This window comes from Acomys russatus, chromosome 5 (genome assembly GCF_903995435.1).
Source record: "Acomys russatus chromosome 5, mAcoRus1.1, whole genome shotgun sequence".
Taxonomy (NCBI): domain Eukaryota; kingdom Metazoa; phylum Chordata; class Mammalia; order Rodentia; family Muridae; genus Acomys; species Acomys russatus.
In genome coordinates, this window is record NC_067141.1 from 75,752,750 (window position 1) to 76,041,107 (window position 288,358).

Sequence of the window (288,358 nt, forward strand, 5' to 3'; positions counted from 1 at the left end):
ACTCTAAACCAATTCTGTGAGCGATGGGACTGTCTTGATTCCTCTCTGACAACTAAGAAGTCCTGTTCTATAATATGTAAACCATGGCATCGTGTGACAACTAAGAAGTCGCACTCCATATGGTGCTGTCTCAGCTAGCCGTGACACCGTGTTTCTCACACCATTGTTTCCTCACTCGCTCATGTCTTTGCTAAGTGTTTATGACCACTTAGCCCAAGTTAGAAACGCAGATCTCGTAGCTAGGTGAAACGTATGCAGTCTTCCTGAAGTTTACATCACTTATGGATGTCAGTTCTCTTGCTGTGGGAAAAGGCAACATAACCATAGACACCATCCACCATGTGCTCAGTTTCTCCCTTTGCTTGGAACAAGCCAAGCTAGGCTGGCTGGCAAGGGAGCCCCAGGGATGGCTCTGTCTCCATCTCCCTGACAACAGGACTGCAAATGCAAATGTGTGCTGCCAAGCTGCTGCTGCTGCTTCTCCTCCTCTTCTTCTCCTCCTCCTCCTCCTTTTCCTCCTCCTCTTTCTCCTTCTCCTCTTCTTCTTCCTCCTCTTCCTCCTTCTCCTCTTCCTCCTTCTCCTCTTCCTCCTTCTCCTCTTCTTCCTCCTCCTCTTCCTCCTTCTCCTCTTCTTCCTCCTCCTCTCTTCCTCCTCCTTCTCCTTCTTCTCTCCCCCACCCCTCCCCCCCGCCCCTCTCTCCTCTTTCAAGACAGGGTTTCTCTATGTAGCCTTGGCTGACCTGGAACTCACTCTGTAGACCAGGCTGGCCTCAAACTCACTCACAGAAATCCACCTGTCTCTGCCTCCCGAGTGCTGGGAATAAAAGCATCCACCACCACCACTGAGCTTCTCTCTCTTTTCAAAATTGAGTTTTAGGAGCTAAACTCAAGTCCTCTATTGCTCTACTAATGGAGTCATTTCCCCAGACACATTTGTTTTTCTTTCTGGTGGCAAAGGGTGACCCAGTGTGGTAGATAAGGCTGTTGGGAGTCTGTGTGCACCAGGCTTTACAATTCCCCTGAACCTTAGTTTTCCCATGGAAAGGAAAGTGGGAAGGTCATATCTACTTCACAGGGCTTGTGTAAGGAGTAAATGAGATAAGCTATGAAAACCCACCACACCCAAAGCACGGCTCTGTAAGTGCCATGTCGCGCTCAGCTTATTATAGTCTGTTCAGCTCAAATGGTGTAGCCAAGTCCTCGCTGGCACCACAAAGGTGGCCCATTTGGAGTTGAGTCTTTGCAGATGAGTGGCAACATCCTAGACTCAAGGCTTAGCTTCCTCAGAAGAGAGAAAGGAGGAAACAGCATGTCCTCCAGCCCGCGCCAGACTCCTTACAAAATCTGGGAGAGATGAGGAGACGCACCTCCTTCCTCAGCTGACAGCCTGGCCGTGCTGACACCTACACTTTGGGCTGCTGGTCTCAAGGACTGTGCAAGGATACATGTTGTGTTTAAATCACTGTGGTACTTAGTTGTGCAGCCCAGGAAACTAACCTTGGCCTTCACGGCCCCCAACCCAGACTTACAGGACAAGGACAGAAGCACATAGCTTTAGGAAAATACAGAGATCTCCTAGAAAGGGCTTTTCTAAGTCTAACCTGGTTAGAAGGGTATATTTTTCACCTGCTTACAACAATTTGATTGTGTCTAAGACCAGCCAGGGATTGCAGAATTCTGGCTAGGGGCAGCCCTCCATTTTTGCCATTACCAGTAACAGCTCTCATAGAAAACTGAGTAAGAGAGTGGGGCCAGGGAACCTAACAGGTGTCACAGGGCAGCTACTCAGAGGCCCGTGCAGAGGACCTTGCTCTGGCCTGCTCCGGTTTTGTCTCTCATGTGGTGGCAGCAGGAACTGTGCCTGTCACACATTCAGGCCATATTGTAGAAGTCGGCCCTGGACCCAGAGCAGCAAGCTGGGGACATGCAGTAGCTTGGTGGGAGCAGGATGAAGCAAAGCTTGTACGGCATGTGGATTGAGAAATTATTTTGGAAGCAAGCCCAACGAAGCATGTCCCCGTCCTACCAACCACTCAGGAGGCTAAGGCAGCAAGGTTGTGTGTTTGAGGCCAGCTTAGCCTCAAAGATAGAGACCATGTCTCAAAAAAAAAAAAAAAAAAAGGACAAAATTCTGATTTTTTTAAAAAAAGGTTTTCAAGCTTGCTGGCCTCCAATCCATGCTCGGTGTAGCCTTGGTGACAGCGACATGTGCTGCCCTGTGCCGCTGTTACACAAGACCAGCCTCCTGGGCCCACAGGGAGGCAAATGAGTCCCTCTCTCTGGGGAGGAGCTCCTTGATTTTCTGTTAAAGCTCCACCCAGCTCTCACTGAACCCCTCGGTGACATGTGGCACTCTGTAAACAGTTTTTGTGTTCTAATGCAGGAGTCTCATTATATTGCCCAAGATGGTTCCAAGGTCCTGAGCTCAAGCAAATATCTTGCCTCAACCTTCTGAATAATAAGATCTGTAGATGTACACATATATGTGCAAGCATGTGTGTGCACATATGTACATGTGTGTGGATATGTGCCCATGTGAGTGTGTGTTCACATCTGTGTGGACAGGTGGAGGCTAGAGATCACTCTCTACTTCATCTTTTGAGATGAGGTTTCTCCCTGAATCTGGAACTCACTGACTGAGATGGGCTAGCTGGCTAGAGTGCCCCAGGAATGCTCACCTCCCAGCACAGGGGTTCCACACATGTGCCACATGTGTGTGGTTTTCATGTGAGTTCTAAGGGATCAGGCTCCAGGCTCCTTGTTTGTAAGGCAAACACTTTAACTGCACAAACTCCCCAGCCCAGCGTTGACAACTTTAAGAAAGTGTCATTATCCAGTCTTAGAATAAAAGACTCCGAGTACTGAGCGTTTCCTAAGGATACAGAGGTTATAAATTGAACTAAAATCAAACCCCCAGATCTCTGGCCAGGTTCACTGTTCTCGTCCATGAACATCCACCTGCCTTTGTCTCCCAGAATTCACCCTGTTCTGTTCATACCATGGAGGGAACAGAACTGTGGTAGGACAGCCTGCTATGTCTAGGCACTCTTTTCACACTGTATTCTCTTCACCATCAGAACAAGCACGAATGCACGCATGCGCGCGCGCACGCGCGCACACACACACACACACACACATACGAAAGACAGTGATACAACCACGTTACAGATGTGGAAACTGAGGTGTCTGAAGAAATACAGGCCTTGTGCACAGTACTGAGATGTCTCAGAACAGACTGCCAGGACACCAAAGCTAGCGCTGTCCCCACAGCGCTGACACATCACAAAGACATCCTCAGAAGCAGCTGTCACCGAGGGCTACCTAAAGGCCACAGAGAGGACAGCCAAGATGTCACTTACAGTCACTGTTCCAGTCCCTTTTCCCAGGCGGACATAATCCGGGGCTGGCCACTGCTTTGCTGCAGCACAGCTGTGACAGCTGAGGAGGATTGGTCACTAGCCTGCTGATGCTGCTTGGCTGTGGCAGGGGCCTGGCAGTCACTACTGATGTAAATGGTGTCCTCTACCCGAGGCCTCCACAGCAAGGCAGAGCTCGCAGCTTAACACAATGGAAACTTACTCTCTTCTGGCACTGCAGGTTGCAAGTACAAAAAAAAAAAAAAAAAATATGTCAGCAGGGCCGCGTCCCCTCTGAAGCCTTTGGTGAAGGACCATTCCCCACCTGCCTCTGGTGATAACTGATGATTCCCAGCATGCCTTGGCTTGTAGCCTTAGCCCTCTACTCTACCTGTTGTCATGGGGTGTTTTCCTTGTATGTTTCTGTGCCCGTATTTTTTTCCTTCTAAAGATACCAGTCACCGGATAAGGGCCTACCCTCATGCAGAAGGACACAATCTTGAGTACATCTGCAAAGGCTTTGTTTCCAAAGTAAAACCACATTCCAAGGGTCAGGACTTGAAAATAATTTTTGTGTCGTTGCAACTCAATCGACAACAAGGCACATGAAAGCCAAACATATGTGAGAACCGCTCACTGATACCCCCAGCTCAGAGCAAGGCCCTTCCTCAGCTACAAGAGGCTGAGCTGACGTACCACGCTGGCCACAACAGGTCTGAGTAGGGATCTCTCTGCAGCCTTCTGCTTCCGCCTATGCCGACTAAATCAGACTGTACCCTCGGGATCTCAGCAACACTGATGATTCAAGTGACAAGACAGGACTGCAGTGTGCAAAGCCACCGGCTCAGAGTAGTGGTTAAGTCCAAGCAATCGGTGACAGTTGTGCTTCGGTAGCAGGTGACCAGGAATTCCCCACTTCAGCCTGAATCCCAGTCAAGGCCTGGTGGAGGCCAGCACTGCACTCCTACCTGTCCTCTCCACTCCCATCATGCATCAGTGTCATGAGACATCAATCATCCTTTCTGATGGTCATGGTTCTGCATCTACACTGCTGCTACTCAATGCCAATTTGTCGAATGGATGGATGGATGGATGGATGGATGGATGGATGGATGGATGGGTGGATGGATGGGTGGGTGGATGGATGGGTGGATGGATGGATGGATGGGTGGATGGATGGATGGGTGGATGGATGGGTGGATGGATGGATGGATGGATGGATGGATGGATGGATGGATGGGTGGATGGGTGGATGGGTGGATGGATGGGTGGATGGGTGGGTGGGTGGGTGGGTGGATGGATGGATGGATGGATGGATGGGTGGGTGGATGGATGGATGGGTGGATGGATGGATGGGTGGATGGATGGATGGATGGGTGGGTGGATGGATGGATGGATGGATGGGTGGATGGATGGATGGGTGGGTGGATGGATGGATGGGTGGATGGATGGATGGATGGGTGGATGGATGGATGGGTGGATGGATGGGTGGATGGATGGATGGATGGGTGGGTGGATGGATGGGTGGATGGGTGGGTGGGTGGATGGATGGATGGATGGATGGATGGATGGATGGGTGGACAAACAGAAGTAGGTATTTTGAAGGGCATTTTCAAAGAAAACAAAAACCAGGAGGGTAAATTGAGGCCTGCCATTGAAGACTCCATAGCCCTGAAGAAACAACTGACTCACTGCTCCACAGGTTAGTTAGCCTGTCCCATCACATGATGGTACTCTCTAGTGCAAGAGGGTGTGGTTAAAGGTCAGAGTGTGGGGGAAGGACAACTGAACGACTGTCTGAAGAGATGAAGATAGCCAAAGGGAGCTCCAAGAGGTGGAAAGAGAAGGACGGAGAGGGAAGGATGCGTGCCAGACAAACACACGATGAAAACGTGAGTCCAGGCTAGAGCCATGGCTCCCCAGGCTAAACCATCCAGTTGGCCATGAGAAGTCACGATGGCTTAGTGCAGAGAATTAACAAGAAAGCCGTAGAGCTTAGCGCTAGCTGGCCGGGGTGTGTGTGGTCACCACAGAGCGGATGGAAGCTGACCAGCACTCTGGAGCTTCTTTTTGTGTCCTCTCGGCCACAGCTCAGGTTCACAACTCTCTGGCCAAGGCTGCTGGGGAGCCACCAATCCCAACACAAGTCCTCAGGAGGCCTACTCTACAAGGCCAGCTGCCTGCATCCGGCTCTTTTTCCCTGTCAGCATACACACTCACTAAGTCATGATCAGTTGGGCAGAGAAAGCAGCTAAGTTCTCCAAGTACCGCTCAGTTCAGTCCTGGACAGACAAAACATGCAGAAGTGTCTGTGATGCCTCGTGCCTTCTTCCTTCCTCAGGAAGTCCCGAGCCTTGTGGCCTATCCGGGAAATGTAGGATTGGCAACAGTACCAACAGAAACCCGAAACACCGGGTCCTCGTTCACAAGCCGACCACCCAGTGAGTGGATCCAGAATACATCAGAAGGAAATATGGGAATCTAAAATACAGGATCTGCGTGGAGATCTCATACAGAAACAGTTACTACGCAGGGTTCCATTTGAGAAACATAAATCTTCCCCTGGGTGGCTTCTCGCCGTCTGGTGAGCTGGAACCCCCATGCTCAGCTGTGATCTCCTCAAGACTCACAGGCCTCAAGCGCACCTCCCCAGCTCAAGTCTGTTGAAACCTCGCTAGTAATCAGCCAAAGGCTGGTCCATCCTGGACCATCCTTGATCGTCTAGCTTTTCATCATGAACTTGTTACTGTACCTGCAGGTCTGAGATACAGTGCGTGTCCAGGGGACACCTTTAAGGGGTAGGTCCACTCACTAGAGGGAATTACCACATGTCTTAGTTCTTGTCAGAAGGGAAGATTTTTGAATACTTGTGCAGTAGATAACTGAGGCAGGCCTGGCTATATCCAGGCAAGCCTGGCAGAGACTCTGTCAAGAGGACATCAATGACAGAAGATGCCAAAAGGTAAAGCTGTGCAGAGTCCTCAAAGCCAAGAGGCAGAGAAGACCCATGGGGTAGGTAAAGCTGTGCAGTGTCCTTGAAGCCAAGGGGCAGAGAAGAGCCACAGAGCAGGACTGTTCCACCACTCTCCGATCAGGCCACTGGTTGGTACTCAGTGTGTATACTTCCTAAAAGATTGCTAATAGGACAGGGACCCAAAACCTAGCCAAGAAAAGAATAAAGAATATGAAATTGTGCTCTACTTTGGAAGGCTATCACAGCAGGAAAGCAACAGAGGGGAAGGAATTCTTCTCAGATTAAAAAAAACAAAACAAAACAAAACAAAGCTGCCTACCAGCTCCTTGAGAGTGACAGGCTTTTTCCTGACACCAAGAGGCAAGAGGAATTCCCCTCATTAGGCAGACCAAGGCTCCCCCGATGCTTTCCCATATTAACAACTAGTTAAGGCCAAGCTCCTCAGCCAAGATGGCTAGGCCACACCACACCCATGAATAAGGCCCAAATGCGTGGGAGGTGACAGCCCACACATCACTTACTGGCTGAGCCAAAAGGAAAGCAAAGCTCTGGGCAAAGTCCCATCTCTCTGTGTAACAGGAGCCTTCCTGACAGGAGGGAGGACAAAGAGCCTTCTGGGAACACCCTGCCTATGCCAGGACAGAACGCATCGACATGTAGACGGACATATACATCGGGGTAGTCTCATGTGTTCTGAGACCTTACAGCAGAGGGTGAATACAGGGGTGCATTCCATCCCTAAATGAATACAGGGGTGCAGTGCATCCCATCTCTGAACTGCCCTGGGTGGGGCATTATCCAGCGTTTCCAGGGACTGCCCGTGGCACACCCTTCCCCTCCTTCCACATGGAACAGCCTAACACTCCAACACTGAAGGGACAGGATGTGGCTGTGGGCGAGAGGTACATGGGAGAAGGGTTGTTTGCAAAGCAATATGAACTGACCAATCAGAAGCCGAGTCCCTAAAGCTGGAACTGATAACTGAGGCCAAGGGGCCAGGTTAGAGCCCCCCCGCCCCGGGCAATCACGGTTAACTGCCTTAACTGCCGTGAGAGAGGAATGAAGGCTCTGCTGGAACTTGCGAGTTTATTTCGGGTTATTCCAAAGGCTTCCTGGGCTCCTTGGCAAGGAGGTGGAGGCGGGCAGAGGGAGCGGGAGGAAAGGCTGCTCTCCACCCCTCTCTAACTGTGGGACAGTGTGTTGCAACACCAACGGCAGCAGCTGATGGCTGTGGGAACGCACACAGACTGAATACAAACAGAAACTCTGGTTCTCCTCCCAGCCTCGCAGGCCAGGCTGCGGCGGGGACTGCGCCGTTGACCACGGCCCCGGCACATGAGCACACACCGGGCACACACCGGGAGCAGAGTCAGCAGTGTGAATCAGCCGGACCGAAAATCCACAAGTGACAGTGAAGAGTGAGGTGGTGTAACGGCTTCCTACTTCCCAGAGCAGGTGAGCGAATGCAGGGCCAGTAAATACACAGGTAAATGTCGCATACACGCAGTGCGGCATCAATCAGCCATGGAAAGAGAAGCCGCATGGACGGACTCAGGAGACGCGTCAGTGACGTGAGCCTGACACGGAATGACAAACACTGCAAGACTTCATTTATGGGGCGAAAGGCTCGGTGGGGTCTGACAAGGGTGGGGGTTGGGGGACATGGGGCTGTAGCAAAAGATTCAGACTTCCAGTTATAAAATAGGTAACGGGGCTGGAGAGATGGCCCAGGGCTGCAGAGCATGCACCACGCCTGCAGAGGACCCTTGAGTTCCCAGCACCCAAGCCGGGTGGCTCACAACAACCTGTAGTTCCATCTCCAGGGAATCCAAGGAGATGACTGTCAGCATACACTGTATCCTTAAAGTTTGCTAAGACACAGGTGCTCTCACTGCACACACCCACACGGTACACGGTCACACATACTCACATATTCACACACTCATTCACTCTTACATACACACACTCTTACACACTCATCCTTACACATATTCATACACACACTCTCACTCATACTGATACACACACACACACTCTCTCTCACACACACTCATACACATACTGATACACACTCATACACACACTCTTGCACACACTCAAACACACTCATACACACACACACTCATATACACACACACTCTTGCACACACTCAAACACACTATTCACAGTCATACATACTCATAAACCACATTGTCACAATACTCATACACACTCATACACACTCATACACACTCATACACACACTCTCACACACACTCATACACACACACACACTCATACACACACACTCATACACACACACACACTCATACACACACACACTCATACACACACACTCACACTCATACACACTCATACACACACACTCATACACACACACTCACACTCATACACACACACTCTTGCACATACTCATACACATACACACACACTCATACACACTCATACATATACACTCACACACATACTCAAACACGCTATTCACAGTCACACATACTCATAAACCACACTGTCACAATACTCATACACACTCATACACGCTCATACACACTCATACACACTCATACACACTCATATACATACAGTCACACATACACTCACGCACACTCATACACTCACGCACATATTCACATACAGTCATACACACAAGCACTCACACACATTCACACACTCACATAGATACTCAGATCAAGTACGTGAGATGATGACAACATACTGACACGCTTGACTATAATAATCGCAATACACATGTGCATCGAGTCATCATGCTGAACATTGAAAGTGTACGGTCTTTGTCAATTGTGCCTAAATAAAGCTTAGGGGAGAAAAAAGCAGCCCCGGCCTCAGAGGAGTGAGCTTCTCTATAACCAGTGGCTGCTAAAACTAGAACACACAGGGCAAGGTTAAAACTTACCATTCATGAAAAATGATTATAGGATGCTAAGGGTGTGACTGTGGGTGTGCCCATGACAACCGTTTTTCTTGTCTGGGTATGAAAAACTTTACTCTTGATGCCTAACATGACTTTATTATAAAAATTTCCACACACACACAAAGCAGTACGGCAAAGTGAACCGGGTGACCCATCAGTAGCTTCCGCGGAAGCAAAGCTGCACCATTGGGTTCACCTCATCCTCATTTCTTTTCTAAGCATCATTTAAAATATAGTATCTAATAGCACTACAATAGCCTACAGACATGTTCCTGAACCTCCAGGTGCTTACATTGGCTATAGCCAGCCAGGGGCGGTGGCGCACGCCCGTAGTCCCAGCACTTGGGAGGCAGAGGCAGGCGGATCTCTAGGTTGAAGGCTAGCCTGGTCTACAGAGCAAGATCAGGATAGCCAAGGCTACATGAGAGAGAGAGAGAGAGAGAGAGAGAGAGAGAGAGACAGACAGACAGACAGACAGACAGACAGACAGACAGACAGACAGACAGACTATACATTGGTCATAAGCAGCAAGTAGCACGTTGAACTCATACCAGAAGAGTCTCTTGCTTGATCCAACTGGATTTAAACAATGTCACCAGCCCTTTCTGACACACACCTTAAGGGAAATACTTGTAGGACAGAACAGCTAAGTGATAAAGAGCTGGGCCTCCCCTAGGTTTGAAAAATAAATGGTAAGGTTACTACCCTTGACCATGTTTGCTAAGAAACAGTTGGGGTGCAGCTGTGCTTGGTCTGAAGCTCGCTTTTAACAACAGTTGCAAGGGAAACTGTAGGAAAGAAAACTGAGTGCACCCTTGTATATCTTACCATGGGGGAGGGGGTCAATGCAGGTTAGACAGAAGCAACCCCAGAGTAGTTTTCATCTTGTCTTTAAGCACTCTCCTTCATCTGGGAAGCCTCCTTGCCCCTGCTTCATCACTCCATACATGAAAGTCCAGCCCAACTCTGCCTCCTCCAAACGCCTCCTCCAGCCAGCAGGACTCAGGGAGCAGCGAGGTGATGAAGCATAGCTGGGGACTATGGGAATGCTATCTGTGCCTCCTTGTGATGGGCTGGCGTCTGCTGTACCTTCTGTGCCATCCATAGAGACTTTTTCTCCACGCCCAGCCATTGGCTGGCAAGGGACAAGCTGGGCTTACATCCTCTCCCTTGTGTCTGCCCACAGTCTGGGACTGAGTGTGAGCTTTTCTCAATCTGGTTGTGGACACACTCAGATCTGAAGGGAGAGGGGTCAGGTAGGTTTGTGCTGAGCAAGGGAGCGGAGTCAAGTTAGTCAGGACTTGGCAGTCAACTTGGAAAGGAAAAAATACAGTTCAGCAGGAGCAGCAAGTCTCAGGATGCCGGCATCTGGTGGGTGAGAGCAAAGGTTGATTCTAAAGGAACACCAGGCCGGGAGGTCAAAGGCCTTCATCAGCCTAGACCAGGGAAAAGGTGATGGAGCAAAATCACAATTTAGCCAATGGAAACTTCTCTGTTTACTGCATTTAAAAAAAAAAAAAACAAAAAACACTACAAGAGCAGAAGAGAATGTGTGTGTGTGTGTGTGTGTGTGTGTGTGTGTGTGTGTGTGTGTGTGTGAAAATCCCTTCATAGCTCATAAGCCTAGTGAATTAAGCTGACTCCTGGTATGTGGGTAATACAGATGAACCCTATCACATTTTATCAGCAGACATGCAACCAAATGCCTCTCCCACAGGAGCCACAGCAATGCCTTCCCCTCAGCAAGTGACAGCATGTGGAGAGAACGCAACAAAAGACCTCACTTCTTCTTCACCTGGATGTAACAGCAGGATTCTCTACAAGATTGTTCCAAATTGAAGTTTCTCTCTGGCCTCGAGGGTTGATGCTGTAGGAATTGTTTTTGTAGAGACGCTCCGGATGGCCAGCACCATCACATCCCTTGGTTTCCACACATCCCTCTGTGCTTGTCCTGGGAGGAGCCCTCCCTTCTCACCCAGGAGCTTTGGGCACCATGCTACATTCCAGTGGCCTCCCAGATTTTCCTTCTGTCAACAGAAGCCCAGCTCCGGCTGATTCGCCATTGTTTGTACCAGAATTTATGGCTCGGTGGAGGGAAGTGGCCCAGGGCTGGGTGGAGCGGGAGGGGCGACGTTGCCACGAGTGAAATAATCTAGTATTTTCTTTTGCTTTATTCTCCGTATCTCAATGTCCAGAGGGGCCTAGAGTGCCCAGCTCCGGAAGCTTTTAAGATGCCAAATACTTTCTCAATGACTTCTTTTGTGTATTTTCTTCTATGTTTATGAATTTAAAGTTTTGTTGGGAAAATAGATGGTTGCACATGGTCGAAATACATGCATATTAGTATATGAAGGAGCAGCATAAATACAGACAATTGAAACGTTCCCCTTCCATCTGAGATTGTGACCCTCCCCCCACCCAGTCCCTCAACCCCTTTCTTAGCAGCTACTATCGGTAGATTGCATATACTTCCAGGAATTTCTCATGCATAATATTCTACATATAACTATAGGAAAATACAGATGAAGCCCTTGCTACAAACAAGCACACACTCCACGCAGCACTCTGCATCTGCTGTTTTTACTTGCCAATATCCTTTGGAGGTAATAAACATGCCCCCCCCCTTTTAATGGCTATGTAGTAGTTCACTAAATAGACGAAATGTGTGCTTTGGAATACATCTTTTTGTTTAAAGAATCCTATAGCATTTTGGAAAGTTCGCATTACAAGAAATACAGGTCAATGAGGAAAATCTCCTCATGTGTATATGTGCATGTGTGTGTGTTTATGTGTGTGCATGTGTATGTGTGCATGTGTGTACGTGCCTATCTCTCTGTGTGTGCACATATGTGCTCACCTGTGTGTGGAAGAATGTGGAAGCCAGATGTATTTCTGGTATCTTACTCTACTTATTTCCATCTTGATGTCATTTTTTACTTATTTTGAGACTGACTCTCTTCAAACCTGGACTGCTGGCCTGAGAGCCCCAGCACGAGGGTCACAGGTACACTCTGCTACACCCAGCATTGCCTGGGATTGAGGATCTGAAATCTGATTCTCAGATTTATGCAGCAAGCACTTTGTCTACTGACCCACGTCCAAATCCTTTTTAAACCCTTTTAATTCTAACACTTCACTTAGTCTTCTGACCGATCCCCATGGGGTAATCACGTGCTCATTAGCAGACTACTTCCTTGTCCCTGTCTTGGCCACCTCCAGACCTCCAAACTCACAGTTACCTGCCAAACATTGTCTCCTACCCCATCATCTGCAAGGCCCACAGTGACAGCACATGCTGAGTACAGACAAGTTCCCAGGACTACAGCCTGCCTAGCTTTTGTAGGCCCCTGTCCTCATGGAATACAGACAGGGGAGTCCTGGCCACAAAACTGCCTCACACAGGTCCTGCTTGGATAGCCCAGAGTCGCTCCTGTGTTGCTTCAGTGGTCAGTGATTGGGAGGCCTTCGCATTGTTCACAGACCTTAATCTGCCCGCCCCACACGTCTCCCAGGCAACAGGGCTCCAAACATCCCAGCTGAACTGCAGATTGGAACCACTCGTGTGCTGTCTTTGGATGTGTCTGAAACATGGTCATTCAAGCAGAGAGGGAAAACGTGTTTCTGGGCACTTGCTCTCTGAGACAAATGGCGCAGCTCTGGGCAGCAGGGTCCCTATTGTGCTGAGCTCTCTGCCCTAGAGGGTCTTCCTAAGACACCCAGATGAACAAGAAAAACCGTACCACGTCTCTAAGTCTCTCTGCCCCTGACTTAAAACAACAGCAGCGCTTGAGGGCCTGGCTGGTGGGAGCCAGTCTCCCTGCTTTGGGGAACAGCAGCGTTCGCTCTAGATTCACTGTGTCTAACTACTTGGCATTTACACAGGCGCTCCCAGAGTCCTGAACTCACCCGAGCTGGATGAATCTAGAAAGGGTGGGGAGTACAGCTGTTTCAGTGTCTCCATCCTTGGAAAGAGCTGGAAGGGGCCCAGGGCTGATGTCGCACCCTGGAGAAACCCTTTCCTAGACAGACGGTGAGAATAAGGTGTAGCGGGTGGGAGAGGCACGAGGGCCCTGAGTGCTGGGCTGAAGGGAACATGGCTATGGTGCATTTGCCCCCAGCCCAGGCATTACCTGCACATTCCTCCAGGTTCGCAAGCGTAACTGAGCTAACCTGGTCATGGAAGGCATTTACTAGGGTAGGGGTGAGAGAGGTATTCTATCTCAGGGCCCTAGCACAAACCAAGCCTGTCGTCCATTTCTCTTTAATCCTCTAGTCACACAAATGGATTTTACATTTTGGGGTGTGGAAATAAAGTAAAGAGAATGGTGCACCATTGATATTAAACATAAATCTCAGTGTCTCTAAATAAAGTTTTATTGAAACACAACAATGCCTGTTTGTTTACATAGCGCCTGTGGCTGCTTACACACTGAAGGCCAGAGTTGAGTTGTCATTCAGACCAGATGGCCACAAATGCTAAAATATTTGTCATCTGGTTTGTCCTTTACAGAGAAGTCTGTGGCCCTGACTCCACAGCAGGTTGACAGCTGCACCATGCAGGTTAACCATGAAGCCATGGCTGTGACAGAGTAAAGTGTCAGTGTGTATCCCAGGCTGGCCTGGAACGTATCAGATAGCTGAGGCTAGCCTTGAGCATACAGTCCTCTTGCCTCGCCTTACTAATTGCTGGAAACAATGAAAAAAAAAATCTTTGTTAATGGCATAACATTTTGCTAAACTAGAATTCAAAGTTAGTGTTCCTGTGCTTGTAAAAAATCAAAAACAGCAAAAAAAGCATCGTTAGCTGAAGGCCCTAGCCAACAGGGCTGTAGGTTGCCAACTCTCCTTATGACATAGCAAGGAAGTTGACTGTGATTTTACAGCGCCATATTTCAGTTCCCTGCCAGTGTAAATATTAAGAAGTATTTAAAAAGCTTCCCATGCTTAGCTCAAAGCTACCTGCTCAAGGGCGGCTGAACGGCCCATGGACCCTGCTGGCCTGAGCTCTCCTGGGAAGGGCCTTCCCCACCACTGGCTTATGCAGTAGCCGGTAACACGGAGCATCACGGCCCATGCAGGCCTTGTGCGGAAGGACACCTTGCGCGTGGAGGAAAGGCAGGCTGTCAAGTGTAATCCGAACACATACGAAGCCCTGCCTACAGGCAACGGCTTAGGAGAACAGGAAGAAAAGAAATGGAGCTGAAGTCGGATACTTAAGCAAGTGGTACTATGTAGCACCGAGCTAGCAAACCTCTTCACTGGGTCCTGTAATTGCAGTGTTCTTTCACCTAACGTAGAGAGCATTTGGCCACGTGCCTCAGAAGCAAAGAACCGCTGCACTCCTCGATCCCCCTGGACTTAGACCTCAGTGTTACCTAACTCAAAACCACAAAACAGGGCTCTCTGCCTCCGTACTCCCAGTGGCTGAGATGACTCTGCAGATCAAGGCCCCGATAAGGCAGCCAGGGCCCTTGTTAGATCCACAACTGTCGACACTCAATTAAGAGCACAGATGAGAGCGTTTGCACCATCCATGGGATAGAAAACACTCCAGGCAAAGACCAGAGAAGCAGGAAGAAATAAGGAGACCACCCAGGCAGAGTCAGCAAGAGAGCAAGAAACCATTGGAGCTTTGGGCCTCCCAGGAAGTCACCACCCACCGTGCTGGGGGCCAGAAGGGAGGGTCCCCGAGGACCGGGCTTGGCTGCTCCTCTGCCTGCCTACCCAACACAGTGCAGGATCTAAGGGCACCGAACGTGGTGTTTCCAAATATCACCAAGAGGCGTCATCGGAGTCCAGGTCACACCACACCACAGATATGAAGCATCTCTTCCCATGCAGCTTCCTAATGCACAGGTATGCCACCTCTGCTGGGGCTTGAATGTGAACCGTGCCCCACAGGCCCGTGCGCATGAACACTTGGTTCTTAGCCGGTGGTGCTGTTTGAGAAGGCCTCGGGTGGAGTCTAGCGGGAGGAAGTGGGTCAGTGTTGGGAGGCACTGAGCTTTTATAGCTCTGCCCCACTCCTTCCTGACTGCAAATACAATGTGTGATGTGCCAGCCTCCCACTCCTGCCTCCTTGCCCTCCCTGCCATGGTGGAATGTGCTGCTCAGATTTTATTATAGGTGTGTATCTAATCAAGGGAGCGTAACTTGCACAGCTGTGAATGGTATTGTGTTAACACAGCCAAGTTCTTTTTTTTTTTTTTTTTTTTTTTTTTGAGACAAGGTTTCTCAGTGTAGCCTTGGCTGTCCCCGACTCACTTTGTAGACCAGGGTGGCCTTGAACTCACAGGCTGCCTCTGCTTCCTGAGTGCTGGGATTACAGGCGTGTGCCACCACACCTGGCTCACAAACAAGTTCTTAGCAGCGCAGCCCCTGGTAGAGAATGGGCAGCTTTTCCTCAGTGTGGAAAACACTTTCCTCAGCAATGACACACTGAGCTTCCCACAGTCTGAGATGCAGACGTATTGAGGTGCACTGCTACCCTCAATGCCTCAGTTTTAACTCTTGAGGCGGGAACGTGAGAGTGATGGTCCCAGGTCAAACGGAGTCCTCTGTGTGACTGAGGGGATCTGTAGATGGCTCAAGTACATCTTGTGTCTACATTTTTTCCAGGCACTTTTCAAGAAACAGAAACATGGGTTTTCTGAGCCTTCACATCTGCCACCAGCAATGACCGGGGCCCCAATCGGCCAGGGAGCCTCTCAGGCAAGGAGGGTAACAGCAAAAAGAGTGCAGAACACAGGTACAAATCAAGGGAAGGTCTGCAGAACATAGGTGCAGGTCAAGGAAAGGTCTGCAGAGCACAGGTGCAAGTAAAGGGAAGGTCTGCAGAATAGGTGTGCACACCACCTCCTGCACACGGCTTGCCTTTCTCACAAGGGACCTGCAGATGCATTCTTTGCATTACCCCTGGAACCCAGGAGACAGGCACTGACACCTCGTTCTTGCTTCAAGGCTAAGTACTTCTAGAATAAGCGTTAGCCCGGTATAGACACAGGAAACAGACCAAGTTCTCTGTCTCAGCTGCTGCAGCTTTTGCTGAACACCCTGCTCACCTTTTCTGGCCGACACCTATGCAGATGTCTGAACGGAACCTAGAAAAGGTTGACAACAAGTGTGGGTGGAAGAAGCCCTGAGCATGAAGCCCTGAGTGAAGGTGAGCTATGGACGTGGGCACTGACATGTCAAGGATCACACACAGCTGCAAACCCATGGGAAACCCCCCGGGGTGAGGTTGAAAGGGATGGCAAAGCCTTCCTCTGGTCCACCTGTGGATGCTGACAGTGTGCACAAACATGTCCACTGTAGCTTTCTCCTCCGCCGGGATTTATGACGTGAAGACTGCTCCTACTAGCTAAACCTGCTGTAAGCAACACCCTCACCTTTCTGTTCAACTCACAACAAGCCTGGTGAGCTTCCGGCATGCTGCAGTTTCTCCATCAGAAAGCCCAGCTTTCCTCGCCTCACAAGCCGGGTCCACCCCTGGAGTCACAGCCCTTCCTAGGACATGCTCCAAGATTTCCTTTTTCAGTTGCACTGACTGATAGATGATAGATTGACTGATTGACTCTGGGCATGCATGCGCTTATGTGCGTGCATGTATGTGCATGCATGCGTGTGTGTATGTGCGTGGGTAGTTCAGAGGACAATCAGTGGGAGCCAGTTCTCTCCTCCTAGCATGTGGGTCCCAGGGACTGAACTCAGGTCACCAGGCTTGGTGACAACTGTCTTTGCTGAGCCACCTTAGCAGCTCACACTGATAGGATTTCTTCATTCTCTTAAATGTGTCCCTTGAATGTGACCAGGAAGTGGTGAGTGCACACCAAGATTGTGGACCAGGAAGTGGTGAGTGCACACCAAGATTGTGGACCAGGAAGTGGTGAGTGCACACCAAGATTGTGGACCAGGAAGTGGTGAATGCACACCAAGATCGTGGACCACAAACTTTACATGGAAAACAGCATCCCTCCCAGAAGCAACGTTCTTCCTGAAAACAAGCCACTTCCAAATTGCCAGGAACACGCATGCCTATGATGGCGCAAGAAACTAAATGCTCTGGTCCCCAAGAGGCCAAGGCCAAGAGAACTCATCCCCAGGAGAAGGCTCGTCTCCAGGGGTTGCAGGAGTCCCCTTCTCACCACTTGTCCTTACTGAGGGACAGAATGCCAAGCTCACCAGGCAGGAAGAAGCCACACCTGAGAATGAAGTCCTCTGTGAGGTCCTCTGCTGTCTGCTGTCTGCAATAAAGTCAGCAGAAACCACCCCGTGCCGACCTAGCACCATAAACAGTGGAGTTGCTCACCACCCAGTGGACAGTTAACAGGCTGGGGAAGTCTGTCCCCTTACAAATGGGCTCCGAGGATGAAAAGGAAGGGATAAAGAGACAGACCAACAGACACGCCTCTCCCTTACAAGAAGTTCTGAATGCCAGGGCACGTTGGGTTGCATTTGTACTGCTATTCCCAGGCAAAATCCCTTAGCGCGTTCCTGTTCCGCGTGGTCTGTTCCTAGAAGCAGACACGCGCAGGGCAGTCATGTGATACGGTCCTAATCCCACAGCCCTAAGCCCCAAGTGTTGGACGAAGCTGGAGGATATAGATTTCTTTGTAGAGTGAGCCAGTTCTCTCGCCTCCTGTCTCCCTAGAGAGTGGGGAGCATCCGAGGCCATGGGCTGAGTTTGCAGGTCTTAAGCCTTCTTCAAGTTGGACCGAGCCTCAAAAACAGAATGCTAACTGAAGTAGGATAGTTCTCCCCCCCCCCCCCCCCCCCCCCGTGTGTGTGTGTCTGCATGTGCGCATATGCCTGTGTGTGTGGTGCCATTCACATCAAAGTTCAGAACAGAAGAATCTAGCTGCTTAGGGGATGGGGTGCCAGGCGATCACTACAAAGTCTGGGGTTTCTCCCTGAGGTAATAAGAGTGTTCTAGATTGGCTGGGGATGGGTTTGCACAGATGTATATACGCTAATAGAAAATACTGTACTGTCTATGTTTAAATAGTGTGTGTTATGAGGGTTTGTGTGGGTTCGTGTACATGTGAGTGCAAGTGTCCACGAAGTCCCGAAGCAGGTGTCAGACCCGTTGAAGTTGGAGTTACAGGCTCTTGTGGACTGGCTGACATGGGTGCCGGGAACTTCCCAACAGCAGTATGTGCTCTTACCCGGGGTCATCTCTCCAGCCCCCCAGCTTTTTAGTTTAAACGATGAGCTATGAAGGGCATTGATAAAGCTATCCTTTAAAGAAAAGCAAAATACGGACCATTTTAAATATACAACTCTAGAGGAAGACTTTTTAAGTATAATTAAATCCTAAAGGCACAGAAAGGAGATATGTTTAATTACAAAAAAAATATTTGTAGGAAAAATTGAGTTCACAAAAATAAATATAAAAACAAGACTAAAGTCAAGAGTATGGGGGAAATCCAAAGGGTTGATTTCTTTAGTTTCTACAAAACATTTCTAAAAAATTAATTCCTAAAGACCAACAATTCAGCATAAAATACAAGATTGTCTGGCCAAAAAAATGAATAATTCATATAAACAGAGAAAACACACATACACACAAACACAGAATGACAGAAATGCACCGCACAGCCACTCTGGGGTGGGGAGGGGTGACAGAGGGTGATATTCTGCTAATGAAGGTGTGAGGAAGCTGGCACCAGCTAATGAGACTAAACAGAGACGCAGCCAGACTGGGTGACATGAAACACACTTGTAGTACCAGGAGGCTGAGGTTTACTTGATCCTAGGAGCTCAAGACGAGATTGAACAACATAGTGAGACACCCCTCTCTCCATAAAAGACAGCACACCCTCAGCCTCCTATAAGAACCACTTGGCCAAATCTGTACAAATTATAAACACACACAAATAAAAATAAATCTTAACAAGTCAAACAATGGAACAACGCAAGGACCCCAGCAGCTCCCCAGGGGATGAGCTCAGGGATACATTCTCAGCTTTAATACAGGATGCTGTGGTGGTTCCATCTTAAACGGGAGACCTGAATAAACAGGCGTCTCCTGGGCCTTCATTTCTATTGCGCTCTGGCTTTCTAAATCCTTAGACCAAAGACAGCAGGCAGGAAATCGTGAGAAGGGAAAAGGGGTGGAGCTGGAAGAAGCGGTCACTAGGGTTATTACAGAGACCAGAAACTATCCGGAGGGCTAAGCGTACCCTGTCACTTCATCACAAGGGTAGAACATGAGGGAGTCTGCATTCCCAGCCTGGGAGCTCCTGCTTCTCACTCATAACCTGAGGCAAGCATGAGCCCCTGGCCTAAAAACCAGTGCAACCGTATGTCTGCATCAAATCACAGATGTGACGTCACCACGCTGAGCTCTTTATCGGACAGCATGGCTCTCTGAAGTATTGCTGACACTGTTTTAAGTCACTTGAAATAACTCCTACTGAAGGAAAAGGGGAAAAAATAACAGAAAGAAAAAAAAAAAGAAAAGAAACTGGGCATTTTCCCAGTTGGGCCCAACCTGGTTGGAAATCAGTCTGTTCCTCTTCCCTGGCTGACAGGAGGGAGTGGAAGCAGAGTCTAATGAGATGAGGGCTGAGACTCCTCACCTGGGGGCTGCAGAGGCTGAGGCTCAAGGCTAGAGAACTCCTGGCTCTGCCTGGAAGCCCGAGCTCTGGTCTTCCTCATAGTCCTCTCCCCACCCCCGTGTGTAGGAAGAAGGAAGAAGAAGGCTGGGGGTGAGGGCCTTGGGAGCTGGTGCCAGCCTGATGTCCCATCTGTCAGTTTCAATTTGATCACTCATTCAACCACGGTAGAGGCTGCAGGCAGCAAGGGCTGCCATAGGAGACTAGACCCTCCAAGACCCAGAGTCAGGTGGCTGCAGAGAGCCTCAGGACTGTGTCCCCAGGGTGAGCCTTCCCCCTCGTGGGTCAGGTTCTGGAAGATGGTGTCTGAGAGACCGAGCCATTTGATCTCATCATTTAGGGCCTCTTCGTCAGCCACCAACCCTGCTTGCCTTGACCCAGCTATGGCAGCTTGAACCTTCCTTACTCAATCAATAGCCCCGTGTCTGCGGTCTCAACCCTGCTCCAAGTGATGAACCAACTTCATTGGGAATGTCTGCTGAGGGATCTCTCAGAAGGGCCATTGTTCCTCCATCTAAGCCAGCTGTGAGCGTGGATGAGGGACATTCATTACCCGGGACATTTGCCAACAAATGAGAGACAGCTGTTGGGGCCGAACGGCGTGTGGCTGGCTGCGCACTGCCTTTGGTGAGGTTTAGTTTCCAAGCGGGAACATCATTTCTACGTCCACCTTCCTCAGCTAAGACAGAGTCCCTGAGGTGTCACAGGAACACACCAGTCCGCAGTTTCATAGCTACCTCTTGTCCCAAAGAAAGGGCCCTAGGTACCAAACACAATCCGCTGCCACCTGTGAGGTGGGCCACCACAGCCAATCTGCTGCCACCTGTGAGGTGGGCCACCACAGCCAAGGATTGCCTGTGCCTTGCCTTCATTCTCCCTTGATGTGCACACAGCGGGGCTGAGCCTCCATGCTCAGAAGGCACCCATAACAGCTCCCAGCCTAGCTGAAAGAGACACATGGAGAACTTTACAGAAACTTCTAGAAATCATTAAAAACAAGCTGAATGGCAACCTGTGTGTCGAGCGCCCTGTTGATGCACATTTTAAAAGCTGTGACACCAGCCATGGGGACCAGACAGGAACACTGGCTATAGAAACCCACCTATCACCACACAGTGACAAGCCGACAGAGCTCCCATGTAGAATGCAGCAGCTGGGACCAGATTTTACTTAGACAGACTTCTAGGAGGAAGGTCCCTAGGTGCATGCTCCCTGTCATGAGAGACAGAACAAGCCTGGTGAGATCGGTAGATGACAGCACACATGAAACCCAGGCACACAGTAGGGCTTCCTCGGAAAGGTGTTACCTTGTTGTGCCAGGCTCACCTGAAGGTCCCTGCTTCAGCTGGGCAACACAAGGTTATCTTCCCTCATTCTAAAGGCAACACCAAGATGGCCACTGACTTGATATCCCAACGACACAAGTGCAATCCTGGCAGCAGCCCAGGTCTGAGGAGACCCATCACGCCAGCGTTGATCAAGTTAGCCCAGGCGTCAGACTGCTCTGGAGTTAGGATGCTACTGGGCTGGCTGGGAGCTGTTTGTTCATGCCGTCTCTGCCTCCATTCTCTCTACCCTCACGATAAAGACAACAACCTTAAGTGTTGGACCCTTGCCTTCCCCCACCCCCACCCCCGGTTCTGATTTTGCTGGCTTGGAATAAGATGAAAGCCTCTGATAGAAAAGCTTGGGGAAGCCTTTTATTAACATTCTTAGCTCAGCCGAGTTCAGACAGCAAGCCCCTGCATTCCAGGAGGCTTCGCCCTGAGCAAAGCAATGCCAAGAATACCAATGAAGGGTTGTAAGACTCTTTCCCAATGGGAACCCCACCTAGCCAACCCTGGAAAGTATAGAACCCTTGTAAAACGGGGAGGAATGTTACTGGGTAGTTCAAGGTCTTCCCGCTGCCTCTCAGGAGTCTCCAGGATTGAATCAAGGTAATGGACAGAAAATGTCGGGGGGAGGGTGCCAATGGTGAGTCAGAGAGCATGGCCACTGTCAGGTGTATACAGAAAGGCTTACACGGTGTCAGGTGGCCAGGGCTTCCTATGCAAGGCCTGTAGGACAGCTGCATTCACAGGACTTCCAGCATGGCTCCCTGGGATGTTCGTGAAGGAACACAAATCGAAATAGGACACACTGCTACTTTTAAATCATTTCTCAAGATCTTGATCTTCGCTCCATACCAGAAGTCTTACAGCACTGCCAAGCAGGAAGTTGGGGAGTCAAGAATAGTTGGGCATTCTCCCCGTGGCGGAGACACTGCTGCAGAGTGGGGAGCAGCTAGGTGAGTGTGTTCTCAGGACGACAGCCCTGTGTAGGAGTAGCTAGTACTGAGCCTGCCCCTGCAGCTGCAGCCAAGAGGCACAATGGCTCTCCAGGCCTAGCGGCAACCCTTCGCCACACCAAGGAAGCGGGAGCTGGGAAATGGCCAGCACAGCCCACCTAATACAGAGTGTCCCCAAGCAAAACGCCTTATGAAATTCCAGCTAGAGTGCTCACTCCGTGGGCACTGGTCTTGTGGACTTGTCCCTTCTCCTTGCTTTGACAAATGTAGGTTCCCAGGCTTCAGACAGGCATGCTGGCATGGACGGTGTGTGGTTTAGCAGGGAGGAGATGCTATTTACCTGACTCTCGCCCTGCATCTTTCCTTCCAATTATGCTATCATCAGCCAGTCTCAAAAGACAGTCCACCCTCCCCTGGGTGATGGATGAGTTTACCACCCACAGCTACTCTGGCACCGAGGGCGTGTCAGGAGCAAACTGGCCTTGGCTTAGTTGGCCAGGAACTATACTCTGCCCTACAAAGGTACGAGAGCCCCTTTATAATTATGCTCAGTGTTTTCTCTCCTTTAAAACACTTTTAGGTTTCTTTCACCAGATGTTGAGCAGTACTCACTAAGGATGAGAAACACTGAGGCTGCAGCAATTAAAGGCCAACAGGATACACAAGCTTCATACTGACAGAATCACAATGGACTCTCCACAATGAACTGGCGTCCCTTCCCAAGCCCCAGCTCAAGGGTGGCAGCTCAGAGAGCAGAGACTGTGGGCACCAGAGATAAATGCAGGGGTCCAGAGCAGCCTCAGTCCTTGTCCTCTTCAACTGCCGCTCATCAACCATTAGCATTCAGGGCTCTAGCCGTGAGCTGAATGTACAACCAGACTCTCACCAACCAAATCTCACTCACCTGCTACAGCCTCTTCCTGAAAAAGGAACTTAGGCCCCAAACTGTGGCTGTCCCACACCGCAAGCGTCCAGCATTCACAGGAAACATATCTAAATGAAGGCACAGACCCCACGGTTTTGAACATTTTTATATTCCCCACAGCAAAACACAGACCTCGGACAGTGAGCAGAAACAGAATCACCTGAGGCTTCTTAAGGAGCAACAACTGGAAGAGGCTGGGCAACCTCGGGGGTGAAGTGACTCTTCACCTTCGTGGGGACAATGTGAACCAGCTCTGGAGGGTCCTAGGGAATAGTCCAAGCCCTGCAGCCAACGATCTGGGGAGCACAGCACTTCTTCCAGGCTCTCACGTAAACCCAACCTCCCTTGATAAAACGAGGTTGGCCACAGCAAGTTTGCAGCACCCTGACTTCTTAGGAAAGCATGACAGAGGGTATTCTTTTGGGATACTTAGCTTTCCTGGGTGGGGTGTTTCCACCCAAGAAAGAGTCTGCCTAGTGGGGGCCTCGCCATTTGGAGGAGGCAGTAGAGAGAGGGTCGATCAAAAGCAACGTCTCACTTTGTGAACACTTGGAAATACTTGGATGAAAGGAGCTATGTCAGGCTGCTGGTAAGGCCGTGATGACATCACAAAGCCTTTGACTCAGAAAGGGCTGACATGACCTCAAGGGGTGGACATCTGAGCTTGGAAGAAATAAGGTTGAAGATCTTCAGGAAAAATAGGCAGAAGATCATCACTGTCGCCATCGCTTGAAGGAAATGGAGCTGAGTATGGCAGCCAGGTCAGCACGGTCACCCAACAACCAAGTCAAAGGCAGGGTAGCTGGATGGGTAAGCAGTACATAGCCTCCTGTAGTGAGAACTGTGCAATGTTGGTTTCATTTAAAAAAAAAAAAAGAAGAACAGCAATATTATAAGAATATGTTTTCACTTTAACCCCAGCAGCTGACTATGATTTGTCTCGTGCTCTGGCAGGGCTGCGGTTTTGCAGACAGTGCCTACAAGTGCGCAATGTTTGGAATTCTGGGTAGTTTTCAGGGGCTATACAAATGCCAGAACCCTGATAGGTGTGGCTGGTTGGTGGCTGGATGATGTTGGCCGCTGTTGGTTCCAGTCTGTCAAGTAGTCATGTGCAAAGAAAGGAGAAGAAGAAATAGACGCCCTGACAGCAAAGATCAAACTCGCCCCACAAAACTTGACTTCTCGATCAGCAGGAAGCAGCCCAACGATTTTCTCCTCTATCCATCTTTCTCTCCTATCTAGTGTTGGGGGGCTGAAAAGGAGGAAGTAAAGGGGTAGACAAAGGTGGAGGAGAGAAAGGAGCCCACACAGCAGCAAATGCTATCTACAACCCATCCTTAGCTCAGAGAACGAGGAGTGGGAAAACAGACCACCAAAGGCGACCTCAGCGGTCGCTCCTGTTTCCTGAGAACACTGGGGCCTAGTCCTTGGCTTGAAATGAAGGTCGGTTTTGTTGTCCGCCCACCAGCCCACACTCAACATCCCTTGCAGGCCCAGGCTGTGCCTCCGGAGCCCAGAGAGAGCACAGCACTGGGTGCAGTAAATAGGGCACCACACACCCTGACCCAAAAGGCTCTTTGCACCTACACTTTTGAATCTTAAAGGAAGTTAAAGACAGGAAGACAGCTTTGAATTCAAGTGGGAATAGAGGTTGTGGAACATAAAAAGATCAGTGGTCAAAACTGTCCAAGACAGACAGACTCAGAACAGGAGCAATTAAATGTATTGGTTTTATATGAGCACTTCACATATGTCAGGTGGAAGGCAGCAGAAAGAGACCCTGGAGTGGTCTTACGTCAGGTACTGGAAATACCCAAAGCTACTTCTATTCAACGGGGCAAACATTTGGATGCTGGCTGTGTGCCACGACCTGTACTTAGTAATGCAAAGCGAAGATGACTGAGACAAAAGTGGCTGGTGGCAACCAAAAGATGCTCAGCTATCAAAAGCCAGCCTGACCATGCCAGGCATAAGAGGAAGAGGTCAGGACTGCTCCCCTCAACGCCTCCCCTCTTTGCTGATGTGGAATGGTGACACCCCCGACCCCCACTACAGCTCTGACAACTATATGGGAGCTTTAGGGTCTCCTGTAAGAATGGTCTCTTGGCATGGCCTCCTGGGAAACGGGCCTTGGACGGGGCAGCAATTCCTGGGGCAGGCACAGGGCAGGAGAGCCCCGTCCTGTCTTCTCTCACGGAGCACTACTTTGGTGTCTTATGTTGCCCTCCTCCACCTAATTCTGCTTTGAGTTAGAATTACATGTCGGCTTCTGGTAGCATGGGTAGAACACAATATATAATTTCTCTTCTTCCCAGCCCTCACAGCCTTTCAAAACAGGCACTTTTGATATGTGTTCTGCTTACCGAGGACTGCTTCATGGATTTGTAATTGTAGAAATGCTATTGTCAGAGCTCTGTGCCCTCAATCAGCACTCAGTCTTAAAGAGCCATCCAGGATGCTGGACGGACACTTGGCCCATTGATTTTGCTACTACAGAACTCTCCCCTCCCATGCACCCACCAGTTCGCCCATTCCTCCCCCCTAGTCACAGGGAGACTGTTTCCCACTCATGACCACAGCAAATAACGCTGCACAGAACACCCTCACCTCTGCCCCAGGAGATCTGGTAACTTCTAGGTCATATAGTAAATGTATATTAGACACGCCTGGTGCTCTCCTGTCTTGCTACATGATCTGGCCCTCCTCCAGTCAGGTCCTGAGGCTCAGAGGTGACAGACCCTGAGTTTTTGGCATTGTGCAGCCCTTGACTCCTGCTAACCTCCTGGACTGCGGTGGTTCAGCTGGGTTGTCAGCAGTGGCTACAGGAGGCAGGGTATTGATAAGTTCCTGGTGGCCACTTAACTATGTAAATTTCTATTCATGTGCTTTGTCTTTGTTTGTTTGTTTTTTTCTGGAGAAGTCTGCTTATTATCCATTGACTTACAGGAACTCCTTGTAAACCCTAAGTGCCAATCCTTGAAGGTTTTAGAGCAATGGTTCTTAACCTTCCTAATGCTGTGACCCTTTAATACAGTCCCTCATGCTGTGGTGACCTCCAACATAAAATTATTTTTGTTGCTACTTCATAATAGCATTTTTGCTACTTTTATGAATCATAAATATCTGATATGCAAGATATCTGAATGTGACCCCTATGAAAAGGTCACTCAACCCCCCAAGGGGGTCACGCCCCACAGGTTGAGAACTGCTGTTTTAGGTGTTGTAACTTTCTGCCAACTATTAACCATCTCAGTGTATCCACAGGTGAATGGAGACTTTAACTTTGATGAAATTCAACCTGAAGGATGCACAGGGGGAAAAAAAGAAAAAAAAAAAAAGCTTCTCAGTCACCCAATTTCTATTTTGTAATAGAACTCAAATACATCACACAGACTTAGGTGCTATGGACACAAAGAATGACACCTTTAACCAAAGGGGCTATATATAAATTGTTCATTCATTATAGCGTTAGGATGGTCATTGAGAACTATGCAAGGTACACTGAGCGCTAAAAGCTGTGTGTGAGCTTATATGCGTGTTAGCAGGAGTGACAGTCAAGACATCCAGACTGAGTAAACTTTGACAAATCAGCTTGCCAGGTCGTCCTGAGGGGAGGGCACTGCAGCCCAAGAGTCAAGCACTAGCAAAAGCCACCGTAGATGGCTATGAGGAGTCTAGCATACCTACAGCAGGGAGTGGAGTCAGCAATGACTGCAAAAGCTGAGCATCCAGGAAGCGGGCCATGTATCAGAGGCCAAGCATATCTTCAGCATAGGGCCCAACATCTCCTTGGAAAATTACTGCAGGCACCTTCTAAATCCCAGGAGAAGATGGCCTGGTCAGGTGCCTGAAGAAATCTGGCTTTGTCTTAGTTATAACAATGTGTTCGTGTCTCTGAGAAACTCATAGATAGAAAATACAGGAAAGACAAGGGTTCCTGTGGATCAAAGTGAAGAGCATCCATGTGGTAAGATATGTTCACCGAATAGCCTAGACTACCCTGAAAGAAACCTAGCATTTCCTATGTGCTTTGGGTGTCGGCCACAAAATCCCCCAGTAGCCAAGAGTGCTTGTATTGGAAATGTACAGAATAAAGTCATTAGTGACACAATGGATTCTTACCTAAGACCCCAGCAGGACCCTGCTAGCCAGCCACCCCTCCTCAATCTTAATCATTTTCACACTCTATAATGACAATTAAAAAAAAAAAAAAAAAAAGCCAGGTCTGGAGAACATTCTTCTCTCAGCTGTCGGGCTGCCTTTGCTCTGTTCCAACAAGGGAAGAGATTCATTAGTCAACACCAACCAGCCAAGCATGAAGGCATACCCGAGGCTGTGGGAGCCTGATTCCTTCCTGCCCTTCAGAGCTAGGCCTCCCAGCATTCTCTCCTTCTCTCCCTCAAGACCTCTTACCTTTCCACTCCCCAGGAAAACCATCTCTTCTGGTCAACAAGCTTCTGCTCTCAGAGTATTAGATAGATGGTTCAAGAAAATGGGCGACCATGGACATCTCTCCTGCTCCTCCAACACACACACACACAAACACACACACACACACACACACACCCTGATGTCTGTAAATGCTTAGGTCTACAAAGAGACAATGAGGCAGCTAGACCTCCCCAAGACAGACCCTACACCTCTCCATCCTGCCCATCAGTCTATTTCCAACATAACCCCTATATCATTTCACTCTGAGATGATTCCCAGCCCCTGCTACTAAGGACAAGGAAGCCATCAGCTTTCTCAAGGCCACAGACAACCTTGGGGTTTCCTATGTAGAAAAAAGGGCCCACACTTCTATGATACCAGAGCCCACATCAGGGCGAGCAGGCCTGGCGCTTGCTCTGCTTAGCTGGCCCCACGGGCTACAGCAGAGACGGTGAGCAAGCTTCTGCTGTGTCCTCCTGCCTCCCTACACACTTGAAGTACAGGCATCCCACAGCCTGACATCTGAGGAACAAACTTCAGTATTAGACCCCTTTCGTGTATAAACCAGCAAATAAGGGTGGGTGCCACAGAGAAAGGAGGTGCCTCTGGAGGACTCCACGGCAAGGCAGCAGCTCAGATTCTCTCTCCGAGAACAGCCTGGCCACCTCTCTCTCTAGGAGAGCTGCAAAGCAGCAGCCAGGAGACACCTGGATCCCGGTGGGAAGTGTTTACAGTTACACACGGCAAAACAGCATCATGTGATAGAGATGGGCGCTTGCCCACTGGGAAGTCAGGAGGTCAATGGGAAAAATTATTTTAGTCTGTGTTGAGCCTTATCCAAACAATGCAGTGCTCTCATGCTCTCCCACCCATGCGCCCCTCCCCCCTCCCACGAGCCCATCCCCCTCCTCTGACACTCACTTGGGTGGGAGGGTGGGGAACTGTGCACAAGTGGAGGCTGCAATCCTACCCTGTCCTATGGTCATATTGCTACTAAAGCGGGGGGGTGGGGCATGGAGGAACAGGGGCAGGGACAGAGACAGGGAGGGACTCTTCTAGTCATGAGACACTAACCTGTGGTTAGTGAGAATAGTCCCAGAGTGCAGAGGTTGGCAGTGTTCTAAGAGGGAAAGGCCAAGATTAAGCCCTGGTGCCTCTACCAGTTTCCTATGTAGGAGACTGGAATTCCAGCTATGGCTGCTCCAAAGGAAATATGTAGCTACCAGAGCCTTGGGGACGGAGGGTAGAGAGGCATCTCTTCTCGGGGTCATTTTGGCCTCAGCTGCTCATGGGGAAATGCCTAAGTTCCATCTCTGAATGAAGCTGACATAAAGGAAAGTGGGTGGGACAGGCAAAGGTGCCCACCAGGCAAGCCTGGCAACCCCAGAACACACATGGAGGAGGAAGGAGAGACCCAAATCACAACAGTTGTCCTCTACCTCAACACACGTGTCATGGCATGTGTGTGCCCCACGCCCCACGTGTCTCTGTGTGTCTGTGTCTTCATGTCTCTCTGTGTCTTCATGTTGCTCTCTCTCACACACACAAATAATATTTTTTAAAGGAAAGAGAGAAAGGATATGGGAGTCGGTATAGAGGGAAGACTAAGAAAATGGAAGTTGAGAGGAAGTGGGGGGCTGCCAAAGAGGGTATGGGCTTATATTCCTCTCACAGACTCCCTGGAGCACCCTAACACCCTTATTTGTACACATGTTCATCCTTGAGGGTGTGAGGGCAGGGACCACGGAGGAGACTATTTACTGTCTTCCTCACCTGCCAGTCCTCAGCTGTATTTCTTACACAGCCCAGGCTCACCAGCCGAGGGATGCAGCCACCCACCACTGGCTGGGCCCCTGCACGCCAATCACCAAGAAGACCCAGAGATGGCCGCAGGCCAATCCAATCTACACAACTCCTCAACTGAGGTTCCCTCTTCCCTGTCACTCTAGGTTCTGTCATGTTGACAATAAAAACCAACCAGCACGACAGCCAAGCAGACAGACAGCCCTCCAAGCTACATCATTGTCTCTATCTGCAGACAGCCCTATAAGATACATTGTCTCTATTTTTTCAAAAGCACAGCAGTTGGGAGTGCCACAAAAGTCTTTACAATGCAAAGGACTGCAGGGTAGGGACCATCTCCGGTGCATAGTCTGAGATCTGACTGGGAGTACTTGCCACAGGAGAACCAAGACTATAAAGTTGAGATTGTGATGCCCCAGGCAGGCTTGCCACCTGACAGTTCCTGGCCCTGCAGCCAGGGATGCCAAGCACCCTTCCAAAGGAGCACATTTGAAATTCAGTAAATCAGCTCAGTATGTCCTAGGACAGTGGGTATTAAATGAAGGGGCCAGTGGAACCTTCAAACAATAAGCCCATTCAACACAATCCTTTTTTCTGCCCCCATCTGGAACTTGAATACAGTTAACATGAATAAATTCTGTTGTATAAGAAATGGGGGGGGGCACAAAAAGAGGGTACAAGATGGGAGGGAATGGCAAGAGTCCAACTCACTAGTCTAACAGTTCCCCCAAACGCAAAGGGCGTCAGCGTGAAGGGTTAGCCCTGGAGCTGTGGCCCTAATCTGCACACAGGTGAGGCAGTACCTGGGGTCCGCTTACCCATATACTCCTAGACACCCCTTTATATACACTAGCCCTCCAGGTGTTGTACTCAAGCCAGAAGCAGACCCAGAGGTTTCCCTAACTTGGTCTTTCTCAGAGGAGCCAGCCACAGCCAGACCTGATCCTATGTCATGGGAAGTCTCCCAGAGAGCCAGCCACAGCCAGACCTGATCCTATGTCATGGGAAGTCTCACCAGGGATAGGTACAAAAGTGTTTCTCGGTCATTGCAACCCCCTGCCCTGCTAACAAATTCAAGAGAGAAGGACTCTCCCAGAATGCCCAGGAGCTGGGCCAGAACTGCCTTTGGGGGTGACTGTGGTTTGAACACATCAGTGTTTAAGAAGAGGTATCTGTGTGACATCCTCCAGTGCAACTCACAGCTGAACATCATGTAGACCACATGGTTCCCTGGATAGACGTTCCATGGCTATCCGATACAGTTACTTAATGAACATGAAAAGACGGGACCCCAACAAAATTCGCCCAAGAACAGACCAATGCAACATGCTTGGCGTAGAAAAGGGATCCACGAAATAAGTATGGTGAAGACTAATAATTTAGCCCCTGCATCGCAAGGCTCTGCCCTGCCTGGAGCCATCTTATACTATCTGGGACTAAGTTCTGATATTTTGTTCTACCTTGCTTTCTTCCCCCTTCACATAAATCCTGGCATGATACTTGTCAGTGGAACTGTCAAAGCCTGAAAATCCACAAATAGTAAATTATTGTACAGCCTGGACACGCCATTCCAGTGCAAAGACAGAGATAGTGCCACGGGCACCATGTGGAGTAACATGTGGCTAGCAGCAGAGCATTCAGGGTGGATGGCCAGGGCTTCCTCACCCAGGGTCCTCCCGGGCTCATCTGCCGTTTGGCATTTAGGAGAACTGATTTTCTAATGAAAGGAAAACTTCCATCATCACGTGTTTTCTAGAGGATGTAGTCAGAGCTGAGTCCTTTTGCTTCAAACCAGAATTCTGCTCTCCCTCCAGCACCATCATCAGCACCAAACCAAGACTCGGTTTTGACTGAATTCCTGTAAGGACTCAGCGTCTTCATCATGCCCTCCATCTCACCGGCCATCGCCACAGTCTACAAGGGGCAGGGGGTGTGGTTCTGTTTACAAAAGCAGCAAATTGATTTGGAGCAAACTGATTTAAAACAAAACAAAACAAAACACCATAGAGGGATATACTGTCAAGACTTGACAGTGGGCCACAAGTAAGGGCACTCAAGGACATGCAATGTATTTCTAAAAGGCAGTTTTACCAAGGTATAATTTATACACAGAGGAAAACACACCCGCCCTCTTACCTGGATAGTACACATAGCTCTCCAGCCCTCTACCATGTTACCTGGAAAGCCATTCAATCACAAAGGATGTTGGTCATTTCTACCGTTCCATAATGCCTATTGCATCATATTCTACTATGGGTTTCCCTATCCCCCAGAGCAACACTGATACCTACAGAACTGACTCACTTTCTCCGTAGGTAGTCTGTCTTTCCTAGGAGGCTGTGTGAGCAAACTTAACACTGGAGGCTCCAGGACCTCTGTCCTCTTAGCATCCTGCAAACCATCAGAGGACAGTTACAACTACTTTGGGTCTCAGAACTTTCACTTTCTTTTTGAAGAGAGTAAACACTGGCTCACCTTCCTTGTGACAATTCATAGAGGTCCACCAAGGTTTGAGGGAAGGGTGAGCCCCACCTCAGTTTTCCCAGGGCTAAGGGGTTTTCTGGGAGATGGGATTCCAGGTGGCAAGACTAAGAAATTCCAGGCAAACCAGAACGGCTGGTTGCTTGACTCGGGAAAGCCACTTCTGAGTGTAGACTGCCCCATCGCCCCATGGGATTCTTCTGTGGCACAGCTGAGTGCTCTAGCTAACAGCTGGCTTCATTTCCTTGGTCTAATCCCGAGCAGAAGGCTCCTCTACAGTCCAAGCAAGCTCAGGTCCCTCCACAAACTGCCCTGGAGCCTCTTGGAGGCCTTAAGGAACGGAGGGAATCTGAGCTTCTGTTGCCTCACCCTCACTTAGGTCCCAAGGAGACCTCTGACCTCAGGCGACCTGCCTCTGTCCGGAGCAAGGTGTGCAGGGCTAGGATGGCTCTTCCTGCATGTCTGTGCATTATTCTCCATTTGTCAGAGTTTGAGCTTAGTTGCTTTGGAGATTAAGTGAAGAGAAAACGAGAACCAACCGACAGAACATCCACATACAGCTCAAAGCTCCTGCTGGGATTTATAGGTCTCTCCTACATAAACTTACTGGGTCATCAGAGACAACCAGGCAGGAGCAGGGTACAAGGCTGAGATGACAGCAAATCCTGTCTGCCCAGCTGGCATAGAAGACACAGATGGTGCCCTGGGAAGCAAGCACTTTGCCTGAGTGCTTCTAACATTACGCACCACCAAAACTTTATGAAGGACGCACACAGCTGGAACCTAAGTTAACTGAGGACCCACACTTATACCTCAAGGGCAGAACCTCATTACAGACATGGTGGCATCTGTTGCCCTGACCAAATGCAACCTCGCCCTCTGCAAAATATTTACCAATGGTTCCTGGGTTTATTCCACCAGGCTGCCTGGGAGTGGGTTAGTAATCAGTAGCTTACTCATACAGAAACAAGGCCCAGAGAGGTTAATCGACTTGCCCAAGGTCGCACAGCATGTTAGTGGCAAAAGGCAGATTAGAAGCTCCCACCTGTGTGGCCAGGCCAGAGCCTGGCTCCATAGTGTGATCCCAGCTCTCCATGATGGCATGGGCTGAGCCACATGTGCACCCCTGGGAGCCTAGAGGCCAGGTGAGCTGCTGCAGAGGGCACAGGCAGGCTCATACTCACAAGCAGAGACCTGCAGGACTCTTCTCTGCACCACCAGACAGCAACACCCCCGTGCTGCAACAGACAGAGAAAGGGCTCAAGTCGCTGCAGGTGGGGGCGGCCAGGGAGCTTCCTTGCCCGCTTCCAGAACTTGGCTCAAAGACTTTGCTTCCTTTCCTTTTGTGAATCAGGTCTGCTGTTGGGAAGCAGGCCACGAGGCAGTATGTGCTCTGTATATGACACTCATGGGTCTATTCGTTTGTCCTTAGTATGTGCCTGGTGATGGGCCAAGGGCTGGGCATGCCCACTCTGAAGGCGAAGACAAAGCCCTGTCTTGACAGAGTGTAGCCTAGCAGGGAAAAATAGATCTGCATGTCATTGTAAGACCAAGTTGCAACTCTACCCCTGGCCATGTGTTGATGAGGCCTAAACTCATAAGGAGATTGAGGAAGCTTTGTGAGTCCTAGACATGGGAGAGAGATTGACTCAGTAGTTTAACCCTTCTTGAAGACACTGGGACGACTATGTCATTATTTTCAGGACCCTTTTCTAGCTAACTCTTCTATCAGGAAGTCTCCTTTTAAAACCTCGGCTCTCCACATCCCGTTGTTGCTGACCCTGCGGACTGCAGCACCCCCTCTGTGGACTCAGTTGCCTCTCAAATGGAATGGACTCGTCTCCTATTTCAGACCCTGGCACTGGCCCTAACAATCTTTTGAGACATAGTGACATTCAAGTCCTTCAAAAATGAATTCCTTCCATACTTGGTAGCATTCTCTTTCCCAGCAACTCTGCAGCTCCCCGTCCCTCCACAGGAAATCGGTCTTATTTATAAGAATCACAATCCTGAACTGACCTTTGCTGGCGGGCCCATCCCCCCTCGCTCCACTCCCTTCCCAAACTCAGCACCCTCCCCCTTAAAGCCTTCTCAGTGGCCACAGAGCAGTGAGCCTGGACGAGTGGCTGAGAGGCCACATGAGGGACACATGACAGCTGTTTTCCAGGTGGGGAAACTGAGGCCGGTCCAGGGACTAGCCCAGGGAAGCTCGGCATGCAGGTCACTGGGTTTCTGGGCTTCTGGGCTTCTATGCTCTGTCATCACTCTTTCTTCTCTGGTGGCAGCAACAGTGGCCTTCTCCCTAGCTCCGGAGGAGCCTCCCTCCCCTGAAGGACAGATGCCTTCTGAGGAGCATTTCCTGTCATTAAAGGGGTCTAAAGGAAGACCCGCACAGCTTTCTCAGCTTTGAAGCTCCTTGGCCCATGCTGGCCCTTTAAGTGTCCTGGAAGCAGGCCAGTTCCCAGGGATTCTGCCCCTCCAGGAGTTGGGAAGGGCCCAGAACTCCTGGCTCCTAGCTCTTGGCTTTTCAGCACCAACACTACCTCTCCTGTTTTTTGTTTTTGTTTTTGTTTTTCTGTTTTGAATCTTTTCACTGCCAGACTCCCACACAAAGAGCTTCAAAGTCAGTAGTGATCAGAGTCGTCAAGCCCTCAGTAGTGCTCAGAGTCAAGCCCGAGGAGCAAACTCAGAGCTTGGGGCAAAGCATGGAGATTTTGACACTGTTTTGAAGAGTGTCTCCATGCCAGTTCAAAGCCTGAAGGCGAATCACCTCAGACTCCTGCAGCTATCAGAAGAGACAGTGGGATAGCGAGGGGGCGTGCTCATTCTTCTCTCTGTACTTGCTTGCAGTTTTTTTTTTTTTTTTACGTTGAGGATGGGTACTGAATTCCAGCTTGCTTTCTGTAGCCGGAGGCGTTCTCTCTCTCTCTCTCTCTCTCTCTCTCTCTCTCTCTCTCTCTCTCTCTCTGTATATTTATGTATGTCTCTCTATGTGTATGTGTGGGCGTGTGTAGGCCAAAGGCTGTTGGATAACCTTCCTCAATTGCTCTATACCTTATGCTTTTGGAAATTAGAAGTTGATCTCGTGGGGACTTGGAACTTGCCAACTGAGCCACGCTGGCTGGCCAGCACACACTGCCGTATCTGGCTTGTTAGGTGGGTGCTGGGCTATAAACCCAGGTCCTCATGTTTGCATGGCAAGAATTTACCACCTGAACCATCGCCCCGGCCCACTCCTCTATTTTTTATATTTTGATGTTTTATTTCTTTTTAAAGTAAATGTGATTCTCAACTTTGGAGCACATTAGAGTCACCTGAAGACCTTTGCAAACTGCAGTGCCCAGCCTGTTACTCTAGACTTTTACATCAGAATGTGTGGTGGGGCCTAAACATCCATATCTTCCCAACACACACACAGACACACACACACACGCGCACACACACAGACACACACACAGACCACTGCTTGAGGGTGAAATACCAACAGGGAAAAAGCTGAGCTCTTAGACATGGAGAAACATAATCCCTTAAAGGGCACTATAAGTTATCAATCGGCTTCATTTCCCCTAATTATTATTTTTTTTTTCAGACCTGACCATAGCTCTCAAGAATGCCCAACAAGCTCTGACCATGTTGTTCTCTGGACAGTAATTAGCACCTCCCCTCTACTTCCTGTGTCATAAAGCCACCCAAGGAAGTGGTGACTGAAAGGCAGAGGCTATAGGGGAAGGAGCTACGCCTACAACCCGCTGCTCCCACCTAAAATGAAGTCTGCATCTTCCAGCCAGGCCAGTTAGGATTCAAGTATGATGCAACTTCAGGAAGCTCCAGCATGATGTTCCAAGTCCACAGATACAGTAGGTCAATCGCACTTGGCCCTGGACCCACTTGCCAGCTGGGAGAGCAATAGCAAGCAGGATCCTTGACTGCACGGGCTGAGGTCAGCCAATGGGCTCATGCACAGTGAGGCAGGATGCTCTTAGGAGAGTCATAAATAAATAAACATCCAAGGATGGGGATCTTTTCAAGGCACCCTGCAGGACTTGGCACGGAGTCCCAGACTCTTGTAGGGGTCTTACTCCTTGTGCAATGCCAAGGAGAGTCTCACGCAAGGTACAGCGGCTTCACCAGCACTTAGGGCAACTTTCTGAAAAGCTCCGCCCCTCTGGGAAGGGACCCTCACAAGCTCCCACACGCCTTTGTTTTTGCTTGAGGAAGCCATGGTGATCTAGCAAAGGCGGTTAGAAAGGACTGGAATAAAAGTCTGGAAGATTTTTAGTATTAGATGTTTCAGCTCCCTTAAAACACTTAGCCCAGAGCCTAAAAACACAGGCTATCGTGCAGTGGGTGCACAGTCGATGACAGTGAGGCTGTGGACGTGGGAAACACTGTCCTGCCGTGACAGCTTTCCTTTAAGCCTTTGAAACTAGAGAAAACACTTCTGGGCTTTGAAGACAACAATGAGCAATTCTACCTATGTGGGAAAGAGGGCTTAAAATTGGGAATATGAAAGTATTTTAAGTAAAAAAAAAAAAAAATTGTCAGGTGCCATTAGTTTTTTCCCCCTCCTCTGGTCAGTTTACTTAAGTTCCAAGAGCCCAGATAAATCTTGGTTTTCTATTTAACTTTCTCGTTTAAACCACTATACCTACCTTCTTCAACTATTCAGTCTTATCTTTAAAATGTTGGGAAGTGTATGTGTGTGTGGGGGGGGTGTGCATGAGTGTGTGTGTGTGTGCTGAAGATCAAGCCTAGGGTCTTGTACACAGGCAAGTTCTCTAACGGTGAGTTGTATGCCAAAACCTTACAAAGAAAGTAAAGGCCCCAGGCTCTGCCAAGCCCTGGCTCCAGCCAGGTTCTTGGTTTATCACAGACAGGAGTTCCCATTGATTGAGTTCCCAAAGCACAACTCATCTGCTTTTCCTGAGAACAGAGCCTGAAACTCCCACGCCTGGGGGAGGAAGAGTGCCCCATCCCTCCCAGAAAACTTAGCAGCTCATAGCAGCATGACGTCAGTGGGATGTGAAGTCACGTTTCCCCAGAGGTGAACTGAAGAAGGCTACTTGGATTCTCTTTTGCAATCCAGGTAATTCTCAAGTCTATCCACTCACGGATGGCTAATGCATACATCGGTTCCCCAAACATAAACCTGACCTGACCTCAAACCAAGTTCCCTTCAGTTCACTGGAAGCCCCTAACCAATCCTGGTGGTGAGAGGAAAAAGATAAACTACGCAGATTTATCCTGTCTAGGGCCAATTCAGAAACTACACAACAACCTGCGCAGCAACCCGGATGGGGTGGGGCCCCCTGTTGCCTGTTCACTAACTTGAACCATTTTGTTGCAACTTGGATCCTCAATTTGGGGCCAACATCTGCTTCAGATTCACAATCCCTGGAGCTGAAGGAACCTTGGAAGTCGGGTATTTCCCCAAGAGGAGGCACCCAAGGCATCAGTTCACGCCCCCTCAAGGTCTCCACCCTAAGGCGGAGGCCTAGCATGGAGCAGCACGTGCCATTTTACCGGGAGAGGGGCCGTGGCTGCCAGTGTTGGAGACAGCATGAGGGCAACTTCAGCTTTTCCCCCGCACAAAACCGACCAGATTCCATAAGAACTCAGATAAGATCACCCGGTTAGACATGAGGGTGAGGCTCCAGTGAGAAGTCACTGAAACAACCGAACTTTGAGAAGTGATTTCCGTGGCGCCCATCCCCCACCTCACTGACCTAAGCGCCTTAACCATTGACAGGTGAATCTTGCCCCTTCGCCTCACTAGTCACTAATGAACCAGTAGAGAAAACACAAAAGGCAAAATACATTATGAGTTTAGGGAACTAAAGCCTGTCGGCACAGGTCCCTCATGTGAATTCCACACATAAGCAACCTCAGAGGGAGGGAGGGCGAGATTCCTTGAGAATCTGAGCGTTCGCCTTATATCCCCTCCCAGAGGAAAATAAAAACAGAAGCTGAATTTCCTCTTGCACTTTTAGTCTAGGCAACCCCCCTCCCGAAAAGAAGTGAATGCAAGAGGCTTTTCCCAGGGGAAGGCATATGGGTGCGCACCGAAATATCCGCTTCAGGGGCAACACCTTGAACCCCTCTTTCAAAGGACCTACTATCCAAGGTTTCTGGACTCCAGCCCCGGGGCTCCAAAACCCTTCGGGCATATCCGGGCCGGCCCGCCCACCAGGGTTTGGCCAAGATCCCTGCCCAGCGCCAAATCCCTCAGCTGCCAGGACGCCTACAGGCGCGCCACCTGCTGAGTAGCTCACTGGGCTCCCAACCCACACCCCAACGCAGCTTGGGGGTGCGGGGTCCTCAGAAGGCACGGAGAGGCACCGTCACCAACTGGTGGAGAACCTAACCTATTCAAGAACAGAATAGCACGTCACCCCACCACATTAGGCGATTCCCTTACCACTGAACAAGTCTTTTCCAGGAATCTGAAAGAAACCCCTCAGCAAAGCAGCATCCATCGAAAGGACCTTACAACTCCCCCGTTTGCCCCGTGCAGCAGTTGAAACTTTACTTGGACCCCCTCGACTGTAGACATCGTCCCCCTGCCCTTCCCACCCTCCCCTCGAGGGAAACTGGAGGTGACGGGTTGTCTCCGGACACACCCTCGGTTCTCTAACAGGTGAGAAGCCTCACTTTGATCCCCAGGGGCCCAGGAATATCAAACAGTGCCGGTCCCACCCTAAGCCTAGGACCCACCGCTCAGTTCAGGGCGCCTCGGTCTCAGCCTCTCCGGCTGCGGACCCTTGGGCGTAGGCAGCCGGTTCTAATCACCTGGGTCCGGGCGACAAGCCCCGGTCCTCCCCCGGAGCACGTAGGTGCGCCCTGAGCCCTCACCTTTGTAGCGCTCCATCCTGAGCACGGCGTGCGCTGTCGGCGCTGCTCTCGGCTCCGCGCAGTGCTCTCAGCTTGGGCTCCGACCCCTGCGGCGAGCTGGCCCCTCCCAGTGAGGTCACGCTGGCCGCCCGACCTCCCGGAGTGACCGCCGCGCCCCTAGCCCTCCGAACTGGTCTCCACCCGGGCGAGCCGTCCTCGATCCGGCCGGAGATCTCCGCAGCAGACCCGGAGAGTCAGCGCTCGCGGTCTCACGCACCCAGCACTTCACTGGGCTCCCAGCCCCGGCCACAGATCGCTTCTACCAAGTCGGCCCGAGGGCGGCGGCGCGAAGGAGAGAGTCTGGGACGTTCTCAAAGCCTGGGGGAGATTCCGGGAGCAGTGAGCTCCCGTAGGTCTCCACCAAGATCTGTTTTCTCAAGGGCCGGGACTGCGAGCCCAATGCCGGGAGGAGGAGACTGAGGGCCAGCGGGGAGGTGGAGACGGGCCTAGAGCGCCCCCTGCTCGACTTGTCAAGCCAATGCGCCTATGTCCTGGGCCCTCCAGGCTGCACCGCTTGAGTACAGAAGCCAAGCCCTCGCCCTGCGCCAGCTCTCAGTCCACCTCCGTCTGCCTGGCACCTGTGAATAGCACGCACTTTGGGGCTCAGGAAAGCATCTACGTGCAACCTGCTCCATGGTCCCTGGTTTTAGGGGCGCCTGTAACCTAGGCTTTCCTGGGGATGGCTACAGTGTCTGGAGCCTCCACAGCAAGCTTGGACTTTCAGAAAAGACGGCACCTACCCTGAGGTGCCATCTCTACTCTGCATTACCTCACCATCAACAGACATGTTTTCTTTCTTTCTTTCTTTCTTTTTTATTTTTGACAGACACATTTTCATCCTTCTCTTTTGATACTGTCTCTTCAATCCTTCCAAACTCCTATATTCCCCCAAAAGATCCACGTTTTCTTTTAAACCCTTGAGTTTTCACTTTTTAAAACATACAATGTGCCAGCTGCTTGGTTTCTTGACAAATTTCCCAACTTCCTGGAAGAAACACTTAGGGGAGGTTGTTGTTTTCTGAGAGACTTCTTCATGCTTCCTTGGAGCAGCGGAGTCAGCTGGTGCCTGGAGACCTTCTTCCCAGCAGTCTGCACAAATGCTTTTCCTAGTTACAGCAGCCGCTTGCATGGACAGAGCCCTCCTCACCAGCCAAGAGCCTTGCTCAGGCCTGCAAAGCCTCAGCCTTTGAGTTTGCTCACTCACCCTGTAGTAGCAGGTCACTGTCTCTCTCCTGTAGTAAAAGAAACAAGCTTAGAGAGGTGGGGGCCAGCCACATGGCTAGTCACATGGCTTGAAAGTTGCAGCACAGGGAGGGACCCCATGGCTGCCTGCTTCCAAGTGTATGTGTGTAAATCAGAGTCCTCCACATGCTACATGCACATGAACACACATGCAAGTGTACACACACACTCACACACTCACACATTCACACATGGAGTGGGTGGCAAGGGCAGAAAATAGTGTTCCACTGGCCTCCTGCATGGCGGGCCTTGAACAGGGTCAAGCAGAGTTTGTTTCTGACCTTTGCTGTTCTCCTACTCCCTCCCTCCCTTTCCTTTCTTCCTCTTGCAAATGGCCAGCATGGCACACACCTCTGTTCTGCAGTGGTTCCAGACCGTTCTCAGCAGAGCCCTGGGTTTCTCTGAAACACTTGCCATTGAGAAAGAAGCTTCCTCAAGTCTGTGGTTGCTGGTCACTGTTGGCCAGGCTTCAGCCCAGCCTGCTGAAGACGGGTGGGCAGGTCCACGCCCCACTCAGCAAGGCCTGTTTGAGCTAACCTTCTCACTGGAGATTGAAGAAGGCCTGGCACTGGCTGATATCCCTAAGGCTAAAGGTCTGCACTCTACAAAAGACAGAGCAAAGAGGTGGGGAGGCTTGCCCGCAGTCTTACAGAGCTAGGACACAAACCAAGCAAAACCCAGGCTTTCTGATTCCAACTCCTGTCCCCCTCAGACCCTTTAGTTCAGGCTTTCCTGTGATATTAACTGGACAGGGCTGTCCCCAGAAAATCCTCTGATACCTTCTCTTTCTGCCTAACAAGAAAGTATAGCACCCTCTTCCAAGCCAGCAAGGCTCCCCCATGTCTTGCCAAGGTCCATGACCCCTCCTTGTCTCTAAACCAGTATTACTCCCCCGAATCCTCTCCAGACACACACACACACACACACACACACACACACACACACACACACACACACAGGAATAGTGTCCAAGTCGATCTAAAACTGGAGTTCTCACCTGTGTTCCAGAACAAAGCTGAAATGGCAGAACCACCAACAGGAATTTCAGACAGCCCTCCTTGTCCTCACCTGGGTGCTGCTTAACCTCTGCCCTTGGCAACTTTGCAACTCCGACAAACGAAAAGTCACTGGGTTTCCATCAGATGCCTGAAACCAAGAATTGCGCTGAACCCCGCTGTATCAAGCACCACTGATGTCTAGTGTGCTAAACCAAGGCAGCTCTGGAGAGCAGCAAATACTGTGTGCACACTGGAAAAAAAGAGGGCAGTACAGGTCTGACTGAGATAGAGTTGGACCGTAAGGATTCATCATGCAGCTCAGAGTGGCATGATTGCTTGAACCTATGAATCACATATTTCTGGAATTTTCCATCTAATATTGTCAGATCCTGGCGGACTAGAGAAAAATAAAACTGTTAAAAACTGAAACAAGTAAAGGAGTGCTAAGCAAACATTAGCAGCAAAGATGCTGTTCGGCTGCCCTGTGTTTGAGCCAGTCTCATGTAAGCAGGCTAGCCACGCACTTACTAAACTCCTGATCTCCTGCATCTGCCTCCCAAGTGCTACACCACCATACAAAGGCGCTTCTCCGCCCGAGGGACTCAGGGGGGACCCAGCAAAAGGTGTGGCTTTACAGACCGTAGCCTGGCTGTGTGCACAACAACCCAGGAGGCACACTTCACTTCCTCTCTATTGTCAATGTAGGCAACAGGTAACTTGGCCATGCACAGAGGTGGGCAGGGGCCAGGCAGTCAAACCAAGGCGTAGCTTCTGCAGTAGTGCTCCCCCAGGCTGCAGTTCACAACTTCGCTCTACTTGTTCTTTCCCAGCAGCTCAGAGCCACCCCACTGGGAGCTGGAGAGAAGGCCCCCAATTAGGAGCACTGGCTGCTCCTCCAGAGTGCCAGGTTCAATTCCCAGCTCCCAACCATCTGTAACTCTAGCTCCAGGGGAATCTGATGCCCCCTTCTGGCTTTTGCAGGTACCAGGCATGCACGTGGCACACAGACATACACGCAGGCAAAGCACTCATACGGATAAAAATTTAAAAGATTAAAATGAAGACCTTAAAAGCCCCAAGTCCCTGCTCTTCCAACCTCACCATTCCTCAGTCCTCCTCCATGGTCCTTCCAAGGCAGCTGACCCACTCACTGTAAACTCTCCCACATTTAAAAAGTATATTTTATTTGTTCATTTATGTATATGTTTTCATGTCCATGTAGGTGCCATTGCAGGTCAGAAGCAGAGATTCGGATCCCCTGAAGCTGGAGTTACGGGCTGTTGTGGAGCCCTTGACCTCATGCTGGGAACAAACAGCAGGCACTTTTAACCACTGAGCCATCTCTCCAGAAGGCCCTCCCAGCTGCTGTGTTGAAAAAACATGGCTCTCAGCACATCTTCCACTCACACTATTAAATGAGGTGCTGGTTCTCCACAGCTGTGACAAATACCCAGGGAACCCATTTAAAAGCAGGGAAGATGTCTTTGACTGAGAGTTTTGGAGATGACGGCCCATATGACTGGCTCCGTTGTTTCTGGGCCTTCAGTGAAGAAGCATCAGATCTGAAGGCCGCGCTGTGACAGAGCCACTGTCCACTCTGGGACAGGGCCACTGGCCACGCTGGGACAGAGACACTGGCTGTGCTGCACCTGGGAAGCAGAGAGACACACTGTGTCTGGGGCACTTGGATCTACTTCCTCCAAGGAGGCCCGGCCTCCTCCCTTCCACCATTTCCCCAAAATGCCACCCTCTGTGATGGGGTGGGGTGGGGGCATTAGTTCACTAAGCCAGGCCCTTCCTGATCCCATTACCTAGCAGTGACTGGTTGCACCAGCTGGGCCCAGGCCCTCAGCATGAGTGCTGGACTTGGGGTGGCAGTTCATAAACAACCCGAAACAATGAATAAATGAATGGATATTTAGAGTCCCTCCCCCGCATAGTAGGAAAAATAACACCCACGAAATGTCTTTGCTGGTTCAGTTGAGTGAGACATGAAGGTGCCAAGTCTGGCAGGGCGCTAGGTGTAAAGGCTTTTTGGAGGATGTGGCATTTGAACCAAGACGTAGAAGAATGAATTTTTTTTTTTTAATTTGTTTCATTAGTCTGTGAAGGTGGTTCAGTGTGTGCTCAAACCTGAGGTCCTGCGCTCAAAGCCCCAGAACCCACATAAATGGAGGCTCAGGAGCACATGTGTGAGGTCACAGCGCGCCTTCAGTGAAGATTGGCAGCAGGGCATGAGAGAAGCTGGAAGGCCAGAAATGTGGCGCAGGCAGCATGAACAACAGAGAGCCTGTCTCAGACAAGGTGGAAGGCTAGCACCGACAGCCCAGGTTAGCCTCTGACCTCCATGCACACTGACCCACAACTCACAGATGCTATCACTTAGACCCTGCAGTTAATTTGGCATAAGCTGACCATTTCTAGAATCTGGGTGGTTGAAAAAGCAGCATTCTTCATCTTAGCCTGTAAAGAACACTGGGCAAGTCCACATCTTACAGTGTTACATTTGAAGAAACTGAGGCCTGAGTCTGAGGTAACGGGGGGTGTGGTAGACAGATGGAACTTTTCAGACCACATGCTTAACGCATTCTACAATACACAAGTAAGTATTTGATTCACAGACAACAGCAAAGGCTGAAAGGGAGAGTAGAGAAAGGGGACAGACCAGGGGAGGCTAGAGGAAGCGCTCCCAGCATCCTGTGAGTTTGGTTCTGTGACTGCTGACTTAATGAGAAAAGAAAGACTGGTTCAGTGCCACCCTGTGGACCTCATGGTGATGTCAGAGAGGAGAGGATTGCAGACCAGGAAACTGGGGTGAGCATGCGGCTTCCAGCTGTGCCTCTAAAAATCTTGAGCTCAGAAAACTACCTCTATTCTAGTAATGACTTTACTTACGGAATGAGGCCTCTGCATGAGGAAAACAAAGCCACAGACCTAAGCAGGGAGGCATCAAAGAGCTGCTGGTGTCAGCTTGGGGAGGGTGGCTGAAGAGCGCATCTATCCCCACCTCACATTGCTCACAGAGGGCACAACTCCAAGAATGAATGGATTTGCTCTGGCTATTATATGGGTCCAGGGATCACAGCCCAGAGCTCTGTAGCAGAGTGTCTTGCTCTCACCACATACACATACACACACACACACACACACACGCACACACACACACACACACACACTACCCGTACACACACTCTGCCCACTTACATACACACACTGCAAACACACACTGCAAACACACACTGCACACACATGTACACACACCCCATGCACATGCAGGCATGCACACACACATAACTGCACACATACACACATACTACCCACATACATGCACAAGCATGCACACACTTCGCACACACTGCACACACACTGCCCACATATATGCACACACACACTGCCCACATACATGCACATGCACACACACACTACATACACACACACACTGCACACACACACACACACTGCGCACACACACATACTGCCCAAAGCTGAATGGCAAGGTTTCCTATCCTGACTGCATGCACACAGCTGCAGCCACCTCCAGCCGCTCTCTGGGTACTAGGTTAGCTTCCCCCATCTGCTCCCACTCTGCTAAGAAGGTCCAGACAGGCTTTGGTAAATTATTCTGAGCTTCAGATTCTGAGAGGCCGCTCACACGACTCAGAAGAGATCAAAACTGACCCACCGCCCACTTTTTCTCTCGGGGCCACACATCCAGCACACAGCTACTCCATAGAGTCAATGGAAATCTCGAACTCTCAGTCAGGCACTGACTCCCCAGATACCAGCTGGGGAGGGGAGAGGACAAATTCCTGGGGACTCGGCCCACCCAAGTCAGAGGTCCTCTGAGTGGACAGAGGCTTTTCTGTCTGTGTCTCTCTGCTGTTGCCCAGCACTTGCTCCACCCACCTCCATGCTCCTGGTTTCCCAGTGTGTGCTGTGATTTCCACACTCTGAGAAGTTCCAGAGCTGTTTGCAAGCTTGGGACCAATGACAGATCCACCCACCTTGAGACCCGGCTTTAAGAATGCACGAACCCAGAAGCTATGTAGAGCCCGTTCAAGGGTTCTAGCCTGGATTCACGTCCTCTGTGTTGCCGCCACTGTGGCCACCCTCCTGCTCCTCCCCTGTCCTCCTCCTGTGATCACTAAGATCATCCTTTCCCATGGGACTCTCTGGCTGACCAGACCTGGCAGCCCACAGGTTAGTAGGAGTCTCCAGACATGGAACAGAGAAGAGGCCTTCCTGTCAGGAAGGTTCCTCATAAGTGGGGCACTGTCCTCCCCAGCTGGCAGGGCCCCAGGGCCCTGACCCGTCCAGACCCTGCCCACAGCCTTTCCTTTCCCTCCAAGCTTCCCAGGCCTTCTAAAGAGGTGGCAGACGGAAGAGGCCTTTGATACTCTGACAGGCTCAGTCAAGATTCATTTCTCATTTAATGGTAGGAAATAAAGGCCACCATTTTAGGTCTACTCCTCCAAACAGGCTGTGGAGCCACGGGAACAGAAACTGCAGAAGCTCCGGCAGTTGGGTTTGTGGGTCTTCTGGTGGCCCGCAGCTCTGCCACCAGCCTGCAGCCCTCACACTGACTCACCCACTTCTCCACAGCAGGGCTCCCCCAGTACCGGCTGCCAGCCCAGTGTGGCACACCCAGGCCTCTTGGGGCTGCCAGCATGCCAAGCCAGGCCAGTAGGCTCTGCTCACTTAGTCCTCCTCCACTTAACATGACCAAGCTTCCGAGTGTCCCACCCTGGGCTTTCAGGGCACCACCCTCTGAGAATGTAGGCCTGGGCCTGTCCCCTGTATCTCTCAGCTCCTGGATAAACTCTTTCTTAGACTCCTGTTTCCTGTGGTTAGATGCATAAATGGGGTGGAATTTCAAGCCACCTGTGCCTCTAAAGTCATTGATAGTTCCAAGAGTGGAAATAGAAAAACACTGCTTTTCCAACTGGCCCAAATCTTACAAAAACAAGATGTTATTAAAACACAAAGAGAAAAGGAGAGCCAGTATGCTCCCACCATGGAGCCTCTTTGAGGGGCAGAGAGGAGCTGGGTGGCATGGACGGGAGAGTGCAGGGTATGCTTCTTTGCAGCTTCCCAGCAGGCCTCTGTGCTGCCCTTCCCAGGGCCCTCACCACTGCCCGCCCTCAGACTCTCAGCCTGTGTTCTCTGCAAAAGTGCTGAGTTAGCTCAATCACTCATGTACGAGGTGGGAAGGCGCCTCCAGAGGCACATGAGCAGCAGTGGCAGAGCCAACGCTGGGCTTCTATAGCAGTGGTTCCCCGCCATGGCGTTGAGCAGAGACCCAGGGTTCTCTTTCTCTCCTCCATGGCCCCTGCTCTGCTTAGAGGCAGCCTTTCTAGAGACCCCAACACCAGACTCTTCACCCTGGCCACAGCCCACCATAGAGCGTGTACCCATAGGCCATTTGTGCAGTGAGGGGATGGACAGGTGAGGTTCTTCACAAAGAGGACAGAAATTGGGTGTGTTGGTCTGTGCTTGTAATCCAGCACTTGGTATTGATTGCAAGGTCAACCTGGGCTACATAGTGACAAACTGTCTTTTAAAAAAAAAGGGGGTGGGGTGGGGTCTTGAGGAAAAGTAATGAAGTATTACAGTTTATAAATACATACATGATATATATGGCATTATATTTTCGTGGAGGCATAATTAGCATAAAATATGTAAAAGAACCTAGAGGAGGCAACGGTAGACAAAACACTGGGAAACACTGGAGCACAGGCTGAGAGTTTATATTAGAACCTTCCTTCTGTCTCCTTCTAGCTGGGTGACCTTGAACAACCTAACATTTCTCTATTTCCCTAGTGGAATGGAAATAAAATGGTAGCCACCTCCTGGTTTGCTGTGAGGATGACAATGGTGAGTTCATGGAAAGTGTTGGCAGGCCAGAGTACATCAGATGTTAGATGCCTTAATTCTGAGACTGCTTTAAAAAAAAAAAAAAAAGCAAGTGTTCCACCTGGGAGTTGACATAGTAAGAACTAACACCCCTGGGGTGGTTGGAATGCCTGGTCATCCAGGAACGGGATCAGGAGGCGTGGCCTTGTTGGAGGAAGTTGGTCACTGGGGTGGCTTTGAGGTTTCTGAAGCTCAAGCCAGACTCAGTGTCTCTCTCTTCCCGCTGCCTGCTGATCTGGGTGATCAGCGGCTTCTCCAGCCATGTGTCTGGCTATGTGCGGACTGCTCCCTGTTTTGGTGATAACGAACAAACTCCAATTACGTGCTTTCTTTTATAAGGGTTGCCGTGGTCATAGTGTCTTCACAGCACTAGAACGCTGGCCAAGGCAGCTGCTTTGGTAGGGAAACCTTGGCACCTGGGTACAAGCATCTTACTGGCAGTAACCCTGGTTGGTGCAGGGCTTTGCATTCACGGGGTCCCTCATTCAGTCACCTAGCTGCCACCAAACCCCCTCTCAGCTGTCACCCTCTGCCCCCAGCTCAGTGTAGCATGGGGTGTCTTGTTGAATAACAAGTTGCTGAAGCTCTTCAAGGCATTTGAAGCCTACAGGGGAGGCAGACCTTAATTCAGCTGCTCTGGGATGAGACAGAGAGTCTGCATTACTGATAAGCTCCTGAGGGAAGCCGGCATGACTGATCTGCTATTTAGGGGGCCGGGCTGTGTATAAACTGCCCTTTCCCCTAGTTAGCCAGAAAGGAAATGCCGTTTTCTTTTCTCTGCTGACGGCTGCACATTATTTTGTCATTTTCAGGGGCCATGCTAGAATGTCTGTAAGTTTAATGCTAGAATATTCTAGAACAATGTTTTTTAAGGCTGGAACCTGGAGTCACACCAACCTGTGAGCTTCTGCGGCACTACATCACCAAGAGCTTGTTCAGGCATATTTGTTTGCTTGTTTGTTTGTTTTCACAAACAGAAAACGGGGAGTAGAGAGAGGAGTGGAAGAGCAGCTCCCTGACATCCTGTCGGACACAGCCTCTGGCAGCCACACTTGATTCTGGCAGAAACAACCAAGAAGAAAAAATAAATGGGAATCTTCCATGGAGGAGCCTGGGTCATTGACACCAGACTCCACGAGCTCCAGGGTCCTGCTCCATTACTGACTCTAAGAGCTCCAGGATCCTGCTCCATCACTGATTTTGAGAGCTCCGGGATCCTGCTCCATCACTGACTCTGAGAGCTCTGGGATCCTGCTCCATCACTGACTCTGAGAGCTCCGGGATCCTGCTCCATCACTGACTCTGAGAGCTCCGGGATCCTGCTCCATCACTGACTCTGAGAGCTCCGGGATCCTGCTCTGTCTGACACCAGACTCCACGAGCTCCAGGATCCCACTCCATCACTGACTCTGCGAGCTCCGGCATCCTGCTCTGTCACTCAGACTGACATTTCTGTATGCTTCAGTAATTCTTGTGGATAATCTCCAAGAAGAAGGGTTCAGGGTGTGGGGTTCAAAGCCAAGAAGCAAGTCTCAAATAGCAACAAACAGCAATTCCCTGAAGGCAGATCCAGGCCTCTAACCTAATCCTCTCAGAAAGACAAGAACTCCTGGCTCTTGTGTGACATCTGGCCTCATGCATTAGGGTGACAGTATCGGTGGAGCCTAGCAGAGGTTTAGGGTGCTTGGCCTGTCATAGGAACACTGCTTGTTGGCTTCCTCCCCATGGCTTGCTCAGCTTGCTGTACAGACAGCATAGACTCACTTGCTCAGGTATGGCACCACCCAAAGTGGCCCTTCTGCATTAATCAGCAGTCAAGATAATGCCCTACTGACAGGCTCACAGGCCAGTCCAATGGAGGCAAGTCTCCCAGTGACGGTCCCCACTCCCACGCGTGGTTGACAACTGAAGACAACTGTACCAGGCTGCCTACAGTGGAAGCCAGGTGAGCAAAAGGACAAATAATAAGTGTCACCAGGATTGTCACCCAACTCGGGGTCATGGTCTAAGAAGCCAGGATTGGCCACTGCCTTCAACCAGCCAACTAGAGCAGAAAACAGTAAAATGCAGGAAAAGGAGATTTATTCAATGCAGGCACACACCCAGTGCTCCTTCTCTCCTTTGGGTTCTGAAGTGAGTGTCCAGTGTACTATGTAGAGTGCCAGGCATATGTCTGAGCAGTCCAGGGCACGCTGTGGCCCCGCCCGTGACTGCCTCATGGGGGTGGGCTCCGTCTCTCCAGCAAGTTTTCAACACTGTGTACAATCTCCTTTTGTAAGGCAATATCTGCCCCAACACACACACATACACACACACACACACACATACACACACATACACACACACATACACACATACACACACACACACACACACACACACACACACACACACACACACACACCAGGCTTCAGCCTTTTCTTTCTTTTCTCCCAGCGTGGGATTCTCGGGAGAAACTTCAGTGTCTTGGTGTCCATCATTTTAGCAGTCTTATCCTCAGACTGGGAGAACACCAGTGTCTCCTCAGAACAGTGTCACCCCTGGGAGAACACCAGTGTCTCCTCAGAACAGTGTCACCCCTGTCAGGCCGGTAGTGGTTTCAGGTTTTAGCAGTGCACACTCACGGGGAGTGAGCAAACAACTTTTAAATCCTATGTAATTATGTTGTAGCTCCCAGGGACTGAACCTGGACCCCTCGCACGCTGGTCAAGCGCTCCACCACTCAGTACCCCTCGGCTACCGTTGCACGTCTTTGCCTTTGCCTGAGTCCTGCTCATGTAAAGCAACCCTTATTATCTTACTATCGTCTGATGTAGCTCTTACTAAGAAGTGCATGTCTCAGCGCTTATGAGCTCTGCATGCTCCTCCAGAGGTCCTGAGTTCAATTCCCAGCAACCACATGGTGGCTCACAACCATCTATAAAGTGATCTGATGGCCTCTTCTGGTGTGCATGAAGACAGTGTGCTCATATACATAAAACAAATAAATCTTTAAAAAAAAAAAAAAAAAAAAAAGAACATTTCAGGACAACGACATGAACCAACATTTCTGTGCCAGCTTCGGCCCAGTGTAGAACAAAATGTTATTCATGGCCAGGCTCCACCTTGCTGGCATTTGTCTTTGAAAGCACTATCCTGTTGCCAATCCTTTGGAAACCATGTGCTTAATACTGTGGCAATCCCAAAGAGCTGTGGGTGCCTTTAATCTCAGCACTCAGGAAGCAGAGGCAGGTGAATCTCTGAGTTCAAGGTCAGCCTTTGACTACATAGCAGATTCCAGGCCAACTATGATTACAAAGCGAGACACAGGAAAACAAACAAACAAACAAACAAACAAACATGCTATTCAGCCTAGATAGGAGGGGCTGGAATCCCACTGCCAAGCCAGAGAGCATGCGTCAGCCCTGGGTTACCATTCTCAGCCTAACAGGGATAATCCACATAGAGGATCCAGCTTAGCAGCCAGCACTTTGTAGACACCTCCAAAATGTTACCTGCTGATGTCATCAAATCACAAGATCCAGTACCCTCTGTCCCTTGAATTTGAGGCTCCTCAGGTTTGAGTGGGTCTGGAAGCTTCTGGGAGGTTCTGTGCTGCCACCAGATCCCACTGACATGTTGTGGGAGGGGGCAACCCTACACCCTGCCTGGCCTAAGCAGAACCAGCCCTTACTTTAGAGGGGAGGGGTTCCCAAGCTAGGTTTTCTTTGTATTGAGGAAAAACTGAGCTAAGAGGGGGTTGGGGGGGGGGGGGGGGGAGGTGGGAGGGTGTGCAGCAGCAGGGGACAGCACAAATAAATACAGAAAAGCCTCTCCAAGGCCTGCTATTGTGCTCGGAGCCATGGCAGATTCTGGAGAGCATTTTCATCCAGCTGAGAGTGGGAAGGAAAGGACACCTTCCTCATGTCTCTGAGTAGCTCTGGTGCACCCTGAGTTCTGCAGCTGAAGAGGGGGCAGCCCCTCAGAGTCTGGGCCTTAGATGAGGAGACAGGGAATTGGGGTGTGGCTCTCAACCCTGAGCTCTGAAGTTCTGGTCACCGATCAACCACACTGGGCTTTCCCAAAAGTTACCAGCTGGAGTTCCCACCCTTCCTTGTTACTCCCTAGCCCACAATGGACCACATCCCGCAGAACAAGGCTGGTGGCCACACCCAGGTTGGCTGGCTGGCTCGGGGAGGGGTGAGGGGAGAGGAGCCCTGCCCAGCAATGGGCAGGAGGGGCTGCGTAGGCTGGTAACATGTTTTAGTCTGTGAAAGAAGCTTCATACACGCCTATAGTGTGTTTCGATCATATCTACTGCCAGCCCCCCTACTCAGACTCTCCTCCTCCCTTCCCACCACTCCCCCTCCCAACTTCACGCGCAGTGTGTTCTTTTTTTCTTAAACCCACTGAGGACACTTAGCGTTGCCTATGTGCACACAGATTTAGGACGGCCTATTGGAACATGGTTGGCCTCTTAGGACCCGCAGCTGCCAATAGCTCCTCAGATGGGGGTGGGTTGTGTAAGCACCTCGCTGTCTATGCTGGGCTTTTAGCTGGCTTGATATTGTGTAGATCTTATGAGTGTAGACCTAGCCGTCATGAGTCCATGTCTGGTAGCTTTCTTGAGCTGAGGGAGTCTCCAGAGATTGGCTTTTTTTAAACCTTGGGTTGCTGAGAAGGGAGCCACACAGCTGTAAAGATCCACTGTAGAAGTCACCCCTGTCTCCCATGGTGCTGCTCTTCAGCACCCCCAAGGTGGGAAGCACTTCTGGGTGCCTCCAATTTGCACAGGCTGCTGCCCAGTGAGGCATCCTGGGGGTGGCTATACGGAAGCAGAGATTCAGACTAGAGAGGCTGGCCTTCAAGCCTAGGCCCCATGGCAGGCATTGAGTGATACCGCATAAGACAGCCTTTCTGGGTCTGTTTCCTTTGCTAAAAGAGAAGTAGTGTCAGGATCACCCTCAGAGCACCACATACATCCAGCTCAGGGCTGGGCGTGTCCTCAGCCTACATGGCAGCCAGCCTGCTAGCAAACTCAAAGTCTGAGGCCTCGCTCCATACCACACTAGGTCCTGTCCTACCTTGAAGCAGGTGTTACTATTCTTTTATGGAAATGGAAATTGAGCCATAGCAGAGCTGAGCAAATAAATCTTCATTAGCTACGCAGCCAAGAATTGGTGGAGCCAGAACTCAAGGCCCAGGCAGCTGGACTCACACCGTCTTCAGCTACTCAATGCCTCCTGTTACTGTTGGTCACCGGGAGTTTCAGTCTTAAACTGTTGTGGGACGTCAGCTGCTGTGGGTAAGGGCTGTGAGCACGCTTTAACGATCGAATCTCGGTGTGTAGAGGAGAGGGAGGAAATGCTTGCAACATTTATGAAAGAACTTGACCTTTCTCACCGTGTATATAAGATGATCCGCCAAGCCGATGCCACCATCCCCAGGAGTTCATACGGACAGCTGAGAGCATTGGCTGTTGATACTCCCCCACAGAAAGAGGGGCAGGAAGGTCTTGGGATCCACCCCCTGAGTATCCAGCCCCGCCCACCAACCAAGCCCCGCCCACCAATCAATCGTGTGCAGGTTTGTCCTCACTGTGGGTATTCTCAGAGAGTTTAGAGTGTCGGTGGGACGAGGGCTGTGCGGCCACGGGGGAATCAACATTCACGTGTGTGCAGACCTTCCTCAGGTGTGGCTGTTTCAAGGCCACCCATGCTCTTCCCCGTAATCCACTCATTGCTCTATAAGCCTAATAAACGCCTTGATTTCCCAGAGTGAACTTGGTGAACTGCCGGCGGTCCCTTAGAAGGAAGGGTAGACTTTATTTACATCTCCCCTAGGAAAAGATTTTAGCAACATCCACATCAACGAGAGACCCTCTTGTCACTCAATGCCATCTCTTCACTGCTGCCTTCACCACGCCTTCACAAAGCTCACTGTAACCGCGCAGAGGAGGACAATAAGACTCAGAACGGCCAGTGGCTCTTAATTCCAAGTGGCTAATTACTCCTGTGAGTGTCACTAGGGTCCCCTGATCAGTCAGTGTGCTCAGCACGTGCTCCAGTAATCTGGATGGGGTTCTCACTACTCTGTGCATCCTGCAGATGAGCAAATTAGGCTGGTGGGGCCTAAATAACTGATTACAAAGTAATTTTCTGCGATGTCACTCATAGCTGTTCCCCCCCTCCCCCCCCCCCCCCCCCAGCATGGCCATATCGATGAGACTAGCCCTGAGGTATGATGTGGGATACTGTCTCAGCCCTAAGGACACAGAGTTGACATGGGATTTGAAGAGGACAGAGCTGATTTGCTGAGTTCTGCTACTTACTGCTTGGTGTCTGAGCTCCAGGATCCAGTGTGCAGCCCTGTAGGGCTGCTGTGAGAGTTGCACTAACCTGAAGCCAGACTGCCTTCATCACAGAGCTCACCGGAGTTCAATTCCAAAGCAGAAGTGTGCAGGGCTAACAGAACAAGGTGGCCACTGCCAAGCACTGCACACCAGGGTCAATCATCAGCTGCCAAGAACTGTTGGAGTAGGGCAGGGGGCCACCAAGACAGGCTCATGCCAAGTGGAACCGTGGCCTTGTCTTTCATAAGATGGGTGGAGCCCCTAGGAAATTTACGTGGGATTTACACGGGATTTACACAGGGAAAGTGACTTTACCGAGTTTATTGTGGCCATGGCCTCCTCTCCCCTGGTGGCAGAGTCTCTCCTTTGGCCACTTCTTTGAAGAACTGGTCATTGGCATAACTGCTTAACTGGAAACAAATGGTGTGTCTGGAAGAGGAATGGGTAGGAGTCGAAGGTGGGGTGTGGAAGGGGAGGGAAGTGGCCCTCGCCTCAGCCACTGCCTGCTATACAGCTTTCTCTGTGAAGTGAACTTTGCTGCGAGTGTTCATCAAAACAGGGAAGGAGTCAAGTTCAACAAGTGGCCGGCCACCAGCGCCAAATGCCACAAGGAGGTCATGACAAGGACTATAGATGCCCCCTGGTGGTGAAGCTGCAGATAGACCCTGGTGCTGCTAGAAGTGGAGGCTTGGCCACCTGCCTCGTGGCTTCCAGGTGAGGGCCAGGTGTATGCTAGCACGACAGGCTCCCCTGCACAGGTGGGCAGCCACAATGAGAGAGGCTGTGCTCAGAGCAGGCATCTGAAACACAGGTCTTACAACTCTTGCCTAAGCCTAAGCTTCCGGCAGTGGACTGGAATCTAGATTTTCTTCTTCACACGAAGGTTGATGATAAAGTGGGGGGGGGGGTTCTGGAAGACGCACCCCCCCCCCCACGTTCTGGGTGACTACAAGGGCTAGTGTCACAGTGGCTCAGAAAGTCTTTCTCTCTAGAACCCACTTCAGGCAGCTTCTAACTGCCTGCTACTCTGGCTTCAGGGCATTTAACACAGTGCTGCTATAAATGCTTACACATGTGCACGCATATACAATTCAAATAATTTTTTAAGTACTTAAAAAAACTATATCTTTGGTTTCATTCCTTTTTCTGATTCCTAGAAGTCTGGCTGATACTTTAAAAAATGGGATGAACCTTCAAAAAGACCAATGAGATCAAGAAACAGAACAGTGCTGCAGGCACTGGGGAGGAAGCTTTATTCACAGAGCTCAGTGGGGGGTGGGGAGAAGGGAGGCAGGCCCTGTGGGTTGAGCCCTCCTCTGCACCAGGCACTCAGGCACGGACACACGCCAACTTGACTCCACAGGGGACACGACACAGCTTCTCAAAGTCTTCTGAACATTTGCTTTCACATTGCCACAAGGGGAGGGAAGGTGGGGAGAGTGGGCAGGCCTTTCAGCAGGTGACAGGAATTCCAGTGACCATACTTAGGAGAGGAGCAACACAGGCTATCTCATGGAAACCCTGCACATTTACTGCCAGACACATCTGTACAGAGAACTCCCCCCAAAGCATCAGCTCCAACAACTGTCCCCCCTTCCAAAGATAAGATACTTGTACGTATGATCATAGCCTTTCCGAACATGATGCATATAGCTTGTCTCTCCTTCCATCCTTCACCCTGGGAAGTGATTGATTCACAGGACTGTCACTCTTGGAAGAGACACAGAAAAGAATTTTATTTAGTGATAACTGCCATTCAATTGCATCAAGCTTCTGGGAGAAGAAGCTGGCTCTGTTGACTCTATTGTGCACATTCACTGTTTAGAAAGCTTCAACCTGAAGCAGCCACTGCTCTCTTCTCTGTGATTTTGCCGCAACATGAAGCACACACAAGCGAAAGCAGTCCACTGTGCATCTGTCATCGTCTCCCTCTGCTGTGAGGGTAGAAAGCGGAAACAGGAATCTTGCAGACGCTGAAGGCTTGTGCGTCTTGCTCCAGCAGAAGGGGGTCCCTTTCTGTACACTGCCACCAGAAGACGCATCACTGCAAATCCAAAACCCTGACCATCTTTTTCCAGAAAGTTCTTCAAAGGGGGGGACAAAAAGGAATGAGTTTGAAGCATATAAATCCTTGGTTTGTCTAAAGAGGGAAAAAAAAAAAATAACTCAAAATCAAAGTGGATACAGAAAGTGCAGATTCAACAGTTACCAGAAATCTTTTCAGAGCCAGAGTTCTTGGAGCACACAGCCTGACGCCATGCCTGCTGCGGCAACACGCCATACCAAGTTTGCTTGAGACACTTTTTTTTAAACAAAGACTGAAAAGAGGTTAATTTGAATTATTTTAAACTTGACAGCATCATCAGTGAATTAATCCTTTTTTAAAAAAGATGTTTGCTTCAAAGTAAAGAAGTCTGTTTTAGAAATATCACCAGCCGAGCCTCTCCACAACGGAGTGACTGACAGGAGACAGAAGAGCAGAGGTGGGGTGTGCCTTGGGAGAGAGGAGAGGAGGCTCAGGCTGGAGGCAACAGAATCAGGACTTGGGAGAAGAGAGGACAGGACAGATAGAAAACTATCCCCACCCCCCCCCCCCCCCCCCCCCCTTTTTTTTTTTTTTTTTTTGCACCTTAGTACCCATTAGCTCCAGTTTTTCTTTGAGGGTTCAGAGAACAGGCAGCTCATATTAGTTGTTGAAGGAGTCATATTAAAAATATTTCATGACAAACTCCGTGCGAGTTTGTAAGTGCAGAGCAAGCTGTTTTCAAAGGCTTTTCACATCTCCGGTAGGTTGCACAGGAAGACGACATGAGAGCCTGCACTCTCCTGGGGAAGCTCTGAAGGACGCACGGAGACTACCCTGTGGCCACAGGAGCCTCTCCCAGGCCATGCGATCCATATCAAGTCACAAGTAAGTCAAATGCTAAAAAATATAGCCCTTAATATGCGCACCAAGTCTGCCCCGAGTGAGCAAGCTGCTTTGACTTTTAATAACTGAACTTTTCCTGGGTCCAACAGAGTGGGTAAAGTGAAGACAGCCCCCCCCCTCCCCGATGCTGCGGTCTAGGCACGTCTGGGCATGCCAAGGCCAGTCATGGGGAGCTTTTTAATGTCACAGACACTGGCTCTGGCAGTTAGAAGCAGCTCATCCTCAGTGTGCCCTTCTGGCTGGAATCTTCTGCAAGGGAACAGAGTCGGGCACCTGACGTGACACTTTCCAACACTCCCCTTCCCCCGCTCCACCCCAGAGCATCAGGACTCTTACCGGTGTTTTACAGTGATACGTTTTTTGCATGATACAGTTTAAATGAACTACTAGGACAACATGGAATATGAACTTCTTTCCCGATTTAGATGGGGAACCGAGTTCAAATGGTCAAGGAAGCAGGGTTTTGTTATTGCAAGAATTTAAAGGTTCAATTCTCCAGCTACTGAGATCCTAGGCATGTCCTCCGATGTGCTCAAGGCTCTCTGTAATGTGAAGAGGAAGACTGTCCCCCACTTCCTATGTCAAGACAGAGCCACATTAACATCACGGAGAACAGGCGCGGGATCTCAGCAACCACCCCGTCTCCTGGATGTTTTGGCTCCCCTCACCTGCATGACCATGAGTAACAACACTCTATCTCCAGACCAGGTAAATCAAACCTCCCACCAGGCCACCACCCCTGCTGACTGAGACACTGTTGAGTCAATCAAGAGGAACAGGACCCATCTACTCAGGCCAGCGAGCCAGGCCTCCTGCTAACTATAGTAACTTACTTGGGCCCGCCAGAACCAGTTCTCTTACTTAACTCCCTTGCAAGAGTGGATTTTGTGCTGCGTGGTTGACTGTGGGTCAATTCAGATGTTTTCCCCTTGGCTTTAACTCGGAGCTTAAATCCTCAACAAGAGCCCTAAGGCAGGCGAATCAATGTGACCCAAGCCCTTCCCTGTGGATCCGGAGAGATTCATCCAGACTGTACCAGTCGTTATGATGTGGCCTTGTTCAAACATTTTAATGAAAAGAACTGGGTTCCAATTTGCACTGAGAGTTGTAGACTATGGAAAAGGTCGGGTGAAACGCTCTAAGCCCTGAGCTAGCCCGGCCTGACTTCTATAGTCTGCGATCTGAAGCCAGCATGAGTCTCCACGGCTCATGGAATATGCTGGGCTCTAAGCACCCCCCCCCCCAGCCCCACTCTTGATCTTTGGGTCACATGCTCCTGTGGGAATGCCCCTTCAAAAGCCCTAGCAGAGTGTGGTCAGCATTCAAGCCTTGACTACAAAACGTATAGACTCAAAGGACTGCCCTAGGTGAGTTACACACGGATGTGAACACACGTGTGTGCTTGTCAGTTATGCTAGGCAAGAAGGAAACTTAGACGAGGCCACGTGAAATCTGTGTGAAGCCAGCTACTTCAGAGCTGCAGAGATCTGAAAGAGGAAGCGTGCTTTGCCTTACTCTATGCCATGAGAACGCAAAGCTAGCATGGGCCTGACCTCACCCACCGGATGCCAGACACATGGCAGGGGACACTGAGAAGGAGAACAGGTGATGCAGGGGACACTGAGGAGGAGGAGAACGAGTGATGCAGGGGACGCTGAGGAGGAGGAGAACGGGTGATGCAGGGGACGCTGAGGAGGAGGAGAATGGGTGATGTGGCAGCGTCAGACTTTACTTCTCTAAGACATGTGATTTGTGGGCAAAAGTCACCTGCAATGGGACCAATCTGGAAACTCTTGGCCTTTCCTTTCTGTGCCAAGGTGGACACGCCAGCTCCTGTCAACTTATAGGGAGAAAGGGCTGAATATTTTATACACAGAAAACGCGCTCAGGGAGTGAGGGCTTCCTTCATTCCTTTCCCCTTTTTCTTTCTCTTAATCCTTTTCCCTAGCAGTTGGCCAGCCAGGTCCCAGCACACAGGAAGAGAACAGAAGCTTACTTAAATCATTTTTGCTGCTTCGCGGCTACACACTTAGAACTATCTGCTCCCATGTGATGTCCCATTTCCCCCAGAGCCCAGGCAGAGCTGAGGGAGGCTGCCAAGGAAAGGCAAAGTTGCTGCTACCAGCTCGATGCGGGCCCTGGAGTCCCCCTCAGCTGCAGTGCTACATAATAAATAGATCCGCGTTTCAGGACTCCCAGGCAGTCTCTTCCCCTGTGGCTAAGGGCACTTGCTGACTCTCACCAGTACAGGCAGCACTCGGTCAGACATCAGTGAAAGGGAAAAATAAAAAGGAGAAAGAAGCTCCTGTTGTGGACACAAAGTCACATGGAAAGGTCACGTGTGGACGTTACTGCTGAGTTTGGGAACATAGAAAGTTCTACCCCATTGGCGCTTGGCAAGTGTTAGTGTGGCTTGGCCCGGGATGTGCCTCATGGGTGCTGAGATCAGACTTGCCCTCACTGCTGCTCCGGGAGACAGTGGTGAGTAAATTCTCTGGAAGGTTCTAGGTACCACTGCCACTGAGAGTCCTTTTCCTGATTGTTGTTGACTTGAGGGGGTTAGAAGAGTTTAGCTTTCTTCTTCAGGTCATTGCGTCTCCAAAGAGGTAACTTGTCAAATTCCTGTATGGACATCCCAAAGATTTCCCAAAACACTTCTGGGGCTAAATGGCGCTGGGAAGAGAGGAGCGAGAAGTCATTAGTTTTAATGGCTACACCAATGAGCTTAAGATGTGTTCTCTAGTCTATAGATACAGCCAGCCTTGCACAATCATTGTTCCCGCACCCCAAATCCAACCCATTTTAAATCAAAAGCACCCTCCCCAAACTGCATCTGACCTGGTTTAAAGCCCACAGGAGGATGTGCAGAGTTAACATACAAACACTGACACTTTCTGCACTTGCAGACTTTGTCATCTGTTCTCTGCAGATCCTGAGAGATGCCAACATCATCCTGAAGGGCAAGTCAGGCCCAGGAGAGAGGCAGCTATCCTGATGCTTGCTTCCTCAGCACAGCCAGGTACAGCACCCTCCATCAGAGGAAACGGCTGGCAGGCTACTGCCAGCATCATTACACTGTGGTGCTGGGCTGGTGATTGGGCACAGGAAGGTGATTTGTGGCACTGAATGTGACAGCCATCACTCCAGGTGCTTGTGATGTTAGAAGATGCAGAGGGAAACGGACGACAGTAACAGCCAAAGAGAAAGGGACTTCCGGGGTAGTCCCTGGGAGAGTCCTTGAGCTTCCTCTTGGCCCAGTAACAGGAAAGAAGGATGCTTGCTTCCCATTGGCCGTTCCTCTTGTCAAGTCCCAGTTAACACTAGGGCAGTCTGAGCTAGCCCAGCCTCTTCTGGGAAGGGACTTGATTCTTCCTGAGATGGGCAGGGAGATCAGCCTCTTAATTAAAGATGATACAGATGGGAAGGTACAAAGGTGAGTCTTCCATGCCTAAGGAGGCCCTGGTATATGCATCCTTCAAAACAAGGAATGTGGAAGCAGCCAAAAAGTACCCAGAACAGACCTCCTAGAAGGCTTCTTCCTCTCCCCTCAGGGGACTCGGCCCAACCCCAGGGCAGAGATGGACCTGAGTGATGGAGGTTCCCAGGCCGCAGCCCATCTCAGGAGTGATGGAGATACCCGGGCCTTAGTCCATCTCAGGAGTGATGGAGGTACCCAGGCCGCAGCCCATATCAGGAGTGATGGAGGTACCCAGGCGGCAGCCCATCTCAGGAGTGATGGAGATAGATACCCAGGCCACAGCCCAGTCCCGATTACACCAGTATCTGGTTTCCAAAAAATATGATGACACCACACTGTGTCTCTAGGGTCGCTACAAATCTTACCAGGCACTCTTACACACTGACCTAACTGTAGACTTAGCTGTAAACGTACTTTTAAATGTGCATGCACTTTGCCACTGGCCTCCCTGAAGCCAGGCGATGCTGGCCTTGATGCTGACTGGGTGTGGAAGCTCCCCTTCTGTTTTCTATCTTTCTGTGCACACTTGGAGAACGGGCCTGTTGTTCTTATGCCTTTAGGTATCTAAGGAAATGCTGGGCACTGAAAACAGCAATGGTTGGATGGCTCTACTCTCCCATCTCATGGTTTCATTTCCTTGGAGATCCTCGAGATTTTAGTTAGCTTTTTGTTCCACCTACAATATAAGACTGTTTGTTTGTTTTTAAATCACTAGGTTTCCCCTGGAAAAATACATTTATATTTTTTAGAGGCATGCTGGTGTGTTTGTGTGTGTGTGTGTGTGTACATGCTGTGTGGGTGTGGTGTACAGGGATCTTCAATTGAGGTTAAAGTTTTGCTTCATTTACCTCCAGCCGGGTTCTGTCCACATCTCTTAGGATTCTGTTGCGCCCTTTGTTGGTTACCATGAGCATTTCATATGGAAATATCTGAAAAAGAAAGCCGCCTTGTCTAGGATGCAATTATCCACTTAAGCACAATGTAAAGCTGGTTACACCCGTGACAGAGACAGCAACATGAGAGCTACAGAGAACCACTAGTGTTCAGGGAACAGCAATGGGTGTTTACACACTCCCATCTCTCTGCCGCGACTCACACCACACTGTGCCTGGGACTGATTTTCTGAATAGAAGAATACTAACGCATTATGAATGAGACACGAAGGTCAGAGTTAGAGGAGATCTGAAGCAACAGGCACACATGCTGCCTCTTACTCAATGCTGTTAGGCCACAGGATGCCTTTGTACAGAGGTCATCACTCTTAGCTATGACAGACCTGTGAATGCAGAATTCACACAGCAAAGCAGGCCCAGCTCACAGTGTTCCCAAGTATTGAAATAAACCCCAACTGTAGGTATCAAGGAGATCACATCATCGGACACCACCTTTGGTTTGTTTCAGGCAGGGCCTCACTACATAGACCAAGCTGGCCTCAGATGCAGGCCATTCAGCCTTCCCTACCTCCAGAGCTCTGAGGGTACAAGTGTTTCCACCATGTCTGAAGCTCAGATGACCAGCCACGTCAGTTTGCTCAAGACTAATCAAAAGTGATATATGTAAGACCTTTGGTACTAACACTAAGAAAGTTCTGGCAAAGCAGGACAAGCTACTCCACTCAGCATTGGACATTCCTTGAGATGCATGTGCCATCTCATGGTTAAGGTCACACCTAGGTCATAGGGTACTGTGAGCAGAGTACTGTGGGCAGTAAAGGGTTAAGTCTGCTCAGGACTTGGTACGGATGAGAATGGCAGGATCACAGGCTCTGATGCTCTGAACACAGCAAACGGCCAGGAAACCCAAAGCTCCCCACGCATGCAGTTGTGTGCAGAGGAGAGGAACAGTCACACGTGCCTTTGGTTCCAACATGTTGGGCATGGACACTCCTCGATCCATTCTCATTGCTGGCATGTGGCCATCTGGGAGGGTCTGCAACGGAAATGCTTGTTCAGTGGTGGGCAGAAGACATGGGTGGGACCCCAGGGGGGCTTTGAGAGCTCCCTGACTCTCCAGCTGGGTCTCAGTTCCTCCCCATCCTGTCAGGGTCACCACCGTGCCTTTCTCACGGTCAAATCCTCACTGAGTAAAGTGTCGGTATGCAATCAAGCTGGACAAAGACCGTGGATTGATAACTGCCGACTAGCTCCTGACTCAGGCTGCATGGGTAGAGGGTTGCAGTACATAAAAATATCTGCTCTATTACCATTATTTTCCTTCTGTCTCTGTGTCTGTGTGTGTCTGTGTGTTTGTGTGTGTGTGTGTCTGTGTGTGTGTGTGTCTGTGTGTGTGTGTGTGTGTGTCTGTGTGTGTGTATGTCTGTCTCTCTATCTGTGTCTGTCTGTGTGTGTGTGTGTCTGTCTGTCTCTCTCTCTCTCTGTCTGTTTGTTTGTGTGTCTGTGTGTGTGTCTGTCTGTCTGTCTCTCTCTCTCTGTGTCCCTGTCTCTGTAGCCCAGGCTAGCCTTGAATCCTCGAGCCTTCAGCCTCATACGTACTGGGATTATAGGACATACTTCTACGTCCTCTTATCTTTTCCATTCTTTGTCTTAGGCTTGCTTTATTCCCCCTTCTCACTCCCCCCCACAGGCTTACAAGATGAAAAGAAAGGGCCTTGGAGCAAGCTACTCCTTCCCAGTGGCTGAGAGCCCGGTTTTGTTTCTTTTGGGGGGACAAGCAAGAAAAGGTAGTAGGCAACCATGTGTCAGGAGATGGCAACTGAAAATCTGTGTCCAGCCTGACGGGGCTGCAGACTTCAACCCTGGACAGGACCCACGAGAGCCAAGAGCAAGGGGCCTTCTCATACCTGGCTCAGCTGATGCATAACCTGAAAGGTCCACAGTGACCCCTCCATCTGGCTAGCAGACATGCCTGCCCCTCCTAGCTATCGAGTGCCAGCCATCAACCCCCGTATCCACCCTCCCAAGAGAAACCAATCCCCTGAGGAAGCAGCTGGGCTGCAGAATGAATGCTCTGCTGTGGCTAATTCAAGGAACACAAAGCTGTCCATACCTGGTAGTCTGAAAAAGGAAAAAAAAAAAAAAATCATCAGGGAGTGACCACAAGAAAACCATGGAATCACCAACAGTAACACTGTATTTCACCATAACTTCTAAAACATCCCCAAACAAGCTATGTTCTTTCCTTGCTCTTAATCAGTTCACACAGTGTTCCGATTAGTGTACACACACAGTTTCCCTGAAGGCAGGAAATGTCTGCTTCAACTTCAGGCATCAGTTCAAACACCCCTCCTCTCTCCTCCTCACCACACGCCCTTTGAGGGCAGTGGCCGCGCCTCCTTCCTTGGAGTGCTGAGCATGTAGGGCAGCAATGAATGAATGCATGCATGGATGTTGGTTTTCCATGCTTGTATTCGTCAGGAGACTGACATCTCTGTGTTTGCAATTAACTCAGAAGAGGGCTGTGGCCCTACTATGTGATGCACACGAGTGTGAGCATGGGCTGTGTGCCAGTGATTGATTTCACAACCTCTCCTGAACCTGGCTCACCAGAATGACACTTCCACAGCCAGCCTCCCTTAGCGCCTTACCTCGAACTCCGCCACTGACGTCTCCGTAGCTGTTGTACTGAGCGAAGTCTGTGGAAACGGGCTGCAATGAGGAAAATATAATGACTGGAGAGTCAGCATAGTGGTCATTTTAGAGTTGGAGTGGGCTGGGGAGAACAGGTTTATAAGAACCTAAGAATTGGGCCTGGCACGGTGGCGCATGCCTTTAATCCCAGCACTCGGGAGGCAGAGGCAGGTGGGTCGACCTGAGTTCGAGACCAGCCTGGTTTACAAAGGGAGTCCAGGATAGTCAAGGCTACACAGAGAAACCCTGTCTCAAAAAAACAAAACAAAAAACCAAACAAGCAAAACAAAAACAAACAAACGAAAAAGACCCTAAGAATCCTTTCTAGGCTAAAATCCCAAAGGTAGTTATTTATCTTATTTATTCTTCAAGCTATGACATCCCAGTGTTTGCAGGCATCCATGGTGCTGTCCAGCAGGCCTTTACAGAGCAAGTATTTCTTTCATACATGGGGCATGTATGGCACGTGCCTTTAACCCCAGAAGATCTCTGTGAGTTAGGGAGCATGCCAGAACAACCAGGACCACATAGAGAGACACGCCCTCTCACCACCACCAAATGCATTTCTAGATGTAGCTCCGTAGTTGTAATTATTCTAGGCTTGGTGGAGGAAGGTGGTTGTCACAAACTCTCGTTATAGAGATAATGAGTCAAGTGAATGTTTAAAAGAAAAAATTGCCTGCTATGGCTTATTTTAGTCTCTTAGGCTTACACAGGCCACTTAAAGTCAATTTCTTCTTAAAAAATAATTATTTTATTCTGCTTATAACTCAAAGTGATTTACCAAGTGGCTAGGAAGACAGCAGTTTGCCTTGTATTCAAACAGCAAGATCAAGAGATTATTAGGGGCGGGGGGGGGGTGGGGTGGGGGGGATGGGCTGGTGGGATGTTTACTGTGTAAAGGTTCTGCCCATGCCTGGTGATGACCTGAGTTTAATTTGTGAGAACTGATTCCTACAAGTTGTCCTCTGATCTCTACACACATACTGTACACACTCTCTCTCTCTCTCTCTCTCTCTCTCTCTCTCTCTCTCTCTCTCTCTCTCTCTCTCTCTCACACACACACACACACACACACACACACAGGCATGCATACGAATAAATAAAAACGGAACAAAAATGAAAATGCATGAAAAGGCAGATTGTTGTGATGACGTGTCAGGACAGCTCTGAAGGCAGGGCACATCCAGATACACACACACACACACACACACACACACACACACACACACATGCCCACTGGAGGAAGGCTTACCCGGTGAAGGCCATTCTTCCCATAGCCAGGGAGAGATGACGTTTTCGATGACGGCGCATGTGAAGCTGAATGAGAAAAACAGCAAGAGAATTTTCTAGGGCTTCAGCGACATTGCCAGGGATGTCGTACAATTAAAGACAGGGAAGAGAATTCAAATGCTATTGGGTTCCAGTGATCACAACACACCACCTTCCTGGGGAAAGTGCAGGAAGGGACTTGTAATCATCTCTAGGGGAGGCGGGAGGGGAGGTGGCGGAGGGACACACAGCCCAGTCGGAGCTGAGGTCAGGGGTAGCCCTGTGATTCCTCACCACAGCTATAAGCTAGGTGTGCCTTTGAGTCCTCAGTCCTAAGAACACCATTATTCCCCTGTTATAGGAGACAAAAAAAAATGAGAGCTAAGAAAACTATGCAAAGCAAGCACTTGAGCCTAGGGATGTATGGCTGCCTACACCTTAGGTCCCAAGGAGACAGCAGCAGTAACTGACCCAGAAACTAATAGTATAAGGTACCATAATGATAGAGACGGGCAGGGCTGCACTTCTAGAAGCCCTAGGCTACAGACTCTCATCCGTAAGGCCCAGGAGTCTGAAAGGAGGTGTGGCTAAGGAGGAAGCAGCCCATCTCACTCAGAAGGAGATCAGGGGGTTAGAAGACCACGCAAGCTGGTCCTGGCTCCTGGGTAACAATGCAATCACAGGAGGCCGGAGCTGCTACTGACCTGAGTGCAGGGGAGAGTCATAGCGACTGGCCAGCAGGGATGCTCTTTCTCTGCTCTCCCTCTCCATCTCTTCCTTCAGGATCAACTGCCCCAGGCCTGAGTTGAGCTATTCACAGGAGGAAGAAAAGGAAAGGAAAAGACACATGACGCAGTTGCTGTCATGAAGCGTCGCTTTTTTTTTTTTTTTTTCTGCTGGGAGCTTGTGGTTCCTTAGAAGTGGGGCAGGCTCTGGGCTGCGAGCCCCCATTAGCCTTTCCAGGGGTGAAGCTTCTCTTCCCTGAGGCAGGCTCCATGTTACAAAGGCCACCCTCCTTCTTTTTTATTTATTTTATTTATTTTTTATTTTTTATTTTTCCGCCTTCCTTCTTTCTCCCTCCCCTGAAGGCTTCAGCCTGTGTGCATTTGATGACTCTTTTTTTTTTTTTTTTTTAATAAAGGAGGGAGAGATTGTGGACTGGGCATCCTTGAACAAGAAATTGCATTATTTGCCTTAAAAACCATTTTTAAGAAAGGAATATGTGCTCACTCATATTTTAGAAAATGCAGAAGAAGCTGTGACCCCCCCACACACAAGGAGTCCCCACTCACTGTCTTCTGGTTTACACTTATTTCTTACTGTCCTACGTACATATTACACAGAACCAGGCTGCTCTTTGCACCTGCTCCCCTGTGTACATAGCACCATGTACATTTCTTGCACCTTTGGAGAACACCATTTTAAGGGGTCCATTAGCAATAATGCATAAGGGGAGTAGGGGGAGTGGGCTTGGTGGCACACCACCTGATGCCTTTTCTCTCAATATATATACATATACACTTCCCAAGTCCTGAGGAAAGATTTGGACCAATGTCATCCCAAGGAAGTCCCTCTGGCAAGACCTGCATTACCCTGGGTGCACACCACCGTGGCCTACAGAATCCCTCTACATCTGTTCAAGCAGTCCGCCTGCACATCTACCTTGCAGTCAGGGGCTCCCTGCGCTCTGTGACCTTCCAGACCTCCTGCCTCACTCAGTACCTTGACCACCAGTTGCCTGCCGGGCTGCAAGCCCTTAAGGCCTGGGACCGCCACTGGTGGTGTGCACACAGCAGTTACGTAAAATAAGTGAACACCAGGAGTCAATGGAAGAGGAATTGAGGGCAGCAGCGAGGACAAACCTTCATCAATTGCTCTTCTTGAAGCTGCCGGCGTCTCAGAAGTTCCTCCTCATCTTCCTCTCTGCCACTAGATCTGCGTCTCATGTCAGTTCCTAATTCCACAGCAAAGACAACTTCTCATATCAGCCCTGTGATACAAGAATCTCAGCCGTCTATCCATCTGCTTGGCTGTCCGGCTGGTAAGCTGGGCAGTGGGCTTTCATTGTGAAGGGAACAGTACCACGGGGGAAATGTCCACCACCAACTCGGCACCAGGGGCTGGCTTCTCAAGGCTCATCTAATGTGCGGCTAGTTCCATGTTTGATGTAGCTAAGGGGGGATTTGGGCCCAGTCTGTTACCGTGACCTGGGCTTGCCATGGCATCAGCGTTGACCCCAGGCCAGAGCTCACTGTAGGAGGTGGAGAGGCTCCTCCAGCTGTTGTAACTCGATAGCCCAAGCCAGAGTCAGTTTTTAACTGACAAGGAATCCAAGTTCATCCACATTTCTACAAGTTTACTGGCAGGACAGTCACTCCCTCGTCGCAAGCTTTTAAAACTTGCAGTCTCCTCTTTTTCTGATTTTAGACTTTTTAAAGAAATCATCTGCCACTTTTTCTTCTACCCTGAGTAAACCCATTTAAAAAGCCTATTTTCTGTGTTTCTCTTAAAGGCTGGGTCTATGATTTTCCTTTCCTTACACAGTAAAAATCGGTCACAAAAGAATTCTGCTACTAATAGGTAAACACAAATAGAGCTGACACAGCTGGGAGTGACAGGACAAGGCAGTGGTTACCGCACCAGGCTAGGCTTCCAGTAGAGGTCCGCCAAGCGGCTGGGAGGCTGAGGCAGGGGCTGTTTTTCCTAAATCACTTAGGCTAATCTGGCAGAGGAAATTGGAATGCTTTCTGATCTAACAAAAAAAATCTAAATAACATTTACCAATAGCTGTACCTTTCACTGTTTTGATGAATGGAGCAAACATTTTCCTCACTTTAGGATTCTAAGCATTTCAGACTGTTTGGTGATGAGGACAACCTCACCAATGACTTTCCCTCTCTCTCTCCGTGTAGCTGAGGTGGGAACCTAAAGAGCCCCGGAACCTTCCTGACAGGCAGAGGCTGACAGGCTTCACTGAGGCTTAGACAAGCCGACGTGCTAACAAAAACTGATCAACCAAAGTTTGCAAAAATTAGATACATCCCATCAACCCAATTGCAGAATATCTGTGAACAACGAGAGTAGGTTTCTCTTCCACTCTTTCTGTCAATGTTAATTGCTTTAAAATTAACTTCTATTGGCTATAAAAGTTATTCCGAAAGCCAGTCTGGTGAGAAAGAGTAAGGATTTCTGGAACACTGACGCCTTTCCAGTTGTCAACAGAAGTGGGGGTAGGCATCTAAGGTTCAGTGTAATCCATTTCTACGGGCCCCAGTGAGTTCATACTGACACAATGTAAAGACACAGACGCAACTGGAAAGCAGAAAGCAAAGAATGGCATGGTTCCAACGTGACACTGGAGCACAGATCACGGAGTGACAGATGTAAACTCATACACACGTTATACTCCAGAGAGCCTAACACAGCCTTTCTTAGTGGAGCAGATGGCTTTGCCACGGCAGGGAGATTAAGGCGTGGCACGCTTGTCTAAATGCCTCCGTGTTAATCAAGGCTGCTCGCTAACAGTGAGGAAGGCAGCCCAGAAACGGCCTAAAACAACCTTAAGTGGGAAAAGTCACGTTTGGGTGGATTCTGAAACTTCATCCACTCTGTTTTCCAGATCAATGGGCTTGCTGGCTGCTCAGAGCCAGTTCAACAGACAACTGAGCCAGAGCATGGAAGCCATCACTTTTAGACCAGGCCTGGATCCTTGGGCACAGTGAGGCCATGCGTGGGAGCTAAGTTTTATAACTTTTAAGCATTTTGCATGCACGCTAGTATCATATTCACTCTTTTCACTTTCCTACTCCTTGGTCTATAGACTTTTCTTAAACGTCTTTGTGTCGACTCTTTGCATGTTCTCAAGAACCTCACGTCTCACCTTCCTAGGCATTTGTCTCTTAGACTTAACTGCGTTGGTTGCATACCTATGGCGGCAAGTGAGGGGGGACCAGGCCAGTGGTCAGTCTCAATCTTTGGTATCTCGCTGGGATCTGGCGCCTGGGCTGCGGGGAACTTGGAAAACTTGATGATATCTTCTGAAGCCTTGTTCTGGGCTGCCAAGGCAGCTGCATCTAGGTGGGAACCAGGGATGCTCAGCTACAGGTCTGTAAGGCGGTGCTGGAACCACCCCGCAGACACGATTTCCCGTTCTTCATGGAATGTTCCAAAGCTAGAACTCTGAGCACTTCTGTCACCAGAGAACCATCCACCCCCCCGTTGCTCTCTAATTTTTAAATACTCTTGGGATTGGAAATTCCTATAATTAGACATTTGAAATTAAAAAGCTAAGTGCAAAGCAAGGCCAGTAGCATTCGACTATAGTTGTTACTATGAAGGAAGCCAGCTGGCTTTCTGTTTTGGGGCCAGATGCCACAGATACACCAATCTGGTTCATCTTAGTGCTTTAAACACTTTATATGGGTCCTTGAGTCTTAGGAGAAATTGAAATGGAGAAAACTACTTCAGGCTCTACAGGAACTCACTGTAAGATACCCTGGGCTTACAGCTTTGACAGGGGTCTGTTCTAACAAGTGACTCAGACAACTTGGAAGCAGGAGCGGCCCAGGTTTACAAGGGCCACACTTAGTGGAGGGCTGCCTTGCTTAGAGCCCCAAATCTAATCACACAATTGGAGCAAAACAAACCAGCTTAAATGGTCAGTCCTTAATTCCAGCTGGCTTGGCAAACAGGCCTGGCACTGCAAACCATATTTATAAGGGTGACATTAAATGGCTTTTCTTTGGGGCTCACATATTTTTAAATCTGGAAAGAACCTTTTGAATCTTTTTTTTTTTTTTCCTAGTGACCTTCTGGCCTTCAACAGGCTTGTGTGGCTTGGCCGAGGTTACCCAATAGTAAGGGGTAAAGTTTTTGGCTGGGTAGGAAACACATCTCAGAAGCGTTGATGTAATGGGGGAAATATCTTGGCTTAGGGTACAAGAGTGTTGGCACCAGGCTGGGCCTCCTTGTTAAAATGGAGAAAGATGGCTTTTCTCCTGGCCAAAGGCTTCAGGGCACAGGTGCCAATGTGGGACATGACATTTACTTCTTTGTCATGGAACAAGGTTCTGCAGGACACGCCCTGGAGAGTGTTCCTCTGGTGCTACTGATGGATCACTCACAATAGGCTGAAAACAAAGACCCGGTGCCAAAGGAGCAAAGCCATCCCATCTACAGGAAGCCTACCGCTACCCCACCTGCTGACATGTGTGCCACTGCTCAGGGAGCCTGGCCTCAGAAATTCCAGTATTTACAGACATTGCTAAACTGCTGGATCTAGCTCTGGGTACTTATTTGTTAAAGGAGAACCGGAAGGCAGGACTTCAAGCCGTACTTACGTATTAGAATTGGGGAAGTCAGTAGTTAGACATTCACGTGTTAATGAGTGTGTGGGAAGAGATTAAACCATAAAAAACAAAAACAAAAACAAAAACAATGTTAATAAACTTAAAATGCAAGCATGGGATGTAAAAACCTTGAAATAAGAAAGAAAAAGACAACCAAACAATATGCGATTTCCCCTCCCTAGGACGTTGACCTAAGAGTTTTTCCTTGTGTATTTTCAACTTAGTCATGACTAGATTCTATGGACAGCCTTCAGACTTCCAGATGCAGTCTATAGTTTTCGGAACTCACTGGAAGGCCAGTTTGGACCAATAGATCTCAGCCACTGATTTATGACAAATAAATCCAGATGGGAAAAGATGAGACTCACAGAAAACACTGTGATTCCTTAGGTTAAAAAGATCTATATCCCAGAAAATGGAAACATAATAATAAATCTACCTTGATGGTTCCTCATTTCTAGAACTCAAAGAGACATGCTTAGTTAAGTGACCGGTCCTTACAGAGGATGGCACTAGAACACAGAGGGTCTCTGCCCGTGAACCACACAGCCATATTCTCAGTATAGGACAAAGCCCTGACTTGCTTCAGCTTGTTGCCCTGCCTACTGTCGGGTACGTGCCTTGTAAGAATTTTTGTAGGTGGTTCATTTTTTTTTTGCTAGTTTTAATTATTTGAACTAGTTGCAAACTCGTCAAATTTATTTTGAAAGTTGGTTAAATTACTCCGTGGCTATTTGTTGTGCGGCCACAAGTCCCCCTTTCTATGGGACCAGAAAGAGGATGCCTGGATGAGCCAAGTTCTCTTTACTGGGCAAATGGATTTCAAATCGCTATTTGTGCCCTGTCAGATTTCGCGGGCATAGCCTGCACCGTGCCCCAGTTTGAGTCATCCTAAGAGCAGCAGCAGCAGCAACGGCAGGCAAGCCTTCCCGAAGACGGCAAAGGGGGGTCAGCGGCTCAGCCACTTAAGAGCTAAGGAGGAAAGCGTGTTTTACCGTGCTGTTTGTAGATGGGGGGTTTCCGGTAAATGTTGATCCCTTGATCTGTGGAAATGAAAAGCAAAGATGTGTGATTATGGGAACCAGCTCAGAAATGAAGAAAAACAAAAATAAAAACAAAACCATCAACAGGCCAACCAAAAGTGAACCAGAACTGAAGGCTCAAGCAAAAACTACCCAGAGGGTTAACCTTTGTATTACAAAGACTGAGTACACAGGAGAGGAAAACCACAGAGATGAGCCGAGCCTACACACAAACAACATGGGCGTCTTTGTAATACAACGTGGCACTCGGAGAGGCGCCTTGATTCACGAGCCATTTATCTCACATCCAGACTTCACTGAAGGTGACCAAACAGAAAGCACTGCACGCAGTGGGGACGTTCAGATGGCGAGGGAGACAATAACCAGTTTGGGGGGAAAAACAATCCCCAAATTGACACTGTCTAGAAATTGAGCTGCCAGGAGCTGCCAGGAGTTCCCGGCGACTCAATTTTCTGTTTTGCTCGATGAGAGGAACAGCGAGAAGCGATGTGGGCAAGACGAAGACCAAACACAGCAACACTCAGGATGACGGCAGAGCCCTCATCCGCACAGGCCAGATTTGTGTGAGAAGTGAGAAGTGGCACAAAACGCGGTCACTCCACCCGACTGTGCCACCACTCCACACTGACTAAAGATGTTCAGCTGTTTCCAGACTTCTCTCTCTGTCCCCACAGTCTCAGGCGCTGTACCTTGTAGGGGGAAGTCTTCATATGAAAAAAACTTCAAATGTACGCAGTGGTTTTTCAGGATTAATGAAAAACATTTTAAAGGAAAATCCTAGGTAAGTGGTTCCAATCTCATTGCACCTCCCTGATTTGCCGAGTAAATTTCAGAATTCAAAAGAAAAAAAAAAAAAAAAAAAAAAAAGAGAGAGAGAGAAGAGAGAGAGAGATTCCAGGTAGGTATAGTTACACGGACCTAGTGGGTGATTTGCAAAGCCTCTGGTGGCCTCAGAAGGCTGGTTGCTCTTTCGGACTGAGCTGACCCTGAGTGCCAGGGCAGTGGCAGATCCTGGGTTCCCCAGTTTCTGATGGAGAACTGCTATTAAGCTGTGGTGGCTAGCACTGTGACTACCCGGGCAAAAGCTTGCAGCGCCGAGCCTAAATTGCAAGATGCTTTTGTGGGGCCATGGAGGTGACTTGCTTACTACACACTACAGAAACAATGCCCAGCTGACCCAATGCTACAACTCTAAAGGGACTCTCGGGGCAGTGTGGTTCAGTCTTCGGCACGAGGCTACAGCTCGATGGCTCTTACGATAATTTGTCAATGAACCACAATCTGACATCTTAGAAGACACAGTTATAAAAAATTAAAATCTTAACCAAACACTCAACCGTTCTTGTTTGTTCTATACTCTCTCTGCCTCCCAGTCTCTTTTAAGACATCGAGGGCTTGGCAGGAGAGCACTCATCCAACAAGCACACAGCCTAACCCCCCGCCATGAAAAAAAATTATTTATTATTTTTAATTGAAAACTTAAATCTTCAATTTGACCCCACCAACTTGAATTTACCTCTTTTGGAAGGCCAGATCCTGCAATTTAGTGTTTTGTTGGCTGTGTGCATCTCGATGAGGGAGAATGAGAAATGGAGACAGACAATGTTACAAGGCTACATTCTACACCATAACAGGACACTGAGACACACTGTGTCAGCTCCTACCTGGAACATGGAAATGTTTAGGGGCCTGAGCGTAAGTTGGAGTTAGAGGGCGGCTGTCGGGACGGTAAGGGAGAGGGGAGTTCCGGCCGCTGGATGGCTCAGTGCCTCCAATGAGAAGAACGGAGAAAACAGAGTGAGAGGTGGGGAGAGAGGAAAAGCAAGCGCATCAAAACTCAACACAACAAGCCGGAAGGATGGGGCATCAGGAAGGTGAGACAAACTCAGTTTGTCAGCTGGGCTCGCAAAGGTGGCGTCAGGTTTAGTTTCCAAAGGGGAGATTTTGAGCTCTGGTAGAGCTGGGTTCAAAGCAGCCAGCACTCAGGGATGCAGCATTCCAACGGCATGCAGTGGAGGGTAAGTATGTGAGAGACCGGGAAGCCACTGGCTGCTGACTGAGAACCAGTTGCCAGGCGCTTAAATCCCAGACATGTATGACTGCTTCCAGGCACGATGGCAGAGGCTAGCCACTAGAATATGTTTCTCTCGAGAGGCTAAGGCTGGGTGTCTCAGTGGTTACCCGGTCCTTTCCCTCATGATATAACGTGCCTTCCACTGTTTACCTCGCTCTGAAATACACAGAGTCAGACCCCTTCCTACCAGATACCCGGGATGGCTTAGCTCTCTCTCTGTGTTCTCATCCAAGACGAGGCTCCTCCTGGCTTACAGGTCAATCTCCAGCACACATCAGGGAAGGAGACAGATCCCTGCCTCTACTTCTTTGATCTCCCTGCCCTGGCACTGCTACAGCATGTACCTGCCCAGTCAGAAGACTGATGTGCAAGCTCAGAAAGGAGACTCGGGCTCCACATTCTTCAGGAAGCTCCTCGGAGCATCCGAGAAAGGGCCCCAGGTGAGTTGGAAGCAATGGACATCCTGGAGATCCAGGACATAGTGACCTAGGGACCGCAGAGAAGATGCTGTCCATAGGGATACAGTGACGGAGCTTGGCTGCACAGTAAGCTAGGGACCACAGGGCAAAGGGCGTGGACACAGACTGAAACATAGGTAACTGGCTTCCGTCCTGCAAAGGGCGTGGACACGGACTGAAACATAGGTAACTGGCTTCAGTCCTGCAAAGGGCGTGGACACGGACTGAAACATAGGTAACTGGCTTCTGTCCTGCAAAGGGCGTGGACACAGACTGAAACATAGGTAACTAGCTTCTGTCCTGCTCTTTGTTCCTTTGAAGGCTCAAGTGAGGAGTTGATGCCTTCTAGAAATCACTCTACCTGGCGTTTTAGACAGTCCTGTGGGGAAACGCAGATGAGCACAGAATCAAATCTACCCCCAAAGACTCGCTTCTGCTACCAGCAGGTTGTATTTTGCTTTTTAATAATTGAGAAAGCCTGCCATTGTTGAGGACACACAAGCAAGTCGTCAGCAACAATGGCAGCACTAGAACCTTCCAGAGTCTTCGCTCTGGGAAGGTGGTAGGTTTCTTGTGCTGTGTGACAGCGGGGGTCCTGTTGACAGAGAGCTTTCATCCTTGGACCAGTTTCCTGCCTTCTGCTGGCAGCCTTCAGCTCCGCCGGCATGTGCTGATTCTTTGTGTGTGGGACACTGCTTAATCAGCATTAAGATGGGCTTCCCGGATGCTCATCTGACCAAACGCATGAAAATCCTCTCCTGAGCTTTGATGCTCCACAAGGACTCGAGGTTTACACATGGCCCACGGGCAGGGAACCACGCTGTGGCTCAGAACCCGCAGTGACCAGGTCTCACGATGCCCAGGCTCCACGTTAAAGTAAAACAGAAGCGTGGGGCTTGTCTATGCCTTCCTTGGAGAAAACTTAAGAACGATCACTTTTTCAGCCTGTGGTGGTTTATGACACTTTGCCCTGTGCCGGACTCCTGCTGAGGCCATACCATCACTAAGGAGTGTCTGCCTACCCCACCTAACTCATCCCCACCTAGGCTGCAGGCACAGGGACAAGTCACCATATTAAGCTGACTTTCTGACTAGGGACAATGAATCCTCACAGGACAGACAGTCCTCAAGATGAGAACGATTATCTACGATACAAGAGCTACACCCTAGAGTAGATAATACCACAGGGACACCACACGTGGGTGAAAACAGCAACTAACAAACTGACCCATACCTTCCTGTAGAACTGAGGCTCCATTCCTAGCACCCACGTGGCAACTGACAACTGTCTGTAACTCCAGTTCCAGGGGGTCTGACACCCTCACAGAGATATATGTGCAGGCAAAACACCAATGCACATAAACTATAAAATGGGGGGAAAAAAATTCTATCCTGGGTGGAACAAACCAAAGGTGGCTACAAGACAGTGTCTGCTCTGCTTAGCACTTGAACAAGCTAAGCACATGCACTAGGGGAAGGCACAGCTGCCAGCATCACCGCCCAACTGTCTGGCTTTCATTGATCTCAGTTATGCCAGAGAGAAGCTACCACATTGATCTCTCTCGACCTTAACTCTTTGCATCTTCTCGCCGGCCTCATAAACGCAACCGTTGGTCTTGGGGAGACTGTCGCTCACAGGACCCTCATTGTACCTGATTCAGGAATTTTCCTCCATTCCTTTCACCTTTCTGGTGCCACCAGCCGTGGCGATGAGCAAGCCTGCTGGGGTGCTGCCTGGATTTCACAGTGCTCTAACCCACACCTGTCTGGGGTGCAGCTCAGCGCTAGGAGCCTCTAGATTTTTATGACAGAATTTCGTGATTGCCTCTTCGGGTCTAAACCATCAATAACAATGAGATCATTTTCAGGCAATGCTGAGCATGCGCACAGGTCACCTTGCTCAGGATGATCTCCTCTAACTCTATCTAATTGTCTTCTAGCGGTACAGTGTACAGCAGCAGTTCTCAACTGTCCTAACGCTGCAACCCTTTAGTACAGTTCCTCATGTTGTGGTGACTCCCTCAACATAAAAATATTTTTTGAATGTATTTATTTATTATTATGTATACAGTGTTCTGCCTGCATTTACACCTGCAGGCCAGAAGAGGGCATCAGATCACAGTATAGATGGTTGTGAGCCACCATGTGGTTGCTGGGAATTGAACTCAGGACCTCTGGAGGAGCAGTCAATGTCCTTAACCTCTGAGCCATCTCTCTAGACCATAAAGATATTTTTATTGCTACTTCATAACTGTCATTTTGCTACTGTTATGAATCAATAATGTAAATCTCTGTGTTTTCTGAGGGTCCTAGGTGACCTCTGTGAAAGTCATCCGACCCCCGAAAACCCACAGGTTGAGAACTACTTATGCCATAGGGCATGACAAGAAAGAGTTCTTCCAACGGGCCTCGATCTATGAGGCCTTTCAGCCCACAGCTACATTTTCATCTCCTGACCATGGGACGTGATGTCGGAGAATTCTTCAAAGGGGACGGAAGAGAAGAAACACAACAAACGAAGCGCAGGCTTCTGCATGTCTCTAGGCGTGAGGCTGCCTGAGTGGCCCAGCCAGGACTTTCCAATGCAGAGAGGTCTGCAAGGCTGGAGAGCACGTGAAAACTAGCACCTGTCAGAGCACAACGGCCACCGTTATAGAACACAGAGTTCCATGCAGATGTCTCCAGCCCAGTGAACTCCAGGCCTTGGGCTGCAGGCATCAGCAAGGAGGACCAGGAAGGCTAGCCTCTCAGTGATGGAGCGACAAGGGCCATTCTGTTTCTACGATGCATTCCCGGGAAGGTCACCCTCCTGTGCATCGTGCTCCCTGTCACAGAACTCCTCTGTGGGAGCCAGTTACGCTCCAAAACCAAAAGTGACACAAAGCCAGGCACGGCAGCTTATAGCCTGCAACCCCGGCCCAGAGGAGGCTGAGGCTAGCCTGGGCTACATAATGGGCTCCAGGCCAGCTTGAGCTGCTGAGTGAGGCCCTGTCTCAAGAAAGAAAACGAGTCGCTGCAAACACAATGTCCCATCTGAAAGACATCTCTCATGTAGTCCTTAAACGACCACATATCCTCCATTCTGAAGCCCTCAAAGGCTGGAAAGGTTTTCCATGTAAATGGGAACAAGCTTTTCAAAATAACCGAGAAGTGGGCTGGAGAGACGGCTCAGCGGTTAAGAGTACTGTCTGTTCTTCCAAAGGTCTTGAGTTCAATTCCCAGCAGCCACATAGTGGCTCACAGCCATCTATAATGAGATCTGGTGCCCTCTTCTGGCCTGCAGGTGTAAAGCACTCATATACATTAAACAAATTAATAAATTTTTTTTTAAAAAGCCTAAAATTTGGAAAATATAAAAAAATTTAAAAAAACTGAGAGTAAATTACTATGCCTGTTATGTTTTATATATGAACTATAAAGATAACTCCAGGGCTAGAGAAATGGCTCAGTGGTTAAGAGCACTGTCTGCTCTTCTAGAGGTCTTGTGTTCAATTCCCGGCACCCACATGGTGGCTCACAACCACCTAATTAAGACCTAATGCCCTCTCCTGGCATGCAGGTGTACATGAAGATAGAGCACTCTTCTACATAAAATCTAAAAAAGGTGATTCTATATAAGTAAAATAAGGCATATATTTAATAAAAAATGAAAGAGATCGTTAAATGTTTTTAAGTATAAAGTCAAGGTCATACTAATTCCTCTTGATAAACTGATATTTTAAAATAATTTAAACCCATGATGTTTGACTACATTTGAAGTGTCAAGTTCAGACTCAAACAGAAAGAATGTATTTTGCATTTTGACACCCAGGCTGTAACTACTTGATGTTTCTACTGGAAAGCAAAAATTTTGTGATTTTATTACTTAAATGACTAAAATGAATCTTTGTATTAGCCTTAATGAGACTGCACTTTTCTGGCTAAAATGAGGCAGAAAATAAAATTTTGCATGCAGATTTATCCCAAAGCGAGTACACCGAAACTGAGAAGGGCCTCTGGATACGAGAGGCCTGCAGTGTGGTCCAGATTCTGCCATCAGCCAGCTCCTTTACCAGGAGCCCTGCTCCTGACTCAGCCTACAAAACAGAGATGCTCTGAAGAGGGCATGGGATGACACCAGTTAAAGACGCTTTAAGATCTGTAGGACGCTGGTCAAGGACACACATGCCCTGGCCTTGATGCCCCAGTATCGTTACACACACTGTGTAGGGGCACCACTGTGACCCTTGCCCCCAGGAGCAGGGAGGCAGGAGCATCAGGCATTCAAGGTCATTTACTTCTCTATGGGGAGTCAGAAGCTAGCCTGAGCTACACAAGCGTACTTAGAGCGCACATGCTGACGACTGCGTCATCAATAGGACACGTCACCTCATACGTCCCATGACCTAGGAGAGAGTCCTGGCCCTTATGGCTCATATTTAACAAATGTGGCATTTTTCTGAAAGACCAAACACATGATAATCAGACAGGGCAGGTTACACTACTTACACGGTCAAAATGCGAATCACTACCTTGATCGGGTCAAAAGCTACCTATGACGCTCTCGCTAAAATGTGCAGCCAAGGCTTTTTCTTGGTTTTGGTTGTTTGATTGGTTTTTGGCTTTTGGAGACAGGGTTTCTCTGTGTAGCCTTGGCTGTCCTGGACTCTATTTGTAGACCAGGCTGGCCTTGAATTCATGGTGATCGGCCTGCCTCTGCCTTCCGAGTGCTGGGATTAAAGGCGTGCGCCACCACACCCAGAATCTCCGTAATTTTTTATGGTTATATAAAAATTCTAAAATATATCATTTTGACACTCGGATACAAAAATACTCCCCATACTAATTATTAATAATGATGATTTTTTTTTTTCCGAGACAGGGTTTCTCTGTGTAGCCTTGGCTGTCCTGGACTCACTTAGTAGACCAGGCTGGCCTTGAACTCACAGAGATCCGCCTGACTCTACACCTCCTGAGTGCTGGGATTAAAGGCGTGCTCCACCACACCTGGCTTCAATAATGATCTTAAATAGCCAGCCAAGACTTCTGGAATGTGCTGTGCCTACCCCCAGAAGCTTTGCTAATGGTAAATGATATCTAGCCCCATCACATGTCAGTCATAGTATCTTCTTTAGGAAAAAAAGCAACTTATTTTGATATGTATGAGTGTTTGCCTGCATGTATGTATGTGCACTATGTGCATGCAGTACCTGGGGAGACCAGAGGAGGGCACTAGAGTGCTCTAGAACTGGTTGTGAGCTGCCATATGAGTGCTGGGCACTTAACCCAGGTCCTCTGCAAGAGCAGAAAACGGGCCTAACCACTGAGCCATCTTTCTAAGGCATATTATTTTCAAAGCATGGAAAATGCTGAGGTAGCAAATGTGTGAGATAATTACACACACAGTTCCTAGCAATCTATACGCCAGGAGTCCAAGTAAGCTAAGAGACAGAGGCCTGGGCAGACTGAGCTGGAGAAGACACTCCATCCACCCAGCAGCTGCACATGCAGACGCACAGGCGCCGTGGACACTGAGGACCCAGGACCCTTGATGACCACTCTGCTCTCGCCTCCCCTCCTCCCACTATTTCCTTCTGCTCCTGCGGCTCAAGGCAAGACGGCACAACCAGTTAGCAACCCTCTGGGGAATCTTTCACTCAGGCTGCCATGGGCTCCCAGCTCCTGAGGGTGGAGAGTCCTGGAAAGAGGGTGCTGCAGCAGCATATGCAGCCAGGAAAGCGAACAGCCAGGGAGAGATGCCAGGCAGGGAAGAGGGAACCGGAGGCAGAGCCTCACTTATCCATTGTATAGCCATCAGGACAAATCAGAAGCAAAGGAGAGAGAGAGAGAGAGAGAGAGAGAGAGAGAGAGAGAGAGAGAGAGAGAGAGAGAGAGAGAGAGAGAGAGAGGAGGGGGAGGCTACGCTATCCATACACCTCCATGTAGTTTGATGGCATATTGCTGTGAGGACAGCTTCTCATTACATTACTTGATAGTGTTGTGTTTTGCACGAACACATCACAAATGGAACCCAAGAAAACATCCTTGTATATATTATATTTTGCCATGGATACATACAAAGACAAAATAATAATATATATATATATATATATTTTTTTTTTTTCCCCAATCGTTAGGAGATAGGTCTTAGTTCCTAAGTCCACATCCCATTGCGTTGTACAGAGCTCTTGGAAACAATGCATCTCTTGGAATGTGAGATGCCATGCCAGTTCTAAGGCCGCAGTTAGGGGCAGTGAGTACACACGCAGGCATGCTGATGGGCCAGAAGCTGGCGGGCTCTAACTCTTGGAGATGTGCCTTATTAGCCTTGCCGGGGAGAGGCCTGCCTCCTTACCTTTGACATGGGGGAGGAAATGGTGTCGGAAAGGGGGGTTGGGACGGGAGTCGCTGTGGGTGGAGCTGAAACTGCTGGTGCGCAGGGGGGACCACCTGTGCACACCAGGGGACAAGAGCTCTGTGCGCCAGGGAACCAACCAACCAGGGCGGGGCGAGGTGGAAACAGAAAAGAAGAGAGAAATTAACACAGGAGCAGGGCAGGTGCCCAAGGTGGGAAGGAAGTGAGCGTTAGTCAGGACTCTGAAAAGGGAGGGAGGAAAGAGGGTTAGGAGTGGAGTTGCCTGCGGAGGGCAAAGGGCAGGATCTGCAGCCCAGCTCAGGGGGACACAGTCAATCTCTGAGAATAAATGGCTTGTTCAATGTGGTCTCTGGGATGTTGGTATGATAACGCCAGTACACAGTGCCAGGACCGAGCACATCACCTAGACACAACAGCTGCTTTTAAAGTGTGTTCAACAAAACAACAACCACTGGAAACAGAGGACAGTCACTTCATGAAACTTGAAGAGACAGAGTTATATGTAAGGGTCACGGCTTGCTTTTTAAGTTGCAGGCTTATCCCACCGGAAACTGCATTTTATTTCCTATTCCTTATGCATAAAGAAACCTCTGTTGCATTAGCTGGGTGGGCAGAGTCATACAAGATGCTAGCAGTGGCCAGGACTCCGGAGGCAGAAATCCAGTCACTCAGAGGGAGAATGGGCCATCGGAACTCAACCCAGACTTGGGGGAATTAAAGTATCACTCGGCACCCAGAATTCACAGGGTAGACAGTTGGCTACACAGACGTCACAAGAATGTGACTGATTTCACTTCTAGGCATCCAGGCCATCTCGCTGGTAATGCTTGGCATCTCACACATGTCTGCTAGCTAGATTGGAGGAGGCGGCGGGCAAAGTCCTAGAGGCTGTGGTGTTGAAACCATGGCTGAAGAGACAAAGCTTTCTCCTGCTCAACACAGACAGGGGCTCTTATAGGAACACCTGTGGGTGACCTCGCTACTCAAGGGAGTCTTTCAAAGGACGACTTCCCTGTGGCCCCAGGCCATGCTGAAAATGTCAGGGCAGGATTTAGTGGTCTTAGCATGTGTCAGGTGCAGAGCAGCACCAACACGATTTCAAATTAGCAAAAGATGAAATCGAAGCTCACGGCCAGGTACAGACTAAATGACCACAGTTACATACTGAGAAAGGATGTCCTGAAAACAGTCATTCCACATAATATCATAAATATGTGTGTGTGTGTGTGTGTGTGTGTGTGTGTGTGTGTGTGTGTGTGTTGCGGAGAACTGACCTCAGGGCCTCACACGTTAGGCAACAATTCTACCATGAGCCGCATCCCCAGCTGTGTACATAGAAACCAATCCACCAATGAGGGATCCAGGAGCTTTCAGTGCTCTGGGAGTGTTAAACCTATGACCTTGAAGGGAGGTCAACCACAGCCCTTCTGTGTCCCGGATCTTTCCCTGTTGGTTTTAGTTCTTGTATAGTTTATCTATCAGTTAGTATTTGCACACGTTTGTTCTCAGTAGCCTGGCCAGCAGCAAGAAGCTTAAAGTGGATTTCTAGATGTTTGGCATCACCAGCTAGCTCTCTTAGCTGCTTCTCCACAGCCCTGTCTCTCAGAGCAGTCGGCATCTGTGCTGGGGCTCCAACTCCTCTGCTCCACACACAAGACCTCCACTATGGCCACAGAGGCTGAGACCTCTAAGGATCAGAGCACACCAGCATCTGTACCACAGGGTAGCCACTGGCACACCAGCTCCTGCACCAGGAGGAAACCACCCCATACCCAGGACTTCTAGGTCTTCCAAGTCTGATTTCAGCTTTTGGGGTTTGAAGTAGTCTCGAAGTTACCTAATGGGACCCTGAGGTCTGGCTCCAGAGGGGCCGTGAGCATGCGCTCACTGTAACACTGTGTGCCTGGACAAGGATTGTAAACTTTCCAACCAATGGCTAATACTGGACTTCAGGTGATGCCCCCAGTGTGAGAGACATAATATTTTCTTTCAGAGATCTTTGTTTTAAGTTTCGTAGGAATGAGATTTTCATCAATTGTTTATAAGTATCCTTTGTTCTCAGCAGGTCGATGTCAAAATGTAATCTAATAACCCATAGTGATAAAAATGATTGATTTTTGAAGACAATACAAAATAAAGATGGACATAAGTTTTCATTTTGTTCTTCAAGAGGGGTAGAAATATTTAAGTCAGTTTTTAAAATACGCTACTAATGGCATGAAAAGGAAAATCACAGATACATATTTCTTATGTAGGACAGATCCTGGGAAGAGAGGCCCTTACCAGGTCGGTGGAAATGCTGGGGCGAGCGTGCCGTGGTTGGAGTGTAACTGTGCCGGCTGTACACGGGGGAGTTGATGGAGCCCTGGCTGGTGGACCTGTGCATCACGCGATCCCGAACATCCTGGCAACCCTGCAACAAGTTAGAGAAAGTGTGAATCCCAAGTATCTTCCCACTAAGTAAAACCTAGTGCACAGAGGTAGCTGGGGAAGTATCATTCTGAGTGCCTGTGCTCACCTTTCAGGGTTACAGCCAGTGAATAGTCATGTGTGCATGGCTATCCCACGGCTCTGTGTTCTGCTCACAACTGTCACTGTAGTTATTAAAACTTAAGGTATAAAACCCGTAATTGCCAATAGTGCTAGAAAAAGGACAATCCCCACACTCACACTGGCCCTGTGATTGTTACTGTGTCCCCCCACATCAGATCCCCACACTCACACTGGCGCTGTGGTTGTTACTGTGTCCCCCCACATCAGATCCCCACACTCACACTGGCGCTGTGGTTGTTACTGTGTCCCCCCACATCAGATCCCCATACTCACACTGGCGCTGTGGTTGTAGGCTTTACTGTGGGTCCCCCCACATCACATCCCCACACTCACACTGGCCCTGTGACTGTTACTGTGTCCCTGCCCCATATCAGACCCCCACACTCACACTCACACTGGAGCTGTGATTGTAGGCTTTTCTGTGTTCCCACATATCACCTTGATGGAACTTAGAATCACCATGGAAAACACATCTCCGGGTGTGCCCTTGAGAGTGTTTTAGGAAGATTTAAGTTTTCTAGGAAGAAGGAAAGACCCACCCTGAATGTGGGTGGTGCCATCCTACGGGCAGGTGCTGTTGACTAAGCAGGGAGGAGATGGAGCTGAGCACCAGCACTCATCTCTGCTTCCTCACTGAAGCTGTCACATGACCAGCTGCGTCCTGCTCCTGTAGTCATGATGTCCCCACCTCCAAGGACTGTATCCTCAAACTGTCATCAGCTCCTCCCACTGATTTCTGTACATATTTTATCACAGAAACAAGAAAAGTATCCGAAACGAGCAGCCAATCCCTCGTACTGCCAGCCTCTCGGTGACAATGAGACCAGGTCCCAGCTGCACACAGCTGGCACACAGCAGGTGGGCCCCTGCGGTGCTAAGCCCTCATCTGGCCTCTAAGCCACACAGTAACTGAGACTGCATCTGAAGTCGATGTTCTTCAAGGACAAGTTGGCGGTCGCCTGGTCATTAACTACTTCTCATCGCAGGAAACAGACCAAGGAAATACTTACATGTGACCTTTCTGATACCATGGGGGCAAATGTTTATATTATGTCCTCACTAAAGTGGGGAATCGTGAAGAAATTAGAACATACCACTTTAATCTAACATAACAGTGCCACCGGGCTATCACCTGTGTCCAAAGCCAGGCAACACCCGACTGAGCCGGTAAGATGGCGCATGCCTGTAATCCCAGCACTCAGGAGGCAGAGGCAGAGGCAGGGGGATCTCTGTGAGTTCTAGGACAGCCTGGTACAAAGTCCAGGTCAGCCAAGGCTACACAGAGAAACCCGGTCTAGAAAACCCAAAAACCAAACCAAAACAAAAAAACTCCACCAAAACAAAAAACACCAAACTGCAAAGACACAATAAAAATTAGTAAAGACAGGAGTGAGCAACTGGAAGAGTACAAGCTGTGTTCTCCACTTCAGGGATTTGCTGTACTATGAGGTTTTTGCTTGACACAACCCAGTTAAGAATTTGAAAGGACTATGAACAGTGACAGCATTAACACTTAAACATAAAAACACAAATATGTCATGGCTTTCCATCTCAGACTACAAAGAGCCCCCATGGTGATTAGTCCTGTTTGATAAAAAGTATCCACCAAGGCTCCGGTGTAGCCCACTTAGTAGAATATTTGCCTAATCCTTCATGAAGCCCTGGGTTTGAATCCAACACTGCATAAAACAGGTGTATGCGCCTGCAATCCCAGTACTCAGGAGATGGAGGCAGGAGGATCAGAACCTCAAGATCCTCCTCTGCCAATTGTGAGTTCAGGCCAGTTTGGGCTCCATAAAATGCTATTTCAAGAACAAAAAGAAAAGCAAAAACAACCCCCCCCCCAAAAAAACCCCAGAAAATACAGCAAGCTGTGTGGCTTTAGATCGGTCCAGAAGAGGTGTCTACCCACTAAGTGCTTGGTGTCTACCTACTAAGTGCTCGGTGTCTACCCACTAAGTGCTCGGTGTCTGACTACCCACTAAGTGCTCAGTGACTGTCCACTAAGTGCTTCAGCTTAGCAATTATACTGTAACTACCTCCAGTCACATTAGGTATTCTAACATTAGAGTCCTAAGTGTCACCTAAGTGCAGACAGACAGGGGCCAAGGGACCCACACTGGACAATGGCTTCAGCTCCTGCAGACAGGTGCTTGGTACTATTCCTACCAGAGGTGTATGCCATTTTTACTCTCTTTTCCCCCTTAAAGTGTGCAGCTATCATATCGGTAGTTCACAAACCCATCTGCTAGCCGATCTGACGCACTTCTAGGTTGCTTAGCAACCTCTGACATCATTATCTGTGGTCTGCCACCAGGTGTGTGCCAGAGGCACCAGATATAAAGGGATAAACCCACCACCTCATCTCTCTTACACTCTCTCTAAAGGATGCCCCATTATCTCTCTCTCTCTCTCTCTCTCTCTCTCTCTCTCTCTCTCTCTCCCACTGTCTCTCTATCCTCAGGCCCTAACTCCTCTCCCCTTCCATTTCCCCACTCAAAGCTTTCCATATCATATCAGTTGCGTGGCATCTCATCCTTAATGATAACATGTACGGTCCTGGCTTATGTGTAAAGTGCTATCACGAGTGTTACAATCATTTCTTCTGTCCTTTAGTACATAGGTACTTAGCAAATACAGACAAGGTCCAAGCCACTCCCAGCCCACCCAGGAATCCGGACAAATGATACTTACTTCTGCAGATGGAGTAGGAGACAAAGTCCTCGGAGACTGGAAGAACAAGAGAGAATTTAACGTCAGCACACTGGTTAACTCCCTGCCGGATCTGAGGATGCTGAAAGCATCACCCCAAACACACGAGTCAACATCTGCTATTGGCTTATTCAGTGGACAGAGGGCTGATGGGAAGTCCCAACAACGTTCCTAGGAGACTCAGGGATACTCCTACCCAAGGACCACAGCTTCAGTGGGGCTGATTGGAGTGCCTTTCCTTACATATGATATAACTGTGTGTTAGGACACCTCAGGAAATGTGGGATTTTGTTAATACAGTTTTTAACTAAGTCAGAACCATAGCAATTGCCGTAAGATGGTTTGATAGATCTTTGATGAACCCTTATACCACGTGCCCTCTAATACCTGTCATTTTGAGTTGACAGGTTTCCTCTGTCATCAACAGCGGTCACTCCAGGACCTTTGCACTGGTATCTCCTCTGTAACAGCGCTTTTTAGACAGCTGCATTGCTCACTCAGGTCCAGTTAAGTCTAGGATCATATGCACCTCACACTTCATGTGATCCCTTGGTCATGCTTTCCTCCATTGCACTAACTTACTGCCATCCCTCTTTCTACTTTCTTTCATACTTCCTGTGATTCTCCCCCCTCCATCTACCCTTCATCACATTAACTTCTTGTGATTCCCCCTTCACACTCTCCTTCACACCTCCTGTGATTCCCCCTTCACACTCTCTTCATACCTCCTGTGATTCCCCCTTCACACTCCCCTTCACACCTCCTGTGATTCCCCCTTCACACTCCCCTTCACACCTCCTGTGACCCCTTCACACCTCCTGTGACCCCCCCTTCATACTCCCCTTCACACCTCCTGTGATTCCCCCTTCACACCTCCTGTGACACCCCCCCCCTTCACAATTTCTCTCAGTGCACTAACCCCCTAACATGTCTCTGTGTGTCAGCTTCTTTGCTGACTGGCTCCTGCTTGACTCTGTGTACAACTGTGTGTTCCCAGTGACAAGGGTGGGTAGTCAAGGGCTATTTTGGGGACTCGGGGACTATTTTTGGAGTTAGTGAAATGTTTACAACTGAATACAAAAGGCCTCCGACTAGAACTGTAAACAGAATTTCAGAAGGCTTGGCCTGAGCAGAGGGTGGGGTAGAGGGCCTCTTGCTTTTAGGGTTTGCTCCTTTGCCATGTTATTAGTAAGCTGGCATGCTATCTTACTCACCAAGCTTCCTCGTGGTCCTCAGGGCTCAAAGCTTTGATGGGTAAGGATGGCGCCCTAGGGAGCGAAAGCTAGGCACAACCTTGCCAGTGGTGGGCTCCTTGATACACTCACTCATGTACCTCCCAAATGTGCTAAAAATCACATCAACTCCCCCCCTGTGTGTGTGTGTGTGTGTGTGTGTGTGTACACATGTGTGTGAGTAGGCCAGAGGTCAATGTCAAGTGTCTTCTTCAATTGCTTTCTCTTTTGAGACAGGTCTCTCACTGGACCTGCATTGCTGGTCAGCAAACCCCAGGAATCCTCCTGTCTCTGCCTCCTGGCATCAGGATAACAGGCACATGCTGCTGAACTCAGCTTTGTTGTGAGGGTTCTGGGACTCGAGCTCAGTCCTCATGTTTTGTGGCAAGCACTTCACCGACTGAGCTACCTCTCCTTACATTCTGTGTCTTTAAAATAATGCATGGATTTACAAGATGAGTGTAATGGGGAAATAATAGCATAGCTTGTAGTGTCTGTTCAGATGCAAGACCCACGTGTCCAATGGGAGTGGATTCATGTATCTGATTCTGTCCCAAAGGGGCATCTTCGAGGCACAAAGAAAGCTGCAGGCCACCACTCCGAGGCCACCACTCCGGGTTAGCACGTGAGAATGGACTGTGAGAACTGGTGTGATGATCGCTTTTGTCAGGTATCAGGTATTGATCTAATCTAATGATCTCGCTCCTTATGGAAACCTGACAACTTTACTTCCCAAAGTCCTGAGTCAGGAGGTGTCACAATCAGGTTTTAGATGCCCTAAACTTCAATTCCAAGACCAATGTCGGCTTGGTGTTTTGCTGCTCCAGAGGGAGCTAGTGGAAATACAAAGCAACACAACACACACACCACGCCCCCAAGAGAGGCATGCATGAGAGTGCACGCAGCACACATGCACCCTTAAAGCCATGATAAATAATAAGTAAATAATCAAACGCAACCATTGCCTTTGCACATACACATTGAACTTTAGAAAATCCCTGACCACAGACCGACTTGAAGGTCAGTCTTTATGTTCTTTGTTCAAGAAGTTTCCTTGTGAAATTCTAAGAACCAACAGAAGCTAACAGCCCAGACCAATCAACTGGCTGCAGATACCGTACAACAGTTACACCACCAGGTGGCACTATGTGAGCATGCATGTCCCTTGCCAGCCTGGAGACCTTAATGCAGGCCATATTTCTGAATAAAACCCAGATTAGCCATAAGCAAATAAGAGGAATATTATATAATTACGAATATATAAAGTCATTATAAAACAACAAATATCAGTGTGTGTAACTGGGAACAAATCAAATCCAGTCACCACATTTTCACGCTTTTGGGGGACGAGATTTTCTATGAGCCTTGTGCTCAATGTCCCAAAGCTCAGGGTGATGCGCGTACCACAAGCTCATCTCATGGGCTTGTGGGATGCTATGGATACAGTCTGCTCTAACCTTGGCGTTAGGGCTGGGTTAAGTCCAGTGCTTGGTGACATCCCTCTGAATGGAGTCCAATCAGGCTACAGATGACTCCAACATAAATAATAAATAAAATGAAGGGGGGGCATGTATGTCATGCGGTGGGAAAGCGTATATCTGTTCAAACTTTCAAGGTCAGGCTGTAATAACCATAAAAATAAATAAAGGACCTAGGTGTGATATCACACACCTTTAGTCTAAGTAGGAGAATCTCTGTGAGTTCAAGGGCAGCCTGATCTACCAGGTGAGTTCCAGGACAGCCAGGGCTATTTCAGGGAGAAACCCTGTCTTGAAAAATCAACCAACCAACCAACCGATAAATAAAAAACGATGGGAAAACTAGAATAAACTGAAAGGGTCAAATGAGCAGGATGGGGGGTAGCAGTAGGAATCCTCGAACCCTAGGCGTGCGCAGGCCAGGAAGCCCCCTCTGCCCCTCACCGCTGAAAGGCAGTGGTGCAGCAGGAGTCAGGCCAGCTGGCTGAGTAGTGATAAGCCTTGGGAGGGGCCACAGCAGAGGTCCCTGCCATGAGGCGCATGTGCAAGTCCACCCTCTGCTCACTGGGCTTCACCTTCTTTACTCCATGCAAACGCCTGTGAGACGCTGTCTGTCACTACTCTGCTTTCCTGAAGAGAAGCTAGGACTACAAGTGACTGTCACATGACAGTCAAAACCAGCAGGTGGTGAATGCCAGTAATCGATTCTAGGAGCCCCAGCTATCCTGTCATCCATATTATGCCCCCCCCCCCACACACACACACTACGATGTCGGAACCTGAACTAAGATTTAAGGGTGTGGTCTCATTATTGCATGATCCCTGAAAATGTACTTCCAGCTCATCTCAAGGTCAAGACACCCATTACCCCCCTCCCCTAACTCCATATGACTTCAGGCCCGACCCCAGCATGGCGACTGTTTCACATCCATCTCAGCCTTCACAGTTGTCTCAACTTGCAATTGGCCAATCTCCTACCTCTCTGCACCCTCATTTAGGACAAGGGGTAAGGTGTGAACACCTCAAGGCACCAGAGAGACTCTTCAGAGGGACTGATTTAGCTCAGTCCCAAACAGTGGTCCCTACTCAGGTGAGTGAAAAGAGAGCAGATGGACGGCCATGTTGCTTGCGGCCCCTGGGAAGCCGTTACCTCTCCGAGGCTCTGTCTCTCCTGCTTGTCCTCATAGCCTGTGGTGTAGAAAGGCTCATACGTAATGAGATCTGGACGCTCAATGTCATAGATCGCCTTGACCTTGGGGATGGCGGCTAAGTCCTTATAATCCAGGATTTCATTGTCTACTTTTGCCTGGCAGGGTTAAAAAGAGAAGAGTTAATTCTCTACTTCAGTTTGTTGAGAAACTATCCCCAGTACTGTGTATGCCTCCTTCATTTAAAAAGTGATCCTTAAAACAACCCAAAATGCCTTGCTGAGTGACGTCACACCCTTTAGGAAGCTGTCCGTTGATTCGCCTATTAACCACGCTTAAAATGACAACGATAAAAACAAAGGCTTAGGAAAGGGTGTGTGTAGAATTCAGTGAATAGGGAAATACGTCGGCCTTCAGAATAGTTTCGTAATACAGAGAGGGAGGAAAAACAAAACAAAACAAAACAAACCCAAATAGCTAGATAGCCAGCAAACCCTTGCAGAGAGCTAAATACAATCACTGCATATTGAATAAATCAAACATGTCAATATCTTTGTGGCAGAATTTAATCCCTTGCAGCAGCCTTATAAAGTGTGTAGAACATCCCCAAATATCTATATGCATGCTAGGTGGGACAGCCTGTTAAGCCCTGTACCATGTGACTGCACTCTGGGGCCATCTTTTGATCTGAGGGTCACACATTGAATTCTCAAAGGAAGTGTGACTGGGATCCTAAGTGGCCAAGGGAATCGGGACCTTCTAGCAGGATCGGAGAGCTCTGTGGGTCAGCTTCCTTTCTTGGACTCTGTTATCTGGTTATTTCAATCCCTCAAGCTCGCCTGCTACCCCCCCCCCCCCCACATACCCCTAATGTCTCTTCCGGAAGTGATACTTACATAGATGGTGTGCCCCGGGGAGCCTGGGATGCTGGAACCTGGTCTAGAGTAAATACTTTCAGAGGAGGTCCTGGTGGGCTGCAAGATAAACAACAAGTGGCCTGTCAGACGCCTGACCACGCCCATCAGAATCCAGTCTGGCCCAGGCACCCAAGCCTCCTGGGAAACTCAGGCAGCTAAGAAAGGCAAGGCCTGAGTGTGGTGCAGGAGGGGAGGTGGTGTACGCTTGACGGACAGGGCCAAAAAGCCAGTGTCGAGGTGGCTTTTTTGGTCCTTCGTCTTCCTTAGGGAACCTGGGGCTCGGAGCTGGAGAGCATGTTGAAGCTGCACAGTTCTGCCCAGCTCCATGCCCAGCCCGGCACCAGCCCACGGCCTTGCCCGTGTGTGGGCTTCCTGCTCGCACCTCTGCCTGCCTCATGTTCACTTGGCACTGGAGGTTATTGCAAAAGAGAAACCTTTGAAGAATCTGATTCCCCGTAAAATTGTAACTGCTGGGGCCTCGGGATCCGAGTCCCGGCCTTTCCCCTACCTTGTTACTCATTAGCTATGCTCACTCACAGAACAAGCCTGTGTCTCCACCTCAAGGCTTTTATCCTGGCAGCTCTACTGCCTGGCCCACTCTCACCACCTACTTTCCTTGGTTGGTTCTTTCATGTCCTTCGATCTTAAACTCGCCTCCTCTGAGGGCCCCCTACGACCTCCTCAGTCCACAGATGATTGAGCTCACTCTTATCTCTCATAGCCAACCCTAACTTTTCCTTCATGGATAAATTCCTGAACAGATGTTTGTTAATCTCCTTACACTGTAACGCTGCCCTGGATCTCCCTCTGTCAGAGGAACAGTGCACGGAGGTAGACATACTTGCAGGAAAGTGTGAGCTGTCATTTAGTTGTGAGCAAGTACTCAGGTTTATAATGTGGTTAAGCTTAACCACAGAGCCCCTGAGGAGACAGATGAGGGCTGAGCATGGGGCAGGAAGAAGAGGTAGGAACTAGGATCAGTGGCTTTTTATCTATGGTTGGTATGTTCGGGAATATTCTATAAAGAATGCAAGGCCCTCATGAAGTGTCTGTGTAGCTACTTCCTGGAGAGTAAAATCTATGCAGCTAAAGTAGGTCATGCACATGTGGATGCGTTCATGTGTGTGAGGAGGATGGTGCACATGTGAATGTGTGTGTGCATGTTTGTGGGGTCATGCACATGTGAAGCGTTCATGTGTGTGAGGAGGATGGTGCACATGTGAATGTGTGTGTGCATGTTTGTGGGGTCATGCACATGTGGATGCGTTCATGTGTGTGAAGACGATGGTACACATGTGAATGTGTGTGTGTGTGTGTGCATGTGTATGGGGGGTATTGCACATGTGTATGTGCACATATGAAGGCCAGAGGGCAACCTCAGACACCATCTTCAGGAACACTGTCAGCCTCCTTTGAGACAGGGGCTCTCATTGGCCTGGAGTTCACAGTTAGGCACAAGTGGTCAGCTAAGACGCCCCAACAATCCTCCTGTCTCTGGATTACAAGCATGTCCCACCATGGCAGGCTTTCTTATGCTGGCTCTGGGGACGGAGCTCAAGTCCTCATGCATGTGAGGAAGGTGCTTTAGAGACAATGCCATCACCCCAGACCCCAAACGAAATGTCTTAAGCAGAACAAGGACAATAACAGTGTGTAACACATCACTGTCACACACACACACACACACACACACACACACACACACCAGTGATAAGTGTGTCTCAGTCTTACCCACACTAATCGGTGACACATGCCATCACCTCACTATGAATGTGCAACCCACAGAGGTAGGGAGGGAGGCAGGATGTGGCCATCGTCCCCTGAAGCCCCAGACCCAAGGATAGAAACCCCGGCTGCATCCTAAGGTCGGTATGTTCAATCATTTTCCATCAACACAGCTATGGAATGGAGGATGTGGAAGGGACGGAAACACATTGAAGTTAAGAGCAGAACAAAACATGTGATAGCTGGAAATAGCCTAAAAACAAAATCAAAGTGTTTTGCCATGTAGCCCAGGATAGCCCCAAACTTATAATTTGTTTAGCTTAGTCTCCCAAGTGCTAGGATTAAAGCCATGGGCCTCCACGCCTGTGCCCTCAATGTAATCTTATTGTAACAACTCGACAAGAGCCCCGGCCTAGCTCCCCAGGGTGGCTGGGTGCTGTAGGAGAGGTAGGAAGGCAGCATGCTCTCAGTTGCTGTGACAACAGCCTGTGCTCATTAACAAGCATCTGGGACACGCAGCACACTGGAGCTCTGGGGTGTCTCTGACATTGTTCCAAGGGTGGCTCAGGGACACATTCTCAGTACAGGCTGGACACGCCGCTGAGGACCAGCCCAAGCGCACAGTGGGAAGAAGGGCCCTTGAGCTCTCGTACTGCAGGAAGAAGGGTCTGAGCTGGCCCAGGGCCACAGGCCTGTAATCCCGCACACTCTGTGTCAGACACAGGAGGATCTGAACTTGAGGACCTACCCAAGTAGGGTCACACAGAGTAAGTTCAAGACCAGCCTGGACAATTTAGTGACACACAGGCTCAAAAATGAAACTCCAGGAGAGGCTGGGCACACAGCTCAGCCAAGTGCTCGCCTGGTACACACAGAACTCAGGCCCCTAGGACCATGAGAAACAGAGCAAACCAGGCCAAGGTGGCCTCCGGGCTGGACTGGCCACTTCAGCTGCTACACCACCCCACCCCGGGACAGACGCTGTAGCCTCCACGAGTGACCCAGGCTCTCCGAAGGCCCCAAGTCGTGTTGTCTGCACCATGAATATCATTGGGCTGAAGGCTTGAGGGGGTCATTCAACACTCTGGTCTTTTGTCAACCTCTGTCAGGTGCCTGGTTCTAAGTGACCTCTGACCTCTGGTTAGAAATGTTTGGCAGAGTTCTCTCACCCACACCTGTTTTGATAACCAACATTTCTAAAGTAAAATCAAACCTGCCAGGGCTCTAAGACAGAGTTCTTTGACACCTGAGCCTTTAGACTCCTGCTATTTTGGAGTATTCCCGACAAGCTGGCATTTGTAAAGTTTTCTATTGAATTCATCATTTGCCGCTGAGTAAGTCTGCTCCGCTCTGCCTGCTCACCTCGCTGTGGAATCCACGTCCACTCTCCTGTGGGAGGCGAGCTGTGTCATCCTTGCTTGTTCATTTCCATGAAAATCCCCCCTTTGCCTTCCTAGCCACATCGGGACAAAACACAGCTGTCTGTGACATAGTCTGCTTTTGGAGTTAAGTCTCTAAATCCTGGTGACGTGAGCTTTTCTTTTTCCTTTCTTTCTTTTAAACTCTGGGCTTTAACTTCCTGCTTTATAGACCGAAGAGGAAGAACTCCCAGCGAGTGACTCTGCAGGGCTGTGAGGGGGTCAGTCCCCCTCCAGCTCTCAGCCAGGATGGTGGGGTGGCCGCCTTTCCCAGACATTCCACCTGCTCTCCATTCCTGACAGGCGGTGTCAGCCGTGTCCTGTGATGTCAGCCATGTTCTGTGATGTCAGCCGTGTTCTGCAGTGTCAGCCATGTTCTGTATATCATCCGTGTTCTGCGGTGTCAGCCATGTTTGGCGGTGTCAGCCATGTTCGGCGGTGTCAGCCGTGTTCTGCGGTATCAGCCATGTTCTGTGGTGTCAGCCATGTTCTGTGGTGTCAGCCATGTTCTGTGGTGTCAACCGTGTTCTGTGATGTCATCCGTGTTCTGTGGTGTCAGCCATGTTCTGTGATGTCATCCGTGTTCTACGGTGTCAGTCGTGTTCTGTGATGTCATCCGTGTTCTGTGGTGTCAGCTGTGTTCTGTGATGTCATCCGTGTTCTGTGATGTCATCCATGTTCTGTGATGTCATCCGTGTTCTACGGTGTCAGCCGTATTCTGTGATGTCATCCGTATTCTATGGTGTCAGTCGTGTTCTGTGATGTCATCCGTGTTCTGTGGTGTCAGCTGTGTTCTGTGGTGTCAACCGTGTTCTGTGATGTCATCCGTGTTCTACGGTGTCAGCCATGTTCTGTGATGTCATCCGTGTTCTACGGTGTCAGCCATGTTCTGTGATGTCATCCGTGTTCTATGGTGTCAGTCGTGTTCTGTGATGTCATTCGTGTTCTGTGGTGTCAGCTGTGTTCTGTGATGTCATCCGTGTTCTGTGGTGTCAGCCATGTTCTGTGATGTCATCCGTGTTCTATGGTGTCAACCGTGTTCTGTGATGTCATCCGTGTTCTACGGTGTCAGCCATGTTCTGTGGTGTCAGCTGTGTTCTGTGATGTCATCCGTGTTCTGTGATGTCATCCGTGTTCTGTGATGTCATCCGTGTTCTATGGTGTCAGCCGTGTTCTGTGATGTCATCCGTGTTCTGTGGTGTCAGCTGTGTTCTGTGATGTCATCCGTGTTCTGTGGTGTCAGCTGTGTTCTGTAGTGTCATCCGTGTTCTGTGGTGTCAGCTGTGTTCTGTGATGTCATCCGTGCTCTGTGGTGTCAGCTGTGTTCTGCACATCCTGAGAGTATTCTTTGCACATGTGAGATGCACAGATCAGGTGATCTACAATCGGCTGCAGCGACAGAACTTAGGTCCGTATGTGTCGCAGCTTGTCAGGCGATTTGTCACACCTATGGGCACACTCCTGCCAGTGTCCCTCTCTTCCTTGAGGATTATGTGCAGTGACTCCAATTCTTTTGCACACAGTGACTTTTACCTGCAGTTCATCCCCAGCACTTAATGCCCGTTCCTTCCCACAACTGACAGCACCATCCTTGCACCGTCCTTGCACCATCTTTACACCACCCTTGCACCATCCTTGCACCGTCCTTGCACCAGCCTTGCACCAACCAGCCTGCCCTGTCCACCACGTGGTTCTGGGTTTGCTACTCCTTGGACTCTGCTCAAGGCTTAACAAGGCAGGTTTTTGCCACGGATCCTCATGGCTTCCTGGGAGGACTGGTTCAACCCACAGGGATTAGAGAATGTTCCTTTAAGAAGATAAATTTGTTTTTTAAAAGCTGAACAAGTATCTTTAGAGTTTTGATGCTAAATGTTAGGATCCTATTTTATTTTGTTATTTTATTTATTTTATCTTAATTCTTGGTCCTGGGATTGGAGTAACATGTTAGGCAAACACCCTGCCACCAAGGCCTCTTCTATCTTATATTTTGAGAAGGGGCCTAAGTTGACGATCCTGGACTTGAATATGTAACCCTTGCAGGGACTCTGGCCAGCTCACGAACACGGCTCTGGCAGGCCTTTCACTTCTCTGCCATTCCCTCTGCCTTGCTATATAAACCATTAGGTTACATGGTTTTTACCTTGCCCTCAAGGTCTATTCCCTTATTCGGCCACTTCCTCCTCCTGAGGCTGACTGCGGCCCTGCTATCAAAGTACCGAAGTCCAGCAATCAAAAGCTCCCTTTGGCTCACCTAATTAACAAGCCAATTAAGCTAAACACCTCCTCCTCACACTGGGTTTCTCCTTGTACCTTTATAAACCTGCATTTGCCTCGGGGCCACTTCTGCCTCCTCTCTCTCCACAGGCAGTCATTCCTTGTCCCCTCCACTTCTCCTTTGTCTTCTATCTCCTGCCTTTGTCTCTTATCCCTGCCCTCCGTCCCTCCCAGGCAAATAAATCTCCTTTGTGCTGAGAATAGCTGGTATCACAGGCTTGTGCCCTGTCTAGCTCCCCACAGTTACACTCAATTAGAAACATCTCGGATTTTTACAAATCAACACTTATTAATGCAAAACAAAACAAAACCCTCTATTTTCCCAGCTATGTAATGGATACAAGACTTGCCACTGCGGCTAAGGTACCTCCTGGTAGGCCGGGTTCTCCAGTATGCATCACAAAACCACCCAAAGGAAAATTCGCGGCTGCCTCGGAGCCCTCACATCCCGAGTGCAGCCCTTGGCTGCCCCCTTTTTATCATTATCCTCCAGTGTCCCTCGCTGGACAGCAACAAAACCATGCAGGTGACTCACACCTTTATCCTCATGTGCAATCATTTAACCTATGTTACTCACTTCATTCAGAGACCCAGTGGCCCTGGATGAGGACTCATGGGTCAGCCGCCTTTGTTTCTAGTAGGCCTTCCAAGAGTTTAAATAGAAAAAAAATCACTCTTTTTGTCTCTGTTATACATATATAATATTCATGGAGGTGACTTCGAATGTCACCCACAGCACCCACTTATCTTTTGCTCAGGGAGGAGACAGCAAGGCCAGCAGCTGTAAGAGCAAATACCACTGACTTTCCCATTCTCCACACAAAACAAAACCAACAACTTGAAAGCAGACTCAGAAACAAGAAGCTTATTCTTCTGATGCCATCTTAGGTGGGGTGGAGGCAGGAAGGCGTGCACAAGGTAGATAAAAGACCATATACGGCTGTGGTCTCTTTAAGTGTTTTTCCAAGAAGATTAGGCCAGTCTTTAACATTAACTCTGACAACAGGAAGAAGGAGCCTTCCTTCTCTGGGACCCGAGCTGCACCGACCTGTCCTCACCCAGCCTTTCAGGGTCATTTGCTCGGCTTTTACTCCTCAGCTGCTTTCCCACAGGCACTTTGATTTCCGAAAGGTGTTGCTGTTTTGTTTTTTAAATGAAGAGAGACCTCCTTGGGACACCAAAAGTTCACTTCAATGACACAGAGACCAAAGTGCCATGGAGCCACAGTGGCTGGATGACTGAAAAGGCATTCTGCTTTGTATTTTTGTTCCCAATAAGCCTCTTAAAAGCCTCCTGTGAGTTGATTCCTTTGTCTGCTCTACCCTTCTACAGGAGCAGAAGCCGACTAAGTAAGAAACTTCACAACACGCTCTAAATACTGACCATAAAACACCTACCAGATCTCTGCATGTGTGAATGGAAAAATGGCATTGCCACTTACTTTCCACAGGGGAGAGCTGGAAGCCCTGTGCTCCCCATCCCTATCCCCCACCCTTACCTCACCCTCATCCCCACCCCCACCCTCGTCAGCTGGGAAACCCTTTGCTGCCCCCCCCCACCCCCACCCCCAGCAGTGGCGGGATGCCAAGGCTGCCTGCATCTAAAGCCATAGAGGAACTACAGTGGGTGACCAGATCATAGATCTTAGGGACACCACCTCAGGGCGGGGGTGGGGGGCTACTGATAGAAGGAGGCCATGTTATACTAAGCGCTGCTGGTGTGGGCAGTACCTGCCTGTGGGTTTTGTTGAAGTTCCCCAGACAAGGTGGTGACAGCAGCTGCAGAAGAAGGAATCCTTTAGAATACATACACACTAAATATAAGTAAAAGGTGAAGTGAACTCCTTTGGAGAAGATGAAAGGAGAGCCTCTAAGAACTCACACTTCCCAACCAGAGACCATTCAGGAATGCCGTCAGCCTTGGCTAAGGTCAAGGGACTGTGTGACCAAAGAGGCCATAGCCCCAGAGCAGAGCAAACACCATGGCAAGGCAATGAGTGGGCTAGCATGGCAACCACATGAGATGCCAGGCACATGGCTTCCTTACTCTAGACACACACAAAGCCTTGAATCATCACCTCTTTGGGAAAACGCACATGGGGAATGTTTGGTATGCCATAGATTTGCACACAGTACAACAGGTGACTGGGTTTCAGGAAGGAAACCGCTCTGGCCCACTTGGTAGGTTGGTCAATTCATGCCTTTGCTTTCAATGAACAGTAACAGAAATGCCTTTAAAAACAAAAAACAAAAAACAAAACAAAACAAAAAACCGAAAGCAGGTGATCTACGCAAGGCTATTACACACTTGGCCATGAGAACGCCATGTGCTCCACCTGTCACGAATCAGTGATGCTCAACACTTTTGGCCACATCCAAACAGCTCTGTTGTCCCCGTGGGGCTAACTCCTCCAAGTAAATGCAAATCAGAACTTTAAGTGTGGGTTTCATTTTTTAATTTTTAACTGTAGGTCAGAGGGACAGAAGGAGTGACCTCTAAATGTAAATTTTTAAAAATGACTTTCATTTTAGAAGGTGACTGTCCCTGTAATGCAACCAGGGTTTCTTATTTCTGGGCATAGAGTCCAGAGGGATGGGGTGGGGGTGGGGGTGAGGGAGTGGGGGGGGGGGGGGCTGCACGTACTCCCTGAGGCCCTTCAGCTTCATTTAGTGGCGCTCACAGGGCTGCTCAAAGATCGAAGCAGCTGTAGTACTTGGGCGGTGCTCCGAGGCTTCCTGCAGACCCTGGTGAGCAGTCCTCACCACTTGTCACCACCAGAGGAGGGAAAGCAGCTTCCTCTGCTGTTTACAGCGGTTTGAGCAGAGCTAATGTTGACTTCATTGGTTTTGTTATGCTGGATAAAGGGTGTCCCTTGTGAAAGAGGCTGGGAAAGGAAGGGCTATTACAAGCAGACCCCCACCTCATCTCTTTGCTCCAGATTAGAAACAAATAAAAATCCACTTTGAAATAGTATTTTTCTTAGACTTGGGGAAAATGCATCAGTTGGCAAAAGCTTTAGTAGGAGGAGTTGGACAGTCCTACTTAAGAATTCATTATGAAGCCAGGCATGGTGGTCCATGCCTTTAATCCCAGTATTTGGTGAGTTCAAGGCCAGCCTGGTCTACAAAGCGAGTCCAGGACAGCCAAGGCTACACAGAGAAACCATGTCTCAAAAAACCAAAAACCAAAAAAACAAAAAACAAACAAAAAAACTAAAAAAAAAAAGAAGAAGAAAAAAAAAAGAAAAAAGAATTCATTATGATTGAAAAAGAAGCTGCCAAGTGGACGACCTTGCTGTCCACAGGCCAGTCACAGTGCGGACGACCTTCAGCTGCTCTTGCGGCTTCAGGAAACTCTCCTGCTGTCTCTTGGAGCTTTGCACCAGGACCGAGGGGTAAAGACCCTATGCTAAGCAAGCTGGTGACTAGGCAGGCACAGGGCCTGAGGCCTGAGTCAGAGCTTGGTAGTTCTCAGCTTTGGGCAGTCAGCCCCCCAACATCGCACAGAACCTAGGCCGCTAAGCTCTGAAGGGTCCCTCTGCTGTCACCTTCTCTACTTCTGTCAAGTAATTTAAAGAAAGAACATGATGGCTTTAGCAAAAATGGAAGTCCCAGCTCTGGCATTCCTCAGTGAGGGTCTGGAAGGATCAGGGTGGAGGCACAGAAGACAAATGCAGAATGTGTTAGGGCTGGGCCCACACAAGACGATTCCAAGAAGTTGCCTGTGGTTTCAGAAACCAAGGCTCCCAGTGACCTCTCCAGGACACCCAACGTCTCCCCCTGGCCCTGAAGGGGACCTTGGGGCATGCCACATTCTCTTCCCTCCGAGGAGGGTCACAGGCAGCAGCTAACGCTCTCTGGCAGCTGGGGTTTCTCTATCAGTGCCCACTTGAGGTGTAGTGGAAAGAACATGGCTAGCAGGCTTACAGCAACGTGGGTGAAACTAGTTCCTCTCTCACCAAGGCGGAGACGGGGGAAATTACCTAGGTGGGGGAGGGCATGTCAGTACTTCCACCCCAATAAGATCTTATGAGATCAACTCTCATGGGAATTCTTAGGAAATTCTACAGGGTGAGGCTTGCCCCCCACCTCCACTACTCTTTCCTGGGCACAGCTGCCTTTGGCTCCCAGCTTCCAGGTGCCCGGTTAGCTGCCCATCTCTCCCCATAGCCATGTTTAAATCTTATCTGTGCTCAGGTTTCAGGCTGCTTCCATGCTCTAAGAACTGCCCTCCTGAGAACTCTGTGCTCATCCGACATCCTAAGAATAGGATCCATATGACCCATGGCCTGTGATGCATTTTGGGTCCGTTTTATGACCATTTATCTGTCTTTCCCATCCCTAGAAAGCTGGGTGTATGGCTTCCGGCCCAGCACTATACTGAGTGCATGGTAAACATGTGTTCGGTGGACAAATGCAGGAATCTAAGATGAAACAGCAGCGCCCCATGTGCTAGCTTTAACCGAAGCATCGGTGCAGCCGTTACTCCTAAGGCAAACACCAGAGGGAAAACAACTGCCAGGTGGGGTGTGAGGCACACTCGTGGGTGAGGAAAGCTGCTGCCTTCTACAGGAGCGGAGAGGGTTAGACAGAGGCAGCCTGGGGTGGGAGTGGGCAGGGAGACGGAGGGGAAGAAACAGAAGCTTGGGCCTAGGACAGCGGCTCTAAGCCTTCGGCCCCACACAGCGCCAACCTGTAGAGCTGGGGACCGTCCTGTGCGACGAACCAGGCTTTTGGGATAAAAGAAATCGGATGAAGAACGCATGGTGTTTGGTTGCTGTCATGAGACATGAGAGAAAGGAAGAAGAGTAAATAACAAAATAGCCTTACTCAGAAATACTGTGAAAAACACATAAAAACCGTGAAGGAAAAGCAAAGAGTAAACAGTGACTGGGGTCAACTTGGGGCCCATATTAAAAGCACATTAATTGCTATATTCACCTACTACATTTATCTACTATACATTTGTATTTATCTACTATATATTTATCTGCATTAGGACCCCTTCACTGAATCCTTCCCAATTATTTTGACACTGCTTTGCTTACAAGGACGAGAAGGCTCAAGAGGGATCCTAAGACTGTTGCTACAATCGCCCCATGAGTTCTTAAATACCAAGAACATAGCTCACCCCGGGGTTGCTCAGAGTCTTCAAACATTTTCATTTTGCTATGGAAACTGTTCTGATCTGACATGTGGTAACTCTTGGCTCAAGTCGTGTGCGTGGACACACCCTTAAAGAGCATGAGATTCATCGCTCTGTTGAAAACACAGTCCCCCCTAAGCCCCAACAGCATCAGCCTGTACCCCAATTCTGAGCTGGAAGCACTCCTCTCAGGAGAGGCCTGCCCCTTCCTACTGTGCACCAGGAAGACAGCTGTGGCCACGGAGGGAGGGCATCGTGCAAGAGTGGTGCTCTGGGATTTTCTGGAAAAGCTTACTACAGAAACAAAGCAAAGGAGGAAAGCTCCTCTTGGCAGAATGAGCGAACTGTTTTAGTAGTTTTTTCCATAAGTTTCTCTGGAGAGTTCCATCGAAACATGCTTAAGAATCTGTTTTGTTGTTTAATCGTCTTAGGAAGAGGATCTGCAAACTCCAGAGAAGAATGCACGTGCCGTTCAGTCTGGCCTCGTTGGCACTCTCTTCATTGCCCCCAAAGGCTTCGCCGACAGCCAAGTCCCTCTGCTGTCGCCTTGTCTTCAGTTATCCTGAGAAACAGGCTTTCTCTTCCCTCTACTTAAAGCTTGCCTCTAACAACAAAATAAAAGCAAAGGTTCCCGTGCATGTACACTCGTCAATAAAGAGCATCAGGAAGAAATAAGGAAACAGGACCAACGATGCCAGAGGGGGCCAGCAATGGGACTTGAAAATTCAACAATCATTTCTTCGATGCATTGCCCAAGGGCAGGGCAAAGGGGAGCTCCTACCTTACTCTTGAGTCTGGCTCCAGAATAAAGCTAGACCACTCTTTCCTTGGGACAGCAAGAAGATTAAATTCAAGCTCTGGTTTCCCTCCCCTGAGACAGCTAAACAGAGGGATGGGATCAAGCCCGAGACCCAGTCACTGTGAGGAAGTCATCCCAGGCGAAAATCTGGAGGCACCAGCCAGGGGCTAAGTTACGCGCAGGGCCTCACAGGACTTGGCCCTCTGGAGGCGTTCTGGGGAAGGACCAGCCACACAGTGGATGTCAGCGTTATCCTCGCCTTAAGGCTTTGCACCTGACTGACTGGTGCCTTTCGGAGCTAGAGGGTGCTCTGTTGAACCTGGGTCTCAGAAGTCAACGAACCGCAGCAGAGCTGAGCAGTCTATACAGAGTCTGAGGTAAATGGCGTATGATGGTCTGAGCCCAGAGGATTACCACGGCTGCTTGATGAATCCCCAGCTGCATGACTTTTGGACACTTCCCTAAGACGCTGACTGGAAGGGTACCAACTACAATACATTTGCAGCGGGAAGAAACAATCCTAGCTAGTCAAGTGGCCTCTGACCTCAGGTTTTCTATGAGGAAAAGAAAATCCTGTGAAAACTGCTGTTTCCCAAGAGCGCAGGAACTAGCGGCCACACAGCCGGTGGCCTCGAGCATGCTGGCTCTGACAGCTTCCCTTACCCGCAGCTTCTCCTCCGCCTTGGTGGACTGCTTACAGTCGGGATGCCACACGGTAGAACCTAGAAAGACAGAAGGAAGCGATGGAAGTAAAAGACATGACAAGAGGGCGTGGTCCTGCTAAGCAGACTTTCCAGAGTGGTTCATACCCCTCTCCCCCAGCTTAGGGCCCCAACCCATGTGACCTACGACCCTGAAGTCGCTCTACTCCCTTGGTGAATTCTGAGCTTGCTCTACACAGGCACAATGCAGGGCCACAGAACTGGGCCTGAGAGCAGTCTGACCTAAGAGATGCTTCCCTTTTAACAGGGTTGTTTTGTTTTTCTTTTTTAAACGTATCATGGTTCTATAAAACTAACCCCTGAGTGCTCAGCACTAGTCCCAAGCCACTCAATCAAGAGAAGTAAAGTCAGATCAGATAGGCTTATCCAGGCATAAAGTCTACCGAATCTTTCATTCATCTATTTCTACAGCTGCCCACACTTAGATGAGAAATCAAATCAACCGGCAAAGCCGTTAAGTTTATAAATCTTTTAACTTTTTAATTAACTAAAACAAAACCAAAAAAAGCCCTTTGACTTACACTAGTCACGTTAACTATTTAAGTCTCATTTCCTGTGCCTGCTTCCAAAATCTCCCTTTTCAGACTGGGAAGAACTTTCATGGGTGAAACAGGGATCAAGAATTACAAATCTTAAAGTCCTTATCTTCAGACTCCAGCACCAGTGTATGGTTGTGTGTGGCTATGCATGTAATAGGTGTTACATACATGTTTGGCTATGAGAAAGGGGGATATGCAAATTCTGTGTCTCATATTGATTTCTTCCATCATGGGGGCGGGGTCTGAAGAACACAGCTCACTTGGAAAGACTCAAGATAGTGAATACGGGATGGAGATAAGTGACTGGACCACCTCAGAGTCTCAGGAGAGACACCAGTCCTTGTGTGGATGCAACATCTTTTTAACCCTGTCTCCCAAGCAGTGACCTGTGTGTACCCGAAGTCACCAAGTTAACCCAGGAATGCTGTTTACTGCTGAGCCAAAATACTATCAAAGACAAGGAAACACATTCCACACCAGAATTATACTTCAATCTCTATTGAATAATCATTTCTACTTTTCATCACAGAAGGAGGAAGAGGAGGAGGAGGAGGAGAAGAAGCAACAGCAGAAGGGGGGGGGAAATAAAAGGAGTGGGGTCAAACAAAAAACAGCCGGACATGAGGCAAGTCCCGTCAGTACTAACATTGCTTTAACTCTGACTACAAAGCACAGGAAATCTCTTAATGTGGAGAATCTAAGAGTCAGGCCCAGGCTGGGAGAAACATTCTCTGGAAGGTTCTACTAAGCCGGAGACACCAGACAGAACACAGAGTCTGCACACAGTGTCAGCATTGTTCTCCAAAGGTCAAGCACACCGGGAATGTGACCCCAGGGAGTTATCAGATGCTGAGGAAAATGAAGCTGATTCTCAGGGGTGTACATGCCAAGAGGGCAGGCAGCTGGGAGCACCAGGGGAAGCTTAGAACCACCCTAGGGTCCGAATGCAGCTCATTTGCAGGGCTGATGCATTTGTGCACAGCTTGAATACCCTTTCTGTTTAGCATCTGACCCAGTGGAGACATCCATAGCCACACTTCAGCCTGTGTTCCTCTCCTCCTAGCAGACACAGGCTGCCGTGTACATGGGAGCATGTCATTGGGAGCATTAACACCTAAGTCCAGGCCTGGAGATGCACAGAGAACTAATCAACTTTCTTTCCTTTTTAAAAAATATTTATTTATTTATTTATTTATTTATTTATTATGCATACAATGCTCTGCCTGCATGCACACCTGCAGGCCAGAAGAGGGCATGAGATCACATTACAGATGGTTGTGAGCCACCATGTGGTTGCTGGGAATTGAACTCAGGACCTTCGGAGGCACAGTCAGTACGCTTAACCTCTGAGCCATCTCTCCAGCCCCCAATCAACTCTCTGAAAAATAACGCAAAGTGGCATTGCCCTTTGCCATTGCAGGTGTATGAGTAGCCATGGGAAAACGTGTCCCGCGAAGCCCCCAGAGACTGCAGAGATGACACCTGTCACTTCCCAGCCTGCGACCCTTCCAACGCTCAGTGGTGTGTTTCGCCACAACATTTCAGAGCAATCAGGCTAACCCTGAGGAGGCACTGGCCTGGCAGTGTCTGGACTCTTGAGCATTTTCAAAGGAGAGAGCATCCAAGCCTGCGTTTTACCGGTTGACATTCTCTACACAAGAAATGTCTCCAGGCGTTTCTTTGTTGCACAAAAACAAAACCGAGAAAGCAAAGCAGACTTTTCATTAGCGTCACACACAGTGTTATGTGTAAGGACGGATGAAGAAATGACACATCAAGGCGTCCAGGACCCCGCAATTACCAAGCCCAACAAGCAATTGCTCTTACAGCTCGGGCTAATTGTACCGATGAATCCTTGTCTAATTAATGACTCTTCCAGCTAAAAATAGCAGAATGCTTCCAATCACGGTGCTGTTTGACTGGAGGAGGATCTGTGCTTATGGCTTCTCCCAGAGGCTTTGGAATTTTAGGAGGGAATCAGAGCCCATCACAGTTTTACTCCAGAGACATTTCTCAGAAGTGTTTTGTTCTTTGGTTTTGTTCTGTGTTGTTTTGTTTTTTGGTTTTTCGAGACAGGGTTTCTCTGTGTAGCCCTGGCTGTCCTGGACTCCCTTTGTAGACCAGGCTGGCCTCGAACTCACAGAGACCCGCCTGCTTCTGCCTCCTGAGTGTTGGGATTACAGGTGTGTGCCACAGCATCTGGCTCTCACAAGAATGTTTAATTACATAAAGACGTTTTGGATCCTTGGGAATGAAGCCTTCCTGCCTCCACAAAGCCCTCTCTCCTGCAGGGACTGTAGGTTTGTCCCCTTTCATTCTCCAACTCAGTATGACCTGTGTCCTCTTAGTGGGTAAAACAATGGTTGAGATAGCAGTATCCAAAACCCAGACTCCAGCAGGCGTGGTCTTTGACAGGCCGCCTCAATGGGCAGTGAGAGGAGAAAGGCAGAGTACCGTAACAAAAGCAACACCTCTGGAAACTTCTAAAATACTTTCTCCTTTAGATCTTTTGTCCCCCCTCCTTCCCCAACACACTCCTGGGAAGAGTTGGGGCGGGGGGCGACTGCTGCCCTTCTCTGGTCCCTCAGCTCACAGGATCACAAGCCAGGCTTCCCAAGAGGCACCACACAGGCTCTGAGGCTCACTGAGTGTGTCAATTGCTTGGCTGATTAACGCTAACTGATGAGGTAACTCCTGGCACACTCCTGCAGGATTTAGTAACCACCCAGCTAACAAAACCCCTCCCTCGCTATGCTACAACACAACCCAGCAAATCCAGCCAGACCATCTTTCTCAGGGAGGCAGACCCACTCCGCTCCCCAGGGTGTGGGGGCAGACCCACTCTGCTCCCGAGGAGGGGGGCAAACCCACTCCACTCCTGGGGGGGCAAACCTACTCTGCTCCCGGGGTGTGGGGGCAGACCCACTCTGCTCCTGAGGAGGGGGGCAAGCCCACTCCACTCCTGGGGGGGGGGCAAACCTACTCTGCTCCCGGGGTGTGGGGGCAGACTCACTCCACTCCGGGGAGGGGACACGGACCCACTTCGCTCCCCAGCCCCCCCCCCCCAGCCATCTTACCTTGCAGATACATTTCTTCGCCTTCTGTGAACATCTGGTTGCATCTGCTGCATCGTGCGCAGTTGGGGTGATAATGTTTGTCACCTGCCTGTGAGAGAGAAAATGGGAAGACATCAAGTTCACTCTGTTAAGTGGCTCCTACACCCTTTCCTGGATTTGAGAGCTCGGAAGAAAAGAGAAGAATCTGAGGAAGGAAAAGTTGTTCGTCAGGCTGGCCAGACTCCCCATCTTGTCAGTCCTGCATAGCAAAGCCGACCTCACTGGGCCTGAAAGAGGCTCTCAGGGCAGTTCCGTCCCAGAATGACGGCAGCATTGTCTCTTGGGGCTTCTGGCTCCTCATCCCTCTTGATCTAGGCTTTCCTGAAGGGTTGCCGGTCGTCCTTAACCAGACAGAGTATGAGCCCGAACCAGAGAGAAGTTCACCGTGTCTTCTCAAAGCTCCAACTCATGACTAACACAGGAGTTTATGATGGAGGCTAAAGCCAGCAATATTAAGGCACTAAAAACAAGTGGCACTGGGCTGGGGAGAATGCCCAGTTAGAAAATCTACCTGCCAGCCAGGCGTGGTAGCACACACCTTTAATCCCAGCACTCGGGAGGCAGAGGCAGAGGCAGAGGCAGAGGCAGGCGGATCGCTGTGAGTCTGAAGCCAGCCTGGTCTACAAAGTATGTCTAAGACAGCCAAGGCTACAAAAAACAAGTCTCAAAAAAACAAAAACAAAAAGAAAGAGAAAGAAAGAAAGAAAGAAAGAAAGAAAGAAAGAAAGAAAAAAAGAAAAAGAAATCTACCTGCCATACAAGAACAGAGACTAAGCCCTGGGTAAGGAGGCCAGGGAGGCACCAGGCAGGTGGGGACTCACAGATCCCTGGGGCTCAGGCCAGCCTAGCCTGCTGGTCAAGTTCACGGCCAAGTGACAAAAGTTATCTCAAAAAGCCAAGTAGATGGGACCCGAGGATGATCTCTAGCCTCCAGGTGCACACACACACACACACACACACACACACACACACACACACGCACACGCACACGCACACACTCATATAAACAAACACACATAAAATTTAGCATATAATCAGTTGTACCCAGCTTGTACCAGGGACAGAAAAATCCTTTAAATGGACATCATCTACTGCTTTCGTTATAAGACTCAAATTCCCTTTTACGCTGGTAATGCTCATGTTTTGACAAGGTCTTATTTGAGAGTTCCCACAGAAGGCGTTTGACTGAGGTCATGCCCAAATACGACAGAAGACATCATAGCAGCTGTCGACTTCCCAAGGCAAAGTGTCACTGGACACAGGGACAATTCTCTAGACCTGTGTCGGGTCACATTAGTGTCAGGGTCCAAAAGCAAGCCTGACCAAACAGGATCCTTCCTTCGTGGCTTAAAAAAGAATCTACCTTCACCCCAGAATGATCAAATGTGCTCTGAGATTATATCACTTATCAGTCAGTTGTGAAAGCATTTCTTTTGAACCAGCCGTGAGCCGTGGCTGGGCAGATAAAGAGAGAGGCAGCTGTTTCCTGTTCCTGACCCTGTGTGAAACCTCAACAGGAACTCGGAGGCTTGGTCTGACTCCTGCCTCACTTCCTCCTGCAGGAGCTGCAGACCCCTCTGCAGCCGCACTGCGAGGTGGTGGAAGACCCACCCAAGAGAGCTCAGCCAGAAAGAAATGATACAGGTATTTAAAACAGAAGCCGTGAAATGATATATTTCAACAGTTTCTGCCAGAAAAATCTCCTATCTGGTTTTCTTTGAGGGCAGGGAGGGTGGGACAGGGTTGCAAGAAGTAAGATCTAAGCCAGCTTTTGCCCTTGACACATACAAGTCAGGGAGGAGCAGAAGGAAGGAAAACGCCTTCACTCAGTTTCTAAGCAAGGCTGGCTTTGCCTGGCGTCAACTCCAAGGCTCAAGTGGGTTTGGACAATTGCCAGGTTCTCACGGAAGTGTAACACTAAGGAGTCCTTGGCAGGACTCTGCTGCCATCTGTGGCAAAACGCAGAGCCCTCAATGAACTGGGGTGGGTGGGGCTGGTTTGCCTGAGCTAGCATCAGTGATGGAAGCCGTCTAACGAGGCCCGGGGGTGAGGCAACACGCAGGCTTACCAACAGCACCCCAAAGGTCTGGGGCCCGAGCCAACATGAGAAGTCAAGAAAAACAAGTGTAAAAAAGTCACCAATAAAAGAATTTTGTCAAATCACTAGACACACACACACACACACACACACACACACACACACACACACACACACCCATTATTTCCTATTCATGGAAATGCCATGGAAACTGGATCCCCGTTCGTAACAGTAACAAGTAAACCACGCAAAGCAAGATGTGTGTAACTTAAGACCTTAATAGAGGTAACTCCAAATTTTGCTAAATAATGTCAAAATTCTGATTTACCTACAATCAACCTGTTAATGCAATAAAGTCCCAATCAAAATGCTCCACAGGCCTTTCCTTTATTGTCCTTGACGGAGTGCTTCTATACTTTCATGTGAAACAAACACAAAAACACATAGCTTCTTTCTTTTTTAACTTTTATTTTTTTATGCATTGATATTTTGCCTGCATTTATACCAGAGTGAGGATGTCAGATCTTGGACTCGCGGACAGTTCTGAGCTGCCATGAGGGTGCTGGGGTTTGAACCCAGGTCTTCTGGAAGAGCACTTAGTGCTCTTAACTGCTGAACCATCTCTCCAGCCCTCAAACATATTTTCAAAAAGATACCAGCAAAAAAAGAGGATTTTTTTTCCTTCTTGGTTTAAAAAGACTAAGATAATTAAGGTTCATTAACAAGAGCACAGGGAAGGAAACGCAGTTGTTGGCATAGGTGACTGGGAACAGCTGTGTGTGCGCAACTGTAAGAGAATTTACTTGCTAATCAAAGTGAAACTCCAAATGAATTGAAACAGGTTTATAGACAAATGGTGAGAACAATTGGCCGCCCATTTTGAGAAACATAAATCTCAATTCTTTACGTAACCAACTGATAAATAAGTTTTATGAGCTTACAAAGCCCCAAGTGGAAATAAAATTATAGACTTACTAGGACACATAAATTTTTTTTAAATAAACAGGGTAGAAAGGCAAAAAGATTAAAAATTTTAATGAGAAACACTGCTGATCTGTATACAAAATACAACTCTCTAGACAGAAAGTTAAAAGAGAAATAATACCAAATATTTGTCACATGTTTCTTGCAAAGGGTTATCAGCATGTGTGAGGAGTGCCAGCCAGTTCTGAGACACATTCCAACCTGGGCAAAGAGCAGTTTCCAAAGAAAATGTGCATGATTCACAAAAACAACATACCAGGGTTGGGGGCGGAGAAGGAGAGTGAGGAAGAAGAAGAAGAAGAAGAAGAAGAAGAAGAAGAAGAAGAAGAAGAAGAGAGGAGAGAGAGAGACACGGAGGGCAAGTAAGTAAGTTTAGTTAGTTAGTTAGTTAGAAGTTGGTTGGTTAGTTAGTTAGTAACTTAATTCAAAGCCTAGCAGTAATAATCAGGAAAACAAAGATTTCACTTCCCCCCCATCAAACTGCTAAGGATGAAAAGGGAACCAATGTGATGAAGTAGGTAGGAATTCTGTTCACTGTTGGTGACCAAAGAGGAGAGATGGCGGGTGCACTGTATGGACTGCCGCAGAGATGGATGAAGGTGTGCGGAGGCCATGAGGCTGGGCTGCATTCTGTAAATCAGCAGCAGCAGTCCACCATGACGAGAGGAGGAGCCTTCCTCCTACCCCACCCCCACCCCAATGTTCCAAACACACCGGCAAATCCATGCCATGTCGACTATCAGAGCCAAATAGCAGCTTTGAGTGCTGGAGAGGTTCTCTGTTTCTGAAACAATGCAGGCCTGAAGGCCCCTGTCCGAGTGGGTGAGGCACCAACCCCTGTTTCCTTTCTCTTTATATAGACTCCCACAATGGTTCACAGGCAAGCCCTGAGGACAGGACCAGGAGAGTTATCAGAGCTGAACACACTTGCAGGGTCATTTGCAAACAACTGAAACTCAGATGTCACTGAACCCACATCATTTAAATTGAAGACAGTTTTTAGAAGGGAAAGTTTTTCCTGTAATGAGCAAGAAATACCAAACAGAGAGCAGGCAGGGCTTATTACTTTACAGAGAGTGCTTGCTTGTATAAAGCACACAGGGGATGGGGGGGGGGGGGGGGTGGGGGGGGGGGCTCTGTGGTGGCAGGTGTCAGCCTGCGTGGTGGTTTGCCTGGTACCTGCCTCGGGCACCCAACTTATGACTCTAGCTCTGCCTAAGCCTGATAGACTAGACATGCCATCACATGCCAGAGTTCTGGCAATTCTATTTATTCTCCCCCCCCCCCCCCCCCCCCCCCGCAAAACAAAACAAAACAAAAAACTCGAACAAAAGAAAAACCCAGAAAATCTGCCAGGCATGATGGCTCACACCTGTAATCCAAGAACTTTGGAGTCTAAAGCAAAAAGATTGCCACAAAGCCACCCTGGGATACAGAGTGAGACCATAAAAAACTAACAAGACTAACAAATCCTTTCAACCTCAAGCCAGCCATTTAGCTCCTTAAAACACACTTTTTTTTTTTTTTTTTTTTTTTTTTTGAGACAGGGTTTTTCTGTGTAGCCCTGACTGCCCTGGACTCACTTTGTAGACCAGGCTAGCCTCGAACCCACAGAGATCCGCCTGCCTCTGCCTCCCAAGTGCTGGGATTAAAGGCATACACTATCCCCCAGCTAAAATACACTTTAAAACAGCACTTGGGAGGCAGAGGCAGGTGGATCTCTGTGAGTCAGGAACCAGCCTGGTCTACATAGCAAGTTTTAGGCTAACCAAGGCTTCAGAGTGAGACCCTGCCTCAAAACAAACAAACAAACAAACAAACAAACAACAAAAACCTTAAAAGAATTTTAGAAATTCAAGCTAGCATTAGATGCCACAAGAAACACAGTTTGATTACTTAGCTGAGTTTTCAAAGTGCCTTCTTACACATCCAAAATGTTAAACACAGAAGACCAGATAAAACTGAACAAACCAGTGGCCGTTAACAGTGCTGGCCAATCACACATCGGTGGTTTTTGCATCATTTGGTCAATTGCTAATACATAGGCTAGAATTCTGGGGAAATGCTATCTGTTATAAGTTTTAGTGTAAGATAACAGTTTTTATTAGACATACAGCTGTCTGGAAGAGAACAAAGAAGTTTTCAATTCCGTATGGACACGGAGTAGCTTGGGAATCACAGGGCCTCAGTTCTGTGACTCCGTGTCTTCCCATGCCCCGGACACCTTCTGAAAAAGTGTGGAGCATTGACAACAGCACAATTTCACCTCCCATTCAGATGTAAAACCCTGTAAGATCCCCTGTTACTAGGGACATTACTGCAGGTGGGAACAGCTTTGCCAGATGTGCCATAGCGTCCTCTAGCCAGAAGGGACTGATTCTGGAGTCCGGCCTAACTCTGGGGCAACTGAGCAGGCTTCAGGCAACAGGGAGAGAGAATCACAGTTTAGGAGCCCTGCCCCAGCCATGATTCAGACTCCAGGTCGCCAGCTCTCCCTTCTCCCTCTCCTCTTCGAGTGCACGACATCAGACCCGAGTCCTTGCGGCTGGCCCTTGTCAGTGTATCACCTCTGACCCACCTACTGCCAGCAGAACTGTGGATGCTGTTGGAATGGGGACCAGGGTTTTAAAACAATTGGTCAAAGGGCTCAAATGGGGCCTGCTGGGATCTGAGCATATTAACAGAAGTGGCCAAAAATAGGTCACAAAGTCTACCCTTCTTAAAGTAACAGCCACATATGAGAGTCAGTGGAGAGGCCCAGGTCTTGACTATAATAACAGGTGTTTTGGGCTAGCCTCCCATAATGCCTTGCTCTGTGCCAGGGACCATAGTAGATATTTTCAGTACCTTATCTCACAACACCCTCAAAGAGGCAGGGGTTATGTAACAGACCCACCTAGCAAGAGGGAGCTACAGTGCATTCAGAGCCAGAAGAGACAGAACTGAGCTTTGAACAGAGCCTCACCAAACTGGCTCCTAAAAGCACCAAGAGATTCTCCTACAGGGATGTCTAGCTGTGTGGCTGAGAAAACCTTCCACAGTAATTTCCCTGATGCTGATGCTCTTTCTTGGGCATCTCTGGAAAAACACTGAGAGTCTGCCCCCAAACGACCATCGCGTAAAATAGTTTCCATAGAAATTACAGGCAAGGGCGAAGGTGGTAGGTTTTTTAAGATCTAAATTGATTTGGAGATGGAGCGTAAAGGCTCCAAAGGAACCAGAAAGTTGCTTTCCATGCCCCAGAAGTCTGGCAGACAGAGGTCTGGCTGACGGAGACCTCAGACTAAGGACATGTAGACCATCATTTGCACCCCAAATTGGTTATGCATCTCCAACAGTCAAGGACTCTTTTGTTTTTACCTTTTAAATTTTTTTTTAATTTTTAAAAGATTTATTTATTATGTATACAGTACTCTGCCTGTGTGTACACTGCAGGCCAGAAGAGGGCACCAGATCTCATTATAGATGGTTTTGAGCCACCATGTGGTTGCTGGGAATTGAACTCAGGACATTTGGAAGAACAGACCTTGCTCTCTTAACTTCTGAGCCATCTCTCCAGCCCTCTGTTTTTACCTTTTAAAGAAGTTTTTATATGTATATTTATGTCAGTGTTCATAAATGTGTGCGAGTTCTGTGGGTATCCATGCACACTGAGTATTTCTCTCAGTTGCTCGCCATCTCATTATTTGAGACAGGATCTCTCACTGAATCTAGAGACCGCACTGACTAAACTCCAGGGACTCTCCTGCCTGGGCATTTCAGCTCTGGGATTACAGGTGTGCACCACCAGAGCCAGTGTCTATGTGAGCTCCGGAGTCTAAACTCCAGTCCATGCAATTGCATGGAAGGCACCTTACAACTGAGCTCTCTCAATTAGGGACCTCTTGAAGATGTATTCAGTAGCGCTGGAGAGGAGCCCAGAAATCAGCCCTCATTTAAGAGTTGGATAAACACTAAAATGGTTCACTATAGGCCGCTATGCACCAGGAAAGCCCCATGCCTGACAGCAGGCGAGGAAGGCCAAGGGAAGGGCAAGGACCTGATGCTTGCTGAGCAGGAGATTGATGGGGCGGGAGATGCGAAGCCCCAGCTTAGCATCCGTGGGAGGGCAGGGCTGGTACTGACTCAGCCCCTTTGTAGCCACTATTTTCTCCCTGAACTGGGAGAGGTTTCCACCGTGACTGGACAGGCCTGATCTCCAGGAAGCACACTCTCTGTTCCAGGAGGCACCTGATGCCTCATCATGAGCAGGCAGCATAATGAGCATGTGCCTCAGCCCTGCGCTTGTATCCTGGCACAGGTGAATACATCTGCCTACCCAGGCATCTCCCGCCATCCCCAGAAGGTGCCAAAAAGCCTCTGCAAAGCCAACCTGCATGGGTGAGAACACCGCGGAACTCTAGACTCTGCCCCAGACATCACCACCATGTCACAAGGAGGATGGCACGTTGCTTTCAAAAAACAAGGAGACACAAAACAGCTCTAGTTTGTTTCAGCCGCCTTATTAAAAGCAGAGGAGGGCAGGTGACTGTCTTCTCAAGAAAGCGGGTACAGCACCTCAGGGGAGCACATATTGTAGTTTGTACACTGCTACCACTTTCGACTCCTTCCAACTAACTTAAAGTTTTAAGCGATCCCTGTCCCTTGGTGGTGCTAAACAAATTCTACCTACAAAAACATGCAGCCTCTATGGTTCATGTTTATGTTGCCTTTTTGAGACAGACTCTCATGTAGTCCAGGCTGGCCTCAAGCTCCAGGTGACTTTGAACTCCTGATACCTCCCCGTCCTGCAGTTCAGTGAATTCTCTATCAAAGTCTCAGCACGCAGGCATATGCAAATGAAGGGCTGCAGAAACTCCTACGGCAATGCCGAGGGCCTGGACCAGCAAACCATTTTAGTAAAGATTAGGGACAAGATGATTTAAGTTACTTTGTTCTAAAACTTACTATGGTATGCCACACAGTCAACACAGAGGTGACTCCTGAGAAGTGGGCAGATGGTGGCTGAAGGAGCCCAACACAACAAAGCCTCTGTGCTAGTGAAGAACTCAGCCACTGAGTGCACCCCAGTGCCCTGCCCCCCAGAGACCTAGATACTTCAGCAAAGAGACACTGGATGTCCAATAAGCATATAGAAATATTTTGAACATTGTTTATTCATTAGTAAATACAATGAAATCCATGTACCTCTAAACAGACGGCTATGCCAGATGTTAAGGACATGAGGGCAGTGGAGCCTCAGTAACTGCTGATGGCAACGTCAAGTGGCACATCTCTTTTGAAACCCTCTTTGGTAGTCTTTCAAAGAGCTGGAAATAATCGTGCCATGCGATAGGATGCTTCTTATGACTATGGGTTAAACTAAGCAGAAAAAAGACTGATGTCTACAGAAAACCATCAGTAAGAAAGCATGTATTACTCAGAAGAGCCTCAAAGCATTAAAATCCAAGTGGCCCCAACTAGTAAATAGCTAAGTGAGAAGATGAAATATTAAAATAGGCAGTGTGTGTGTGCGTGTGTGCATGCGTGCATGTGTGTGTGTGTGTTCCTTCTAAGCAATAAACATCCACCCAATGACCTGGATGAACTGGAACTACTTCCTACTAGGTGAAAGGAGCCAGACATTTATGAGGACATCTATCAAAGGCAAAAGCCAGGGGGAGAAGAAGAAGAACAGGGTGGGGATGGGATTGTGTCAGCTGAGCTGTCAATCCAGGGCAACAGGAAAGTCCTGTCTTCATCAATCCTACATGGAGGTGAGCGCTCATCGTAATCAGGAGCTGTGCTTGCAGTGAGCACAATTTGTGACACGTTTTTCTCTGCGTCAATGAATGCATGTTGGAAGGACCCTGCTGTCTAAGGCTGCCGTCCTCCCTGTCCTGGGGCATCAGGTGCAGGACTCCCTCTGTCCAGCAGGGCCTCCTGCTCTCTGCCTGACTCCACCTGGAGAGTCTTTAGACATAGATGCCCCTACACTTGACACGTGGCCCTTGACACAGCTCCCTGCCAGCTCTCCCCTCCCTTCACCTATAGAATAATTAGGTGCTGTGTTCCCGTTCGTAAGATAGGAGTGTGGTGTGAAATGCAAATCAAGCATCTTTAAAGTGTCTAATTTCAACCAATTATGTACACGTATCCTGGAAGGCCCTGCCCACTGCCCAAGGACTATATAGGCTTTGCTCTCCCTGAGTGAAGCTGAACTAGCTCCCTGAAGTGATTCCCGAAGTGTTCGGTCTCTGTCATGCTCACGGCCTTCTGAACTCTGTGCCTTGCCTGTTCCTCCCGCCTTAGTGGGCTGGTGGCCAACAGCCCCCCGACCCCAGGGAAGAGGAGAGCCACAGAGACACATGAACAAAGAGGGTATGGAGGGTGAAGGTCTGACCAGGAAGGCAGGATTGAACCATGCCATTCACAGTAAAGATCAGGCTCACAGGTATTCACGCCTCTTCCAGGCCCAGATCATCCTGGAAAGCCGAGTGAGAAGATTCTTCTCTGGAATGCAGCACCTGTGTACACAGATGGCTGGGTGTACACAGATGGCTGGGTGTACACGGATGGCTGGGTGTACACGGATGGCTGGGTGTACACGGATGGCTGGGTGTACACAGATGGCTGGGTGTACACGTGGCTGGGTGTACACGGATGGCTGGGTGTACACGGATGGCTGGGTGTACACAGATGGTTGGGTGTACACGTGGCTGGGTGTACACAGATGGCTGGGTGTACGCAGATGGCTGGGTGTACACAGATGGCTGGGTGTACACAGATGGCTGGGTATACACGTGGCTGGGTGTACACAGATGGCTGGGTGTACACAGATGGCTGGGTGTACACAGATGGCTGGGTGTACACAGATGGCTGGGTGTACACGTGGCTGGGTGTACACAGATGGCTGGGTGTACAGGTGTACACACGTGAGCAGCTGAATGAAGATTGTTCACTTTGTAAAAAATTTTTCAGTTTTTAGTTTTGTTTTGTTTTAGTTTTTTGAGACAGGGTTTCTCTGTGTAGCCTTGGCTATCCTGGACTCACTTTGTAGACCAGGCTGCCCTCAAACTCACAGAGATCCTCCTGCCTCTGCCTCCGGGGTGCTAGGATTAAAGAAAGGCGTGCAGCACTACCCGTGGCTTGTTCAATGTTTAAAAAGGGATTTTACAAACAGCTTGCTCGTCTAATATTATTGTCTTTGTTTTCCTTTTGTATGAAAGGAGAAAGTCAACTGCAGAAGACAAACCTGAGGCTGTAAAGGGAGCCAGATTACTGCCTCAACCTGAGTGAAAGGCAACAGGCTGGCAGGTGGTGAATAGTCCCAGTTCCCTTGCAAACAAATAGAATTTTATTGTACAGAGTGGAGCCTTCTTATATCTTAAGTTTGCTTTCAGAGTTTGCCAAGGATAAAGACCGATGAGATCATCTTTAAAAGTCTTTATTTTATCCTCCTGCTTCCATTTACTGAAACGACTTTACCAAGTAGCACGCATCCAACAAAACAAAACACCGGTGCAAATAACACAGTCTTTTAAATCTACTACCCCAAATGTGTTTTCTTGACCTTAGAGCTGTTTTAGATTCACGGCAGAACACGCCGTCCCAGGGACCCTGCCTGGCTTGCCCATCAGCAGTGCACACCCAAGCGTTGCATTTGCTATAACTGATGGCCCACATTGATATGAGTGTCACTTGAGTCCACAGTTGGCGCCAGGGTTCACTCTAGGTACCTGCACCTTCCATGGGCCTAGACAACTTTCTAATGAAGTGTAGCCCTTGTGACAGTCTCACACAGGATAGCCTCACTGCCTAATAGCCCTGGGCACTGTGCCCAGTCACCCCTCAGTGAGCATAACCCTGTCAATATCCCACACAGCCCACCATTTCAAACTCTATCCCTTCTTAAGACCAGGAGCAGGTGACATTATGAAGAAATACAAGGCTGGGGGGTGGAGGGCGGGGACCAGCAAATGAGCTACTGGACATCCCAGCAGTGACTTAGCTGGCTTCCCAGAAAAGGCTCTTGTGCTGAGAGACTGCAGCTTAAAGGTATAGCTTAGTTGCTTCTCTTAACTTATCATCAGGAAAAGTCCCGCATTCCATATGCCAGGTTGTTCTTCCTTATGAGGTAGGAAGATGGCTTTGCAAGTACCCCCACACTTTCTTTAGAGAGTTATGCCTTTGTTTTTGTTTTTTAGTAAAACAAAATTTTTTACTTAAAAACTTACTTCACATGTTCTAAGAATTGTGCACAAATCAGAACATGTGCATGTGAGGTTTCACGCACATGATGCGCTCTGTACCCATTACTTAACCAGGAAAGAGCACATTGTTTGTACCCAGAAATGCTTCATGCATCCCAGGGTGCTGCCTTCTATCGCCACACTGGCTTTAACCCAGAATGCTGGCTCAGCCTGTAGAGCTCGCACCAATCATACAAATGCCATTTGTGTTTCATGAACTCTCATGATTACCTTATTTGTTTGTGCACATCTACAGTATTTTATTTGTCCTTTCTACTCCTGACAGACCATATAGGAAGTTTAAAAGTCTAGCCAGTTCTGAGCAGTGCCAACAGAAGGCTCCTTTCCATCTTCTGGTGAATTCTAGACTTGTTTCACAGCATGCGTGCACAGCAGAGAGAAGAAGACAAGTGCAAGGCCATGAGGCGACACCGACAAACGCTTGCTTTCTGTTGCCATTTTAATCCAAGAGGAATTTGGGGGAGTTATGGGAGAAGAATCATATTAGGAGTACTTTGCCAAATGAATCCCCAAAGTGTTTTTCTAACCTCTGTGGAGTGAGTGGTCTTTTATGAAACAGTCGCTCAGTAAAAGCGTTGGCTTAATCCCATAAGGTATCCATCATCCTAAGACCTCCAGCCGGCCACGGAGCCAGCTTCCATCCCAGCCTCATCCGCCTTCTGTTGCTAGCCTCCTTTGAGCTAGATAAAATGCAAATAGCTCCCATTTTAATTTCTAAATTGACTTGAACTCAGCAAGCAACAGCAGTGTTGCCTGGATTGCATCATATCAGTGTTTGCTATGGAGCCTCAAAAGTGTCTTCCAGTTCAGGAAAAGGCACACAGATGTGGTGAAAATTGCTGTGTGTGGGCAGGGAGCATCTGAGGACCTAGGAGCTTCTACAGGCTCGGTGCTGCCTATTGTCAACCTTCAGCAACTTTCTCTATACTTTTCATCTATCTATCTATCTATCTATCTATCTATCTATCTATCTATCTATCTATCATCCATCCAGAGTCTCATTATGTAACTTTGGTTGGCCTGTAACTCATTATGTGGACCAGGCTGTCCTGGAACTCAGAAATCCACCTGCCTCTGGTTCCTGAGTGCTGGGATTAAAACCATGCACCACACATGGTGGTTACTTTTATTGTTAGCAATAGTCTTTGCATTTCTTCTGTGATGGAGAGTTCTAGAAACAGCTATCCAACACCTGTCCATATACCTACTCTGGGTTAGAAGAACTCTCCAAAGCTACATTCTACATTCTATGGGGGACGATGACGACAACAACGGTGGCGGCGATGGTGATGATGGTGATGATGTTAGCTCTCTATTCCCCTCAAGGCCCTGCTAACATACAGTCACTTTGTAAACCAGGCTGGCCTCAAACTCACAGTGATCTGCCTGCCTTGCCTCCTTGAGTGCTGGGATTTAAGACGTGCACCACCATGCCAGGCTTCATCAGAAGTCTTTTTAAATATTCCAACAATTATCACCAGGAAGCACAGAAGCTGACTATTCAAGTAAGGGCCAATAGCCTTCAGAATGCTATGTCTTCAAAAATGGCTGCTCACTTGGAGCCATCGTTTCATGGCATTATTTAGAAAAGGATTCTAGTCACTGGGATCACTGAACAGGACTTGTTTAATGTCTGTGTACTATCAAGAATGGGAAAAGGTGGATGGAGACTTAAGAAATCTGTCAGGCTGGAAACTAGGCGTGGTGGTGCATGCGTGCAACCAACCACACTTGGGAGATGGAAGCAAGGCCTACATGGTGAGCTCAAGGCTGAGGCTAATGAGAACCAGGGGAGGGGGGAGGGAGGCAGGGTAAGAGGGAGGGAGAAGGAAAAAGAGAAGGCACATACAAGCACTGTTAGGTTGGACCTAAGATTAGACCATTTTTATCCTGCTTAGCTTGCTTAGTACTATGAAAACACCTCAGTCTACTAAAAGCTGTCTGTCCCAAAATGCTAAAACTAGCAAAAGCATTCACTTCATCTAGCTTGCTAGGTTACTGCACATATAAAGGAAATGCTAACTATTTATTAATGTTATAAATTCCCTTTTACATAATATGGCACAAGGAAACCAGGCTGCAGAACACCTAGGGGTTCTTTTTCTTCTAAACACTCAAATTCTGAGGTTAATTTTATTTATTTATTTATTTATTTATTTATTTATTTATTTATTTACATTGACACAAAGTCTTACTGTGTAATTCTGGCTGGCCTGGCACTCATTATGAAGATCAGGATGGCCTTGAAGTCACAGAGACCTGGCCCCTGCTCTTGACTGCCTGGCTGAAATGAATTAAAGAGGGGTCTCTACCGGGAGCTGCACTGATGAAAGAAAGTTTTGGAACCCAGGGGATGTTGTGGGCTAAGTTGTCTCCCGGGGCTTTGCTTATAGTGAATATTAGGGTGGTTGTGGGGAAGGAGCCATGAAAACTCCAATAGTGACTCCCTAACTCAGACACTACCCTACATTCAAAGTCAAAGATTTCCTATCCTTTATTTTTTTTTTAACACTAGAAGATAAACATTTACCTTTTAAGCTCAACATTTCTGAAAGCTAAGCTCGATTGGATCATTTTTATGTCTTGTGAAAGGGTAAAAACTAAAGGTTTCTGGTTACTTGTGATCTCATTTCTGGTCCCCTTCCCAGCACAAGAGCAACACAACCAAACTGCATAATCACAGCAGCCTGAAGGGTCCCCTCAGCCTGAAGGGTCTGCTCAGCCTGCCTGCGTTAAGGGAAATAATTGTTGGACAGACACCAGGAGCCATGTGCTACAACTGATGCATTTGGTTGTATGACAGACAGGTGTATGACAGACAGAGGGACAAGTCTTCTTTATTTAACCTTTTTTTATGGGGCAGGTTCAAGACAGGGTCTCTCTGTGTAGCCTTGGATGTCCAGGCTGGCCTTGAACTCACAGTGATCCATCTGCCTCTGCCTCCCAAGTGCTGGGATTAAAGGCGTGCGCCACCACGCCCGGCTCCTTTATTTAATCTCAGTGCTAGCTTTTAAACTGTGGTATACCTGCAGAAGGTGGACTTTTACATTTTTAAATATTTAAGCTTGTCACACAACGTGAGGCAAATAGGTGGCCCCGGTTCAGTGTAATGACTGAGCGTAGAACTCTGTTTGTCAACTGCGTTTCTTTGCCAAGCTGCTATCTCGAGAGCACATTCCAATTCTGTGACAACTATGTTGCGAACACTCTCCCAGGGACCACAAACGTCTCCGTCCGCCCTGCTTTTTCCTCTCTGTGTTTCTACTCTCCTCAACCTTCAGGGCTTCAGAGCAACCAAACCCTCCATAGAACAGCCTGGGCTCTGGAGCTGTGCGACACCTTCCACGTTATGTCCATTATAAGCACCCCCACTGAGCTACTCAGAGTGGAGGCTCAGCTCTTGGCTGCCTACAGGATACTATCAGACTAAAAATATTTTGTCTTCGTCCCCAGTATTGGAGGAGCCTTCAGGGCGGGCACCAAGACTGGAGAGTTAGAAAAACACAGCTTGCTTTTAAAAACATCCTCTCCTGACATCCTCTGCCATTGTGACTGGACTTCACCCCCTTTCACAAACAACCTGCCTGCACGCACTGTGCGGGTCCCACAGTTTCACGGGAGCAGAAGGGGGCTCCCAGCAGCCACTGGCTATCGGTTCTAACTGCCAGGAAGAAGAAATGACAGTGGAAACATGAATCTGAAGAAGAAGGGAGGAAGGGTGGATGTTAGGAGCCGGAACCCTTGGAGCTTCTTGGTGACGTCCCACATACCCCTCCATGTAAAGCTAAGCAAAGCTCACTCTTGGACGACCAAGGGTGTGGTGCTGAATCCTGCAGGGACGGACAGAGGCCCACAATCACATTCTAGACTTCTACATGCTGGGTGGGTGCTGTCCAGTCCCAAGTCCTTTGTATTCCTCTGGAAGAACAGGCCTTGGGGATGAAGCCAGGATAAGCAGGGAGTGCTGTACAAATGTCTGTCCCACCCTCCACTCCCAGTCAGGAGACAAAGGGACTGTCCAAAGGTGAAACAGTGGCCTACTGGGCCCTGAGACCCAGAAGACAGCCCCCAAGCCACATCATGGACCAATGCATTTGGGATCTCTGGCTTCCATTACGAGTGGTGACACAGCAGTATAACCTTTCTGCACCTGGGCTGAGGGAGGCCTTCCCTATGTCTACTGGAAAGAGACCATCTGACTTCTGAGGTAAATGCATCTTACCACTTCCTGGTAAAGTTAGAGGCCCTTAGTCAACGCCTGCTATCACCTCCTGACACAAAGAGGAGAAAGCCCAAAGGAGCTACCCTACAGGAGATACAGGTGAGGCCTCAGGGATGCTGCTGTCTCCCCACAGCTCAGCAGCCTGGATGCAGAGAGGCACCTTAGAGACGACATTTGAGCTCTGCTGCACCCCATGATGCTAAAATGTTTGTTGCACTTGAGTGGGAAGAGCATGTCACTAGCATAGCCTGTTTCACAACACGACAACACTAGTAAAGGAGTAGAGTACAGTGTCAATGAGGCCAAGCTTGATGTTTAAGACTTTAGGATTGCTCTCTGCCTTGCTTAGGCTTGTTTGTAGCATTTGACAGTTGAACTAGAGGCCTCAAGAAAACCTATGAGCTCTACAGTTCTATGTCCATGAGCAACAATAAAGTCAATAAACAATATGAATTGACATCTATGCTTATAGTTAATGTAAATTAAATAAATATTTCAGAGCCAGAGGCTGCACCACACGCCGCACACCTATGGTGGCGGCAGCGGCAGCTGCTGATGTTTCAGCCTTGATCCTTGAGCCTAAGAAGTATTTCTGTCCGAACTACAATAGGAGACCAAGGTACTGGTCACTACTCTTTGAGATCCCCATGTCCCAAGACGCAAGCATTCATCTCTGTGGAGGTCATGGGGGCCTGGCTTCACCCAGCTCTACCATTTCTCTCTCTCCATAGACGTCTCCAACTTGTCCTCGGGTCACCAGACATGCCTCGCTCAAGAACCCACCTGAGAGCACAAGCAGCAGCCCCAGGTTTCCTGCTGTCTTCCAAAGGCTTCCTGACTTTGAAACAATAGGCAAACTTTTCATAAATACCACAGGGGCCCCGTCATTGTCTACTGACAGAAGTAGTACTTCCTGAGCACGCACTCAACAGCATCTGCAGTCTGGCCTAGGGGACCTGTCAGCCTTCACTGTCTACTTGGTACGAACACACCCATCACACATGGACATGTGGGCTCCGCCTCGCCTCAAATACGTCCCTGCACCACTGCTGTCCCATGCCTTGCATTTGTTGAGAGCAGCTACTCTCCAGTTCCCTGTGACTAAGAGAACAAACTGGGTAATTGTGGCATTTGTAATCCTAGACATATGGGCTTGATCTTTGTCCTCCCCATACATGTGCCCACACGCATACCTGCACCTGCACACACACACACACATACTCACACACTCACACACACACACTCACACATACACTCACACACTCACTCACACATTCACACACACACACTCACACACACACACACTCACTCACACACTCACACAACACTCACTCACTCACATACTCACACACACACACTCACACACTCACTCACACACACACACACTCTCACACACACACATACATATGCATTCATATACACTCATACATACACACACTCACACATACACTCACACTCACTCACACTCACATAACACTTACACACACTCACTCACACACACACACTCACACACTCACTCACACACACACTCACACACTCACTCACACACACACTCACACACACACTCTCACACACACTCACACACTCACACACACACTCTCACACACACTCACACACACTCATACATACATATGCATTCATATACACTCATACATACACACACTCACACATACATTCACACTCACTCACACTCATATAACACTTACACATACTCACACACACACACACTCACACACTCCTTTTGATAGACATTTACTTCTTGGCCTCAACACATCTTTCAAATGCATCCATTCAAAGCACACACTATTTATATAATCTAGTAAATTACATCTGCTGGCTAATTAACATTTTCTCCACTAGACTTGACCTTCTTGGCAGCAAGAACATCCTCTTATTCATATTTGTATTTCTAGAGACTATAGACGCTGTACACATATTTTTTTTTGTAAAAGCAATCTATTTTATATAATAAAATACCAATGCTACAGCCCTAATTAAAACACTACCTAGGCTCAGGAACTGTTTCTTCTGCAGGGCACCTTCCCCTCCTTCTCAGAACACCTACAGCTTGCAGCTATTCCATCTGCAGAGTGACTTGAGCCTGCATTATTATTCCATCCACAGAGTGTACTGAGCTTATATACGCCTTTGATGGCATCTACTACACTGAACTAAGGCAGCAGCGTGCCTGTGCAGCCGAATAGCTATGGTGATGCATCCGCCAACACGGACTGTGTCAGGCGCTGAGTCTTTGCGGGGAGAACGAACTGTGCACCCACCCAGCACACCAGGCACCTGTAATTTCACTGCTGGGAGATTCTAATCCGACCACAGAGCAACGGCACAATGAAAGATTTAAGAGCATCCTGTACTACCGTGGGATCTTATTCTACTCTAAGCTACACTCTCCTGTTTAAATTTCTTCCCATACCACTCTCGACTCTTTCTAGGATAGTCTTGTTTCCTGGCGAAGAGCCGTTCATATCCTCCCCATGGGCAATGCACGGGTCACCTCTGGAGAACACTCCCACTCCCAGCTCAGAGATCAGCTGTCTGTGCGCATCAGAAATAAACATCCCTTTCTGTGGGGCCCACAGGCCTCTCCCTGCCGCGCTCCAGCTATCTGACTGTAGCGCCATCCCTCACTCGTGATCAAATCGCCGCGAGTGGACAGATGCTCTCCCAGCATCCTCCTGGGGCACAGAGGCCCGGGCATGCCCCATCAAAGAGAATCCAATTTCCCTCTGTCTAATTAGAGCAAAGAAGCTGTTGCTGCTTCCTTGCTGCAGGCAGCCTTGCTGTGCAAGATGACTCGGGCGAGCCCTGCTAGAGGCAATCTACTCCTTCTCAAAGAAATGAGTCTATTAACAAAGAGGCCTGGAGGAAAGAACCCATCTGACATTATCCGAAAACGAAAAGAGCCGGAACCAGTGACCTAAGGAAGGGAACTGTGTCACCATCTAAAGTAGCATGTGCATTGTGAACAAGCTAGCTGCAATCTGTTACGTATGGCCTATGTCCTCTGGGGACCACTGGCCCACCTGCTCGCCCGCCCGCCCACCCGTCCGCCCGCCCGCCCGCCCGCCTGCCCGCCCACCTGCCCGTCTGCCCGCCCACCTGCCTGCCTGCCCACCCACCTGCCCAACCGCCTACCCTCCAGCCCACCTGCAAGAAGCAGTAAGTGTGCAGGAAGCTCTGGTTGAATGAATGGCTTGTCCTGAGTCCAGAGCAAGGGACGAGGGTCCAGGGAGGTGGCTCAGCAGGTAACCTGGCCTCACATCCACATGAACCATGCAGTCTCGCCTTGGAAAGAGGTGGGGACAGTGACTACCCACTGCTCAGGAGTCAGGAGTTTGGGCAGCAGAATCCTGCGTCTCCAATGGTTGGTGCCAGGACTCATCCAGTTTTCCTTTTCACTTGCCTCATAGGTGAAAAGACCCCACCCATGTCACCCCACCCACCCTCCCTTTCCTCAGCAAACCAGATCACAACAAACCCCAAAACTCAAATATTTGAGGACCTTACCAGTTACTGCTCTAACTAAAGTTAATATATTTATGAGTCATAAACATAATACATTTAGTTAGAAAAAAATTAAAGACACAGAAAAAGAAGAGAGGGTGTCACTCTTCTATTGAAAAAAAAAAAAGTAGTTGTCTTCAGAGACAATTGGGATATCCCCAACATGTATTCTCATGGCTCCCAGTTGGAAGAAATTGGCTCTATTTTAGGATTGGCCAGTATTCTATCACCTCTTAATTTAAGTAAAAATAACTATCATTAAAAAAAAAATCCTTTGGAAGCCGGGTGGTGGTGGTGCACACCTTTAATCCCAGCACTCGGGAGGCAGAGGCAGGTAGATTGCTGTGAGTTCGAGGCCAGCCTGGTCTACAAAGCAAGTCCAGGACAGTCAAGGCTACACAGAGAAACCCTGTCTTGAAAAAAAAAAATCCTTTGGTAGGCAATATCCAGGCCTATTACTTCACACCCCGTTACTCCAAGCTGGTTTACACCAATCACAGCAATCTCAGTTCACCCTTCCTACAGTAAAACCAACACTTAGAGACCAGCTTGGTCTGCGTGCTGGCTTGCTCTGGGGTAAGATGTATTCACAGCCCTCTTTAATTTTGGTGGCTGGTAAGAACAAAGGGCACCTATGTCAGGCAGGGGCGAAGGAACTGTTAAATGCTTCCTCCTTAGTCCAGGGGGTCAGGGTTAGTGAGGAACCGAAAGCTCACAAGGAATGTATTTGTGGGGGGGGGGGGGGGGGAAGGAGGAAGGGGAGGGGGAGGGGAGGGAAGGGGAGGGAGGGAGAGGGTGAGTCCTCACGTGTTAGACATGCAGAAGTGCAAGTGACCACAGAGGCCAAAAGAGGGTGTCAGATCCTTTAAATCTGCAGTTATAGGCAGTTGTAAGCCATCTGATGTGGGTGCTGGAAACTGAACTTGCGTCTCTGCTAAAACAGCATGTGCCCTCGCATAACTACTGAGCCTCTCTGGCCTGTGAATAAACTTTTAAGTTGAAATTAAACTGTCTTTTGGGGATGACCACAGAAAACAGACACAAAAGCACATTCAAAGTACATGAAAGAGGTTTCCCATAGGCCACTTAGCATCATTTAAGACTAGGGCTACACTCCCACATTCCTGCTGAGATGTTTAAAGTTCAATATGAAAAGGGCTTGCCACAGAAGACTATCCCTCATCCCTGCCACAGAGGACTATCCCTCATCCCTGCCACAGAGGACTATCCCTCATCCCTGCCACAGAGGACTATCCCTCATCCCTGCCACAGAGGACTATCCCTCATCCCTGCCACGGAGGTCTGCCCGTCATCCCTGCCACGGAGGTCTGCCCCTCATCCCTGCCACGGAGGTCTGCCCCTCATCCCTGACATGGAGGGCTGCCCCTCATCCCTGACATGGAGGGCTGCCCCTCATCCCTGACATGGAGGTCTGCCCCTCATCCCTGACATGGAGGGCTGCCCCTCATCCCTGACATGGAGGTCTGCCCCTCATCCCTGCCACGGAGGTCTGCCCCTCATCCTTGACATGGAGGTCTGCCCCTCATCCCTGACATGGAGGGCTGTCTATCATCTCCCCACAAAAAGAAGGAGTCCATCTTCTCTCAACCCCAGAAACAGAAGCTGCCACTCTCGACCACAACCTATTCCTGGCCATGGTCAATGGTCCAGTGCTGGGCAAATGACATTTCAAGGAATCTGCCCATGACTTTCTGACAGGAGCTGAGGGTGGGGACGGCTCCTGCACAGCAGAGAGGTTCTGGGCTCAACAGCTCTGACTGACAACTGTGAGGATGAGTGACACACAGAGACAAGCCAGCAGAGCAGACAGAGAAAGCCTACTGTCCCTCAGCAGTGTGGTCATGTAGGTTCTCTCTGCTTCTGCTGATGTCACAGACTGCGCTCAGCCCTGGACCCCAGCACCTCTCAAAGTGACCTTATTTGGAGTCAGAGATGATGGAGTTGGTGTGATGAGCTCAAAATGAAAGCCAGGACAACCAGTGTCCTTATGAGACTCAGAGAAGGGAAGAGGAGAACACCCTGAATAAAACAAAGGCTGGAGTTCTGGTGTTCAAGCCAAGGAACGCTGGAGGCCACCAGCAGCTGGCAGAGGGTGGGAAGGAAAACTTAGAAACTCAGAAAAGCTAATGCCGGTTAACGCAGAAGAGAAATGCTTCCTAGGTCTGCCTTTTCAGGCCATGGCGTGTGCAAGCTCTCTTCTCGTTAGCAGCTCATTCTGAGGCACTGGGGAGACAGTTCCTAGAAGCTTTGCAGTTCCCCATGGCGCTTTTCTGTGACTGACTTCAGCCTTAAAAGTGACAAAGAAGCCAAATCTATTCAATGGAAAAATGACAGCATCTTCAACAAATGGTGATGGTCTAACTGGATGTCTACATGTAGAAAAGTGCAATTAGACCCATATTTGTCACCATACACAAATCTCAAGTCCAAGTGGATTAAGACCTCAACATAAAACCAGAGACATTAAATCGGTTAGAGGAAAAAGTAGGGAAGAGCCTGGAACACAGTGATATAGGAGACAACTTCCTGAACAGAACACCAACAGCCCAGGCCTTAAGGTCAACAATTAAGAAATGGAACCTCATGAGGCTGAGAAGCTTCTGTAAAGCAGGAGACACTGTCAACAGAACAAAGCGACAGCCTACAGACTGGGAAAAGATCTTCACCAATCCTACATCTGACAAAGGTCTAATATCCAAAATATATAAAGAACTCAAGAAATTAAACACCACCAAACCAAATAACCCAATTGAGAAATGGGGCTCAGAACTAAAAAGAGAATTCTCAACAGAAGAATATCAAATGGCTGAGAAACACTTAAAGAAATGCTCAACGTCTTTAGTCATCAAAGAAATGCAAATCAAAATGACACTGAAATTCCATCTTACACCCATCAGAATGGCTAAAATCAAAAATTCAAGTGACACCACATGCTGGTGAGGATGTGGAGAGAGAGGAACACTCCTTCATTGCTGGTGGGAATGCAAACTGGTACAACCACCTTGGAAATCTATCTATCTGGCGCTTTCTCAGAAAAATGGGAATAGGGCTTCCTCCAGACCCAGCTATTCCACTCCTTGGAATAAACCTAGAAAATTCTCCACCACACAATAGGAAAATATGCTCAACCATGTTCATAGCGGCCTTATTCATAATAGTCAGAACATGGAAACAGCCTAAGTGTCCCTCAGTAGAAGAATGGATAAAGAAACTGTGGTACATATACATTATGGAATACTACTCAGCTATTAAAAACAAGGAATTCTCGAAATTTGTGGACAAATGGATGGAACTAGAAATGATCATAATGAGTTCACCCAGAAGCAGAAAGAGTCAAATGGTATATACTCACTTATATCTAGACACTAGCCCAAGGGGCATGTCCCATGAAAGTCTTCACTTACCAGGAAAGTGGAACAGAGGGGAGGACATCCTACTGGGACTTTAGGTGAGAGAAGCATGGGAGAATAGGGAAATAGAAGGATCTAGAGGGTCCTAGAAACCTACAAGAAGAACATTATGATGGGCAGATCTAGGCCCAGGGGTCCTGCTTAAACTATGGCACCAGCCAAGGACAATATGTGCAGTAAACTTTGAACCCCTACCCAGATCTAGCCAATGAACAGGACGTTCTCCACAGTTGAGTGGAGAGTGGGAACTGATTTTCACATGAACTCTGGTGCCCCAGTTTTTACCACGGCCCCTGGATGAGGAGGTCTGGTGGCACTCAGAGGAAGGATAGCAGGCTATCAAGAAGAGACTTTATACCCTATGAGCATATACAGGGCGAGGAGGTCCCCCTCAGTCACAGACATAGGGGAGGGGAGTAGGAGGAAAGTGGGAGAGAGGGAGGAATGGGAGGATACAAGGGATGGGGTAACAATTGAGATGTAATATGAATAAATTAATAAAATATTTTTTTAAAAAGTGACTGAAAGCAGATGTCAGGCCAGTGCTTGGTTTTGCCTTAAAGACTGGGCCTCCCTGTTTGGGTAAGATGCAGCCCTGGCCCCTCCCCCTCCTAGCAGATGAGAAGCCTAAGGAAAGAGCCCTGAGCTTTTCGGCAGGGGTGTGCGAGGTGCGCATCAGGCACCTTCTCAGCAGGTGAGGCACAGCCTTGATCTGCAGGCGCGGCCTTTCTTGACAAGGAACAGAACAAGAACAACTCCAGAGCCCAGCGAGAAGGCTGGGGCTGGGCAGGACACAGACAAAGGCTACACTGATGGTCTCCAAGCCACGAAACGCCAAAACCAGCCACACCCCAAGGCTGGGAGGAGTAGGCTTTCCTGGACCACAGCTTTGATTCCAAATTTTGGCTACCAGACTATGACAGATGATATTGCTGCCATTTTCAGCCACCACACTTAGGGTAGTTCGTCATGACAGGCCTAGGAAACTTCTTACACAAGGTGTCAGTAACTACAGAAGCCACCTGGGGCAGCTGCGGGCAGTTTGTGTGGTGGACAGCTGCTTATTCACTGTGGCCTGTAATCTACGGCTGCACCAAAGTACTCGGAATTTTTCAAGACTTCACAGAAATCACTTCCTAATCGACCATGATGCTAAACTGAGCACTGGCTTAAAGCCTTCGGATCTGTGTAAAATTGGTTCTTAACTCACTGCGTAACTGGGTGCTTGGCAGGCAGAAAGTTGGGTTGCAACAATCTTCCTGACACATGGTAATGCTGGGCAGGTTAACACGGACAGGCCACCCAGGCATATGAGATAAACGAGGCAGCACCTCTAGCTGTCTGGTAGGACTTAGTTATTCATATACTCAACCTTTTGTATTTGTTAATGGAAAAATTAAAACTGATGCTACTGTGTGACAGCCGAAAAGAATGTCACCAATCTATACTTCGTCGTGGCCACACAGAATCAAAGTTTAGACCAGCAGCCACAATCTGGTCTTTGCACATACAAATGTATTATCAAGTGTGGTGGCCCATGCCTGTCATCAAGCATGTAGGCGACTGACAAGGAGGATGTCTACAAATTTGAGGCTAACCTGGACTCTGGAGCAAGACCCTGCCTCAGAAAACAAAAGCCAGGGGCCAACGAGATGGTTCGGAGTTAAGAGTGCACAGAGAGCCTGAGTTCAGTGCCCAGTACCCACCTCTAGCCCCAGCTCCAGAGAGATCTGATGCCCTGGCCCCAAAGGGCACCTGCACCCTCGTGCACATACCTACACAGACACAAATAACTAAAACCTTTTTAAGAATCACAAAAAAGGAACCAGGCGTGGTGGCATACTCCTTTAATACCAACACTCAGGAGGCAGAGGCAGGGGCCCAGCCTGGTCTACAAAGTTAGTTCCAGGACAGGCTGTTACATAGAAGAACACTCTGAAAAGAAGAGAAGAGAAGAGAAAAGGAAAGAAACAAACAACCCTCATAAAAATAAACAGAAACACCTTCCTACATGTGTGTTTGTGCAGAGAAAACAGGAGAAAGTAAAGACAGACAATGCATTCCATAGGGCGAAATATATGTGACCAAGCTCCATGGCTGCAAACACTTTGCAACCTGCCATCGGCATCGGAGACTGGACTCCGCAGGCATCTTACACCGCGACGGCAGATTGATGTACAAGTTCTGGCTGGCCCTCTCTTCTTCTCAGTAAAGCTCTACCAGGTGTGGCCATGCCCACTCACTTACAGGATAGTCCTGCTGCTTTGGCCCTAATGCGGCTGGCGTGCGTGACGAGGTGACAGAGAGTAAGGTCCAAAGGGTTTTCCAACGGCCCATCTCAGAAACCCAGGCTGCCCAGTCTCTCACGATTCTGTGCTATGCACCCACTCACTTATCTTACATTGCTTTGTTGACTTGTTTGTTTTCGAGACATGGTTTCCCTGTGCAAGCCAGCCTGGCCTCAGACTCACATTCTTTCTGCGCTACCCTCCAGTGCTGGGATTAGAGCCCAAATTGATGTGAGTTTGGATACAGCAAGACTCCAATTAGGCAATGGCTCTGCCTGAGGTGACAGTAAATAGCCATTCTTCAAGACTGACTATCTATCTATCTATCTATCTATCTATCTATCTATCTATCATGTATCTATCATCTTTCTGCTTTAAATTTTTTTGAGATTATAATTTAATTACATTTCTCCCTTACCTTTTCTTCTTCCACTTTCCATATGACCATCACCCCTGACACTTCTAATTTTGACCTCTTAAAAATTAATTGTTGCTGTATGCATAATATCGTGTGGACTTATGTATTCTCGAATATAACCTGTTCTGTTCATACAATGTCACTCGTACGTATGTTTTCATGGCACTGGACAACCAATTGGTGTGCTCTTTTTTCCCTGGGGAAGGCCGCCTCTCCAGCTCCCAGCTTTCCTCAGCTGTCCACAGTTCTCAGTGCCATTGAAGCCTCGTGGGCTCTTTCCTGTCCACTCTAGCATGGCCATTGCTGTCATCTTTGCTCCTGTTTGTGCAACCATGTTGGTGACACCTTATGAGTGTAGCTCCTGATGTTAGCCAGGGACGCTGTCACAGCAAGTGCCCTGATACTCTACAGGGCTTTCAAAGCAACTCTAGAAGCTGATTGGACGGTGACCTTGGACACCTGGGCCATCGCTGGGACTCTTCCTGGGAGCATATGAGAATTCAGATCGCTTTAAGATGGCAGAGTACGGGAAATAATGAGAAAGGGGAGCGTTCTTAAGTGAAGAGGCTTGAGCGAGAAGTTCTGCAGTGAGCCCCTCTCAGCACCCACAATATCCCGAGAGACTTTGGTGGGAATTGTGTGTATCTGTATAGTAACTAGGCAGGTCATTAAAGTGGGGAGCTGGGGAGGGAAGAGAGGGGAGGCCCTAAAGTGTCCTGAGGTCAGCACTGGCTCTCTGAGCCGTGAGCTGCCTTCGTGGCGGGCTCTTCGTTGAGCCATTTGTGTTTCCTGGGTCTTGGTGTTCTTGGCTTTCCGAAGGTCAGACTGCATTAAATCTGCAGCACTTCCCTGCTCTGGTCTTTCTACAGGTCCTGAGCAGGAACCACCTTGGACACAGAGATGCAGGTAAGGAAGCCAGTGTACGGGGTGGTACAATAGGTCTGGGAACAGACGCCACAGCCTTTTAATCTCTGATAGCCCAAGCTGGAGTAAATAAACTGAGACTGGGCAGGATCTCAAATATCAAATGACTCTGGCTTGGGTGGCAGGAGCAGACACCTGAACTCAGAAACCATTTCTAATGGCACCAAGGTCAGCTTGAGTACAGCTTACAGAGCGCTGCGAGCTAAAAGGGAAGCTTCACATCTGAATTTTTGGTTTTGTGGTACTAGGACCTAGTACATGCTAGGAAGGTGCTCTACCACTGAGCTACACACGCAACCCTGATTTTTTAACTCTTTACCACCACTTCTCAAATAGCATTTGGGTATGTGCACATCCTCCTGAATCCGCGCCCTACTCCGAGATGGCGAAAAGGAAGGAGAAGAGGATGAGATGTCAGGCCACAGAGCACTTTGCTTTCTCTCTGGTCCTGCCCGAGGCGGTGGCCCTTCTGAGCTCTTAGACAGCCATACCATCCTGGTGCTCACTCCCCCACCCAGGCACTCAGGAACCAGCTGGGTTCGTCCAGACCCTGGGTGGAACTTGCTAGTTGCCAAGGAGAGCACCTTGCTCTTGCTACCAAGGACTGGCCTGACAAAGCGGCTACCTCTGCTCCACTCAGGTGTTAGCAGATCCTGCTGTTAGACAGGAGACCTGTACCCCACAAGCCACCATGGCTGCCATCGCAAGCCTGAGAAACCAGTGAGCACATCTTCCCTGCTGAGGCCACTGGGTGGGCCGCAACAAAAAAGTGCCTATAATGTGTGCTCCTGTGTCCACTTGACAATGGAACACACCTGGCCACACGGATCACCAAGACTGGTCCAGGAAAGGCGGCACATGACAAGCCTGGGTTATACTAGACACAGAAGAACACCAACATGGCGATGCTTTTAGGCTGCTTATCACACCTGCATGAGGTGACTTTGATGAGCCCCTGTGACGAGACAAGCATCCTGGTGTGCTCTTACAATCTCAGCACTGAGGAAGCTGAGACAGGAGCTTGCTGGCTGCCCAGCCAGACTTAGTGGGCCCCAGGTCCTAGTGAGAGCGTGTACCTCCAAAAAACAAACAAACAAACAAACAAAAAAACAGTATGGATGATTCCTGAGGAAACGACCTCGAGGTTGAACTCTGAAACATGCACACACACACACACACACACACACACAGACACACACACACACACAGAGAGAGAGAGAGAGAGAGAGAGAGAGAGAGAGAGAGAGAGAGAGAGAGAACGAGCATGCTCAGTGAAGGGGATTCAAGTAATCTATAAATGTCAGTCTAAGAGGGTGACTTATGGCAGGCTAATTACTCATAGAAATGCCATTGGATTGTGCACACTTTATATTTATGACACTGTAGATAAATAATGTTTATTCACTTAAATCATAAATAAGAAGAAAGAAGAGACATTTTGGTTTTCACTTATTTAGCAAATGCATGAGAGATGGTTAAGTTAAGCCTGGGCCCTGACAAGTGTCACAGAAAGCCTACAGAATATGGGCTTGGAGGACAGAACTGCATCCAAACCCTGGCCCTGCCTCAGTTTACTTTTTGTTTTTACATGTCTACTTGTTTTATTTCATGTGCCACAATGTATGTATGGGAGACAGGACAACTTTAAGACGTTTGCTCTTTTCTACCATGTGGGTCCCAGGGATGCAATTACACCTGGTGTCAGGTGGCTTGGTGGCAGTTGGACCATTTCTTGCCAACCCTAGCTTACTTATTTGTGACAATAATCTTAATGAGGCATATCTAATTAAAAGTGAATTAATGAGGCAGGTGTGATGGCACACGCCTGTAATCCCAGCACTAGGGGATGCAGAGGCAGGCAGATCTCTGTGAGTTGGAGGTCAGCCTGGCCTACAAATCAAGTCCAGGACAGGCACGGCTTCACAGAGAAACCCTGTCTCCAACCAACCAACCAACCAACCAAGGGTGAATTAATGATTACAGGCATCATCACCCTTAATTAGATATTCCTGCCCTCAGGAACTTGACAGGGCAAAGACTGGTATGAGAACTAGTGCCTGCCATAGGAAGAAAAGCATCCAAAGACACACGTCCTGGGATGTCAGTGAGGAGGCAGAGGTGACACTCGCTAGGACTAAGGTCATCCTTGCCTCCTCCTCCTCTCTCATCCACCCATCTATCCAACCAAACGCACATCTAGTCATCCAAATGCCCGTTCACCCACTTGCTTTACCTCCGGTGCCATGGTGGCACCGATACCTGATTACCTTTTTCAGTAGGTAGTTGATAGCAAACATGACCCAAACAGGTAAGAATTTCAGATAATGGGAGGAAAGGGAGAAATAAAACAAGGTCAGGGGACAGAAGACAGCCTGGGGTCAGGGTTGAGATAGGGGTGTGCTGAGAGAGTGTTCCATGCAGGATGAAGGAGGCGCAAAAAGACCCAAGATGGGAACAGCAGGAGCCTGAGGGACAGAGAGCAGGGGCTAAGGGGCAGGAATAAAGGGGAGGGAGGGGAGGGGGAGGGAGGACAGAGGGGCAGGAATAAAGGAGGGGAGAGTGGGGAAGGGGGGGTGCAAAGGGGAGGAAGGGGGAGGGGGAGGGAGGACAGAGGGGCAGGAATAAAGGAGGGGGCAGTGGGGAAGGGGGGTGCAAAGGGGAGGGAGGGGGAGGGGGAGGGGGAGGGAGGACAGAGGGGCAGGAATAAAGGAGGGGGCAGTGGGGAAGGGGGGTGCAAAGGGGAGGGAGGGGGAGGGGGAGGGGGAGGGAGGACAGAGGGGCAGGAATAAAGGAGGGGGCAGTGGGGAAGGGGGGTGCAAAGTTGCCTGTAAGAACCAAGATAAGGGGCACAGATAGGGTTACATAACTCTGCAGTTTAGAGACAAAACAAGCCCAGCCAGGAAGACTTTCTTTCCCCTTAAGGTTTAGAATTCTTCGCACAGCACAAAGGAACCCTGGAACCCCACCCCCCACCCGCCGCCCCCTCTGAGATTTAGATGGCGTTATGTAAGCGCTGGTGTGTTTCATCCGGTGCCAGACGAGATACACTTGGCATCCGTCACTAGCTGCCAGAACAAAGCAGAAGGCTAGCCTTAAACTCTGCTAGAGGATGTCCTGAGCTTTGCCAAACACATTTCTCTATCTTTTCAAGTGTGTTTATTTGGACAAGGTATACGGATATAAGTGGAGGCGTGGCGGGGGGGGGGGGGTGCAAGGAGCCAGCTGCGTGAACTAAAACAATCGAAGAAAATTCCTACTTAGCAGTGAGGGGAGATGAGAGATCTCCAGCGTAAAGCGGGCATTTCCGTTCCAGCTCATCCTCAGGAGCCAACAAATGGCAAGGAGAGGCCACAGTCATCTCTGGAGGTGTGGGGAAGGGGATAGGGACTGGGGTGTGTGCCCGCCCCGGCCTGCTCCCAGCCTCTCTGGCTCCAGGCACAGGCAGATTTGAAGCCCAGGAAATCAAAATAAACCTTCTAGCTTTACTAGTTTGAAACTAGTTTAATTTTATTATTATTATTATTATTTTTTTTTTTTTTTGGTTTTTCAAGACAGGGTTTCTCTGTGTAGCCTTGTCCATCCTGGACTCACTTTGTAGACCAGGCTGGCCTTGAACTCACAGCGATCTGCCTGCCTCTGCCTCCCAAGTACTGGGATTAAAGGCATGCGCCACCACGCCCAGCGAAACTAGTTTAATTTTAAAGTTGCTTTTTAAAAAATATTTTTAATTATGTATACGTGTTCTCTCTCTCTCTCTCAACTTGTGTGTGTGTTTGTGTGTTTGTTTGTATGTGTGTGTGTTTGTGTGTATGTGTGTGTCCATGAAGGCCAGAAGAGATCACAGGGTCCTTGGGAGCTGGAGTTCTGGCCAGGTGTGACCCCCTGACCTGGGTGCTGCTAACTAAAACCTCTGGGAGAGGTGCAAATGCTGTCAACCACTGAGCCATCCATCGCCCCAGCCCCTTAAGTGAACCATAAGCCTGGAGTTCATGCAGCTGAGCAATAATATCACCAGCCTCGCACTGAGCTTTGCCTGCTGCACACAGTGCTTCTCCTCTCACCTACAGATAAAGAGGAGACAACAGTTGCTGATGTCACTTTTCAGTTGTGTCGCTTACATTCTCAGGCCTTTAGCTCAGTCTGTGACCTGAGGCAGGAGCCTCAGACATCTCCGCTTTCTTCACCTCTCACCACAGAATCTTCTCTCCCCACACATCCCAGGAAAGTTCTGAGTTCAGGTCATGGGCACACCTCCCATCTCAGTACTTGTCTCAGAATATGGGGAACCCGTAGCGAGGCCACCAGGATCCTCTCAGTCCTGAGACGCCACACCAAGACATGAGAGAAGGGCAGGGCCTGCAAGCTTCCTCAGGCTGACAGTTTTCTGAGGGGACATGAGGACTTGCCTCTGCCTAAGGTCCTCTGGGGTTCAGATGTTCCTCATCTCACAGAAGCCAGAGGCAGCGTTAGCCTGTGGGGCCTTCGATACCAGCGGAAATTCACTTTCTGGACCGTGTGAGTACGAGTTTATAAGCTTTCTTCCTTTCCAAATTCTATAACCCACAGACTCACTTCCTCTGCGCTGTTCAAAGCGCCTGTCAATCTCTTAAACAGAAACCCTGCCCACAACAGGACCAGCTAGTTCCTTTTGAAAAAACACACAGCTGGCAGATGAGAGTTCTGGAACAGTCGCTTAGGGCGGGATGTTTTGGCGCTGCAAACACGAATCAAAGAGCTAGAAAGGCCTGACAACCAGTCTCGCTGACCTTCCCCAAACCCACCCTCATCTCACCTGCCCTTTCTCTCCCAAAGCAAATTACAGAAACTAGACTTTCTTCTCTTGGCCAAAGGCCGCCATAAAATCTCTAGATATTGCTCTAACCTCCCCGCCTGTCTGCCTGTCTATGTGGGAGCTGGCCATAAAGACACCCTAAGGGGAAGTGCTGGGTCTCAGGAACAAAGGGTGTGCAAAGGCCAGGGCTCCTGGAATGGCCAGGTCTCAGCAGGTTCCCCTGTCTGCTCTCATTAGACCAGATGTTTGCCCTGTCACACTTACACACAGCTGTCCGTTCTCCACCACAACAAAACATTTAAAAGTGGAGTTTCCCTCAAGTCTTTGGCTGTTTGCTTTGAAACAGTCTGTGCCATATAAAACTTTAATTAAAAAAATTTGTGGTGGATTTTGTTACAGGAGTGTTAGCTGTGTGACTCATAATAAGGGACCAAGATTTCACTTCATGCCTTTTCCTGGCCTGGCACAGGCATCCAGCTTCCTGCAGGCCAAGCTCCTGGGTGGTCTTTCCAAGGGTCATCATCTGCTGAGCGCAACCGTGTTATATCCCCAGGACAAATGACCTAACACATTAAAGTTCATTGCACGTGTGGGCCTGAGGCCCAGTGAGTGTGTGTGTGTGTGGGATGGATGTTTCTAGAAGCACGCATGGCAATATGACACACTGGTGCCTCCAGGAAGAGGTAAATAAACTTATTTCTCAGTCAAAAGCAGAAATCTGATGATAATAATACCATGGCAGGGCAACCATATCACTAGAATGGGTTCCAGCAAACCAGCGTGGCCCAGTGCCTGTCCCGGCGTGACCTCTCCTGACTGGTCAGCTGCTCATGGGAATCACAGCTGCACCTTGCTCTTTGGAGAAACACCATAAAATGTGGCAAACACAACTTCTAAGGGTCGGCTAGTTCACAAGACTCTGAGTATATAGCTAGGAAATTTACAGCTACCATTGGGGCATGGGGGCTGTTCAAAACCAGTGAGATATAAGTGGGCAAGCCACCGGTTCAGATGTTCGGACCCGGGTTTATCTTTTGGCATGAACAAGCAGTAGCAGGTGCCAACTGGAGAAGAAACAAATACATGGACGAAAACTTCCCAGCCACTGACTTCCTTGTTACCTACGTAGTTCCTTGAAAAAACAAGGCTGGGCGTGGTGGCACACGCCTTTAATCCCAGCGCTAGGGAGGTGGATCAATGTAAATTTGAGGCCAGCCTGGTCTATAAACAGAGTTCCAGGACAACCAGGAGGCTACACAGAGAACTGGTCTCAGAAAAAAAAAACAACAAAAACCACTAGCGTTTGAGACCTCCTGGGACGGCAATAGGGAATCGGGGAGGGGGGGAGTTGGGGGATGAAAATATTCATTTTCAATTTCCAGAAGTAGAAAAACAACCACCCAAAACCAGACAAACAAATGAAAACCCCCAGGTTTGCCTAGACACACCCAACAGCCACATATCAAAACACCTTTATCTGCAGAATGAGTAAGCTGTGGACGATTCTTCGCACTGTGGAATGGGTCACTGTGTTTCCTCTCCGTTTTAAATAGTAGGTCCCAGGATACACTTCAGATATATATCTGACTATATAACCACAGCACTGACAAAATACCAGCCAGCCTTTGAGAGGAAGGGAGAAAGAGACATACACTGCCCCACCCCTCAAGACCTGACTGCAGGTAAAGGCCGGACAAACTCAACCCAAAATGATCAGGCTAAAACGTCTGACCAGAGACTTTCCTGAGACACTGCAGAATCCCTTCAGGTGCCGGCCACCTCTCCCCTCCCTCCCAACCTGACTTGCACTGAATCTCTGGGGGGGGGGGGGGCATCTCAGCTTGGCGCCTGTGCCCTGCTAGGAGCCTCTGGCAGTGTCTGGAGGCATCTGAAGTTGTGGCAGGGGAGGGAGGTGCTACTGTCACTGGGCAAGTACAGACCAAATCTGAAGTTAAACATCCTTTAGGACAGCCCCCAGCCTCAAAGGATGACTCCATCCAAAATATCAGCAGCACAAAGGCTGACAAGCCCTGTTCTGAAGGGCTCTGCAGGCAGAGGACGATGACAGGACCCAGGAGGCTTTGACTGCTAAGCCCTCACAGATAAGAGCCTGCAGAGCTGGTGGGAAAGCCCTTTGTGGCCTTGGTGCAACGTTCCTGTGGCTGTTAGATGACCCTCTGACACAGGGGTCAACTCGCTGACCCATGAAAATGCCTAGGCGACCGACTTAAGTCAGCTCCTCACAGCCTCCGTCCTCAGATCTACAAGAGACCTGGCTCTACCAAAGCCTTCCCAAAAGTAACTCACTCCTGTAAGCCTGGGGCGGCTGGAGACCCAAGCAGCCTTTTGGTCCATCACAGGATGGCAACAATGCTATTTTAATTAGTTATTTTTCATTCACTTGTCAGGACCTGTTTGGGTAATCTAAAGGCTTCCACATTCTCTTAGCATTCCTCGGCAGCCCCCGGGGTCCTGGCTCGGATTTCTTCCAAATCTCCGACCTCAGCCACCAGGAGCTCTCATCTAGTTCTACCACAGTCGGCAAAGCTTTCTCAGTTCTTCTACAGACTTCGCACAACACACTTTAAAACGTTTCCCTCCCCACACAAAAATACAATAAGCGTTCACATGTAACTGCGCGAACAGCTAGGCTTTTAGGGAAATTAGTTTTATTATAAAGACCGGTCCTCTCACTGCTCACCCAAGGGTGGTGAGAAGTCACACAGGAGGGCCTTTCCAAGCAGCAGCTGAAACAAATAAGAATACTATCCAAGTGTAGAGAGATGGCTCAGAGGTTAAGAGCACTGGCTGCTCTTCCAAAGGACCAGGGTTCAATTCCCAGCACCCACATGGCAGCTCACACCTGTCTGTGACTCCGTTTCTGGGGGATCCAATACACAGACAGACAGACAGACAGACAGACAAAACACCAACGCACATAAAATAAAAATTAAGGAAAAAAAGAACATTCTCCAGACATATTGATCTGCATTGGCAGGCATGGGGAAGTCACTAAGGAAAACTATCCACACATTACACTAGTGAGTCCAGCGGGTCCTACATCACCTTGACCACCAAGTACCCCACCGGGACTTACAGTCCTTTCTTCTCAAAAGCAAATTCCTCAGAGCTCTGAAGCCCAAAAGCACACACTCACAGACAGACAGACAGACAGACACAGGCACAGGCACATACGCACACAAACAAGCACTGGTTTTTCATTCTTGAGAGTAATCACACCCAACCACAGCTCCAGTTTTTAAAAAAGTCACTGCCCTCTGCTGCAGCCTGGCAGGACCTGCCTTGTCTGTCTAGATCTCTATCTATGAGAGATAGTCCACAGTTCAAAAGCATAGCATTAGCAAAAAAAAAAAAAAAAAAAAAGAATTTCAATAAAATGCTTTTTGGGATAATAGAATTAGTCTCTGTTGCTAGCCTGCTACTGGCATCCCGCAGATGTCTCAGTGGCTCCCAAGCTTGCCCACCAGAGATCTAACAACCGCCTCCAAGGCGAAGGACAACTTAGCAATGTGCACTTTACCTTGTGCCAGGGTTCCTGTGGGTTTGCTCCTGTTCCTCAGCTCTCCTGGGCAGAACAACTCTCTGGAAACGCCAGACCTCAGACAGGTAGACTGAGGCGCCTGCCTGCCTGCCTGGCTTACACACCCGGCTTCCTGAGAAGCTAGGCTGCAGCCACTCGCATCCCTCCAGAGACTCAAACAGGAAACGAGAGCAGTTGTGGCAAGCCCTGTCCTCTCAACGCCTCCTCTCCTCGCTTCACTGACTAAACACACCAGCAGCCACGACGGGCCAGTCCATGTTCCAGAAAAGGAGGGGGGGTACACATTCCTTTGTTAAGTGCAGGTAAGGAAGTACCATCTCTTCACAGTCGCTCACAGCTCAGTACCTTGTAAATCTGACAGAAATGGTCCTGGAGACTGGCCTTGAAAAAAGACTAGTGCTTTTAAGCGTCTTTTCTGCATTTGGGAAGAGGGAAAGGAGTGTGGCGGGCACAGCTTGCAAACAGCTCTCTTGTCCAAGTCGCTGCTTTCCAGACACATGTTACGCAAATTCAAAATAAAACCGAGTTCAATTTTGGATGCGTGCACTCAAAACTAAAGAACTCTGCAGTGCTGTCAATGGAAATTCTGCCTAAAGAGGTTCGTTTATCAGACTGGCTCAGCAGGTTATGTTTATACAATTTATGCTGTGTTTATAACTTTACATTGATTTATTTACTGTGTGTCACAGCCCTATGCTGTGTGTGTGTGTGTGTGTGTGTGTGTGTGTGTGTGTGTGTGTGTGTGTGTGTAGGGGTTCTGAATGCCTGCTGGGCACTCTGGGCATTTTATACATATTATCTCATTTTCAGCTAAAGCTTTCCTCAGACATCTCAGGTGAACCTGCAACAGAAAGTGGGGTCACTGGCTCCACTAACCAGAGCAATGTTGCTGGCTGCTGAATCCTGGTGAAGATGCTCTGAGGGAGGACCGGAGGTGGAGTCCATGGGCATAAATGCCTATGGGGCTCTCAAGCTAAGCGGTTTAAGGGATTTGCATTTCAAAGCACCATCCAGACTGTGAGCCACATTTAAAAGTGTTACCTATTTTACATGTATGCATGTTTGCCTGCCTGCATGTATGTGCAACACCTGCATGAAGGAGCCCAAGAGGAAAGTGTTGGTTCCTGGGAACTGGAGCAACAGACAGTTGTGAGCCACCACAGTGAGTGCTGGGAGCAGAGCCTGGGTCCTCTGGAAGAGCAGCTGGTACTCTTTTTGTTTGTTTTGTTTTTTGAGACAGGGTTTCTCTGTGTAGCCTTGGCTGTCCTGGGACTCGCTGTAGACCAGGCTGGCCTCAAACTCACAGTGATCTGCTTGCCTCTGAATCCTGAGTGCTGGGATTAAAGACTGTGCTCAGCCAGTTCTCTTAACTGCTAAGCTATCGCTCTACTCCCTAATGGTGCAACTGACTTCATCATATGTAGAGCAGGACAAGAGAAGGAACTGGCCTCCTTCCGCCATGCAGGCTTATTAAAGCTATTGGCCTTTACAGAATTTGTCCCTTCCTTTCAAAGTGCAAGAAATGAAAGCAATAAATCAACAAGTAAACAACAACAAAAACATCCCTTGAGGCCCAGGATGTCAGACACTGCTTCAGACAGCTCTCGCCTTATCTGATTTACGTAATTCTTATTAATTATCCCTGCCAGATAGCTGAGCGTGCTGGGACAGAGGATCAGCTCCCAGTGCAGCCAGTGGAATCAACTCTGGTGCGTGTGATCCCACAGCACCTGCCTCTTCCTCCTACCTCACCACTGACTGACACCAAGTCCCCAGGTTCCAGGTTCTGCCTTTAGGGGCGGCATTCCTGCATCTGCTCATCCCTGGTGGGCCAACGCTCTAACCATTATCCTCCTGGCTAGCTGGCCACCCACCACCAGGTCCATCTGCAGAAATTGGCACAACAGCCTCCACAGGGCAGGAGGCCACAGGGTCCAAGAAACCAGCACATTTGCGTGTGAAACAAAGAGGGAGGGAGCCTGCTCGTGCAAGGGAGGTGAGAGAAGAGGCCCGCATTCCCGTCAGGGACCAGGGGACCAAATGCTCCCTCCACACCTCACTCAGGGGAGCCTTCCTGGTGAGCGTTGATGGTGCAATTTTCTTTTCTTTCTTTCTTTCTTTCTTTCTTTCTTTCTTTCTTTCTTTCTTTTTCGAGACAAGGTTTCTCTGCGTAGCCTTGGCTGTCCTGGACTCACTTTGTAGACCAGGCTGGCCTCCAACTCACAGAGATCCACCTGCCTCTACCTCCCGAGTGCTGAGATTAAACGTGTGCGCCACCACTGCCCAGTTGATGGTGCAATCTGTCATAGCACATACATGCAACACACACAGAGACCAGAAAAAGCATCAGACTTCCCTGGAGTTCCAGACACTTGTGGGTCACTATGTGTGTGTGAACTGAACCTGAGTCTTCTGGAAGGGCAGCCAGTGCTCCTAACTGCAGAGCCAGCTCTCCATTCTACCTTTCCTCCCCATTTAGAGACAGTCTTCCATGTAGCGCCAGCTCCTGGAACTTTCTTGTATACCAGGCTGGCCTTGAACTCAGAGAGCTGCCTGCCTCTCTACCCAAAGTCCTGCAGTTAAAGTTGTGCATCAACATGCTGGCATCGAAATAACAGTTCATAAACTTAAAACCTAACTGAGTCAGATAAGAAAGTAGCACACTGTTTTACAATAAATGTAGCTGAAACCAAACAGTAAAATAAAATCATATGTTTAAGATCAAGGAAAAGCAAGGAAAATGTTGAATTGACTTAACTCTCCCAAGTTAAAAATCACTCTCAAATCCAAAACATCTTTTCAACTCAAGATAAATACAAATTCTTTTCAAATTGTCATTTCCGGATAAGGGAGCTCCTCCATTTGTTTTGACAGGAAATGGGGCGAGTTTTCCATAAATATCAAATCTTTACTGCTGTGAACAGTCTTTCGTTGCCCTGGCAACACATTTCCGCCAATGGGAATGCCAGAGAGAGGGAGGGAGTGGCTTGGGGTGGGGGTCAGGCACGCTTTCCTCAAGCCATGTGGAACTCCAAGTGGGGCAATCCCCACTGTTCAGAATGGGAGGGGTTAAGTTATTCTTTGCAAACAGAGTGTCACAACGAACACATCACAGGCCCTCCCTGTGTACAACGTAAACTCAAGGTCACTTTCCATCCAAGACTTCACATCAGTCGACGTCCCTCTAGGACCAAGGGCCCAGGTGCAAGTAGTGGCAAAGAGTCGATGCAGGAAAGAACCAAAGTTTAACTTCCCACAGTGAGAAAGAACCTAACAGGGATGGCAGCAAGCCTGAGCCAGCCTGGGCTACAAGCGAAGACCATGGCGATGATGACGATAATGAGGATGAGGACAATAATGACGACAATGGCAACACCGACCCGACTGCTGATTTTCCTGTCCTTACCCAGTTAAAGTGTGAGAGACCGGCGGAGAGGAAAGAGGTGGAACACAGGAACCTAAGATGGCCACTCTGTGGTGTGTGTACGTGTGTGTTTGTGCAGTGTGTGTGTGTGTTATGTGTGTGTGTCTATGTCCTTTTAAAATTCCAGAGTCATTTATACACACAGAATAACTGTGTATCTCACAGCCTTGCGAAGGGAGCAGGTGTGTTCGCTTATACACATGCATATGCATACATTCAAGTTGAGGTGCAAATTAGGTATCATAAAATTCACATTATTAAAACAGACACCTCAGCATTTTGTAATATATTAGAAATATTGTGCAACTATCACCATTGTCTAGTTCTGGGATGTTTTCATCACTCCTCCCTGAACTAAAAAACCGGTCACTCCCGATTCCCTTCTCCTCTCAGTCCCTGGAGACCATTCTCTTACTTCCTGGCTCTGTGCATTTACCCAGTCTATATATTTCACACAAGCTGAATCATAGGACCCATTATCTTTTGTGACTTGCTTCTTTCCTATAATTTTGAGTGTTTTCAAGTATCATCCATGTTGTAGCATGAATCAACATTTCACTCTTTTACATGGCAAGGTAATATTCCATTACGTGGATATACCACTGTTTGCTTAACCCATCTACAAGGAGACCATTTCAAGCCAGGTGTGGTAGTATAGGAGTCTCCTACGGTCTCACTTATTCATGTAGTCGAGGTGAACACACTGCTTGAGTCCTGCAGTTCAAATCCATCTTGGGCAACTTAGCAAGACCCCCATCTCCAGAATAGAACAAAAATAGGAAACCATTTGTCTAGCTCTAGTCATCCATCAATAGTCTGGAATGAGGAAACATGACCAGTGAGTGTCCCTACTTTCGCCTTGCTTCACGAGAGCTTCCAGAATACCCGTGGCTCTGGGAAGAGTCCCAGGCTAGAGCTCTGTGAAGAAACTGAGCCCTTGGTCTGGCGACAGTGTTACTCATTGGCAATACTCTGAGGGCCCTGCCAAGTGTCTGGGTTGCCTGCAGCTGAGTAACAAACCCGAGACACCCTTAAGTCTGACTCCACAGAAAAGCAACGGACCCTGAGCAAGGGCGTCAGCGGCACCATAGCTGGTAAAACCAACCAAGCGACAAAGCAGCAAATGTTTGACTCCAGAACAGGTGTAATGGGACGGCTACTGAGACAGGCTTCTCGCTCATCGGGAGCCGTACATTTCGTCCTCCAGCAAGCTTCAAGCCCAGTTATCTGACTGTGGATGGCTGTGCACAAACATGCACACGCTCCCATGTGTCCCCACCTTCTGAGAATCAAGAGACCTGTTTTCTAATTTCAGTCTGTTGCTAATTAGTTCCAGATTTCCCAGCACTGGGTAGCTTCTTCTATAAATGCAGGTCAGTGGTGGAGGCCTTTACCACTTTACAGGGCCTGCTGTGAGAATTAAATATTTATGTGATCATTTGCAAATAGTAAAACGTGTTACACAAGGTCAGGACACTGTGCTAGCTCAAGATCCCCTGGGGCATGGAACACCCAGCCACACAACAGAGGGGCTTGATCCTTTCCCCTTCCCCAATTCTCAAAAAGATTTAAGCTCTTTAAACATTAAAGAAAAAAAAAAAAAAAAAAAAAAAAAAAAAAAAAAAAAAAAAAAAAAAAAAAAGAAAGAAAGAAAGAAAGAAAAGAAAAGAAAAAGAAAAAAGCCAAATTGGTGTGAAGACTGAAAAGGCAGGGTACCATTTGCTGTGCATTGCACGGACTGTTGCTCTGGCTCTGCACTTGTGATACAGACAGAACATGACAGGAGGGGTTTGGCACTTTACACTGTTTTTGGCAAATCTTTTTGTTTTGTTTGTTCATTTGTTTGTTTGTTTTTCGAGACAGGGTTTCTCTGAGTAGCCCTGGCTGTCCTGGACTCATTTTTTAGACCAGGCTGGCCTGGAACTCAAAGAGATCCACCTGCCTCTGCCTCCCGGGAGTGCTGGGATTAAAGTGTGAACCACCATGCCTGGCTGTTTTCTGCAGACTTTGAAGACAACCAGACCTGTGGTGTACACGATGTAGGGCAATGTATGCATCTCTTCCCAGAGACAGGCCAGTGCAAAACAAGAGCAACTCACAGCGTTGGTGTGACAAAACACGCCTCCAACACAGGACAAAGTTCCTTAACATTCTAATGTGGCTTAGTGTGCATTTGCACACACACACACACACACACACACACACACACACACACTCCCCACTTTGTGAAAAAGCAGATATTTTAATCAGTCAAAAAGCCAGACCAAAAGAATCTACTGGTTTTTAATTTCTTGGAGAATCTGGGGGAAGGATTTCAGTGAATCGTGTTGTGATTCCAATTCCTCCACACCAGGAGTTGAGCAGACGTGGGTGTATGTGTGCGCATGAGGGGTGGGGGAGCGGGATTAAAGCACACATAAACACATCCAAGGTAACAGCAACGGAGGACATGGTCCTGCGGGCTTCTATAGCGGGGAGGAAGTCTCTAATGGTGTCTTGTTAGGCCAGGTTCTTTAGTAGCTGTTACAGGTAGCAGCACACAGTCCCCAGGATCACCCCAAGGAAACAGGCCTCACCACACATTCTGGAAAGACCAGATTCAGGCAGCAGGTGTTGGCTGCTGGGAGGAGGAAAGGAGGGCATGTGTGACCTAACAAGGACAGCAAGACTGCTTCCCAGCCCTGTGGTGAGAACCAGGACACAGCTTCTGCCTAGCTCCTTCCAGAAGGGATGGAAGAACATGCTGGGGCAGCAGCCTCCAGGGGCCTCCTTAGGGAAGGCACCTAGGTAGGGGAAACAATGGCTGGGGCCAGAGTGAGCAGTGACACAATCTCCCTGGGGTAGTGGGTGGACAGCCCCAGAGATGAGGGAGCCCAGGGGTGAGGGAGGACACACAGGACAAGCCCTTTCCAGTTGCTCTTCAGACTTTGCTTACAGTTTGCAGGAAGGAGGGCAGGGGGCATCCACCAAAGATGACTGAGCTCTGTAGCCAAGGGAAGTCCCAGGCCCAGTAGCACCCATAACTGAGACCTGGCTGCCTTGCAGCTTCCAAGCAGGGGTGTGGGCAGACAGGGAAACGGGGAGAAGAAGCAGGAGAGGTTGGTTCCAAGGACAGGTCAAAGAAGGAACCGGAGGTAGGAGGTGATCCGTAAACCTTAGTATTTCACTCTAATTTGCTCCTGGACTGTTAATTAAGAGGCAAGCGTGACAATCTTCAGAACGCTTTGTGGATTTATAGGTCAATTAGTAAACACTTTAGGGAACTGTTACATTTTATTCACGTGTGTGTGTGTGTGTGTGTGTGTGTGTGTGTGTGTGGGGGAGAGAGAGAGAGAGATGGAGGGGCATGTGTGAGAGCCACAGTGAGCATGCATGTCAAGGTTCTCTTTCCACTGCATGGGTCCCGTACATCCATCTCAGGCCATCAGCCTCAGCACCAGGCACCTTTACCCACGGAGCCATCTCAGCCCTAGTGAAATACTTTTAAAGACTTTACAACAGATCGTCCCCAAAGACGATGTCACCACGGAAAGGAGTACAGGAAGTAAGTGACCATAAAGAAAAGTATGACACAAGTATGTGTGCATGTGCTGGGGGTGACAGGCCAGTCTCCTGTCGGCATCTTCAGTCAAAATGAGTCCCAGGCTCCTGACCCCTGAGATTCAGAAAGCCTTGGAAAACTCAGCTGGGACGCACATGGGCACTGGAGTCAAGCATCCACATCTCAGGTTTTCCTGCATATTTTCAATGATCTCCATTAATGAAAGGAGAGATGAGGTGAAGGATGCTGAGAGGCTTCTCCAGGGTCCTCAGAGGGTGACTCCAGAGCCACGAGAGAGTCCCTAGGTTCCCTGTTACCTTTCTCATTAGGCCACCTGGTCTCCACTTACCCCTCCCCTCAGGCTGAGGAAATGTGTGTGGGTTACAACGCTGGGGGGTGGGATGGGCAGACAGTGCTCAGTTAGGGCAATGCTTCTAGGACCCACGACCCCAGCAGCACACGAACTAGGCATGCTGATCCACTCCTGTAATCCCAGCATGCAACAGTTCAAGGTCATCCTCAGCTACGCAGGAAGCTCCAGTTAGAGCCTGTCCCAAACAACCTTTAAAAACTCAAAAAGAAAGGACCCGCGGGAGGGCAGGATGTCATTCTGAAGGCTACATGCATGCCCTGCGTCTGTGAGAGGAAGACAATGCCAAGGAGGCTGGAGATCACCAGGAAATGTGAGAGAACCAACAGGAGACACAGCTGTGCCTGGACCTGCTGTTTGGGGGCCCTTCTCTCTTCAAAGAGCCCTTGGGTGCATGGTGGTACCTTTTGGGGAACCATGTACTGGGGCCTCAGCTCCCCTCCAATGTTTATAGTCTTTCACGCTGATACTTGGGTGGTCTCTGTGTTTTCTAGAATGGAACAAGCAAAAGACAGCTCCACCGCGAGTCCTCAGGGCTGGGAACATTGACTTCTTTGGAAACTGTCTTTAGAGATGTGATCAAGGCAAGGGTCTAGAGGAGGCTGTTTGAGAGATGGACATGGTCTTACAGAAAATGAGAAATGCCGGCTTTGGAGGAAACTGGGAGGGCAGCTGGCCGAGGGGAGTGATTCTGAAAGTGCACCTGGGCTAAGGCAGCCTCAAGCTAAGGTATTCTAAGAGGCTGGAGATGGAAGAGGATGTTCATTCCTCCAGCATTTGAGAGAGCAATGGCCTGGATGATACATTGTTACAAACGTCTAGACTCTAAAACGGAGATAATTAATTGTTTTAAGTGACCACTATTGCAATTCATGCAGAAAATAAACCCACTGACACATGGATAAAAGTGAATTTAAAACAGAAAGACAAGGTTTGTACTGCCCTTAGAATGGTTCAGCAATAGGCCCCGGGAATTAGGCATGGGGGTGGGGCACTGAGCCTGGCCCTGCTTTCTCCTGACAACCAAGCCCAGCTGAGTCACAAGCTGTCACATGCCTTGTGCTAACCCCTGTGGACATTTTTCTGGGTCACACACCCATCTGCAGAGAACAGAGCCTGTTGGGCGGACCCCTAATCTAAGCTGAATGTGCAAACTACGCCCAGGCTGCCTGATGCTGGAGGCTTTGCGTGGAATGTCTCCAAGCCCTAAATTCATCCACCCACGACTGACACCTGAGCCCAAATTGTGACAAGGTCCTTGGCAGTCTCTGTGACTCCAGCTTGAGAGAGGAAACATGGAAGGACCAGCACGTCCTCAAAATGGCCTGTTCTGGTTTGCGACTGTATCTTATAGATTCCTGCCCCCAGCTGTTGACGTAAATGTAAACACACACACACACACACACACACACACACACACACACACACACACACACACACGCGTGCATGCACAAGCACCTTTCCCCTCCCAGCTCCTTTGGGGAACATATTTCCATGTGCAGACTGCAAAAATGGTTGATGAAACACATGACCTTAAACTTGGGTACCTAGTTGCTCATCTTCTCGCCTCTTTTCCTTACAGTACCCTCACACCCTTCCTGGCTTTTTAAATTTTAGATTCAAGGCAACATTCACGTAGTCTAAAATGCATCGTTTTAAAACCAACAATCCAGAGGCACTTAGTGAATTTTCAATGCCACGTACCTTCTACCTAGTTCCAAAGCATTTGCTAAATGGAAATTGCCCCATAATCGGTCACCATCACTTTCCCCCTGGCAAACACCAGTCTGTGGCCTTTTGTGATGGGCTCCTCCTTGTCTGGGTGGTCTGATCACAACCCTCGCTGTCTGTCATCTGCCATCCTTCACTTATGGCTTGTCTGTGCAGCAGCGCGTATTATTGCTTCCATGAAGGCTACATAGTAACCCATTTTCTTCATTCAGGCATCTGCTGGAGCATAACTGAGTTACTTCCTTCTCCATCTGCTGTCAGCAGTATGGCAGGGAATGTGTGTGCACAGGTGCTTGAATACTGCCACTTACTCTTTCCACAGCACCCCGACCCCATCCTATGACCCTGTAGCTACCAATCATCAAAGCCTTCCCACGTCTCTTGGCAAAGCTCAGGCTTCTGAATGTGATCCTAGCGGGATCCCCGCTGCCGCCATTTCTCCAGCACGGCGCCCCACAGCATGCTCATTTTCTGTCCTTGCGTGTCCTGTGTCCTTGCCCACAAGTTCCTGCATGTATGTGATCCTCTGTACGACAGAGCTTTCTTCCTCAGACTACCCAGATATGGCACCCTCTGCCTTGTATCCTCAGAACTGGTCCATGAAGTCCACTCTGATTCAGGGGAAGAGCTTGTAATGGAACTTGCAATGTCCCCCCCGCGGCACCCGCCCCAATGGCCCAGAAGCACCGAGGTAAGGATTCCCAGGATCCACATCCCTAAAACACACTGCACTGGCCATGGGGAATCAGCCCCCACCCTCACCCCACCCCCACCCCCTACGGGAGCACCATGATGGGCTGGCTGGTCCTGGACTAAAGCTGCTGGGATTCCTGGCTCTGCCTGCACATAATCGCCACCTGGGGAGAGGAAGGTGCTTGTGCGTGTGTGCATTTGTGTACTGTCACTCTCCCTCCAGCTTGATGATAAGCCTGTGAGAAACAGGCTTTTCTCTGAGCTTTGTTCCCAGAATTCCTTGCTGCAACCTCTCTCACCCAAGAGGAGTTAGCTAGGCCTTGAGGGTAGCTGCTAAGAAGGCAGAAGCAAAGCCCTGGCTGGAAGCAGTCAGTCACACCTGAATCTGACAAGCCACAGGTTCTCTGAGTCACCGCGGATGTGGCTTTCTAAGGGCAGGGGAGACACCGCCTTCACCTTGCGCCTCTCTTCCTTTCTCAGCGCTGACTCTGAGCCTCTGGGGTCTACACAGGCAAAGACACACACACACACACACACACACACACACACACACACACACACACACACACACGCAACACAGGAGAACAGAGAGTCTGACGCCAGATTATTTCTAAGAAAAAAAGTCTGCTTAACTCCCAGGGAAGTCAATTTTTTTCCTCCCTTTGACTCAACCCTAGGCAGTTGGTCAACAGTCACCTGCAGCTGCCTTCCTTCCTCAGGAGGAGAAGTGAGGGGGGGGCGGCGTGAGGACCTTTGAGGACAATGGCAGCCATCTGAGGGGGGCCCTCTGTCACTTACCTCCAGGACTTTTCCTGTGATAAACTGGTGACAGGCTTCACACTTCACCCCAAAGAGCCCCTGGTAGTCCTTCTCACAGTATGGGGAGCCATCCCTGAAAGACAAAGCTGCATTCAGGTCTTGGGAAAACACCAAAGCCACAAACGGCCACAAAGTTACTGCGGCCACTTCCTTGGGAGTCACAGAGCTAAGGAGGAGAAATCTCTGGATTGCTCCTCTCTTGGCAGCCCAAATAACCCTCATATGAGCCGAGGGCTCCTCTATGCCTGAGAGGCCCAGGGTGCCTTACCTCCCTTCCCACACCATCTTCATGTGTGCACAGGCCCACAGCCTCACACATCACCTCAGCAGCTCAGGTCCCCCTGGCTCTGAGCGTTTAGAACATGTTTTAGCTCCACAGCAGGCATTTACCTCAGAGCACAGCCACGTCTCCAGTTCCCAAGTGTTAGTATGCAGAGTCACACTGCTTGTTACCCAGTCTTCAGTGTCACTTGAGAGCCAGACACTTATCCTGCCTCTGGCTGCCCCTCACAGCCACGGGCAGAGATCTTTACTCTTTTACAGGAGACCTTCAGCTTGACCCCAGGCATGCTCTGAAACTATTTCTGGGCTGTGGGAGCTAAGCCACCTTTCCAATTATTTCATGGATTTATTTATAAAATTACTTTTATTAACTATATTGAATGAATGATTTAATAAAGTTGGATAGCTCTTGGTTTTGACCTTTGAGACAGGGTCGTATGTAGCCAGGCTAGCCTCCAACTCTCTAAGAAGCCAAAGCCATCAGAGCTCAATGCTTCCCGGTGTTAGTTACCGCCACACCCTGTTTCAGATGGGATTAGCTCAAACCCAGGGTGCTATGCGTGACAGACAGCAAGTCCTCTACCAGCCGAACTGCATCTCCAGTCGGTTTTGGAGACCCGACCCAGGCCTGTGCTCTCTGGGGTGCTCTCTCACCAAGCTATATCCTTACCCCTTGGTTGGGGAGATTTTCAAAAGTCATAAAAAGATGTAGGGTGGCACATTCTTCCTCATTACCAGAGCACATTTTTAAAAAATGAGCCGGGTGGTGGTGGTGGCGCACGCCTTTAATCCTAGCAATTGGGAGGCAGAGGCAGGTGGATCACTGCGAGTTCAAGGCCAGCCTGGTCTATAAAGTGAGTCCAGGATAGTCAAGGCTACACAGAGAAACCCTGTCTCTAAAACCCAAACCAAACCAAACCAAATCAAACCAAAAAATCATGTGAAAACCCCACCAAAACCCCACAGATTTGTGTAACTCTAGTTAACCCCGCACTAGCACTCTCTGATTCCAACATGAACCTTCACCCTGACAGGCTGTTCTGTGGCTCTGGTCCTCCTGGGCTCAGAGCCTAGATCCCATGTGTTTGGGGAGGGAGGTGGATATCTAAAGCCCTGGAGAAGAAAACCTTGCTTGTTAGCTTCACATAGAAAACAAAAAGAGCAAAGGGGAAATGCCTAGTTGCGGAATTGACTACAAAGCACAGTTTACCAGCCTTGTTAATCATTAAATCAGGTCTCAATTAATAGTCCATGAAGTTCACAGCACGGCAAAGGCAGAATAATGAAACTATTTCAACAAATTTTATAGCAAAGAATTCATACTAATGCAACATGGGAATGTTCTTGGGCATGTTTGAGGGACGAGGGCATCTCCCTGAAAGCAGAGCCGGTACCCACACTCCCCTGGCCCAGACTTACTTGCTGATGTATTCGCCGGTGAGGACCTTCCCGCAGGACTTGCACTTGAAGCAGCCCAAATGCCACTGCTTGTCCAGGGCCAGCAGTGCCTGCCCGTTCTTAATGTCCCTTCCACAGCCAGCACAGTCTGAAGGAAAACAGCAGCCCACGGTTACTGCCATCGCCCTCGCAGAGCCCAGAGAGGAGCGATGCCCTCACCCCACAGCGCAGCCAGCTCTCCTAGTCACTCTGCCTTTAAGTGTGGCTTCATTTCCCTGTATAAAATCTTCCCCAGCAAACCCCCCAGGACCTGTCCTCACGTGGCTCGACAGCTGCTCAAACCTCAGTGGATCTCATCAGGTGAATCTCCTTCACCCTTAGCTCCTCGAAGCCAGGTACCCTTTGGGGTCCATTTGGTCTTGAGACCATTTAATTATAGTGTCTTGGCTAGGGTATTAGGAAAGGCTTTTATTTAATTGAGGGCACGTGTGAGTCAGCTAAGCGCATGGCGCCGGGAGCCCTGCTCATCTGTGTGTGTGTGTGTGTGTGTGTGTGTGTGTGTGTGTGTGTGTGTGTGTGCGCGCGCGCGCGCGCGCGAGGCTCCCTGAGCCCTGCTCATCAATCTCATGCTGGTAATGGAATTTTACTTCCTACCTAAGCCAGCCTTTCGACTACTGATTAAATGACTTAATTCCTTAGCTTTCATCCGTCCTCGGCAGATTCTGGAAGGCCCATCTGTCAGTTACTTGTCTTGCTGCTGTAACAAAAAGCCTGGCAAGTGCAGCTTATGGAAGGAAGCAAGGCTTCATCTTAGGACACAGTGGCGGCTGCTCACAACACGCTGCAGTTAGGCAGCAGAGAGATACCAACGCTGGTGTTCAGCTCACTGTATCTTCTCTTATGTTCCTATGTCAGTCTATCCAGTCTAGAAAAGTCTCGCAGCCATGCCCCTGTGGATTCGAGATCCTGTCAGCTGTCAGTCAGCTGCAGGCGCCACAGGATGGTGGAGTGTGTGCATTGGAATCTGTTGATTTGGCCCTGCACCTGGACGCTGCCACTCTCAGAAATGGCTCTTTAATAATACTCGCTGTTACTAAAGTGGCCGCCATTGTGTGGATTATTTCGCACTCCGCCATGTTAGGGAAGTGGAACACACACGTGTTAGTTCATACACAGGGAGAAGGGAAGAGTTATTTGAAATCTAACATCAGCCGGGGCTCAGTGGCCCACACCTGTGATTCCAGCACTCTGGGAGGCAGAGGCAGGCGGATCTTTGTGAGTTCGAAGGCAGCCTGGTCTACAGAGTGAGTTCCACGACAGCCAAGGCTACACAGAGAAAAACCTGTCTCAGGGGTGGGGTGGGGGGTAGGGTGGGGTGGAGGAGTCAAAAGTAAAAAAGAAAAAGAGAAGAAAAGTAACATCAAAATCTACACACACTCAAAATCCATGTGTCTGAGAAAGCAGGGCAAGGCCACATATAAGACAGACAGGGTTCCCACTACACAGAGTGAAGGCGCAGCCCCCTCTTGTGACCACACCTGTCACTGTGCCCTTGGCAAGGGCCCTTTCAGACCAGCTTCCCTGATTCTCCCAGACCCCATCTCCAACCTCACTCCCTGGAGTGACCCCCAACCCTGAACACACCCTGAATCCACCCAGAGGTGGCTCTGGTGCCTCCTGCTTCAGCAGCTTAACTGATCCTGTTTCTTTGACCGTGGGCGTTTCTGGGTGTCTTGACCAGCACGTATTAACATGGGTTTAGACACAATAATTCATGTTCAAAATCTTACTATACAAATACATTTGCAAAACCCCCTCCTGTGTGTGTGTGTGTGTGTGTGTGTGTGTGTGTGTGTGTGTGTGTGTGTGTTGCAGAAAGGGGTGTGCATGTTCCACTCCTGGAATAGAATGCGTCTGGAGAAAACCATAAGATTCTTAAGAAACTGCCCCCTTGGAGCAAGGCTTTACTTGTCCCCTCACGAGATCTGTGTTGTTTGATTTCCTTAACCACTAGAATGTGAAAAATTAAAAATATGTATCCATAAAGATAAAAATTTAAGTTCTGAATACTAGAATTAGAGTTTCCTTAAAAAAAAAAAAAAGATGTATTTACTTCTGTGTATGTGTGCACCTGGCTGAGTTTCCGTCTATCATAGGTGTGCAAGTTCAGGTAGAGGCCAGAGAGCATGGCATCTGTGGACCTGGAGTTGCACATGGTCTCAGATGGGTGCTGGGAACCAAACCTGGCTCCTTTGCAAGAGCAGTAAGTGTTTTTAACTCCTGAGCCATCTCTCCATTCTAAACTGTGTGAGTATGAAGATGGTTCTAAAATAATAAGAAGTGTTTTACCAAATGCCCAATATGTCATCAAAAACATTGCCCTTAAATCTTATATCTGATAATATTCTAAGAAGATAAAAATGAACAGTCACAGTATTTATTTTAAAACATAGTCTTCGGGCTGGAGAGATGGCTCAGAGGTTAAGAACACTGACAGCTCTCCCAAAGATCATGAGTTCAATTCCCAGCGACCACATGGTGGCTCACAACCATCTGTGAGATCTGGTGCCTTTTTCTGGCTGGCAGGCAGAACACTGTATATGTAATAAATAAATCTAAACAAACAAAAACAAAACCAACCAAACAAACAACCCCCCTCCCACACACATATACAGTCTTCGAATGGTAGAAACACAGTATTGTGACTGAGACAAATGAACAGTTTTAAAAAGCAATAGGGGCTGGAGAGACGGCTCAGTCAGCAAGATGGCTGACATGTTAACATTAGGTCAGCACCCGTGCAGAGCCCAGGGTGGGTGGTGTCTGTCTATGACCCTGGCTAGGGGACAGGGAAGCAGGCAGCCGATCCCAGGATGGCCAGCTGGTCCCTCTCACTGGTGAGCGAGCTCCTGGCTCAGTTAGAGATCCTGGCTCAGAAAATACGTATTTGAGAGCTATGGACAAAGACACCTGACATTGACATCTGGTGTTCCTACACACACACACACACACACACACACACACTTGCACACATACCCACCAACCACACACTACAGCTTCCCCCATCTCCAAAAGGAATATACTGTTTTTAGAGAAGTTTCGAGGTCACAGGAAACTGAGAGAGTGCAGAGGACAGTCGCCATTTCTCCATTGCAGCATGCTCAGCCCCCACCACGCGCGCGCGACCGTCAGCACCCCCAGCTGATCTGGACTCGGAAGGCTTAAAATGGCATCAAGGATTATAGTATCGCACTGAATAGTGGAATAACTTCAACAGTCTAAGAACTCTGGGCCCTGCCTCTTCGCCCCTCCTTTATCCCACGCCCTGGAAACCTCTGAACGTTTTCTACTGTCTTCATAGTTTACGTCCTTTCTCAACGCAATGGGAACTTTAATTCAAGTTGAACTGAAATTTCCCTTTTTTTCTAATAATGACCAGTAGGTGGCAGCAACGGATTGAAGAAGGACAAAGGGGACTTTTCTGTTCTACAGATGGAGGTGGATGGACTTAGAGAGGCTGCCAGGGTTGCTGGTGGTTCACTGCAGGAAGCAGACCTAAGGAGATGGGTACTTGAGGCCGGCCCAGGCTGTGGAGTCAGGAAGACTTGGGCTCCTGAGCACCTTGGAACCCTCATATCCTCATCTGGGGGTGTAATTATAACAGCAGCCACTTGCTAGGCTGCCTTCAAGGTTCTCTGCATAAGACCTGGACAGGCAAACCACTCAGTGGCCCCTCCTTTCTTGGTTAGGGGCCAGGGCTAAGACTAACCCCTGAGTTTCTTCCTTTTTCTTTCTTTCAAAACCATTTATGTGTTTGTTTCCATTGGTGCTCTGCCTGCATATGTAAGGAAGTCAGATCCCCCGGAACAGGACTTACAGACAGCTGTGAGCTGCCATGTAGGTGCTGGGAATCGAACCCGCACCAGCTGGCTTGAGTACTCTGGTATATTCCATAGCAACAACCCACCAGTCTCTGGCCAAAGCCACAGACTTGATGCGCTTAACTGCTAAGCCATCTCTCCAGCCCCTAAGCCCTGGGTCCCTGATCTCTGCTTGCTCTTGCTCTGTCCTGATTCCCCACCCCCACCCCCTAGTACCCACATACGTGTCACAGAGCCCTGAAAGAACTAACTACACAACCTGGGAAAAGGCGACACTCCAGTCACCTGCCTGAGGGCTGCAACACAGGCAGGGCTGTGCCCACCAGCTGCCATTTTGCCTTCAGTTATGAGAGTCTGGGTGCCCTCTGCTCTCACAGATGGTGCCTAGAGCATTGGGACCCAGCATGCCCCACCCAGTGCTGCCCCCCCCAAACAGAACAGGTGATCCAGTTTCCTGAACCCAGAGAGTGAGCGAGAATGTGTGTGAAGGAAAGCAAAGAGTTAAGCTTCCTTCAGGCCAAGCCTGGAGACACACATCAAACAAACCTAACAGAGGTGTCTCCTAGGTGTGACAATATCAAGTCCTCTGGAAGAGCAGCCATAGTAACGCCCCACACTTGAGTATTCTGGTATTTTCCATAGCAAAACCCCACTGCTCTCTGACTAAAGTGATTTGAGCCTGACATCAGGAGTTGGAAATGGACAAGGAGCAGAGCAAGGTCTGTGCTGGGTCACTTTCTTCTTCCTGCTCAAGCCAACGAGGCTCTTCAGTGAAGAACAGCATGTCCTACTTGTCAGCTTCCTGCCTTTTCATCAGTCGCGAAAATTGTTTCCACATCGCTGAAGCAACTAATGATAAACACAGAACCTTGGTTCTGGGTGCCAGGATGACTGTCAAAGTCAGAAATAGGTGAATGCCATGTAGCATCAAGGAAGTAAAGCCCACTGGCAACTCGTCAAAGGACAAGGACCAGATAGGAAAAGACCCTCCACTCCCGACAGCAGGAGGCACAGCGGGCGAGGGTCTGGCTGTTAACAAGTCCACAGCTAGCTCCATTTTTGTATCATTCTCTTCAAAGGCAATGGAGGCCCTCAGCAGTGGCGACCCTGCTAGTTAGCCTTCATTCTTCCGGCAAAGTTTCACAAACACCTGGGCTTCAGAAGGATTTAAGTCGGCAGGAAGGATGTGTGAGTCTGTTCAGAGGCTTCCCCCCCCCCCCCCCCCCCCCCCCCACATCCCGGACCTACTGCTTTCTACATGCCTAGAGCCACTCGGGAAGGTGGGGCCTGCATCCAGAGCCCTCTAAGATGACCAGGACCCCTTCCCACAGCTTCACAACTTTTTTCTGAAATGGGTCAGTGCTGAGCACAATGATGGTAAAGCCTTGCAAAGATGGGTCCTGAGAGCATCCCTGTAGGGCTTTTTAGTGATTGTAAAATCTACTCTTGCCTACTTACTGCTGGATCAGAAACCAATTTGTACATGGTAATTCTGTATCCTGCTTCGCTGCTGAATGTGCCAACCATCCCAGGAGTCTCCTGGTGGGGGTTTGGGTCTCTGACACACAGCATCACATCAGCATCATGCACGGACACTCGGCTTTGTTTCCTGCCTGAGTCCCCTGCATCTCCTTCCTCCTTCTCTTCCCTTTATTGCTCCAGCCAAGGCTTCCAGCACAGAAGAGCAAAGACAATGGCAGCTTTACCTCATCCTAATCTCAGTGAGACTCTGCGAGCTTTCCTCCACTTAGGACGACACTGACTATAGGTTTATCATGTGCTATATTTAGTATATTTAGTGTAGTATAGTTCATCCAGCCCTACTCTGCTAGGGCTTTCAGCATGAACAATGTGGGGTTTTTGTCAAAATCCTTTTCTGCATCTGTTGAGATGATCATGTGACTTTTGAGTTTAAGTTCATTTACATGATTTATATAGTACTGAACCTTTTCCCACGCTATGTTCCAGGAAACAAACTTTCCTAGGGCCAGAAAAAAGAATAAAAATAAATAGTATTTTTCTATAACAAAATTATCAAGTAAATTTATGGGTAGATTTAGGTTGGTATTAATAGGAAATCAAGACTTAGGAGACCCTGTAAAATATGCTATTAATAGGTTGTCCATAGAGGTACTTTATCCCTGGCTGGGACACACAGTAAGCAGTTTCAAGAAAAAAAATGTGTATATATACACACACAAATTTAAGTTCTAAGGTTTGGCCAACCTGCAGTTCTAAGTTTTTAATAAATTCAAATGTTCTAACAAAGCACTGATTTCCCAACCTTCTGAAATTAAATGGTGATCGAAGAATCTGAGAGAAAGTGTGTGTGTGTGTGTGTGTGTGTGTGTGTGTGTGTGTGTGTGTGAGAGAGAGAGAGAGAGAGAGAGAGAGAGAGAGAGAGAGAGAGAGAACACTATGTGAGTGAGGGTCAGGAGCTGTTAGATCCATGTGGATTCCTTTGGAATAGCCACTGGGGTGCTTGGTGAGTGACTCATGCTGTGTATAGGCCAGCTACAGTCCTGTGCCTCCTAAGGGCCCTAGGGTCAGAGGTCACCAGCTCTCAGTCTTGGAACCACTAAGCACATCTAGGCTTCTAACTGGCCTTCAAGGTCCCGGGCTGGTAGTTTGTTGTTTGTTTATTTGTTTTGTCAAGTTGACACAAGCTGGAGTCATCGGGAAGAGGGACCTCCATTGAGAAATGCCTGAGTCAGGTTGGCTTGTGGGCAAGTCTGTGGGGCATTTTCCTGATTAAAGACTCATGAGGAAGGGGCTGGCCTACTGTGTGCAGTGCAGTCCCTGCATCGCCTCACCCCCACTCCCACCACGGCTTCTGCCTCCAGGTCCTGCCCTGACTTCCCGCAACAATGGGCTGTAAGATGGAGCTAACCCATTCTCCCACATTGCTTTTGTTCATGGTTAGTGTTCATGACAGCAACAGGAAGCAGGGCTAACACAGGTTTTTACTTGAAGATTAAAATGATGCAGATTTCCCTTAAGTTTTTTTTTTTCATTCATGTCTGTTCAGAGGGGGGCTGGAGAGATGGCTCAGAGGTTAAGAGCACTGTCTGTTCTTCCAGAGATTCTGAGTTCAATTCCCAGCAACTACATGGTGGCTCACAACCATCTATAATAAGATCTGGTGCAGGCACACATATGGGCAGAATACTGTATAGATAATAAACAAATTAATCTTTAAAAAAAAGTCAGCTCAGAGTTTCAATGTCCTTGAGGTATCTGAAAATCTCCCTTGACCAAAGCGTCTGAACCATCGTTTGTCACATCTGCTTATAAAGTGGATATTGTTGGATTATTATTGGATGCTGACCTTCATCTTCATCCAGGCGACAGGATGAAATTGCCAGGTCCTGAATTAGACACCCGTGAGCTGACAAACAATGGCCCATCACAGTCCAGTTTCCTATTTAAACCAGTGAGTCCACATTTCCCCTTTCATTAGTCTTAGCAGATGCCATGGGTACGGATCAACATAAGCAAAGGAAGAGCCAGGCATGGCGGTGCTGCCTGGGACCACAGCCCGGGAGGCAGAGGCAGGAAGACTTCTAGAGCTCCAGGCCAGCCTGGGCTACACAGCAAGACCCAGTCTCAGAAACAAACCAACAAAACTGAACAAATAAGACAGAGTACCACCACACGGAACGAAAAGCTAAACATTTGCTAGGCTAAGCACTATTCAGGAGTTACAATCTTAAAAACAGGATTATATTTGTTTCTGTGGATGTGTGTGGAAGCTTACGTGCACCAATGTGCAAGCAAGGGCCCACGGGGGCCAGAGGGTATCAGATCCTCTGGAACTGGAGTTGCAAATGGTTGTAAGCTGCCTGATATACGTGCTGGGAACTAAACTAGGGTCCTCTGCAAGAGTTGTAATCTAGCTTAACTGCTGAGCCATCTCTCTAGCCCGGGAAATTATTTCCTTAAGTAGTTTTAAGCTTTTAGACACCCTGATGCCATTAGGCAGAAAAGCACGATGAGATGAGAAAATACATTAACTAGGTAGGAAAGTCACATATTCCATGTAGGCTGTGAGCTCCCTCTCTATGGAAAAACAGTCTCAGTGCTGTTAATGATTTAATCCCAGGAGCTGAAATAACAGAATGATTTGTAAGGCTTATGTGCTGCCTGAGTGCATAACCTTCCTTGAGCTAGATCTTCTGTGCCCTGCTGAGGTCAGTTGCTCCCTTTGCTGTCTTGGTAGCCACAGTGGAAACAGCACAAGCCCGAGAGGCTCTGCCTGGCTATTTTCAGTGGAGCATCCTGTTGTCTTTGGAAAACAATACAGCACAGCAAACACACTTCAGTGGCCCATGACAGCAGCACTTTGTCAGCCTTTACCAGGGCAGTTGAGGGCAGTTGTGGCAGTTGCCATGAGCTGAGTCCTCAGAAATGAAACTGGCAAGGGCATGCTAGCCCATCTCTCTTCCCTATGACAGATGCCCGCAGAATTGTAGTTACTTTGGTCAGAGTTTTCATAAATAGCAGTCAATTGTGCCTGTCAAGCTCCCAAGTCAAATCCCTTAAGCCAGTGTTCACAGGATGCCACAAGGAGCGCATGGCTTCTTCTCAAGGTGACTCTCTCCTTTAACTAGTGTTGGGTGTGGGTCTTAGCTTTCATAGGACCAAGAGTCCGTCCCTCTCCATAAATTTAAGAATCATTAAGGAGTCAAGGCGCTAGCTGTGTAAGCAAGAGGACCCGAGTTTATTTCCCGGCACCACTGCAAAAAGCTGGGTGTGCTGGCACATGCTTGTAATCACAGCACCAGGGAGACATTAGAGGGGGAGGGCCAGGTTCACTGGTCAGAAAACTGTCCTCATGAGTGAGCATCACATCCCACTAGGAAGAGATCCTGCCTCAAAAACACCAAAGGCTGACCTATGGCTCTGCATGTACACATGCACGCACACACACACACACACACACACACACACACACACACACACACACACACGAACATGCACCCCCCCGCCCAGTACATGCCCTTATAGATGTGAATATCACACACACACAAACACATAGACACAGACACACACATGCTTTCACACACATGAACATGCACCCCCCCCACCCAGTACATGTCCTCACAGATTTGAATATCACACACACACACACATACACATAGATACACACACACAGACACATACATGAACATGTACCCCCCGCCCAGTACATGTCCTCACAGATGTGAATATATCACACACACACACACACACACACACACACACACACACACACACACGAACATGCACCCCCCCCGCCCAGTACATGCCCTTACAGATGTGAATATCACACACACACAAACACATAGACACAGACACACACATGCTTTCACACACATGAACATGCACCCCCCCCCGCCCAGTACATGTCCTCACAGATTTGAATATCACACACACACACACACACATAGATACACACACACAGACACATACATGAACATGTACCCCCCGCCCAGTACATGTCCTCACAGATGTGAATATATCACACACACACAGTCACACACAGTCACACACACACACAGACACAGATATAGATACACAGACACATACACACAGACACACACACACAGACACACACACACATAGATACACACACACAGACACATACATGAACATGCACCCCCCCGCCCAGTACATGTCCTCACAGATGTGAATATCACACACACACACACACACATAGATACACACACACAGACACATACATGAACATGCACCCCCCCGCCCAGTACATGTCCTCACAGATTTGAATATCACACACACACAGTCACACACAGTCACACACACACACACACAGACACAGATATAGATACACAGACACATACACACAGACACACACACACACACACACACACACATGTCCTCATACACACACACATACACCCCCTGCCTAGTACATGTCCTCACAGATGTGAATATATCACACACACACACACACACACACACACACACACACACACACAGACACACATACACCTTTCTCAAGCCAGAATCCCATAGCTAATACTGTTCACCATAATGGTTATGACCAAAGAAATCGAAGCAACAGCTACAAAAATTATTTGCTCAGGCTAGCAACAAAGTGTTTCCCCTCTGGGTGGAGAAACAGAAGGACCAAAAAGTAGGAGAGGAAGTCATCAAGAGATGGAGAAGGCCACTGAGGGGGTGGTGCGGTGGGTGGTGGATGGGGTGGGGGACGCTGCTGCCTGCTGCGACCTGAGGCCACCAATGAGGTACAGTTTGCTACCTGCTGGGCTCCTTACAGGCTGCTGCCCCCTCGTGGTAGGTCATAGAAGCACGCCTGTTTAGCGTCCTTGCACGTGTACATCCTCCTGTATTTCCTTCTTTGCTCTCACTGGTCAAAATCCAGTCTTTCTGCAAATGGGAACATTCTGGTTCACTGCTATAAACTATAGGGAATTCGTCCGGAATAGAAAATGCTTACCTTACTCTTAGGTACTAGGACTCGGAGAGCTTAAGTGGGGTATGTATTCCAGGGCTGCCAAGGGCTGCCAAAAATCCATAGACACTAAGGCGAATTCTGGGCTCATCTCCTGATGCCTCGGGCAAGAGCTGAAACAGCTTCCCAGTTCCCAGCTCAGAATATACTGACTTGTAATAAATAGTAATTGATCTGTCCAATGTCATTCTAGTGCATTCACCAAAAGAGTCTATTATTGGGGGCGGGGGCAGTTCTCTCTGGATTCCCATGGTTCAGATGAAATGTCATAAAAACATTTCAAATCCTGACATATGGATGCTGCCTTCCCACACTTGATAAGGTGTCACCTTCTACGGAGGCCTTCTCTGAGTGCCCCGTATCAAGAAAGCCTTATCTTCTGCTTTGGTTTTTTTCACATGTTAAGTATTTCTGTGGGAATTCTTCCATGGGCTCTCACTAGGAAGCAAGCTTCCTGAGGATGAAGGGATTCATTTTGTCTTCGGTTTGAAGGAGGATACACATATTGGGAAGTCAAATGAACAGTTGTTAGAGCCCTTCCAGGTGAGCACAGAATTATTTAGGGATACCTAGAAATTATCTCATCTGCATCTTCCATGAGTGGAGACCGTGACTTAACACAGAGAGCCACCAGTTACATAGCCTGCCCCCAAAGTTCTCCCATCACAACACTTAGAGTTAAAGATGGGCTGTGTGCAGGAAGAAGACAATCACTTCAACTTGACTGGACTGGACCCACCTAGGAGACGCTCCTCTGGGTGTCTCTGAGAAGGTGTTTCCAGGAGGCTGTACCTGAGGGACACCTGAATCTGAATGACACCATCCCCAAGCTCTGGATGAGGGGCCCAAACTGAGCCCAAAGGAAACAAAACGTCTGGGAGACGGCTCAGCAAGCAGTTTGCTGAACAAGCCTGGGACATGAGTGTGACCACTGGACTCCTGAGTGCTGTCCCCTGGTCTTCACAGGCGTGCCACGGCACTTGTGCCCCACCACATACAGTGACAATAAATAGGAAAAAAGTGGCTGCTACACACTGGCCTTCCTATTCTGTTTCCTGGTCAGCACCTAAAACCACGCCCCTTCGGCCATGCCTTCCTCATGTGAGGAAGTGTATCTTCTGACCTGTGAACCCAGCAAAGGCTTCCTCCTTTCTCTGTCTGAGGTGTGGTCACCGGCAACGCATTTCAATGTAAAGGTTCATAATTGTTTTTCCTTTCTGGCTGTCAAAATGGACAGTTTGATGTCTAATTCAATTTGGGTCTTTTTGATACCACGATGGTGCTTGTCTCTGTCTGGGTAAACCCTGCATGATGTTTTTCCATAAGGAAGAGAGAAAAAAAAAAGCCCCAGATGGTATTGGTGTTTATCAATAAGATTTCTCAAAAGGAAGGGATCTTGCTGAACTCCTTTCAACTACAAAGGCATTTCTGTCAGTGGTTGCCCGGACACTTACTGCTGGAGCAGGTGGCTTCCTTAGGGCTGGAAGACATCGGCTGTGCACAAAGTTGACAAAGACAGTCTCTCCCATTGAACGTGACTCGGTCTCCGGGTGGAAATGGGCGCCTGGAGACAGAAAGACATTTGCCCTCAAAGTTATTCCAGCAATTTCATTTTTGTCCTCCCCTTACTACTTTGCCTGCTACCCTCTGCTGCAAATTGATTTCTTGGAGGAGCACCAGCCAGAATGTTTGAAACGTAGCCATGCCCAAGCCCGCCAGCTGGACACGAGCCAGACACATGCACATTCTCCATTATGAGATGAAAAGGGACTGCGTTGGTTCTACGGGCTCCCTGGTTGGAAAGTAGCATGCTTTAGCTCCACTGCGCAGTGGAGGGGTGTCTCAGCAGATCACCCCTCAGGGCCCATGGCGCAGTGACTTCCATAAGGAAACCTATAAGTGAAAAACAGCAACTCCACTTTGAGTGCCATGGGTCCCCAATGAAGCGGGGGCACATCCCTAAGAGAGCAGCTTGTAGGGGAAGTGGGAGCCTTTCTGTCCTGTGCTCTGTGGTAACTACACTGAGTTAGACTTTGTCCTTTCTGGACATCTGAATTTGCAAACCACTGAGGAGCCCAGTTCCTCATAAACTGCGAGTGGTAGGACAAGCCACGATAAGCATCTGTTTGGGAATCAGTGGCAGGGGCTGAAGAGATGGCTCAGTGGCTAAGGGCACTTGTTCTTGCAGAGGACCCAGCAAGTTTCTAGTACCCACACGGTCGCTCACAGCCATCTATAACTCCGGTTCTAGGGGACCCGATGCCCTCTTCTGACCTCTGTAGGCACCAGGCATGAGCATGGCAAACTTACATGCAGGCAGAGCTTTCATACACATAAAATAAAATAAATTTAAAAGTCAGGAGCTGCCTCTTTGCTAGGCATGCATCAGCAACAGCAGCACACTGCACTACAGTGCACTGTCTATCTGCAGGGATGCTAGGCTCCCTCACAACAGTGCACAGATGCTAGGCTCCTTCATCACAGTGCACTGTCTGTCTGCAGGGATGCTAGGCTCCTTCATCACAGTGCACTGTCTGTCTGCAGGGATGCTAGGCTCCTTCACCACAGTGCAGGGATGCTAAGTTCCTTCATCACAGTACAGGGATGCTAGGCTCCTTCACCACAGTGCAGGGATGCTAAGTTCCTTCATCACAGTGCAGGGATGCTAGGCTCCTTCATCACAGTACAGGGATGCTAGGCTCCTTCATCATAGTGCAGGGATGCTAGGCTTCCTCACTACAGTGCACGGATGTTAAAAGTCCCCTGAAAATCAATGGCTCCCTCTCTGAGGTGGCATTGTAACTTTCCCCTGGATAGATACAAGAGGCCACAGGCAGGCACAGGCTTCGTCTACCCAACTTAAAACTGGGATAATAATCAAAACCACGCACTCTGGTGCTGCACCTGGGCCCCTTGATCCATATTCACTCACTACACCTGAACAAGCCAAGTCGCTAGTTCAGTCTGTGTGGGGAGCATACGAGGGTCGAAGGCCTACACACATAATATGACGAGCACAGGTTCTTTGGTCTCCACTCAGGGACAGGACCTGGGTGAGGTGAACAAGATCCTTGGGGCAAGTATAGGGGCTCACCGTCCAGGCCTGAGCCAGCTCTTGTGAGGCACTGGCAAGTGTGCCGCCGCCTTTGCCTGCGTGTGGCTGACCTTGCACGAGTCTAGACCCCTCATTTCCACTCAGTGCTTAACTAGAGGCCACACGGGTTTCCTGTGCTGTCCGAGCCAAGTCACCTTCCTCTCATAAGGAGGTGTGGCTCCCCAAACACAATGGCACATCCCCCTCCTGTGTCACTTTCCTTCCTTCAGTCTGGCCATTTTCATTAAGCTGTGCTGTACAGACGCCTAACTCCTCAGTCCTGCCACTGTACCTGACAGTAGTCCTATACAAACACCCGGCCAATACGCTTTATTCAGAAGAAAGCCATAAAGCCAGGCATAGTGGCACATGCCTTGAGCCCCAGGGCTTGAGAAGCAGAGCCAGGAAGATCTCTGTGAGTTTGAAGCCAGCCTGGCCTACACAGCGAGTTTCAGGACAGCCGGGAGTTGGGGGCTGGTCTTGTGCACCGTGTGTTCAGATGCTGAGTTCTATGCCCTGAGATCCTGGTTGGAGTTAAGAGGGACCTGGGCATTGTCACGTCTATGAAGAATCTCCTGGCCCAATGTTGTGTAAACATTGTTCTCCATCGTCCCTGATTGACTAATAAAGAGCCTAAAAGCCAACAGCTGGGCAAGAGAGTTAGGGCTGGACTTCCGGTCCTAGGGAGGGGGTCGAGGAGAAGGAGGAGAGTAGCCATGATGGAGCAGGAGCAGCCAGGGCGAGACTAGATGGCAGGTAACACGTGGGTGGGAAACAGCCAGGCCAGCGTAGATGGGGTAGAATAAATCAGCATCTGCCCAGCTGTCATGCCGGAAAGATTATTGATAAATCTAATAGGTCTCTGTGTCATTATTTGGGAGCTAGAATGGGTAATAGAAAAAAAAAATCTTTATATACACAGCCAGGACTATATAGTGAGACTCTGTCTCAAGCAAAGCAAAGCAAAGCAAACAAAACCTAAAAGGCTAATGATTTGACCCATGAGCCATTGTCAGCCATCAGAAACTATAGTAAAGATGCCATTTCATCTTTAGGAATAGGGGGTCCTTCTGTACGGACCAGGCTGGTCTTGAATGCCTGGGCTCAAGCAATCCTCCCACCTCTGCCATCTGAGTGCAGGGACCATGGGTACAAACTTCACGGCCAGCTAGAAGAGGCCATCTGAAGTGCGGCCACCTAACTGCCTGCATTTCCAAACGAGCTTTGTCTTTCTAAGCAGCTGTCCGTTCCTCGCTGCGCTGTCTTTTGGCAAAGTGTCTTGAGGTCCAGGCTTGAGATATGGCCACTTGCTAACTGTCACATGCTTTACCGAGTATTTGAGTAAAGTTTTCCAACTATACTGCACTTTAACCAAGAACGAGTAGACAGCCGAGAAGAGACATGTGGGAAGGGGCTATTTTAAGACGCTGTACTACTCAGGAGGACCAGAGGAGGCTTACAGAAGCTTTAGCTGCTGAAGCCAGCTTTGCTCTGTTGGAGAGCCAGAGGCTTGGGTAAGATGGCTACTTACTTGCAGATGGTACAGGCAAAACAGTTTGGATGGTAGGTCTTGCCCAGGGCAGTTACCACCTCGCCCTCCACGAACTCCCCGCAGCCATGGCAACGCGTCCCGTACATCCTCTGGTAGTCCAGGGTGCACAGATAGTCCCCGTTCTTTATGAAGAAGCCTCCCTGGGCCAAGTCGCAGCCGCACACTGTAGAAAGACAAGTTTACAGCTGGTCATCATCTGCCAAATCTCTGGGCAGCATTTGCCTTCTGCCAGATGCTGGTGGCTCCCGGCGCTCGCAATGGTTTGGGGAGAAGGGAGCAGACTGGCACAAAGAGCTATTTATTATCGGGATCTGTTTTTCCTCCTGACCCCCACCCCTAGCAGCTATGCAATACCTCATACAAGTAAAATCTGCTGGCCTGGCTTCAATGGTCTCAGTGATGCATCTAAGATTCAGAGGCAAACAGTCAGTCTGTGATGGAAAGACATGTTGCTTTCAGGCTGTCTCAGATGCCAACCAAGGTATCCCTGGCAGCGCTGTTAGGAAAGGTGCCCACTGCTTGCCCACACAGCTACCTGATTTGGGCCAAGATTGTTGAGTAATAAATTCCTCCTATGGCAACAGCAACAGCTGAAGTTTCCAGGGACTGTTTTTTTTTGTTTGTTTGTTTTTGTTTTTGTTTTTTAAACACTTTGGAAATACTTCCCCAAAGTACAAAGCAGTCAGGGCTAGAGCTGCCTCTGTGTGCAGTTAATAGGAAAAGCATGTGTGTGTTACATATGGGGAGTGAAAATGGGTAGGCAGGGAGGAAAGGGAAGAGACATGATCTCAGGACTGTAAACAAGGACGCTTCGTTGGGGCTGGACTTTGGTATCCTTTTCAAACAGTACAGCTGTAGATGACAGAGATTGTGGCACCCGCGCCACCACAGTACCGAGTCGAGGGCGAGGGACTGCGGATTTAATTCATACACACACACACACACACACACACACACACACACTAACACAGGGTCCTTCGTGCTAAGAGAGCAGCAGCTGCAGCAACAGCCGCAGCAGTGGTTTATTATTCTCCTTCCCTCAGAGTTCCAAAGAGCCTTCTTATAGGCAGCGAAACAGGAATCCTCCTCCCAGGTGAAATCCCTCAAGAGGTGATTGCACACAGGAGGAAAAGTCTCGAGGAAGGGAGGGGCGCATTCTCAGAGCAGTAAACATGACTAGCTAACCAAGATAAACACAGACATGGAAGCTTCTAGAAACAGGACATGAAACAGCAAGACAGGCAGGCAGTCCAGTGGGGCCTGGTTCCTAAAAGAGATGGTGTCAGAACAGGGGTGCCAAGGACCTGGGCCTAATCTGCATGTTCAGACAAAACCCAAGCAGTCACAATTTGCCCACAAGTAAAACCTAGACCAAGTGCCTGATAAAGATTATCTACTACCAAACGTCAGGGAAGCAGCACTGGCTAAGCTGGGCCTCTCCAACCTGACTGCGCCTCTGTGCTCCCAGCCTAGGGGTTCCTCACAGGGAAGGGCCGCCTCAGGCAAGGCATCTGGAGTCCTTTCTAATCCTTTTTATGAACAGCGGGAGCAGACAGACCCTGGAGTGGGGTGAGGGCAGGGGTTAAAGTGAGCTCGGTTGTTAAATTACTGTCCTCAGGATTTGCAAGAACACAGGGCTATTCTGATTGGTCCCACAGTTCAGTAATGGCCTAGCATACAGGCTGTTAAAATGAGTCGGGCCACATAACTGAAGGCAGGGCTGCAAAAAAAGATATTAGAAACAAAAACAGTGCAACTTTTCTGAACATGTGCTGGGCATAGGGGAGTACGCCTTTAATCCCAGCACTCGGGAGTCAGAGGCAGGTAGATCTCTGTGTTCAAAGGCAGCCTGGTTTACAGAATGAATTCCAGACAACCAGAGATACACCTCTCTCTCTCTCTCTCTCTCTCTCTCTCTCTCTCTCTCTCTCTCTCTCTCTCTCTCTCTCTCTCTCACACACACACACACACACACACTTCCAAACAAGTAAGGACCAAAAATTAATTTCACAATCAAATGTGCAGTGAATCTGAGGTGGCAGTCACCCTGGTGCAGTGTAAGACATCCCTGTAGCCTTAAATCTGTACAATATATAAATAAATACGCACTTTGCACTATGCATGCCATCAGCCATGCAGTACAAACGCACACTGAGTGACACAGCTCCTCTCAGCTTCACAACTATGTATGTTATGAACTGAAGGCTTTAAAAAAAAAAAAAAACACTGTGTACTCAATGTTTTCTGCTCTTCAGAAATATAATGATTTAATAATGGAAAATAAAGACATTTTCCTACTGTCATCATTCAGCATGTAAGTATCAAATTGCTATATCTTTGGATCAAACTGATTAAGAGTGTTTGATTTTTAAAATTCCTGACTCAGTTGCTGACTTGAGTTTCACAAAAAGTAACCATTAGGACAGAATTCATAAGAATTTCGGAAATGTCTTTAAACACACGTCTGCTATTTTGTATATGTATTTATGCAAGGTGGCATTCTCAGCACTGATGCTTCTAAAATCAAGAGATTGATGGAGTCTGAAAACCACTGAATATGCTCTTTGTACCGCAGCTCAAATATTCAGCCAACATTTAATTCTTTATGTAAAAATAAACAAACACCATCCTATTAGTATGTAGATCCACTTTAGACTTTAATAAATGGTAAAAATATAAGTGTAATGAAGAATTGTTTTAAAATGCACTTCCTTATGATTTGTCATCAGCAAGTGTTTGATCTAGATATTTATTTCAAGTATTTAGCTACCCAGAGTAGTATAAGAATTTCGCAGGTGTTAAGGGGTTTAGAGTAGAAAAAAGTAGGAACGCCCCCCTCTGATGAAGTAGGGTCAACAAGTGAGATCATGACCTATGCCACGCCCCCATGCCACGCCCCTGCCACGCCCCCATCAGTTAGACCACACGGGCTTTCCGAGTGCACTCCCTGGACATCCCCACAGCTCAGACTTCCTTCTTGAAAACTGTAACTAAGCAATGTCAGGTGATGGCTAGAGGCTGCCTGATGCTATGATCATATTCTTGGAATAGAATTTTCCTCCAATAACTGCTGCATCTCCGGTGGTGCCCACATCGGCCTCCTTCCACCAAGTGGACCACACCAGGAGCTCGGGAACTAGCCTAGTTCTGGCCACAGATTCTTGGAACAGAAACGATCCTTGGAGGGTGGGGTAGGAGTCATCACGGAAGTCCTTTTTCCTCCTCAGTGATTTCGCAGGAATACACCTTCAAGATGACCTAGCATGGCCGCCCACGAGCCTTTCTTTGCGGAACCTGGGAGCATGGCGTCTAAGATAACACAGAGACCAATACAGCATAATTAAGCTGAATCCTGCCTCATACTTGGCAAGTTCCCACCAACTTCACTCCTGGGAGTCGTGAGCAGTTCCGATGAGTCACTTGCTCCTTCAGATTTATTTCTCATAGCTCTGAGATGTGGCAAATGATGTTCTCGGGCTCCACATCCCCTCTGCTCCCTTTCCAGCCGCCTGGGCTGGGGATCAAAATCACAGATTCTTCATGAAAAAGACCAAGGTGACCTTCGTGCTAATGCAAGCCACGAGGACGGTCTCAAAGCTAACGCTAAACGCTGTCACACGCCTGTCGTCGGCTCTCTGCTCCCTCCACCCTGCTCCCCCAGCATGCCTCTGTGTGGGCCGCTCTGCCTGCCTAACACGGTTCTGTGAAATTGGCGCATGCTGCCTTAATAAAACCTTAGTTCCATGAACCCAGCAAAGCCTTACAAAATGGTTTTCTAACACACTGGAGAGATGATGACAAAACTGCTGTGATTTGATTGGACTTTTCTCTGAAATTCAAAGCCAAGCCGGGTTATACAACAACTATAGTGCTGTTTATGGCGGGTTAGATAATAAGACAGTGTTTAAAGAGGCAGGAATCCATGACAGGCGCCATGCAGCTGAACCAAGATGTCAATGTCACGGCATCGCCTAAAACTAGAGTGGCGGTGACATAATTAGAGACTCTTTCCTCTTTTCTATCTCTTCCTCCTCCCTCCGGTCAGTCTCCTCCTCACTCCCACAGACACCATTTCCTTCCCTCTGTAACACAAAGCCTGGCTGCGAACAGACCTCACCTGTTTCAGCTTCAGTCCTTGAGCAAAGGCCTCTCAGCCGGCGAACTCCGACTCTACTGTGTATCCTGCACGCTTTAGACCATGGCTGCAATGGAGCAGGGAACAGGCAGTGCGCCCACCTCAAACACAGCCTCTCCCAGTAGCCCCATCCTCTCAGCTCTTCCGTGGTACCTGGACCCCTGAAAAGGCTTCCGAGGGACTCTTCCCTGCCTCCATAAATCTCTAGCAGGATCCATTTTCTTGCTCTTACACCAACATTTTCAAGCAGCCGCCCAGCCCAGGTTAGTTCCCCTGTTAGCATCTTCAGGGTCTGTTCCTGCCCCGACTTTCCTGCCACCATTTCTCAAGGCCCAGCTTCGCCATTGCCCTCCTGCATAAAAGTACTTGTGCATTGTCAGAAGAAGAATTCACCAACAACCAAGCCAAACCAGACCAAACCAAACCAGGATAGCCTGGATTCCCACCAGAGTGGAGCCAATGCTACCACTCGTCGTTGGCGGTTTACCATTAAGTGAGAAGAGCAAAGGCCACAGAGTAAAGAACTTTAAGAACTCAATTTTCAGAGACCTCTACACATGTTTTTATAAATGACAAGTGAGCTCACGAAAACAGGGCTATTATGCTGGCTTGCAGCAAGGTGAAGAGCGGCCAGCTTTCACATGCCTGCCCTCTTAGTCACGATCACATGCAGAGAACATTTGCCTCACTATGTTAGTTACTTTAGGTGGGCAGCTCAGTCAGTTACTTTAGGTGTGCCTGTGGTACCCCGTACACTGTCCATCCACAGAGCTGTACTCTTGAAAGTTGAAAGTTGGCAACCGTGAAGCAAGAACTCCGTTCCCTAATCACCCCAGTCCCCTGGAGACCCCCATTCTGTATTCCATCTCAGTGAACCTAATTCTCAAAGTACAGACATGTCGATGGATGTTCGTCTTTACCGATAATAATGTATTAAGATATTTGGGTGGTGGGGTGCGGATAGAGAGATGGCTCAGCTATTAAGAGCAATAGCTACTCTGCTGGACCCAAGTTCCATTCCTAGCACCCACATGCTACCTTACAACCATCTGTAACTACAGTCCCAGGGGGTCCAATCCCCTTTCTGGCCTCTGCAGGCACCAGGCACATACATACATGCATGCAGACAAGACACCCATACATATAAAATAAAAATAAAATAATTTTTTAAAAAATTAGAAGAAGCTGAGGTGGAGGGTGAAGAGACGGCTTGGTGACGAAAAGTTCTCATTGCTTTTTCAGAGGCTCCAAGTTCGGTTCTCAGCCCCCACCTGAGGCTGCACACCATCCGTGCCTCCAGTTCCAGGGGATCTGATGCCCTCTCCTGGTCTCCACAGGTACCACACTCATGTGGCACCTATTCACACACACACACACACACACACACACACACACACGGGCACACACTCATACACATAAAGTGAAAATAAACGAATCTTAAAAAAAGATTATCCAAAACTTGGTCACAAAGGGGGGGGGGCAGGAGAAATCACATTCTTTTGAAGTCAACCTTGGGCACTAGCTGCAGCTCAGGAGGTGGCGTCATCATCCAGGAACCGGAGACGTGTTTTAAGAGCTCTTGACCGCTGACTGAAGCCCCCGACTGTGGACTCCGGTGCCTGCTCAGCTCTGTCCAGGAGCCATGAAGGCAGCTAACGTTTGTTTTTGTCATCCTGTTGGAGCCTGAACAGCGCTCCCTCTCCTGCAGCCATCTTTGGCAGTCTCTCTTGAAAGGCCACATGTCCGTGCCTTTGGCTTTCCTGCAGGCAGCTTTACCCTGCTGCAGGGTCCCTCACTAATAGTGCACGTCCTTGACACACTCACCCTGTGTTTGTAGGACAGTCATAGACACTACACTCTGACTCGTGTTGCTCTTTCTACCCAAAATATCTGAACATAAATATTAAACAAACTTCAGAAAAAGTTTACAATTTGTGTATGCGCACACCAAGTATGTGTGTGTGTGCATGCCATGTGTGTGTGGGTGGTGGTGCATGCTGTGTATGTGTGTGTGTGTCTGTGAGTGCATGCACACTCCAAATATGTGGGTGCCCACAGAGGCCAGAAAGGGGGCTCTGGTCCCCTGGATCTGGAGCTACAGGCAACTGTAGGCCTCCTGACATGGATGCTGGGAACTGAACGTGAGGCCTCTGGAAGGGCGTCAGATGCTCTAACTGGCGGCCCATATCTCCAGCTCCGCTACTGCAGTTTTATTGATTTTTTGTGTGCATGTGCGGAGGCCAGCCATCTGGGATAGCTCCCCGCTTCCACCAGATCCTGAGACTCAAACTGCAGGTACCTTTTCCCACTAAGTCATCTCTTCGATCCTTAAATATTTTTTTAAAGGAGCTTTATTACCTTTAAATGATAACGCAAAGCAAATGTTTTACATGATCATAAGATGAATACCCGGAGAAGTTAAATTCAAATGGAAATGTGTGTGTTTTCACAGCTTTAGCATCCAGAGAAATTACAGGTTCCTCTCACTCAAGCCCCAGACAGCCAGCAGGAAGCGAAGTGCACTGCCTTCTTTCCCAGGGTCCTTTACTGAAGTCCTCCTCACTGGCAGTCCTGCTGGACTGGCTCTGCCTCCCCATCACTAGGGTCTGGCTACACACAGCCCTGTGCCTCCTTGATGATATGCTCTTGAATTCACACGCTGCAAGCCACCGAGTAAAATTTACTGGTTAAGTGGGAATATGTACATCCAAGAAATTTTTATATAAAAGTTGTGAAATTAGTAACAGGCACATTTAAAAAAGCTTAAATCTTAAAATAACAAGTGAACAAGAGCTGGTAGGGCTATAAAAATACGACAGGAACAGGCGGCGAACAGAGTGAGGGGGCGTCAGAGCCAGGGGACAACATGAGTGGGGCTGCGGAAGGCAGCAGCTCCGTTTGATGCCATGACAAACCCATCCCCCATGCTCCACCTGCCTGACATCGCTTCATACCACCGAATGGTTTTTTTTTTTTTTTTAGATTTTTTAAATTAATTTATTCATATTACATCTCGATTGTTAGCCCTTCCCCTGTTTCCTCCCATTCTTCCCTCCCTCCCATTTCTCCCCTTCTCCCCTCCCCTATGTCCGTGACCTAGGGAGACCTCCTCCCCCTATATATGCTCTCAGAATATCAAGTCTCTTCTTGGTAACCACCAAATGGTTTTTGAAAAGGGTCATATAGGAGAATGGGGAAATAGAAGGACCCAGAGGGTCCTAGAAACCTACAAGAAGAACATCATGATGGGTGGATCAGGGCACAGGGGGGTCTGCTCAAACTATTGCACTAACCAAGGACAATACAATAGTAAACATCAAACCCCTACTCTGATCTACTCAATGGACAGGACATTCTCCACAGTTATGTGGAGAGCGGAGACTGACTCTGACATGAACTCTGGTGCTCCATATCTGACCACCTCTCCTTGGTGGGGAGACCTGATGGCACTCAAAGAAAGAATAAGCACGCTACCAAGATGAGATTTGATAGCCTATGACCATATAGGGGGGTGGAGGTCCCCCTCGATCTTAGACCTAGGGGAAGGGAATAGGGTGAAAGCGGGAGGGAAGGAGGAACGGGAGGATACAAGGGATGGGATAACAATTGCATTGTAATTTGAATAAATTAATAAAATTAAAATTAAAAGAAGAAAGAAAGAAAGGAAGGAAGGAAGGAAGGAAGGAAGGAAGGAAGAAAAGCGTCAGACTTCAACCTGCCTGAAAGTGTGGGCCCAGGGGATCCGGTGGAAGGCCTTCTCCCATCTGCAGCTGGGGACTGCCCCCAAGTGGGCCTGGTCAGTTTAGCATAAGAAAGGACCCAGAAACAGGAACTTTAGGAATCTTAATGGTGAGGGCTGCCTTTGGTGGGTCCTCTCTTTACTTTCTAGGGAAGGTGCTGGCTGTCTAGTATTGCGCCTGCAGTGAGCGCATCACAGAACGCGAGCTGGGGCTGTCGCTCAATGCTAGAACCCTTGCCTAGTATACTTGAGGCCTTAGCTTCAACATACAACACTGCAAATGCAAACAAACAGACAAACAAAAAAGAACCCACAGGATATAAGGGGCCTTTCTGAGCTTGCCTGTCTGCATGGAGCAGGGGAGTAGAGCTTGGGTTAACCCCTTCCTGTATGAGCATGCTTGTATGGAGCAGAGGAGTATAGCCTAGGCTAACCCCTTCCTGTATGAGCATGCCTGCATGGAGAACTGGAGTACAGCCTGGGCTAACCCCTTCCTGTATGAGCATACCCACAAAGAATGGGGGTTACAGCCTGGGCTAACCCCTTCCTTTATGAGCATACCCACACAGAACAGCGGTGGTACAGCCTGGGCTAACCCTTCCTTTATGAGGATACAGGCTCTGTGACCTGGAAATGCTATGGTGAGGTCAAAGCCTGCTCTACCCTTCCTGGTGTGTGCATCACTGCGTCCTAGGTAGTCCTGTGCTGGGCACTCCAATGGGATGGAGCCGGGGACCAGGACACCCCCACATATCACTCTTGGATTATCATTGTGAATACCAAATGTTTCTTGTCCTCTTCCTATTTCAATCAAATATTATTTATTTATTTATTCATTTATTTATGTTTGGGGGGATTGATTCTCCCCTATGCAGTCCATATTGGCCTTGTATTCTCTAGGTAGCCCAGGCTGGCTTAGAACCTGCACCAATCTCTGTGCCTCAGGTTCTTAAGTGCTGAAATTACAGACATGTGCTTCATACCAAGGTTTCCAGCCCCCTCTGTTTGCTGTGTATGAATGTGCGGTGCACATGTACACAGAGTGTGCACAGGAGCACACAGGTCAGGGGCTAGAGGAGGACCCAGCTGTCACGCTCCATCACTCCCCATCTTACTCCTTTGAGACACCATGTCACTGAGTCTGTAGCTAGGCTGGCAGCCTGCAAGCCCTCAGGTGCTCCCGTCTCGGCTCTCATGTGCTAGGGGTCACAGCATGCATGGTGCTGTGGGTGCTGGGGGTCATAGCATGCATGGTGCTGTGTGTGCTGGGGGTCACAGGCATGCATGGTGCTGTGTGTGCTGGGGGTCACAGGCATGCATGGTGCTGTGGGTGCTGAGGGTCACAGGTATGCATGGTGCTGTGGGTACTGAGGGTCACAGGCATGCATGGTGCTGTGGGTACTGAGGGTCACAGCATGCATGGTGCTGTGGGTACTGAGGGTCACAGGCATGCATGGTGCTGTGGGTGCTGAGGGTCACAGGTATGCATGGTGCTGTGGGTGCTGAGGGTCACAGGCATGCATGGTGCTGTGGGTGCTGAGGGTCACAGGTATGCATGGTGCTGTGGGTGCTGAGGGTCACAGGCATGCATGGTGCTGTGGGTGCTGAGGGTCACAGGCATGCATGGTGCTGTGGGTGCTGAGGGTCATAGGCATGCCTGGTGCTGTGTGTGCTGGGGGTCACAGGCATGCATGGTGCTGTGTGTGCTGGGGGTCACAGGCATGCATGGTGCTGTGTGTGCTGGGAGTCATAGGCATGCATGGTGCTGTGGGTGCTGAGGGTGCTGAGGTCAAACTCAGGCTCTTGTGCTTGCGCAGCCAAGCTCTTAGCCACGGGAACATCTTCCTAGCTGCTCCAATGATTTCCTAACTTTCCTTTCTTATTCTTTTCCTCACAAATTTTCTTTATCAAGATGATAATAGCATCAGCCTTCAGTCTTCCCACTGAGCGCTCAGATGCCAGTCGGTGCCAGGCTGACTCAGTCCATTTCTGGACTGAAACATAGAGCAATGAGCTTGAAGCGACCACAGAAGGTAGCTCAGAAAAGGCCACTGCTGTACCTCAGAGCTCAAAATAGCTGAACAACACTCACCAGTGACGTGCGGGGGCAGCTTCTGCCAGAAATAACTTTTGTGAAAATGCCTGGACTAAAATGCCAGGCCTCAAAAGTGGATTGTAATTGCTCTTCATTGACTTCTAAATGTACATAAAAATCAATGGCCGTTTCCTGACAAGGTCGACCAGATAGCAAAATGAGCTCCAAGCAATGCTTTTGGGGGTTTTGGATTAATTTGGAGTTCGAATGTATGATTTTAAGAGACTAGAAATGAAGCTATTGGAACCTCTGTTTACTGGTCAAGTCATCCACAACATAATGTTTTAGAAACTGTTGTAGAATTTCATATGCAAGCAAATACAAGCAGCTCAAGAAACAAACAAACAAACAAAAATGTCACCCAGAACAAAAGTGAGTATGAAAATCTTTTACCATCACACAGATTACCTTAACACAAGTATTTAGGGCTTAAAATAACTGCAGAAAATGCATGGATGGGGGGGGTGAGGTGGGGATATGGCTCAACTGTCCAGTGCTCGCCTTATAAGCATGGGAACTTTGTTTTGATACCAAACACTAAAGGAGAGGGAGGAGGGGAAGGGGGAGGGAAGGGGATGAGAGAGGGGGAGGGGTGTGGGGGACGGTCTATACTTAAAATGACCAGCCTTGCTTATGGCCAGGATTTACATCTCAGGGTAGGACACACCTTTTGACCACAGCTAAATGTCACTAATGTCTCTGTCTCTCCTGTTCCTTTCCTTTTCCTGGCCCCAGACTGAGCTGCAGCGTCTCTGCCTCCTTTGAAATCTCACGGATCGAGGGGAAGGCTGCATAGGACGTTCCATGTGTGTCTGTGAACTGACCCTACAGCTAACATATGACGTTTGCACCAGCAGGGAGAAGTGGTTCCCACAGCATCTGTCAGACGTCACCATGAGCTCCACAGGAGTGCCATGCTGCCTGGGCTCTGCCATCTGATCCTCTGGCCCTTCCCAGCACCAGCTCGACCTCTCTGCATCCTACCAATTCTACCAGCCCCTGTGGTAGATGCTACGATGAGCCCCACACAAACTGCAGGTTCCACTTAGATTTGGCCTATGAAGGAGGAGGATTCTCCTTTCCCACCCACCTGCAACACACACACACACACACACACACACACACACACACACACAGACACCCCTCTGGCACCACACTCTTGGAACCCAGAACCATTGATATTCAGCTCCCCTTAAGATTTCTTGAAATGCTACCACCATGTTGCCATCTCAAGTTTACTGAAGAAAAAACCTCTTCTTATGCTATTTTCTCTACACTATGTAAGAAGAAATGATCATCCCAAGTTCATCATTAGGCTGGTAGAAGCGGTGGTGGTGGTGGTGTGGCCGGAGCCTAGTTCCTCAGGCAGAGTCTCATGTGGAGGACGTTTGGAGCCAGGCATCCCATCTTTGCTCCTGAAGGTGCCAGTCGTCAAGATGGTACCTCCAATCCCACTCACCTAAGGTCTTCAGTGTCTCAAGCCTCTTCTAAGGACAAATCTAAGTTCAGAGGCAAGAGTGACTGAGCTAACCTTTCCGTTGGTGTTCACATGCCTCTGCGAGCTGCTGGCCAGAGGGACAACGCCTTCAGCGAGCGTATTTTGGGAAAACATGTTCACAAGATTGCATTCAGCCTTTATGACTTCTTTTTTTTTTTCAGTCACATGTTTTTTGTTGTTTGTTTTTGGTTTTTCTTTTTTTATTAAATATTTTTACATATACTTTTATATTATTACACACACACACACACACACACACACACACACACACACACAATAAACTACCTATAGCAAGAAGAACCATGACACAATCAGGAATTACATAAATGTTACACTCTTAGTGTTTTGGCTATTTGTATTTGACAGCCTTGAAGAAAACATCTTTCCTATTTTGGTGTGTCTAAAATTCTGAATGTAAGTCAAGCGCCATCACATCTTGTCATTATCAACTTAAAACATCTATCTAGATCTAAAAACATATTAATCCCTAAATAACTAAGCTTCATTATAAAACTAAACTACCTGGTCTTCCACCCCATCAGAGACTTGAGAAGGAATAAACTTGATTACCCGAGTCTGCCGGGAAGCCGTGATGACTTCTAAAGCTCTAGAAACGGCCTGACACTCCCGGTGACCCTGCAACCTACTTTGCCCTTTAAATACGCCACAATGTAAAACCGAGGTGTTTTCTTTTCCACCTTAGTAGAACCCAGGGAGCCTCTGAATCTCTCTGCACTCTTCTCTCCCAGGAACCCCAAGTTTCGGCTTCGCTGTGCTCGCTGAGCCAGGTCTGAACCTCTGGAGACTGAGGGCAACAGTTCAGCAACTTGAGAGGTGACTTCTGTGCTAACTGCTGGGGGTGGGGTCAGGCTAACTTCAGTGCAGTGCTCAGCGATCCTAAGAAGGTCCCCACCACAGACAGCAAGACACGGAGCCAAGTGCATGGAGAGAAGAAACCGAGGGTGAGCCAGCAGCAGCAGCAGCAACAGCAGCAGCAGCAGCAGCAACAGCAGCAGCAGCAGCAGCACTAGCACTAATTAAGGTGAAAAGAACATTTTTTTCCCTTCGAGATAGAGACAGGGTTTCTCTTGTAGTCCTGGCTGTCCTGGACTCTCTTTGTAGACCAGGCTGTCCTCAAACTCACAGAGATCCGCCTGCCTCTGCCTCCCGTGTGCCACCATGCCCAGCGAAAAAAGATCATTTTTTAAAAGTATCTGATGCCAGGCATGTTGGTCCAACTGTGATTCCAACACTTGGGGTGGGGGGAGCAGGATATCCAGGGCTCAAGGTCATCCTCAGTCACATAGCAGATGAGTGCCTGGGCTGCGCAAGACCTCGTCTCAAAACCAAACATGTACCAGGTGTGCTGGTGCACTGCTTAGATCCAGCACTCAGGAGGTGGAGGCTGATAACAGGACTTTCTTTGGAGCACCAGCTCCCGAATAATGACACAGAGACTTTTTCATTCATTATGAAGGCTTGGCCTTAGCCTCAGCTTGCTCCCCAGCCAGCACTGAACTTAGATGGTCCCATTTGTACTGGTCTGTGTTCCGCCTTGTGGCTCGCTACCTCTTCTCAGTTTCATATGGCAGCCGCAGATCCCTTCCCAGAGTTCCTGTGTCGGCCGCAAGTCCTGCCTGTCTTCTGCTTCAGCTGTTGGCCAGTCAGATCTTCACTCAACCATCAGAAGGTATTGGAGGGGGTGTTTACCAACTCCGATGTAGCCACGGGAATAACAACGCAAAGACCGCCCTGTACTCAGTGGTCTGCTGGCTCAGGAATCAGTGTTTGAAAAATACAATCTTTTCACAGTGCACAAAAGATCGCCCCAAAAGAGGCAGGTGGATCTCTGTGAGTTCTAGGCCAGCCTGGTCTATACAGTGAGTTCCAGGACAACCAGGGCTACATAAAGTGACTCTGTCTCAAAATCAAACAAACAAACAAACAATACATGTAATTGGTATCAGACTCACCCCCCAAAAGAAAAATGGGTAAAGACAAAGGACTTTTTTTTAACACATGGCAATGGTGGGTGGTCTTAAAGAAAATCAGAAATTAGCCCTTTTCCATCTAAAAAGGGTAATTTGGGGGAAGTTGTTTTAAACATACAAAGGGTTTACTTCGGCTTACAGCTCTCACGTCACTTTCCATCACTAAGGAAAGTCAGGGCAGGAACCTGGAGGCAGGAGCTGAGGCAGAGCCCATGGAGGGTGCTGCTCACTGGCTTGCCCCTCATGGCTCCTTCACCCTTTCATACATACCCCAGGACCAGCAGCCCAGGGGGGTGGCACCATCACAGTGGTCAGGCCCCCTCACATGACAGTACAGACATGCCCGTAGGACAATTCTATGGAGACAGTTTCTCATTCAAGTGTCCTTCTTCCCTGATGACCTGAGCTTGTGTCAGGCTGATGAGATACCAGTCAGCACAGCTACAAGTACACATGGCCGCAACTAGCTCTTCCTGAGGGTGCTGGGGTCTGAACTCATTTTATGTAGCAAGCACTCCAGCCCCTCAGAAGTAATTCTGGATGAGACAGACTCTGCTGACAGATTGGACGTTATAGGGGGGGGAAAAGGGAGCAGAGGACTTTTTAAAAAGCTACCAAAAATATCTTTTTTCACTCCATCTAAACACATAGCATGTGGCAACTGTCTACTGATATGCAATTTTATGGGAGGATGTCTGCCAGTACTACCCCAGAAGAAGCTCTGATATCTCCACAGACAATCAGTGTTCAGAAATCTCAAATGACATAGCTAAAAATAACATACAAAACCAGCTCCATTCCTTTAGAAAAAAATAAAGCTACTTAAAAGTACTATCTTTTATTTTTTAATTCTTATTACAGTGTATGAGTGTGAGTGCGTGCATGTGTGCATGGGTGTGTGTGTGTGTGTGTGTGTGTGTGTGTGTGTGTGTGTGTGTGTGTGTGTGTGTGTGCTGGTGTGCGCATGCCACAGCACACATGTGGAGGTCAGAGTACATTTTTGGGGAGTTGGTTCTCTCCTTCCACCATGTGGGTGCTGAGACTCTAACTGCAGGTTCTCACACTTTGTGGCAAGTGCTCTTACCCACTAGGCCATCTTATAGGCCCTAAGATGCCATTTCTTTAAATGATAAGAAGAACGTTATGGCTTCCTTCATTCCTGGAAACTTTGTGGCAAAATCTGTCTCTATCAACCATAGCCCCACCTCTGTCTTCTATGCCTACTGCCTTTAACAAGGTTGCCACCTCCTGCCCACATTGAGTGTGCACCTCCTCCTGGTCCTGCCCCACTGAGTGTGCACCTCCTCCTGGTCCTGCCCTACTGAGCGCACACCCTCCTCTTGGTCCTGCCCCACTGAGTGTGCACCTCCTCCTGGTCCTGCCCCATTGAGTGTGCATCTCCTCCTGGTCCTGCCCCACTGAGTGTGCACCTCCTCCTGGTCCTGCCCACACTGAGTGTGCACCTCCTCCTGGTCCTGCCCACACTGAGTGTGCACCTCCTCCTGGTCCTGCCCCACTAAGTGTGCACCTTCTCCTGGTCCTGCCCACACTGAGTGTGCACCCTCCTCCTGGTCCTGCCCACACTGAGTGTGTACCCTCCTCCTGGTCCTGCCCACACTGAGTGTGCACCTCCTCCTGGTCCTGCCCACACTGAGTGTGCACCACCTCCTGGTCCTGCCCCACTGAGTGCGCACCTCCTCCTGGTCCTGCCCCACTGAATGTGCACTTCCTCCTGGTCCTGTCCACACTGAGCGCACACTTCCTCCTGGTCCTGGAGGGCTTTCTGGAGCATGCACACTTTATGGACTTTCCAGCAAGGATGGAGTCACATTTGTTGTCCTAACCCTATTCAGGCTTTTCTTTCTTCCCCAGAGTGCGGAGGCTCAGTTGTCATTTGGTTTGCTTGTTGTCCACAGTCTGTACTTAGACAATCCCAGGCCTGCCTCCTCCTGTCTGAGCGCGCCTTGCAGCTGGTATCCACACAGTGGGACTGGATGTCCTAGGGCAGTGTACGGGAGGGAATTCTGCGCCCTTGCTCCTTTTGGCTGAGAATTCACAAGCACACTAGGGGACCCTGGTCAAGCATGTTCATGCTTTCCCCTTGGCAACCCATCTCAATCCTAAATTCTGGATCATTGAGGCTGTTACTGGGATGTTTGAAAACAGTTCCTGGGGATTTCCTAGGCTTCCCGGGCCATGACGGTGCTGAGCAAGCAGCTGAAATGCTCTTTTCATGAGCTTCCATTTTTCATCCTCTACTGCTTCACCAATTTACTCTAGAAGTTTTGGCCACAGGGCTGGCATATGACACATTTACTTTAGGAGCTAATTAGAAGCAGCAGCAGCAGCAACAGAAGTGCTGATCAGCAAGATGGGGTAGGGGGGGGGGGGGGGGTGGGAAGGGGGAGCCCCAGGTGCTGGCTTGCCTCCCAGAACCAGGGTTCCTCAGGCAGGACCTCACTTGGGAAACTGCTCTGAGCACGTTAAACCATGAGTTTAATACCTGGAAACCCCTGAAGCCCCATTTTGATGAGGTTCTCATAAGCAAGCCAGGAAGAGGCACCCTCCGTGGCCTCTCATCAGCTCGGGCCTCCTCTCCTGCCCTGCGTGACTTCCTGTCCTGACTTCCTTCCTCCAATGACGGACAGCGGTGTGGAAGCAGAAGGTAAATAAATAAACCACTTCTTCCCCAGCTTGTGCTTTGGTCATGGTGTTTCGCTGCAGCAATAGAAACCAAGGCAAGTTGATCCCAGGATGGCGGAGTACAACTGTGACACGCCTGACTGTGTTTTGGGGAGGATGTGGAAAGACTTTGGAACTTGGGGCTGGAGAAGCCTTCAAGTGCCAAGAGGAAGGCAGGAGCTGCAGGCCTGGCTTGTGGAGTCTCAGACTTTTGGGGCTGTTTGCTATTTAGAATTGAGGTTCTGTCCATACGGTCTACAGGGGGATGAAGAATCAGCTGTGAGCAACAAATGGCCAGCTCCAGTGCAGTGGAACCTTTGTGCTGCTGGGACAACTGATGCTGCTCAGCTGGAGCTGAGAGGTCAGAGCTGACTAAGAGGAAACCAGCACCACTGAGGTGAAATCTGGGAAGTGTTTCCTCAGGGTCAGCACACATAAGCTGTGTCCAGAATGGCCGAGGTCCTCCCCTGCCTAGGTAGCTGAACTTGGTAGTGTAAGAGCCACTGAGGTGGCACCGGATTTGAATGCATGAAGGGGTCATGGAGAACAACTGAGGCTCGGCACTGTGAGAGGCCAAGAGAGGCCACTGGTGAAGGTATAGTCGCAATGGCAGTTGAAGGCCCAGGATGGAAGAGGTCACACAAAGAAGTTGAGGCTTGCACCAGGAAGAGAGGCTATGCGAGGCTACTGGTGAAAGGGCAGCCCATTGCAGCAAGGGACCCCAGCAGTTTTTGGAGATGCCAGTACCATGGATGACCACCAAGAACAGCAGCAGCAGGGAGTGGAGCCAGCTGCAGCCTAGAAGACCAGCCGTGTGTGCTGCAGAGGGCGGAGCTGGAGGCATGACTCACGTCCCCTGGAGGAGCCCAGAAGATGGTGAGTTATTTTGCTATTTTTGTTTGTTTGTTTTGTTTTTGTTTTGCATTTGGCATACAGTAGGTAACTAAGCACAGAAGCCTTGCTTTGGCACTGAGGGTTGGCTCAGTGATGCTCTTCCCAGTGCTCATGTCAGTTGGCTCCCTGTCACCTGTTCCTCCAGCTCCGGGAGACCTGACGCCATCTTCTGGCCTCTGCATACATGTGGCATATTCTCACACAGGCATGCCCAATAATTAAAATAATAACAAATAATTTTAAAAATAAAATCGGGCTGGGCATGGTGGTGCACAGCTTTAATCCCAGCACTCTGGAGGCAGAGGCAGGCAGATTGCTGTGAGTTCCTGCCCAGCTTGGTCTACAAAGCAAGTCCAGGACAGCCAGGGCTACACAGAGAAACTCGAAAAACAAAACAAAACCAAAGAGTGATTGATGACATTTGTAATGTCATAGCCATAAGGCTGTCTTGTCAGTAGACTTCCCAACCCACCACCACAACTGCCTCATCACTTCAGAGAGGAGTTCCACCATGACTCCCAGATCCATCCTTGCAGACTTGCACAGGGTCACTCAAGTGCTGAGCTTTTTGCCATCCACTCACTACTGATAGTTACTTCATGGTATTTTTTTTTTTTAAGACAGAGTCTCATATGGTCCAGGCTAGTTTCAAATTCACTAGATAGCTGGGGATGACCGTGAACTCCCGATCCCCCTGCCTCTATCTCCTGGGTGTAATCTTGAGGAGGTACAGGAAGTACCACCATGATGCATTTATACAGCGCTTGGGTCTGAGCTCAGGGTTTGTAGATGCTGCACTGCGTCCTAAACTGCAGCCACAGTCCCGCACTGTCTTCTGAAACCAGCCCTTATTAATAACAACAAGTTAACAAGTCAAATGCCAGTGTCACTTTCTCCTATAGGAACAATCTAAGGAAAAATACTGGGAATATTAGATAGCAATTACACCGTATAATTAAATTGGAGTGGTGATACTGCCATATGGACCTAAATGCATTTATTATAAAGACCTTTGGTTTCATGACATTAGATGGACTGAAAAAGTAACCAAAGCATAATAATTTTCTCACTGTCTAAGTAATGTCATTCTGGGAAGCATTAAAAACAGAAACAAAAACAAAAACAAAAACAAACCTTCTTTCCCCCACTCCCAAACAGTGATTGTAATCAAGTCTTAGTCTTAGATATAATTAGATATAATAATTTAGAAATAATGATCTATAATTACTATATCAGCTAACTATAAACATTTCATTCATTCATATTACAAATATTATGGAGAATATGTGCAGTATGTTTCAGAGAAATTATGAAAGGTTATTCTAGCTTGGAACTTAAAACTGACTATTTTAAAAGAGTCACATTACATTTATTTGACAAGATAACACAGTTACCGGCTGAAAATTATAAAATTTCGAACATGCAGGCCTATACTTTCCTAGAAAAATTGGCATGTGTTTGGTTTCTCAGCCGCAGTAAGAAGGGAGCCTTTTCTGTCTCTCTTGTTCCTGCCTGCTCCCTGTCTCTTCCTGCCTCCTCATCTCCGTCTCAATGCCTACAACTCTCCCAAGTTAGTATTAAAAGCCTGGGCTAGCTCTGGGGGTTACAAGAAACTGCTTCCATGCTTCTGGAGTTTTACCAGTTTTCCACTGAGTCCCAAAATGGTCCAAGAGACCGGTGCCCACGTGAGCCCAGAGGAAAGTCTAAGCAGTAGCAAGGACAGCCCAGGAGCGTGCATCAGCCTAAGTCCCTGTCCTGCAGCCTCTGCCAGGCAGGTGGTGGCTCTGAGAACAGGGACAGGTAGACAGATGCCCTTGGGTGTTTCTTCTTGGCAGCCGATGCCTAGACTCCACTAGAGGGCGCGCAGTGTCCACAGGCCATGTCACTCAGGGTGCTCACTCACAGCAGGATCCAATGGACCACACAGCTCGTGACACATTCCTTTACACATTGTCATAGGCTGGCACTGCCCAGGGCCTTCGGCAGTAAACACACAGAAGGACATCTGCCTCCGAGGGGCCTATGATCTACCAGGTGTGTGAGACATGGTTACTTCAACCATGGGAAGAGGAGCTGTGGTCATCCTACCCTGTCCTCAGCACTTAGTACCTTTCCCCTTTCCTTCTCTCCCCTCTCCCTCCCTCCTGGTGCCAGCCAACAGTCAATTCTGCAGCAGAAAGAAGTTGATTTCGCTCATTCTATGATAAAATTCCTGGGGAGTCTTGGTTTCAATGACCCCTTCCCCCCACATCTGCTCATTCTGTGATCTGTTCCAGTGACATGACTGTTTCAGCTCCCCCCTTGCTTGCTCCTATGTGGTTGTATTCTGTGCCCCACAGGAGAATCAGAAACCCCAAAACACCTTCAGGCGATTCATCTCCACTTGGGTGTGGAAATGGAGGTATTTGTGCAGCTTGCTGTTCTAGCAAGAATGGCTTCTAAGAAGGAACAAATTTATCGGTGTTGGGCACTTTTAAGTATCTTTTACATATAAGTTATAATTCAGTTCCATCATATGGTAGATATTTTTTTAATGCTTTGACATATTAGTCACCATGAGTATTGTTTCTCTTGGATATTTTAGGGTAATACCCTAGATCCATTTTTTAAAATATATAAATACCAGAAAATTCTAACACATTTAGGAAAAAAAACCTCGATCTGGTAGGCCAGTACAAGAGAACCAACCTTTTGGCCAAATCTGTTTCCACGAACTCTCTGGGACTCTGCTTAATGTTTCAGCTCCTCCCTCTGTCTTCTCTAACCTCCAACAGCAGCCCTCTCTCTGCTGCGACTTGCTTGGCTTTCATGTAAGATGTCCAGTGTCCCTTTTCTCTCTTCTTTCAAGGCCATTTTTTAAAAAAGCAACAACCATTCATCTTTCCTTTTCTCTGCCATGGGGATCTTAGTTCTTTCTAATCCCAGAAAACACCCTCAGCCACATTCAAGAAGTAAAGCTCTGTGGGTGGAGTGTGTGCACGTGTGGAGGATAGTGGGGTGGGGGTGGGGGGTGGAATAGGAGGGGAGCAAGGCAGGGTGAGCTCGCAGCCGGTGCTAAACTAGCTGGCCTTCCTTGTTCAGCAGTGCTCTGGCCCCCAAATCTTCCATCCCAGGATACTGGCCCGCTAGCTGTCTGAACAACACACCTACATTCCAGCATACCTGGACCCTAACCCTGTGTAAGGAGTCAGCGGCCAGCAGAGGTGGGTGACCCAGAAAGAAGACAGCTCTTCTGAGATGGGCACTGCTCCCACCTACAGACCCTTCATCTGCTTTGACATTGGTGGGATATCTCTGTGGACAGTTAAGTCCCACCAACATGGCAGCAGGCAGGAAAATGGTCCTGCTTGTTATAGGGTGTGTGTTGTAGTCTTTTAGTTGAAAAGGGAAAGGAAGTGGGGCAAGAGAGATGGCTTAGCGGGTAAGGTGCTGGTTTCTCTTCCAGGGGATCTGGGTTCAATACCCAGCACCCACATGGCGGCTCACAAGTCTGTAACTCCAGGTCCAGGGAGCTATCGCCCTCTCCTGGCTTCTGTGGGTATTGCATGCATACGGTGCACAGACATACAGGCAGGCAAAACATCCATATCCATAAAATAACTTTAAACCTTTAAAAAAAAAAGGCGAGAAGGAGGGAAAGGATGAAGAGGTAGAAGACAGCTAGACGTTCACTGGACTGAAGATGGCCTGGGGGCAGCTGTGCCTGCTCCATGCTGGGAAATACAGGCAGAGGAACACTGGCCAACAAGGAATGGAGAAATGCTTAGCTTCCTGTACAGGAGGCCTAGGAATTTGGAATGAGAGACCCACAAGAATGCAAGCCTCAGAGAGTCCATGGAATTGTGCTCTCCAATATGGTGACCACCACCTGCAGGTGGCTTTTGAGCACTCGCCATACGACCAGTTCAAATTGGCATGTGTTAAAAGCTAGGATAAAAAAAAAACCCAGAAAGCTCAATAATTTTATGCTAATTAAAACACTATTTTGGCACATATAACTAAATATATTATGAAAATTAAATGTGCCTGGCCCTTTTCGCCTTTCTAACACAGCTATTAGGATATTTTGAGTTGCGCACTTGGCTTTGAATCCTGATCAGTGCAGCTCTAGTATCTTTGGGAAGCCACGGCTCCCCTACAGGGTACCATATGGAAGTGGCAACCACTGCCACAAGTAAAAGATTAACCCCAGAGGGTCAGGACACGCTGACAACTAAGTGCAAGGAGACAGAAACTGATAAGAGTAGATGACTTATTTTTTTCTTCTTTTTGGCTTTAGCAATATTTTGTTAAATTGCCAAATAATTCCGAATAATTAACCCCTAAGAAACAGCACACGGCCTAAAAACAGGACTCCAGCCTAAGAAACGCTCACTGCTTCAGGGACACGTTTACGGCATGAGACAAGGTACAATCTCCAACATAAGAAGCTTTATACCCAGTCTCTGGGTTCAAACCAGAAAATAAGAAAACCAAAGGGTTATCTGGGGGCAGGGATCTGTCTTGACTAGAAGTATCAGACACATGTATTGCCATAGTCATTTATATACTGTATCTCATGTCTTATCTATTTTTTTTTTTTTTTTTTAGCCATGTCTCTGGAAATTAATGAGCAAAAGCTAAAAGGTGGGGAGGGGGGGGAAGAAAAAGAAAAAGGAAAAAAAGAAAAAAGAAAAAGAAAGGTTACTCCAAGTTACCCAAACTGCGTGGAGGCAGAAGCCAGTTTCTCCGACATGCTGTGCATGGCCCCTACACCCTCTGGGTGCTGTACTACCGACATGTATGGTTACCAATGTAAGGCCCATGCAAAGCTCAGATCTGAGGTGACCTAACAGCACAGGGTATAGATATGGCACTGGGTCACAGACAGACATGGGACTTGCCTCAGATCACGCTGCTTACAGGCATGTCAAGACTCAGGCTCTACGGTGCAGCTGGAGAATCTGCACCCTGGGAGTGACCCAGGCTTCCTAAGGATCAGTGTAGTCTCTCTGAAAACTCTAGCTGGCCATACTTGCTCCAGAGGGTACTTTTAAAAGGAGCATCAAATAATCCCCGTATATAATGTGTTTGTTGGGGTGGCTCTTTTAAATAGATGTAGTTATTTATCTCTAAGGTAGACAATGCGACACCACGTGTCTATAGCAAAGTCATCACCATAAGAACCAATGAATACTCCAGCAGCTGGCAGGGCTTTGTGGCCCGCTTCCTTGCCCGTAAGGGGAAGGAACTGGACCAGCTTGGTGTGTATCTCCAGCCCTGAGCAGTTCATATTAAAAGTTCCCCAGTCCTTCCATAAATAGTGGATACCAAAGCTACTTTAATAGGAATCTTTTTGTTCATAGAGAAAAATAAATACAGGAATCTCAAAACTCCACTTTCAACATATGTCCACAAAGTCCCTTCCCCCAGGATCAGAACGTCAATTAATGCCCCCGAGACTTTGCCTTGAAAGGGTCTGCTGTCTCCCTGAAGTCTAATCTACTCCTAAAGCAGAGGCAAGCGAGTTAAGAGCTTCTTAATGCACTCAGACATCACCTGAGGGCCTGGAGTGGCATCATGGGTACTGATGGCCTTGTGCCACTGAGCTGGATGTTCAGACATCACCTGAGGGCCTGGGGTGGCATCATGGGTACTGATGATCTTGTGCCACTGAGCTGGATGTTCAGACATCACCTGAGGGCCTGGGGTGGCATCATGGGTACTGATGACTATGTGTCACTGAGCTGGATGTTCAGACAGCACCTGAGGGCCTGGGGTGGCATCATGGGTACTGATGGCCTTGTGCCACTGAGCGAGATGCTCAGACATCACCTGAGGGCCTGGGGTGGCACCACGGGTACTGATGGCCATGTGCCACTGAACTGGATGCTCAGACATCACCTGGGAGCCTAGGGTGTCACCACAGGCACTGTGACCACACACCACTGAACAGGATGCTGAAGGCACTGTGATCACACACCACTCAACAGGACGTTGGAAGCACTGTGACCATGCACTACTCAACAGGATTCTGGAGGCACTGTGACCACACACCACTCAACAGGATGCTGGAGACACTGTACCTTTGCAGGTGAAACATTTGATGTGGAAATGCTTGGTCTGGACTCGCAGCACTTCGCCCTTGCATGGCTCCCCGCATTTATGGCAGTGAATGACAGGCTTCTCTGATGCGTGGTGAGGGTCCTGAGGATGCGCCACTGGAGAGAAACAGCAAAAGATCTGGTTGAGAAAAAAGCGTTCCTAGGCAACTGTCTTTCCAGGATGTTTGACTATCCCTAGCATGCAGTGGCAAAGCAGCCACACGGCCATTCAGTGAGCATTAGCTGGGCACACACAGCCCATCCCATGGTCTTGGATCCAAAGATGTGTGGGTCAGTGGCAGCCTAACGGCCCGCTGGGGACACACATGCTTGTTGGTCGTGGACAATGCTGTTTCTGCCACAGCTTCTCAAGGGCTACACACTGAGTCATTACAAATACAGTCTTGTTCCGCTTAGTAGTTTGCAATTAGTGTTTGTGGCATCTTTTCGCTGACTTAGCATATTCTAGCACAAAGAGCAATGGCAGTTTCAAAGTTTATAAGCAGGCAAACTGCACTGGGCAGCTGCGGTGAGCCTGCTAAGGCCCAATGCAGGGAAGACGTTAGCTCAAGAAGCTGGCCGTGCGCTGCGGTACATGTAATAGCGTGCTGTTCTACACTGAGCGCCCGCCATTTTCATTTTGTTAAAAAAGGCTTTGGGCAACATGGTGCAAACAACCAGCCCCTGACCCTGTTTCTGGAGAACACGGTTCTTCTTGTGAGGTGTTGGGAGGGAGCAGCTGTGGTTTCAAACTAATCATGTGACCCACGGTCTCTCAGCCTCAGGCTGGATCCCAAGACTGCTTGGAGGCAAGGAAGCCAGGATCGCAGTCCACCTACATTCCTTTATCTACCTGATAAGATCTCTCTTGAAACCCTGTGTTTACCTTCAAATTAATATTTTTCTGACGGAATGAAGGAGGGGCACATGTGCTATCCAGATCTCCAAGAGGAATGTGTGACAAGGCCAAAAGTGTATTCACCTCGGCGTTAAGTGAAAGGTTCTCTCAGCGGGCACCGGCTCCCGATGCTGATGGGTGATGTAAGGGTGGCAGGGGAGGGCGGGCAGGCAAGGTTTTCACTTTCCTCCTCCTGTTACCGGGTAAACTTATCCTCCTGGCTATCTTACCAATACGGGGCACGGCTTACACGTAAGTCATTTCACGCCTGTTGCACCGCCCTTGCCTGGCAGGGGATGAGCAATGGGCTCCCAGCTGGTGGATGAGGAAATCGGGCTTCAGTGGTGCTGGGCAGAGTAGCAGCTAGTGTGAGTGCAGAGGTCCACAGCTAGGCCCTTCTGCTCGTACTGTGCTTCTCCCAGACTGTTAGGACAAGGCAGGAAACTGTTCTAAGTAAGATATTTAGTTAGGTTTGGCTTCCAGAAAGAAGAGCACGGACAGTGTGTGTATGTCAGTGTGTGACACACGCTGCATGATGTATATTTGGCAGTATATGTCTCTAGGTGGGCCCGAGACCCTGGCTAACACCAAGGAAAATGTGCCAAGCATACAATTATAAATCCTTGTGCCTTTATTTAGAAAGGAAAATGTCACCTTATCCCCCCCAAAGGCTATCATGTAAAAGATAAAAAAAAGAACAATTTCTGGTGGTGGTGGTGGTGGTGGTGGTGGGGTATCCTAGGGAAAGTGGAACTCTCAGATACAGTTGGTCAGAATGCAAATTAGGATAGTATGGAAAACACTATGGCGGTTCCAACCAGCAATCCAAATACAGACGGATACCCAGGGGAGGTAAAGTCATGTTGACAAACAATCTGCCAATGGTCAAGAAACAGATGAAGCAAACGTGGCATGTCTGTCCACACAGTGGAATAGTATTTAGCCATAAAAAGAATAAAGATTTGGTCTCTTACAGCAACATGAACACTACAGGAGGACATTACAGTAAGGAAGCAAACTCAGGCTCAGAAAGACGCATATCATGTGTTCTCAAATATGTACATTGGCCTCATGAAGGTGGACATGGAGCCATAGCTACCAGAGCCTGGGGATGATGTGGGGGGCACAGAGGGCATGGTTAACACTCTCAGGAGTGTTGCCAGGCATGAGAAATGACTTCCAGTGTGTTATGGTAGTTATCAGGGTAACTATGGTTGACAACTGAGTTATTTAAGGACAATGGGAAGGCAGGATGTGACAAGTCCCCAGTGCAAAGGAATAGTAAATGACAGATATGCCAAATTCTATCATCTGACTATACAGCATACACACAATAGTTTTAAAATGTCACACTGTACTCTATAAGTACATATAGTCACTGTGTGTTGATTAAAAATAATAATACCCAGGCACGTGTTGTATGCCTTGAACCCAGTCCTAGAGAGGCTGAGGCAGGGGGATCAGAAATTACAGGCTAGCCTGAACAACATGTTGAGTCCTTGTTTCAAAAAACTAAGGCAAACAATAAACAAAAATAAATAATTTAGGTGGGTGTAGTGGTGCACACCTTTAATCCCAGCACTCAGGGAGGCAGAGGCAGGTGGCTCTCGTGAGTTCAAGGCCAGCGTAGTCTACAAAGCCAGCCCAAGACATCCAAGGCTACACAGAGAAACCCTGTCTTGAAAAACCATAAACAAACAAACAAACAAACAAACAAATCCCCAATATTTTCCCAAGTGTAGGGGTCAGGAACTTACTTCTAGATAATTCTTCAAGCAATTCTTACACTCCAGGTGAAGCACTTGAGCATTTTTTTTCTAAAGAGTGATTTTACTTTTATTTTTAATTATATATGTATGAGTGTGGATTTGAGTATGTGAGTGCAGTGTCCATGGAGGACAAAAGAGAACAGCAGGTCCCTGGAGCATTATAGGTGGGTGTGGGATGCCCTACAGGGGTCTTAACCACTGAGCCATCGTGCCCTCAATGTTAGCCTTTTCATCAGTGAGTAGGGCTGCTAAAAAGAGAGCTGGGATTTATAGCACAAGACCACCCTCTTTAGCGTATCCTACAGGGGTATGCTGCCACAGCCAGCAGGACCCATCCTCCCCAGGAACCATGTGAGACCATGGGGCATCTGTCCCTTAAACAGAGAGTGGGTGACCCATCCTCACCAGGAACTGCATGGGACCACGAGGCATCCATCTCTTAAACAGGGATGGGCTTTCTGCCTAAGTAACTCCGAGACTTCTCCTGACTTTCAGTTTCATATTGCAAAGCCAGCCAGGCTGGAGTCACCATGAGAGAGGGAAGATGTCTGCCGCTGCCAGGTTTTCGGTGACTAAACGGGACAGCTCCAATGCTGGCAACTGCCCCCAGGTCAGAGTGAAGACCAACGTCTGCGGTCTGTAAACATTTCCTTTTAGAAAGATGTTGACACATAAAGACTTCCATGCCTGGAGAGGACTTCTACCTTTAACCAGAGATGGACAGAGACTGTTTACCTGCCTTTCCTTCATCTGGAAGCGTGTGTGTGTGTGTGTGTGTGTGTGTGTGTGTGTGTGTGTGTGTGTGTGTGTGTGTGTGTGTGTGTGTGTTTTATCCTAACTAATAAATGGAGACAAAAAAAAAACCCCTTCCTTTTACAAGGTGAACAAAGAAAGTCCCTTTTCTGGCATGTCTTTAAGGTTTAGCTGCTACCAAGTAAATGCAGTGTCTGAGCCAGTGTATACTGAAATGTTCTGAGCTGCCCAAAGCTCTCTCACGCCAGGGCTGCCCTTGCTGAGTCCGCTGACTGGCTCTTTTGCTAAGTTCCACTCTGATGCCTCCATCAGAGCCTGGGCGGGCCCTGCTTCTCTACACTAAGGAATAAAGAGGGCATGTTCCTGTAACTGGCTGATGTGCCCTTTGCCAGGGCTTCCCAAGTCTTCCCACTGTTTCTAGTGGCCAGTGATTTACCCTGGAAGGTGGAGGGTACCATGAACATCTTCCACGACCTGTTTGCTCATCTTATTGGCAATAAGAGAAGTGCAGGGAGCCCCTAAAACATAGTCACATGCTTTCTGAACAAAAGAACCTGTTCCTGAGATGCACATTTCTGCAGGGCATAGTAACAAGTTTGGAGAGGCACTGGCCCCTCTGACAACACTGCCTACTGCAAGCTGTGCCTGAGGAGATATGTGTTTGCTTTCACAGTCAAAGTGGCCCAGCTACACCTGTGACATTCCATGGGAGCATGAGAGCAGGGTGCATGACACTGAGGCGATGCCAGCAACCTGTGGTGTCCTCAGGCAGAGGCCATCACAAGGCCTATTCTGCACCCCTTCAATCACGTCACATCCATCTTGGAGACTGAGATGACATGCGAGGAGGCTCAGGTGGGATGACAGACAGATCCTGGAGCCGGGCAGTGCTCTGTGTGCTGCATGCGTTCTGGGCCATCTGAGATACTCAGAATCACCCATGTCCTCCTCCGTCTTGGACACGACACAGAGTTTGACAGCTTTAACCCCTTAACACTGTTTGATTTCATTTTATTCTCAGAGCTCTCTATGGGAAGAAAAAAAGGATTCAACAACCTACTTTTACCAAGAGACAAAGGAAGGCTCAGGACAAGATGACTCGCTCAAGGTGACATAGACAAGAAATACAGTTGGCAGAAAATCAAGGCACAAACGTTGGTGCCACTTCCCTAGTTCCCACCAACTTCTGTGCACTGTCGACATCTTCTCACCCGCTGTGGCCCTCCACCCTTTCTTAGGTTGCTGGAAGCTTCCTGCTCATGAGGCTCCTTCTCTCATCCCCAAGACGACTCCCAAGAGCTATGTGCTCAAAGAGCAGAACAGCGTCCCACTCCTTGGCCGTGTGTGGGCTGCTCTTTCCTCCCCTGGGGAACAGTGTGGGAAGGGAGAGGAAAGGAGTGGCTGCAATGGAGAGATCGAACAGTCGCTGCTTCAGACAGGTGGCTGAGCTCAGGGCACACAGTGGCAGGCTGTGGTGACGGAATTGCCCTTTGATATCATGGGAGGGAAACTCACTTTCACTGTGTTCTTTTCAAAAACAAACAAACAAACCAAAACCCATAATCTTACTTAAACCCTGAGAGAGAGAAAGAGAGTGAGAGAGAGTATTATCTGGACCAACTTCATTAAAAATAAAACCTTTGGGGGCTGGAGAGATGGCTCAGAGGCTAAGAACACTGACTGTTCTTCCAGAGGTCCTGAGTTCAATGCGCAGCAACCACATGGTGGCTCACAACCATCTATAATGTGATCTGATGTCCTCTTCTGGCCTGCAGATGTACATGCAGGCAGAGTTCTGTATACATTATAATAATAATAAATTAATTAATCTTTTTTTAAAAACCTTTGAAATTTCCATAGCCAAGAGTCACCCAAGGAGACAGACATGGCGGGTAAATAGAGTGCAGTGCTCTGATGGGCTCTTAATATCAGTAAGTGTAACTCTCCTTCATCAGACAAACTTCTCTTTGCCACAGATGAAGAGCATTACAGAAAAAAAAAAATCAAAACTGGTCCAACATAGAGAGCAGTGATTGTGGGGAGTGCAGTCCCAGCTGACACACACAGAGCAGAATTTCTGAACCTACACCTCAGGGAGCATCATGTAAGAGGGAGAGGACCAGAAACTGTGAGATTGTGTCTACTAAAACGGCAGGGAAGATTCTTCTGTGATTTCACAACAACATGGCTACCCAAAGAAGAACACCACCAGACATCCTGACAGAGAACGGGGAACTCACATGGTGCCCCACCTTAGACTAAGAGCTACAGGTATCGAAAGGATGCTGAGGGTCGGGTGGGAGGCGGGGGTGGGACAATTTCTGAGGACTATAAGACGACTGAGGTTACACTTTGACCTCCACACATTTGTACACACATATAATCTCACCCCCAACTCACGGGAGCACACAGACACGGGAACACTAGTAAATCACTATTCCAGGTGACGTTTACTGCGCACTGCTGTGGTCCAGGCGCTGTACTGTCCCAGCGTGCTGATCACAGAGACCTTCCAAGACATGCCTTCTAGGATATTGCTCCCCACTCCTGTTTTGTGGAGAAGGAAAGCCAGACAAGAAGGATAAACACCTTGCCCAAGACTCCACATCTGAAACAGTCTGCTCCAACGCTCGTACCTGGAAACCACTTGAGGCCGGGATTTCCACAGCAAAGTCTTAGCAGCACAAGAGGAAGCCAAGCTGCTGTGGCAGGCACTGGGGTTCTGATTTGCCAGCTCAGAAGAGGCGAACACCCAGCCGCAGCCACTGGAAAGGCATGCCCACTGGTAAATAAACAAATAATAGAGGGGACTTCACACGGCGAGGCTGACTCTAGGGATGGGGGTGAGGGATGGGGGGTATGACCCACGGCTCAGTGGGTAAGAATCTTAGCTGTACAAAGACAAGGACCTGAGTTGGGATCTCTAGCTCCCACACTGAGAGCCTGGCACAGCACACATGCACCCGTGGTCCACATGCTGGGGGCACAGGTCACCAGAGCTCTCTGGCCAGCCAGTCTAGCAAAAGCAGTGACTCATTGAGAGACCCAAGGGACCAAGATAGCACAGGACAACTGACATCATCCTCTGGCTTCTGCCCCATTGGAACACACACACACACACACACACACACACACACATACACACATAAACATACATGCACATGTACATACATACACATGTGCACACATAAACATGCACACACACGCATGCGCGCACACACACACCCCACGCAGATTCTGCATAAAGACAGTCTGTGTTGCAGTCACTGCTTCCTTACCTAGGTGACGTTCCCAGCTCTGCCACCTTCTAAGAACACACCCTAGAGTTTGTGCTCTCTCCCACCTCCCACTCCCGCTCCATGAGCGAGAATGGTACAGGAAATGAGAAACACACGCGTTTAAATAAATACGCAGGGTGCTTAATTTGCAGTTTACTCAGCAGCTCATTCCCTGCTGTGGCAAGTGGTAGTTACTATGAGCTACGCACAGGTTGCCCTGTCATTAGTGGTCCAAAGGAGCCTTCTCCTGAATTGGCCTCCGCGACCTCATTTTCAGATTCCCATGAGTTTGGTAATCAGTGTTATTACTTGGCACAAACAGTCCCGCAGGTGGGCTCTACTCTACTCTCGTCTGCCTGTTCCACAGGTGGCATCCCCTTCTGGCACTTGCCTTTTCCATGGCCACATGCTCACCCCTCTGCTGGGCTCCTGAGGAAAGAAACAGCCCGGGCTCAAGTCCAGCCAGTCTGATTCCCCTCCAGGTGAGGAGGGACCATGCTAAGCACCTTATGGCTGGGTAGTTGCCTCAAGTGACTCATGCTGCATCTCATGCCTGTTCTCTGCGCTCCACTTGCCTGGTGCACAAAAGGTGGGGCTGAGAAAGACTCTGACATCAGCACTGCCACATCCTCCCTCCCTTCAAAGGGTGACTTCCCGGACACACCTGTGACTGCCGTGACTCACCAGGCCAACGCTCTGGGGCCCTCCAGCTGGAATCTTACCTTATGGTACAGTCAGTCGTAATGGACAAGTCCCAAGGCTCTCTTGCCACAATCAGACTAGACTCTGCTCTGGAAATTGAGGGATCTGGCCCAGCCCCTCCCAGGGGGCGGGAGACACTCTGCAAAGCCCATTTCCTCCTGGGGGCAGCAGCCTGGGCTCCAAAGCCTGTATCAGCTGAATGTCACAGAGGACAGTCAGGGACCTAGAGAGGTAAGAAGGTCTGAAATATGACAGACCCCCCCCTTCTGCAATATTATAGAATTTTAAAAGCTACCTGGAGACCTCAAATCATCCCTGCCGCAGAAATCCCTGTTAGAGCTGGACCAAGTCAAACCCTCCAGGCAGATCAGCACATGCTAATGGGCTGAGAGGGAGCCAGGGCCACCCTGACTGTGAGATGAGAAGGGACTGTGGTGTCACTTGAGCCATCTGTGGGAATGTGAGTCCAGAGAGAGGGGGTCAGAGTCGAGCCGACTCCACCACGACCCCCACCCTTTCGTTCTGAACCCAGACCCCTTAGAGGAAATAAACAGGGAAGCTTGAAGGTCTAAAGTGTTGACCAGACAGTCCCTGCGCAGAACAAACCCACTTGTCAAAATCACAGCGAGCCTCCCAGCCTTTGTCCTGCTGTTTCGCTTCCTCATATGTCCCAGGGCACATGTGGAGTCACTTACCAGCCAACTACAGCATCCCAGACAGGCTTATTGGGTGGCCCATGTCTACATAGCATGAAGTGCTATGTAAGACGTGGCCAAAAATCACAACAGCACCAATCCTACAGAGAGAACACTGAGTTTTCAGAGGTTACAGTTTGCTTCAGCAGTGGGGACGCTTGGACAGCTATGTAGCCGATGGCTTTACCTGGTAGCTTAAAGGTTGCTCAGGTGGAGATATTCACACCACGGAAATTGGCACATTTTACAAATCATCGTTTTCCTCTGTGTCCGCTGGAAAGATGACTGTCAAACATTTACCTGTGCACTACTGTCCCAAGGTCACACTGCCAGCAGAGTGAGGCTCTTAGCCTTTTGGGTGTGTGTAAGTTGTAGCACAGGCATATGAACCCTTCCTCAACAAGGCTTTCTCCCTCCTGGGAACACTCACACTTACTTTCCCTGGGGGCCTTCCGCATCTGCATCTGCACTGGGAGACGAAAGCACATGCCTGGGTTCACAGGTGCCAACTCTAGTGTCAGGCAAGCTACAGATTCTAAAACTGCTCTCTCCTGGCTCCTCCCAGACCTGAACTTCAGCCTATCCAAGCTTTTAGCATGACAGAATTTTGCAGGGCGTGGCCTTTGCAAGCAAAGCAAACCACCTATAATCTGTACCTGTCACCTTGAAGGCAACAGACAGCATTAACTCTGTGACTTCTTCATTCAATTATTTTCAACGGAAAGGAAGTGGCTATCTCCTGAACAAAGCACCAGTGAAGTCAGAGGCAGAAATAGTAAATAAAGGCTTCAGCAGAGCCTGCTTCTCAGACAAATTTTAACTTCCTACAAGCAGTGTGAACACATCCTGACTCAGTGTGCCTGCTGGAGCAGTGTGAACACATCCTGACTCAGCCCAGTGTGAACACATTCTGACTCAGCCCAGTGTGAACACATCCTGACTCAGCCCAGTGTGAACACATTCTGACTCAGCCCAGTGTGAACACATCCTGACTCAGCCCAGTGTGAACACATTCTGACTCAGCCCAGTGTGAACACATCCTGACTCAGCCCAGTGTGAACACATTCTGACTCAGCCCAGTGTGAACACATCCTGACTCAGCCCAGTGTGAACACATTCTGACTCAGGTTGCCTGCTGGGCTCTGGGCTGTTCTAGTTAAGAGGAGGAGCAGAAACTGGTTTACAGACGGCTCCAGCTGGGCCGCCAAGGCAGGTAGTACTTATGGGAAGAAGAGAAGCAATCTCTGGCCATGGGATAAACATGTCTGGCACATTAGGAAACTGGGTTTGGCTGGAGGACAGTGTAAGCAAGGCCAACGAAGGTGGGGAGTGAAGTGGCCCCCTGTGTCCTGAAGGAAAAACTAAGGAGCCCAGGAGTTGAGGTCCCATTTGCTTCTTGAGATGAAAGCGGCAATGAGTGAGCAGTCTGGTCCCCTCTGTGGAGCATCAGTTCACACCACGAGTGAAGTGGGAGCACCTGGGCTACAATACAGGAATGTGGTGAGGGCCGGAGACGGTCGCCCAGGAGTGCTGGTTAGATGGGTCAGCGCCATCTCTAGCTCTGTTCCTCCTAAGGCTGTGACACCTGCTTTTTGTCTCTGAACCTCAGTTTCCCCCTCTGTACAATGAAGCCCAATCTTACCGTATCACTCAGAAGAGCCTGTGAATGAAACAAACGCCAGCGTTCGGGGCCCTCCCCAACAGAAGAATATTCATGAAACAAGCAGAAGCCATGGCTGTCTCTGGGTGTTTCAGCGTGGGCAATCTTGGGTCACAGTTTAAGGCCCTTGGTCACAGAATGTCCACACTCACCACCTCAAGTCACTTGTGTTGAATGTCAGGTTCTCTCGTCTTCTGACTTTCAGGGATGGGCGCCTGCTCTTCTCTGGATTGTCCAATGTCACCCAAGGATTCTCCCAGCTCTGAGTCACCATGTCAGCCTACCATAGCACCGAGGCAGCAGTTCTGGTTTTAATCCTTTCAGGGAGACAAACTTGGCCATTGTACGACACATCCATTAACTCAGTGTGCAATTTGATAGTCTTTGGTATATTTGCTGAGTCCTGCAGTGATTACTACTACCTGAGTTGTGTGTGTGTACACGTGTGTGTATATGTACACCTATAGCTGCACACTCTTAAGTGCACATGTGTGTAGAAGCAAAGGATAGCCTTTGCTGTCATTCCCCAGGCGTCATTCACAATTCTTGAGAGTCAGGGTGTCTCACAGGTGTGGACTGTGCCATGAAGGCTAGGCTGGCTTGCCAGGGAGCTCCCAGATATCCTCCTGTCTCTGTCTCCCTGGTACTGGCCTTATAAGCATGCCCCATCAGACCCAGCTTTACTTTAGGGGGGGTCTGGGATGGAACTGAATCCTTGTATTTGCAAGGTGAGCACTTTACCTACTGAGTAGCTGCCAGCCTCTGTCACGATCTGATTTTGAAGCATGTCATTACTCCAGACAGAAACCCTGTGCCCATAGGCTGCCGTGCCTCTCTCTGCTCAGCCCCAGGTAGCAACTTTTCACTGTCTCTATAGATTTCAAACAAAGCAGCAGGTTTGGTTAGTGCTTCTCCATATTTGCATGGTAATGTACACACAGAGACAGGAATCACTCAATACCCCATCAATACAATCCCACCTGACAAATGTCCTCCCCGTGTCATCGTTACCACTGCCTCTTAGAAAGGAGCCCACAAAAGAAAAGCCAGACATAAGACATTTGAACAAGAGCTGTCAGACCCAGTCTATGCCTCATGTGGGAGTTTTCACATACACACACTTTCCTGGAGGACTGTCAACACTGGCATCAGCCACCAAAGGTTGGCCACAGGTAAAACGATGGGATGTGTCACTAGGTGGTTGGCTGCTTACAAAACTCACATGCTACAAGGGGTTTAGGACACGTATTTGAAAATTCAAGGAAGTTGTATCCTGAAAGATGCTGGTGTGCATGTGTGCACATGTGTGCAGGGGTATGTGAAGATGTATATGAGCATTTGTGGCTGTGTGGTATATGGAGATCTGTCCACTTCAGGCACCCTTACTCAGGAGTGGCTCACACTGATTTTGGGATGCACTCTCTCACTGGAATCAAGGCCTCATTGTATGGTTGGGTGCGATATTTCTGCAACTTGGAAGGCAGGTTAGGTCTCTGGCTCAGAAACGATGGCAACGGTGGGTGGGTGAGTGGACCGAGTCTCACCTCACCTCTGGCTCGGGCTCTGGCCAGAGGCTCATAAAACAGAACTTTTAACTGAGCTGCCGACCCGCCAGAGCCTTGGAAAAGCTAAACAACATGTGAGCAGGTCAGATGATACGGAGCAGCCAGTGCCGATGGCTGAATAGGCGGACGCTTCCTGCAAAAAGACTCTTGAGCCACCAGCTGTCAGCCCCAGTTTAGAGCCACCATTCCTGTGACATCAACATGCCTCCAAATCGAACATGACATTTCATCACACCACATAGTGATGAACTGGAGCACTCAAATGCTATTCGGGGGATGCGAGTGTCAGGAGCCCAACAGGTAAAAGTCATCATGGAAGATTGATCACTGGATAGTAGGACATGGTGGCCACAGGAAGCCACCGCCTGTGGGCCTGTGGGCCTGTGGAATCGTGACAGTACAGGATTCCAAGCGCTCCTTTGCTCCAGACAAAGTACAGCCAGTGAGGAAACGTGTGGACCTCAGAGGGCCTTTCCAATCACGGGAAGCCACTCTTGGTCTCGGGCTGAAAAAATCCCGGTTTCTTTTGAATCCTGTTGTGTGTCACAGGAGAACTTTCAGACTTAAGACAGGAGTGATGACAGACATGGCCTGACCCCAAGGAACGGCCAAGCCTTTCCTAGTGCAGGGGAGGTCCTGCTACACACAACCTCTCCCCCTCTCAGACATCTGAGCCGGCAGGGGGAAGGGCCACTCCGTCCAAAGCTTCAAAGTTTTAATTTTTCCGGAAAGGCCCTGATAAGTCAAAAAATGAATACTAGACAGGATGTTCTGCCCAAGAGTGGAAGTGAAGAGCTTTGCAGTGGCTGGGTGACACCATGCATGGCTGGGTAGCAGATCCCTGCTTAGAAGCATGATACATCAGAGATGCAGAGAGCTTGTGGAAACTTTAACAGTTCCATGCAAAAAGCGTATTTAATAGAAATGTGCCCAGTCCCTCTAAAACAGGGCCACCCATGGTAGAGACATGCTTGTCCACAAAAAAGCTTTGTTCTGCTTTCATTCAATAAAACGTACATGGTGGGCTCAGTTTTCAGGCTGAGAAATGCTTACCCAGCATGCATAGCACCCTGGGCTCAATCCCCATTGCGACATAAACCCGGTGTGGCAGCGCACGCCTGCATCCTAGCAGTCAGAAGGTGGAGGCAGCAAAGTCAGAAGCATCCTCAGCTCATGGTGAGGCTAGAGGCCAGCCTAAGAACAGCAACCACCACAATAAAAAAAAAAAAAAAAGGAAAAAAATGTCATGGTGTGTATATGTCCTGGTCAGGAGGACTTCAGACTTCTGGGCTTGGTCCTGTGGGACACAAAGTCTGTTGTATGTGTCATGATCTGTGTGTTTAAAACAGAACAGAGAATGAGAACTTGGATGCCTCACATGGCAGTTTTAAAGTCAGCAATGACTTTTATTATTTTGTTCATTTTTAGTTATTTTTTCATAAAATATATTCTGATCTTGCTTCCCACAACTCCAGATCCTCCCCATCTATCCAACTCTATGTCCTTTCTTTCTCTCTGTTTAAAAGGCAAACAACAACGATCAAAAACCAACACATACACCACACAGACACATACACACAAATCTCAGCACTTGGGAGGCAGGTCTCTGTGAGGAGTTCGAGGCCAGCCTGGTCTACAAAGAGAGTCTTGGACAGCTAAGGCTTTGCAGAAAAACCCTGTCTCAAACAAACAAGCAAAAACCTACACTCACACACACACACACACACACACACACACACACACACACACACACACGCATACACAGACACATGCACACACAGTGTGCACACGCAGACACACACACCACACATGCACACACGCATACAGACACAGACACAGACACACACACACACACAAAACCATTGAGCTCCCCTGTGTTAAGCAACTTCTCCCGGTCAGGGGCCTACTCTGAAGTCTCTTGTGACCTTTTTTCTAGATGCTGGCGGGCATCTGTGCCCAGCCCAGTGTCTTGCCAGGGAGGGGTGGACTCCTCCTGTGTATACTCGTGAGACCCAGAGCTTAACCCTCAGGTCTTTCCCATCACTCTGGCCCAGGTTCCTTCTGTTTGGGCCACGCAATTAATTTGCAGAAAAAGTCAAATTGTTAGCTAGCATCTAAACATATGGAGTGCCTACACGGCTCCATTTTTTAGGTGCTTTTTAAAATTCAAGATCGAACTATGGCTCCCTATGGAAGTGGTAGTCTATCTTCTTCAGTGGGAGTTACACTCTCCGATGTACCGTCTCTACTCTGTCAAGTCACCTGTTGGGGTCTTGGAGGCTCTGTATATACACATGACCCTTTCTCGCCCTTCTTGGATCTAACATGACCCACGAAGCCTGCCTCGTGCCCACTGCTGTAATTGTTGGCAACAGTACACCTTATCACACCTCATGGATTTGTCTTGTCAACTCGATAGAGTCCTTCAATAATCCTTCATCCAAGGCTGCACTCCTCTCCAGCCTTCAAGGCCCAGTCAGACACAACCAGATGACAGAGTCAACAGTTCTCAGATGAACACAGTTCACTGTGTCACAGCTACTTAGATGTGAGGTCACAGGTAGAACATGAGTGCTTTCTTCTCAAGTCTATATACTATTTCCTTCTAGATCTAGATGACTTTTATTACATAAGGTTTGGAAAATAATTTTCCAAACAAGTCTAACCACTCCTCCCCGACCCATACAAACATTCTTTCTGGTTCATTCAGAGGATTTCGGTGTTCCATGGGTGGTTACTGTGAGCAGACACGGTGTTGCAGGTGCAAACTGAACCAACCACCAAGCCATTCCTGTCTTCAAGAGGTTTACTCAGTTCTGAAGGCTCATCTCCAATGCTCCCTGTCCCATAAAGCCTTTTCCTCGTCCTTCAAGACAGTAACGCTTCTGGTCCCCACAGGACACTGTCTCCACTCTCCTTTTGTCACCTTCTGTCCTCCAGAATTGCATTCTTACCAGCACCCCTCCCAACACTGACATTAACCTTTGGATGGTGGGAGATTCTCAGTGTTCCTGCAACCACAATCGTGTGTGTGTGTGTGTGTGTGTGTGTGTGTGTGTGTGTGAGAGAGAGAGAGAGAGAGAGAGAGAGAGAGAGAGAGAGAGAGAGAGAGAGAGAGAGAGAGAAGTAATTCCAGCACTTCGGAGCCTGAGGCAGACGGGTCAGAGTTCAAGGCCATCCTTCTGCAATTCTGAGGCCAGCCTGGCCTATGTGAGACCCTGTTTCAAAGTCAAACAGCATGCAAACAGATTCACCACAAACTCTCTCACAGAAAAACAGACATCAATAAAACTGATTCAGTCAAGGCTGGAACCCTGCAGCTGTGGCCAACTCCCAAGCCTAGCTGGGGTCCTCCAGAAGAACAAGAGCAGAAGGGCACGTGCTCAGCCCAGCAGAGGGGCGCGTGCTCGGCCCAGCAGACTGCCTTCCGCCATCAGTCCCAATTCTCTTGACCCCTGACTGGCTACTGAGATAGAGTCCTATGAATAGGAGACACCCATCCAACACATGCACCATTTGTGGGGCTCCCTGCCCTCCTGGGGCCTAGGGACCCAGTGCCCCTGTTACCCACTTTCCATCAGGCATTCCAATGTGTTAGATCCAGAGCAGCAGAAAGGAAGGAAAAGGGGAAACGGATGCCCTGGGCGTAGCAGGATTTAGTGGCAGTGAGTGAAGCACCCGACACTTTATGAATAATGTCTTTCAGCTCTCCAAAGACTGAAGAGAGAGCTGTAGCCTGGGGAGCCAAACACTGAATGTAATATCTTGTACCCAACAGTCCACAGAGCTGCATCAACCCAGGAAGCATGCTCCCCAACTTTGAAAACTGAGTGATGCCTAGGGAACAGGTCACCGTGCTTATCTGTACACATCTGCGTCGTGGCTTTAAGCCGCTGTCACCTTCCCGCAGCCACGAAGCTCCTACCTACCTCACAAAAACTACCTGTAATCACCGCACCCCCCACGCACACCCAGGATCAGGCAAGGACAGTAGTTTCTTGGCTGCAAAGATGTCACAGAAGGTGGCTCTATCATATAACTGGGCTTCGCTCTGCACAGCAGGGCCTCAAGCCAGCAAGATGTGTGTTTACTTTTTCTTTGTCACCTGGTCATTGTGAGCAAGATGAGGTTTGCAGGGGGATGAAAGTGGGAGCCACCCGCAGGATCCTTTATTGCACACCCAGAAGCCATGGACCACCCAAACAAGGTCAAAGTGCAGTCCCTGGACCATCATGACTACCTGAACAGCGTCAGGCTCTCTGTCCTAAATCTATGGGATCAGAAACTCTGGGCTAAGGGGCCTGGAACTCTGAATTTTATAAGGCCGCTCCAGGAGAGTCTGCTTGCTAAAATCTGAGAACCCCCAGCCCTAGAGCACAGTTTCCCTGAAGTTTCTGTTATTGTTGTGGTTGGTTCTGTGTTTGTTTGTTGGCCTGTCTGTTTGTTGGCTAGTATCTTCCTTGATAAACCCAAGTTATTCAAACAAGTCAGCCTGTTTGGTTACAGTGGGACTCAGACTAACTCCTGGTGCTCCTAGGCCCACTCCACCATAACAGTGTGGACCATGTCAGGACCACCGCAGCATGAACCATGTCACTCTGTGCAAAAGCATGTTTCAGGGAAAAGAGGCAATGGACAACAGTCAGTCTCCCCACTGTTAACAAGATTTGCCCTTGAATTCGCAGCTCCTGCCAGGGTGGGATAAACAGTCCCCTGGGCCTGTGTTGACCTCAGCTCAACACACAATGAAATAGGAAGCTGGGCTGTTTTCAGCTGCCATCCATCCAGAGCAGGCTCAGCCACAATGAAGAGCTCCCATCCCACTGTGATCACTGAAACTTCTGGAAAATTCTCTGGCTCTTTAATGCTGGCCTTGGAAAATGTTCACTATTTTGACTTTGACACTGTCAGGGACTTTCCCTCCTTTTCAGCTGACATTAACCTGTGAATGTGGCACAGAGAAGCCACCTCCTCAAAGTGCATGCCAAGTCATGTGTCACAGTAGGGTGAGCTTCCTGGAGCACGTCCCTTCTGCAAGAGTCAGAAAATCCACGTTGTTGTGTTGTTGGTGGTGGTGGTGGTGATGGTGGTCTCTGTGTGTGTGTGTGTGTGTATGTGTGTGTGTGTGTGTGTGTGTGTATACTCACACATATGTGTGTTTACTCATACTCAAGAGTACATTTGTGTAGGCCAGAAGATAGCCTTGGGTCACACTCAGGTACCATACATCTTGTCTTGTTTTGTTTTGTTTTAAGAAAAGTTATCTACCTGTTTTTTCCCAACCAGTGCTGGAATCATTAACAGTACCTCCCTGGCTGGCTTAGATTTATATGGATGCTTGGAACTGAATTCAGGTCCTTACCGGGCCATCTCCCCAGCCTAGCATATTGGCCTTTAATGAGGATTTCGGTAATACAATATAGTCTGGTCATCCTTCTTTGTCACTTGACCAGGCATTAGAAAGGATGAGAGCCACTTCCCAAAGTTTGGGAGCAGCTAAAGACAGGGCAGGCCAACCCTGAGCACAGGTGGTCACTCTCTGAGGCGTCTCACCTTCATCAAATACTGCTTTCAGGAGCTTTGGGAAAACTCTGGTCAGCATGGCCCTTCTCTCAAGTAGACGCACCTGTGCGGCTGAAGTGTGCCCGTGGCTGTGGCAGATTTGCTTTTCTACATTATTATTTTTATATTTCAACAAGTTGGTGGCATGGGGCAGGCATCTGTTATGACTTTTTTTTTTCTATGTGACCTTCTTTCCCTCGGCCTTGGGAGCTACATCTTGCAGAGAGCCCTTCTGGAGTGAAGACGGGGCTGTCAGACCCACACTGTGAGAGCAGCACCTTCATATATAAAACAGTCACAGCAATCCACACTTGCATTTTTTTCCCTGTCTTGAGTGGAATATTGTGTCAAGAAGCTGAGCTTTCCTAAGATGAAAAGCTTACAACTGAGTTGTGTAAATAAGTCATCGGTCAAGACCGTTGATTGTGAAACCACGGTAGCCTGCAGTGTTCCTTTTAATCAGTAATTTCCTTTTAGACCTTACTTAGCTGTATCCTTGGTATTCCCTTAAAAGCATTAGGGTTAAGAGAAACAACAATATGCTCCCATAATCTTAGCATGCTGGAGACTGAGGCAGGAGAATTATGAGTCTGAGGCTAGCCTGGGCTTTGTATCAAGACCCTGGTCAAGCCAAAGCTAAAACCAAACCAAGACACAAAAACAACAGCAACAAAACATTCAGCCTTTTAAGTTAAGAAAAAAGTAGGACCAAGTCAGGCTGGGGGTAGGGGTAGGGCCATGGGCATCGCCTCCTGTGTGGGAATCATTGAGCACTCGCTCACCCCTGCACAGGAAGGGTTCTTAACAGATGACCCTGTGATCATCAGGCACATGCGGAACCCTTACACACACTGAAAGAGCCACTGTTCTGAGACCTCTCAGGAGGCACAGTGGGTGTGAGCGGCATCTGGCAGTCCTTCCCCAGGTGGGTGTTGTCTGCCTGGGTGTGTGTGTGAGAGGAATGGGATCCAATGGGAAAGCAGCTCCCACGCCAGGCGGCAACACTTCCCAGCTCTCAAGTTCACCTGTGAGGTCAGCCCATGCTTGAGGAGAACATGGCGTGTGCCCAGGCCGCGCGGGTGACAAATGTCTAGATTCCCTGCTGTTGACATAGGTGAGAAGAGTCACCTGGAAAGAAGTCACAGAAGGGATGGGCCTCTGAGAAGCCTTATATGGAAGAAGAACTTGAGCTTCTGATGAGACAGAGGATGCCTGTGCTTCTTGGGGGGGCAACATGGCCAAGGCTGGAGGGGGCAGCCTCTCACGTAAGACTACGGACAGAAAAGGGGGCAGCGAGCACAGGGATGGGGTCAGATGGGGAGAGAGCTGGGAAAGCCTCAGATCGTCTCCCTTCTGGCTAAGCGTTCTCTCTCATACATTTCAACTCCCGTGACCTCCTGTGTCCCAACCGTTGAGTGGGGACACCACGAAAGGCTAAAGGCAGAATGAGACGCTTCTGTTTACACATACTCAATCGCAGATTTGATGATAGCATTACAAATGAAAGCAAACTCGGTGGATTCGGAAGGCTAGTGGTTTAGACGGGGTTGGGGAGGAAGCTCTCTTCAAGGACTTGGGGTGAAAGCTAAAGGACCGGCAGGGAGCTTTGAACTTCACCTTGTCATTTACTGGGAGTGGGGTGATTAAGAGGGATTATGATGACAGTCCGTAGGTCACATTGGAGACACAGGACACCTCAGGAGGCTGCCAGGAGTAAAAGAACAGTGGCTTGTAGATGCATCGGGTCCCAGAGGATGCTGGACACAGCAGCTATGATCAGCAAGGTGCAGCTTTTTATGGTCACCTCCAAAGGACTAAAAGGCCCACTTCTAAAATCTTCTTTAAGAGCACAGTGCCCTAGGACAGCTATGAAAGCACCCCAACACAGAAGCAGGAACTCAACACGGGAGGGTTGCACCCCAGGACAGCTATGAATGCACCCCAACACAGAAGCAGGAACTCAACACGGGAGGGTTGCTTTTGGTTTTGTTTTGTTTGTTTGTTTTAACACAATTATGGTGTTCTCCATTGGGAACTTTGTAGATGCAGTATCTGTCACAATGTCATTGGGCACACTTGAATTTGTAAGCTGACCATGAAATCTCAGCATCTACCAGCTGGACATTGCCAGTTATGGCTCAGTGCCTTATCCCAGATACTGGTTCAAGGCTTATTTAAATGATTTCCACTCCTCTCTTCCCTACCCCACTCCTATCATGTAGCCTGTTCCTTCCTCGCCAGTCCTCCAGAGCCCTAGCCAGGTCTAACACAGGTGAGCTGCCAAGTGTGGCTGGCTGAGCTCTACCTCCAGCGCCAGCAAATTCATGGCCTTCGTTTAGAGATGAGATCTTTCCTTAGGCAATCAAATTAAAAGGAGGAGGGCTCATTACTTTGGGTACTCATCAGTCATCAGTGCCCCTACAGAACATGGGAAACACAGAGACAGATGCTTGGTGTGAAAGACACCGGTTTGAGACACTATAATGACTCTACACGCGGAGAAATGACAAGGCTGGCAGGAGACCATCACTTCAGGTAGCTGCACAGCCTCTTCCTTGGGGACCCACTCAGAAGGAATCAGCTCTGCAGAAATGGTGATTGTGGACTGGCGTCTTCCAGGATGGAGCTGACCACTTCCTGTTGTAGAAGCCACAGAGTGCGTTGTTGCACACTCCTAGAAAGGCTGACTGACTTACCTATCCTCTCACCGTGCCCATAGCATCCCCGGCCAGGGTCCACCCGTTCTTACATGTGTGCGTCTCTCAAACCTAGTATTTTATTTCCACTGTGATTTACCACATATCCGAATGTCCAAAAGGCCCAGATTAAGAGCCATCTGCTCCAAGATGGCTGCTCAGAAGACTCTGAAGTCAAACTTCAGTTTAGACGCTTCCTCCCCATGCCTACTTCCTGACAGGAATATCGAGACCTCTGTTCTTGCAGTAAACAAAATGAAAAAAAAAGGAACCCAAGTCTAAAACTCCATTTACAGATATGTCACCTTTGCAGCTACACTTTCATTGTTTCACATGATCACATAGTTTCCAAGCTATAACCACTCTTTATCATTCAAATGAGATATGTTTACAACTCTATATCTGGGATTTACTTATTGTTTTTTTTTTCCCCCTCAAGCAAATGCACAAACAAAAAAAAGAAACAGATTAGTTTAGAAACTGTGACAGAACACGTATCAGCCAATTACAGCTTTTAAGTGAGTCCTGGGTCCCTGGGGTGCACGTTGTTGGGTGTGTGCTGTCTTCAGGAAGACAGATATTGACTGATAAGCCCACAAAACCCTTGGGTGCTTGTTTGTTAGAGGATACAGTGAGGATAAAGGTGCCCTTGAACACCTCAGGGGAAGCAACCACCTCATCAAGATTCGAGGATCGATTAGTCTGCAAGTGCGAGTGAATGGGTCTGTCTGGTTAGGGGAACAAAGGTCAGTGGATGGGAGCTGCAGATGCTCTGCACTAAGGACAGTCCTCTGCAGCCTATGTCAAGTCCAAGCACAGAGTCAGAGGAAGCGAGGTAGAAAGGCGCGCGCGCGCACACACACACACACACATGCGCGCGCGCGCGTGCCCTGTAGTGAGCATGGCAGGGAGCCGTAGGCCTGCCTTGCTCTTTGGCGTGGACACCACAGCGATCTGAGCCTGTTAGGGGGTCCCCATGAGATTCATGGGGCAAGGCAAGGAGAATGGGGTACTGGAAGCATTCCAGATGCCGAAAGGCACAGGCCCCTGGCAGCTCCGATATGAGGCCAAGCGTTTCCTCTGTCAGCATGTACTGGGCAGATGCTAAACCAGATGCGGAAAGGATAAAACATGGAGACGGTAGAGCTGCTGAGAGGCCCTTGGTGCCCAGTAGCAGAGGCCCCAGATGTCCACACTGCACCGTGAGAACAGCAGCTGCTCTACCTAAGCTCGGTCACGTGGTCCGACTATTAGCTGTGTGACCTTGAGCCACCTTCTTACCCTTTCTAGTCCCTAGCTTGCTCATCTCTAGCACGAGTGCCTGGACCATGTGCTCCTGGCACCCATCTCACTTCACAAACTAAGGGTGCTCCTTCGCTTCTTCCCAGGAAGCTCCTGCCTTTCTCTGCTGTTGGCTGATGCCAGGGTAGTCAGAGCTGGGAAGAGGCAGCATGGACTGACACAGACCTCAAAATAAAAAAAGAACAGCTTCTAATCAGTGGCTGAGGGCTAAGATAACACTAGCACGCAGTCTACTGGGAGCCTGCCCGGAGTTTTCCAACTAGAGAGTGCCCGAGCATGCACGCAGGTAATCTAAGCGGGGCTTAGGAGCGATGCTGTTTGAACATTCGTGATCTGTGAGGTCTGGGCAGCCACAAGCCCCACAGGAACAGAGTGGACCAGTGCCTTTTGAAATCTCCACCACTCATAAATAAATTACTCACACTGGGACACAAACTCAAGCCCATTAGCAACACAGATCTAGGCCACGTTATTCTGGTTGGGTGGCAGGCGTCCCAGCTTCCAGCAAATGCCGGTGCCTGGATTTTGCACTAGAGGTCCCCCAGATAAAGGGAGCAATCACCCCAGAACCATTCTTATTCACACCAAATCATCTTGCCGTCTGTTCACTGACAGATCAGTGAAATCAGGTGAGCATTGAAGGCCTCAGAGTGTGGATGGATACAGCGGACTGTTGGTTCTGGGCTGTGGCCTCCACAGCACCAGAGGAGGCTCCTTTCTGCTTCTTGACCCACCCCTCAGCACAGTAAAAAAAAAAAAAAGAAAGAAAGAAAAAAGAAAACCTAGCTGAAATTCCAGCTACAACCCGAGAGCAGACTTCATCTCATAAATAGAAAGTAAACAAAAAAGTCATTGAGTTGGTTCAAGGTAGGCTGATTAGCAGCTATGTATATGTTGGTGGGGGAGAAAATGTCCCATGGGAAAAGCCATGAAAATGACAAGCTTGCCAGAGAGCAGACCTGAAGTGGTCCTTCCCTGGACAGTCCTTGGGCAGCTCTGACAGGCTCCCTTCTAACCTGAGAATCCAAGTCACTCCAGAAGGGTCTGAAGACAAACGCCAGCCACTGAAAATGGAGATTGAGAGAGCAGTGGTCCCTCTTTCCCCACTGTGTTTCTGTTACATTCCGTTTTTTAAAAGCACTACATGTATCATAGATTAATGGAATGGCTAAAAGCAAGCAATTGAAGTGTTCTTTTACATTTCCCAAAACAAACAGGTTAGAATTCAGTGTCGAAAGGTCTGTCTTCACGTCAGGGCCACGCCTACGAGATAAACAATGTACACCTGGGCAGGCAACGCCCACCCTCAGCTCACCGTCTCACTGCTGCCTAGGGAGTCCTCTGTGAAGGAGTTGGGAGGACCGATAAAAGCTGACACTGAGCGCTTCCCAACACCCAAGGTCCGTTCTCAGCCACACTAGCTGGGCTTGGGCTTGTCCCAACACTGCCCCACCCAGGTACCAGGACCCTTTCATGACAAATCTTCATAGCGAACTCATTACTGGAAGATAGAGGAAGAGAATAGAGGCTCAAGGCGGGAGGTGGACGGCAAGTCTTAACCCCAAATCCGAAATCCATTGGCAATTAATCAATAACTCTGCCCACCCCATCTCACGGTGCAATACTGCGATGGGCTGAGACTCGGAAGCTTGGCTCCACGGAAACCCAGACTTTGTCCTACAGAGATTCTCTCCCCAACATGTCTGCCCGAATTTCGATTGATCATTGCTCGTAAGGTGCCCTAGTCCCGCGGGGCTATTGCAACTTCAACAAGCACGCAGCGTGATCGATATTTATAATTACCTTTCTCTTTCACCATGGCAACCGGGTCCTTGGCGGAGGGCACGGAAAGCAACAGGAACGAACTCCAGGCGTGCACGCAGACCGACCGGCCGCTGCGGAGGCTGCGAGGAGACGCCCCCGGCGCCCACACGCGAAGTCCCGGGTAGCCTCGCGAAGAAGCCCCGCCCCCGCCGCGGCTCCCACGCCCGCCCGCACCACGGCCGCGCCCTTCTCCCGGACGCTGTCTTCTAGCCGAAACCACTCGCTCCAGCTGCTGCGGTAACAAATGCAAAATTCCAGCGCCCTAATCTCCGGTCACTGACACCACCTTGCATTCCTGCCGCCCCGGGAAAATGTTCCCGAGGCCTGGCCCTCCTCCCAGGGTCTGATAAATGATTGCCGAGGACGAGGGAGGCCAAGCCACACACAGCCAGGGACTGTTCCCATAAGTAAACCCGTCAATTGTTAGCTTGTTAGTGTCCTATGACAGCTGCTTTCAATCTTGATTACAGCCCTCTTTCAGGCAAACTGAGTAAGTAACATTGGCCTTAATAGAAAAATAATGCCAAGGCTCCTCCAAGTTCATTTTCCTCTGGAAAAAAATGAATAATGCCATTTGGTTGCACACACACACACACACACACACACACACACACACACACACTTTATTTTTTCTGAATGGGGGTGGGGCAGGGAAAAAGAAGGGAAGGAGAAGCTAGCAGAAAGCCTGTCAGGATTTAGTTCCTTATCCAGGATCAGAATAAAAATCTGACTTATCCAGTCGGGGAAGATTCTAGCTTCCATTTCCCCCCTGCTTCTTCAGCATTTTCCCTCTTAAACCATGTGGTTGCGAACAAACGCGTGAGGGAGGAACCCTACAGCCGGGACTGGCCTAACTGGGCTTGCAGGGAGGGTGGCACATGCTGAGAGAGCAGCTCCTGCCTTTGGCTTTCTGACCTACCAGGTCACAGGCAGGTCTGCCGGCAGAGGACTTCCTGGTTCACAAAGCTGCGCCCCCTGCCAGCACCTGTCTCCCAGCCCTGTGTGTGTCCCACACTCATTGTATACATCCACCAGTGTGGGAGAGACGAGATAAGCAAGAGACAAAAAGACAGACACTGTACCACTCAGGGAGACGAGCAGATGGCCAGCCAACACATCTCCCAGAAACAGAATGCACAGCCAGTATTAGACGGTATTTACTGCAAATATTTTAACGTGTTGAGTCTAAGGGAGCCAGGGTAACAGAGAGGAATGAAGCCGACCAACCTGCCTCACTTGACTTTAACTCAGAGGGGGCCACTGGGTCCGATAAATCGGTGGGGTTGGGGAAACAGAAGAGAAACACCCATCTCTTCATCATCGCCACCTTGGGCAGGCCTTGACTGCTGCCTTTCTGGTGTGTAAATGTGGCAGCGCTCCAGCAGCTGTGGCATTCCTACACCCATGACTCAGGGCTTGGACATCACGGCCTGCAGAGGGACAGGTCCCCTTCAGCTTCTGCGTCGCCTGTTCTGTGATACATTTCACCCACACTATTCCTGCCCCCTTGCAGCCCCACTGGGGCTGGGTCATGCTTTTTCCGTGTCAGAAGCACGGAAGAGCCTAGACACTGCTGCTCCTGTGTCCGTTCATACGCACAAGCCAAGCACGAGAGCAACACCGCGCAAAGTGCAGAGGGGTGCTCTGGTTCAAGAGCATCACAGAAGGAGACTGCCCTTCGCATTCCCGCATTTTCACGGTTGAATGTGCAGTCGTCTGGTCTACTTTCCTTGCCCTAATCTCCCTCAGCCCTTAAAGAGATGTTGACAAGTAAAATCAACCGCAGAAAGCTGGGTTAGCTTCATCGATGAGCCTAACAGGTGAGTGTATTCTGTTGTGTTTGACGCATGATTAGATCAGCATTGCACTTAAGCATGGATCTCCAAGGATCTCGGTGCCGTTCTGCTGAAAGCTGAAGAAGAGCAAGACTGAAGACCTGGCTTCTAATCCCCAACACAGCACAACAAATAAATAAAAATTAAATTTGAGGGCCTAGCGTCTTTCTCCCCACCCCTACCCTTTCTTCCCCGCTGGGCCTCAGAGCCTGACCATTCATAGATGCACCATATTCCGCAACTGTCATTACTTACATTTCCCCCTTTTACTCCATGTGACAGCTTTTAATTCTGAGATTTACACTTACTACACCAACCGGTCCTGTTGCATTTCTGAACAACCCTGTGTACCTCTGGGGACAAACTGCACAGAGTCTAAAAGGCTCTGGGAGCTGAGGACCAGCTGGCATCTACTCGTTTTTAGAAATATTTTCTCTACAGGAAAATACTACATAGTTGCATGAATGCACGCACACGCACACACACACACATACGCACACACATACCAGTCTTCCCCATGGACAGACTCTGTCTGCACTGTTGTGGTGTGGATGAGTCACCAGAAGGTAACCATGGCAGAAGGCCTCTGACAGTCAGCCATTGCTACTTCAGTATTAAAGTGTCCATTCTGCCCTCTCAGGACAACCAGAGGCAACTGCCAAGTTATTTTTATCTACTTTGCCTTGGGACTAGATGAGAAGAAGAAGAAGAAGAAGAAGGAGGAGGAGGAGGAGGAGGAGGAGGAGGAGGAGGAGAAGGAGGAGAAGGAGAAGGAGAAGAAGAAGAAGAAGAAGAAGAAGAAGAAGAAGAAGAAGAAGAAGAAGAAAGAGATATCTGCTATTTACACCAAAAGCTGGGGGAGGAAAGGCGGGGGGGGGGGGGGGGACAAAAACAGAAGCAGCACAATAAACCAAGGGGGAGAAGAAGAAGTCTATAATTTCCTTGCTGTTTCCTCTCAGCCCTTCCACCTGACTCACTGCTGCCTTGTCATCCACTCACAAAAGGAAGCAAAGCTTGCCCATAGTGTGACCAAAGGGCGGGGGCCATATTGCTGGAGAGAAAAGGCTTGCAACCACTCCCCACCACCCTTGGCAAGTCAAGGACCTATTGCTGACGAGAAACTCCTAAGAGGAAAATGCTACCACTGGAAACAGCTGTGGAAAACAGGCACCTGTAATTCAGGAATGCCAGGACCCTTTTAAAGCCCCAGGACCCTAAGGTGTGCAAGTAAGATCTAGATACCTCTTAATATCCTCTCTAACACACACACACACACACACACACACACACACACACACACACACACACACACCAGAAAACAAGTCTCTTATTTTTCTCTCTACCTTATGCTTACATATGGCAAGCCCACTTCAGATGCTAGTGGGATATTGGCTCATGCCAGGTGTCATGGATGCAGCACAGAACGAAGATGCACTGACACTCCTGGCACAATCAGGGAGACACTGAGAGACACTGGATGCAAGCAGTACTGAGCCCCAGCTATCGACGTCAGGATAGGAGGTGGATATGAGCTGGCTGGGAGGGGTGGGGCATGAATGTCCTCTCCCAGTAGAGGTCACAGGACAGAAGGTATCAAGTGCTCACTGCTTGTAGGTGGCAGAGGAAGCACAAGCTTAGGTAGATCTCAGAGGGGCTCATCGTGCTGTGCCGTGCCGTGCCGTGCCGCCGTGAAGGGCCGTGCAGAGGCTGGGCTTCAGAGCAGTGTGGCTAGAATTCAAGCCTAAGCAACTTCTTGATTCCGAAATTGAGCCTGAAGTCTTCGGCTGCATCTCCAAGCCCCCTGTGACCTGTTTCCCACAGGGTGTATTCAGCGTGGTTCCCATATTTAGCAGACGGTCTGATAGGCACCGGATGTCCAGGAAGTGTCTGGGTTTGCTAGTTTATTTAAAAATCTCTCTGATAATAGGGATAAATGGATCACTCTACTCACCACATGTGTGGCATTTTTAGAAGCACGGTTCATGTGGGAGTCTTACGGTTGGACAGCGATGGCTTCATGTCCTTAACAGGGCTCTGCAGACCCTTCAGGGACAGATATCCCCATAGGTACTTGAAATGCAGTTACCCGGCGTTCACTGCTGGTCTGATGACTCAGATTCTACGGGGCTGAGGCCTGAGCTACAGCCAGTTCCCTTGCTGACTGATGACCCCTCCAGCCCAGCCAACTGGCCCACAAAATGGGAAGATGGCATACAATTTGCAAACAGCTATGTGTGTGGCATCATCATGCCTGAAAGATAATATTTATACTTTCTATAGGTCAAAATAACGACCTGCGCAACAGTGACAGCCTTTATGACGATTAGTGAAGGCAATGATTACAAATGCTTCTGCAAGCCGGGTCAGATTCCTTCTGGTCTGGCTCCTCGGGTCCTGCCAACGATCCATGCTCGGAAGACAACTCTTAGGCTGTTTCTCAGCCGGTCTCACCCAGTCAATGCCTAGCCAATCTCTTGCCCTTGAGCCCTGCAAGGAGAAGGATTTTGACACGTGTTTCCTGGGCATCCCCGTGGTCCTCAGGAGCCAGGTCTGAGTTTGGATCTAAGCAAGAGGTTACTGACCAAGAGAATGCCAGGCAGACACTGTAGTTTTTGTAAAGGTCACTCTAAACAGTCCAGTGACAGGTCACCTTTCTACAACCTGCTGCTGGATCTGAAGACTCTTTCTTACAGACTCCAGCCTTATTTCAGGCACGAGAGACATTCACACAAACCAAAACAGCTGTCTCACTCAAAGGCATTCTGAAAAACAAGCTGCTCTCAGCCTGCTCTCTCTCTCTATCTATTATCTATCTATCTCTATCTCTCTCTCTCTCTCCTCTCTCTCTATTCGTATCTCTCTCTCTCTCTCCGCTCTCTCTCTCTCTCTCTTCTCTTCTCTCTCTCTCTCTCTCTCTCTCTCTCTCTCTCTCTCTCTCTCTCTCTCTCTCTCTCACGGGCACACTGACTCTAGTACTTATTTCTGCAAAAGATTATGAGCTCTCTTGGGAAGGAGTTCACATGTTACAGCATCTGGAGTCATGCAATATCTGATGAACACTAAGTACTTTAGCCAATGGCCCCTTAGTATCATAAATGCCTGAACGTCAGTGCCCCCTTCGAGAGAAGGTTTGTCTTCAGCGGGTTGTAGTCCACAGGCCGTTTGCTGTATCGCTTTCAGACCTGTAGTGGGGAATGCACGGCCTCTCAGGGCTGTGAATTCCGAGGAGAGGCGTTCTCTGCAGGGCACACCCTCCATGACCAGGTGCCCTCCCTCTGGGACCCAGCTTTACTGTTCCTGCCCCTTCACCCTGGAGCCTTGAACACAGGGACCTCAGATACACCCCAGATCCAAGGACAACACTAAGGGCTGAATGTTGACAATTTACCATATGAGGCGTCAAAGTCAAATTGACTGACTGAAAAATCGAAAGGAAATTCAGGTTCTTAGATAAAAAGTGGATTTTAACAATTACTTGAGAGTGTGTGCCAAGATCCAACAGATAGTGCCTTGAAGAGAAGCCACTGCAGAGGGTGTGATTGCTAAGTCACACTGTAAAGCCCCCTCAGCGCTCTCCCTCACTACCACTTGAGTGCCAAGCATGTGTCAGCCACCATCCCAGCCTGGTTGCCACCACCGCATCCTTTAGTCCCCAGCACAACTGGATGAGGTACAGGGTAGGACATGGCGTATGAGCTAAGAGTCAGGTTGGTCCAAGTTCAAAGTCACAGACGCTGCCTTTGGGTAGCTGGGTCTTCTGTACTATGGAGGTTGTGCCAGCCCCTCCTTCTTATTTCCAGACTACACAAGACACACACACACACACACACACATCCCACATGTAAGTACTTGTGCATACTCACACATATACTCACAGGGGCATTTATATATGTTGCATGTAAGCAAACACACATACACACACATGTATACACACATATGCTGGAACACATACATCTACTCAAGTACATGTACACACACACACATACATGACACATACAAACTCACATCCATGTAAGTGCTTGCACACACACACATAGTCAAAGGGTATGAACACATGTCCATGTAAGTAAACACACATACCCATATACACACATACTGGCACACATGCATACATACACACTGCACATACGGAGGCAAAAACATTCCATGTAACTATCCAAACACCTATACACTCCCCACAGAGGAGCAGCCTAGCACACATGTCCATGCAAGTCACAAGCTCAGGCATACTCCCCAACACGCACACGCGCGCGCGCGCGCGGTAACTTCTTTGGTACTCTTACAGAGGACCTGGTGTGATGGAAATGCTACTGCATCTTGCCTTGTATGTGTAAAGTAATCCCTCTCCTGATAACGTGAGCTTCATCTGATGTGAGACTTCATGTATCGAGCTCTGCTAGGGCAAGGGCATCGTGGCCTGGTCCTTCCAGGTACAGCCTCACCGGACAGCAGAGGCCGGTACCCAGGTACATGTCTTTGATAATGCCGTTCAATCATAGCTCTATCTAATCATTCTGAAGAAACTGTATTTTGGGCTTTACATAAATGAAGGTTTTTTTGTTGGTTACAAAATTTTGCAAGATATAAAAACCCTGCATTTCCTACCCTTGCCCTCACTTGGCCTCCCAGCTTTTTCCCAGCATGCCCTGGCACCTTGCCAGAAGGCAGCCTTTTCTCATTCTCCTGGGACATTTCAGTCATCACCCGAGGGACAAGCCAAGTCAGATGAGAGGCACAAATAGCCGTCACTCCCGCTGTGATCACGGGAAGGGTGGTTTTAGACCGGACTGTGCCACCCACTCTACACTGGGAAAGTCTGCAATCTGTATGACTAAAGAGGCATTAATGGAGAGGAAAACGAAAGTCACAGAGCACAGAAAGGAACCCCCCCCCCCCTCCTGCCTGGCCTCTCAGCCACGGCAACATTGCTACGCCACACTGGCTGGACAGGAAGCCTGCTCAGACACGGGCGGGCTTGAGTTCCGTGTGCCCCACGCTTAGTGGCCTTGGACACATTATTTTTCCTCTGTGGGATTCAGCTGTCATACCTGTGAATGGTAGTAACACATCCCAGTAGTGAGGTCATAGGAAGGACAAGGCTAGCTTCCCGGGTGTGTGGCCTGTGCAAGGTGTAGTCACACTGGCATCTGTAATAATATATAGTCTCTCAACTTACACTTTGTAAGTGAAGCCGGAAGGGACAATGGAGCACACAGGCCACCAGGTGAGAAACATGTGGTCTGTGTGTCGCATCCCTGCTGTCCCACGGCCGGTCTGCAATGCCCCACGAGCACAGAACTCCCAGGCACCTGAGGGCGTGGGAATTCAAGAGTATGGAACTCACTAGGAAGACCAGGCCGACCTCAAATTCACAGAAATCTGTGTGCCTCTGCCTTCCTGGTGTAAGGACTAAAGGTGTGCACCACTAATGCGGACAAGGTGTATCATATCCATGGTTCTGCTCAAACTCCAGTCAAACCTTTTTCCTTGAATGATAAAAGAAGGCCAGGGGAGCCCTGCTGCATCCTTTCTACACGTATTGGCTTCCCAGGTAAGTCAGCCCCTTACATCGAAAATGGTGGCACAGAATCTTTTGGCTTTAGGATGGGTCACCTAAGCAAAAGCGAACAATGGGCGGAGGTGGGGGGCATGAAATATGTAAGTAGATGTTATGTATGTGCCTAGGAAGTGGGAAGTACTTTAGGAGAGGCTGGAAGGTGGCACTGGGGAGAGGAACTTTGGAGGGAACACTGATAAAATGACACTTGAATAAAGGTGTAGAGGGAAAGAGTGAGCCACGTGGGTGTGTGTGGACACAGATGCCACAGACAGAGTGGGCACAGGTGCCCCAGGTAAGAGCATACCTGGGGAGTCACAGCACCAGGAGCTACAGGAGCAGGGGTCAGAGGTGAAAGGTGGGAGGGGCTGGGGCTGGCCCTTGGCTTGTCCTGTTGATCTGGGAAGTCAGGGAAGCTTCTGAGCACAGAGCTCAGGATGTGATCCGGTCTCACGCAAAAGGACCTCTCTGGCTGCAGTGACCCCAGAGAGAGGAAAAGAGTGCAAAGATGTGGGGCACTGAGTCAGGGCACAAAACAAACAAAGGGTCTTGAGGCTGAGAAGCTGCCACAGAATAGCGAGAAGAAGAAGACAGGAAAAGTTATAAAATGAAAACTAAGGACCAAGAGAAGAGCAACACTGAGAAAGGAGCAAAAGAGACTTCAGTAAGATATCAAATTCTGAGCACAGGAAAGTCTGAGATGATTTCAGTGAAGACAGAAGAGCAGGTCCAAAACATTGTGAGAAAGCCAATAAAATGTGAGATAAAACTTAAAACTTATCCTATGAGAAAAAAACAAAACAACCCAAAAAGCAGATGAAATACAACACCTTTGAGTTAACACAGATCTGAACTTGCAAATTAAATGATAAATATATGTAATATTTTGGCAAAATTGTATATAGTAAACTAATTCGGGTTCCAGACTAAGCTTTGGATTTTAAAGGTGTTATTATTCTCCAGATATCCAGGCAGGGGGGGAAAAAAGCCAAGAAGCCAAAAACAAAAAACGAAAAATAGGGCTGGAGAGATGGCTCAGAGGTAAAGAGCAGTGGCTACTCTTCCAGAGGTCCTGAGTTCAATTCCCAGCAAACCACATGGTGGCTCACAACCATCTATAATGAGATCTGGTTACCCTCTTCTGGTGCACAGGTGTACATGCAGACAGAACACTGTATACATAATAAATAAATCTTAAAAAAAAAAAAAAGAAAAAAGAAAGAAAGCTTGCCAACCATACCGAGAGAGACACATGGCCTAATCTTAGATTCTCTGTAGTACCAGTGTGGGAAGGACAAAGGCTGAGCAGCCCTGGCTGAAGGAAAGAGTTTCTCTGAAGAACCTGACGCTCAGCCAAAGCTGTTCAGACATAAAGGCCACGGTAGAGCCCCTCCACACATGTGCACACACACAAACACACTGTGTGCACACACAGGCACACACTCACATATGTGCACATACACATCTTACACACACATACACATGCGCACACACCCTGCTCAGTGCTAGGGATCTACACTAAACATAGAATTAGATCTTATCAGGGGCGGCATCACAGGGCCCAGTATGTGCCCAGGTTCTGAGCGGTGGCTGTTTGAGGGACTGCAGTGGAAAGAAGAGTGCAACATTGTCACAGACTGCTGATTTAGAGCCAACCAGAAGAAAAGGAAGCTTAAATTATCCATATTTTTATACCAAAAAAGGGAGAAAATCATGCTGATCCACTGATCACTTTCAAGGAGTCTCCCCCAAGTGAGATTATATAGATCCATGGGACAATACCCCAAAGAGACCAAATATGTTCACCAAACAGAACCTCAAGCAAATCAATGATTTATTGGATCATCTGATTGTGCAAACATAGTGGAATTGCAAGCATGCATAGTGGGCTTAAGTACCACCCCCTCAACATATGTAAATGAGCACATTGGGCTGGCTGAGATAATTGGGGTCAGAACAAGCAATGGTTGATAAATTAATATGTCCCTAAGTGTCTTTCCAGGACACGGTTACGTGTTAGGAGAGAGGCTGGGACTCATGACACGTACCAAGCTTTACAAGGGTACTTGTAATGATATTCCATGTTCTTACGTGTGTATGGGCTCTTTTAAATGCTTAAACAGCTGCACATTGCTGCAGCTTAAACAAAGACTGCTACTGCCTGTGCCGTATGTCACGTCTCTGCATTTCTGGAAGAGCTGCCATGGAAGACAGTTTTCTTCCCCTCATTCCTGCAGCCCCCAAGAAGATGGAAAACACTTTGCCTCAGTGTTGGACTGTATTGGGTTTGGAGAAAGTCACACAGAAAGAGAAATGCTTTAGAATATAAATTTTTTTTCTTGGATTGAGATCTGAAATACATCTTGTCTTTCTTGAATAAAATATAAGATCTCTGAGAATCTTTGCTGGATATAAATTTCTGCACAGGAAAAAACAATCAACTAACCCACAAAGGCAGCGTTAAGCCACAAAATCTATGATGGAAAGCCAATTGGAACACAACTCTGAAAGACTCATTCCTTATGCTAATAAACACTACATCTTGCAATGCTATACAGCACAAAGCCTTTCTTCCAAGCGGCCGAAAATGTCCTGTAAGTGCAGGAGACAGAAACTGAGTTCTCTGTGTGCTTACCTTCTTATGGTCACACAGCAAAGGTCCCAGCTCATTTCTAAAGTGATGTAGAGAGATATTTGAATCCGAGGCACTGAGAACACGCTCACAGGTCCGCAGAAGAAACACTTGCTTCAGGGGTACTACGTGATTGTGTCCAACTACAGAAGGGCTTCAAACGTGGCTTGTTCTTGGTATTTTTGGCCAGTGGCTCTTACACATAGAAATTAAACTGGATTACTCCTGGCTATGTATTTATTTTGTTAGTTTGTTTGGGCTTTTGTTAGGTGATTTAATCAAAAAAAATGTGTTAGAAATAGTTGCTCATATCCTTGTTAAACTCTTAATTAAAATTGGCCAGCTGCACTGTGGTCTGATAGATTAAGTTCAGTTGAAGTGTTCCTAAACACATAGCGTCACATGGCATTTCCGTGGAGGATAATAGGGGTCTAAGCGGTGACCTTGGTAACCAGGCAGCCACTTATCCAGTGTCCCTGCAGTACTGAGGCCCACCAAGTGATTACGGAGATGGCCTGTCCCCTCTAAGGACAAATCAGGCCTGAAAAAGGGACAAGGTGACCACGTCCAGCAGCACACTGGAATCACAAGTTAGCACATCAAGGAACAGACTGATATGAAATACAACGGATAGTTGGCTAGGATGTTCTAGTGATGTAAAAAATGACCTTACAGCCTATCTAGGTCAGGACGGACCGAGAGGGAGAAGGCTGGGCGCTGCATGGACCCAATAATTTCACCTTTCTCTCTAGGACCTTCTTTCTTTATCCCATGGGTCTCATGTGATGTCAGGAGAATTCTCCTTCTTCTTCACTTAAGCTACATGCAAACCCTTGTGACTGTGTTTGGTTGTTTTTCTTGGCACTGTGTCTTATAATTTTCTGTTGAGTTTCAGTTGCCGTCTATAGCTATCAAACTGGATGAGCAAAGATTTCTAAAGAACAAGCAAAGAAATCTACAGGGCATTTGCAGAAAAAAAGAAACTAGGTAAAGAATGTCACCGAGCAACCCCAGCTTCCACTGCATAGTATATTACAGACCCGTGTGTTGTAGTGGCATGAGATGCCTTGAAGAGTAGGGTGCCACACATCAAGATAACGTGTCTGCTCTGGAAGATAGTCCATAAGGTCCTCAAAATAGTCAACGCAGAGCTATCATGTGCTACAGCAAGTCCACTGACAGATACAAACTTGAGAGGACTGCAAGCATATGACCATAAAATATCTACACACTTTGTTCATAGAGGACTCTATAGAATGTGGCATATCCATGCAGTACACTATGACTCACCTGTGAAGAGAGAACAGGCATGTATGGCACATGCTACAACCATGAGCCTTGAAATATCTAGTCCAATGCTCACAAGCTGTGGGTGGCAAGCCCTTTGGGGTCGGACTACGCTTTCCCAAGGGTTGCCTGAAACCATTAGAAAATACGGATACTTACATCACATTACAGTCTCATAACAGTGGAAAAAAATGACAGTTATGAAGTAGCAACAAAAATACTTTTATGCTTGGGGGTCACCACAACATGGGGAACTATAAAGGACCCAGCATTAGGAAGGTTGACACCCACTAATCTAGTCATCAGGAGTCAAACACAGAAGATTACACGTGCGGTTCTGATTTTACAAAATTCCAGCCCCAGATTAGGTTTTAATTAAAACATACCAAGCATGTTAGCATATTATATACTCTGATCGGTGATTTAGATGAGAAAGCTTCCTGTGAAAACACACAGTAACTTGCCCACATCCCTGGGCCTGAAAATAAAGACATGAAAAACAACAATCAATGAATCAAAAATAAATAAAAACGAGGCAGGGCGAAGCACGTGCAGGTGGTAGAACAAAGCGGAGCTTGCCTTTCTTTAATTGTTCTGTTGTTATTCAGATCGCTGGTATGGTTTTCTTTTGCTAATATATCAGGTTGATTTTATCTGCTTTCCAGCTCAAATGTCAATTCTCACTTTTCCTTCCTTGGCCTGTCTGGTATTTTTTCCTTTGGAAAATGACTACATTGGTTACCTAAACAACTACTTACCTTCTCATATGTTGGGGGCAGGGAAGAAAAGGAAGATATATATATTTGTTTTGTTTTTCAAGACAGGGTTTCTCTGTGTAGCCTTGGCTGTCCTGGACTCACACTGTAGACCAGGCTGGCCTCGACTCACAGCAATCCACCTGCCTCTGCCTCCCGAGTGCTGGGATTAAATGCATGAGCCACCACCACCCGGCAAGGAAATATTTTTTTAAGGTCCCACTTAACATAGAAATGTTTTTCTTTATATGATTTGAGAAGACCATGATCTATTTGCAGTGGAGATGGTTTAGCCACATTTTGCACGTGACTATAGTGAGGATCAGAGATGTTAAGTAACTTTTCTGGGCCAAACAACCGAAAGGAACGGGTCTATATGACTTTGAAGTTGGCGGTGCAGCTGGGCCCACAGCTTTGCATCTGACGCTGCCTGTGCTTTGCTGCTTCTCTGGGCAGCAGCAGCGGGGCAGCGAGAGAAATTGTTCTCCTCTGACTTCTACAAGCATTTATTCATTCATCTGTCCACGCACACATCCTTTCCCGTGGTAGATACTATAATGCACTAAAAATATAAACATGGCTCCCTCCAGAGCCTCAGAAGAAACGGAGAGAGAGGGGCTTCACACAAGCCATCCCAACAGAAGGATTCTTGGAAGGCGGAAGGAGGCATGAGGGAAAGCGAGCAAATAGGTCTCTCCAGAAGAGGAGAAAGGACTCAGTCTGCATCCTGCTGGTCACTGGAGACAAGAGCATCTGAAAGAGCAGGCAGCAGGCAGACGCCCTCTGCAGCAGGACCCTTCAGCTGTCTGTAAGGGTCTGCTGCAGGGGTTCGGGGCGGGGTTGTGGTTGATGCTGGGTGTGATGCTGGTTGACAGTCCACACTTGAGGTACCGTTCCAGCAACATGATTAAACTAATGGAAGGAGAGCCTCAGCAGGGGTTGGTAACTATAAATTAAAGGGAAGGCGAGCAGTCTATGATGCCCAAGGGCTGGTGCTCTTGTTTCCCTCTACCCATGGTCTTCTAAGACTGAAAGCACTGGCTCTGGCAGCCTGCAATCACGGCTACTTGGGAGGCCAAGGCAAGAAGATCACACGTCCAAAGCCAGCCTGAGATAACAGCGTGAGTTCAAGGCCAGTCCAAGGAAGATAGCTGAGTGATGGAGAGCTTGCACACGGCCATAAATTCTGTCTCCACTATTGCAAAATAAAGAGAAAGAAGGAAGAAATGAAAAAAGGAATGAAAGAAATCGAGGCACCACTTGTCATCTCCATCCTGAGCAGAGTAAAAGTTAGAGAGACTGTTCCCTTGAGGGAATCCATAGATGCTTTATGTGTCTGTGAAGACCAGTGTGTGAGAAAGCAGAGGTCACAACATAGTGACTGTCCACCCCAGCCCCCACTGAGCAGCAGGTGCCGGTCACTACTTTGTGTATCAGAAAAGCCACAAGTCAGGAATGTGGGGCCAAGGAGGACACGTTTTCACAGCCTCCCTCACAGATTTAAGGAAAGCTCTTCACACTTGAGTCTAAAGTTGCAAAGACTTAAACTCTCTTTCCAGTGCAGCCTCTCATCAGGACCAGGATGAAGCCCCAGAGCACCCTGGGACACAGAGCTTCTCTGACCTTTGACCTTTGTTCCACAGTTCCTGAGACCTCCCCAGGGCACCATGACATTCTTGATTGTGGCTGTAGATCAGCATTACTGAACAGGGTCAGAACGGGTATGAAAAATAAAAATATGAAACATTGCATATTTGTTTATTTTGAGAACAGCTTGATGCTACTTTTAGAAACACACACACACACACGCTCATACACATGAACACACATATACTCACATATGTGCACACAGACATACACACATACATACCTGCACACATACATAAACATATGCACAAATATACATGCACACACATGTGCACATGTATACACACACAGGAGGTTCTCACAGTTATGTGGCATCTGAGTACCAGGAGAAGACACCCCTGGGGGGTGCTAAGCATAGCAAGGCAGTCCCAGCAGGGGCTCTCAGTGGGAGAGTCTCCCTTTCTATCTCAGTGGCCTTGAGGAGGAGAAGATGACCAAGGCTACACTGTTTCCAGTCTCCAGCCCAGAGCATTCTGCTCTGAGATTTGTACCCAACTGAGGACAATGGCTGAACCCTCTCTCAGGGTCCTTAGGACTTTGGATAAGATCACCAGGCTCTTATTGTTTGCTTGTCAAGAAGGTAATTGGTCTAACTAAGCTTTCCCAGAGCCCAGAGCCCATAAGGACAACAAATGTCAGATTCAAAAGCACACTCGAATTTCCTACAGTAGCATGGGGGTGGGGGAATCCCCATTTTAAAATGCCTAGTTTTTATGTTTGCTTATTTTTCTGGCATAAGTACCTCTTTCATGAGTTATTTACAATCGCCGGGTATGCCAGTGGCTTGCGGACCTGGAGAATAACCTGTTTGCACTATACTGTGAGGCCAGAGGCAACATAGCACCACGGAAAGAACACAGAATAAGATGCCAGGCTGACTGGGGTCCAAACCTGGCTCTTCCACTCAGGTGAGGGGGGCCAAGGAGGAGTTGGAGGGGGAAACAGGGATGGACGTAGTCACAGTACAGAATTATCAAATATTTTTAAAGTAGTAGTACTGTGTTTGTGAACTTATTGTACATACTAAGTGGAAAATAAAAAGCCAACGGTTATAGCAACGCTAAGCATAACCTCCCAGTGAGCAGCAGATGGTCCTGCAGAACAGGTTCCTTTCCTCCCTGCACCATCTCAGGCAGAGCTGGAGCCACAGGCAGAAGCTTCTTGCTTACTGTGCAATTGTGTCCTCGGGTCCTCACCTCTTACTCATTTCTTTCTTGTCCCTTCCCCGCTAGCTTCCGAGGGTTGTTTTGAGCACAGAGGAGGGCTGGACAGATGCACATGGGGACACCATGAGGGGCACAGAGCTCCGGGCTCAAGCAGGGTCTGTCACCAGACAGCAATAGGAAGCTGCCGTATTGCATCTTGAGCTGATTCAGGAAGACCAAATGTCCCCGTGTCCCCTGCCAGGAACTGCTCCTGAGCCCTCTGAGCTTCATTAGCATAGGAAGTCACAGGAGTGCTGGAGGGAGGACCTACTCAGAGCACCTGTCCCTGCCCGGATGCTCCAAGCACACAGTGGCTTCCTGGGAACCCCATTTCCTGTGACTCACTCACAGTGCCGGGCCCAGCAACACGAACCAATGCCAGGTTTCTGCTTCTGTTGCTGCACAGTCGTAGAAGGTGGCACCAACATAGCTTCTGTTTTGGCTTCTCTGGTTTTTAATTTTGTTTTGTTTTGAGACCAAATGCCCATACGTAGCTCAGGCTAGCCTCGAACTCACTATGCAGCAAAGTTGGCCTCAAACCCACAGTCCTCCTAACTCCTCCTAAACACTGGGTTTACAGGCTTGTTCCACCAGTCCCAACTAAAAACAATTCCTAAGGTAAATTGTTATTGGTATTGCAGCCAAAGCTTACTGGATCCCTGTGTGTGCCCCCAAACCAAACACTCTGACATGTGCGTTATCATTGAGTTCTCACAGACTTGGTCTTTAGACCTGGGGCAGGGGGTCCTTGCCCTGACGCTTCCGAGTCTGGCTCCAGGATCAGCTGGGGCCAGCTGACAGTGCCTCTGGGTGGAGCATCCCAGCCTCCTCTTTGTATTTGCTCTGACACTGTGGTCACTAACACCTTTTCTGTGCCCTGAATTGCTGACCAGACCCTGAGGAATAGAGTTCTCTGACACTGGTGGTCACTAACACCTTTTCTGTGCCCTGCATGGCTGACCAGACCCTGAGGAATGGAGTTCTCTGACACTGGTGGTCACTAACACCTTTTCTGTGCCCTGCATGGCTGACCAGACCCTGAGGAATGGAGTCCTCTGACACTGGTGGTCACTAACACCTTTTCTGTGCCCTGCATGGCTGACCAGACCCTGAGGAATGGAGTCCTCTGACACTGGTGGTCACTAACACCTTTTCTGTGCCCTGCATGGCTGACCAGACCCTGAGGAATGGAGGAGTCCAGGAGTCCTGCCCGTGGGGTTTCAGAACGGGGAGGACCCAGGATGGCTTTATTCCAGAAGAGAAGCATGGTAAGCAGCCACACCCCAAGCTACTGTGCTTTGCCTTTTTCATGGGCAACTGACATACACTTTGGGGTGACTCAGCTTGTTTATAGAGACAGGGACCCCCACAAAGAAACCCGTGCAGGGTTACATGTGAGACAGTCGCACAGGACGACAGTCTTCCACAACTTTACTAACAGGGAAGCTCTGACTTGGATTAACTCCTTGAAGTGACACATTTAGTGAGAAGAGCTGACATCAAATTCTGGGGTGTCCCAACCCAACACCACAACTTCCCGCTATCTCCAGAACTTGTCACCCATCTCTACTGGGATGTGGATATTAGCAGGAGGCTCCCACTAACCCTAACCCGGGCTGCTTGATGCTGTGTCATCACTTGTTTTCTGGGGACACCCTGACTCCGCTGCCTGAGGAATTTTGTCTCCTTGAAGAGCACCAGTGGGCTACCCCAAAAGCACCTGGCTTAAGCACCTTTCAGTAGAAGCACCAAGGTATCAGCTATGGAGGATAAACTCCAGCAAAAATCTGTGTTCTGTTCTCAGCCCCGCTTGTAGAATAAAGCTTTTGGGTGGTCAAACAGTAATTTTTGGCATCTACCAGATGAGAAACCAATATCTGAGGGCAATGCCTACTGCAAGAGGCAGGGCCAGTGGGTTCTGGACCATCTTTCTAGGACAGCTTGTAAACAAAGTAGGGGTGGGAGCCATAGTTTCTCCATCTTGCCTCCTTAAAAGAGATGAGTCCAGAGGAGTGAAGTCAAGATTGTTGGAGGGCTGGGCACTGCAAGAGTCAGTATCTTGTCCTAAGTGAATGCTGTTCTTCTCTACAGGCCTACCTCCATCCCAGTCAGAGTTCAGCATGGTCACAATGAGAGAGCACTTTATCCTCAAGATAGCGGCTGACTCTTAAATATCAGACAAGAGATGGCTCAGTTGGTAAAGTGCTCACTGCCCAAGCATGAGGACTTGAGTTCAGTTCCCAGCAATCAACATAAAACACAGGCATGGTAGCATGCACCTGGAACCCCAGCACTGGGGAGGTGGAAACAGTCAGGTCCCTGGGGTGTGCGCCGAGCCAGCTGAGCCTAAGCAGTGAGCTAAGTCCCAGTGAGAGACCTTGTCTCAAAAGATAACTGAACATTGCCTGTAGAGACTGTAGACTGACCGCTGGCCTCCACGCGCGCGCGCGCGCACTCACACACACACACACACACACACACACACGCATGCATGCACACATACACACATATGTACATGCACGCATACACACACAGTGTAAAACAGAATCTTCCTGTGTTGAAGATGAGGGTGTAGAATTGTGCAGTTGGGAGTTCATTGGAAGACTAAACGTGGAGTTACTGTGTGGCCCTGGCATTCCATCCTAGTCCACATGCCCAAGAAGACAGAAAACACATGATCCTTACAAACTTGTACAAGACTGCCCACAGCAATGACAGTCACACTAGCTAAAAAGGTTCAAACAACCTGACTATTCATCAACTAATGAAGGGACAACAAACAAACAGAGGGTACAGTGAAATAATTTTTAGCCATAGTAAAGAAATAGTTGACACAACTTGAACACTGCTAAGTGGAGGAGGCCAGACCCAGAGGATTATCACTCACCATGTGCATACAAGTCCAGCATGGGAGATGCACAGAGGCAGAAAACAGATCGTCAATTCTTGAGGCTAGGCGTAGGGCTAGGAAAGTCGGCTTGGAGAAGTTCTAGCTATATCAAGTTATGTTATTTTATTTAGACTATGAAAACAGTAAAAATTCATTGTGGTGATGGGTTGTGTGCCTAGTGAATCACCTACTTTAGGCAAATTATACAGTATGCTTAACAGCTCAATAAAGCTGTTAAAGTTAATTGCATTAAAACAGAAGACCTTAACATAGATGTGTCCTCCCTCCCCACAACCTGCCTCCAACCCTGTCCTTGTCTATGGCTGGCCATGAATTAGGAAGCAGATGCTCACTTGAATCGGCTCCATGTGTCTTCAGGGATGGTGTCTAACAGCCTCTGCCCATAGTTACGTACTGGTTTAGACAGGCCATGAGCACCTGCGTCAGCACCGGGCCACTAAAGCTACCATTACGATGTCAAAGGCTGAGGCCTTGTCAAAACCAGCAACTGAGGCTTGGGTAACAGTTCTATTGATAAAGTACTTGCCTTCCAGCCCCCAGGACCTGTCCAGTTCCTAGAGCCCACTTAGAAATCAAGGTGTCTGGGTGTGCACGCCGGAGACAGAAGACGGGGACAAGTTAGCTCCCTCAGGCCACTCAGCCAAACGTACTCTTTGAGTTCCAGGGCATCAAGAGACTATGTCTAAACCAATATGGAAGTTACCCCTGACCTCCTCTTGCATGTGAGGGTGCACGTGTACCTGCATGCACACACACACACACACACACACACACGCGCGCGCGCGCGCGCGCGCACGCACGCACGCTGCTCCACATCAGTGACTCTCTGCCCAGCCTGAGCTCTCTCTGCACACCTTCCCAGCCTGAACGAACAGCTACATTATAATGAGATTCACCTGAGAAAGAAGAGTCTCACCGTGCTCTCTCACTGTGAGAACACTTTTTTCCCTTTTGAAACACTCCACTAGACAAACCTTTCCCAGGCAGCAACGCAATTTGAACTTGAGCGTTGCGTCCATGTGAGAGAGCAGCACTGGGGGAGGTACTCTTTGCTATCATATTTCTCATTACTGATAATTACTCCAACCATGTTTTGAAAGAAAGCTGTTTGTTAAAAAAGACCATAAAACCAGAGACTAAAATCCGTGGCTGTCTTTCTGCCAGGGCCTCATTTCTCCTGCTCTGGCATCGTTCATTATACATGAAGGACAGTGTTTCCTTTGAAGCACGCAGCCCAGAACAGTGGGCTAGGAGGCGCTTTATTACCCATGTCAATCACAAAACACAACCCGGCGTCAAAGGGGATTCAGTTACTCACCAGATGGATCACAGCTGCTAAACCTGAGCTCAGGTGGGCCACAGCCCGCAGAATACAAATAGAACAGGTGTGTGACTGTGCCACGCCCCTGGTGAGCAGGGCAAGAGGTCTCGGGGCCACCCAGGTCCTCAATGATCAGTCTCCTTCTGTGTGACCCCCTGAGGCTCGTTCTCTCAGATGACGTAACTTTGCTTTTCTCAGAGCTGCACAATTTCCCCAGACACTTTAAACCAAGGAAGGAAGGCATCTTGGTGTGGCGGACATGAAACCAAGGTGGGAGCAGGGCTCCCCACTGGCTGCCTCAGCTCCTCTGGTGCCCCCAGTTCTCTTTTCTCACTGCCCAGTGAGGAAGATTAAGAGGGACGGATTTAAAAGATTACCCTCTGGAGCTTAGCCATATTTCCAGCCAGACGATTATGTACGAAAACAGCCACTACCAGGAACTCACAACTGCAGTGTGAGACAGGAATTCTTATTTGAAAATAAAATTAACACAGCACCTGCAGCAACAACTGAACGAACCATCCAGCAGCTATTTCTAGAGTCTACAATGTTATCTGGTGAGAGTGCTAAAAGTAGGTCTAAATAAGGCAGAGACACCACTTCCGATCTACAAATCCATCCTAGGGAGATCTTGAATCTTGAATCTCAAGGGGCCAGTATGGCGGGGAGGGGGGGTTGGGGGGGCTTAACAACAGCTCCTAGGATTTAATTAATGACAGACCCAGCTCCAGGCCACGGTAAGCAATCATTTCCTTTCTGTGTTCTAGAGAATTATTTCCCCTGGTGCCATGAACTCTGCTGTATTTAGTTGCTAACGTGTTTAACGGCCTCAGAGTCATTCCGTGGGTGTCCTGCTAAGGCAGCTGCACAGGAGGGGGACAGCACTGCCCTGTGGGTAGTAGCTTCCTGTTCTCACAAAGTCAACCCTAGTTGGTCCCTGCTGGCCTGTGATTTACAAAAGGAGCTCTGGTGATGAGCTTTGTGACATCCACACTATAGGGTTAAGTATAATGTGTGACATTCTACAACTACCCAATAGTGATGGGTCAAAGTGAATAAATCTGTGCTGATTTCCTTATTGTTGCTACTGGATTCTTACAGAATTTTCTTTCATTAAAGCCACTGTGAGCTGAGCATGGTGGTACATGCCTTTAATCCCAGCATTTGGGGAGGCAGAGGAAGGCAGATCTCTGTGAGTTCAAGGCCAGCCTGGTCTACAAAGCCAGTCCAGGACAACAAGAACTGTTAAACAGAGAAACCCTGCCTCAAAACAAACAAACAACAAAAAGCCACTGTGCACTTTAAATAAAATGGAACTGAAAGCTAGGAGGTTCTGCGAAGATAAAGCTAGCATTTCTCAGAAATTCTTGTGAATATCTACGGAACTTTCAAAAATACAAGTTGTGGGGTGATCTGTTCAGAGTGCCACATGACAGTCTTGTAGGTGGAGCCCAGAATTTTCCATTTCTAAAAGTTCTCTGAACCAGGACCAGCAATGGATGCCCCAACCGATTCCATCACTTAAGATAGATAAGCATCACAGAGAGGCTGAGAGAGTTCCTTGAGACAGCCCAGCAAGCCTGCAGCTGGGGCTGAATTCTAAGCTGTGGCTGATCTGCCTTCTACCTTAGGAGGCCCTTCCACAAAGGCCATGGGTGATGGAGTGAGCAGGAAAGCCCTTGCTTCCCTTTCCCGGCTCCTGGTCCTTAGTGCAGGATTTGGCAGCAGAATTAGAAACCCAGAGGCATCTTGTGGGGTGGGTCTTGGGTTGGGCCAGCACTGGTTGCACATTCCCTCAGTCTCTACTCTATGTTTATCCCGGCACATCTTGTAGGCAGCATAAATTTTGGGTCGAAGGTTTTGTAGGTGGATTGGTGTCCCCCTCCTACCACTATAAGTCCTGCCTGGCTAGAAGGTGGCCCCCTCAGTCTCTGCATCCCCTACTACTAGGAAGCTCAGCCAGAGACATCCCCATGCCCTCCTTGTAGCCTACTCTGTCTCAAGTCTCCAGCTTGTCTCAGTGATGTGACTTGATGTGTTCAGGTGGGTTGATGGGGGAGGATCCCCTTTTCTGAAGACAAAGGGAGGGGTATAGGGGAAGAGGGTGGGAGAGAGGGACTGGGAGGAGAGGAGAGACAGGACTACAGTAAGGATATAAAGTGAATATATAAATTTAAAATAAAGTTTAAAAATTAAAAAAGAAACAGAGACTTCCAATTTGCTGGACTTGTTCTGCCTGGTGGGAAGCAGGGTAGGATGGATGAGCTAGACAGTCACAGAGGCTCCCCACCCCGGGGTGGGGCTAGGGACAGTGGAGTCGAACTTCAAAAGTCCCATGAAGTTTCACAATTAAGCTCTGTATCAACCGCTTCCCTACCCACAGACCCCACCCCACCCTCATGCACCACAGACCCAGACTCCTTGCAACATCTTGCTCTGATGACAGCTTGCAAGGCTGCTGAACAACTCACATGCATTCTCTTTCTTGAGCCTCGGGATTTGTAACGAAAGACATCCCATCAACATTCCAAAGCGTGTACAGAGCACAGCTCTCAACACACACTGTGCCTCTGCTAGGTCCTTCTAGTGCAGTGGTTCTCAACCTGTGGGTTGTGGCCCCCAAAAGACTGCTGGACACCACAGATGTTTACATCACAGTTCAGAATGGCAGCAAGATTACAGTTGTGACATAGCCATAAAAATAATCTTACTGTCGGGGGCACCACAACATGAGGAACTGTATTAAAGGGCGGCAGCGTGAGGAAGGGTTGAGAACCACTGTTCTGGTGTCTGTATGGTAAACACTGCATGTGGGGTGTGATGCTTTGTACTATTAGTGTTGCCTGTGGTTTGTGTGCCTGTGCACACATGCATGCATATTCCTACAGCTCTGCTCTACATACACTGGAACCCGAGCAGCTACTTGCTTAGGAGTGTCTACACAGTCCTTTCATTAATATGCACGTACGTGTCTCAGGAGTGTCTACACGGTCCTTTCCTTAGTATGCATGTGTCTCTACAGAGAAACATGGTACTGCCACTTCTACACAGGCTCTGGCACATACAAAAAAACACAGAAATAGAGACTTGGACACGTGCAAGCTCTCTAAACCTAGTGCCCATGAGGCTGGGGACACAGCTTAGCAGTTGTGTGCCTCTGCTGCTCTTCTAGAGGACCTGTGTCACCCATGTCAAGCAGCTCACAGCTGCCTGTAACATCCTCTTCTAGCCTACAGGCACCTGCACACACAGGGCACACACGGGGTACACACAGGGCGCGTGCGCACGCGCGCGCACACACACACACACACATATACACACAAATAAAAAATTTTAAATTAAAAATGTAAATTCAGTATCTTCTTGGCCAAAATTAAGTTTGACTACTTTTGGACAAAGTCATTCTACCTTCTTGGTCTCTAAATTCATCAAACATCATCTACTGAAACTAATTCCAGGGCATTAACCCCGCCTCTGTGCTCAGCTGCTATTTATATCAGCAGGAACAGCTCAGGCCGCCCCTAGGTTTTGACAAGCTTACAGACCCATGCATTTAATTCAAGAAACAGTTGCTGGGTTAGGAGTAACCCTCCGTGGTCTGATAACTGCCTGGCATAGGTAAGTCCCCGGGCCTACTTTCAGAATGGCGGAAGAGGAGATTGTCTTTACAATAGTATAAAAAGCCAACATTTAGCTGACCATGGTGGCACACGCCTTTAATCCCAGCACTCGGGTGGCAGAGGCAGGCAGATCTTTGTGAGTTCAATGCTAGCCTGGTCTACAAAGAGAGTACAAGACAGCCAAGGCTACACAGAGTAACGCTGTCTAAAAAAAAAAGCCAACATTTGAGTGGTGGACTTACAGGTTATAGGTAAGACGTCTGGTGCATGTTAAAAGTTAGGGAAGAGTGAGAAGTAAACTCCATGTGGGTCTTAAAGGTGGCTGATGACAGCAGTAGGCGTCTCTTGCTTTTGAAGGAGGTACATGGAGCTAGAGAGATGGTTCAGTGGTTAAGAGAACTTCCTGCCTTTGCTGAGGTCTTGATTTCAGTTCCCAGCATCAATGTGAGAGAGCTTCTAGCTCCAAGGGATCAGAAAACCTTTCCTGGCCTCTGTGAGCATCTGCACCCATGTGTGTGTGTGCGCGCACACACACACACACACACACACACACACACACACACACACACACACACACGATACATATGCATAAATAAAGATGTTTAACCACACAGCAGCACAAGGAAACTGACCTCTTCAAAAGGCAAAACACAGGTCAGACATGGGCTGCTCGGGCCTGGGGCTAGTCACTGACCAGGAAACCTGTGTGCTAAATTCTGCCTTTAAAATAACCTCCTCCTCCTCCTCACATGATTCACAGTCAGCTCCCAGCAGAGACTACATCTCCAGTCTGCCTCAGAGCAGGCCTGGGAAGCATGGCACAGGGAGGGAACCCCACAGAAGCATCGGTGGGCCCAGCTCTTTCACTGCTACCCAAGCAGCCTCCTGCCACAGACCACGTCGAATGACAGTTGCACAAGAAGACATAGCGCTCAAAAAATAAAATAATAAAGACAGCGCAGCGTTCTTCATTACAAAGCCAACAATGACTGCAAATGTCTACACCACATCCAAGGATAGGCTGCTGAGCGACCAACCAGATGGAAGTCCACCTGCTGGCACAGAAGCTCTCCCCTGGTAAGCTGCAAATAGGAACTAACAGCAGGGGAGTTCACCAGGAGCTTCAGTAAGCCGGGAGGGGCCTGGGCGCTTCGCCTCTGTGCACTGGGGTAGCTCAGCAACTAGCCAAGGACACAGACTCCATCTCTGAGCCAGCTGTTTGGGTCAGTCCAGTACTGGAGGACAGATGTTACAGATACAACAGCTGGCCGGCTACAAGACAAGCCGCACAGCAAACCCTCCTCAGAGGGGACTTCCTTGGTTTTATGACGTTTTTTTTTTCATCCGCTAAGACCCACATGCTTCTTGCTAGGAGACCTTTTCTTCAGAGAACAAATGCCCAATTTCAAGTGAGACTCTCTCTGCAGCCTGGATTCCTAAGGAGATAGGCTGAAGGCGGCCTGCAGCTTCCTCAATGACTATGGATCTAGCTCCCTTCCAGAAGGTTTTAAAGCAAAAGCAAGCAGACCAAGGAGCTCAGCAAGCCCTGTGCAAACCCTCCACGAGCTATTATAGGAGCTCACAACATCAGGACACTCTTCGCTGCTGAGCAGAGCACACTGGGTAGGAAGCGTGTATACACTCGGCACCATCAGACCCCCAGAGCATCTTCATTGCTAATGCCTGCTTCCTGCCAGCCATTCCTGCTTCTTGGTCTTTTTCTCATCTCCCTTCTCAATCTCCCTGCAAAGCATAGCCCCTAGAGGTCTTACCTATCCCTCCAAAGCAGCCTGTGATTTTCTGTGCATACTGGCAGAGGCTTCCATCGGGGCAGGTCTCCTCTGCAAGGCTGGCTTCGTCCATCCCTGGGAGCAGCTGCCTCTCTTCCTGTAACAGCACTTGCCCAAGACCTGCCCAAACGAGAGCAAGCCGCCAAGCCCCCTCTTCTGTATCATCTCCATCAATAATTCAGATACTACATAAAATCTGCTGAGCATCCAAGACTGAGGTACTCTGAGGGCAGAAGCATAATTAGTTTAACGGACATCAAGTGTCTCGAATTACCCTCTGACAATATTCTCCATAGGCAAGGTTTTTAAATGCAGTGAGAGGCAGGCTTGGAATGCCTTCAAGAAGTAGCTAGGTACAAGATGTGTTCAGAGGGGCACACAGGCACCCCCAGGGCTCAGAGCCTCAATGGTAGACAAGTCTCTCCGTGGATCTCTTCCACAGAGTCAGGGGGCCACGCGCCACGAGGTCTGCTGCAGACGAATGGACTTCATACTTCAACCCTTACCCTCTGCCATACACTTCCCTTGCTTGCAAAAATTCCTCGGCCTGCCTCCCATCAGAACTTCCTGGAAATCCGCCTGAGCTTTAAAAAATGCAGCCTGTTTCCTCTTCCTGTTAGGCCTCCAGAGTCAGTGTGGTGGAAACACATGCCCACCCCATCTGCATGCAACAGCTCTGCTCAACGTTCACATCTCACCTCATCACAGGGCGACTTCTAAACCGTCAGCTTCTCCTGCTGGCTGCTAAGCAACTGTCTTCCCTCGCCCTCTTTCCAGGGGCTCTACACACACTGGGCACACATTAAGAGTCTGACGGTACCCCACAAGGAGCCACTATCAAATGTCGGCACCTAGTACTTGGATCACACTGACACCACAGTCAGCTGCTTTGGTTGGAGAGGAAGGAGACAGACTCATTCTGTGGCACAGTGAGGCAAACAGCTTCAAGCTTTTTGGTCAGAGACTCTAAGTACCACTGACCTGGAAGGCACTAAGTGGCAGGCACATGCCCAGGGGCCCCCGCCAGCTGTGGCCATAGGAAGCTGTCCGGGTAATTAGGAGACAGGCTGTCCTTGCTAAGCAGGATAAATGGGCAGGTGTAGACCTCGGCATCACACTCTGCAGAGGCGTTGACCCTGAGCAGCTGCCCCGCCTGCCTGCCCCTGGTTCCCCTCCTCCACAGATCTCCCGGGAGGAAGAATGCACAGGGAAGCATTTCCAATGGGCCAGTGGAAGTATTTATAATTCATCTCTCGCAACCCTGAAAAGCCCTGACTCATCCTGGCAGACCTCGGGTTCTCTCTTGATTTACTAGGAAATGTCCAGTGTCCCAGGTAACTGTTTTCCCGCAGTGTCAGAGCACACCTCATACCCCTAGTGTCCCAGGTAACTGTTTCCCCGCAGTCACAGCACACCTCGTGCTCCTAGTGTCCCAGGTAACTGTTTCCCCGCAGTGTTGCAGCATGCCTCATGCTTGCTTGGTTCCTTCCTTGAGATTAGTCATCTTTACATTTAAACTTTGAGTTTGCAGAATTCCCTGTAGGTTATGCTCATAAGAATATATGATGTAAAATCATGCCTGGTCCTGCAAACCCAGCCAACTGGCCAGTGTTCCTCAAGTGCTGCTTTACTAAGCCAGCGAAAGCCCTAACTACACCCTCAATATGTATCCTTATGCCCACATACAAGGGAACTTCCCTTTGCAATAGACAGAGGCCATTACAGAAAGCCTCTACCTCCCAGTGTGGGGTTGAGAGGACACATCACCACACCCAGCTGGTGGAAAGAATGATTTATGAACTCAGAAAAGACTTGTATTTCCCATTTACATGGACAAGTTTGCATATTTCTATTTCATCACCAACAATGACACATATGCAAATGGGTTCCCCTCTCAGTGACGAGTGGGGCATGTTGTGATGCGCCCGGATTTTGTGAGTGTGCAAGAGGAACACTTGTGTCAGCCTGGCGCTGCTGAAACAGCTCGGGAACATGACGTCCTGGCTGGTCTTTGAAGACAGACTTACTAAGAAGTTAAAGGGACTTAGAGGAGGGCAGAGGAGCGTGTCCAAGTAGAAAGTCTCGGCAGGAAGCTCCGTTCAGCTCTCAGGACATGGAGGGAAGCAGGACAGGTGGCCAGGAAAGGTCCTGGGTGGAAACTGTCCACCCACATATGTACAACCTCCCCATGGCTCAGAGAAGTTTGCCCACTGCCATTCCTTCCTGAGTGGACTGGAATTCCCAGAAACCCATTGGCACATGTCCACAAGCACATTTTACATGGATCTATTATTCGCAGCCTCACTCAGCACTTGCTTTTGTCCAAGGACTTTAAAACCACAAGTTTGTTAATCACAGCAGTGACCCTGTGAGCTGAGAGACCGCACTCTGTCCAGGCCTCCAGAAAACTGTTCCCCCAAGGACACCCCTTCCCTCCAAACTCCACCCCTACTTAGCATTCCCAGTTTGGAAATAACCTCAACTCCCAAAGGCTTTAATAGAAATAAAAGATGTCTTTGGCTAGTTTGAAGTCCACAGCTGTAGCAGGTTTTTGAACACAGTGTTTTATATGTGGCTATAGATGGACAAAGCTTTCTCTAACAATAGAGAGGTTTCCGGAGTCAGGAGCTGATTGAACAGCTGCTGGACTGCATCCTTTATCTGCTAGGGACAGTTTATTGGATACCAAATCGGCAGTCTCTGCTACAGAAATGCTGCAGGGTGAAGTCACTGAGCAGGACTCTATTGTTTGTCAAAGCAGAGTGAGTAATAGCTCAGGACAATCTGTTGCAAGGGAATACGTCAGCATAGGCACAGTACCACAAACATACATGCATGCTTCAGAGCAGCGGTTCTCATCCGGGGGGGGGGCAGACTACCCTTCCACAGGGTCACCTAGGACCATCGAAAAACACGGACATTTACATTACAATTCATGACAGTAGTAAAATTACAGTTATGAAGGAGCAGCAATAAAAATAATTTTCTGGCTGGCAGGGTCATCACAACATGAGGAACTATATTAAAGGGTCACAGCATTAGGAAGGTTGAGAACCACTGCTTTAGAGTGTAGTTAATATAAATATGGTATAAGAATATATATATATACACATATATATGCTTTATTTTTTACTATGAGGAATGCTAAATTATGCATCTGGAGACCAAGAACTAATCTACCAAAAGAAATCACACAGAAACTGATCACACCAATAGCCACAAGCAAGCACAAACCTTTAAACACTGAGAGTGAAAACAACGTGGTCAGTATACTCAGACTGCCGGGGAGCTGGGGGTGGGGCACTCCAGGTCAAATACCAGCTGGGTTTCCTTCTGCTGGGTAACCCTCAGGTGTGTTCTTTATTTCTTTTTTATTGTTTAAGTAAGTAGCATCTATTTATCTATCTATCCACCATCTACCCATCTATCTATCCATCCATCCATGCATCTATCTATCATCCATCCATCCATCATCTATTATCTATCTATCTATCTATCTATCTATCTATCTATCTATCATCTATGTATCGATTGTGTTTGTGAGTGTGTGTGGTGTATGGGCACACGTACGCAGATGTGCATTTGTGAACAGAGGTCAAAGTTCAAAGGAGGACATCAGCTGTTCTGCTCTCTTATTCTCCATCTTATCCCCTTTAGGCAAGGTCTCTCACTGATTCTGGAACTAGGCTGGCAGCCAGCAATCCATGGCCATCCTCCTGTTGCCACCCTTGACAGCCACAGAGCTGGGGTTACAGGGATGCTCATGGCCACACCCAGCTTTCTTTAGTTATGTGAGTTCTGGAGAGCCAAGCTCAGGTCCTCAAGCATGCACAGCCAGTGCTTCTCTGCCCTGAGCCATCTCCTCAGCCCAATTTCTTGACTTCCCAAGTCTTGGCTGCCTCATCGGTAAAGAGGCTATAATGACAGTATCTCTGTGTGTCAACTAAAGCCCCATCGTTCCTGGGGGACAGAGATACTCCACACATGACAATAGACACTTGATTAGAAGCAGCAGATGGATCCTGGGATAACTGTGAGTAGTAGATAAGTATAAAGTAATTACATCCTCATTTGATAAAAGAAAGCGTTGTGCAGGTCCAGGCAACTGCCGCTATTTTACAATGTAGTATTCACATAGTGGCATCAACTCACCTAACTTTTTCAACTAATGAATAAAAACGAAGCTGCCCCCATCTCCACCTTCCAACGACACAGCCACAGGCCTGCATGCGGAGGCTTCCACCCTGGGAAGGAAGTAGTCGTTGTCCCCTCACGCCAAGCTTACAAGACTACAAATTTTAGGGCATAAGATTTTTAGAAATTGAGGGAGGTTCCACTTTAAAGATCCATATATTCATATCTCTTGCGGATCATGTCCCATACTGCCAAGTGACTGAGCGTGTGAGTAGGAGCACTTTGTTGACGAGTACTGAGTATGTCTTCCTGCTCCATCTTCCTGCGTTTAGAGCTACCCACATGCTTTCCTCTTTGGCTGCTGATAGCATACAATTATGCTTCTTATTCAAAAAATGTTTCAGTAGAAATTGATTCTGCTGTTTTTCATAAGTTGACACATTAAGTAAAAAGCATAGATCTTGAATGTATGGTTCAATATGTGTTTTAGCAAATTCATTCATCATATATAACCTCCATGTTCTGTCGCAGGACAGAACCACTCCCAGAGTAACTTGTCCCCATATCCGAGATAACCACTGTTATGGTTTCTGTCTCTTTTTGTACACTCCACAGATACATCCAGTATGTGCCTTGTGTCTATAGCCTCTTCAACTCAGAATGATCTTGATATCCATCTTATTTCCCCACTAGGTTTACCCTAACAGGTATATAAACCAGTGGAAACTCATAGCTTCTCTCTGTCTTGCCATAAATAATAATCAAAATGTCTAACCCACAACAAACACTCATTTTTGGAAACACAAACAAGCATGTGTCGGTGTGAGGAGCAGAGCGCAATTTAGGGTGCTTCCTGGTAGATGGTATTGAGGGATAGCTGAATTTCCAACCATGACAAACTGTAAGGGGTAGAGTTTGGGGCAGTGTCTGCAAATACTGACTCTAAAGGGAAACTGGCAATGGGGAAGTGTCACCTATGGGAGGAGCACACAGCATAGACTGAGGCAGCAAGGAAAAAAGAGGTAGCTCGATGGCCAAAGACAGCAATGAGACAAGTTATCAAAGGAGAGGTTGTAAGACACAATACCGAAACAGACATTTCTCCCTTGCACAGTCTCATGTACTCAGCCATGCCAGGAACGGGCAGTGTAGAGAGAAGGTGACCCCCAACACTCAAAGGGTCACAAATGTCTCCTAAAGTGGAAGTGAGTCTTCACAATAGTGACACAGAGAACCCCCAAGCTTACCGCCTGAGAGACCGCCAAGAAGTAGACTAAGAAAAGAGAACACGTTTTGTTGGAAAGAGACGACAATGAGCTCGTGTCAGACAAAACACTGGGCTCGTGATGTCATCAGAATGTCCCCAGAGCCAGTGGAGTCCAGCAGACAGCTGAGGCTCTGAGTGACCTCAGGAGGGAGGAGGATGGAGGATGGCGGCAGAAGCATCCTCCACCCAGACGTCGGGGCTGGAGCCACAGGGCCCATGAGACACAAACACTGAACTATGAACCCGGAAGGCACCAATGTGCTCATCCAGGTTTTTAATCTTCTCCTGGGCTGGGGAGAAAGCACAAACATTCTGAGCCCTGGACATTTAAATGACTACTTTGTGTAAATTGCCTTGAGAGGAAAAGGAGTAAAAATGTGTATATAGCTTAAAGTTGCTCAAAGCATCATCTACACTGAAAACACTAGAGCTTGTCAGCGCATGGCCCTGACTAAATGGCCCTTCTCCGCAGTCTCTCCTGACACTAGAGGTGAGGATACGTACATTTTGTTGACTACACTTTCCAGTCACACTGCATAACGCTATTCCTTACCCTGTCAAGAGAAGGAGAGGCTGTCAAAAAGAAAAATGAAAAAAAAAAAAAAAAAAAAAAAAAGGGAGTGGGGTTTCAGTTTACTCCTTGGCTGTCACAAAGAGTATGCAAATTAACTAATTAAACTCATCTAATTAAACAAATTTTTGATGGACAAAGATTTTTCTGAGAACAGATTCAGATATAGTGGCTTAAAGTTTACTAATCTTTACTTCACAATTCTAAATGTGCACCCATCAGAAAAAATCCAGAGGTGGCAGCGGGCAGTTCAGGCCACACCTGGGGGATCCTTGTTTGCCTGAGCCCCTGCAATAGGCACTGACTAGGACCGTTCTTATGTTGTTTTTCATTTCCAATGCAAACCATCCCTTTAAAGGCTTCCAGCATGACAATTCTGCAAGAAAAGCAGACAAGAGTTTCCTGTGCCATGAGGAAGTGAGTGGAAGGTCTCCTCAACAGAACAAACCGATTCATGGATTCCTCCTCTCTCTCTCTCTCTCTCTCTCTCTCTCTCTCTCTCTCTCTCTCTCTCTCTCTCTCTCTCTCTCTCTCTCTCTCTCTCTCTGTGTGTGTGTGTGTGTGTGTGTGTGTATAGTTGAGGCTTTTTTTTTCATATTTTTTTTTTAGGTTTGGCACAATTCATCTTTAATTTCTCATTGGCATGCGGAGCAATGGAAAAGAAGCCCCAACTCAAAATAGAAAATGCAGCAGATGGTAGTGCCTAGAAGTGTAAATGGCTAGGAAAGGAGCTCATAAGAATGCGCATGGCAGCTACAGGTGTTGGCATACGCCTTTAGTCCCGGAACTTGGGGGTTAGATGCAGGTAGATCTCTGGGAGTTCAAGACCAGCCTGGCCTACATGGTTCCAGCTACATAGTTGTCTCAACGACTACAAAAAGAATAAAAGTCATCAATGGCTTAGGAGATCATTGTGTTAGGGTTTCAGTGAAAGTTATCATACTTAGGACCACAGATTACAGGGAATAGAAAGTCATACCAATGATGGTTGGGCCAATCGTCTAAGGTTTATGAGTCATTTATGATGTCTGTGTTTATCCACACCCTCCCCTTGTTGTCAACCCAGTCCTCCAATAGTTTACCCCCCCAGCTCCTCCAATAGTTTACCCCCCCAGCTCCTCCAATAGTTTACCCCCCTCTAGCTCCTCTAATAGTTTACCCCCCCCCAGCTCCTCCAATAGTTTCCCCCCCAGCTCCTCCAATAGTTTACCCCCTAGCTCCTCTAATAGTTTCCCCCCCAGCTCCTCCAATAGTTTACCCCCCAGCTCCTCCAATAGTTTCCCCCGCAGCTCCTCCAATAGTTTACCCCAAGCTCCTCCAATAGTTTAACCCCCCAGCTCCTCCAATAGTTTAACCCCCCAGCTCCTCCAATAGTTTACCCCCCCAGCCTCCAATAGTTTACCCCCCCAGCCTCCAATAGTTTACCCCCCAGCGCCTCCAATAGTTTACCCCCCAGCCTCCAATAGTTTACCCCCCAGCCTCCAATAGTTTACCCCCCAGCCTCCAATAGTTTACACTATGGAATACTACTCAGCTATAAAAAACAAGGAATTCCTGACATTTGTGGACAAATGGACTGAACCGGAAATGATCATAATGAGTGAGTTGACCCAGAAGCAGAAAGAGTCTCTGGATGTTCAATGGAGTTCAGACCACACACATAACCTCCAACTTAGACTTTCAAGCATTCTTTGGTGGTCCTCAGATCTACTTCACATGTGATGTAAGATTTTATCGAAATCTTTCTCATCTACTCTGCAGATCACAAACTTCAAGCAGACAGCTCGGTGAATCTTCACATTTGCACAACCACGTGAGCACTGCCACAGCCAAGTCTCATAGGTGTCTAACACCCACAAAGGTGCCCTTGGTCTTCGTCCGCCATATTGCAGCCCACACTCCATAATGCTTGGTGAGAGAGCTGGGGACTCAACTTCCACCAGGGCTCATGGCAGAGCGCGTCTCTGCTGGGCTCCTTTTGCTCAACATAATGCCCGCGTGACTCTTACATATTGCATATAAGATATTGTATATTTCCATTTTAAAGCAATATTCCATGGAAAGAACACACCATAATCAATGCGGTCATTGCTCTGTCTGGGAAAATTTGGGAGTTTTTATAGTTTTGTGCTACTGTGAATAAATGTGCCATGAATGATATTGTTGCACATTTTCTCAATAGTCATCCGTGCTATGGATTATGTACATACATGTGCATGTGTGCATCTACATCTCAATAGTCATCCGTGCTATGGATTATGTACATACATGTGCATGTGCGCATCTACATTTCCTTTTGGTAGCACTGCTAGTTACTCTCCCAAGTCATTTGTTTGTTGTATACACTCGGCTGCTCCGTGTAGTTTCTGGTACCTGACACTGTCAGCCCTTTTCACTGTAGCCTTCTGACTGATATACAGCGGTAGTTCCCAGAGGCCTTTGAGGGTTAGAACAGCCAGACTTCTCAGTGATTCTTGCCCATTTGGACACTCACTGGCGAAGCGTGTGCCTTGGTTATGGACGTCTCTGTGGATAGAAGAATCACAGCCGTGGCTTCCCTGCTGTAGGTCAGCTCCTCACCCAGGGACTGACATAGACGGGAGCCCAGAGACAATAGTGAAATGAATGCAACAAAACAGTTTAGATCTTTAAATGATTTTTTCACATGTGTATTTGAACATTGATACCAGGAAGAGTTAGAAAACAATGGAGGGATGGAGGGAAAAGGAAAGAGATCAGGGAGGTAGAGAAGCTCCAAAGTTAGACAGACAGATAGATAGATAGATAGATAGATGGATGGATAGATAGATAGATAGATAGATAGAAAGACAAACAGATAGATAGTAGATAGAAGATAGATGATAGACTGATGATAGATAGATAGATGGATGGATGGATGCAAGGAGGAAACAGACAGACCTGAAAAATAAGACCTGGGCAGAATTAGGCTGTGGTAAAGCTTTAATAGAAGTGGGGCCTTTCACTGACTGCATCCTTCCTTCTCAGCTCCCCAGACTACGGTGGACTCTTCCATATCTGCACTTATTCCACAGAAACCTGCCAGACCACAGCCTAGGGCTCCACGCAGGCAGCAACCAAGTAAACAAGTGTCAGAGATGTTTTTACCCCAAACAAAACAACAACCCGTAAGTTTCCTCGCAGCATTCCAGGCTTTAGACTCTCTAACCTGTGACGCCTGTAATGTAAAATCTGTATGAAAGGCAAATGAGGCAGGAAAATACCCACTTGCATTCTGCACATTGTTTTCTGATTATTAGAGAAATGACACCCCAGGAGACCCGCTTAGTTCCTTTATGTGAATCTAGGTCACACCAGCCAGATAAAAATTTTAAAGTGGCATAAAATCAAATCACATTAATTAGGTGGGTTTTTTTTTTCATTTCTCTCTAATTCTACTTTCTCATTCTGCAGCTAAGCAAAACCATTAGCATTCATGATAAACGTGTTTTCGAGCAGCTTTTCAGCGTAGCTGTCCTATGTAGCTAGACACACTTGTGGAGTTTAGTTCTCATCCTGACTAAGGTGCACTAATTCGATGGAAATTTTATATAATGAGTGACCAATACAATTTTTTCTTGCCTTCATTTCTAAAACATATCTTGTCAAACAAAACAAATCTTCACTGCATGAAAAGCCATATTTTCCATTTCAAGATACATTCATCCCATGGCTTGCTTGTTCTTATTTCTTTCAATAGTCCAGGCCAGTGGTCTGTAAAGAAATGTCCATTGCCTTATACATACTTTTATTGAAATTCATCAATGTCCAATGTGTGCTATCCATGGCTGCCTTTTTGTTGGACTCCAAGTTATAAAGTTGCACCAGCAACCTCACAAAGGCCAAAATATTTACCACCGTGTCCTTTACAAAGTTCGCTTTAGGTTAATCATGCAGGTGTCCGAAGCTTGTGTTTCTTGGACTTTGATCCATGTATTCCTATTTGTTGGTCTCATCTGTGCAGCATTTCTTTGAGTTTGGTCATAAAGTTCCTTGAGAGTTAAAATTTTTTCCACCCACACCCCTTTGAACCAAAAATCAACGTCTTTCAGACTAACTGGACTTGATCCACTGAGTCTGCACTTCAATGCAACCTGGGTCCCATCCAGTAGAGCAGGTCTGATGGTGCACATCTGCAATCCCGGTGCGTGTGGGGTGGAGGCAGGAGGTAAGATGGCCAAGGTCATCCTTGGCTGCACAATAAATGTGAAAGCAGCCTGGGCTACATGAAACCCTGCTTCAGATAAAGAGAATTGTGTAAGTGACCGTGTTTGGATCTTATTTTCTCCCTGCAGATGTTCGATACTGACAAGCCATGAGAATGTTGGGATCTCACTTTTATACTCAACAACTTCTAAGCAAATGCAAAATCTAGAAATGGCACTCTAAGTTTTTTTAAACCACATTTCATACACCAAAAGATACCACTATAATAATGAGAGAAAAGACAAGCTTAGAAAAGCTGGGCAGTGGTGGCACACGCCTTTAGTCCTAGCACTTAGGAGGCACAACTCTGTGAGTTCGAGGCCAGCCAGGTATACAGAGTGAGTTCTAGGACAGCTAGTGCTGTTACACAGAGAAACCCTGTCTCAAAAAACAAAACCAAAACCAAAACAAACAAACAAACAAAGGAAAGAAAGAAAGGAAGAAAGGAAGAAACTGCCCATTTTGGAAGTCAGCTTTCCAATCCTACTTGACTTTGACGTTTTTTTCATTCTGTAGTTTCGTTGCATGTGGAGGGTTATGCAAGAAGCCGCTGGCAGTCAGGGAAGTCACTGGACCCAGATTCTCCCCCCTGGAGAGCCCGATCCAGGCAGCGGTGAACGGGGTGATGGCGAGTGGTCTCAAGCTTCTGAACTGTGTTTGTGTAACTGCTCAGTCCACACTCACTGAGGATTCCAAATGAACAATGTTCTTATTCTCTAAACAGTGTGTGTGTGTGTGTGTGTGTGTGTGTGTGTGTGTGTGTGTGTGTGTGTGTACACACCACAGGTCAGAGGACATCTTGCAGAAGTTGGTTCTTTCCTTCTACACTGAGGGTTCTGGGAAGGAACTCAGGTCTTTGGCTTGGTAGAAGCTCCTTTACCCTCTGAGGCATCCTGCTGGCTCCACTTTCTTAAAATTCTTTTTTATTTTTAAAGGGTCATTTAATAAAACGGGAAAACAGAAGGGAAAGGTGGTCTGTCGTAGTGAGGCAGTAGTAACAGCGACTTAGACCCAGCGAGCGTGAAATCTCAGAGTCTGGATCTTTCCAGGTAAAGTGTAGACTCCAAATGACAAATAGTTAGGCATTTTAGTAGATTACCAACTCATTCAACTATGAAAATAAAGCCTCGTTAAGAAACATCATACCAGCCAGGTGCAGTGGTGCACGCCTATAATCCCAGCACTTGGGAGGCAGAGGCAGGCGGATCTCTGCGAGTTCGAGGCCAGCCTGGTCTACAGAGAGAGTTTTAGGACAGCCAAGGCCACACAGAGAAACTCACTTGTGATCATCTTAGGAAGCCAGGCCAAGGAACCTCCCCTGCTTCCCTGCCCTGGGAGAAGCTGCTGTTCGGTTTGTAAATGTCGGGTGGTGTGTGACTATAGCTGAGAGCAGGGTTAGCCCTGGGCGTGGGTGTCAGTCAGGGCAGCTTCCATCTCCCACTCACTATGGTTTTACAATCAAAGTTCATTCTTGTATGAGTCACATGAAACAAATAACACCTAAAAGTGACCAAACTAGGTAGAATTCCAGTGGATTAGCCAACAATACAGCTAACTTAAAAGAATCAGCATGTCCAGATAGACTGTGATCGCCAACTGTGTGAGCTGCTCATTATTCTGGGTGGGACATGAGTTTTATAGATGGCCTGGTTTAATTTTCATGCTCTTATAAAACATGGAGTTGTGTGACCTATAATTTTTACAGATGTAGAAATTTAGGATTCCAGAAATTAAAAACTCAAGCTGGCTGTGGTGTCACATGACTATATTCCCAACACTTGGGAAGCAGAGTGGGAAAAGAATCTGGAGTCCAGAGTCAGCCTCAGTGACATAAAAGGTTCAAGGCTAACCTGGGCTACATGGGACAGCTTTAAACCCTGTGCTGGGTAACTTTTTGTAGACTTGACCCAATTCTGTTCCTCCCTGAGCAACAGAAACCCTAACTGAGGTAACACCCATCCCATCTCCCCAGAAAAGGAAAAAGTAAGAAACTTGATGCCAGGAAGATGGCTCTGTCAGCAAAGTGTTCGCTGTGCTGTAAGCATAACGATCTGAGTTCGAATCCCTTGTATCCACATTAAACAAAACAAAGCCAGGTGAAGAGGCAGGCATTAGTAACCTCAGCTCTGGGAGTGTGAGGCAGAGGCAGGTGGATCCCTGGGCTCACTGGATGGCCAGCCTAGCCGTCCATGAGCTTCTGGATCAGTGAGAGCACCGTTCCCAAAAGCCACGTAGAAAGCAATCGAGGAAGACACCCAGTGTTGACTTCTGGCCTCCTGTGCACAGGCATGCTCAAATGTACATGAATGTACACGAAACACACATACACACCACCAAAACCTAAAATAACCTTGTAAACTAAGAGGCTCTGCTGGGGAGATGGCTCAGCGCTTAAGAACACTGGTTGTTCTTCCAGAGAACCAGAGGGCCCGAGTTCGATTCCCAGTGCCCACATGGCAACTCATAACTATCTGTAACCCCAGTTTCAGGGGATCCAATCTCTCAGAAATTCAGGTAAAATACCAATGAACACAAAACAAACAAAGAACCTCACCCAAGGTTACATGGCCCTAGGTGTCAAAGGTGTGATTTGACCCAAATCTGCCTCTAGAGGTGGGTGCTTAACCGGTACCCTGCGTCCAACAGATCCTTTCTCTCGCTCTTTAATTTCATAATATACATTTATATCAGGAAAAAAAAATAACTTTGACGTTCACCAAAGAACAGTCATATTAACAAAAGAAATGGGGGCTTCAGTTTCTGGGACCCTAGAAGTAAGGCAGGCACTGGGTGTCTCCTGAGGACAAGAGGCAAATGGTGAAGTCAGGGAGGGAAACAGCCCACAGGTGGACCTGGCCCTGGTTACCAATAGGGCCACTCGAGTACCAAGACGCCCTCCAGCTTCTCCAGGGACCATCCTAGACTTTGTGGACAATGGCATGCAGGCACAGCCTCTGTCTCAACACTTATGTCCTTCTCTGCCATCTCATGCCAGGTGGCAGTGCAGTGGGTCTTCTGAGAGTCATCATTCTGAGGCACACCCAGCACACACCTCCGCCTGTGAAGGGGTGCTTGGGGCGCTAGCCGCCACAAAAGATGCTCGTAAACACTTCTTACGCCAGACACATGGGAGAAGCCCTACCGGTTGACACTACCAATTAGAGACTATCACGGTGAGAATAGCTTGAAAGTGAAAAGAAAAAAAAAAGTCCTGGGTGAAGCCAAGAAAGATAGAGACCTGAGTGGGTGGTCACGCGGGCAGACCTGAGTGGTGGTCATGTGGGCAGCACAATCTTTTATGTGAAAACACAGACTCCCTTAAGCCATTTTGAAATAGTCAATAAAGAGGTGCTTGTTGCTCCAGGGCCATGCTGACCAAGACCAGGTGTCCACGTCTCCTGGACAATTACTTTAATTCACACGTCAGCATGCGGCACGGCTCCCCTGAACAGTGCCATTAAAGGAAGGACAGGCAGGGCTTAAGTGGCCCATCAACTTAAGGTCTGTGAGGAAGCTTGGGGCAGTCACAAGCCAGGGGAGAGAGTGGCTGTCACGGAGTGGGTGATGAGATCTGGGCAGAAGCTCTCAGAGCCTTGGCGTGGCTGTTTCCCAGGACCTCTGTGCTCTGTGCTCCTGCCTGGTGTTTGTTCTCTCACTCTCCTGGCAATGTTGGGCTCTGACTGACCCACGTGCGTAGACATGAGCCCAGCTCACATGCAGAACGAGCTATGAATGCTTCTTAAAGTTTTTTAAAGAGATTTATTTATTTATTATGTATACAAATCTCATTATAGATGATTGTGAGCCAACATGTGGTTGCTGGGAATTGAACTCATGACCTTTGGAAGAGCAGTCAGTGCTCTTAACCTCTGAGCCATCTCTCCAGCCCCCAAAACTTGCCTAAGACCTCCCTCCTTTCCCAGGAAACCTCTTAGTGGAAATGAGTGACACAGCGAGAAGGCATGGAAGCGCTAATCTTCTGATGATTATCCCCCGGCTCTCACCTCAACCTTGAAGTATATGAAAATGGTGGAGACCTACGAGTCAGCAGTCACATTTAAATATAAAACAGAGGGCTGAATAGCACACAGGCCTAAATTACTATTAATCATATGCAAACACTAGCTCATGCATTTCTTTTCTTTCTGAAGAGAAGGAATGACTGCACCAAAATCTTCAGTAGCTAGCTAACGCCCTCTAGGTACCTAGGAGAAGGGGCAGGCAGAGAGATCTACGCTGTAGGAAGAGGCGGCTGAGTGGGTGAGCAGGTTTGTTTGAAAACATCTCAGAACCGACTAATAGGAAGAGATGATGTGTAATCATGGCCAGACCAGTGTCCACTCAATGTGTCCCTTCATTAAAAAAAAAAAAAGTTCATCAAAAATATATTGCTATAGCCTAGCACAGTAGCATGTGCTGTGATCGCAGCACTCAGGAGCATGACGCAGAGAGGCAGCCAAGAGTTCAAGGTCAAGCTGGGCTACATAGTAAATTTAAGACTAGAAAGACTCCAAGCAACAAATGTATTGCCCGTGGTCCCTATATCAAGCACAGCTTTTAACTACAGAGCAATGAGACCTTTTTTAAATTCCAAATGTAAAGAGTGCCTGATTTTAAGTCTTGAAATAATTTGCCAAATTCCAATCTAGCTATGGCTGAATTCAAGTTAAATACTGAGTTCTAGAGACACTTTCTTCAGAGTCCAGCAAGTGGAGGAGACGCCAGCTACCTTTACACCAGGGAGTAGGAAGGGAGTCAATTAAAACAAAAGAAAAAAAATGATTTTCTTTCCGAGTTTAGCCTCTAAAAATAGCATCCATTTGCAGCTTATTCTATTTGCTTAGAATCTCTTCTGGAATTTACCCTAATGCTCTGGAAACCAAATGACAATCCATTCTTTATGTCGTACAAACAACAAAAGACCTTGAATTTATTTAAAAATAACATATTATCATATCATATATACCATGCCGTATATGTATTTAAATAGACATATAGAAATGGTGAAATGTTGCAACTTTATTGCTATGTCCTCTTTCACTTAGGAAAATCACACAATTATAGCTTTCTTTTTCTTTCTTTTTTTTTTTTTTTTTTTTTTTTTACCAGAAAACATATGTCACTACATCTTAATGATTATGTATACATAATGTTTTTATTAAAATTTAGATTCTGTCTTGGAGGAGAACTAGAGGGTGCCAAAGAATCTTTAGTAAGCATCAGGTGATCTTATCATTCAATGTGGGGGGAGAAGAAGGAGGAAAACGTTGAGAGCCCACGTAGGGCGACCGTCAACTTTAAAAGTTACTATTCTAATGCGTGTCAGCCTTCGTTTTCCAGTTACTGTCTATGGTGGATCAATAATCAATACAGGGTCGTATTACTGGATTGTTAAGCCCTGAGCGTTGAAAACTACTTTTACTGGAAAAGGAGGCAAGCATGAGAGGCCACATGAATTATTCATCCTCTACCATGTGCCAACCCGGAATGCCGTCACGGCTCCTGACAAGTGTGTGCATGTGCAGCTGACCCAGGCACCCCAGCCCTCCAGGAGCCTGGGACGATGACAATGCTGAGCCATGCCAAGCTGACCAGAGGTGCTGCGACTCAGAGGCGGAAGAGGAGAAGGGTGAGCTCAGAACCCGTCTGCCTCCTGCACATCACCTACTCTCTACTCTCCTGAAACCAAAATAAACCCTGTCATCTTACCCTTAGGAGTCCATGTGAAAAGAAGCAGCAGTGATAGCCACAGCCCGTGGGTTTTGATGACCACATCAAGAAACCTTTGGGGCAGTCTGGTAGATGTGGTATTGGCCAACAGCCACAGGGGATGAGTTTATTCCTGAAGCCACCCCCACCAGGAGGGCTCTCCGAGGGCACTGCTGCAGGGAAAATATCTCGGGGGCAGCATCCAAATTCAAACAAAACTCTCAGAAACACAGTCACAGGTGTTTGGCCACTGTTGCTGGGGATGCCTTTAAAGTGCCCAGTGGACGGGCTTCCATACCTCCTATGCTCCTGTATTCAACAGTCCTGTCTAGTATTACTAAATATCTACAGATATGTTGGGACATGAGATGTGTGTGTGAGTGTGTGTGTGTGTGTTTAGAATACATAGATTAACATGTTAACATAAAAAAAAATTTTTATTGGCTTTACCCAACAGAAAGAGCCCTATTATCTTTCCTTTTCACTAAAGACACAGTCTCTCCCTCGACATACAAATGCCAAGTTTACAAAACAACAGTCAAACCTTTGCAGTCTTCAGAGACATGGCGAGGGTCCACCACTGCAGTCATTTCTGGGCATCAACCTGTACCAGGCTCTGGTTTCAGCCTTGCCTTCCTTGGCGGTGTCACACAGAAGAGCTGAGTCCTCTCCTCAGAAGCTAGGCTGGGCCTGGCTCTCTTCCCAGGAGTTTGTGGGCTGAGTCAAGTCAGGTGTGTGTGTGTGTGTGTGTGTGTGTGTGTGTGTGTGTGTGTGTGTGTGTGTGTGTGTACACAGTGGGTATGCTGCTGGCCCAGGAAGAACGGGGAGTTTACTGTGTGATTCTAGCACCTTCCTCACCGACAGAGCCCTCCCACAGCCTTCCTAGCAATTCACCCACCCGGACCGCAGCAGGGCTGGCCAGAGAAACTACTGAGAAGACACAGCGGCGAGAACATTCCTAGGATTTTGCTCCACCTATGCATTCCAGAGTCCAGATTCCAGTCACTGTCGTTTCACAACAGCCCAGAGAGGAGACACGCGCAGAGGACGGCCCCTCCTTTCCCCTCCACCAACACTTCCACATCCACCTTTTCCAGCCATCTCAGCCAGATGGGCTTTTCTTATTGTTTTTTTTTTTTTTTTAAATACTAGGATTAAAAAAAAAAATACTATAACTGTAGAGACCTTTTTCCTATCAGCTGTTCATCTTGGCTCTGAAAACTGCTCCCTGATAAAGCACTGACGTGGGCACGACTTTGAACCATATTCTATCAGGGTAGTGACCTTATGTGGAAAGCCCCACCCCCTTAGTCAGGAATACCTGAGAACAATGACTTTCCGTGGAAAGGCATCTCTCTGACGCCCAGTTGGGAATACTGGAGACTGAATTGGATTACCCAGTTACTTCTGAGCACCTGGGGTTTATTGCATATTGGAAAGTTATGGAGACATGGCTTAAATGGGAAAGGGCAGTTAAGACAGATGCCCTCAGCACCAGATCCGTGGGTGGCCTAGGAGAGAGGAGATTGGTTGGGACGCAAGAACATCGAATTCCTCCAACAGGGAAATGACCACTGGCTCCCATTCTGAGATCCTACTTTAAAGCCCGGCCAGCATTCGCACACCAAGGGAAGAAAGGCTCGTTAGCTAGTTTGATGAACTCAAGACACCAGTTGTCACTCCTCCTCCCTGTCCATTTAATCTGCAGTGCCTCTGGTGGCTAGCCACACTCATGGGTCCTCCATTGTCCCTTCCCTAGTGCAGGGTCACCGCCTGGGACTCAGGACCTCTGACAATGTTCTCCTGACTTGGTGAAGTCCCAGGCACCAGACACAGGACTGTGACAGAATCGCTCACTGATAAAAAGTGTTCGGCGACTGCAGGGACATCATGTGCCAGTGGTTCCAGAAGGCCAGCTGCACTGAAGGAAATCTGACTGGACCTGCTGCCTGGCAGTCTCACCACAGCAACTCCATATTTCATCCCTAATGCCTTATTTTGTTATTGTCAGTGTCTCTTAAGACACTTACCATCTGAATGCCACAGAGGTCTGTCGTAGTTGCGGTCTTCATTCTTGACGGCCTCCAGTTAAAACAAAGGCTAGCCTCCTACGTCTCAAATTACTGCTCCTAGATGATTTTAAGTGGGAAGAGAGGCTGTGGGTGGGGAGCTGCGGGGCTTCAGTCCCAAGCACAAGGACCCAGGTTCCACCCTGAGAACCCACATGGAAAGCTGGGTGTTGCGCTGTGCTTGTGACTGTGTGGGTGGTGACACAGAAGGTGGACACAGGAGCAGCCCTGGTATGCATTGCCCAGCTAGCCTAGCCAATTTGGTGAGGCTCCAGTCAATGTGCATACGCACATACACACAGAGAGCACACACGTGCACGTACACACAGAGAACACACATGTGCAAACCCACATACACACAGAGAGAACACACATGTGCATTCCCACATACACACAGAGAACACACATGCACATACACACAGAGAGAACACACATGTACATATCCACATACCCACAGAGAACACATATGTGCACACCCACATACACACAGAGAGAACACACATGTGAACACCCACATACACACAAACACACAGAACACACATATGCACACCCACATACACACAGAATGTGGAAGTGAGGAAAGGAATGAAGTCTAGTGTGCCTCGCCTGTCTTCTGGGGCTAAAGTCATTCTGGCTAACAGTGGGGCTTGCTGCCTTTTGTAAATAGGGCACCAGAGAACACAGAACACTCAATACTGAGAGTTTATTACCAGGACTTCTCCCCTGACTGTCCTCCCCACATGTGACCTAAGTTTAACCAGTCATAATTTGCTCTGTACTTTATTAGACTCAAACAAACTGTTAAAACACACAGCCCCTTCATAGTTAAATGGCTATGGTGGCACGTTACAAATGCAGGGATCTGGGCACCCCTGACCAGATGGAACCAGGTCACCTTTGTAGTTAGGACAAGGCGCGTCCTAAACCCCGCTCCTGTAACTGTTCCTGAGAAAGTGATTATCACGCGCATCAGTGTGCTCTCAATGGTAAACCCACCTGCCTTTGAGAAATGCTGGATGCAACATTGCTGAACAGGCTTCTTAGCCAGATTTAACATTAATACACCTGCATGCCACATAACTAAGAGATGAATAGGATAAGAAGCATTTCATACATTGATTTGACGGGAGTAGCTCTAAGCCTTGTGTAACTATTAACCACAGTTTCGAGCGTGCTATTCTAAAACACACTGGGAGGGGTGGAAGAGAAACTTTACACTATAGTTTGAAAGGTGAAAAGTCTTTAAAGGTGAAAAAGAATTTAGGGACTTGCCCAAGGCCGCTCAGGAAGAATGAAGCCCATTTCTGTGCAGCTGCTGCTGGGTTTGCCATGGGAACGGCTGTGATGGGCCTGTGCAGCAGCAAGGTGTGGCCTGTGCGAGGAGCTGCTATCCTGCCCTGCAAACAGCAAGCCTGACAGCAGACAGCATTGGAAGACTTGGCCTGGAGGGGCTTTGCAAATGCAGAACAGACGATGTAGCCAGCCAGAATGTACATTACGATGAGCTGTGAGTGAAACACAGCGGGCCTCAGTAATGAAGCATCCACAGGGTCCCTCACCTCAGCTTTTAGACTCACCAGAACAGAAAGAAGCCTGAAACAAATTGAACTTCATAAGAGAAATGGCTCCACTATGAGAGACAAAACTAAATTTATCAAAAGGTCATAGTCAATAAGGAAGAAGAACCTTTTGGACCTTATCTAGAAAGACAGAAAAAAATGAGTCTGTGTCCTAATGATACCCTGCCCTCAGCCCTGGCAACCGGCCCCACCCAGAGCACAGCAAGAGGACTAAAGAGATGGGATCTAAGAGCTAAAAGGGCCACACAGTTTATTTACCCTACACCTCAACAGGGAGCTACACCAGGTCTGTGGTGCATGCATCTCTCTCTCCACGACTAGACCTGGTCATCTGTCCACCACTTAGGAGCAGAGCCCATGGAGTCAGCTTTGAGACTGGACCATGCATTTTGTGGACTTTCCTAAGATGTCACCTCTTTCTATGTGTCTCTATGTATCTCTACTCCAGAGACTGCTTATTGAATTGTTTCAGTTTTATTCTGAAATTACATTTGCTGAGGGCTTGTGTAAAGATCTTCCCCCTCCCTCCTCTCTCCCCCTCCCCCTCCCCGTGTTGAGGATAGAACCCAGAGCCTTGTTCATGTGGCCTCACTCTCTACACCCGGCACTCCAGCCACACTATCTTTAGAACACTTTGAAGCAGGGGCCATCATCATTTCCAGTGTAAAACTGAGGCAAGAAAAAAAACTAAAGAATTGCCCAAGGTCACTCCAGGTTTAGACACAGGCAGTAAGAATCGGAGACTTTGCCTTATGAGGTAAAGGCCATTGTTAACGTTCTCTTAACAGAGGAAGAAGGCAAACCTATAAGAAAAAGTTTTATTTCCAAAGTCACTACTTTGAGGCAGAAGAGGACAGACTTGAACTTGGGTCTGTAGGGCTTGCTCACTGCCTCAGTGAGACGTAATGATCACAGGACTCCGTGCCCACATCTCAAAGCTTCTCTATAAACTTCTGCTGACAGAAGCCAGGAGTGGTGGCGCACACCTTTAACCCTAGCACTCGGGAGGCAGAGGCAGGCGCGTCGCTCTGAGTTCGAGGCCAGCCTGGTCTACAAAGTGAGTCCAGGACAGCCAAGGCTACCTATGTAAAGGACTTCACAGACTTTGTATTCGGAGACTACCCACAGAATGCCTTGGCAGTGGTCACGTGATGTGCTCACCGTCTCAGCAGGCCCCAGCACTGGTCTCTCTGTCCTCTCCTTGAAGCAACCGCTCTGCCCTGGCTTTTATGGTTAGAGAGAAATAAAAGCATTCTGTGTTTCCTGCAAAACCAACAGGCACTTCTCTTCAGTGTCCTTTGTCCTAAGTGAACACTCCAATCCCAGGCCTGGGGAGGTTATAAGGAGAAGGATGCATTGCTGCCCAACAATGAGATTCTGCCTTTGTCTCACATAAGATGGGCAAATCTTGAGTAAATCAGTATGAGTTGCTGCAGTGTGGGGTTTTATAATTACATTTTCATTTGCCTCATGACAACAGCAATGGCAGAACACTCCTCTCCAGAGAGTGCAGGTGTGCCGGGGCGCTGTGCACAGAGGGCTGCAGGTGTGCCGGGGCGCTGTGCACGCAGGGCTGTGCTAGGCAACAGCAATGGCATAACACTCCTCCCCAGAGAGTGCGGGTGTGCCAGGGCTCTGTGCACAGAGGGCTGCACTTGGAGGAGTTTCTTTGCTTCTGACAGGCAGGGAACAGAGTAAAATCACCCGGAGACACATGCCTGACAAGGAAAAGCTACCATGTCACCACATCTCTCTGCACCTTTCCTTCAGCACTGGTCACTATGTTTCCAGAACCTTCTCTTTGATAGTTGCTCTTGGAGTTAATAAGAAGGGAAAGTGTCATGACTTATAATAGAGTAAAAATGCCCCCACACCCCTTGCCCCACCCCCGAGCCAGCAACTCCAGGCCAGCCTTCCAGGATATGCTGGAGGATTTATTACTATTTAATAAATACTATTGCATTTAATACTCTGCCTATCTGACAATGAAAGCCTTTACAGCCAGTCTCTAATGAGAGGGCTGTTTTATTTATGGTCTCAAGCATACTAATTACTCCGGAGACTTTTCCTGTTGACGTTGGGAACCCTTCATGCCTTATCTCTGTTTGCATTCAGATTTTTGTCTCTTCCCAGAGCGTCATTTCCTTACTCCACCAAAGAGAGCTGGGTTAGCCACAGCTTCGCAGAGTGCATCAAAACCCAGAAAGTTATACCAAATAATCTTTCTGCTCTGCTCCCTCCCATGAGCTCCCACATTTCCCCACAAAGATTTTCAAAACAAACAAGTTAAAACAAAACAAAACAAACAAACAAACAAACCCAGAAAACCCTACATTAAGCCTTTCAAAAAAGCCAACACGAAGCAGCAGCCTTGTGGCTCTTTTTAAGGTTCCTAATAACCTTGACCCACTGTTGGCAACCGTGGCCGCAAGATACCTTGTCCCATGCCCCAGAGCACAAAGCTAGGCTGGAGGGAGCCAGAGGCTTTCTACCACTAAAGCCAACGCTTGACAGATGAGCTTCTGGAGGCTGCTGCCCAGCGGCTGCGGACCATGGGTCTAGGCTCCACCGCAGCATCTGCCTGAGATGGTTCAGCTCTTGTGCTTTGAAGAAAGGGCTCAAAAAATACACCAAACTGCTTGGTAGTGGTGGTGCATGCCTTTAATCCCAGCACTTGGGAGGCAGGGGCAGCTGGATCGCTGTGAGTTCGAGGCCAGCCTGGTTTACAAAGCAAGTTCAGGACAGCCAAGGCTACACAGAGAAACCTTGTCTCAAAAAAACAAAAACAAAACAAAACAAAAAAAAAAAACAAAAAAACCCACCAAATTATTCCCACTTTTCCCAATTCATTCATTTTACCAAAAAATAAAAAATAAAAGGCAAATCATCGCCAATGAGAATGGAGCCAGGTTCCAGACTGAGCAGTCAAGGTTTCCCAAGCCCCAGGCTCTGGGCAACATGCACCAAAGTATGTGCTCTTCCCAAATGATGAGGTACAAAGCCTCTGGCAGACACAGCTTCTATCCTACCCATCATGCACTGCAGCTTGGTGTATGCCATGGTAGTGGCAGTTGCTACTATTATTAGCCCTGGAAATTTTTTTTAAGCACTAGACACTGAGGCTAGAGACAGAGGTAGATAGAGCCTTGCTGACTTGGCACAAGAAAAAAATATGTTCTGCAGTTTAATGTAAGTCAACAGCAAATCATATTTGTTTGATGAGACTTTAGTTTACACTTAAATTTGGATAGAAGCAGGTGGAAAGGCTGTGAGGTCTCCTCAGGATCTGTCTGCTTTCTGTAACCTGGGAGTTTATAAAGCCTCCTTCTTAAAGCTTTGTTATATAGTCAACCACAGCTGAGCTGCCTGCATGGGGTCCAGCCCCAAGTGCCACTCAGAGAATGTCACCAATTTCAGACTTCCTCCAGGACTGTGCTCTAGCCTGTGTGCATATCTAGGGGATTGTTTCAACTGTTGATTTATGTAAGAGGTCCAGCCCACCCTGGGTACCACCCCTAGGCAATGGGTCCTGGATTATAAAAACTGCTCATGAGTCAGCATCCTGCAGGGGGCTCTTCTGTGTTGGCTGTGAGCTCCTTCCTGGACAGAAGCTAGGCTGTGAGTAATAGCAAGCCCGCCCGCCTTCAAGTTCCTCCTTGAGCTCCTGCCTGGACTTCCTTCAATGAGGTTATGGTCTGGAATTGAAAACTGAAATAAACCTTTCCTACCCAGAGCGGCTTCGGGTCGGTGTTTTATCACAGCAACAGGATGAGACTAGAACACACAGTAAGAATTTAGTAAGCAGTTTCTGATACACATGACGTCCACAGAAACACCAGTCAGCACTATTTTAAAACATTGCTTAAAGACTAGGCAGCGAGGCGAGGGGTGGAAAATTAGCAAGAACCTGGCCAGTTTTAGAGAAATATTGAAGATGAAAAATTTCTGGCCTTTAGACGTAAATTGATAAAAACAATCATTGGTTCACAATAGCGGAGCATAGCATTCGAATCAGCTCTCCATGTGCTCAGGGGCCCTGCGACTTGAAACCCGGACACACAGTAGCACTGCTTTCACCTGAAACTTCCTGGAAATGTAAAATCCCAGCCCCTAAACCCACCTTCCTGCATCAGACCAAAGTGTGCACTGCAACAAGATCTCTTTGTACATTGCACAGTCGGAGAGGGCCTAACATTTGTCCCTCAACGGGCCAAGGCCTGGCTCTGTAGTCCGTCTCTGACCTAAATCGGATAGCACTTCCTGGCTGGAACAAGAAAGCAGATGTTCCCTTATGAGGAGAGCAATCCTTCAAGGGGCATCTCCAGCAACTGACCCACTTGCTAGTAACAGCAGTGATTTAAAAATATCATCACTGTACTTATTGCCACTTAGAGCCACTGGCGAGCACTGTTGAGCCCTTGAAATGCGCGGGGACTGATGACAGTGCTCTGTGCGGCCCATGTGCTCTGATGACTGTTCACACTCTTCTCTGAGTTACCACTACTATTCCTATTTTAAAGATGTGATTTTATATATATATATATATTTTTTAAATGATATGTATACATATGTGTCTGTGCGCACATGAGTGCAATTGCCCATGGAGGCCGGAGGCGTTGGATTCCTCTGGGAGCTTGAGTTACAAACAGCACCCCATAAGTGGGGAACTGAGCCCTCAGCAAGAGCGCTATAGGCCCTTAACCACGGAGCCGTCTCTCCAGCCCCTGTATCCGTTTTACAGATGAGGCCGTGAGGGACTCCGGAGCTACATCACTGCTCAAGGCCAAGGTGAGTGGGAAGTGAGATCTTCCTGAGGTTCTCTGGTGCTACGACTTCAAGCCATACACTTGCCCCCCAAGACAGATCCCTGGGAGGTGGGAGCAGTAACTGCCCCATTAGGGTGAACAAAAGGGAGACACAGGCTAAGAACAAAGGATATAGAGTCACTAACCCAACAGAGCCTGAGACGATGCAATAACATCAAAGAGATGGAGAGTCCACACAGCAGAAGGAAGAGGGTGAGCTCAGCCCTGACAGGCAGAGAGGTGCGAGGTTGTGATTTTGGAACGCAAAAGCCCCTTAGAATGTTGGCTTCTTCCCTCACCAAAATGCACCACCTCACCGCCCTTGCTTGAGGCAGCTGGTCTCAGCCCGCATCTTCCTCAAGGGCGTTCCTACATGTCTCTGAACTTCTGACTACAGCTGCCCTGATTCTATATTCAACTTTGACATCCACACAGGTCTCTCTCCCTGAGGTCCAGCAAGATGGCTACATGCCGCTTGCTCCCAAGCCTAATGAGCTAAGGTTGCCCCCTGGGCCCTATGTGATGGAAGGAGAGCACCGACTAACACACACATTGCCCTCTGAGTTCCACACACATGTTGTAGTACACGCAGTGCATTTCCCAGTGCACACAAGAATGTCTCCTTCATGCCTCTGTTGTGTAAAGAAAGCCAAGGAAACGGGCCTTTAGAATCGGCAGCAGGGCCATCTGCCCACGTCCCAGTGAACACGTGTTCTTTTATCCCCTTTGCCTGTAGAGGAATGCTGGGAAAGCACCAGCAACTGACCGAGGATGCTCTACTAGTTTTCTAGGCTGCTATGATAAAGTGTGGCTTAGGCAACCGGGGTCCAGAGCTGGAGGCTGGAGGCTGAGGTCACAGGGTTGACAAGTTTGCTTCCGAGACTTTCCTTGACTTAGGGAGGACCAATGTCCTATTCAGTTTTTATTGTCAGCTTGTCACAAACTGAAGTTGCCCAGGAAGACTTGCCTCCATCAGTCTGTCCTCTGGCCATGTCTTTGAGGCTGTCCTGATGGATGACTGATGTGGGTGTCAGGACTTGGCCCACTGTGACCGGCATCCTCACTAGGCAGGTAGGCCTGAGCCGCGCAAGAAAGCTAGCTAAGCACGGGCTGGAGGCGCCATTTCTCTGTGGTTTCTGCCTCAACTACTCTCTGTGAAAAACTATGACCTCGCGGTATCAGGCTTTTCTTCCCCTCATTTGCTTATGGTCAAAGTATTTAATCACAGCAACAGAAAAGCAAACTAGGATAGCCGCCTGGTCCTGTGAGCCCACATGATGCCATCCCACATGATGGTCCTGCGCTGTACATACAATGTCTCTGACTGTGCGAGCCATGTATCTAGATCCCCGACCCCTTGCCCCACCCCCGTTTGGGTGAGGACACCACTAACACTGAATGAAGTGCCCTAATGGTCCTCTTTAAAGGAACGCTCTTTTCTTCAACCCTGTCACCCCGAGGTGCTGAGCAGGGCTTGGCCATGTGTGTTGGTGAGGATTGTGACACAGTTTGATTCTAACGGATGCTGAGTGACTCTTCCCCCCTTGGTACGACAGCCTGGGGCCACGGAAGGCAGCTGCTGTAGTTGGGGTTCAATAAGAGGGGCAGGCTAGGGTACTCAGCTTCTCATGACTCAGCGTGCTGGAGGAGAAAGGGGGAGAATGGGGGTAGAGTCAGATACAAAAATCTGTTTTTCCTTCTCTTTTCTCATATATGGGGTCAGAGGAAAACAGTTCTCAGCTCTCCCATAACCAACACAAACTACCTTCCTCCCCACACCCCACATCCCACACGTCTCAGCTTACATAAGGACACTTCTTAGGAGCACAGGCATTTTTAAAATTTAAGTGGCACTTAACAAAATACTCTGAGTCAGAGACACGAAACGAACAGTTACTAAAAAGTGCAGTCTGGGCTGAAGAACTCCAGCATGGCAGCTTACAAGGCCTCAGCTACCTCAGGGCAAAGCTGCCCTGAAGAGTGGTGACCTGCCCCCATGAGCTGGCACAGAACAGCTGGCCTGCCCAGAACCTGCCATCAGCCAGCCCACTTAGCTCAGGGCAGCAGCCTACACAGCCAGCAGACAGGAAGAGGCCCAGCGCAGCCAGAACCTGCCAGAAGGCTCCTACATACATGGAGGGTGCAAATGGCTTCTAAAAAGGAGTTAGGTGTTCAGGGTTCACAGGCATTCAAACCATGGTGCAGTGGAGACAGAACAGGACAATACACATGTGACAGTGATGCTTTCTAGTCAAGAGAGTCTGCCCATCACTCAGTTTAATAAGCCGGTTGTGTAGAAAAGCCTTAATTTTTAATTTTAGTAATTATCTAGTTTTTACATCATCAGCTTTTGGATTTAATTCTGAAACATTTTTCATATCAATGTGAAATTCCATACTTTTCCTTGAGGTTTTAAAAGATAGTTTTGTAATTGGTATGTGATATTTTGCAGTAAGAATATTTTTGCAGCAATATCTCCTTAGCTATATTAAGAGCTCATTTTAGAAACCTCTCTATTCAAACTAACACAATTATAGAGGACAATCATTCCAGAAATGAAGAAGAAGAAAAAACCAATCCCTCAAGAAAACATTCTCACTAGCTTTCCTATTAATTTATGAGGATTAAAAAGATACCAGGCACTCACAGCACAGCTGGGGTGCTCTGGTGGGAATTCCGAAGTCCAGGGGCACAGAGACAGTCATACAAGCATGAGAGAGAGGCAGAGTTTGAAAGGAAAGGGCGTGATCAGCTGTCAGACTGGCAGCCACTCTGATGGCTGAGTCATCTCATACACACACACACACACACACACACACACACACACAGTACACACACACTGTACACACACGTGTGTGCACACATGCCTTCTATATCTGTTCCAGACAATTCACACTTGTGAGTGCTATTAACTTCTCATGCAGCTTTTCTGAAAATGCCACTGAGAATTGACTCAAAACCTAAGAGGTCGAGGAAACGTGGAAATAGTTTAGAAATGTGAAGTAGGCAGAAAGACGTTTTCATGGTTACTAGGGCTTGCTGACATTCTAGAGGACCTGGGTTCGATTCCCAGAATTCACCTCAGGTGGTTCATCTCTACCTGTACCCCCGGCGTCACGCCCTCTTGCAGACCCTGCAAGCACCGGCCCCACACAAACCCACACATTGACACATGAAATTCTCTAAAATAGTAAAAGTAGAAACTATTTTTAAATACAGGAGGAGGAGAACTCCAAGTGATAAGTAGGCGGCAGATCCAGCAATCAGTGCGCTCAAGGCAGAACACACAAGGGGCTCCAGGAAATCACCTCAGAGAGGAGGGCTTCATCCATCCAGCACCTGAGGAAGAAAAGGCTGTGAGTCCTAGTGATGTTAGTAAGGCCTTCGGTTTACTTAGGGGGAAAAAAAAGACTTTAAATTCATGTAAACCAAAAATCTCCACAAGAAAAGGATTGTCTGAACGAGAGGTAAAGTAATACCCTTTTGGGGAAATATAAGCTGTTAGAAACAATCCTTGGACCACGCTTTGACAATGCTTGCATGTTCCTTTAGAGCAATCATTCTCAACGGATGAGTCGTGATGCTTTTGGGGACCCGGCAACCCTGTCACGCGGAGTCACATTCCAGATAAACTTCATATCAGACGTTTACATTAAGATTCAGAACAGTGGCAAACTTACAGCTATGGAGTAGCAGCGAAAATAGTTTTACGGTTGGGGGTCAGCACGGCATGCGGATCTGCGTTAAGGGGTTGTGGCGTTAGGGAGGTGAGGCACACCTGTCTCAGAGGCAGACAGACCTCATGCACACAACAGTACCCCCTCGGGCTGGGGAGATGTCTCTGTCAGCTCAAGTTTGAAGACCTGAGTCTGAAACCTAGAACCCACGTGAGAAAGGTGGTGACATGGCATGGGGAGGCCAAGGCAGGAGGATTCCTGGGGCAAGCTCCAGGTCCAGTGAGAAGGTACCCGACAGGTGAGGAAGACACCCCATACTGACCTCTGACCTCTACCTGCATGCCCATCATACACATGAGCACATGCATGCGGTCAGTCATAATGTTTGCCTCTGCTATCAAGAACATACACAAAATTTTAATGTCAGAAATGTTTTCTTTTGTTACTACTGAGAAAGCAGAATACTGGAGGCCAGATACTTTATTTTAAAACGGGGTTTATTTAGCTCACAGCTTTGAAGGCTGTGAGTTCAAGCGTGAGTGAACCCAAGGCCATCTGTTTGGCCCCTGGTGAGGACACTGTGGCAGATGGCATGACAGGAAGCCAGAGAGATTCAGGAGCCTTGCTTTCCTGTTACATAACCCACCTTTTAATAAAACAGGGTCTCATTGTGCTGGCCTGTAGTTTCCCATGTAGACCAGGCTGGCCTGGAACTCACAGAGACCCACCTGCCTCTGCCTCCCGAGTTCTGAGATTAAAGGCACGCCCAGTACAACCCACTTTCAAAGGACCTAACAGACACCCCTGGGAACTACATCAATCCCTTCAGTGAGAGGTCCACAAATGACCTGCCTTCAACTAAACCCTACCTTCTGAAGGCTGCACCTCAACATGGCCACTCTGGGGTCCACGCTTCCAGTGCACAAAACTTTGTGGAACATTCTCAAATCACACTAGCTAGTTTTCACTTCTAAAAACTGACGTAATAGTAAGCAATTGGCATGGAAGTCAGAATGCTTAAAACACGTTATTAGCTTTTACAATGGAAAAGCAGCATCTGGAGGCTGGAGAGACGTCTCGGGCAGTGAGGGGCTTGCCACACGATCATCAGCACTGGAGATCCAGCCCCAGCCCTACGTGAACCGCACGTGCCTGTGGTCTCAGCAGCGGGAGGCAGGCCAGGACTCCTGCAGCTGCTGACCAGCGAGAACAGCCAAGTCAGCGAGCTCCAGGTGCTGTCTCAAAAACCAAGGAGAGAGAGAAATAGAGGAGGGCACCCGAGGGCATCTCACAGGCACACGTGTTTGCACACACACACATCCAAACTATTAATAATTAAAATGGAGAATTATATAAACTCAAAAGCAGTCAAAAGGTAACATATCAGAGTAGTAAGGGGGAAGTGTGAAAATGTCCCCATTTTTAGTAGAGATTAAATATAGTCAGATTAAAATAGGAGTCCAATTGTCAGAATTAACAAAATAATTCTATATCCATAATAGATCTAAAGCTGCTAAAACTCCAGCAGGAAGCTATCTAAGAGACAGTGTGGGAAGAAATGCAAGCAAAAACCTATTTAGAATTACAACATGCCTCTTCCAGGAATAAAACGTGGTCTATGGTCCATGGACTGACTACTCTATGTGCGACGTGAGGCTAATTTCCCCCTCTGCGGATGTCGGCATTGTTGATAGCATTCCTTTATTTAACTGCATTGGTACATTTATAGAAAATAGAACGGTACTAGGTGCTTCTAAATATAACCTTCTTAGTCTGTATAACGTTACTTGTATGTATGTTTTTAGGACTGACCATTGGTACTGGATGACCAACTGCTGTGATCCCAGCGCTCTTTACTTTCCTACAGTTCTCCACAGTACTGAGACGCTGCTGCGGCCATCTCGCGGCTCACTTTGCCATGTCTGTCGTTGTCCTTGTTCAGCTTGAGTTTTGGGTGCAGCTTCCGACAACACAGCAAACGCCTCCACCCTCCGGCTCTCACAGTCTTGCCACCCCCACTTCTGCAATGGTCCCTGAGCCCTAAACCCAAAGTAATCTTTAAAAAAAACACCACATGGTGTTGGGGTAATGTCTCAGTCATTCAAGTGGTTGCTGTGTTAGCATGAGAACCCCAGTTGGCTTCCTGGGGCCCACATAAGAACCAGCTGTGGTACGCTCGCACGTGCAATCCCAGCACGGGAGAAGCGGAGGCAGGTGGGTCCCTGGGGCGTGACCAGCCTCGCGAAAGGGAGGGGCTCCAGGTCAAACTGAGAGAGACTGTCTCAAAAACACTGGGGAGAGGAGTGACTGAAGATCTGGCCTCCACACACACGTGCAGACACGCGCAGACGTGCACATGCACATCTGCACACACATCCACACGCACACATATGCACAAAGAAGAGAACATGTGGAGGATTTACGCCATATGGCATGCATATTAATGGCATGCATATTAATCAAGACAGTATAATACCGGCATAATGCAAAATAACTTGATCAAAGAAACAACAGACATCCTAAAAACTTAGATACTACCACATACATAATTACATACTATTACATGCATACTTACATACTATTACATACATACTTACATACTATTATATGCATACTTACATACTATTACATGCATACTTACATACTATTACATATATACTTACATACTATTACATATATACTTACACACTATTACATGCATACTTACATACTATTACATGCACACTTACATACTATTACATGCATACTTACATACTATTACATACATACTTACATACTATTACATATATACTTACATACTATTACATGCATACTTACATACTATTACATGCACACTTACATACTATTACATACATACTTACATACTATTACATGCATACTTACATACTATTACATGCATACTTACATACTATTACATACATACTTACATACTATTACATGCACACTTACATACTATTACATACATACTTACATACTATTCCATATATACTTACATACTATTCCATGCATACTTACATACTATTACATGCACACTTACATACTATTACATACATACTTACATACTATTACATATATACTTACATACTATTCCATGCATACTTACATACTATTACATGCACACTTACATACTATTACATACATACTTACATACTATTACATGCATACTTACATACTATTACATGCACACTTACATACTATTACATGCACACTTACATACTATTACATGCACACTTACATACTATTACATGCACACTTACATACTATTACATGCACACTTACATACTATTACATGCATACTTACATACTATTACATACACACTTACATACTATTACATGCATACTTACATACTATTACATGCATACTTACATACTATTACATGCATACTTACATACTATTACATGCATAGTTACATGCTATTAATCAATTTTTATAATTATACAAATGAATTAAAGAACACTGCCAACAGTGGTAACATTCATATGGGGGAATCACAAAATGGACCATGAACTATCGATATAAACATTACATATAAACTTATAAAGCTTTCCAAAGGGGGAAAAGGAAGATAACATCTGTTACCATGAGTTAGGCCAAGATTCTTCAGGTAGGACACTAAAATCACTACTGATGGACCATGACAAGCTTCATTAAATTTAAATACTTCTCTTCACTAAAAGATACTGTTAAGAACACCACTGGGGCCTGGAGAGATGGCTCAGTGGTTAAGTGCACTGGCTGATCTTCTGAGGACCCAGGTACAGTTGCTGGTACCCACATGCTGGCTCACACTGCCTGCAAGTCTTGGTCCAGGGAATCTCTTTTGACCTCCACAGGCACCAGGCACACGTGGGATACATACACAAACGCCCACACACATTCTTTTTTTTTTTAAATCAAATTTATTAAAAAAATAACATAACTTATAGATGTGGGGGCATACTGCCTATTATTCTAGTCCTTGAGAGGCAGAAGGAGAAGATCGCAAGTTCAAGGCCATCCTGGGCTGTATAACAACTCAAAGCCAGGCAAAGCTATGAGTTTGATCTGTAAGTCTCTGGTGGGGTGCTTGCCTAGCGTGTAGAAGTCTGTGGGGTGGCTCTCTTGCACAGTACAAACAAAACCTCAGGCTGGAAGAAAATACCTGCCAAACAGAAAATAGACATCCAACGGGGAATTTGCAATTGGCTGGCTACATACATGAAAACTTCTCAAAGAATTGGTTTTCAAGTCCGTGTGAGGCGCAAGTTCAAATCCCTGTTAAGTCTTTAGTATGTCCAACAAAATAGGATCTGTGAGGAGCACCAGGTGAGAGAGGTAAGGAAGAATGGGGAAACAGAAGAATCCAGAGGGTCCTAGAAACCTACAAGAAGACCATTAAGGCTGGCAGATCTGGGCCCAGGGGTTCTGCTCAAACTGCTGTACCAACCAAGGACAATGCATGCAGTAAACCTAGAACCCCTATCCAGATCTAGCCAATGGACAGCACATTCTCCACAGTTGTGTGGAGAGCAGGGACTGACTCGGACATAAACTCTGGTGCCCCCTTATCTGACCACTCCCCCTTGGTGGGGAGACCTGGTGACACTCAGAGGAAGGGTAAGCAGGCTCCCAGGAAGAGACCTGATAAGCTGTGACCATACAGTGGGGGAAGAGGTCCCCTTCTGTCACAGACCTAGGGGAGGGGAATAGGGTGAACGAGGGAAGGAGGGAGGAATGGGAAGATACAAGCGAGGGGATAACAATTGGGGTGTAACCTGAAAAAAATACTTAAATAAATAAACATAAATAATTTGAGAAAAGAATGGAAAACAACAGTTAACAAGAGCTTTGCCTTTCCCTCCTAACACTAAACACTGCCCAACATTTGACCCAGAAAACTGGATGTTTTTCCATAAGAAGCAACAGACATCTATAGATAACAGCTTTCAAACATGCTTACATGCTTACATGGCTGGAGAGATGGCTCAGCAGTTCAGACAGCTTGCAGATCTAAAAGGCCTAAGTTCAGTTTTCAGCAATTTACCAGTGACTCACCAGTGCCTGTAACTCCAACTTCAGGGACCAACTGGCTTCCTTGAGCACCTTCACACATGTGCACACACCCACACCTGCACACATGTGCACACACCCACACTTGCACACACGTGCACACACCACACCTGCACACATGTGCACACCCACACCTGCATACATGTGCACACACCCACACCCGCACACATGTGCACACACCCATACCCGCACACATGTGCACACACCCACACCCGCACACATGTGCACACACCCACACTTGCACACATGTGCACACACCCACACCAGCACACATGTGCACACCCACACCTGCATACATGTGCACACACCCACACCCGCACACATGTGCACACACCCACACCTGCATACATGTGCACACACCCACACCCGCACACATGTGCACACACCCACACCCGCACACATGTGCACACACCCACACTTGCACACATGTGCACACACCCACACCCGCACACATGTGCACACACCCACACCCGCACACATGTGCACACACCCACACCTGCACACATGTGCACACACCCACGCCTGCACACATGTGCACACACCCACACACTCACACACCTGCAGATATACAACTTTAAATTAATAATGAAAATAGATCTAAAACAAAAGCCTTAAGTTCTGGTCTGTTTGTAGGGCTAGAGAGATGGCTCGGTAGTCAATAGCACTTGCTGCTCTTCCAGGAAACTGAGCATTTCCAACACCCAGGCCTGGTGACTCACAACTGTCTGAAACTACAGGTCCGGAGGATCCAACGCCCTGTCCTGGCTTCTGCAAGGGCCTGAGCTCACAAACATAAAGCCACACGTGCACACACATGCACATATAAAACTAACAACAAAGTCTTAAACACCCGGAAAATCAATGTGTGATGCTTATTATATTATCTTGTTTACTTTATATAATAATTTTTAAAAATCTTCAAACATCTGTAAGGAAAAATATACTGAATTTAAACAATAAGAATACATGTTCAGGTGTTTAGAATTCTAATACTTTGAACCTTAAAAATCCCACTCAGAGGAAGGATAGCAGGCTACCAAGGAGAGACTTGATACCCTATGAGCATACACAGAGGGAGGAGGTCCCCCTCAGTCACAGACATAGGGGAGGGGAGTAGGGGAAAAGCAGGAGGGAGGGAGGAGTGGGAGAATACAAGGGATGAGCTAGCAATTGAGCTGTAATATGAATAAATTAATAAAATAGCTGCTGTTTGTGTTTCATCCTCCCTCCTTCAGTAATGCGCTACCAAGAAGTTAGCCTGCGCGTTGGCTCCAATAGCCCCATGTCAGTGGCAGAAAAGATGCAGGTGTTTCCTTGGACCTGTTTTACAGATGAGAAAGCAAAGACTGAGGTAGTGAAATAGCTTCCTTTAAAGTCTCTTCACCAGCCGCCAGCCGGGTGCTGGTGGCTCCTGCCTTTAATCCCAGAGGCAGACTACAACACCCGGCTCCCAAGGGCCACAGGATAACAAGCCCTTAGCAGTTGAGCTTACATCCTCTGCTTCCTCAGAGGCAACTACTCCGCACAGCACCACACACCCCATAAACTCTGCAGCCCTGGCTTTTAGCTTATGTGTACGCTATGAGGATAAGATGACAATCAAAGCCATTCCTCAGAACAGCCCAGAAGTGTCCCCATCAGGGGCTGGGGGCATGGTCTTCCACCACCCTCTACTGGACAATCAAATCCTCACAGGAAGCCTCCATGGCTTCTCCTGAGAAGAGACCCAGCGTGCTCACCAAGTCTTTATCCCTGAAGAGTCTAGGATTCTCTTTGTGGGACAATAACATTTCCCTGTGGCTTCTTCAGACATTAAGTGGCGTTTATCTCTCCTCCTCCCTTCTCCCTCCTTCCCAAGTAAAGTCCCCTCCCCCATCTCTCCAGCCCTCCCCCCTTCATAGCACCTGTCTCCCAGTACACACCCTGCATTCCTCCAATAGCCAAACTAGGTAAAGACACAACAAATAAAACAAAGTACAGGTCACTATCCCTGATGATCACAGATGCAAAAGTTCTCAATAAAATACTCGCAAACTGAATATAAGTCTATGTTCAAAAGACCGTCTGCTACCAAAATCAAGTTGGCTTTATCTCAGAGATCCAGGAGTGGTTCGACAGACGTGAGTCAACACATGTAATAACTCATATAAACAGATTTAAATACCAAAATCATGTGGTCATCTCAGTGGATGCAGGAAAGGCCTTTTACAGAGCCCAGCATCCTTCATGATAAAAGTACTGTAGAAAACAGGACTTGAAGGAACAAACTTCAGCATAATAAAGGCTACAAATAACAAAGTGTGTGTGTGTGTGTGTGTGTGTGTGTGTGTGTGTGTGTGTGTGTGTGTGTGTGTTTGAAATGTGGTTTCTCTTGTAGCCTTGGCTGTCCTGGAACTAACTTTATAGACCAGGCTGGCCTCGAACTCGCAGAGATCTGACCACCTCTGCCTCCCAAGTGCTGGGATTAAAGGGGTGTGTGCTACCATGCCCAGCTCAATAATTACTTTTTAAAAGTAATTGTATAGTGTTTCACGGTTGTATAGTCCCATGACCTATGAGTCTGCCCTGGCCAGCTAATAATCTAGAATTTCATATGAACAAAGTGCATTGGCAGAGATTGACTCATGCCTGCATCAAACATTCCTTGAGAGGATTATAGCTCATTTATATTTCTTATCATTTTCTACCGAGTGATTCATATCAAAGGCCATTTTTGGTCATTGTGGGGGAAGGGAGGACCAATGGACAGGGAAACCAGGCTCTCCCATCTTGAGCGGCTGTGTAGTCCGAAGTCTTCCCCGGGGCTTACCTGGGAGTGTGAGGAGCCCCTGTCACAAAGAGAACCCACAGTTCTTCCCAAAGATAGATTTGGTTACTCACTGACTCCGATGAAGAGAAAGACCAACTTCAGTGCCCTCTGCTGCTGACAAATTCATGGATTCAAAGTAACACACAGGCGGTAAGTCATCCAAGTTCTTTCTCTCTCGTGTCTGGTCTAATTCTTGAACCAGACACATGCTGAACCAACTCAAATGGGAGCCCAAAGTGTCTGGTCCATGCCACAACCCCCACATGCAAAGGTTTACACTATCTGAGGTGGAGAGCTGTTTATTATTGTGCTTAAGACTTCTTGAGAAAAAGAGCAATTTTTAAATGCCAAACCACAATTGAAGAAAGAATTGTGACCTGACTGGAAATACCCAGTATCAGCAGTTTTCATGCAGTTACTAGAAAGTAGTTTATAAACAAGGTGTAAGGCTATAATACAAATCCCATAATCCCTCTGGGATATCCTCTCTTGGCTCAAAGTCAACAAAGGCCCTGGGGACCCTGATGCGATCTGTGAGGAGTCAAGTCACGTGATCAGAATGTGACTGAAGGCAAGGCCGACTTTAGACTGTGGAGAAGGGAGGGAAGGGTTTCAATGCTATTGTTTGCAGAGGGTTAGATCTAATAAAGACAGACAAGCAAACAGTGGTTGAGGATAAGTAAACGCAGGAAAAACTGTAAGAAGTCATTCATTCAATAAAGTTTAGACAGATACGGATACTTGGGCAGAGGATTAGCACAAACATCAAGGCAGCCTGGTCAGGATTAGAGCCAAGCTAAGACGAGAAGTCTAAGAAAATGCTGCCACCCTTTCTTCCAAAGAAAGATTATTGGCCGGGTGTGGTGGCTCACGCCTTTAATACCAGCACTCGAGGGAGGCAGAGGCAGGCGGATCTCTGTGAGTTCAAGGCCAGCCTGGTCTACAAAGAGAGTCCAGACCAACCAAGGCTACACAGAGAAAACCTGTCTCGAAAAAACCACACACACACACACAGAGAGAGAGAGAGAGAGAGAGAGAGAGAGAGAGAGAGAGAGAGAGAGAGAGAGAGAGAGAGAGAGAGAGAGAGATATGAAGGAAGATTATTTACCCCATCATTTTTCCAGGCATGGTGAGGTGTGGCTATAACCCTTGCACTCAGAAGGTCAAGGGAGGCAGATCAGGTGATCAAGGCCACCCACTTACAAAGAGAACTTGAGGCCAGCCTAGGCTACACGAGGCTCTGTCTCAAGAACAACAAACAAACAAAGAAATTATTTTAATTCATATAGGTATCTTCAGTGCAAAAGGCCTTATGGAATGCATTGTTTTATGCACAGGAGAATGAAAGGCGAGGACGGTGACAGTGAGAAAGCACATCAAACACTAATGCATTTCATTGGGTTCTTCCCTGAGGGAAGCCAACAGAGTTAGATTTAGTCTGGAATCTGTGACGCACAGGAGTGGCCCTTCCTTCTCCAGGGGTTTGCATCTGCTGACATTTCTAAACCTTGGTCTCAAGTGATGAAAGACTACAGTCTCCTTTCGTGCCACCCCAAATCTGACCCTCAAAAGGAAGCTGACTCCCCCCCCCCCCATTATCTACCTTTTGGCCTATGGTTGTCTTTCAAAGCCCATCTGGGGCCAGGGATGTAACTCCGTTGGCAGCGTGTTTACCTAGCATATACAGAGCCCTGAGTTCAATCCCCAGTACCACATAAACTATAAACCAGGCGGGGTAGCACACACCTGTAATCTCAGCCCTCAGGAGGCAGAGGCAGGAGGACCAGAAATTTGAGATCATACTCAACTATGCAGTAAATTCAAAACCAGTCTAGGCTACATAAGACCCCATGTCAAAGGGGGAAATACCTGTGAGGAAGCAGCTTCCTGTTAGTTTATATGTAATGACACAGATAAAGCAACTCAATGTTGTAGTGGTGGGTCCTTCCAAACACCTTTCTCATCTGTGAAGGAAAGAAGCCACCATGGAGACAATGGCAGCAAAGAAATGCTCGGTGGGCCATGCCTAGACAAAGAGCCAACTTCTGGCCCTTTCTGAAGTGGAACAGCCCAAAAGGCCCTGTTCCAAGGCTGTAAATAGGATGGCCAAGCCGGTCCACCTTCTGAACGTCATGAAGTCCCTTGGCTTGAAAATAATATGTCATCTCCCACAAAGTAATTTCTTCAGCCAAGACCTCTCTTGATGCCCTGCCCACCACATTTGGAACAGAGGGGGAGAAGTGATCCATGGAAGTAGCAAATTCTACATATGCCCAGATGGAGGTACAGCTTAGTGGTGGAGTGCTTGCACACCATGAGCATTCCCCTGGCTTCCATCACTAGCACTCCTCAAACAGACAAGCAACAGATATAAAAATTTCCCCTCCTGAGGTCACTCTGGGTCAGCTTCCCTGAGCTCCCTACCCAAGAATGTGTGTGTGTTGGGTGTTGTGTGTGGGTGTGCACATTCACGAGAGTGCCCACATTTGTGTACAGGCACAAGTGTGTACCTGAGTGTGGAGGACAGAGGCCTGTCTCAGGGGCTGCTTTTGAGAAGGCTGTGTACCTGAAAACACAGAATCTCTCAGTGGGATCCAGGGCTTAGCAGTTGGTCTAGGCTAGATGGCCAGGAAGCCCTCCTCAGCACTGGAACTCTGAGTGCCCAGCACCACACCTGGCCTTTCACTCAGGTCCGGGGACTTGAACTCAGGCCTTCATGCTCACCTGGGAAACGCCTCACCAGCGGAGCTATTGCCGCAGCCCCGACAGTGGCTTTCTTCGTGTTTGTGTGAAGTATCAGGAAGCCAGTAATGCTTAAACTGCAGGATGGAGGCCTGTTCCCATTTTCACAGAGTCAAAAGACACTTTAATCACAGTCTCTTATGGGGATCATGTCTTTCATTTTTACCTTCCCTCTTTTAGGTCAGCTTTAGCTCGTCACTGGTATTTGTACCTATGATTAAAAAAAAAAGTGTGTGTGTGTGTATGTGTGTGTGTGTGTGTGTGTGTGTGTGTGTGTGTGTCTTGGCTAATGCAAATAGAGGTAGTGATATTTTTAGTTTGAGGTTTCATGACATATGTATAAGGCTCATGGTCTTGTCCGTGCATAGTTGTCACTGGGTCTATTCATACGAAATGCCAAAAAAATAATATCCACAAATATTCTGCTTTCCTCCAGTGCTGCACCAAGCACAGAGGCATGTGTGATCTGAATGTGCCCATGGCATCTGGCACTGCAGGGCACAATGCACAGACAGAAAACAAGCTCCAGACAGAACAAAGCAGCCGGCTGGGCTCTGAAGCCAAGTCCTAAAAACCCAGGGCCCATCCACACCAAACAACAGCGAATTCTCTCCTGTCATGGATGCGCGTGATAAGGAAATAAGTGAAATTATAAACGTACCTTCCAAATCAGTGAACACCCTGTGAAGTGGAAATGACTGAACACTGGTGTTCGAAGACCCGAAACTGTAGCAGTGAACATATCTATGCACAAATCACTTGTTTTCTATCTCCTAGCTCCAACAATAAAGATGAATTTCAGTCAGTTATGCTAGATGGAAAATTAGGGGGTATTTTTTTCTATACATGAAAAATATTACAAAACTACTGTCATATGACAAGCAGACAATATGCTGTCAAAAAGTGTCAGTGAGAAAGCACTGTGGTTAAAGGCAGGTCATGCATTTGTTTTCCTAGTTTGCATTCTCTGTGGTTGTGAGGGAACACTGACTATCAAGGCTGGACCTAAGTGGATGCCGAAACTAAAGGAGCCACTGATGCAACATTCCACGGAATGTTGTCTCTCAGAACAGAGGGACAAGAGCTGTGAGTGGGGAGGCAGGCGCTCACAAGACCTGCCTGTGGCTCTTCAGAATGTACCCATGGGCAGAGGAGGGACCCGGGGTTCCCACCACTTAACACTGAGATACTCGCCACTGGTAGACCCAGGGATAGGGGGACATCAATGCCTTCAGATATGTACACACAGGTGACCCCAAACAGGCTCCAACAGACAGTTCCGATCCAATCGTCACACAGATGACCCTAGTGAGACAAAATAGGCCACAATACAAACCCCAAAGTCATGAATCCAAGAAAAGAGTGATAGGGACCAGATATGTGTTGACGCGACAGGGTTAAGAAGGATAAGAGAGTGGAAAGAGTAATCATAATACATTATATACATTTATGAAATTGTCAAATGATAAAATTGATAATTTAAAATGGGCTGGTGAAATGGTTCAGGGTGAAGATGCTTGCCGTAAGCTCGGCAATCAGGGTTCGGTCTCTGGGACCCACACTGTGGAAGGAAAGAACAGACAGTGGGAACTCTGTTCTGACCTCCACACATGGCTCACGCTACACACGTGCCCACACACACATATATAAATACATACAAAATATTTTCTAATTTAATTAAAAAATACATTCTATGAAAAGCAATAGTAGTTACTTTTTTGATAAAACCTAAACTGTGTTACACCGTAGGGATTTGAGATGGTTTTCATCCCAACACAATAAGTGAATGATGCGGTGGTTTGAACGAGAATGTCCCCCATAGGCTCAGTGTTTGAGCACCTGGTCCCCAGTAGGTGGTGCTATTTGGGGAGACCATGGAGCCTTCAGGAGGTAAGCCTGACAGGAGGAAGTATATCACTGTGGTTGGGCTTCAAGTTTTTATAGCCCCAATCCTTTCTCTGCTTCCTGAATGTGTATGAAAATATAATCACCCAGCTCCTGGTCCTGCTGCCTCGCTTTTCCTGCCACGCTGTCCCTGCCACACTGTTTCTGCCATGCTGTCCCTGCCACGCTGTCCCTGCCACATTGTCCCTTCCACGCTGTCTCTGCCATGCTGTCCCTGCCGTGCTGTCCCTGCCACACTGTTTCTGCCATGCTGTCCCTGCCACACTGTTTCTGCCATGCTGTCCCTGCCACGCTTTCCCTGCCACGCTGTCCCTGCCACACAGCCCCTGCCATGCTTGTCATAAGCCAAAATAAACACTTTCTTCCCTAACTTGCTTTTTGTCAGGGCATTTTATCACAGCACAAAATAAGACATTTAATAGGAAAAGACTACAGCCAATTCCAGGCTACCTGCAGTAAGATTGTTTGCACTTCACCAAGGCAGCCTTCATTTGCTCGGCTCCCCAAGGTCATGCTGGCTCTTGGGGTTTCATTTCTTACTTCATGATCTCATATCGGTAAGCAAGCTAAGTGAATAGAACTAGAAGATGACAGCGCCAGTCACACGGAGCTGGTCAACGCTCTAGTGTGTAGAACAACTGCGGGGCACAGGGTATCGAATGGAGGCGGTCAGGACTTTTGATGAAATGCTGAACCTGCTCAGTAAAATTGCCAGGGATTTCCTGTAAGTGCATCTTGCCTCCCTCTGTGGTTCCAGCCGTTAAGGAAATGCACGCGCTCAGGCCCAGCTATTTCTACATCACTGCTTCCCCAGGCAGAGCCTTTTACATCCAGCTCAGCATTTAATAAGAGGACACAGACCCAGAATAAGAAAACGTCAAGAAGAAGGCACCAGCTTCCACCGTGCTGTCAGCTTCTTGGGGCACGCGTGGTCCTTTCTGAGGAGGGCAGGTGAACAGGGCTCAGGGCTCTGCTCTGGATCCAGGACAAGAACAACTGTCATCCAGAGGGATGGCCAAGAGGCAGCTGCAATCACCTGCACCCCAGGGGTCACACTCCTAAGAGCACTGCTGTCACCTCACAGCACCAAGGTCTGGCAGGAAACAGCACATCCCAGAAGGAGCAAAGCCATGTTCAGTGCAAGGGGAAGGGGAAAATCTAGAGAGGTTACCTTTAGTGGAAACAAACGTGAAGGCTTCTAACTGTGTTTCCACCACTGATCTGCATGTGGAGGCAGCACAGCATTTTCATTTGCCGTGCTTTCTTTTGGGAACGCTAAAGAACTGTGTTGTTGTTTCCAACCACCAGCTTCCTTGGGCAGGCACATGGTCTTGGAGGGGCAGCCTTTCAGGAGACTGTCCTTCCGTTAACAGAACAATGTACAGGGAAGCATCAGTGCATCTCGCTGTCAGTGGCTACACCTTGCACCACTGCTGCACGGAGCACAGGGCTCTTGTAAAATACAATTCAACAGTGCATCGAGTGGACGGACACACAAAGGGGACAAAGTGGGACAAAACATCTTAACTTGGCCTTGAAAGTGGCCTCCCAGAAATTCCCAGAGAACAGCAATAAATACACTCAGCGCTCCCCCACCCCCACCCCCGCAGTCTTATTTTCTGGAACCTCCTGCCTGGAGCACACTCTTCGCAGAGGCCTTGCAGAGCAGCTTGGCTGGGGACTAAGAGCCTTCCCTTCCTGTTTATTAGCTGCAGGGTTAGAGCTGGTATTTTAATTAACTGCATTAGATCACGAATCATCTATGGTCTTTGACTTAGCATCTCAGTCTAAGGATGAGGAAACCAAGTTCATGGCGGTTACGTGACTGGCTTCTCTCAGATCACACAGCTAATCAATCTGCACTCACAGCACACTGAGCCCAGGGCCATTTCTGTTACAGCGCAGGATCCCAGCCAAACGCAGACGCTCAGAAAGACTGTCAGCAACCTGCCCTGTTAGGATTCTGGCATCTTGAGTTGAAGGCTGCACTTGAGACAGATTTGGGGACACCAGACATGTGGTGGCACTGTGACTCGTGTAACTGTCATTCTCAAGTCAGAGCTGGACGATTGTAACACATAGGTGCTATGGTGTAGTTCTTCCAGCTGTGACCTGAGCTGGTGACCTTGGATTACACACACACACACACACACACACACACACACACACACACAGGCATACACCTGCGTACACACACACATACACACTCACACATGCATACATGCACATACACACATGCATACACACAGGCATACACCTGCGTACACACACACATACACACTCACACATGCATACATGCACATACACACATGCATACACACAGGCATACAAGCACACACACACACAAATACACACAAAAGTTGGGTGCACCAAGGCCAATAGTAGACTATTTTACATAAACGATTTACAGGTTTGGAAAACATTTAGATAACAGTTATCCATGTGCCGTAAAATGAAGCAAATAAGTTGACTCCATATTATATTCTTATATAGCAGAGACATGTTGATTTTGTATAAGACATGATTTTCAGTCCAGTCTGGGATATGGAATGAGACGTTTGTGGCTATGTGGGGGAGACTTAGATGTGGGTCTTACCACAGGGAGCTTTGAGGTTGAAAAAAACAATCTGCATTTTGAGTTCTCTCTCTCTCTCTCTCTCTCTCTCTCTCTCTCTCTCTCTCTCTCTCTCTCTCTCTGTGGTTGAACATGTGATTTCTCATCAGCTGTCATGTCTGCCTGCTGTTTGCTATTTATTCAACCATCAGAGAGCCTAACCCCCTGGAGCCATACACCCCAAATAAGCCTCTTCTATAAGTTGCCTCAATAATGATGTTTTGCTACAGCAATAGAAAAGTAACACTGACAGACCCTGTGTCAGAAGTGAAAAGGATGGCTGGAGGGTGCCACTCTGGAGGATACAATTTGATTCTCAGCACACATACTGGGTGACTCTCAGCTGCCCCCAATGCCTCTGACCTCCATGACATGAGACACACACAAGAACACCTAATTAAAAATTAATCTTTACAAAAACAAAAGGGGGGATTAGGAGAAGGGTGAACCGAAAAGGGAAGGCAGGAAAAAGACACAAAAGGCAAAATAGAGACTACACCTAAAGTGCCAATACTTTGAAATGTTATTCAAGTTAAAGATATATTTTTCTTTTCCAGACAAGGTCTCATGTAGCCCAGGCTAGTCTCAAACTCCCTCTGTAGCCAAGGATGACCTTAATTTCTGATCATCACTTTTTCACCTTTTTGAGATTATGAGGTCCTGGGGACTGAGTCCAGAGCATCATGCACCCTACCAACTGAGCCACATTCCCAACAGCAATGTGTTTAATAAACTCATGGCTTTCCACATAAGCATAGGCCTGCTTGTGTGAGATGGGCAAAAGGGAAGAAATAAGATTTCCCAGACAGGCTGAAGCCCAAGAGAATTGCAAGAGCGAGCCAAGAATAAAAATTCCAGTCATCCTGGTGGCCGGTTAAGAATGGTGCTTTCCCCCTAATTAGTTAGCCAAACGCCATTAACATGCACAAACACACCTCAGATCAGTATCCAGCCCCTTCCTACAATTCTTCCAGGGAAAGCTAGTTGCTGGGAAAGGAGAAGCCTGGGAATTTGGGAGTCTTCTGCTCCTTCCTTCGTAGGAACATACTCAGTTAAGCCAAACGGAAAACGAATCGAATTCCTTACAAGAAACGCCATTTCCCACAACCCTTCCTCCCTGAGAGCAGCTCAGGCCAAGTTGTGCTCCTGGGCACAGTGGCTGGTGCTGTTTGGCCTCTCTCTCACAGTCAAGTCCCCAAGGAAGGCAAGGGTCAGAGGGACAAACAGGCAGGTCAAGGACACCAACAATGTGCAGTGTGACCTCAGCCTTCACTATGAACTTTCTTATTCATGGGGAAAGTGTTGGAAGGATCCTGCTGTCTGAGGTTGCCGTTCTCCCAGTCCTGGTAGCCACTCTGAGCTCAGCGTCAGGTGCAGGACTCCCTCTCCCCAGCAGGGCCTCCTGCTCTCTGCCTGACTCCACCTGGAGAGTCTTTAGACATAGATGCCCCTAACTACACTTGATACGTGTGGCCCTTGACACAGCTCCCTGCTAGCTCTCCTCTCCCTGCGCCTATAGGATAATTACGTACTGTGCTCCCGTTCATATGATAGGAGTGTGATACCAAATGCAAATCAGGCATCCTTACAGTACCTAATTTCGACCAATTATGTACACTCATCCTGGAAGCCCCACCTACTCCCCAAGCCTTTGTTCCCCCTGAATAAACTTGAACTACCTCCCTGAAGTGGTTTCCGGATGGTCAATCTCCGTCATGTTCACAGCCTTCCTAACTCTGTGCTTCGCCTTCTGTTCCTCCCGTCTTCGTGGGCTGGTAGCCAACAGCCCCCCAGGGAAGAGGAGAAAGGAACCTTGGTGGCCTGGGCTCTAGAGGATGAACACTGAAGTTCCCATCTCTTGAAGGCAGCATGGCCTCTAGGTCGCTCACGCGCTTACTATACCTTCTTTCATCTGCCAGACGTTGAGGATGAGGATGTGGCTTGGTTGGTGGAGTGTGTGCCTACCACGCACAGTGTCCTGGGTTTGATTCCCAGCATGGTGTAAACAGAGCCTCTCAGCCTGCAATCCCAGAGCTTCCGAACCACAAGCCCTCAGCAGTTTCGGGCCACCCTCGGGCTCACAGCCTAGGATCCATTATCTTTTCTTTAAAAAACAAAAATATAAACAAAACCGCTTTTATCTATACGCCAGGAACATGGCTATTGTTCCATTAATGGTGCGAGCATGTGTACAGCAGGATGTCACAGAAGTTGTTGTTACCATAAAGCCATCAAGATGTGGAAAGTTCCATTGAGGCCATGGCTGGAGGTCCATCTCACAGATGGCACAGTGTCCCATTTGTTCACAATGCCAACCAGTGTCTATTTAACCCTTTGTTGCCCAGAGGGGACAGGGCCACCATCCCTGATGGGGTGATGTGCGGAATCTGAAAGCCTGGCAGGTGAAAGACACATCTGGGACCCTAAGAAATACTTTGGTATTACAAAAGACATTTTTGTCGGTGGTGATGGCAGTAGGGCTTTTGTTTGCTTGTTCATTCATTGTTTGTTTGTTTGTTTGTTTGTTTTAAGACAGTTTGATGGGCTTTCCTGATGACAAAAACAGCTAAACTAAGAATATGTAGAGAGTCCATTCAACTAGATAAACTAACTAGGAACCCTCAGCCTCTGTTGCCTTCTCTATCTGGGGCCAGATAGTTCCTGGCAGGGAGTGTAGGTTGGCCTGAGTCTTGTCCTGTCTTTTGGCAAGGTCCCTAGCTTCCACGTACAAGAACCTAGTACCACCACCCCCCACACTGTGGTCAACAAAAGTGTCCCTAGACATTGTCACACATCCCTGAGGGGCAAACTGCCTTCAGCTGAGTAACAGATGATATCACCGTGAAAACAGAAGGCTGCTGACATCTCTAACTCAGATTTGGAGACACTGCGGAGGTTAGGGCAGCAGAAAGAAGGAAGCATATATATCCAGTGTCCCCTCAGACAAGGTTTCTAAAATATCAGGGACGAATCCCCAAGAATCAAGTGATTCACGTTTCTCTCCTATATATCTTCCCAGCTCTGTCTTCTTCTGGCTCAGTGCTAGGGATTGAACCTAGAGCCTCAGGCATGCTAGGCAAGTGCTCTGCCACTGGTCTACAGCCAGCCCCTCCCTCTGACCTATGGTGGGAAGCCCACTATAGAAATAACTTCATAATTACCACATATATGGATATATATATATATACATACATGTGTTATCACATGTGCTTCCATTTTGTTCAGAAATTTTCCTTCCCCTAAAACTACCAGTTAGGACAAAGAATGTGACTAGTGTGGGCCCAGTGATTAATTACCTTCATGGGACAGCAATGCAGTAGCTGGGACTGCAGAGTGTCCCTGGGACCCATAATTAACTCACAAGGTCTTCCAGGGGAATCACGAGATGAGCCGGAGGAATATAATTAAACCCCCTGCAGTTCCAAAGGTGCCAAAGTCCTAGATTCTAACCAAGTGCAGCCTTTGCATGGGACCGTCAGTGCTCACGTCGGCCCAGTATCGTCTCGATACCCTCAGTTTGTATTCAACATAGACATAAGCTTTTTAAAAGTGCAACGAAAAGCAAAAAGACAAGACTATGCACAGATGGCTCTTGTGGGGAGGACAGGCTATGAATGCACTCACTGAAGAGATGTTGGCTCCCCTGAGGTGTGGTGATGCCTGCCACAGAGGGGCACCTGGCTGGACGGCCAGTGTGAGTTTAGCTCATTTACGTATGTTATTTTATCACAGTGACCAACCATCATGGAAAAAAACTGGTAAGAATGCAGGAAAGATTAATGCAAAATGAATATATTAAAACTTTTGATCTACCTACTTTAAATGATATAATTTATGTCAGCTCATTTTCACGGTCTGAAAATTAAGCATTAGCCTTTTCTCACACAATGTGGAATCAGCATGCTTTCACTGGCTACCATGCCCAAGATGCTGGGAGGTGTATGTGTGTGAAGTGAGTGGAATCTTCAAAGCCCCTAGAAAAAGGTTATCTGTTCTTACATTATTAAAGGGCCTATTCACTGCCATCGAGTCGCTTACTCAGCCACAGTGGGAGAGTCTGACATGCAATCCTATTGCTCACACCCCCTTGCACACCTTTAGAGCACTCGGTGACAGTAGTCCATCAAGGTGATTGACTTCTGCCCTCCTTGGACTGTGCAGGAGAGATAACTGGTACCAGGCATACTCCATGCAATGGTGGCCATTTTGGTAACAAAGGCAGCAACCTGTGTCAAGGTTGATATGCCATATGGCCTCGGGCACATGGGCAGAGAAACCTTTGGTCGGCACTCTCATCCTTAGCTGGACCCTCCCAGCAGCTTCGCACTGCCCATTTGCCTGGAGATGGAGGTCCAGTGTTTTTAGCATTCTGGTGGTCTCTGTGAATAATCCTGTCTTCCCGGGTTTGCGCACTTCAGCCTTGTCGCTCTGTAACTACACGTTTGCCTTCCGCAAACCTTCAGAATTATCCTCTGCTGCTAAGCCCACGAAGAAAGCCACGAAGAAGTAGGTGAAGCTCATCTTTCTAAGAAATGGATTTTCTACAACTCAGCCCACTCTACCTGGTGGAAAAGAAGGGACCCGTGTCTAGGAAGAAATGACTTCCAGTAGCTGCCACCCCACCTCTACCCATCAGCGCCCTAAGCAGCCTAGGCAAGTGTGTGCTAAGTAAGCTGCACAGCCAGCCTCTGGTCTAGCAGTGCTAACCTTCCTCTCTCAGACCCCACCCTAGCTGGGGGTGGGGGTGGGGGGGAAGGAGGTCTATTGGCAGTTATGGCCACCACCAGGAAGGAAGAATGGCTTTTATTGGGGGGATGGCTACCAGTAAATTGCCCATACTCCAGTGGATGAGCCCACACCATTGGGCTTATGAGAGGCACTAATTGGACTCAGTGGGTTAAGATAATTAATGATTAATTAACTTAAGAAAAACATGAGGCTCTGAGGAAGATGAGCTAGAAGGTTCTTCTGGGTGTTAGAGGGTGGGAATGAGAGGTGGGTATAACCAAAATACATTGTAGGCATGTATGAAATTCTCAAAGAATTTTTTTTAAGAAGCATCAAGACTGGAAACTTTAATGAGAAAACAAAGCAACCAAACCTGCCTTTTGCACAACACAGGTCACAAAGTGTAGTCCTTAGCCTCCATGTCAGACCGTTGCCTGCACGCACCTTCACCTGTCACCAATCCAGATAAAGAAAGATGGACGGTACTTCTGGATGGCAGCTATTCCCGGCAGTGGCCGAAACCCAGCCAGGGCCAAAACCCAGCAACGCTGCTCCCTTCCACAAAGGTCCTTAGCTTACCTGAAAACTCTGGATCATAGCAAATGTCACTGTGAGTCCATGAAAGCCTGCTCTAGGAATCTGTCAGAGGCTGTCCTCAGTCATGATAAGGAGGCTGCCACACTGGCTGCCATGTGTCTATTAATAAATCAGGTAACTTCTCAGAGGCTGGTGGAACTCGGGGATTAACTGATTTTTGAAGCACATTCCTGGCTTGATCCCATTTGGAACGATTCTGTAATGAGCAAGTTCTGGTACGTGAGTGTCACCTCCAGAGAGAGGGCATCACAAGGGAACCTTGACCTTGGACAGAAACTCTGGCAGGTCTCAGAGCCTGGCCAGCAGCACCCCACAGAACACTTGGAAGCATGCAGACCATGTGTTCTGGCCTTAACTACCCATCAGTCCAGAAACACTGCAGATGCCTTGCACTGCACAGACCATTTTTAAGCTTTATAATCAGATCCAACTGTCTGGCCATATTTCATCTTGATAAATTCCAGACACATGAACTTCTAAATAAATCCATGAACTTTTAAATAAGAAATAAAAAGCCAGTCAAGTCTGGTGGCTCAGGTGTATTATCCCAGTTGCTTCAGAGCTAAGGTGAAGTTTACAAGTTCAAAGCAAGCCTGGGCTATTGAGCGAGACAGTGTCTCAAGATATAAAGTGGAAAAAGCAGGGGAGGGGCTCAGAAAAAAGCTCAGTGGCAGCACATTTGCCTGCCATGTGCAATACCACAGAAATATCACAATTCATGTCATATTACACACAACATGTGTGTGGTTACATTTTTATGGCAAGAAGAAAATTCGCTTTTGCTTTGCTATGGCCCTAACTCACTAGTTTATAGGAGTTCACCTCAGGTACGTGAAAAGCCAGGAACAAGATGCCTGATGTCACAGGCTGGTCTGGGGAAGACATCTTGGCACCTTACCGCTCTTGCCTTCTTTTTCCCTTTGGCAAAATTCCACGGGAACTCCTAGACCCAGCTCTGCTCCACCAATGCCTTCCTCCACAACCTCCACAACCACAGCACGCTGCAGCCTCCCTCCACCCCAGCACTGGCCGTAGAGCTGCAGAGCCCTCTAAGGCATAGTCATTTGTTTCATCCTTGCTATGTGCCTGGCCAGATTCGAGGGAGAGAGACTAACAGGTGGAATGTGCTGAAATGTGCCAGAGAGGCAAGCTTAGGAGAGCTGCATCAAAGTGACCAAGGGGCAGGATGCATCTGTGGGTACCAGGAAGGATGCACAGTGGACAAACAGTCCGCTGTAAGCACCGCAGGTTATCTGCGACCCACGGGAATCTGTGGTCTGGGAGAAGGGATTATGGAGCAGGTACCTTTTAGTGGCTGAAACAGGATAAGTGAAAAGCACACAGGTTTCGGGAGGCAAGTCTGGGCAAAGCTATATGGGGGCCATCAAGCCCGGCCAATGTGAAAGGACTGCAAAGGAAAGGCCAGAGTGCTCGCTGCACTTTGAAAACCCTTGAACGAACATGACCAACCTATCCTTGGCCAACTGTTCACACACAGACACACACCCTGCCCGCCTGACACAACCCAACTGTTCACACACAGACACACACCCTGCCCGCCTGACACAACCCAACTGTTCACACACAGACACACACCCTGCCCGCCTGACACAACCCAACTGTTCACACACAGACACACATCCTGCCCGCCTGACACAGCAGTGTAAAACTGTGGAAAAGACCACGGGCCAGTGGAGAACTGCACTCTCTCCATAGAGCACACACGTTAGCTGAGTCTTGCCCTCTTCACCACCCATGAACTGTTTTTATTATGTACGTGTGTTTACATGTCTGTGGACACATGTGCATGCATTTGTAGGAGGGTCCTGTTAAGGAATTCAACCATATGACTTTATTTTTTTTTTTTAATGCCAAAGCAAGCACAGCAAAAACCATAGATTCCAACACAGCAAGGTGCACGCCTGCTTCTCCTATTGTCTCCTGTGTGTTCCAGGCACGCACTTCAAGGCATCAGTGATGTGATGTCTCCTGGCTGTGGTGAGGAAGAGTCAGTGTCTACGCAGTCACGGAATGCCTCTGCAGCACACACAGGCTCCTTTCAAGCTATTGAAATATAACAGGAACACTGACTCTGTCCCTCTCACTGTAGTCTGCTTTTATCACTTTACTTTGTCTGTGAGGAAACTGAGGCTTAGAGGCAATCCTCAGCCAAGGTGTCTCAATGAGCGAATGGCGAAGCAAACCTCTGACCTATGACCTCTGACCCCGACAGTGACAACTCTGATAAGCAGCACTGTCTACTTGTCTTCTGTCCTCAGGCCTCAAGGTATCCAGGGATT

The 288,358-nt window shown here is 48.4% G+C and overlaps 1 protein-coding gene and 1 long non-coding RNA gene across 2 annotated transcripts; both read right to left on the bottom strand.

Annotated features, from left to right (window-relative positions):
* Nucleotides 1-57,879: 57,879 nt before the first annotated feature.
* Ablim1 (actin binding LIM protein 1) lies at nucleotides 57,880-237,669 on the bottom strand. Its single transcript, XM_051146851.1, has 25 exons — nucleotides 237,560-237,669; nucleotides 190,296-190,430; nucleotides 167,176-167,359; nucleotides 164,005-164,114; nucleotides 152,216-152,342; nucleotides 150,494-150,587; nucleotides 105,465-105,552; nucleotides 101,790-101,848; nucleotides 99,875-99,958; nucleotides 89,745-89,822; nucleotides 88,851-89,006; nucleotides 84,973-85,008; nucleotides 82,009-82,138; nucleotides 79,705-79,824; nucleotides 72,503-72,607; nucleotides 70,791-70,838; nucleotides 68,374-68,514; nucleotides 66,310-66,401; nucleotides 65,152-65,257; nucleotides 64,431-64,495; nucleotides 63,133-63,193; nucleotides 62,595-62,602; nucleotides 61,443-61,517; nucleotides 60,437-60,517; nucleotides 57,880-58,783 (listed from the first exon to the last, which is right to left on the bottom strand). The coding sequence occupies exons 1-25, from the start codon at nucleotides 237,648-237,650 to the stop codon at nucleotides 58,670-58,672; spliced, it is 2,388 nt and encodes a 795-aa protein (XP_051002808.1). The 5' UTR covers nucleotides 237,651-237,669; the 3' UTR covers nucleotides 57,880-58,669.
* Nucleotides 181,885-182,383, bottom strand: LOC127189746 (uncharacterized). The gene is made up of 3 exons (XR_007830678.1): nucleotides 182,271-182,383; nucleotides 182,021-182,170; nucleotides 181,885-181,955 (listed from the first exon to the last, which is right to left on the bottom strand). It is a non-coding gene; the product is annotated as an uncharacterized LOC127189746 (long non-coding RNA).
* Nucleotides 237,670-288,358: the final 50,689 nt, after the last annotated feature.

What these genes read in the sequence shown, in the direction of transcription:
- Ablim1 (XM_051146851.1), bottom strand. Translation starts at nt 237,650, where the DNA reads ATGGACGAAGCCAGCCTTGCAGAGGAGACCTGCCCCGATGGAAGCCTC. An exon ending in AGGCTGCTTTGGAGGGATAG is followed by an intron (nt 190,431 to 237,559) that starts GTAAGACCTCTA and finishes GTTTCTCTCCAG; the next exon opens with TGGCGCATCCTCAGGACCCT. An exon ending in CTCCTACTCCATCTGCAGAA is followed by an intron (nt 82,139 to 84,972) that starts GTAAGTATCATT and finishes AACTTGTTGCAG; the next exon opens with GGTTGCCAGGATGTTCGGGA.